We start from the raw sequence: 270,633 nt of genomic DNA, 5'->3' as shown, positions 1-270,633 counted from the left end.
TCTCCCTCCACACACCTGCTTGTTTGTCTCCCTGCCACACACCTGCTTGTTTGTCTCCCTGCACACACCTGCTTGTTTGTCTCCCTCCACACACCTGCTTGTTTGTCTCCCTCCACACACCTGCTTGTTTGTCTCCCTCCACACACCCGTTGTTTGTCTCCCTGCACACACCTGCTTGTTTGTCTCCCTGCACACACCTGCTTGTTTGTCTCCCTCCACACACCTGCTTGTTTGTCTCCCTCCACACACCTGCTTGTTTGTCTCCCTGCACACACCCGTTGTTTGTCTCCCTCCACACACCTGTTTGTTTGTCTGTCTGCACACACCTGCTTGTTTGTCTCCCTCCACACACCTGCTTGTTTGTCTCCCTCCACACACCTGCTTGTTTGTCTCCCTCCACACACCTGCTTGTTTGTCTCCCTCCACACACCTGCTTGTTTGTCTCCCTCCACACACCTGCTTGTTTGTCTCCCTCCACACACCTGCTTGTTTGTCTCCCTCCACACACCTGCTTGTTTGTCTCCCTCCACACACCCGCTTGTTTGTCTGGTAATTAATGTTTCTTCAGCTAAACACTGATGAGATGTTTTATATCGTGTAGGAATCTCTATTCTAAATTTCATTATAAAATTACATTATAAAATGTTACTGGCGTTAATCATTATAAATCATTTGCATTAAACAGCAGAAAAAAGTACATATTTCAGGCATTGTGAATCAAAGTTAAGTGATTTTCCAATCAATCTGTGTGTCTGTGGCAGGGTTGTAAATCCCTGGGCCCGGAGGGTAGCTGCCGTGGGTAGATACCCACGGCAGCTACCCTATAATGAGAGTGCCTCTGGTAGTGGGTAACTGCCATGCTAATGACCCTTAGATGTAACTTCAGACAGCTTCTGAGAGCCACTATCTTTTATTAATCAATACTTTTATTAATGATACAACGCTATCAATATTACGACCATACACGAATCAACGTACAGTCTTACATACGCACATTCGACTTATACACACATATACATACATAAATACATACATAATACAAACATAAATACATACATACATAAATACAAATATTTCCATGCAAGCAAACACAAGAATAATAAAGGAGGGGGGTCCTTAGACATGCCGCCGGCTTCCTGCCCCCGTCCAGACCGTTTGAGACTGTGACACTCAGGTAAATTCAGAATTTACTTGAAACGTAAGAACGTTCAGGTTCTCCTGTATTCCGACTGGTGTTTCCTGACGAGAGAATCTATGGCAGCCCGCACCTCGTAACTTCTCAAGGATATGACATTTGTTATCGATTTTGGGATTCAAATGAACAGGGAGAAGTAAAATATGTCTCTCAGCCAGGGGAGAGCTGAGGAAATCGTGGTCTATCTGTTACCCAACTTGCGTTGTCAACGTGTGTGTGTGTGTGTGTGTGTGTGTGTGTGTGTGTGTGTGTGTGTGTGTGTGTGTGTGTGTGTGTGTGTGTACTCACCTAGTACTCACCTAGTTGTGCTTGCGGGGGTTGAGCCAGTACAACTGTGTGTGTGTGTGTGTGTACTCACCTAGTACTCACCTAGTTGTGCTTGCGGGGGTTGAGCCAGTACAACTGTGTGTGTGTGTGTGTGTGTGTGTGTGTGTGTGTGTGTGTGTGTGTGTGTGTGTGTGTGTGTGTGTGTGTGCATTTGCTTAATCAGGAATTTTACTGACTTACGTTTTTTTTAGTGATTTTTAGAGACGTTCGTGTTACGAAAATTCATCGCACGAAAACCTAGCTGTGCATTACACTAGACAACTAGAGTGATCCCCGGGGTACGAACCCTTGTTCTCTACCCGGCAGCTCTGGGTACCCTTGCTAGTATACACTGTCTGCTCATCTAACCAATTTCATTTAAGAATGGAGACATATTTCAGAACTAACCCAGGAGGAAGTTAACAGGTGGGTGTGACTCCTTGAATTCACAGGCTATTTATTTTCATTCTTACAGAAGCAAGTTGTTTTATTTTATTTTACTTAATTGTATTTATTATACGAGAGCTTGTTATCTAGGGAATTTAGAGGAAAGAATGAAAGGATATTAAGGCTCCCGTAGAATTAATTAGCATAAGCTAATTATCAAAACAAATAATCCAATATCGACCAGACAATGGTTATCTTGAGGTTATCTTGAGGTTATCTTGAGGTTATCTTGAGATGATTTCGGGGCTTTAGTGTCCCCGCGGCCCGGTCCTCGACCAGGCCTCCACCCCCAGGAAGCAGCCCGTGACAGCTGACTAACTCCCAGGTACCTATTTACTGCTAGGTAACAGGGGCATTTAGGGTGAAAGAAACTTTGCCCATTTGTTTCTGCCTCGTGCGGGAATCGAACCCGCGCCACAGAATTACGAGTCCTGCGCGCTATCCACCAGGCTACGAGGCCCCATGGCCTCGGATGGTATGGAATAATTAATAATGACTGGCCCAAAACCTCGTAAAATTTAATGTATTAAGTCAATAAGTTGTTGTACTAAGTAAATATAATTTACTGTATTTAGCAAAATATTTAAAATAAAACTTAAGCAATAAGAATTAATATTATCTATATAAATAAAAATGGAAATGTTCGTTTGTTTAAAATCGCTAATCTCCCAAAGTTCTTCACCGATTGTTCTGAAATTTTCACACAATGTTCCATTCGCATCCGGCCAGGTTTTTATATACATAATACAACCCGTTCTCGCAAATTTAATAAGTCAATATTGACTTATTAGTTGCGTGCATAGGTGACATACTAAACATAATAGTTTCCCTTGAAAAGCTTCATGGAAAACACCGACCTTACCTAACCTACTTAGTATGTTAAAATAAGCATCTTATAGCTTCATAATTACAATTGTTACTTAACCTATTATAGGTATAGGTTAGGTAATAATTGTAATTACGAAGCAATAAGATGCTTATCTTAACATACTAAGTAGGTTAGGTAAGGTCGGTGTTTTCTATGAAGCTTTTCAAGGGAAACTATTATGTTAAGTATGTTACCTATGCACATATTTAATAAGTCAATATTGACTTATTAAATTTGCGAGAACGGGTTGCATAATATATAGATATCACGTCTGTAACGGTAAAAAACATGCTTTTCTGAAAAAGTGTTTTTCATGTGAGGGAAATCTTCGAAACCTCTTTACCGATTGCTTTGAAATTTTGACACAACGTTGCATTCGAATTGGCGCGTCTTTTTATATATCTACTATATACATGTCTCACCTGTGACAGGAAAAAACATGCTTTTTCGAAAAACAGCGCCATCTGTTGAATGTAAGAGCAACACACGCTGTAATCTCCGAAAGTTCTTCACTGATTGCTTTTAAATATTGACACAACGTTGCATTCGAATAAGCGCGTCTTTTTATATACCTACTATAAAGATGCCACCTCTGTGACAGGTAAAAACATGCGTTTTTGAAAAACAGTGCCATCTGTTGCACATAATAGCAACATTCACACTATACTAAATATGTCACGAATTCCATTTCAATGTTTCCGATTGCATTGATAAATTTTATTTTCATAGATTTCGATTTATTAGATTTTTTATTGAATTATTTTGTGTGACATTGTGTTGGAATTGAGCTGTGCTGTTTACCATACCGTTCATTTCATGAGTATAAGTATAGATGCCACAACTGTGACAGGTAAAACTATGCTTTTCTTAACAAACAGCGCCATCTGTTGCATGCAAGAGCAAAACACACGGTACACTAAATATGCTACAATTCCATTTCAAAGTTTCTAATTGCAATGATAAATTGAATTTTCATAGATTTTGATTTATTTTCATTTTGATTTAATTATTTTGTGTGAATTGCATTGGAATTGAGCTGTGTTGTTTACCATATCATTCGTTTTGAGAGTATAGTTTATTTTTTTTATTTTTTCATATTTTCATTTCATTTTTTAAGTTTTTCTTATATTTCAGTGATGGGAACATCAGAACACTTGATGTTCCCAATTTTCCGATGGGAACATTAGACCATTTGGGAAGGCATCGGACGAGGGAGTGGGGAATGGTGGGGATGACGAGGGGACAGGAGAGGGGGGTAATGGTGGGAAGGACGAGGGGACGGGGGAGTTTGGGATAGAGAGGACGAGTGGATGGGGGAATGGAAAATGGTTGGGAGGACAAGGGGACGGGTGAGGAGAGAATGGTTACTTATTATTATTATTAACATCTTTATTGACAAAATTAATTACAATTTTGCCTAATCTGAGGATTTTGATTAGTCTTATTAAAGTGAGGATAATGATAGTATTCACTGTCACGCAGGACAGAGGGTCATACATAAGACAATAGGTCTAAACTGTAGGCTGAAGCACATATGTTGGAGAGGATTGGGGGGGGGGGGCAGGGAAAGTTGCTGTGGCCGGGTACTGCTAGTAATACAAGTACTGTGAATGCATTAATTACCTACTAACAAGTGTTCAGTTACTGTTACAACTGCTCTTTTCATTGATATTATTACTGAAATACTGTTATTACTGCTGCAAACTATTACAATTATTACGGAGCTTACTACTGTTACTATTACGTTTCTGTAATTGATACTATTTCTGTTACTACTACTACTACTACCACAGTGTACGGTAACTGTTGGCATCACTGAGCCTACTACTGCTGACAAAACTACTAAACACTGTCTCACCAATAAATATAACCACTCAAACTGTCAGCTAAATGTTTTTCAATTTACGTCTAAAATGCAAGTTTAATTTACACTTCTCTACACCTGTCCAGGGCAGCGAGAACGATAACGATGTGTGTAAGTGAGAGGGAAAAAAGTCCGTTATTCTCATTCTGAAAACTGTGGATAATGTATTACTCGCTGACATAACTTGTGTATGAAAAATTAATTAAAAAAATATATATAACTTATCTAACCAATCGATTATTGAGAGAAAATGTTAATTACTTACCACACTCTTATCTTGTTAAATATATTGTCAAATAAGAGACCATTAATGGCTCCAGATCATTATATTTACTTAACGAAATGACCTAAATACGGTCTGGTATTTTGAGACAGGATGTACCTGTTAACATTAAATAATGTATGATAATACCTGAATAAATACTTCTTGCAGCCATTAGAATGAACCAACGCACCAAAACATCTCCATTATATTTTGTTGTAGATAAAAAGTCTGGCCAGGCCTATAGACTCAATATTTCTCAAACTGAATAAGATACCAAAAATATTCGTCGAGAAATTTTCCATAAATTTATATTTTCAGCGAGAGACAGAGACAGAGATACAGAGAGACAGTGAGACAGAGAGACAAAGGAGGAGAGAAGAAAGAAAGTATTGGGTCACATTACCATCACACTGTCAATAAATAATATTAAGTATCACATTTCCACAGAGAAGTTTATATCAGGGCCAATAACAGTTCATTTCGACTCCTAACTACTGCATTTTCACTACATTCACCCGAATATAATATCCCTTTAATTCTTACGTTCAACATATATGCTCATTCTTGCCCTCTGAACCTACATAAATCACTGAGATTTCATTCATGTTATTGGAAATAGTTTCAAAATTTGTAATTTATTGCCATATTGTTCATTACATTAAACAAATGTGATCTATTTATTGTATACCTCTTCATATAAGTCACGGCAGTGGAAAGGGGTATTAAGTTATATATATATATATATATATATATATATATATATATATATATATATATATATATATATATATATATATATATATATATATATATATATGAAACCAATCCAGCTAGGATTTGGAATCCCCCAAGGCTGTGACGCGGCTGCCCATGCAGCACGAGCCTACATCACCAACATTTCTGTTGAAAAGGCCCTGCTCAAACTGGACTTCAAGAATGCCTTCAACATGGTCAGAAGAGATGCAGTACTTTGTGCCGTACATCGCCATTTCCGGCCCCTCTACCCGTTCATACTATCGTGCTACAGTGGTGAGTCAAAACTGCTCTTTGGTGAACATGAAATCAGATCATGTGAAGGTGTTCAGCAAGGTGATCCTCTTGCTCCCCTTCTTTTCTGCTTAGTCTTAAAAGAAATCACCGAAAGCGTGTCCAGTGAGTTCAACATCTGATTTTTGGATGATGGCACTATAGCTGGCACCGTAGACCATCTCTTAGCAGATATCAGGAAAATAAGGGAGCAAGAAGTTAGCCTGGGTCTTGTCCTGAACCCTTCCAAGTGTGAAGTAGTCTCTTCCAACCCAGACATCGTAGCTAGAATAAGGTTTGCCTTGCCTGGAGCCCATGTCATTAGGGCCGAGAACAGCACCCTCCTTGGAGCCCCCCCTCGGGTCTAACGCCATTGAGGAGATCCTCGACAAGAAAATCGCAGACCTTAGGAGGATGGAAGACAGAATAGGTGACATCGATGTCCACGATGCTTTTTATCTCCTCACCAAATGTCTATCCCTTCCGAGGCTAACCTACTTTCTGAGGTGCGCCCCATCTTACGACAGCCGAAAGCTTGAAGAGTATGACCTCTTACTAAAGACCATGCTGGAAAAAGTTGTTAACCTCCCCCTCAACGAATGCTAGTGGAAACAAGCCACTCTTCCTGTTAGGCTCAGATCACAAACTCATTGAAGTGCAAACGACCATCAATACTCAGAATAGACCTAAAACGTTGATAAAGCGAGAGGGGCTATTCAGTAAATTCAATTTTAATAATAAAAGGATAGACTGGGAGATAATAAACAGGGAACTTACAAACATTCCATGGGGAACTGTTCTAAATAATACAAGTCCTACAGAAGGAATAGAAAAACTTACTTCAGAAGCGTATCAAGTCTGTCTGAAACATGTTCCTTTGAGGAAAGCCAGAAAGAGATCTAACGTAGAAAGAGAACGCAGACGACACTATAAACGCAGGAAAAAAATAACGGAACTGCTTATGCAGACACGAATTTCCCGTCAAAGAAGGAATAATTTAAATAGGGAGATTGAAGAAATCGAGCGGAAATTGAAACACTCATATGAAACTGAAGAAAGGCAGTTAGAACAGAAAGCAATTCAGGAAATAAAGAAAAATCCAAAATATTTTTTCTCATATGCGAAATCAAAAGCAAAAACCACTGCCAGTATTGGACCTATTCGTACAAGTGAAGGTTCATACACGGAGGATGACAAAGAAATTAGTGAAATCCTTAAAAAGCAGTATGAGGACATGTTTAGCACTGCAATAAACAACATGAAGGTGGAAGATCCAGACAATTTCTTTATGCGGGATATTCAAACCCCGGTAAATATAACTGATATAAACACGAGCGCACTAAATTTTGAAAAAGAAATTGAAAACATGCCCATGCACTCGGCCCCAGGTCCAGACTCATGGAATTCAATATTTATAAAGAAATGCAAAGTGCCGGTAGCACAGGCACTCAGTATAGTGTGGAGGAAGAGCTTGGACACGGGGGAGATACCAGATGGACTTAAAGTAGCAGACATAGCCCCTCTTCACAAGGGAGGGAGCAAAGCATTGGCAAAAAATTATAGACCAGTTGCACTAACATCGCACATCATAAAAGTATTTGAGAGAGTGATTAGGAGTCAGGTCACCAATTTCATGGAGACCAATGACCTTCATAACCCAGGCCAACATGGATTTCGAGCGGGAAGATCGTGCCTCTCACAGCTACTTGAGCACTACGACAAAGTCACTGAGGCATTAGAAGAGAAACAGAATGCTGATGTGATATACACGGACTTCGCAAAGGCCTTCGATAAATGTGACCATGGCGTGACAGCACACAAAATGAAGTCAATGGGAATAACCGGTAAAGTAGGACGCTGGATACTCAGTTTTCTGTCAAACAGGACTCAGCGAGTAACTGTCAACCATATAAAATCTAGTCCAAGTGCAGTGAAAAGCTCTGTACCTCAGGGTACAGTCCTTGCACCACTGCTTTTCCTTATTCTCATATCAGATATAGACAAAAATACAAGTCACAGCTTCGTATCATCCTTTGCAGATGACACAAAAATCAGTATGAAAATTACCTCGGCTGAGGACATTGAAAAACTTCAAGCTGATATTAATAAAGTTTTCGACTGGGCATCAGAAAATAACATGATGTTTAACAGTGATAAATTCCAGGTACTCAGGTACGGTAAAAATGAGGACCTTAAACATAATACAGAGTACAAAACACAATCAAATGTACCCATAGTAGGAAAACAGCATGTAAAGGATTTGGGAATAATAATGTCTGACGACCTAACGTTTAAGGAGCATAACCAAGCAAATATTGCGACAGCCAGAAAAATGATAGGATGGATTACGAGAACTTTCAAATCCAGGGATCCCATCACAATGGTTGTACTCTTCAAGGCACTTGTGTTGTCCCGTCTTGAGTACTGCTCAGTACTCACTTCCCCCTTCAAAGCAGGAGAGATTGCTGAAATAGAGGGAATACAGAGAACATATACGGCACGCATAGACGCAATAAAGCACCTAAATTATTGGGATCGTCTCAAAGCCCTCCAAATGTACTCACTAGAAAGAAGACGAGAGAGATATCAAATAATATACACCTGGAAGATACTGGAGGGCCAAGTACCAAATCTACACAGTAAAATAACAACGTACTGGAGTGAACGACATGGAAGAAAATGTAGAATAGAACCAATGAAGAGCAGAGGTGCCATAGGCACAATCAGAGAACACTGTATAAACATCAGAGGTCCGCGGTTGTTCAACGTCCTCCCAGCAAGCATAAGAAATATTGCCGGAACAACCGTGGACATTTTCAAGAGGAAACTAGATTTATTCCTCCAAGGAGTGCCGGACCAACCGGGCTGTGGTGGGTATGTGGGCCTGCGGGCCGCTCCAAGCAACAGCCTGGTGAACCAAACTCTCACAAGTCGAGCCTGGCCTCGGGCTGGGCTTGGGGAGTAGACGAACTCCCAGAACCCCATCAACCAGGTATCAACCAGGTATCAACCAGGCTCGGTGGCTTGGGTGTCCGCACCGCCACCCAAATTGCTGTCCCAGCCTTCCTGTCTTCCTCCTCAGCATCAGATGACCTGGTTAAGGAAATTCTACCTGACACCCACCTGTAGCGGGGATACAGGACCCCCACTACACGGAATGCGACACGAAATGGGGTGCCATGGCAGACCCAGCACTCAGACCAGCCATGCCGAAAGCCAAGAAACAATCCAGTTGGGACAGTTCCATTGTAGACAAAGAAGCCACAGCTTTGCTGGAAGCAGCAACAACCCCCAGTGATCGTGCACGCCTCACAGCTGTGCAGGCTCCCCATGCAGGGGACTTCCTTTTGGCAGTCCCTATGTCTGCGACAGGCACACGTCTTGATCCGCAGGAGCTCCGTATTGCAGTCGCTCTCCGTCTTGCTGCCCCTATCCACACTGTTCATAGGTGTATTTGCGGCGAGGCAGATGCTGACGAATATGGATTGCATGGCCTGCACTGTGGAAAATCTGGTGGTTGGCACACTAGACACGACGAAGTCAATGACATCATTAAAAGAAGCCTTGCCTCTGCTCAGTGTCCAACGGAGAGAGAGCCCCGCAACCAACTGAACCGTGACTCTGTTAGCTTTGCCGGCCGACCAGACAGAATCACACTGCGACCGTGGAAGGGTGGCAGACAGTTGGCATGGGACTATACTTGTGTATCCACCCTGGCAACCACATACATCAACCTCTCTGCCGGCACAGCAGGAGCCGCGGCGACACGCAGAGAAAGAGACAAGTCAGCCAAGTACAGGCAATTAGATCATCGGTACAACTTCGTTCCAATAGGGTCTGAGACCCTAGGCTCATGGGGAGAGAGTGCAAGAAGGTTTCTTAAGGATCTTGGTTCCAAGCTCATTGACACCACAAGAGACCCTAGAGCAGCAACTTTTCTCTTTCAGCGCCTCAGTGTCGCGATCCAGAGGGGAAATGCTCACTGCATCCTCGGTTCCTGCCCGGCGTCGGAGGAGTTCGAGGAAATCTACAGCCTCTAGGAAGCGAACTTTTTTTTTGTGTCCTCTTAATGTTAATTTTTTGAATAAAATCAGATATGTAACTGTATAACCTTGCATAATAAAGTGTACACCATAAAAAAGGGGGGTGGTAGGAAGTTATCTTGAGATGATTTCGGGGCTTTTTTAGTGTCCCTGCGGCCCGGTCCTCGACCAGGCCTCCACCCCCAGGAAGCAGCCCGTGACAGCTGACTAACACCCAGATACCTATTTTACTGCTAGGTAACAGGGGCATAGGGTGAAAGAAACTCTGCCCATTGTTTCCATTGGTCGATCCCATTGCTGGCGCCCGGGATCGACCCCGGGACCACAGGACCACAAGTCCAGCGTGCTGTCCGCTCGGCCGACCGGCTCCCCCTAGCCGGTCCCTAGGGGTCCCTCCCCCTAGGAGAAGCGAACACTCTTACGTATTCAGAGTTAAATGGCAATTTTTCCCTGAATGCTCTGTGTTCCCTTCTCTGAGGCTGTGGGTCCCTATAATTGCACCAGAGGTGGTACCCCCCTATATATATATATATATATATATATATATATATATATATATATATATATATATATATATATATATATATATATATATATATATATATATGTATATATATATATATATATATATATATATATATATATATATATATATATATATATATATATTAGTATATTTTGGTAGCAGTCTTTCCTGTAGACATATATTAATAAATATGACCGAAAAAGTAAGATTAATAATTCTAACATGAATTTTCTCTATCTTTCTTACGTTTCTTTTCACTGTTGATGGTAATTCAAAGATCAATTCTCCAAAATTCATTTTTATTTCTAGTCTGACGCGACACTTGAGCGCGTTTCGTAACACTTATTACATTTTCAAAGACTTTAGTTTACAAACACATAACTGAAACTGAATAGAGCTTACACATCTTCGAGTTTATATCTACATTTGGGTGAGGTGAAAACAATCTTTCAACAATGAGTATTGAATGGGTATTAAATTCAAACACAAGATAGAACACGAAACAATGGGTATTGAATGGAAGTAATTGTAGAAAGCCTATTGGTCCATATTTCTTGATGCTTCTATATTGGAGCGGAGTCTTGAGGTGGGTAGAATATAGTTGTGCATTAATTGGCTGTTGATTGCTGGTGTTGACTTCTTGATGTGTAGTGCCTCGCAGACGTCAAGCCGCCTGCTATCGCTGTATCTATCGATGATTTCTGTGTTGTTTGCTAACATTTCTCTGGTGATGGTTTGTTTGTGGGAAGAGATTATATGTTCCTTAATGGAGCCCTGTTGCTTATGCATCATTAAACGCCTGGAAAGAGATGTTGTTGTCTTGCCTATATACTGGGTTTTTTGAGGCTTACAGTCCCCAAGAGGGCATTTGAAGGCATAGCCGACGTTGGTCTCTTTTAAAGCGTTCTGCTTTGTGTCTGGAGTTTCTCATGAGTAGGCTGGCCGTTTTTCTGGTTTTATAGTAAATCGTCAGTTGTATCTTCTGATTTTTGTCTGTAGGGATAACGTTTCTACTGACAATATCTTTCAGGACCCTTTCCTCCGTTTTATGGGCTGTGGAAAAGAAGTTCCTGTAAAATAGTCTAATAGGGGGTATAGGTGTTGTGTTAGTTGTCTCTTCAGAGGTTGCATGGCGTTTCACTTTCCTTCTTATGATGTCTTCGACGAAACCATTGTAGAAGCCGTTGTTGACTAGGACCTGCCTTACCCTACAGAGTTCTTCGTCGACTTGCTTCCATTCTGAGCTGTGGCTGAGAGCACGGTCGACATAAGCGTTAACAACACTCCTCTTGTACCTGTCCGGGCAGTCACTGTTGGCATTCAGGCACATTCCTATGTTTGTTTCCTTAGTGTAGACTGCAGTGTGGAAAACTCCGCTCCTTTCCATGACTGTTACATCTAGAAAAGGCAGCTTCCCATCCTTCTCCATCTCGTAAGTGAAACGCAACACAGAATTCTGCTCAAATGCCTCCTTCAGCTCCTGCAGATGTCTGACATCAGGTACCTATGTAAAAATGTCGTCAACATACCTGCAGTATATGGCCGGTTTCAAGTTCATGTCGACTAAGACTTTTTGCTCGATGGTACCCATGTAGAAGTTTGCAAACAGGACACCTAGGGGAGAACCCATGGCGACCCCATCTACTTGCTTATACATGTGTCCATCCGGGCTCAAGAAGGGTGCCTCTTTAGTACAAGCTTGGAGTAGTTTCCTTAGACTGTTTTCGACAGTCCGGCCTGTACTCCTTTTCTGGTATGTAGTGTCCTTCGTTACCCTCTGGAATTTAGTTTGGTCAGAGAGTAAAGTTTGAATTTAAACTTGTGTTTGAATTTAATACCCATTCAATACCCATTGTTGAAAGTTTGTTTTCACCTCATCCACCTCACCCAAATGTAGATATAAACTCGAAGATGTGTAAGCTCTATTCAGTTTCAGTTATGTGTTTGTAAACTAAAGTCTTTGAAAATGTAATAAGTTTTACGAAACGCGCTCAAGTGTCGCGTCAGACTAGAAATAAAAATGAATTTTGGAGAATTGAAATTTGAATTACCATCAACAGTGAAAAGAAACGTAAGAAAGATAGAGAAAATTCGTGTTAGAATTATTAATCTTACTTTTTCGGTCATATTTAATAATATATATATATATATATATATATATATATGTGTGACGATAATCTCCTTCAAGAGATTGAGCCTGCTCTTCCCTCCATAATTACGTCTTCACAATTATATAAAAAGACTATGGAAGAAATGTCCAACAACGACAACAACACCAGCAAGGCTTGCCAGGGTGAGCAGAAACGTATGCAGCCAGCCACCTGTTCGGACCCAAATCACCAAACTACCCGTTGATCGCTACGGCTCCGCTGATTGGTCGCCGGTCTGGCTGCACCTGCCTCGCCCCCCCCAATACTACCTGATGTCTGGGGTCGCCCCAACATCAGTCCTCAGAATGTTCAGTGCTTTCGTGGCCATCACACCTCCCAGCTAGACTCTAGCGTGTACTGAGAGAGGTGGTGGCTTTAAGCCAATATTCCAGCACCTCCCACTTACCTTTGTGTTGCACTTCTTGTTATTTTGCCTTAACGTAACTTTTCATTGTGTCATTTAATTATTCTTATTATTTTGATTCATTGATTTTATTATAAGAATTTGTTTGTGCATTATTTTCATGTTTTGATTTATTTAACGTAATTAAAATTTCATTGTTAAAGTTTACTTGTGTTTTGTGTGTCTTCTCCTTACCTTACCACAGACGAAGTTCCAGTTTTTTCTATTTTTTTTTATAACTATGTGACGAGGCCATACCCCTAGCCTTAAACAGCCGAACACCAACGCGTTACCGTCACAAGTTATATGGGGGCCTGTCCTAGGAGCTTCACTCAGGTACTGGTGCCAAGTGGTAATTTATGGTAAGCGTATTTAACTTTGTTAACGTAGCTTTACTATTTTTCATTCAATTTCATTTTTATAAGGTGCGGTGTATTGTGCATTACGAGAGTAACATTAGTGAAGGTGAGACAACTTTGGATTACGTGGTGACTGTAGGCCGCAGTCATACTCTTAATTGGTCATCTCTCCCTCCTTGTTATTACTCGTGTTTACCATCTATGTCCCTTGAATATTTCTCATTCTGACAGATCATCATATTGGTACCCTGGTACTGTGGTCTGCCCCGGGTCAAGAGTACCCAATCTTCTGCAATCTGACTGTAGGAGGACAAAGAGGGCCATAGTTCCTCTAGCTCGAACTTTAGTTGCTGAATTGGGACCTCAGCAGCAGTTCTCGTCACCAGTTGACACCTCGCACCCCTACACGTCAGTCAGAGATGATGATACATACAACGGTAGGGAATTAGCTTATTTTTTCAGAGCACAAAAGTTCGCTAATTCTGTAAGTATCATATTAAATTCAGTGGGAAAAACTTGCTTTATGTCCTTTAGAGACTTGGCAAGGTATGCCTACATCCTTGGACTACCAATTTTACTTTTGAAGCATTTAACTGTTTCATTTGTTTTCGAAACTTTGTTTCATTTGTTAGTAGGATTTTCTTGCCCTTATTCTCTTACATGAGTACCGGGTACAAGATTTCCTGCGCCCTTGATTTAATTTAATATCTTTCACTTAACGTTAATTGTTAAAGATCACACAGGATAGGTACCAGTTGCCACGTTGTCCTGTTTCTGACATTTCATTATTGAACATTCGTGTACCTTTATTTGCTAATTTCACCATGTTTCGTCTCCAAACTTTCCGTGCAAATCCAGCAGGTGAAATAGGGACTTTAAGTCGTGCCAAGAGGACTGAATTACAAACTCTTGCACATGAGTATCAACTAGAAGTTCCCTACCAAGCCAACAAAAATGACCTACACAACCTGTTGCTGGATTACTATTTAGAGCAAGGTAAGATAGACTCTGACACTCATGAAACTTACTATATTGCAGATAAAACTGATTTGGCAACGCTGAAACTCAAACTAGAGCTGGCCAAGATTGAACGTGAGCAGCAAAGGGAAGCCCTCGAACAACAAGAACGAGCTGCTGCCATACGAAGAGAAGAACAAGAACGCGAAGCTGCTTTGAGGAGGGAAGAACAAGAACGAGAAATCACCCTCAGAGAACGTGAAGCTGCTTTGAGGAGAGAAGAACACGAACGCGAGGTCGCATTACTCCGTGAACGTGAAAGAGTACAGCTTGAAACCAAACAACGCGAGTTGGAAATACAACGCGAACATGACAAGCAACAAGCGACTCTGGCTCTAGAGTGTCGTCAACGCGAAATCTCCTTGGAAACTTCACACTTCACCCAACGCCAGCAAGCTACTGCCAATCTTCCCGTCAGTTTTAATATATCACATGCAAGTAAGTTAATGCCATCCTTTGTAGAAGCAGAAGTTGATGTTTTTTTCACCACCTTTGAAACCCTTGCTAATCAACTCAGTTGGCCTGTCAACCAATGGGCCACACTTCTCAGAGTCCATCTTACAGGTAGAGCTGCAGTCACACTCAGTACTTTGGCGTCTGAGAATGACTACTACACTCTGAAACAAGCAGTGTTAGACGCCTACCTACTTTCCACCGAAAGTTATAGAAGGAAATTCCGTGACCACCTGAAGGCAAGTACCACTACCTTCCTTGAGTTTGCTAACACGAAACGGAGGTATTTCATGAAATGGCTGGAAGCAGCACATGTCTCTACTTTTGCAGAACTCGTCAACCTGATGCTTGTTGAAGAATTCTTGAGACGTGTGCCGCCTCCTGTCCGCCTCTACTTAGCAGATAAAGAAGAAACCGACTACCTGAAGTGTGCTAAGTCGGCTGACACTTACAGCCTCATCCACCGGCTGACACCTGAACCATCCTCCAGTAAGAAGTCGTGGTACAGTTACGAGAAGGTGAGCCCCGATCAAGCTGGTTCACAACTGTACTGCAAATATTGTAGACTCTATGGACATACCATAGACAAGTGTGGTAAGTCTCAATACAAGGGAACCACTGACCAACAACGACCCAAACCAACTCCTCCTAAGTCCGGTAAGCCTGTGATGAATGTTGGTGTTGATGTTAATGATCTTTCTCTTTTCAGTAACCACCTGTATACTGGAACTGTCTCTGCCAACGGTTCAAATCCGGAGGGACGTTTCAAATTGAAGATCTTGAGGGACACAGCGGCTCTACAATCGATCATCTTGAAGTCGGCTGTGCCCAACATAGTCTACACCGGGGAAACAGTCTTCATCACTGACCTCACTGCTACCACTCCATACCCTCTCGCCAGAGTCCACCTGAATTGTCCCTACGTGAACGGGGAAGTCCAAGTCGCCGTCAGGGAAAAGCCTTTTCCCATGCCTGGAGTGCAACTTCTCCTAGGCAACGACTTGGCAGAAGACCTGCAACCGACCAACCTGATCGTCATGGACAAACCCCAGGTGTGTAACTCTGTGCCAATAAATCCTATTCTCGAGTATGTTCCAGCAGAGGTTCAAGAGAGTGATGAAGTTTCTCCTCCGGTTCTCGTGACCACCCGTGCACAAGCCGCACGTCCACAGCCAGCTGACTCTACTGCTACCGCTGTCCCTCAAGACCCTCAGAAACTACCCCCGCATCTGACCAAGTTGGAGTTCCGTAAGTTGCAGAGGGAAGATCTTACTTTAACACCATTGTTTTTCCAGGCTGAGACTCAACCCGACAGTATTCCTGGGTTCTTCCTAGAGAACGACTTGCTCTACCGCAGATATAGACCCAGTAAACTGAAGGAGGAGGACGATTGGGCCAACATCGAACAACTTGTGATTCCCACCAGCCTGCGGCCCACTATTCTACACCTGGCCCACGGAGCATTCTCCCACTACGGCTTCAACAAGACTTACCATGGGATTCGCCAAGACTACTACTGGCCAGGTATGGTAAACAACGTCAAACAGTACGTAAAACAGTGTCATACATGTCAGATGGCAGGCAAACCAAACGTCTCCATTCCCAGAGCACCACTGATTCCCATACAGGTGCCTGCGGAACCTTTCCACAGACTCATAATAGACTGTGTTGGTCCTTTACCTCGGACCAGTTCAGGTAACGCCTACATCCTAACCATCCTGTGTCCTACCACCAGATTTCCCATAGCAGTTCCAGTGAAGAACATCACGGCTGCTACGGTTATCAAACATCTATTGAAGATCTTCACTCAATACGGATTTCCCAGGGAGATTCAAAGTGACTGTGGCACCAACTTCACCAGTGATCTCTTCAAAAGGACACTGGAGGAGTTCAACATCAAACAGGTATTGTCCAGCCCCTATCATCCTGCTTCACAGGGTTCTCTTGAACGTACTCATCAGACCATCAAAGCACTCTTGAAAAAGTTTTGTAGTGAAACCTCAAAGGATTGGGATAAGCAGATTGACCTAATAATGTGTATTTTCAGAAGTCTCCCCAATGAGTCCCTAGGAGTATCTCCTTATGAGATGCTCTACGGCCGTAAGTGCCGTACTCCCCTTAAGGCTTTCAAAGACTCTCTCAGAGATGCCACCTTCAGTGAGCATCAGAATGTGCCCCAGTTTCTTCAAAACCTTCAACACATTCTAGAGAGAGTCCACCGCTTTGCCCATGATAATCTATTGAAAGCCCAGGTGAGAATGAAGACTCATTACGACCAGACCAGCAAAGTAAGAAAATTCAAGCCGGGAGACTTCGTCCTTGCCTATTTCCCTATCCCAGGTTCACCTTTACAAAACAAATTTTCAGGACCCTACTGCGTCAAAGAGTGCAGAAACAACAACGCATACGTCATAGAGACTCCAGATAGGCGGCGGAAGACCCAGCTGTGCCACGTCAACCTCCTGAAGCAATATAATGGTACTCCTCCCACTGTCTTGATTAATTGTTCTACCTTCACAGAACCCTACATCCACAGTGAGACCATCCCGGCTTCTTCTCCCGAAAGCACTGACAAGGAGTCGGCGCTTTCTAATTCCAAAATCCTTAATGATCTTCCCAAATGCTTTCAGGATAATACTCGTGCTCCTATGCCCTCTTCTAATTCCACTCTCACCTCGTCAGATAAGCCCTACATCCTCCATGTCGACGCCAATGGTACCGACGATGGTGGTGTCGTGATGCAGCAACGAGGCGAGAAGAATACACCTGTCAGCGACTACTGCTACAAAGAACGACGGAACAATTGGCAAGGAGCTACTCTTCCTCATCCTGAAGCTTCAGCACTTCACTCCACACCTGAAAAGTGCTCGGTCCACCATCAATACGGACCACACCACCCTACACCTCCTGCAGCACGCCCACTTCTCATCTCAACGTCTTCTACTATGGGCTTGCTAACTGCAGAAATTCAACCTGGAGACACGCTATACCAAGAGTCTGACAACATCTTAGCCCATGATCTCTCCAGAGTTTATGAAGTAGAAGCAACTCCATCCATTACTCCACCACATAACGACGTACTTCTTCCAGAACCGCAGGCTTCGGGGGAGAGTTGTGACGATAATCTCCTTCAAGAGATTGAGCCTGCTCTTCCCTCCATAATTACGTCTTCACAATTATATAAAAAGACTATGGAAGAAATGTCCAACAACGACAACAACACCAGCAAGGCTTGCCAGGGTGAGCAGAAACGTATGCAGCCAGCCACCTGTTCGGACCCAAATCACCAAACTACCCGTTGATCGCTACGGCTCCGCTGATTGGTCGCCGGTCTGGCTGCACCTGCCTCGCCCCCCCCAATACTACCTGATGTCTGGGGTCGCCCCAACATCAGTCCTCAGAATGTTCAGTGCTTTCGTGGCCATCACACCTCCCAGCTAGACTCTAGCGTGTACTGAGAGAGGTGGTGGCTTTAAGCCAATATTCCAGCACCTCCCACTTACCTTTGTGTTGCACTTCTTGTTATTTTGCCTTAACGTAACTTTTCATTGTGTCATTTAATTATTCTTATTATTTTGATTCATTGATTTTATTATAAGAATTTGTTTGTGCATTATTTTCATGTTTTGATTTATTTAACGTAATTAAAATTTCATTGTTAAAGTTTACTTGTGTTTTGTGTGTCTTCTCCTTACCTTACCACAGACGAAGTTCCAGTTTTTTCTATTTTTTTTTATAACTATGTGACGAGGCCATACCCCTAGCCTTAAACAGCCGAACACCAACGCGTTACCGTCACAATATATATATATATATATATATATATATATATATATATGCAGACGCAGTTTAGATCGTAGTAAACTAATACAACTGTATACATATACAGAAGCTTCTGATTTCTGTTTACCCACAATGTACCAAGCGCCGAAAGTCGCCCTACAATTATTTTCACGTTAAGCCCGCTGAAGACCCTCAATGACTCGTATCCGCACCTCCTACTCCGCTCTCCCAAAATGCACAAATCTCTCGCTACACGACTGAACTGACGGGGAGAAATAACTGCTGATATTTCTCAGGAGCGGAAGTAGAGGTCGGGGAAAGGACGGGTCGGGGGGGGAGGGAGGTTGATGTAGGGGTCGGGGGGGGGGGGGGACGTTGGGGGAGAAATAGGGGTCAGGGGAGGTTGGGGTCGGGGGAGAAGGGGTTATTTTTTCGAAGGTGTTAATGACTGCTGATTTATCGAGATAAAACTTTATATATTACTTAGACAATTGACTTTAATGTGTTACCTTACCTGACATACATGAAAAAAATATTCAATAATATGTTATCAGTCAATTTTAGTACATTCTCTGACGTCTGGCTGTATGTATAATTGTTTATACATTTAAGTAACACGCATACATATTACAGCGTCCGGATACACACGTACACGAACAAGTGCTGGCGGCTTGCGCAACCCAGTACACCTTCACTTAAAGAGATAGCATGTTCCAGTCCTCATACACTGCCAGTATACTCAGACATAGGATAAGTTTCTGTATATTTTCTCTGTAATTCCTCTTCGTACATTCCTCCGGCGGGCAAGCAGACATATGTAAACACGCTCATTTAGGCTGGAGATGAGAAAATAAAGGAGAAATTTAAGTTCAGAGGAAATAGTTCTCCTGAAATCTCGCCGGCAATTTCTGACCAAATTTATTACTTTTCCAGGATGAAACAACAGCATTAAGCACTGCTACATAACTACAACTTAACATTTAGTGGACTCTAGGAAGAAAAGTGGAGTGCATGGTTATACAAAACAGTTATCAGGAAATATTAAACTATTCCATATTATAACAAATCATGTTTAATAGCAAAAGATAACATGAGACATACTTAATGCTGTAGGTGTTTGCTCTCTGGACAGTGTTCGTTGTCTTACACCAGCTGAGAGTTGGTGTTTGCTCTCTGGACAGTGTTCGTTGTCTTACACCAGCTGAGAGTTGGTGTTTGCTCTCTGGACAGTGTTCGTTGTCTTACACCAGCTGAGAGTTGGTGTTTGCTCTTTGGACAGTGTTCGTTGTCTTACACCAGCTGAGAGTTGGTGTTTGCTCTCTGGACAGTGTTCGTTGTCTTACACCAGCTGAGAGTTGGTGTTTGCTCCCTGGACAGTGTTCGTTGTCTTACACCAGCTGAGAGTTGGTGTTTGCTCTCTGGACAGTGTTTGTTGTCTTACACCAGCTGAGAGTTGGTGTTTGCTCTCTGGACAGTGTTCGTTGTCTTACACCAGCTGAGAGTTGGTGTTTGCTCTCTGGACAGTGTTCGTTGTCTTACACCAACCAGCAGTCAGTCGAGAGGCGTTTATTTACTCACTATTATTAGTTAGCACTAACCAAATAAACCGAGACTAAACTAATACAAGTTGTCTCACATAGTTACATGTTTATACGCTCCCAGAGCTTAATAGTTCCCTGTTTTCCCGGGATTTCCTCGCACTGGATTCCATAAATAGGAGACTTAAAATATTTTTATATTCTCCCTGATGTTAATTAATGCAAGTCTCTTAACACCAATATGAGATATACTTGGCCAAATGTTCAATATATATACTTTCTATTTCGTTCCCGTTAAATACCACGAAAAACTGTTGTCCATTTAGAGGTTTAATGCAGCTTTAGCATAAGCTTTTGGCATTGTTGTTTGTGGAGTAGTGAGACACTGTGGTGTGGGGAATAACGAGACCACTGTGGTGTGGGGGATAACGAGACCACTGTGGTGTGGGTAATAACGAGACCACTGTGGTGTGGGGAATAACGAGACCACTGTGGTGTGGGGGATAACGAGACCATTGTGGTGTGGGGAATAACGAGACCACTGTGGTGTGGGGAATAACGAGACCACTGTGGTGTGGGTAATAACGAGACCATTGTGGTCTGGGAGTAATGAGACCACTGTGGTGTGGGTAATAACGAGACCACTGAGGTGTGGGGAATAACGAGACCACTGTGGTGTGGGGGATAACGAGACCATTGTGGTCTGGGAGTAACGAGACCACTGTGGTGTGGGGATAACGAGACCACTGTGGTGTGGGGGATAACGAGACCATTGTAGTCTGGGAATAACGAGACAATTGTGGTCTTGGAATAACACGGCCTCTGAGGTCAAATATAATAACAAGAGACTTGTGAGCAGCTGAGAGTCACTATCTCCGTTAATGTGTCAGTGAACACGTCGCTGCGACATCAGATAAAATGATAATTAATCCACTTAAATGGCTGCAGCGTCACTTCTGATTCGTCAACCCCGGGTGCTTCATATTATACTGGAACATGTAAGGACTCGGACTATTCAGCTTGTCTCCAGCTGATTACACCGTTACATTACAATGACAGTTGTCAAAACAGTACCGAATTTAACTACAGAAAAATTATTTGTTTAAAAAATCACGTAAATTAATATTTTTCATGGATACATATTAGTTTCCAACATGCAGGAAACTTATTTTTCAGTAGCAACAATTTTTCGAAAATGTGAAAAATACAACTATTATATACCTCATTCCTATTAAATAATTATCAATGAAAGCTTAGTATTGTAAGAGAAGCTAAACTGTGGTTAAAGCTATTATCCCTCTGTTAACATCCGTAATAGGCAAAGCGAATACAAGCCGCCACATTTGTTTTAATTAATGGAGTTCGTTAGCCAGCCTACAGACCTGGAATCAATAAATACACACAGTTGCAGTAACGATAAGTTGACACACACTGGGTCAACCTGTCATGCCATTCGTGTCATTTACAATAAACCAGTGTAGTGGCAACCATTTAATGCTCACACTCCACGAACCAGAGCAGCGTAAACGATTTTTATGTCATTGTTTTACGTTAAATTAACTTTTTATATGATTGATCGTGTGTAATAAAAATAACATATTATTACACTGGGAAATGTTAAATATAAGTGAACATTCAGGGCGTCGGCCACCATATACACCATACAGGAATACTGTTCCAGGAAGACCACCACACCAGGAGGTCCTCTTTAACGTGCCTTCCCACAGCCCAGCATCATATCACAGTTTCCATTCAAGACTCGAATTTTACTACACAGTTCGTCTCGCCATAAATAGTGAGAAGTTTATGTCAAACTCTCTTTTTTTCAGGGGAATGTTATGCTAGGCTGGTGTCAGGGGAAAGGATCTCCAGTGTAAGAAATTAAGCATTTATTGCTACTATTACTTTTGCGAATAGTTGACTTATTGACCTAATAAATTTGACTTATTATATATAATAATAGCATGACCTATTATAGCGCTCATACTGTGAAACATTAATAGCATAACGGGTTGTAGAGCTCGAAGTGTCAGACAATAACAAATATTTTACATCCAGGGCAAACAATAAAATTTGCATCTGAATTCACTCCCATTTCAATAATATGAGAGGCTCATAATATACACTCAGGGTGTATCCTGCTTCTCTACGTGTGTTATCTTGAGGTTATCTTGAGATGATTTCGGGGCTTTAGTGTCCCCGCGGCCCGGTCCTCGACCAGGCCTCCACCCCCAGGAAGCAGCCCGTGACAGCTGACTAACTCCCAGGTACCTATTTACTGCTAGGTAACAGGGGCATTTAGGGTGAAAGAAACTTTGCCTATTTGTTTCTGCCTCGTGCGGGAATAGAACCCGCGCCACAGAATTACGAGTCCTGCACGCTATCCACCAGGCTACGAGGCCCCTTGTGTATACTGTGTGTATACTGTATACTGGAAGATTATTCTAGTCTTATACTATGTTCAGGGATAAAGTATACTTGATGGTTGTTTAGTAAGCTAGTGTGGTGGTCTTAATATTCCTCACGCGACTGATTGGACCTAAACCTAATACTCAACCAAACCAATAATATACGCAGCCCAAAACATTGTTTCCGTGAAACAACGGAAGTTAAGGGGCCAGATTCTGGAAGCAGTTACGCAAGTACTTACGAACCTGTACATCTTTCCTCAATATTTGACGCCTTTGGTTACATTTATTAAACAGTTTACAAGCTTGAAAAGTTCCCAGCCAACTGTTGTTATTGTTATAAACAGCCTCCTGGTTCTACGGAGCTCATTAACTGTTTAATAATTGTAAACAAAGCCGCCAAAGATTGAGAAAAGATGTGCAGGTTCGTAAGTGCGAGCGTAACTGCTTCGTGAATCTGACCCAAGAGGCGCACCTCTCTCAGCTCTGCATCTTTACCAAGACCGCCATCCTTCACCTTGTTTTTACTGCTTTCAGCATATCTCACGACGCCCAGGTGATTTGTCTCTCAAGGGAAATTTGCAAAACGAGAGCTTTTCACCTCCCTCCATGTTAAAAATCCATGGCACGACTCTAGGTGATGATGGCCCAGGATGGGAGGACAGCAGAGACGTGTGTCGGTGGCCTCACCACACTTGCTCCTGATATTTGGAGAACATTGATTGTCGTGATAACTTATAATCATTATTATTTAACATTTTCCATTACACGACTTAATAATGGACCAGGACGGACCGAAAAGTCGTCAATTTGTATATTTTAGGATGTTTGAGCTGTATAAATTACTGTCTAATTACTGTATAATTTTTCTATATGAAAAATATACTTTCAGTCATATTATTGCAACACAATATGTATATTAATAATAATACAGATAATCATTATTTAAGTATTATTGCTAGTATATGCAGTTTTCGAATGAGGTGATTGTTGGTATCAAAGAACAAAGGAAGGTTGGGAGGGATGTAACACCAGCCTCCTCTGCATAGGCACACTGTAAGGGAATCACATCAGCGGCGACCGCAACATTACCAAACATAAATATGACTATCCAGAACCTGACGAAGGAATCCTTGAGAATAGTTAGCCGGTTAATAGTTTAGGGAGCCGGTCGGACGAGCGGACAGCACGCGGGACTTGTGATCCTGTGGTCCTGGGTTCGATCCCAGGCGCCGGCGAGAAACATTGGGCAGAGTTTCTTTCACCCTATGCCCCTGTTACCTAGCAGTAAATAGGTACCTGGGTGTTAGTCAGCTGTCACGGGCTGCTTCCTGGGGGTGGAGGCCTGGTCGAAGACCGGGCCGCGGGGACACTAAAAGCCCAGAAATCATCTCAAGATAACCTCAAGATAGCACAAAAAATTCAGCTCTAGCGCCTCAGGGTCGAGTTCCAAAGAGTAAATGCCTAATATTTCAAGAAAGATAATCTCAAGAAAGTTAACACTTCGAATGTTAGACCGGCCCCAGTGAATGCCGCTCTGGCAAAGATAATTGATCAATGAAATAAGAAAATAAATAATAATATTTGTGATACAGAAATTTATCTTTGAAGCTAGGATAATTGAACTGAAAGTAAAGATATTAGAAGAGAGAAATATGAAAAGCGACGATTTGACAAAAACGTACAGGAAAAAACAATTTTAAATTATTCAATCTTTTTTTTCCCTGTTGAAAGACATGGAAAAATGCAGAACGAGGATGCAGAGTTAGAAATAAAACCTTTTTATTTTTCCTGTAAAACCAGCGAAAATGTTAGAAAATGCTGGTTTGGAGCGAGTGATAAAGGGACCACCCGCCAAACACACACCGAAACTACGACGTTGGTACAACGTTCGAACAAGTTTTAACACCTAACCAGTTATAACAACCAATACAGCAAGTTGTAACAACGTTCTAATACGTCATAAACACGTTAAGCCAAGATGTAACAACTTTATTAAAAGTTGTAACAAGCGGAAAATAGAGAGAGTTACGGTTTGTGTTTGCAAGGTAGAACCTGTGACAGCAACAACCACTCACAACTACAAGAACAAGCATTACAGTACTGGAAACGTGGGAGGTAGAACTCCACTAGCTGTTATAACTATGAGGCGGGGCTCTGGAGCTGGGTCTCGTACTCCGTATATACGACCGTACACGAAACACGCCAAGCATCACGGGCACAGTCACTGTTGTCACTGTTGGTCACTGGTCACTGTGGTCATTGGTCACTGTTGTCACTGTGGTCACTGGTCACTGTGGTCACTGGTCACTGTCGTCACTGATCAATGTGGTCACCGGTCACTGGTCACTGTGATCACTGTGGTCACTGTGGTTACTGTGGTCACTGATCACTGTGGTCACTGATCACTGTGGTCACTGCCATCACTGGAGTCACTGCCATCACTGGAGTCCCTGCCATCACTGCCATCACTGCCATCACCCTCATCACTAGCGCTCTGATCTTAACCTACATCAAGCTGTTCACTTACATTAATTATATAGATCGCCTCTGATATTTACGTCGGGCGAGTGTGTATAATTAGGTTATATGTACACTAATTACCCCACTGCCCGCCCCTCCTTTGGGAGGCAGCTCTACCCTCACGCCCAGTGAGGGCGTGTCTTTATTACCAAAGCGGCTAATTGGTCCCCGAGTCATTATATAGAGCACTTTAATTAATTGCTTCCTAATTAGTTTGATGCTATTTTCCCTCGCCTGAGGAGACTGACAGGAGAGAAGCGGTGGAAAGGCGTTAATTTCACAAGATAGTGAAGGTATCTTTCCCTTTCTTGTATTCTAAAAAAAACTTTAGATATAATGGTCATCTATTTTCAGAGACAGGAAAATGTTTCTGCATTTTCAAAATGTCATGCTTCTTGATGTCTTGGACCAAGAACGGAACTTCTCCTGTGAGCAACACTGAACGTTCGGACACAAGTTACGTCGTTATCTTGAGGTTATCTTGATATGATTTCGGGGCTTTTTAGTGTCACCCGCGGTCCGGTCCTCGACCAGGCCTCCACCCCCAGGAAGCAGCCCGTGACAGCTGACTAACACTCAAGTACCTATTTTACTGCTAGGTAACAGGGGCATAGGGTGAAAGAAACCCTGCCCATTGTTTCTCGCCGGCGCCTGGGATCGAACCCAGGACCACAGGATCACAAGTCCAGCGTGCTGTTCGCCTGCCGACCGGCTCCCTGTCGTACACAAAACGGTTCTCTAACAGTATGTAAAACATGACCCTAACCCAACCGAGCCTAAATAAAGCCTAACCTAGGCTAATATCTCCTAATCTAAGCCATCGCTTATTCCTCTTCCTCGTCCTCCAGTTCTTCCTCCAGTCACTTCCCCTCCAACACCTCTTCCGTCCCAATTGTCAATTTATTATTAGTGACCAAACCAATTACAATTTTGCCTAATCTGAGGATTTCAATTAAGTCTTATTAAAGTGAGGATAATGGTGGTATTCACCGTCACACAGGACAGAGGGTCATACACAAAACAATAAGTCTAAACTGTAGGCTGAAGCACATATATATCACGGTTACAATCAATGGTTTAATGTATGAATATGTGAAAACAACTTTCTATTGTGCACTGCCACACAAATGCAGGGGTGGGTTCATAAGTGATGCAGCTTAGAAGTAATAAACATAAAAATTGTTCTTCATTCTTTAAAAGACAAGCAAACTTTGAATAAATTGTTAGGATGTCGTCCAGAACACCTGAGACTGTGAAATAGTTACACAGTTGGTGGCACAATAGGCCAGGAGGTCTAAAGTCTTTTACGGTTTCACATTCAACAATATAGTGTTCTACCCTCCTATTTTCCCATCAGTCGATCCCCTCCTCTGCTACTACCTAATTTCCTTTCAACTCCCCAGTCAACATGCACATCCCGGAGGATGAGGGTTGACAATTGATGGTCGGAAGGTGGGAAGAAACGAAGCTAAAACATCAAAGTACTTTGGAAGATCAGCCTGAAGGGGTGGCCCCACAGTCGTGTCTGTAAATCTGTGTAACTGTTGAGGCACAAGACAAAGGGAACTGGTGAGCAGAAGGACCCTTAATATGCCCTCGAAATGTTTTCAAAACTTCTCACGGAAATCATAACTACAATTAGTTCCAGATATAAAGTAATTATACCCAACTTACTGCCAAATCCCTGGGTTGTCCACAAGTTCAAAGATGGAATATCTCGAAGGGTTATTCCATCTTTGGAATATCCATCTTATTTTGTTAGGGGCTGACAGTCGAGTGGATAGCGCTTCGGATTCGTAGTCCTGAGGTTCCGGGTTTGATCCCCGTTGGAGGCGGAAACGAATGGCCAGAGTGTCTTTCACCCTGATGCCCCTGTTACCTAGCAGTAAATAGGTACCTGGGAGTTAGACAGCTTCTACGGGCTGCTTCCTGGAGGAGCTTCTACGGGCTGCTTCCTGGAGGTGTGCAACAAAATGGAGGCCAGGTCGAGGACCGGGCCGCGGGGACGCTAAGCTCCGAAATCATCTCAAGAAAGGGTCGTTATTGTTGAAAAAATAATTTAGTATATATAGCACATAATATAATTTCAGACTAACGTTTTGTATATGTAATTTTTTTGAGTCACGCATGCATAACTGTGCAAAGTGCTAATATGCTAATTTGTATATATACATATGTTTGATGAGCGATGGTTAAAGTCAAAAGAATTACAATTTAATTAATGTTATTGACAAATGATGCTGTGTTGCCAACACTGAAGTAACGGATAACTGCTAAGACTTCGTAATGGCTGCTATTCAGTGGCACAATAATTTTAGATTTAAGTATACAATTATTAATACCATTGTTAATACGGTTATTGGAAGTTGTAATCTTATATGGTGCCCATCCCTCCATACAGACAAGGAGTCACAATAACGTGGCTGAAATATATTGACACACTAGTAAAGCGATGGGACGACGACGTTTCGGTCCGTCCTGGACCATTCTCAAGTCGATTGTGAGAATGGTCCAGGACGGACTGAAACGTCGTCGTCCCTTCACTTTCTAGTGTGTGGTTTGGTTACCCCCCCCCCCCCCCCGTTCCACGTGTATGTGCTCCTTTTTATGATGAAAATATTTATGTGGATCTTTATTTTTGCTGGAACTATCAGACTTGTATACATGAAAATATTAATGAGTTGTAATGAGCAGTTTTAGGACTGGTCTTTCACTTTAAAATTAATATGATAGCCTGATAATCCCTAGTCAGAAATAATAATTCAGAGAGTTTACACATCATGCCTGACGCACAAAGATACTCTTGCACTGAGTTTTTATTAACTTTCTTAATACAAAAGTCTCCAAAATGGGAACATGCTAACTCGTTAGACTTTTCCCAATTTTAATGTTAAATCCCGAAACTGTAGAACTGATCCGGATGTTATACCATCAAAACAAACTTATTATTGTGATAATGTTGCAAAAGATTATTTTTATTTTCACAGGTGGGTATAGGTGTAGACGACGTGTGACTAGTTAGTGAGTCTGCAACCTCCCACAGATCAAGTCAAGCCTCACCCTACTAGCTTTTCCTGGCACGCGTTTACAACCAGGTAAAAAATTACAGCTTTGTAAACAGGGGCAAACAGTTAATGATCAGTGGCCAGTCAACCGTCCCTACCCAGGGGAATAAATCGCTGGTGAGGCGTGGGGGAGCGTGCCACCGCAACGCTACAGGGATATTAGCAGGGTTTCAAGTCACTTTGGACAAGTTTCCTGCCACAGTCTCCGTTCTTGCTTGTAATGATGCATGTTATAGACAGAGAGGACTTGAGCTTGTCCTCTAATAATATTACAGCTGCAGTTAAGCGAGTCGAGTCCCGCTAAAAATGGGAATGAGAAATAGGGACAGAGCATTGTGAATTGACTATGAAGTAGAGTGGACGAAATACGAGATCCGAACAGATCATCAATATATATTTATATACACGGTAAATAAGTAAAATGATTTTAATAATGTCAAAAAAGGTGTTAAAAGTTCGAGGATTGAAAGCTTTGTGGAAAAAAATAATTCTTATGACGTATAGAAAACTTCTAATAACTCTACAGAAAACACGTCTTCGATTCCAGATTTTTAGAAACTCTCAGGATGTCGCTATAGATAATGATACTTCTTAAAGTGTGGCACTGGGGCCGACCTGACTTACCTGTGGCACTTATCCCAATTTTGTCGTCTTGGAAAACTGGATCACCTCAAGCATCTGGCCTCCTACTTTGGACAGACAGACAATCAGAATTTTGTGTTTAGACACAGATACGGGATTCCATATACTCTAAATTTTAACACTAACAAGTGTGCACAACTTGTGGTCCCTGGATGGTAGTCAAGGAAAACCATTTAAATCTAAATTTTGGCAGGATCATTCCAGTTAAATATTGTTCTGAAAAATACTAATTAAATCTAAATTTTGGCAGGATCATTCCAGTTAAATATTGTTCTGAAAAATACTAATTTAGTCTGTAAAAAGTTCAAAACATTATATATATAATGTGAACTCGTACTGAAATCTTTTCACTAACGCAGAAACAGTATAAAAACAAACTTTAGTGGAGGAACGACGACGCAACATTTTTATCGTCTAGGCCAGAGAGAATAATGACACATTGTCCTGGCTCCACCCCACATTGTCCTGACTCCACTCCACATTGTCCTGGCTCCACCCCACATTGTCCTGGCTCCATTCCACATTGTCCTGGCTCCACCCCACATTGTCCTGGCTCCACCCCACATTGTCCTGGCTCCACTCCACATTGTCCTGGCTCCACCCCACATTGTCCTGGCTCCACTCCACATTGTCCTGGCTCCAGCCCACATTGTCCTGGCTCCACTCCACATTGTCCTGGCTCCACTCCACATTGTCCTGGCTCCACCACACATTGTCCTGACTCCACCCCACATTGTCCTGGCTCCACCCCACATTGTCCTGGCTCCACTCCACATTGTCCTGGCTCCACCCCACATTGTCCTGGCTCCACCCCACATTGTCCTGACTCCACCACACACTGTCCTGACTCCACTCCACATTGTCCTGGCTCCACCCCACATTGTCCTGGCCCCACCCCACATTGTCCTGGCTCCACCCCACATTGTCCTGGCTCCACCCCACATTGTCCTGGCTCCACCCCACATTGTCCTGACTCCACCCCACATTGTCCTGACTCCACCACACATTGTCCTGGCTCCACCACACATTGTCCTGACTCCACCACACATTGTCCTGGCTCCACCACACATTGTCCTGGCTCCACCCCACATTGTCCTGACACCACCACACATTGTCCTGACTCCACCACACATTGTCCTGACTCCACTGCACATTGTCCTGACTCCACCCCACATTGTCCTGACTCCACCCCACATTGTCCTGGCTCCACCACACATTGTCCTGACTCCACCACACATTGTCCTGGCTCCACCCCACATTGTCCTGGCTCCACCCCACATTGTCTTGGCTCCACCACACATTGTCCTGGCCCCACCCCACTTTGTCCTGGCTCCACCCCACATTGTCCTGGCCACACCCCACATTGTCCTGGCTCCACCCCACATTGTCCTGACTCCACCACACATTGTCCTGACTCCACTCCACATTGTCCTGACTCCACCCCACATTGTCCTGGCTCCACCACACATTGTCCTGACTCCACCACACATTGTCCTGACTCCACCCCACATTGTCCTGCCTCCACCACACATTGTCCTGTCCCCACCCCACATTGTCCTGGCTCCACCCCACATTGTCCTGGCTCCACCCCACATTGTCCTGGCCCCACCCCACATTGTCCTGGCTCCACCCCACATTGTCCTGGCTCCACCACACATTGTCCTGGCTCCACCCCACATTGTCCTGACTCCACCCCACATTGTCCTGGCTCCACCCCACATTGTCCTGTCTCCACCCCACATTGTCCTGACTCCACCCCACATTGTCCTGACTCCACCCCACATTGTCCTGGCTCCACCACACATTGTCCTGGCTCCACCACACATTGTCCTGGCTCCACCCCACATTGTCCTGACTCCACCCCACATTGTCCTGGCTCCACCACACATTGTCCTGGCTCCACCACACATTGTCCTGGCTCCACCACACATTGTCCTGGCTCCACCACACATTGTCCTGACTCCACCCCCCATTGTCCTGGCTCCACCCCACATTGTCCTGGCTCCACCCCACATTGTCCTGGCTCCACCCCACATTGTCCTGGCTCCACCCCACATTGTCCTGGCCCCACCCCACATTGTCTAGACGTCCAGAACCACAGACAATGTTCGATTAATGTGAGTCCATGGCATGAGTGTCTAACGACAGTTAGTATAGGCGTATCTATGAAAAGAAAGTATTAAAAAAACGTGCACAAAAGATTGAGTACAATCACAAGATTGAGCAGTAAATAGGTACATGGGAGTTAGTCAGCTGTCACGGGCTGCTTCCTGGGGGTGGAGGCCTGGTCGAGGACCGGGCCGCGGGGACACTAAGCCCCGAAATCATCTCAAGATAACTCAAGATAACAATACAAAATATGATTTCAAAACATTTAGACTTCGCGGAATATTTAAAACTAATGAGACTACTCTTGCCAACAGCATTACTGAAATAAATAATATTCCACAAAACTTCCGGATGAAACTAGCAATTAGTGCGTGGACCTGAGCCTTCCAGATATGATAGAAGCGTCAGAATAAGCCACAGGTATGTTCCAGGCGTCAGAGAATCGTTAGAACGAGCCATAGGTAAGTGTGTGTGTGAGAGGCGTCAGAGTGATCGATAGGTAAGTCCCAGGTGTGTGAGAACCGTCAGAGTGAGCCATAGGTAAGTCCCAGGTGTGTGAGAAGCGTCAGAGTGAGCCATAGGTACGTCCCAGGTGTGTGAGAAGCGTCAGAGTGAGCCATAGGTAAGTCCCAGGTGTGTGAGAAGCGTCAGAGTGAGCCATAGGTAAGTCCCAGGTGTGTGAGAAGCGTCAGAGTGAGCCATAAGTATGTCCCAGGTGTGTGAGAACCGTCAGATTGAATCACATGTATGCTCTAGGCAAGTGGGAAACGTCAGAACAACCTAGCTATGATCCAGGTGTGCGAAAAGCGTCCAAACGAGTCAGGTGTGTTCCAGGTGCAGAAGATGAGTCCTGGCAAGTGCCAGCAAGGGACGGCGAGGGATTTTTCCTTGTCTTCTGAATAATGTCCTTGTTTTCTCTCGCTCCTGACGACTGTCAACAGATCAGGTTTGTTTGTCAAGTATTGCGGCGTTCGTCTTTAATGCGAGCGCGCGTGCGCCAGCCTGGCAATGATATAAATCGTTACGAAGAGTCATTCGTTACACCTACGAACAACAACTTAGAATTTTCTTGTTTTTAGAAATGACTAGAAAGAGTTATTAAATACATTATTTAAAAGACCCATAATAAATATTATTAATGTCAATCGTAAGTTATTTTCTCTCCTCGCTGCCAGAGGTTCACTCTCTCCTCGCTGCCAGAAATTCACTTTCTCTTTTCGCTTCCAGAGGTTCACTTTCCTCGCTGCCAGAGGTTCACTTTCCTCGCTGCCAGAGGTTCACTTTCTCTCCTCGCTGCCAGAGGTTCACTTTCTCTCCTCGCTGCCAGAGGTTCACTTTCTCTCCTCGCTGCCAGAGGTTCATTTTCTCTCCTCGCTGCCTGAGGGTCACTTTCCTCGCTGCCAGAGGTTCACTTTCCTCGCTGCCAGAGGTTCACTTTCCTCGCTGCCAGAGGTTCACTTTCCTCGCTGCCAGAGGTTCACTTTCCTCGCTGCCAGAGGTTCACTTTCCTCGCTGCCAGAGGTTAACTTTCCTCGCTGCCAGAGGTTCACTTTCCTCGCTGCCAGAGGTTCACTTTCCTCGCTGCCAGAGGTTCACTTTCCTCGCTGCCAGAGGTTCACTTTCCTCGCTGCCAGAGGTTCACTTTCCTCGCTGCCAGAGGCTCACTTTCCTCGCTGCCAGAGGTTCACTTTCCTCGCTGCCAGAGGTTCACTTTCCTCGCTGCCAGAGGTTCACTTTCCTCGCTGCCAGAGGTTCACTTTCCTCGCTGCCAGAGGTTAACTTTCCTTGCTGCCAGAGGTTCACTGCCTCTGGCAGGGTATACAACGTCAGCAGGAATGAAAATGATTGCTTTGTTGACAGGAACTGTCATTAGCTTTCTGTATGAAATGTTTGTTCCGTTTCCTCGGCGGCTGCAACTCCACCAAGGAATTGAAACCAAGAAAAATATATTACACGCCATTCGTTGTATGTGAATTAAAATTTATATGTAATTACATTATATATATATATATATATATATATATATATATATATATATATATATATATATATGTTGACACCTGTAATTACATTATATATATTATATATATTTAATATAATATATATTTGCATATATTTCATGTCTTCTAATATATCTGGGTTTAAATTTATTTTTAACAAATAAAAGAGTGCGAAGAATATTGATTTAATTTGAAAATAAATTTACTTCCATAACCCCTCCATTATAGGGACATCTATATATATATATATATAACTCCCTTCATTATAGGGACTATAGGGCAATAAGGTCTCCGTTCTTCATGGAATAACTTATGGCTTTAGTTACCAATCTCTGGGTGTAATACAGGGATTAGCTTCACTATTTACGGAAATGTTGTGTGATTATCTTGCAGAACACTGCTTCAGCTCCTGTGTCCCGCCTTCACAACTGTCTATCGTTTAATATAATGACTATAAATTGCCATACTTACTTTTTAAATGTATGTTGACACCTGTTGCACTCACCTTGTGGACTTGCGGGAGTCGAGATCCAGATTTTGAGTTCCTCATTTCAACCCTCAGTTTGGTGCACAAGTTCTCTTACCATCTTCTTGTTTTTTAGCAGAATTTGCTGTTCCTAAACAATTACTGGTATAAAAGCCTTCCTCTATCAAAAATTTACTAATCTATTCCTTTACCAACACCTTTGATAGAATGCATGTAACGGCTAATGTTTATCTCGTAGTTAGTTAAGTTCATTTATTATGCACCCCATACCCATCTTGTGGGCGGTAGTGGAAAGGGTCACAGAGGCACATAATGGGCTCAGGGACTGAACCCCACAATTCATTTAGCTCGTAAAGGGGGAAAAGGGTCACTCGCTGAAGATCTGTATGGCTTCTTCAACAACGACCATCAGATAATGGAAGACTGATTATATTTTATGTGCTTTATTGAGGTGGATGGAGGAATAAGGAGAGATACGGGGAGGATGGTCGAGGGAAAGGAAGAATAAGGGACTGTGGAGATGGATGGAGGTAATGGAAAGGGAGGATGGATGTTGAAGTTAGATTGGCGAGAGCAATGGATGCTCATTAATTTGGGAAGAGGAATAAGGTAGATAAAAAGGGAGATGGATGAGATAATGGGGTAGAACAAATTGGTAGAGGACTAGGATTGAAGAATGAGACAGAGGGATGGGGTGGAAAGTAATAGAGGGATGGATGTAAGAGATATAGAATAAGATGCAAGAGATTATAGAGGCAAGACATCGGAACCATCCTCATCACTACACAACAGAAACGCGAAACAATAAAGGCCTCGCCCTTCCCTCGCCCGTCTCATACATTATTCCTCACATCTAGAGAGTTGCATGAAAATTGCAACAGAACAAGTCAGACCGGGTGAAATATTTAGCTGCAGTAAAACCTGGTGAGGGTGGAGCGTGAGATATGGCTCTTCTCACCCGCTCTCTGGGCACCTCCCTGGTGAGGGCCAGAGCGTGAGATATGGCTCTTCTCACCCGCTCTCTGGGCACTTCCCTGGTGAGGGTGGAGCGTGAGATATGGCTCTTCTCACCCGCTCTCTGGGCACCTCCCTGGTGTGGGCAAGAGCGTGAGATATGGCTCTTCTCACCCGCTCGCTGGGCACTTCCCTGGTGTGGGCCAGAACGTGAGATATGGCTCTTCTCACCCGCTCTCTGGGCACTTCCCTGGTGAGGGCCAGAGCGTGAGATATGGCTCTTCTCACCCGCTCTCTGGGCACTTCCCTGGTGAGGGCCAGAACGTGAGATATGGCTCTTCTCACCCGCTCTCTGGGCACTTCCCTGGTGTGGGCCAGAACGTGAGATATGGCTCTTCTCACCCGCTCTCTGGGCACTTCCCTGGTGTGGGCCAGAGCGTGAGATATGGCTCTTCTCACCCGCTCTCTGGGCACTTCCCTGTGTGGGCCAGAGCGTGAGATATGGCTCGTCACACTCGCTCTATGGGAACCTTCCTGGCGAGGATGGAAGCGTGAGACATAAAACCCGCGTTTACTTAAGTGACGTCTTGCCTGGAGGAAGCGAGCTTAAAAAGTGTTTAGTCTAATTCAGTGAGAAGTTGTTACCAGAGCGAGTAGCTCCTGTGTATTTACTTAGCGGTCTTAAGACTAAGTGGTCTTATAACTAATTATATTATATATCAAAATAGGAAGTGAAAGGAGCCAACGTAAATTTAAAAAGAAAGTTCGTGACTTAGTTCTTAGAGAAAAGAGAAGAAATGCGAAAACTAAAGATTGTAAATTCATTCTTCAAATTATTATTACACGTTTGAAATATTTTATTCTTAAGACAACATATTTTTAAACATCTGAACATCCTGTTACTATATCATGGTGGTACAGGTGCCACCAAGGTCTCAACACTTGCCATCTCTTGCACCTGGAGAGTCGTGTTATATCACCTCACTCTACTGCTACGTTTGAGCCCTATTTTTTATGAAGTCTTACTGAAATATTTATTAAAACAACATAAGGGCGTTATAATGTATTATAAAACACCCGTCCTGCATGTTCTCAGACACTACAGGTCATTAATAAATGTAACGAGTCCTTGTGTGGCAGTGCACAGTAGAAAGTTGTTTTCACATATCTATACATTAAAACATTGATTGTAACCATGATATATATGTGCATCAGCCTACAGTTTAGACCTATTGTCTTATGTATGACCCTCTGTCCTGCGTGACAGTGAATACCAGCATTATCCTCACTTTAATAAGACTATCAAAATCCTCAGATTAGGCAAAATTGTAATTAATTTTCTCAATAAAGATGTTAATAATAATAATAAGTTCTGAGAGTAGAGAGGCAGAGCAGAGAAGATCTAGAAAAATCCAGTGTTGTAACAGAGGCCACTAAATCACTATTAGTTTTATTCCAAAAGTGTGACTAATTTGAGAAACCCCGACTGGGCTCAATGAGCATTCATTTTTAGGGCCAAATCGTGTGTGAGAATTTTGTCACAAGTCATCTGCGTTGTCTCCATGATTAAGAAGCGTTGTGGTAACCATTTGCGAAATTGATCAGCGTAAAGGCTCTTCTGATCTCTCAAAACAACCACATGAGGCACGACTTCATAGCATCATATTTATAGCCCAGCAAGTAACTCAACCTCTCTGAGCTCCTGTCTATACAATTAGGGCAATGCACACATGCCCACACAGACTCACCAAGGGTAATGTGTCCTCACATGGTTGTAAGCACTCTAGCCGAGCCCCGATCGTCCCCCATCGCGCAGAGATCTTCCCCGGAGTATAGGGTGATATGTAATGACGGACGGGGTACAGTGTAGACATTAGTTATATAGGTAAGAAGGTATATTTGTTAGGTTCCAACGGGTTGTCATAGCCAGGGGGTGGTAATGGGGGACGAGCTCCCATGACCTATAAAATGCTCCTATATGGCGTGCGTCTCCAATAGCCTCTGACAACCAAGTCCAACTCCTGGCCTGCACGGGTGGCTTAGTCTTTAAGTCCGGCGGAACTGCTTTTACCGACAGGAGAAGGGGCGAGGGTGTGCCTCTGGCGCCTTAAAACCGCGATAGCCTGGGAAGGCAGCCCATCTAGGGGAAGGAAAACCTTGATTTTAAACCTCCGCTGCCTTGCCGCCATACCCCTTTTTTGGGAAAGGCTTCAGGAGTCAACCTCAAGGAAAAATCCGGAGTTGGAGCCCCTAAGGCTCCACTCCCCTAAGGCCCTAAGTTGTTGACGTCGACCTCGTTCTGGCAGCTCCTGCGACGTTGCTGGAACCATGTGTATTGGCATTTGCCTTTCTATTGGATAATTTCAGCAACGTGGAGAGAGGGGACCTGCTGCATGGGTAACAGCTTCTCCTCCATATCTACCTACCCAGGCTTTGCTCCCTGTCAGGGCGCAACTCCATAGTCTTCCGAGACTGCAGGATGCCTACTACTACTATATTTGTTAGCTAAATTTAGTAGTAATTTCTTTATCTTTATTCAGTGAAGAAAAGGAGACTTTTATTGATTGTCAGAATTTAGAGATACCCATTGTTGATGTGACGACTTATACTGAATTTTGTAACTAGTTCACCAAGATTGTAACTTGCTTAGCTAAATGAATTGTGGGATTCAGTCCCTGAGCCCATTATGTGCCTCTGTAACCCTTTCCACTACCGCCCACAAGATGGGTATGAGGTGCATAATAAATGAACTAAACTAACTAAAAAACTTTCGTAAGTGGTTGGACAAATGATTGAAGAGTCCTGGTCGTGGCTGTTTTTTGTTTAATCATATATATTTATAGTTTCCAAAGTGTAGTAGTATGTAGAATGCCTAAAATATAATTGTTTTGTGTGTTAATTCTGAATTAAATACGCACGATCTCACTAACACATACTCTTAGACGCACGATCTCACTAACACATACTCTTAGACGCACGATCTCACTAACACATACTCTTAGACGCACGATCTCGCTAACACATACTCTTAGACGCATGATCTCACTAACACATACTCTTAGACGCACGATCTCGCTAACACATACTCTTAGACGCACGATCTCACTAACACATACTCTTAGACGCACGATCTCACTAACACATACTCTTAGACGCACGATCTCACTAACACATACTCTTAGACGCCTGAGTTTACATTTGCAACAGTTGGATTTAAACTAATTTTCAGAGTTTACGTTAATCATCCGTGGGATGATTAACGTAAGGAGAGATCTTGTTGAAGGAAACCCATATATATATATGTCAGCTGATGGCTGGGTATAATTATGCTCTTAAGATCTAAGTTTACCGCAGAGCTTGAGTGCGTACAGTGCACGCAACAACAGTGAGTGTTGTAGTATACAGCAACAGAGCGCAAGTGTACGTGTGTCGCTACTAGCAAGAACTGAACTTGAGTGGAAATGTGTCGTTGCACGCAACATTCATAACAAGAATACCTCGTGAGGAAACACAAAATATATATATTCTCAATACCTCAATGAGTCTGGTGTTGACAACGGCTTTCATCGACCGAAACGTTCATCTCCCTTTCCCTTTTCTCTGTGGATTTTTACCCCCCACTTCGGCTGGACGGTAGAGTGGAATGACGGTCTCACTTCATGCAGGTCGGCGTTCAATCCCCGACCGTCCAAGTGGTTGGGCAATATTCCTTCCTCCCGTCCCATCCCAAATCCTTATCTTGACCCCTTCCCAGTGCTATACAGTCGTAATGGCTTCGCGCTTTTTCCCTAATAGCTCGTTCCCTCCCTCTGTGGATTTTCCGCATTCTCAGTACCATGTAGGAAATTTTTGGAAGTATTTGTAAACTTGTGCTTGTTTAAATAAGTGTATATCTTAAAATGCCCACAAGGGCAAAATACAAATATTTGGGCTCAAAACTATTAATTGGATGTTTCAACTAACATATTTGAATGTAAATGTTAATCCACTCCATCAGATCACGTCAGGGATTAGAGAATGATTGAATCAAAATTCATGGCCAAATGAAATTCCAACATTTTAATCTATGAACGGAAAACAAATCATTTTGTATTTATTTATACTCATTGTTAACTATATATATCGACGAGCCGATCCAACAGTTGACCGACACATAATTCAACTGACGTCTGACACATGAATAGACTCAAATAATATTTGTTTTGTACAACAGAAATTTTGCTTTAACAGTAATAATTCTCCTATCTCTCAATTTATTCTTTACCTACTCTTCACAGCAAGTCTTCGTCACCCACATTGAACAATATTCTAAGTCTTCACTACCCCAAAACTTGCCTCGCCACCCAGCTTTTACCTTATCATACATCTTTGCTACCCATCATTTGGTTTGTATTAAACATTCAAGGTTAAATGTTTGCCCTTGATCACCTAGCAGCAATTGAGGATACAGATGTAAGCTGATTGGAGAGTCGCGTTCTGAGTGTAAACTAGTAGAACGTAAGTCAAGAAACTGCAGATGGCCTATTGTTCTGCACGTGGCACTTCCTATTTATATCCACCTACACTCATTCATATACGTCTAACCTAAGCTTCAACCAATCAAAGATTCCTATGCCTATTATGATCCAGTAATATGGATCCAGTGATCCAGTAGTATGATCCACAATCGGTTTGAGAATGGTCCAGGACGGACCGAAACGTCGTTGTCCCTTCACCTTCTAGTGTGTGGTCTGGTCTACATACTTCAGCCACGTTATTGTGACTCGTCGTCTGCACATGATCCAGTAATTTGTTCCACAAATCCACAACCCAGTTACCAAACCAGTATTTACCCAGGTATTTCCTAAATCTGAACTTATCTTCATTTAAAGCCTTATCAATAGCTTCCTTGTTATGCCCATTCATCCACTTATACACTTCAATCATGTCACGTTAAGGTTTTTCCAACATCTCTTCATACGGAAGCTTTCTAATTTGCGGGATTAACTTTGTCATCCTAACTGACGTGTTCTAGTGAATTATGTCCATTCTTTAGTGTGGCGACCGAAACTGAACTGCATAATCTAAATGGGACCTAAAAACAATACGTTAATAAACCCAGCCGACTTATTGCTAACTCTTCTATAAATAAATCTATGGGAAAGAAAAGCTCTCAGCCTGCTAACAAGAGTGTACAAATCCACAAGGGCCGGGACAAGGATTCAAACTTGCATCCGAGAGCATCCCAGACGCTGCCGTAATCGACTGAGCTACGACATGGTCAAAAGGAGTTGAAACCGAAGTTCTACTGAATGTACTGGATCCTGCAGCCTCTCCGAGGCACAAACCAGTGTTAGTGTAACAAGAATGTGAAGTTTTCTACGTCCATCTAGTTCCACCCGCTCCTCCCCAGAACTAGTTGTTAAATAAGCACTTTACCTTGACTCTTCTGATCCAACACTTGTCCACACGTGCCACACTCCTGAAAAAATATTTTTTACATATATTAAGGGCAAGTATAAGTAATTATTAAAATAAGGTACCAAACCGGGAAGGCTATGTAGCACCAGGGTAAGTATAAAGTTTATTTCAAATACAATCGAGTAGGAAAATACAATTATGAATTTCAAGAACACTGGAACCAATCACTGGAAAAGGTGAAATTGCAATGGAGATTAATTACAGATTGTATCAACAATAGCGAGTAGGCAAGACTGATAAGACTGCAATAGCCTAACGGAATACACTTTTTGTCTCTGACTCATGAGGCTATGGTTAAGCATCAATGTTCTTTTAAAGTTACATAGAAACACATTATCTTATTAGGGTCTTCCACTAAAAACAAACCTTTAGCTAACCTTAGATAAACATACTGTGTATTATTAATTTATTTAGCTGTTTATTGGCCTAAATTATATAAATAACATGCTTAAAACCTCTTAAGTACGGTATATGGTCTCTGAGCACCAAACCAACGTTAGAAGCCTAGTGATTACATTGTCAAAAATTACCATTTACAGGTGAAACCATTTCATATCGCAGAGTAAACAAGATGGAAACAATTATCTTCCACATTTATTTGCACAATTGCCATCCTGATATGACCACTCCATCGCCCCAGTCGTTAACACACTAAGTGCAGGCGATGAGTCACAATAACGTGGCTGAAGTAGTTTGACCAGACCACACACTAGCAGGTGAAGGGATGACGACGTTTCGGTCCGTCCTGGACCATTCTCAAGTCGACTTGAGAATGGTCCAGGATCGAAATGTCGTCGTCAACACACTAAACAATCTAGGGTGGCTTGTTGCTAAACATTACAAGTCACCTTTACCTTAGCTACAAGACACGTTGTGCATATTATCAAACTACCTTTAATGTCATAATGCAGCAGTTTGCGCGCTCAAAATACAGATAGACAAACTCCTCAGGAACCGTAGGGGAACCTTTGACAAGCCGCCGGCTTCCTGTTGCCGTAGAGGGCACTGTGTTGGATATTTCCAACACCGAATACAACACTGTTGTATTCTCATTACTTATTACTAACTCTACTAATTATTGTAGTAAGTAAAATTAACAACACGTAGAATTCTCACGTACTAATAATTTCATCTGTGCAGTAGGCTAGAATTCTCACGTCACCCGACGCCAGTATTGCGTCAGATTTCATTACAATAAACACATTATATCCAATGTATCGGAGAATTAAATTCGATTCTCTATCACTAAGGCATTCTGTATGATAATTAATTACAGATGAATTGACCTCCAACTAAAAGCCGAATAGAGCGTTGGAGTCATAGCAATTATCTAGTAATAAAAGTTAACGTCACCAGTGAATGCCATGGGGAGACATTAATTCCTCTCCCTTATATATTTACTATCTCTAAATTGGCAAATAATAATATTTCCCTCTTCTAAATAATAAACCCGTCCAGTCTTCAACATTTCAAGCATAAATGCGAGAAATATTAATGTTCGTGACAATAATTTGTTTAATGAACGCGGGACGCGGCGTGGGGTAGAGGAGGCTTGCCAGTACACGTGGAGAGCAGCTCTGAGGCAGACCTACTCGTACCGTACTCACGAGGAGACGCCATTGCCCAGACATCAGGATAGACGTTATCCATCCTCAGATGAAAGTCGCCACTGTGAGGCGTGAATAACCTTGCAGATAATATCTTCAACTGGTGCTGGTGTCATATAAGGAACCTTTTTAACTTGGTTCTTGACTACACGTGACCGGCCAGTGAAGCGTGCCACCATCCAGGATAGGCTAAGCCAGAGCCTGGGGACGCGAATTTCGGCAATCTTAAAACTTATACAGTGCCCATATTAGCTAAGTATATTCTCTTTATTTGATGCATCTTGTAAAGTGTTTTGTAGTAGCTGGGTGATTGACCGTTACGACGCATGATAACATCAAACAACAGGTTATTAAATTTATCACCTGTAATTCTTAAATTCTTGAATATAGAGATTCAGTAGTTTAATTAGTTGCTACTGTAAATATTTGTCTTACAGCACGTGAGAAGAATTCTCCCTGCCGCCTTCTCCCATGTTAATCCATCCCATTCGTCAGCCAGCCGAGTCCAGGGAATTAGAGGAAGTGTCGTGGCTTACATAAAGGAATCGTCTTTAAGCTAAGATTCTTTGTATTCATTCATGAACTTCTTGAAATTACTTACATGCAGAATTTCTTAGGATTAACATGTGTTTATTGTGACTCCCATTACTATACTTATAATCTATGTTCCCATTCATGGTAATGACATTAGTTTCACTATAATTCATAGGATTAGATTATTATTATTTGGATTAGTGAACGAACCACACTAGTTCCTGGACGTACTTACCTCCAGTAATAACCCCCCAATGTAGGTGTTTGAGGGTTTGGTTCATTTAATTATACAGCCCATTAATTATTTCTATGATCATATTCTCTAGTATTTTATCCATAGTTACTGGTTCATCTAGGAATTATCTAATGATCAGAAATTCTCAGTTTCCCTCTTTACTATAAAAGCGGGTGGTCCTTCGTAATTTAATTTACTACATTAATATTTAAATAATCAGATTCAAGCCCCAAATGTCCCACACTATGGAGAAATGATGGCCCTCTGGTAAATTTAAGTCAATATTACCTAGGAGTTATGATGTACCAGCCATTAAACATCTGGGACTCACAGTTAATATGAAAACAATCCTTAAGAATAGTTAAACGAATCTTTGACTTAAACGAACAACATTGAATATTCAACTGTACGAGTCTCTGTTGTGGTCCCATCTGGCCTACTGTGTCCTAATATGGAAACCTCACTTCAAAAAGATATCAATGATTTTCCGCTTTGGAGAAAGTTCAAGACAGCAACAACAATCATGCCAGAACTTGTTCAACTGTCACTACCACGAATCTTTGAAGGACTAACACTATGTTTAAATTGTTATAGATTTTGATAGATTAGCCTATAAATTTTCCTAGAAATTACCTCCTTAATATTATCTGTTAGATTAAGGCCCTGCCCGAAGCGCTATGCGTACTAGTGGCTTTACAAGAATGTAAACACATCATGCCATGTACTCTCAGAAACCCAATGTAACTTCTTATAGATATATAAATAAATAAATAACAGCTGAGGCCTTTGTAATACTATTTTAATGCATTGCTTTATACTTTGTAAAGTCTTTTAGAGAAGTGCTTTGTATTTATAACCTCCAACTTTGTCAGTATTACAAATTTAAAAAAAAAATTATAATACTGACCAAATTGGAGGCTATTAATACAGACCACTTCTGTAAAATGCCATATTTGACACAGACAGGCTGGACAAAAGCTTCAAGCTCAACAAGCCACAATGTAACACAGAAAATAGATGTGTTGTTCCTCCCATAGGGGGATTAACCCATGAACCCGCTCAACCACTCAAGTCGTAAATGCCGAGTCATTCCTTTTGTTCACAATATACACAAGACAAATCCTCAATAAAATAAGGGGGGGGGGAGTAGGAAGGCTGACCTTTGACAAGGCGCCGCCGTCCTGTCCCCGTCGAGGCCACTGTAGATGGTGGCCCTTAGGTCAATTCATCATACGAGCCCTTTTCCTTCCATCATTCTGAATCATGCTCATCGTACTAACCAGCACCCCCCTAATCCCCCCCCCCACCACCACCACCATCTTCACACAATCTGTGGCCAAAATTTCTCGTTTCATTCAGATTTTCATCAAAATATGTCGAAGATTTCTCTTTAGGTTGTTTTAAGGGGCCTGACAGCCGAGTGGACAGCCCTTCGGATTCGTAATCCTGAGGTTCCGGGTTCGATCCCCGGTGGAGGCTGAAATAAATGGGCACTTTCTTTCACCCTGATGAACCTGTTCACCTATCAGTAAATAAGTACCTGGGAGTTAGACAGCTGCTACGGGCTGCTTCCTGGGGATGTATAACAAAAAGAAGGCCTGGTCGAGGACCGGGCCGCGGGGACGCTAGGCTCCGAAATCATCTCAAGATTGATGGCTAGCTACTGGCATGGCTATTAAGGCCACCACAAGCGCCCTAATGACTTAACTAGCGGGTACACCTATGGCTGCCACCTGACAATCTCCTCTATATTTTGTCTAAATACATAAAATATACAAAATAATAAGGAATAACAACATAAAACATACCCCGAACAATCCTTTCTATATAAAGATATCTGCAACACAAATTTATTTGCACACTGGTAATCAACATGACCCTTGCCAGGCGGTGGCTGGTCGACAACTGAGCCGCACGTTAAGCGGGACTCCCAGACGCGCCACTCACCCTTACTTCACCATAATATCTAAACTGTCAACCTCTAATACAGTTAAGCATCTGACCACCAGAGGCGCTACTGCTCCCCTGTTATTACGCCATCCATATAATGATTGCTCTCATTATTCATTGTTGCAACGTTTCATGCCCGAAACGCTTTGCGTAATAGTGGCTTTAGGCATTGTATGTACTAGCCCTATCTATAAATCCATCACTCTTTGTAAAATCTCTTGTATGTATGTACCTTACCTAAATAAACATTTGATTTGATTTGATTTGAAATGCATTCATGTTCTGTAGTGACAATGTCAGACCTCGAAGGAAGAATTTAAACACCCTTCTGAAGATGTATTATTAAATACGAAAATACTTAAGGAAATTCCTGTTTCAATTCTTCCTTCCTGGTCTGACACTGTCACATTTTTCATCACGTGTTAATTGTCGTGATTTACACGCAGATTTTGTAGTGTATATACGACAACTTCAGGAAAGTAATGAGTAGCGGATTTAGTCTAAACAATAATATATGCGCTTTGTTTTTAGTGCCAAATTATCTGGCAAATATACATTTGGAGATGTAGCCCAATCCTCGCTATCCAACGTGACAGCAGCAAACACTCGCTATCCAACATGCCCCCAGCAAACACTCGCTATCCAACATGCCCCCAGCAAACACTTGCTATCCAACATGCCCCCCAGCAAACACTCGCTATCCAAACATGCCCCCAGCAAACACTCGCTATCCAACATGCCCCCAGCAAACACTCGCTATCCAACATGTCCCCAGCAAACACTCGCTATCCAACATGCCCCCAGCAAACACTCGCTATCCAACATGACCCCAGCAAACACTCGCTATCCAACATGCCCCCAGCAAACACTCGCTATCCAAGGTGACAGCAGCAAACACTTACAATACTATACCAACATCAGCGGACCTTGATATATGCCTAAATGGAAATAAATAATGGGTCATTCCTGAACTCGTTCAAAAAATATGTGCCAAAAAGGAGAAATAAATAAAAAAGGGAACTTGATGGACGAAACATATAGTTTAATGAGCTTTGATAACTAAGCAAACCCTCTGGAGAAGGTATAAATCTATGAACATCATTGATTATGATATATCTTCTTCTTCTTGAGAATAGGTGCAGTTTGCATGAAGGGTTAACCCTCCCGATGACTGCACCAGAAAAGACGTAAGGAGACGCGTTGACGGTTAGGAGGAGAAGACAGTCAAAAGCGGTAGATGTGATGGGCCGTAGAGAGAGGAGAGGCGACGAAAACAGAGGCGGACGTCAGAGGGAGACACCCCGCACCGGGGGGCGGGGCGTCGTGGTCACGGTGGCATCTGACCCACGCACGCCTTAGCAGTGTGCGCAAGACGGGAACTAATACTTCTCCGGAAACTTGTGTATCGGAAAGCGCAAGCAGTACGCTTCCCAAATCACCCGCAGGTCAGCAGGCAGCCGGCCACCAGGCAGCGCCCTCGACTGAGACATCCTATCCGGCACCCTATACACAAACTCCTTCACTCGCGACACCCAGACAGTGGACGAGCACCATGGAATCGGAAGCACCCGGGCATCTCGATAAGGGCCCAACTCCGGACCCTCACAGGGCACGACCCCAGCAGACGGGACTAGGCAACCCCCAGACCGGAGCAAGGAAGGAGGGGATACAGCAGGAGATGCAGGCGCGGCACCGACCCCACCACCGGGCACAGGAGCCGAGGCCCCCCGGCGCACATCTTTCCGCGACATCACGACAAGGTCCCGATCATCAGGGACAACCCCCCACTGTGGAGATCCAACAGCAGGAGACGCAGGAGGAGAGGCACAGGTAGCAACTTCGGAGCCCATCACAGCACCATCATCCTCGGCGGGGGGCGCCAGATCACCATACTCCCCCACCTCCTCCCAAGGTACACCACGAAGGGGAGACACACTCCGAGCTCGCCGCAAACGCTTCGAGACAGGTCGCACCACACCACGCCCACCAGGCCCCGCCGCAGGCACGGCCACCATCTTCACATCCACACAGGCCACACCCGCACCGTCCGAAGAGTCCACAGAGGCCACATCACCCACACTGTCCACATCATCCAGGGAAACAGCCTCAGAACACCGATGCGCGCGCTTCTGCAAAGGGATGGAAAGAGCAGAACTACAGTCACCAACACACACAGGCACGGCAGGCACCTCCCCCTGCCGAAGCACCCCCTCTAAAACAGCAGAACCCGCGTTCCCAGGAGCCGGTATCACATTCACAGGCGGGGGCGGGACATGGACCTCCACCGGGACATCCTGCACTACTCGCAGCTCAGGCGACGGCCCGACACCCACACACACCGGCTCAACAACCCCAGGGGCCACAGCAGTCACCAGACGTGTCGCACAGGCCGTAGAATTCGCCTCAACAGGCGGAGCAGAAGACAGGCAATCAGGCGCCTCAGGCACAGCACCTACTCCGTCCTCAGAACCGCCCGAACGTAACAAGGGCGGGAAATCCTCCGCACGAAAAACATGCACCCGACCAGCTGCTCCCACGTCGCACGCTGCAGCCAGATGACCCTCGTGACCACACCGATAACAGGTGCGCGGTTGACCCCGATACTGGCAGCAGAGCGTGTAACCCAACACGGACATCGACGACGGTACACTACACTTCAGCGACATTGTCAGGGTGTGGGAGCCGTCAAGCATACCAACACAGTGCCCGGCAACGACCTTGTTCCAACTAACACTTAACACTGTCCCAAATCGCTCAAAACAGGAGGTTAAAAAGTCGTCCTGAAATTCGAAGGGGGCACCATGCACCGCCACAGACGTTAAGGTGACACTAAGATTCACCACCTTAACTGAGCCAGCTGAATCAGGGAGTGGGTAAACACGCCCCTCACAACGCTCGAGAAACGCCTGAAAGGCAGCCTAGAGGCGGAACTTGACCACAGCACGGTTGCCCTGAAGCAGCTGGATGCCCACCAGGTCCGACAGCTGCACATGAAGCACGTCCACCAGGGCGACACCAACCAATGGATGGTCCACCGGCACCGTAAACGCTAGACCAGCCGACAATGTCCTCTGCACTGGAGGGCGTGACGACCCCATGGCTAAGGCAAACGTCACCCTGTTAGTGGCAAAACCCTTATGATATATGACTGAAAACTCACACCCCAAACTCACAGTCGTGTATAGTCCTGGGGACCATTCAGGCTTGTTCGCATTATGACATATATATATAAAAGGGCACTAAACTCAGCCACCCAGAAAACCCGAAAATATGCCAATTACTGAAAGCGGCGATGGGTCACATTTTACCCCCCCCCCCTCCAGTTTTCAAAATAACCCAAGCATTCCAAATTCAACGCCTGAGCCACATTTTGGAGCCAAATTCTGGCTCTCTGCACGTACTCGCAGTTTGAAACTACGACTTTTTATACCGAAGTTTAATGTTTAATGAGGTTAATTATATAGTTGATTGAGGTTTGGTAGCATGTTCCTTTTGGTAATCTGGCGCCAATTTGACGTTAGATGAGGAAGGAGGAGCACGAGTGTGTGGTGATAGTTGTCGGAGGGCGGAGTGAGGGAGGGGTTACCAGATACATCTGGTCGCCGTTACAATTTACCCTCAAAATCGTTACTAATGTAGTCATTTCATGATCATTTGAGGGTTTATCTAAATATTTACCACTTGTTTCGATATACTTTAAGCGTGAAAACGCCCAAAATTCTTTTAAGACTTTCTTGCAAAGTGGTAGATGGCAACTTACGTCATCGGCGATTGTCAACTCGAGACCAAGCCTTCCAGCAGTTCATTTAGCTCTTAAAACACCTCGAACATATAATTACGTATATTATTCACGCAGTAGCCACACACTGCAACGAATATTAACGTGAAAACTTCACATACAATGGTATAATGTTGAATAGATTACCTGCATGTACTCAGTCATTTTGAATAATTGTGATTTTGTGCTGTTTAACTTTTCTTGATGAATGAACTTTCGTCAGTCATTTGGAAGAGACTAACATTATATGACGTTAGTTTAGGTAAGGGAAGACTTTCATTGAGTTGACAAGACGAGAGTAGGGAGGAGATTCACAAGCACCCACTGGTCTGAACAAGCATCCACTGGTCTGAACAAACACCAACTGATCTGAACAAGCATCCACTGGTCTAAACAAGCACCCATTTTTCTGTGGCTCTCTTTGCTACCTCATTCAACAGTATTCCCACATGTGAAGGGATCCACATGAATCTTACTTTATACCCAGTTTTTTTCTAATTTATTAACATTCTGTCTATACTCTATCATCACAATATTCTGGTATACTGGGCGTCTGCTATTTAAAGACTCTAATGCTCCTCTGCTGTCAATAAGAAGCAAGCATTTTTACCGCATTTGACTACTTCCTGTAGCCTACTTCCTGCTAATACACCTTGGAGTTCAGCCTGCGTTGAAGAGACATTGTCAGTTAAGCGGCGTCCAATAACAGTATCTACAGTGCCGATGTCAGTGTACTCCCTGATCAAGACTCCACATCCTGCCTTCACATCCCTAGCTACTGACCCATCACAATATACATGTAGAGTGTCTTCTGTAGGCAATTTTCTAATTATACAATCATACGTTGCCCTCAGCTCTCCTATTTCATACATTTTTTCTTTTGCAAGGGAGTAATTACTACATCTACATTACAATCCTCCCATGGTGGTGTGAATTGTCTCTTGGGCACAGCAATACACTCTGTAATAACATCATACTTTATAACATTAGAACATAAGGTATTCATATATACTCTCTTCTTCATCATACACTGTTCACTACTTCTCACCTTTTGAACCGAGAGGATTAATTCATTAGCTCCCTCACCTCTCATTAATCTAATGGCAGAGGTTACATTTATCTCTACAATTCTATCCCCAATACTCTGCAGATTCAACTCCATCCTCATTATCTGAATCATAGCATTTCTTGGGCATCTTAAGAAAATTCTCATGGCTTCATTTTGTACCTTCTCCAACTTGCTCATCCTGCCTTTACCAAAACAAGAAATGACAGGTGCAGCATAATCAATAAGAGATCTTACAGTACTCAAGTATACCATTGGTAGCACAGGGACTCCCACTCCCTTTCCACAGCATGCCAAGGCCTTCAGAGGTTGTAATCTCTTCCGACATTGACTCAACAGTCTGTTCATCTCAGCTTCAAGGGTATATCCAACATATATGTCCTAAATATTTATATATATATTAACTCTCTATATATTTTTACCATTTATTTTCAGTATAGTGGGCCTCCGACTTCTACATTCAAACTTAGTTTTGTCTTCATTAACCACCAGTCCCATATGGTGACACAGGTTTCCGAAATTGTCCAACACTGAACCTTTCAAATATCTTTGCCCTGAAACAAAATATCATCGACATATATGATCCGAGTTACCCCATTTGAGTATCTCTCAGATGCTTAGTACATAAATACATTTAATCGCCAGAATCGCACCAAAATATTGTGAATATTAGGGTTTACCCAAAAAGCTGAATAGAAAACCACGACCTAACCTAACCTTCTTAGTGTATGAGTACAAGCAATTTATTGCTTCTTAAATACAATTAGTACTTAACCAATAGCTATTATGATATTACAGTTTTAGAAAACTAATAAAACAAAACTAAAATCTTTCAATGAATTGTAAAGTAACTCCGGATATTTTCGAATTTTGCATAATATCTATTGTTTAATAAAAGTGAAAAAGAAATTCTTTCTATTTAAAACTTGTGTATATAGAATTAAACATGAAAACTTCATTTTTTAAATTCTGAGTGTCTTAACAAGGAGAAAATATGGTGAGGTAGATGTATAGGCACAATTAAGTGTAATTTTGTACAATTCTTAGTAGTCTGAAAATGTACTTATTACACTTAATATTATAAACGGTACTGTCAATTCGGAGGATGCGTTGCAGTAGTCAAACTCATAGGTGTGTATTATAGAGGAAGTATTGACAGATACTGAATGACAATACTGATACTGATTGACAGATATAAACAGATACAAACATGTTATATCTGTTAAGGTTTCTTGTGTGGACCAGTTAGGGGGTCCAACGTGTGAACGGGTATTGGTCTACGGTATGGACATATTAGGGTGAAGGATGTTAACCTCTATGTACATAGTGGACTGTGATGTTTATCAGTAACCTGGCTTTGTAATCACGGTAAAAATAAACTCATTACCAGTAATTGACTGAAATGGGAAATTAATTCATTATGTAATTGTTCACAGACTATTTATATATGATAAATACTAAGTTTTTGGGCTTCTGTGGTCATTCCTTATACTCAAATGTGTACCAAGAGACGAACAGTATATCTCTAAGAGTCTGGGGCCGGATTCAGGAAGGTACTTACGAAGGTTTTTCCTCTTAGCTAAGAACGTTTTCCCTCTTAACGCCTTCGTGGCGGCTACGTCCGTATTCAACTAGCTACCCTAAGTGGAAAAACCTTCGTAAGTTCATTCCGCGATTTAAGTGTGGTTTCGACCACTCTTAGCTTTACGTAAACTGGATATAAGTCATTTTTTCTCTACTACATAACACTGGGATCGATTTATGATATTGGAACATGACCAAAATATTATAGCTGGTGAATCTAGTGAAGAAGAGTCCTTCGTGTTAGTTATATATGCATTCTCTGCTTGAAACTTGAAGTAAAAATGTGTTTGATGATAATATAATTAGTTTTATAATAGCAACATATTATACCCGTAGTTATTAAGTAAATAAACACTGGTGAACATGAAATATGAGAGGTGATGAGCCCTGCCTGATGGGATCATTTGCTATCACCAAATGCCCCTGTTCACCTAGTAGTAAGGGTGTACCTTAGCTATACATACCCATTTCTAATGTATTTAGTTTGGTTTTATTTTGAAATTAAATCTGGGTGAGACATAAAATAAAAATATGCTGCACAAATGATGTTAGGTAAGGAGAAGGGTAAAAATGTCACAAACTTTATTCATTGAATACTTAAAGCTATAATTATGACTATATAGATTATTAAAAAAGAGAGAGGGAAGTAGAGGTCCAAGACCTCTTCCTGATATACAATTTGGGTGTGGAACAAGTAATTATGAAAAGAAGGCACCATGCCGGGAAGGCTATGTAGCAGTAAGGCAGTGAGGTGAGGCAGCTACTTATTTGAGAAATGCTTATTTTATTTACCTTATAAGCTGAGGCAACTTACTTTATTTGAGGAATACTCAGCTGATTCCTCTACATTTAGCATGGAACAAATTTGTGTCCAAGACCTCTTCCTGTTACTCAATTTGGCTGTGTGTAACCAAACTAGAAGTGCTCTACAAATCAAGGGACCCAGAATGTGGAATGACCTCCCGAATCATGTCAAAGGCTGTACCTCTCTCAACCAGTTTAAGAGTTAAACCAAGTAATGCCTAATTAACTCCATGTAACCTAACTTACCTCTTAAATGTCAACCCATGTCTTGCTATTTTTTAAACAACGCTGTTCACCAACATGTGCAATTGCTGATTTATGCTATGTTAACCCCCCTTTTTGTATTTTTTATTCCTTCTTTCAACACAATTTATACCTAATCCCGATTACTAAGTTTTAGTCTGTGTTTTTTCCCCCACACCTTGTCCGAAATGCTATGAGTATTAGTGGCTTTAGGTATTGTATGTACTAGCTCTGTCTATAAATCCAACATTATGTTTGTAAATCAACTGTATGTACTTTTCCTGAATAAAATGTATTTATTATTTATTTTTTAATCAGTAAGTATTAAAAGAAGGCACCAAGCTGGGAAGGCTATGTAGCACCATTGTGTGTAACAATAAACCAAATTTTTTTTTAACAAATAATGCACCTGTATGGTAAAACAAATCCTGTCAGCTGTAAAAATATTGATGCAGTTATTTAAATGAAAAATATAATGAAAGAAATATTACTGGTTTATTTTTATCCTATCTTTTTGTACTGTACAGTATATCCAAGGAAGTGAAAAATTGAGACATAATGCACAATTTAATGAATGATTAGCATGGATTAGCAGTTCAAAAGAAATATGACTATTACATATCAACATGAGATCTTAATGATCCATGGTCAACATGATTTAATAAGGATAATACAGTACTGAATTTGTAATAATACAAACTATAATTTAAAATCTTTATTACTGATTTTTTTTTTATTAAGAAGATTAGGTATACACAGCAATGTACTACTACCCTATTCTATATGGAATATTACAGTGTAGATAAAAAACTAGCTATAAGTTTATCTAATACTCCCATCTCACAGGATGGTTAGACATACTGTACATGGAATCAATTTAGAAAATACCAGCCTCAATACAAAAAACAAATCAACTCTGACTAAACAACTCTAAGCAATTTTCACAAGAGGTAAGCACTGAATCATGGAAACATTATATTATAATTACTCTTACCAGTTTCTACAAGACTCCTCTCAAACAATGTATTTTTAAACATGTTTAGGTATACACAGCAATGTGCTGCTTATCTATTCTGTATAAAGGACCACACAGTGTAGATCAAAAACCGGCTACAAGCTCATCCAACATCCTCACCTCACAGGATGGCCAGTCATACATGGAATTAGGAAAGAACAAAATACTTAATGCTGATCTATTAGCCTCCACTGGCAAAATCTGGGTGCAGCACAAGAATATCTTCCAATATTCCTGAGTGTATGATGTAATTACAGAGCTCAAAATACCTCATACCATTTGGTATGAAGTCACTGATAACAGGACAATCACAGATATAGTGTTGGAGAGTATGTTCTCTCAAGTAGGACTGAAAACAGATGTTTTTTTCCACCAAGAGGGCTATAAACCCATGGAACCGCCTACCCGCTGAAGCCGTAAATGCCAAATTCCAGCTAAAAAATATCATTAAGACAATTGGCGGTCCTTTAACAAGCCGCCGGCTTTCTGTCCTCTTCGAGGCCACCAGATAGTTAGTGGCCCTTGGGTTCTTAGAATTACGTAGGTAAACTCTTAGAATTACGTAGGTAAACAACAAATGTAACATATTTGTTTACTACAATGTCGGTGCTGGCTGTAGAAGTTGAAAAAACATTGTTTTACTTCGAAATATAAAATTTCTTCCTAAGTGGACCTTATTGAATCGCACCTAAGCATCTTCTTAGGGCGCACTTAGGAACCTTCGTAGCAAACCAACTTACGAAGAAATACACAGAGCTTCCTGAATCGGTTAGGACCCATTTAGATTATGCAGTTCAGTTTTGGTCGCCGTACTATAGAATGGATACAAATTCACTAGAACACGTCCAGCATAGGATGACAAAGTTAGTCCCGCAAATTAGAAACCTCTCATACGAAGAAAGATTGACAAAGCTTAAATTGCATTAGCTGGAAAGGCGAAGAGTTAGGGGTGACATGATAGAGGTGTTTACTGGTTCGGTAACAGGATTGTTGATTTGTGGAACCATTTACCGCGTAAAGTGGAGGTGGGGTCCGTTAATTGTTTAAAGCGTGGGGTGAACAATACGCTATGCGTATTAGTGGCTTTAGGTATTGTATGCACTAGCTCTATAAATCCAACATTATGTTTGTAACACATCATCTATGTATGTACTTTTCCCGAATAAAAATTTGAATTTTGAATTTGACATGTATGTGGGTGGGATATTGCGTGGTTATAAATAGGAGATGCCTCGTATGGGCCAATAGGCTTTCTGCAGTTATCTTTAGTCATATGTTCTTATGTATTAGGTGATAGGAAACGTGCCGAAGCTATACATGCCAAAACTGTTAAATATTAAAATCCAGCTGGAAAAACTCCTCACGGTAAATAGGAACAGCCTCGTATAGGCCAATAGGCCTTCTGCAGTTACCTTAATTCTTATGTTCTTATATAACATAATGATGTTATATAAGAATATAAGGTTCAGGTTCATGATACAGGTTCAGGAGCTTGTACACCAATTGATTGACAGCTGAGGGGCGGGACCAAATATCAAAATCAAAAATCAAAATCAGAATCAAAATGTTTATTCAGGTAAAGTACATACATACAAGGTGAGATACAAACATTGATGGATTTATTGATAGAGCTAGTATATACAAAGCCTAAAGCCACTATTACGCAAAGCGTTTCGGGCAGAAATAGTCGAAGCTCAGCCCCGTAAGCACAACTAGGCGAGTCCATTGGCATGACCATTAGGGTGTGCGCCATCTATATTTTGACAGCAGCACTACACATTAACCCCGCGTTATTCTATATCCAATACATGAGTGTTATGGTCAGTTGCTAGTCTATATATGTTTCTGGACAAAGTAAGTGATGTGAGGCTTGTTGCGGGCCAAGATCCGTAGTAACTGTTTGAATTGTGTTGGAAGAGGATGTGTAGGCCAGTGTGGTAGACTAGCGGGTAAGTAGCGAGTCTTGTAGCTTTTTAAAGCGCGTCTTTGTAATTCATTTGTGCTAATAACCAATTTTAGGCGGCTTAGTTAGGTTTTGTTTGAGATTTATTTAATGGGTATCGCTAGTAATATAAAGGGGGAGAGTGAAATTGTGTAGATAAAAGTAAATTACCTGTGTAAGCTACATACGGTTTGAAGACGCTTAATCTGATTGTTTTGAGCTTTTAAAAAGCATCTTCAGCAGAGGCCGGCCCTTTAATTACGCCTAACGTGCGGCTGGAGTTTTAAAGTGTACTTCTCAGTTAAGGACAAAGACAAAAGGTCGTGTATCGAATAGATTAGGGAAAGTTTGAGGTCTATCTAAAACTGTCAGAAGTGATAACGGAGATAACAACTACGTTTTTATTCTGTATTTACTAAACATTATCAGCCGAACAAGACTTTGGGAGTACAGGTTGGATAATTCAGCAGTTATCCAGGGAGGATGATAGTTTATTTAAACAAATGGTAACTCTAGTCTGATAGTTTTTGCCAGGGTGCTTAATAAAAGGGCAGCTTTGATAGGTTTATCACTTATTAGTTGGGCAGTACTAGACGTGTGAAGGTACTAATGTGGTACCAGTTTCAAAGGAAAACGAAAATTTTGATTTTTTTAAATTCTAAGGTTACCTGGTCAACCAGCCTGTGACTCATACGTCAGGCTGCGAGCAGCCAAGTCGAACAGCCTGGTTGATCAGTCCAGCAACCAGGAGGCCTGGTCGACGACCGGGCCGCGGGGACGCTAAGCCCCGGAAGCACATCAAGGTAAGGTTTAATTTCCTTATCAAATTAACGGCCAATTAGCTTAGTCTATTGTGGGAAGTTGCTTTAATTGTAAAACTACAAATATTTGTATTCCTCTTGGAAAAATCATACATAAATTGCATAGTTCTACTATTAGCTGTTAATGATAACACTTGCATAGTTGATGAAATAGTGATAAGGTATGTGATGTGTACCATGACTTTAGCAAAACTTTTTTTGATAGTGCCAATGGAAAAAAATGATGGGCTCAAAATATTGGGTGGTGTATGAAGTTTAGAGCATTGCTATACCAAAGTGGTTAGTATAAATGGTGTTAAAGGAAATATTGTTGGTGCCTCAAGGCTATTCTGGGACCTCGGTTGAAGATGTTGGAGCAGGAATAATTGCAGAATTGCAAAATAAAAATCGGGAAAGAAATACTTATATCACTTAGAGGATGGTTTTGAAATGGTATAAATGCCAGATGCAGTCTAATGCTGACAAATACAAGGTTTTTAGGCTAGGAAATGATAGTACAGATAAGAGCTAGATGGTGTGGATTACAAGAGGGACCAGAGTTTGATAAAAAATGCATAAATGTTCATAATTGGGGCAAATGGGACAGTGATTTGTCAAAGCACTAGTAATAAAATACCTGGTATTCTCCAGGTATCTTGCTCTTGTTAAGCCCCATTTAGGTGATGCAGTTCTGGTTGGCACGCTATAGAACGGCTATAAAATAATGCATTCAACGTAGGACGAGTTAACCCCACAAATTGGAAAAGTGTTGTATGAAAAGATTGAAAAGGCATAAATGCATGCCTCTAAAATGGCAAAATTAGTGACATGATAGGTGTAAAAGTGGACAAATGGACATAAGGGAATATTAATTAGGTATTAAGAGTATGCACAAGACGACCCCGAAACAAAGGGTACGAATTGGATAGTTTAGCTTTAGGAAAGACCTGGGTAAATACTAGTTCGACAAAAGGGTTTTGGTTGAACAAATTAACGCGTAACAAGTGGGATCCCTAGATAAATCCACAAGGGCCGTGATGAGGCTTGTAACCTGCGTCAAAGAGCATCACTCTGCTTTAAGACTGAGCACATGGTAAAATCTTTTACCATGTCGTAGCTCAATCGATTAAGGCAGCGTCTGGTATGCTCTCGGACGCAAGTTAGAATCCTCGTCACGGCCCTTGTGGATTTGTTCATGTAATGCATCACGTTGATTTGTGATCCCTAGATAGTTTCAAGCGTAGGTAAATTGTTCAGTATAAGTGGGTGGATATAAGTAGCTGCATTGTATGGGCCAACAGCCCTTCTGAAGTTGCCTTCATTCTTATGTTCTAACCTGCTTAGGCCTAGTTTTAATCGGAAGCTAATATGGCTATTAACTAGAAAGTTAATTAAAATATTTCAATAGTGAAAGCCAAAGTTGATAACAATGTATACTGTTGACTGAAGTTAAATAGGTGTTGCATCACCGTACCAAAGCTTTAATCTTGGTAATCTAGTTTACAGCACTCCTTTCTTATAGAACGACGGCTGAAACATCGGGAAGAAACGGAAGAGACCAATATTAACAAGACCTCGTCGTGGATAGTCGTTAAGGACAGGGGTCTTGAAGACCTTGACAAAGCTGCCTACAGACGCCCAAAGGACAGCAAATTCATTTGCCGTGTTCGACGAAGTGTTGTGGTGAGCCTGCAGTTCACTAGAAATCGGCGAGGAGCGGCGAAGCGCAGACCCCTCAGGCTGCTCAGAAAGTTAAGGAGGTACCAACGCGAATTTTGGATGTGGGAGATTCCCAGGTGAGGTATTTACAGAACGTTTTGTGCCAGAGATAGGGGGAACAGATTAAGGGTTTGCAATCCGGGAGCTGGAATTGGTGATTTTGTTGGAAACATGAATGATATTATGACGGGAAATGGGAACAAACCCATTATTTGTATTAGTGCAGGGGGTAATGATGTTGGAAGAGTTAGGAGTGAGGAACTAATAGATTCACAGCCATTGAATTAGTTAGGAGTAAGGGAGAAATCCTGATATGTCCCTTTGTTCAAAGAAAGGGAGTGGGTAATGAATGGATGTTGAGGCCACTTGGTGTCACTTGCTGGCTAGAAAGATATTGCAAATCAAATGAAATGTTTCATGGACAACTGGAAACGCTTCTGTGGAAGAAATGAAAAGTATGCTCGTGATGGGGTGCATCTATCGAGGGCTGGGGTTGTTGCAAACTCGTTGGAACCAGTGGTTAGGTGTTTGTTTGGGTTTAAACTGTTAGTAGTGTTATGGAAATTGATTTGGAGGAAGGAGGTAATAAAAGTATGTTCGTGGGAGAAAACAATTGGCAAAATGATCGGGGAAAGAAAAGGGCCTCGATAACAATTCACTTAGGGTATATTGCACTAACAGTAAGTCTAAGAAATAAAATTAACGCATTAAATGCTCTTGTCTGCACAGAAAAGTTATTGCACATGCCGAAAAATGGATGAATGTAGAAAATAGAAGACTATTAGCTGAACATAAAATAAATGGATTTAAACTATATCAGATATATTAGACGAGGGGGAGTAGCCATGTTTGTTGGACAATTTGAAATGTAGTTTCAGAGGGAATAAAAACTGAGCCACCCGCAAACTATTTGGATAGAATTAAAAGAAAGCAATTATAATAGTAGTTATATATAGGCCACACAATTTAGACAGAATGGAAGCAAAGCATCTATGGGATGAAATATCTAGAGCATCTAGATCTAATAGTATTTGTCATGGGTGACTTTAACTTTAGTGGAATAAATTGGTTGAACAAAACGGAATAGTGAAGCAGAAGATTTTCTAGAATTAATTGAATGTTTTCTTACGCAACACATTAAGGAACCAACGCGGGAAAATATTTTAGATTTAGTGTTAACAGGGAAACTCAAATTAATGGCATCGAAATAGGGAGTGAGCTAGGGAACAGTGATCAGAGAAGTCAGATTTAGCATGGAATGGCATAGACCTGTAGGAGAAAATTCTGTTAAAGTGCCAGATTTTCGAAAAGCTGATTTTAATAGCCTAAGAAATTTTTTGGGTCAAATAGATTGGGAAGTCTTGGGTATGGGGTGTGGGTCGGTCTTGGAGAGACCTGAACCCAGCAATAGGTGACGTAAAAGGGGATTTCGATGTAGATTTAATATATAACTTGTTTAAGAATATTCTAAACAAAGCACAAGAATGTAGTATACCATACAAATTGAATAGATCAAATACTAATGACCCAAAGTGGATAACAAAGAATTTAAAGAACCTTATAGGTAAAGAGAGCTTGGTACAAAAGGATTAAGCATGGGAAGTCGGTTTAGAACAAGAATTCATAAAACTGGTTAGAAATGTTAGAGATTAGGAAAGCAAAAAGAAACTATGAAGTTCGCATAGCAGAGCAAGTAAAGTAAAATCCTAAAGGGTTTTTTCAGTTATATCGAACTAAGACTAGGGAAAGGATAGGTCCATTAAAAACTGACAAGTCAAAGGACAATGACAGATTAGTATTTTTAACAAATATTTTCTATTTACTAAAGATTACTAAATTGCCTTCTGGTGTCCATTTGAAAACTGATCCACTTTGTGTTTAAAGGTTTTGAGTGATTTTCATTTCTTTGGTCCTGCATAAATTTACTCAAAATATTCCTAAAATTTGCAATTTTTGTTTGTCTTTAATTAAATTGCATTTGCAGGTGGTAAATTGTTTCGGCTGCTACAGCTCTCCAGCCCAAGTTGACTGGCTAGTCTTTTACTGCCTCCCAACATGTTAGCGAGGTCCTGAGCTGATGTACCCTATGGCGAAGAGTGAGGCACTAGTTTCCTGAAGTAATGTATAGCATGAGATGGCACCTATTCTAAACGGCAGCCGGCACCAACTCTGGCCGACGTTGGAGCGGACAAGACCCAGATCCTGTGGGGAGGAAAAGTCGACACTAAACAGTAAAAGGTACAGATAATCTGACCCCCCCCCCCCTTTGGCAGTTTCTCGGGTACCCCCGTCTTTTCCATTTCCTTATTTTGTAAAGCTTTATCTTAAACGGCAGCAAAGCTTGGCACTCGTGGCTTTAGTGGGACTGTTCCATTGGATTGTAACTGTGGGTGGGTGGGTGGGTGGGGGGGGGAAAGCATCTCTAGTTTTGTTCTGCATTGTAGTCTCTCTTTAAACCATTTTAATTATTGTTCTTGACAGTTTTGCAAACTTATAGATTTTCAGTGTGAAGAAATTGGTACCATCCTGTCTGACTTGCAATGTACCGTTTTTATTAATAGCAGTTTCATAAAGAATGACTTATTGGCTGGTATTAAATATCATCCAAAGCAGATAAAATCGGTAAAGTGTCCCTGCCTTGGTATGATTAGTTGGGCGAATGAGTGTTGTATAACTGCTTTCTAAAGTGTAAACTTTTATTTTCAGGGTGTTGGTTTTTCTCACTGAAGCTACCACTCGTGCAATTTTGATTGGTGATTGTGACTTAGTCCTCCTCGTGATCTACGGCAAGGTAATATTTTTAGCATTTATATTATGCTGCACATGTTAAGCTTTAGTTTTAAATTAGCTTGTCTTCAAATTACACGTGTTGATGACCATTTTTGTATGGGCTTCATACCCTTCACTTTAACATGAATTAACATCCTCAAGTCAGCCCAAAAAAATAGAATATATGGTTCTGCGACGTTTAGTAATTTGTAAGACCTTTTCACTATTTTTAAACTATTGGTTTTTATCCATTGTAAGTTATTAAATGTGCTTTAACTTACCAGTAGTGTGGTAGGTTTGGAAAGCTTTAAAAAATCCATGTATCCAGAGTTGCTGGAGCTCCTATATTAGGAGCTTAATTTGCAAAGTAAATTTGCATGATAGCCTTGCTTATATAATTTTGGGGGAACCAACACTTTAAATATTTAATGGAAATGGTGACTGAATCCTACTTTAGATACCAAAAAGTAACCAGAGCAAAGTACTTACAAAAGTAGGCAATTGTTCCATTAAATTTAGATAAAATTAATCAGTTTGGTAGTTCCAGGGAGATTTGTGTAGTCAGTCAGTCTTTACTATTGTGAAATGTAGTTTTATTAATTATGCCAATGCTACTTTTTATATTAAGTCTTTACACCTGTTTCCTAAGATTGACAGCATGAGGTGAATCTTCCAGCTTCGGTCTTGGGAAGTTGTAAATAATTAGGTAATATAACTTTTATTTAAAGGAAAATGAAATTAAAGTGTAGCATAGGCTTGTATCTCCATTGGGAGAGTTGTCAAACCCATAGATATTTCCTTGTCAAAATACTTTAAAGGTTACAAGTTGTGCCTATTGTAATTTAGCATTAACGTATTGCCAGTCTTAAAGGGCATGACAACGATTAGGTTTATAGTCTAGTATCTTGGCATAGACAACAAAATTGATTCTTACTAAAATACTAAATTGTATAATTATCAATTAACATTGATGCACAATGAATGTGGTACTGCAGTTTAATAATTATGGTCCACAATTTTGTTAAAAATTTGAGTGAATATTTCCAGAAAGTTGATTGTGGCCATACCCGTTGTAGTAGTAAAGACAAACGTTCAAATTGCTCTTCTTGATGTAACCCCCAAGCTGTAGGCTGCTGTTATTTTAAGAGGTAATCTTATTTTACTTATGGAAAACTGGCCACTGTAATGATTAATCTCTACTCGATATACAGGCTCAATAGTCTCTGTAGTAAATATACTCTATTGTCAATGAAGTACACAAGTCTTAGGTGATCCATTGGCTGAGGAAAATCAAAGTTCACTGAAATTTATTGAGGTAAAATCCAACAAGGGATGAGGTAGCTAAGGCAGTTCATAACTTGTTCTTATTGGTAGTCCAGTAATTTTTTAGCTAGTATGTTGCATAATAAAAATTAAATGGTTGTTAAAATGTTCATTGCACACACCATAATGGCCGTCAGATGTTAAATGTCAGACTAAGGGGTGAGATTAGTGGTAAATGTGACATTGATCAGTGCATTGTTACTAGATTCTTGACCCCCTCCCCGCTCAGCTCGTTGTCGCCGTGTGGGGGCTTCGTGGGCGGCTGCCGGAGTGTGATGCTCCTTCGGACAGTCCTCAGTCCTTTTCTAGCCTTGTGCTCCTGCTGCCGTCCTCTCCAATTCTGCTGGGCACCTTTTCCTTTTCCTTCTGTTTCGTTTTTCTCCCCCCTCTTCTCCTATCTGCTTGCCGTTTCCTGCCGACCTTTTGCTCGTTCTGGTTCTTCCATGGACTTCTTCTATTTTGACGCCCGGGTGCTTGAGGAGGCATACTCATGCACCCGTAGAACTGCAGTACCCGACGTCGAGAGCGAGGGGAACCTTTTATTGTCAATCCCCACTTCGTCACTGAACCCGATCTCGACGGACTGTCGGTTTCTTAAGGTGGCGTTTGTGGGGCGTATACTCACGACGCACCCCTAGGAGGCCCCGACAAGATCGGCGATTGCTTCTTGTTGGGTGTCCTGCCTCTAATTGTGGCTCCATGGTGGGTGTGGGGGCACATTCGTGAGTGAATTTTTCTTTTCGTCACGATGAAAACCCCTGTTTCGGCTGCTTCTGGCTTCCCTTCTCAGGCTCGTGGGGTGGGCGACCAAGCCCCCGAGTCGGTCCGTATTGGAAGACTGGGCTCTGTAGCCTCCGCTGCATTGGGCCCCGTCCTTGCTCCTCCTTTGGCCTCTCTGACTCCTTCCCCTGGCTCCCTTCCCTCCTCTGTGGTTGGGTCGAGCCCCAAGCCCCCAGTGGTGACTACCTCGTCCCCTGGCGTGGCTCCTTCTCTAGTTGTAACTACTGCGCCTTTTAACCCCTCTCTCTGGGGGTTCTCACCGCCGTCTTCGTCACGGCCGCCCTCGCTCGATTCCTTCCAGTTCTGCTACCTATCAAGCCTTGTTTGGTCCCGCTTCGTGGGCCAAATATTTTGATCTCCTCCCTCTTGATTCTGCGCCTCCTGACGATTTCTCCCTCCATCGACATCTCATTGATTCCGTGGATGCCTCCATTACTTTCAACCCCACTCGTCTCGGTACACGTGTCGTTGCTGCTCCTTCTCAGGATGCTGCTTCCCGCTTGGCTGCCTTATCCTGCCTTGGCGAGACCCCCGTTCGGGTCTCGAAGAACGTTCAGTTGAATGCCAGTGTTGGCACTATTTTGCTCCCGCCCCCATGTTGCGACCGGTGTTCGGGACCTACGCGACTGCCACGACGATATTCGACATGTCCTCGCTGCCCAGGGCCATTCTATTCTCCAGGTGGACACGTTTACTCGTCCCCCTCGTGGTAGTCGCCGTCAACCCCTCCGGGTTGTGAAGATTACCTTTGATGGTAGGACCCTTCCACCCTCTGTCATTCTTGCTGGTGCCAGGTGCTCTGTCCAGGAGTACATTCCTTCTCCTCGGCTCTGCAACAAGTGCTGGAGGTTTGGGCATGGTGCCCTCCGCTGCTCCGGGACTGTCTCTCTCTGTCCTTTGTGTGGTGGCGAAGGTCACTCTAAGTCGGAGTGCGCTTCTCCCCAGGCTCGTTGCCTCAACTGCGGTGAGGCCCATCCTACCTTCTCCCGTGCGTGTGTCCATTACAAGCTTGAGGCAGCCGTCCTCAACTTGAAGCACCGGGAGCGTTTATCTTTTCCTGAGGCGAGGCGCCAGGTTCGCCGGCTCCCGCCTTATGCTAATATCTCTTATGCTCGCGTGTTGCGCTCTTCCTCTCCTCGTCCTTCCCGCCTTCCTCAGACTCACAACCGTTTCCAGGCCTTGGACCCTGATGCGCCCACTGCCCCCTCCTCTGTCCCTTTGGGTTCTTTCCCGAAGGATCCTCCTCCTGGTCCTCTGTCTGAGGTTCCCCTTCCTTCTACCCGGTCTGTCGTGTCTTCTGTGTCTTCTTCCTCGTCCCCCTCCGATCCTCCTTCCCATCCTCTTCCTCCATCTATCGGCTCTCCCCGCCGCCTGTCGGTGCGGGCGGATGTCCATCGCTCTCCTAACGGCCGTCGTGTGTGCTCTCGTTCGGCTTCTGTTGAGACACTGGAATCCGTTGCCCGGTACGTAGTTGCTGGGACACCGGTCTCTTTAAGTCAGAAGCGTAAGCCTGGCTCCTCTCCTTCCTCTTCCCCGGCGGGTAAGAAGGCTTCGCTTTCTTCCTCAGCTCCTCCTTCTGGCTCTGTTGCTCCTTCCCCTCCCGTTTCAGTGCTTGCGCCCCCTGTTCCTGCTATGGAGGTTTCTTTGGCCCCTGCTTCCCTTTCGGTTGCTGCTCTTGCTGGGGTGCGCTCCTCTTTCTACTCCCCCTCTTCCTGCTGCTGTCCTTGACTGCTCCTCTCCGTTGTCTCCTCCTCCTCCTCCTCCTTCGGACCCTGCCCGCCCACCTCTGATCTGTTCTCCCGTTTCCTTCCCTCCGTCTTTGCTCAGTTTACCCATGCCCCCTAACCCTGACTTTGCTGACCCTGATCCCGACCCTGATATTCTTTAACGTGCTCTGTTGGTCTTTCGCCTTTGTTTCTTCCTTGTTCTCTGTTTTTGTCCTTTCTCTTCTCGTCGTTGTCCATTCTTCAATGGAACGTTCGAGGTTATTATGCCAATTTCCTCGAACTCCAACTTCTGGTTTCGCGGTTTTCGCCCCTTTGTGTCTGTCTCCAGGAGCCGATGCTTGGTGCTCGTCCTGGTCGTTTTCGTGGCTATTCCTTTCTCCCCCCCCCCCCCCCAGCCATTGCTGGGGCTTCTAATTCTTCTGCTCTCTTGATTCGGGCTGATGTTCCCTTTGTTCCTTTACTTTTTCCTTCGCCTCTCCATTGTTCTGCTGCTCGTATCTTTGTGGGGAAATGGTACACAGTTTGTTCCATTTATCTCCCCCCGAGTGTCCCGCTCTCTCTTCCTGATTTGAAACGCCACCTAGACTCCTTGCCGGAGCCTGTGCTCCTGCTGGGTGACTTCAATTGTCGTCATTCTCTTTGGGGTGACGTTCTGACGAATACCCGGGGTCGCCTCCTTGAGCCGTTTCTCTTCTTCCCTGTCTCTTCTGAATTCTGGTGAGCCCACTCATTTGGACTCTCGAACTCGCACCCTTTCTTGTCTTGATCTTTCTCTCTGCTCTTCTTCTCTTTACTTAGATTTCACATGGCAGGTTCTTGATGACCTCCATGGAAGTGATCATTTCCCCATCCTTGTTTCCTTTTTCTCTTTTCGCCCTTCCCTCTCTTTCCCTAGGTGGCAGTTTGCTAAGGCGGACTGGACCCTATTTTCCCTCAGTGCTACTCTCTCTGACCTCTCCCTTCTGCCCCTCTCTCGCGCTCTCCTCCTTTTTCATGACACTGTCTTCGACGCTGCCCTCCGCTCTATTCCTCGCTCTTCCTCTCGGGGTCCACGGAAGTGCGTTCCCTGGTGGAATGCGGACTGTGCTCGGGCTGTCCGCTGTAAGCGTGCAGCCTGGAAGAAGCACCGCCGTAGGCAGACGCCCGATTCTTTTCTTTTCTTTCGGAAAGCGAGTGCGGTGGCCCGTAGGGCCATCCGTACGGCTAAACGTGAATGTTGGGCATCTTATGTCTCGACAATTACGTCCGAAACCCCTCTGGCCCAGATCTGGAAGCGTATCCGCAAGATAGCGGGTAAGTTCGTTCCCGATGTTTCCCCGGTCCTTCACCTCCATGATACTCTTGTGGCGGACCCGTTGCAGGTCGCTTCCGAACTGGGTTCCCACTTTTCTTCCGTTAGCTCTGGTCTTCATCTTCCCCAATCTTTCCTTCTTCGTAAACCTGTCCTTGAGTCTCGTCCTTTAGATTTCTGCACGCATCTTCAGCTTCCCTATAATGATCCCTTCTCTCTCTGAACTTCGTTCTGCCCTGGCCCTCTGCGGTTCTACGGCGGCGGGCTCCGATGGTATTCATTATGAGATGCTTCGCCATCTCCCTCCGAGCACGTCTCGGTATTTACTGAGTCTGTATAATCGGATCTGGGAGTCGTCGTCAGTCCCTGAGGACTGGCTCGATGCCGTTGTCCTCCCTGTTCGCAAACCGGGGTCTCTGGGTACTTCCCCTAAGGACTTTCGCCCTATTGCTCTCACAAGTTGTGTCTGCAAACTCTTTGAACGTATGGTTAACGTTCGTCTGATGTGGTTCCTGGAACACCATCACCACCTCTCCCCTTCTCAATTTGGTTTCCGCAAGTGCCGCAGCACGACAGATGTCCTGGTGAACTTGGAGGTCTATATTCGTACTGCTTTTGCTGCGAAGACCTCCGTTGTTGCCGTCCTTTTTGACCTAGAAAAGGCTTACGACACCACTTGGCGTTATCATATCCTATCTCAACTTCATTCTTTTGGCCTTCGTGGTCATCTCCCTCTCTTTCTCCGCAGCTTCCTCTCTCGTCGTTCCTTTCGGGTGCGCCTTGGTACCGCTCTCTCTCCCTCTTTTCAGCAATACGAAGGTGTGCCCCAGGGTAGTGTTCTGAGCACTACTCTTTTTCTGGTTGCCCTCAATGGTCTTCTTTCCTCTCTTCCTTCTGGTGTCTTCTCCGCTCTCTATGTCGATGATCTTACCCTTTGTTGTCAGGGTGTTGATTCGCCTCTCCTTCAACGCCGGCTTCAACTTGCGATTGATGCCGTGTCGTCTTGGGCCACAGGTCATGGCTTAAAGTTCTCTACTTCTAAGACTTGTGCCATGACTTTTACGCGGAAACGGGTTGTTCTTCGTCCCTCTTTGTCACTTTATGGTCATCCCCTTGAATACAAAGATTCCGCGAAGCTTTTGGGGTTATTCCTTGACACTCGTTTGTCTTGGTCTCCCCATATCTCTTACCTCCGTGTTGAGTGCTCTAAGTCCCTTACCCTCCTTCGGGTCTTGTCCCATACTTCTTGGGGGGCAGATAGGCGCACTCTCCTTGCTTTACATTCCTCTCTCGTCCTGTCTAAGCTCGATTATGGTTGCCCTGCTTACTCGTCTGCTTCTCCTTCTACTCTTCGCCGTCTTGATGCTTTGCACCATACTGGGTTGCGCCTCAGTTCTGGTGCCTTTCGTTCGACTCCCGTCCTTAGCTTGTATGTTGACACTGGCTTCCTGTCTCTCCAGGACTGCCGTGATCGCTACTGTCTTCGCTATCTTGCGCGGTCCTTGCAACATCCTTCCTCTCGCCTCTGTCGTGCTTTAACTTTTACCCCTCCTGCGGTTCCTGTTCCTCTTCACCACCTCCCTCTTTCTGTCCGGTTATCTCGCCTACAGGATTCTCTTTCCGTTCGTATTTCTGATGTTTCTCCTCGTGTTGTTCCTTCTTTGCCCCCGTGGAGGGTCCCTCTTCCGCGGTTTTGTACATCCTTGACTCGTATCACTAAAGCTTTTACCCCTCCTACAGTTCTAAAACGCCTTTTCCTCGAGCACGTGGCGAGGCCCACCCTACATTCTCTCGCACGTGTATCGACTCAAAGCTTGAAGTAGTCCTTAACTTGAAACACCAGGATCATTTGACTTTTCCCGAGGCAAGACAAGGTTTGCAGTGTCCACCCCTTCACTGGCGTATCTTATGCTCGCACGTTGTTCTACCTCTTGTCCTTCTCACCTTTGTCCCACAACCATTTCTAGGCCTTGGACCCGAACATGACCACCACCTTCCCTGTTCCTTTATGTCCTGGGTCGGAAGGTATCTCTCGTGAATCTCCTTCTGGATTCCCCCCTTTCCTTTTCCTACCCTGTCTGCCAAGTCGGTTTTCCCCTATCCTTCCTGTCCCTCCCCACTACCTCTTGGCCCTCCACGTCGCCTGTCTGTCCAGGCTGATGTCCATCATCCTCCCAGCAATCTTGATGTTGTTCACTCCCTTTCTTCACTTAAGACCCTAGTCAGTCGGCCAGTACGATGTTACTGGAACACCTGTCCGTCAGAAACGTAAGCCTGGCTCCTCTCCATCCTCCTCCCCCTGCGGGTATGAAAAGAGACGGCATTCCTTTCTTCCTCGCCCCCTAACTATTGCTTACTCCCCATTTTATTGGTTGGGGCCCCCCTGTCCCTAATGTGGAAGTTTCTTTTGGCCCCATTCCCTCTTGGTTGCTGACCTAGTTTCTACCCCCTATCCTCCTGGCCTTGACAGCTCCCCCTCCTCCCTGAACCCTGTCAATCTGCCTCTGGTGTCCTGCTCTTTTTTCCCTACATTCTTACTAAGTTAACCCATGGCCCGCTGAACTTTATTCTGATCTTTAGCTTTTTTAATATGCTGTGTTATTTACCTTTGTTTCTTTATTCTGTTGCTGTCCTTTTATTTTTTTGATGTCAATTCTTCAATGTAATATTTATGGGTTTTATGCTAACTCCCATGAACTCCAACTTCTGTTTAGGTTTCACCACTTTGTCTCTGGGAGCATATGCTTGGTGCTCGTCGTGATAACTGTCGTGGTTATTCCTTTCTTCCCCCTTCTCCTCCCTCCCCCCCCCCCTTGATCTTGCTGGGCCCATAACTATATTGGTCTCTTGATTCGTACTGATAATCCCTTTGTCCTACTGTTTCCATGTCCTATCCATTATTTTGCTGGCCATGTTTTTGAGTAAAATGTAGTCTGTTAAATTTTTTCCCCCAAATGTCCCTCTTTCCCTTCCTGATGTCAGGGACCTCCTGGACTCCTTAACAGAGCTGGTGTTCCTGTTGGGTTATTTAAACTGTCGACATACCCTTTGGGGTGATGTTGACACACCCGAGGCGGCCTTCTCGAACCATTCGTTCTCTTCCCTGAATTCTGGTGAGCCCACCCCATGTGGACTGTGACTCTCACTTTCCTGTCTTGATCTTTCTCTGATCGTCTCTGTACTTGGATATCTCGTGGAGGGTTCATAACCTCCACAAGTGACCATTTCACCATCCTTGTTTTCCCTTGTCTTTTCACCCTCCCCTCTCCTTCCCTAGGTGGCAGTTTGCCAAAGCTGATTAGAACCTATTCACCCTCCGTGCTACTATGACCTCCTTACTACCTCTTCCTTGCACCCTCCTCGTTTTCATTAGTCTTCGATGTTACCCTCTATTCCTTGCTCTACCTCCGAGGGCACACGGAAGTGCGTTCCCTGTACTGCGGATTGCTAGGGTTGTCGGCTGTAAATGTGCAGCCTGGAAAAGACTGACGCTGGCAGATGGCTGATTCTTATATTTTGTTTCAGAAAGTGCAGTGGCCTGTTGGACCACCTGGACAGCGAGGCGCGAGAGTTGGAAGTGTTTCCACCATTACGTCAGATACTCCTCTGCTGCAGATTTGGAAGATTTGCAATATTGTGGGTAAGCTCATTCCCTATGACTAGCAGGTTCTTCACCTCTGTGGTACTCTGGTGGTGGAGCCAGTGCAGGTCACAACCGAACTGGGTTCTCACTTGTTAGCGGTGGTTCTAATCTTCAATTTTTCCTTAAACACGTTCTTGAATCTCGTGCCTTAAACTTCCACACTCGGTGGTACTACATAGCCTTCCCGGTTTGGTGGGTTTTATAAATTTTTACTAAATGAGGTTTAAGTACTTTATAAGTGGCAACAAATGGCAAATACATTTAGATCTGTGTACAGTTTGCTTATCTATTTAAAATTAAATCCCATTTGATCCGCAAGCAAGAGTGATTTGGCATGAATCCTGGGCGAGTAACTGTATCATCTGTTTAACGGTGTAAAATTGGTACCTAGTTAAATTTTTAGTGTTCTGGGGTAACATGGAATAAAGTTATTGGCCTAAATGGTACGCATGCTTGTGGCTGTTATTATAGTCCCGTGGGTTGGTTGATGTTGTCGTCGTTGATCCTTCTCTATGGACAACTCGACCCACAACTCGGTAGAGTGCTTATACTAGATCACCCTTGGCGCTTCTGGCTCTTGGAGAGGGGCTCGGCATCACACGTTTAAGGGATGCGGCTCCAACACTTAGCCTCGTTGTCACGTGCACACCCACTCGAGCCGCTGCGACTCCCCACTCTCTCCTTATGAGATATGACCTCCTCAATCCCCTATGACTTACTAGTATTACCTTCTACCCTGTCCACAGCAGTGGTTCTTGGTTCTTTCTCTCTCTCCCCTTGTTTACTACCTCCTGGGAAGCCTCACTAGGACAAGGGCAAACACCAGCAAATTGGGATACATTTACTGGACAAAGCACATACACGATACATACACACATATAATAATAATGAATCCTATACTCTATAATATTACAATCAGGTTGCACTCCAACACCATCAGAACTCTATCATCAGCTTATCAAGTGGTATCCTATCTTCTGATTCACCACCTGATACTATCAACCTCATAAAGTTGATAAAGTCTACATACACTGTTGCACTATCAACAGGAGAAATATATATATCTTTAAATGTGTACAAAGAAAATCGGCATTTGAATGCAATAACATATCAGTATAAATGTTCATTGATCCACAACAATGATCAATCGATCACTATCAGTCCTAGAACACATACATTTGTATGTAATTCATCCTACGACTGTAACTCTAAACTTCAGTATAAAACACTCCTTGACATAAGAATGCAAACAGTCACTCGCCTCTCACTGCGTCTTGCACGCTAATGACAACCAAACACTATCAACTCCCTACAAGTAATCCACCAGAACTTCCCTTCCACCTCTGGAAGGTCACTACCCTGATATCTTCAGGTTCTTCTGGGCTTAACTACCAGGATCCTCTGCAGCTCCTCCAGGCTGCTACCATGAAGTTTTCCTTGAGAAACTATGGTGCTCTACTACTTCTGCTAGGTTCCTCCACAGCTCTCTTGGCTGCTACACCATGAAGTTTCCTCGAGCAACTATGGTGCTTCACCACTTCTACAGAAGCACGTGACACTCCTCTTCACTACTTCTCCTCACAGCTCGAGGTCCTCTGCTCCACTACCTTGGCGTCTCATCAACTACTTCATCTAGGCTGGCTTCGAAGTTCTCAGCAACTTCTTCCCCAAAGACAAACCTGCAACCCATCGACACTGCAATAAAATGTTCCCCTTTAATACATAAAAATAATCACAATATGTTTGCCTCAAACCTCTATCTGTTCTCTACATACAGTGAGAGTGGACTCCCCCGTTTTGGGCGGGTCCATACTCCACCTCGCCCGGCGGCAGTCCTCACTCACTCAGGGAGGGACCTCCGCCGTCGGGAGCTTTCAGTCACCTGCCAGCGCTCAGAGGGGACGGACGTCGCTCCGTGTTCCTCCCTCTCCACTCTCTTATTTCAGGCCTTCTGCTTTATTACAACATGTCTAATTTATCAATAAACATTGCTACTGTCGCTGGGCACACGACCAACTACAAGCAATCGCTATGAACTGGCGTATATCGTGCTTACCACAGACTGCCTGGTCGAGGGCACTCCTCCCTCTGACAAAGCTTGGTCAAGGCACTGCCGCGGCCCACAAAAATGCGTCTGGGCGGTTCAATCAACACTCCTCGTCGCCCACGACTTGAGACCACACGTCCCCAGCTCGATTCCACAGCTGGTACGTCTGCACACTTCTCTTCTCTTAGAGATATATCACTAGGGGTTCCCTTCTGACGCGAGCTCAACGGAGCGCGGTTTTCCCCTGCGATGTCTGGCCTCAAGTGAGGTCAAAGCCCCTCCAGAAGCGAGCCTCACGCCTCCAGCAAAATGTTCACATCTCCTAGCCAGTCATTTATCTGTTTCCTTCTTCACTGCCCATAATCTTAAATTGTTATATATATCCAAGCAACTTTACATATGGGTTATCACCTCAATATTTGCTAGACCTTCTAATCAGGGCAGGCTTGCTAGAATAATTCTCAAAGGGAAGACTCGTTTTTCGGCTACCTGGGATCATAACACTGTACAAGAATGAAAGATCTGTCGTATTTTTTTTTTTTTTTTTTTTGACGTAAATAGCAACAACTCTTAAGTTTGCTTGGCATGTTTCAAATAAATGTTACCAGAGATATATGGGGGAGGGGAATCGTAAACTATAAATTTGAAATACAAATTTTGTAGCATATAAACCTTAAATGTGGACTTCAAAGTGCTTTATCTTCTAATTTATAAATTAGATGTGGGGGGAAGTAGATAATTTGTTAGTGTAACTTTAAAATGCCAAATATTTTAAAGTTAAACAAAATGAAATTGCTATGCAAAACCTTATTAACCATATTTAATGTTCCATTGACAGGTTGTAGAAGGTCCTTCCAACAACTTCAGGAACAGTTGCAGAACAATCGCTGGAAGTTAAATGCTACAGAAAGTAGCATAGTTGTCAGAATTAGAGGGCCAAAGTAAGTTCAGTTTAATAGGTAAAATGTGTTTACATGATTTTTACCTAAATATATCATTAAATTGTGAAGGGGCCTTGAAATTGGGTAAATTGAAACTAGTTTAAGGCCTTGACTAGTGGGTACTATATCCTAAAGTTAATTCTTGCAAGAATTGTGCGTTGAATAGAATAAATGGGACTTTAAATTTGTGCACTAACTGTTAAACGGCATAAATTTCAAGTTTAAAGATTTTATGAAATGTTTTATTTAAATCTTAATTTGTTTGCATGGTTCTTAATTATTTGGCTAGAAGTCATTCATTTATAAATTACACAAATCACAACGTGATATTTCTAATGCACAAGGGCTGTGATGAGGGGGTTCAAACTTATGTCGGAGGATCCCAGATGTGCTTTAAGACTGTGCCACAACATGGTAAAAGAATCCCAACTGGGAGGTCTACTGACATAATGGGTTTAATCAACGTTTGTAGCTTAAAAGGCTATGTTCATAAATTAAAGAATCATTTAATAATGGTATAGTACACAAATTAAATATTGAATGGTAACTGTACTTCAACTTAGTTTATTTATTTGAAGCTTAAATAGATATTGTCTTTCAGAATATTGATGGGAAAGTCTAACTTCAGCCCTGAGTTTGAAGGTGTTAATTGCTTGACATTCTGAATTAGGCGAGTGTGGTAGTGAACATTATAACTTAAACAATCACTCATTATGGCTCAAGATAATCTGAAATGATGCTTACATGTAGATAAAATAAATTGCCGAGATATTAGTGACTTTAATGTACTTATGGTTAGTCAAACTAAGTTTAATGTTTTTGCTTGATTAGCATTAAAGGAGAATTCTAACAATCTTAATTATAAGATTAAAGGAACCTGCATATGTAAAATGTTGTTTAACAAGCTAATTTGGGTAAATGTTTCAGGTGGTATGGAAGATTACAATGTTATCAAAGCATTGACTGGCTTCAGTGTGGTTGTTCTACTCTGCAAATCTACGAAAGTTGGTATGTGGAATTGTGTTTTAGCTATGTCAACTAATTAATTTACTTTTTCATCTAGTCCATTTATAGATGTGTACCAAAGTCCTACTGTTACAACCTGCAGGGATTGATGCAGTTTGTACTGATCCTACCCCATTTCATAGAAGGGGACCAGGCAGTCTTGCAGATTTCCCTGGCTTGGCTTTTTCAGAGCCCTGCTCTACTACCCATCCAATAGATGGACTAGAATTGCATAGGTGTAGGGACCCTTAACAATGTGCAAACATTGTTAATCACTACAGGGCTTGTTCACTGAAAGAGTGGATACATCCAGAGGTTTAGTGCCTGGAACATGATGTACATAGGCTTCACAAAGCTTATTTACATCATGTTGGGCACTAAACCAAAAGATGTGATGCACTCTTTCAGCCAACAAGTCCTGCCTCAAATGGAAGTAAAGGGTAGGCCTTGCTGAGCCTATCTTTAAAGATAGGCAGTTAGGGGTTTTGGTGCTTCTCGATAGGTGTTAGTGTTAATAAAATGAGTGTCCCTGTTTGATATACTTTATTTTTCCTTTACAGGTGGATGTTGTCCTTGGTACTCTGGGGTTTTCCCTGGCCTTTTGATGATCTTTGAGTCTTCAGTGGATTGAATCTAGGAGGAGCAGCTTCCCACAACCTGAAAGACAATAGTCAATATTAATGTTACACTGTAAACTATTAAATAAATATTCCAATGAAACTTTATACTGTACTTTATCCTGAAATTAGCAAAGATTCTATCATGCTGGAAATTACTGATTATTCCTGATGCAAAGAACTTGTGAAATTTATATTTCTAAAGTGAAAAACTAATTGCCATCACTAACTTCAGAGTTCTGCATTTAATATGCCAAACTGGATTAAGCTGATAAATCTAAACTAACATTACTAATTTGCAAAGTATCTTAATTTTACACTTGACTAAAATTAAACTTAAATGTAGTCCATACAATTGTTAAGGCTAAGCAACATCTAAACATTGAAAGATTAGTGGTAGTGTTGTAAAAAAAAATACGTTGACTTAAATGTCAAACTGAAACATCTATACAATATGGTTTTTCAACAATACCTTACTAAATGCCAGACCTGGAACACTGTGGTTCCAGTAATCAGAAGTTAATTATAATGGGCTAGATATTAAAACTTGATAGGAAAGTATGAAACTACCTATTGTCAAAAATAAAATCCAACTCTGAAAGTTCTAGTATAAGAAAAACAATATTAGACATGACCAGTCTGCCTTATTATTTCCTGGACTTTGATATGTCCTACCAAATATTTTGAATGAAAATTTCATTATTCACACCAGACATCCCATAACCACAAATGTTTCAAGCTGATGAATAGAAGTAATTAAGGATAGTAGTGTATTATACACTACCTGTAAAAAGTACCATAAACTGGAAGAGCCTTACAAACTAAAATTTATAATTACCACATGCCTAGAATTTAATCCAAACTTCAATGAACTCTCAGCCAAAATTACTAAAGTTAAAAGATGTTCATAAGTTTATCTAGATTTCAAATGTCACTCAAATCTTCGAAATAACCAAGCACAAAACTGTCAGATTAGTTTCACCTCGCATCTGCGAGGTGACAATCATTCAATGATCTTGTAATAACACATTGGTTTGTTAACAAACCTGGTCACTTTTTTGAGGAAATGGTAACCAGCTATTCAAACAAGACTTCTGGTACACATGTCACTTGCTTGCTAAAGCACCATATGAAAGAATAGGAGGGGAAAAACAGGCACAGAATCAATGGTAGAAACTCAATGGTAACAGTCAAATTAAAGCGTCCTAAACAGAAATGACTGGAAAATTTTGCGAGATTCATACCACAAGGGTCTAAACCTTATAAATCGATGACATCAAACGACAAGATTCATAGAGTAAAAAAAACCCAATGATATCGAGGCCTTACAGAGATCTACATGAACTCTAAAAATGGTTACAAGACTGACAAATTCTTCTTAATATACAAATAACATTGTTCTGGCTCACATGCAAGGTTTTACAATCCATATCACAACTACCACACTAACATTACAACGAAATAGAACGATGAAATAAGGACCGAGTATGAATCCATCATTCACCAAAAGTTGATGCAGTGAAAGGTAAGGTAATTATCAAAAGAAGGCACCAAACCGAGAAGGCTACATAGCACCCTCAAACTGCGAAATAATCAGAGGGCGCTAAATATCACCAAGAATGCCAATACGAGAACAGAACGCATAAGGCGAACGATATCAAAAGTATCCGATTCACCAACAATTCTATCCAGGGACAAGTGACCGCGAGGGGCAGTTGGAAAGCAAGACACACGCACATCCTGGAAGTCTGGACATTCAACAAGGATATGCACAACTGTAAGAGGGACAACGCAATTTGGACAATAAGGAGCAGGGTGGCGCTCCATTAAGTGACCATGAGTTCAGCGAGTATGGCCAATCAGCAACTTGCTAGAGCAGTTTCCCACCGACGGTTACGGTGGCAGGAGGAAGGACACACTACGTTTGAGAGTACGCAACTTGTTACCAACTACAGACGACCAACAACCCTGCCAATAGGAAAGGATGGAGGAATGAATAACAGGATAAAAGTCGGAGTAAGGAATACCTTTATGGGAGATGGGACAAGAACGGATAGCTTCCTTAGAGGCAGCATCCACATGCTCATTTAAAGAAACACCAATATGGCTGGGAACCAAGCAAAACTCTACCGATTTAAATGTACTAGAAATAAGAAACAGCCAATGTTGAATATCCATGACCACCGGATGCACAGGATTAAAGGACCCTACAGCCATGAGAGCACTACGAGAGTCAACTGCAATCACAAAGGAGGATTGACAATGAGAAAGCAAGAGACGGAGAGCATAGAGAACAGCATAAAGTTCTGCTGTGAAGACGCTAGCCTCCGAAAGGAGGCGACACATATAAGTGCGGTCAGGAAAAAAACAGTAGCCCACACCATCCGCAGACTTAGACCCCTCGGTGAAGATGGAAACAGAGTGGGAGTGCGAAGAAAAGTGCTCAAGGAAAAGGCGTTTCAGAACCCTAGGAGGGGTAAAAGCGTTAGTGATGCGGGTCAAGGACGTACAAAACTTTGGAAGGGGTACTCTCCACGGAGGCAAGGAACAATACGAGGAGAAACATTAGAAATACGAACAGAAAGCGAGATAACCGGACAGAAAGAGGGAGGCGATGAAGATGAACAGGAACCACAGGAGTCAATGTTAAAGCACGACAGAGGTGAGAGGAAGGATGTTGTAAGGACCACGCAAGATAGCGAAGATAGTAGCGATCACGGCGGTCCTGGAGAGAGAGAAAGCCAGTGTCAACATACAAACTGAGGGCGGGAGTTGAACGAAAGGCACCAGAGCTGTGTGGGGAAACTCCAGGCAGCTAATTTCTTTATTTAAATTGACTTTAATATGATAAAGTTATGTCTTATTTATTTTTCTAAGTAAGAATTAATTGAGTGGACAGTATATACTTGTAAACTGCCTGAAATTTTCTTACACACTAATGCGAGGGACAATTGGTAGCCTAAACCACTTTGTTATGGCTCCTTCTTAAACTACCAATTGTTTACCTTTTATTATTATAATATACCACATGTTGGGTATAAAAATTCGTAATTTCAAACTGCGAATACGTGCAGAGAGCCAGAATTTGGCTCCAAAATATGGCTCAGGCCTCGATATTGGGATGTTTGGGATATTTTAAAAACTGCAAAGGGGATTGGGACAAATAAGACCAAACGGCGCTTTCAGTACTTGGCATATGTTGGGTATAAAAAAGTCACAATTTCAAACTGCGAATACGTGCAGAGAGCCAGAATTTGGCTCCAAAATTTAGTTCAGGCCTCGAAATTGGGATATTTGGAATATTTTGAAAACTGCAGGGGAGTTTGTGCAAAATGTGACTCACTGCCACTTTCAGGACTTGGCATATGTTGGGTATAAAAAGTCGAAATTTCAAACTGCGAATACGTGCAGAGAGCCAGAATTTGGCTGCAAATTATGGCTCAGGGCTCGAAATTGGGATGTTTGGGATATTTTGAAAATTGCAGGGAGGTTTGGGACAAATGTGACCAAACGGCGCTTTCAGTACTTGGCATATGTTGGGTATGAAAAGTCGAAATTTCAAACTGCGAATACGTGCAGAGAGCCAGAATTTGGCTGCAAATTATGGTTCAGGCTTCGAAATTGGGATTTTTGGGATATTTCGTAAACTGCAGGGGAGTTTGTGCAATATGTGACTCACTGCCGCTTTCAGGACTTGGCATATGTTGGGTATAAAAAGTCGTAATTTCAAACTGCGAATATCTGCAGAGAGCTAGAATTTGGCTCTAAAATACGGCTCTGGCCTCGAAATTGGGAAGTTTGGGATATTTTGAAAACTACAGGGGGGTTTGGGACAAATATTACCAAACGCCGCTTACAGTACTTGGCATATGTTGGGCATAAAAAAGTAGCAATTTCAAACTGCGAATACGTGCAGAGAGCCAGAATTTGGCTCCAAAATATGGCCCAGGCCTCGAAATTGGGGTTTTTGGGATATTTTGAAACCTGCAGGGAGGTTTGGGACAAATGTGACCAAACGCCACTTTCAGTACTTCGCATATTTTGGGTATAAAAAAGTTGTAATTTCAAACTGCGAATACGTGCAGAGAGCCAGAATTTGGCTCCAAAATATGGCTCAGGCCTCGATATTGGGATGTTTGGGATATTTTGAAAACTGCAAAGGGGATTGGGACAAAAGTGACCAAACGCCGCTTTCAGTACCTGGCATATGTTGGGTATAAAAAAGTCACAATTTGAAACTGCGAATACGTGCAGAGAGCCAGAATTTGGCTCCAAAATTTAGTTCAGGCCCCGAAATTGGGATATTTGGAATATTTTGAAAACTGCAGGGGAGTTTGTGCAAAATGTGACTCACTGCCGCTTTCAGGGCTTGGCATATGTTGGGTATAAAAAGTCGAAATTTCAAACTGCGAATACGTGCAGAGAGCCAGAATTTGGCTGCAAATTATGGCTCAGGCTTCGAAATTGGGATTTTTGGGATATTTCGAAAACTGCAGGGGAGTTTGTGCAATATGTGACTCACTGCCGCTTTCAGGACTTGGCATATGTTGGGTATAAAAAGTCGTAATTTCAAACTGCGAATATCTGCAGAGAGCTAGAATTTGGCTCTAAAATACGGCTCTGGCCTCGAAATTGGGAAGTTTGGGATATTTTGAAAACTACAGGGGGGTTTGGGACAAATATTACCAAACGCCGCTTACAGTACTTGGCATATGTTGGGTATAAAAAAGTAGCAATTTCAAACTGCGAATACGTGCAGAGAGCCAGAATTGGGCTCCAAAATATGGCCCAGGCCTCGAAATTGGGGTTTTTGGGATATTTTGAAACCTGCAGGGAGGTTTGGGACAAATGTGACCAAACGCCACTTTCAGTACTTCGCATATTTTGGGTATAAAAAAGTTGTAATTTCAAACTGCGAATACGTGCAGAGAGCCAGAATTTGGCTCCAAAATATGGCTCAGGCCTCGATATTGGGATGTTTGGGATATTTTGAAAACTGCAAAGGGGATTGGGACAAAAGTGACCAAACGCCGCTTTCAGTACTTTTGGCATATGTTGGGTATAAAAAAGTCACAATTTGAAACTGCGAATACGTGCAGAGAGCCAGAATTTGGCTCCAAAATTTAGTTCAGGCCTCGAAATTGGGATATTTGGAATATTTTGAAAACTGCAGGGGAGTTTGTGCAAAATGTGACTCACTGCCGCTTTCAGGGCTTGGCATATGTTGGGTATAAAAAGTCGAAATTTCAAACTGCGAATACGTGCAGAGAGCCAGAATTTGGCTGCAAATTATGGCTCAGGCTTCGAAATTGGGATTTTTCGGATATTTCGAAAACTGCAGGGGAGTTTGTGCAATATGTGACTCACTGCCGCTTTCAGGACTTGGCATATGTTGGGTATAAAAAGTCGTAATTTCAAACTGCGAATATCTGCAGAGAGCTAGAATTTGGCTCTAAAATATGGCTCTGGCCTCGAAATTGGGAAGTTTGGGATATTTTGAAAACTACAGGGGGGTTTGGGACAAATATTACCAAACGCCGCTTTCAGTACTTGGCATATGTTGGGTACAAAAAGTCGTAATTTCAAACTGCGAATACGTGCACAGAGCCAGAATTTGCTCCAAAATATGGCTCAGGGCTCGAAATTGGGATGTTTAGGATATTTTGAAAACTGCGTGGGGGGATTCTGACAAATGTGACCAAACGCCGCTTTCAGTACTTGGCATATGGTGGGTATAAAAAGTCGTAATTTCAAAGTGCGAATACGTACAGAGAGCCAGAATTTGGCTCCAAAATATGGCTCAGGCCTCGAAATTGGGATATTTGAGATTTTTTGAAAACTGCAGGGAGGTTTGGGAAAAACGTGACCAAACGCCGCTTTCAGTACTTGGCATATGTTGGGTATGAAAAGTCATAATTTCAAACTGCGAAAATGTTCAGAGAGAAAGAATTTGGATCCAAAATATGGCTCAGGCATCGAAATTGGGATGTTTTGGATATTTTGAAAACTGCAAGGGAGTTTGTGTAAAATGTGACTTATTGCCGCTTTCAGTACTTGGGAAATGTAGGGTATAATAAGTCGTAATTTCAAACTGCGAATACGTGCAGAGAGCCAGAATTTGGCTCCAAAAGTTAGTTCAGTCCTCGAAACTGGGATATTTGGGATATTTTGAAAACTGCAGGGGATTTTGTGCAAAATGTGACTCACTGCCGCTTTCAGTACTTGGCATATATTGGGTATAAAAAGTCGTAATTTCAAACTGCGAATACGTGCAGAGAGCCAGAATTTGGCTCCAAAATATAGCTCAGGCCTCGAAATTGGGATGTTTGGGATATTTTGAAAAATGCAGGGAGGTTTGGGACAAATGTGACCAAACGCCGCTTTCAGTACTTGGCATATGTTGGGTATAAAAAGTCGTAATTTCAAACTGCGAATACGTGCAGAGAGCCAGAATTTAGCTCCAAAATATGGCTCAGGACTCGAAATTGGTATATTTGGGATATTTCGAAAACTGCAGGAGAGTTTGTGCAAAATGTGACTCACTGCCGCTTTCAGGACATGGCATATGTTGGGTATAAAAAGTCGTAATTTCAAACTGCGAATACGTGCAGAGAGTCAGAATTTGGCTCCAAAATATGGCTCAGGACTCGAAATTGGTATATTTGGGATATTTCGAAAACTGCAGGAGAGTTTGTGCAAAATGTGACTCACTGCCGCTTTCAGTACTTGGCATATATTGGGTATAAAAAGTCGTAATATCAAACTGCGAATACGTGCAGAGAGCCAGAACTTTACTCCAAAATATGGCTCAGGCCTCGAAATTTGGATATTTGGGATATTTTGAAAACTGCAGGGAGGTTTGGGACAAATGTGACCAAACGCCGCTTTCAGTACTTGGCATATGTTGGGTATAAAAAGTCGTAATTTCAAACTGCGAATACGTGCAGAGAGCCAGAATTTGGCTCCAAAATATGGCTCAGGCCTCGAAATTGGGATATTTGGGATATTCTGAAAACTGCAGGGAGGTTTGGGACAAATGTGACTAAACGCCGCTTTCAGTACTTGGCATATGTTGGGTTTAAAAAGTCGTAATTTCAAACTGCGAATACGTGCAGAGAGCCAGAATTTGGCTCCAAAGTTTGGTTCAGACCTCGAAATTGGGATATTTGGTATATTTTGAACACTGCGCGGGAGTTTGTGCAAAATATGACTCACTGCCGCTTTCAGGACTTGGCATATATTGGGTATAAAAAGTCATAATTTTAAACTGTGAATACGTGCAGAGAGCCAGAATTTGGCTCCAAAATAAGGCTCAGGCCTCGATATTGGGATTTTTGGGATATTTTGAAAACTGCAGGGAGGTTTGTTACAAATGTTACCAAACGCCGCTTTCAGTACTTCGCATATTTTGGGTATAAAAAAGTTGCAATTTCAAACTGCGAATACGTGCAAAGAGCCTTAATTTGGCTCCAAAATATGGCTCAGGCCTCGAAATTGGGATGTTTGGGATATTTTGAAAACTGCAGGGGAGTTTGTGCAAAATGTGACTCACTGCTGCTTTCAGGACAAAGCATATGTCGGGTATAAAAAGTCGTAATATCAAACTCCGAATACGTGCAGAGAGCCAGAATTTGGCTCCAAAATATGGCTCAGGCTTCGAAATTGGGATATTTAGGATATTTTGAAAATTGCAGGGAGGTTTGGGACAAATTTGACCAAACGCCGCTTTCAGTACTTGGCATATGTAGGGTATAAAAAGTCGTAATTTCAAACTGCGAATACGTGCAAAGAGTCAGAATTTGGCTCCAAAATATGGCTCAGGCCTCAAAATTGTGATATTTGGGATATTTCGAAAACTGCAGGGGAGTTTGTGCAAAATGTGACTCACTGCCGCTTTCAGTACTTGGCATATGTTGGGTATAAAAAGTCGTAATTTCAAAGGGCGAATACGTGCAGAGAGCCAGAATTTGGCTCCAAAATATGGCTCAGGCCTCGATATTGGGATGTTTGGGATATTTTGAAAACTTCAGGGGGGTTTGGGACAAATATGACCAAATGCCGCTTTCAGTACTTTGCATATGTTCCGTATAAAAAGTCGTAATTTCAAACTGCGAATACGTGCAGAGAGCAAGAATTAGGCTCCAAAATATGGCTCAGGCCTCGATATTGGGATGTTTGGGATATTTTGAAAACTGTAAGGGAGTTTGTGGAAAATGTGACTCACTGCCATTTTCAGTACTTGGCATATGTTGGGTATAAAAAGTCGTAATATCAAACAGCGAATACGTGCACAGAGCCAGAATTTGGATCCAAAATATGGCTCAGGCCTCGAAATTGGGATGTTTGGGATATTTTGAAAACTGCTGGGAGGTTTGGGACAAATATGACCAAATGCCGCTTTCAGTACTTTGCATATGTTCCGTATAAAAAGTCGTAATTTCAAACTGCGAATACGTGCAGAGAGCAAGAATTAGGCTCCAAAATATGGCTCAGGCCTCGATATTGGGATGTTTGGGATATTTTGAAAACTGTAAGGGAGTTTGTGGAAAATGTGACTCACTGCCATTTTCAGTACTTGGCATATGTTGGGTATAAAAAGTCGTAATATCAAACAGCGAATACGTGCACAGAGCCAGAATTTGGATCCAAAATATGGCTCAGGCCTCGAAATTGGGATGTTTAAGATATTTTGAAAACTGCTGGGAGGTTTGGGACAAATGTGACCAAACGCCGCTTTCAGTACTTGGCATATGTTGAGTATAAAAAGTCGTAATTTCAAACAGCGAATACGTGCAAAGGGCCTTAATTTGGCTCCAAAATATGGCTCAGGCCTCGAAATTGGGATGTTTGGGATATTTTGAAAACTGCAGGGGAGTTTGTGCAAAATGTGACTCACTGCTGCTTTCAGGACAAAGCATATGTCGGGTATAAAAACTTGTAATATCAAACTCCGAATACGTGCAGAGAGCCAGAATTTGGCTCCACAATATGGCTCAGGCTTCGAAATTGGGATATTTAGGATATTTTGAAAACTGCAGGGAGGTTTGGGACAAATTTGACCAAACGCCGCTTTCAGTACTTGGCATATGTAGGGTATAAAAAGTCGTAATTTCAAACTGCGAATACGTGCAAAGAGTCAGAATTTGGCTCCAAAATATGGCTCAGGCCTCAAAATTGTGATATTTGGGATATTTCGAAAACTGCAGGGGAGTTTGTGCAAAATGTGACTCACTGCCGCTTTCAGTACTTGGCATATGTTGGGTATAAAAAGTCGTAATTTCAAAGGGCGAATACGTGCAGAGAGCCAGAATTTGGCTCCAAAATATGGCTCAGGCCTCGATATTGGGATGTTTGGGATATTTTGAAAACTTCAGGGGGGTTTGGGACAAATATGACCAAACGCCGCTTTCAGTACTTTGCATATGTTCCGTATAAAAAGTCGTAATTTCAAACTGCGAATACGTGCAGAGAGCAAGAATTAGGGTCCAAAATATGGCTCAGGCCTCGATATTGGGATGTTTGGGATATTTTGAAAACTGTAAGGGAGTTTGTGCAAAATGTGACTCACTGCCATTTTCAGTTCTTGGCATATGTTGGGTATAAAGAGTCGTAATATCAAACTGCGAATACGTACAGAGAGCCAGAATTTTACTCCAAAATATGGCTCAGGCCTCGAAATTTGGATATTTGGGATATTTTGAAAACTGCAGGGAGGTTTGGGACAAATGTGACCAAACGCCGCTTTCAGTACTTGGCATATGTTGGGTATAAAAAGTCGTAATTTCAAACTGCGAATATGTGCAGAGAGCCAGAATTTGGCTCCAAAATATGGCTCAGGCCTCGAAATTGGGATATTTGGGATATTCTGAAAACTGCAGGGAGGTTTGGGACAAATGTGACTAAACGCCGCTTTCAGTACTTGGCATATGTTGGGTATAAAAAGTCGTAATTTCAAACTGCGAATACGTGCAGAGAGCCAGAATTTGGCTCCAAAGTTTGGTTCAGACCTCGAAATTGGGATATTTGGTATATTTTGAACACTGCGCGGGAGTTTGTGCAAAATATGACTCACTGCCGCTTTCAGGACTTGGCATATATTGGGTATAAAAAGTCATAATTTTAAACTGTGAATACGTGCAGAGAGCCAGAATTTGGCTCCAAAATAAGGCTCAGGCCTCGATATTGGGATTTTTGGGATATTTTGAAAACTGCAGGGAGGTTTAGGACAAATGTTACCAAACGCCGCTTTCAGTACTTCGCATATTTTGGGTAAAAAAAAGTTGCAATTTCAAACTGCGAATACGTGCAGAGAGCCTTAATTTGGCTCCAAAATATGGCTCAGGCCTCGAAATTGGGATGTTTGGGATATTTTGAAAACTGCAGGGGAGTTTGTGCAAAATGTGACTCACTGCTGCTTTCAGGACAAAGCATATGTCGGGTATAAAAAGTCGTAATATCAAACTCCGAATACGTGCAGAGAGCCAGAATTTGGCTCCAAAATATGGCTCAGGCTTCGAAATTGGGATATTTAGGATATTTTGAAAATTGCAGGGAGGTTTGGGACAAATTTGACCAAACGCCGCTTTCAGTACTTGGCATATGTAGGGTATAAAAAGTCGTAATTTCAAACTGCGAATACGTGCAAAGAGTCAGAATTTGGCTCCAAAATATGGCTCAGGCCTCAAAATTGTGATATTTGGGATATTTCGAAAACTGCAGGGGAGTTTGTGCAAAATGTGACTCACTGCCGCTTTCAGTACTTGGCATATGTTGGGTATAAAAAGTCGTAATTTCAAAGGGCGAATACGTGCAGAGAGCCAGAATTTGGCTCCAAAATATGGCTCAGGCCTCGATATTGGGATGTTTGGGATATTTTGAAAACTTCAGGGGGGTTTGGGACAAATATGACCAAATGCCGCTTTCAGTACTTTGCATATGTTCCGTATAAAAAGTCGTAATTTCAAACTGCGAATACGTGCAGAGAGCAAGAATTAGGCTCCAAAATATGGCTCAGGCCTCGATATTGGGATGTTTGGGATATTTTGAAAACTGTAAGGGAGTTTGTGGAAAATGTGACTCACTGCCATTTTCAGTACTTGGCATATGTTGGGTATAAAAAGTCGTAATATCAAACTGCGAATACGTGCAGAGAGCCAGAATTTTACTCCAAAATATGGCTCAGGGCTCGAAATTGGGATATTTGGGATATTTTGAAAACTGCTGGGAGGTTAGGGACAAATGTGACCAAACGCCGCATTCAGTACTTGGCATATGTTGGGTATAAAAAGTCGTAATTTCAAACAGCGAATACGTGCACAGAGCCAGAATTTGGATCCAAAATATGGCTCAGGCCTCGAAATTGGGATGTTTGGGATATTTTGAAAACTGCTGGGAGGTTTGGGACAAATGTGACCAAACGCCGCTTTCAGTACTTGGCATATGTTGAGTATAAAAAGTCGTAATTTCAAACAGCTAATACGTGCAAAGGGCCTTAATTTGGCTCCAAAATATGGCTCAGGCCTCGAAATTGGGATGTTTGGGATATTTTGAAAACTGCAGGGGAGTTTGTGCAAAATGTGACTCACTGCTGCTTTCAGGACAAAGCATATGTCGGGTATAAAAACTTGTAATATCAAACTCCGAATACGTGCAGAGAGCCAGAATTTGGCTCCACAATATGGCTCAGGCTTCGAAATTGGGATATTTAGGATATTTTGAAAACTGCAGGGAGGTTTGGGACAAATTTGACCAAACGCCGCTTTCAGTACTTGGCATATGTAGGGTATAAAAAGTCGTAATTTCAAACTGCGAATACGTGCAAAGAGTCAGAATTTGGCTCCAAAATATGGCTCAGGCCTCAAAATTGTGATATTTGGGATATTTCGAAAACTGCAGGGGAGTTTGTGCAAAATGTGACTCACAGCCGCTTTCAGTACTTGGCATATGTTGGGTATAAAAAGTCATAATTTCAAAGGGCGAATACGTGCAGAGAACCAGAATTTGGCTCCAAAATATGGCTCAGGCCTCGATATTGGGATGTTTGGGATATTTTGAAAACTTCAGGGGGGTTTGGGACAAATATGACCAAACGCCGCTTTCAGTACTTTGCATATGTTCCGTATAAAAAGTCGTAATTTCAAACTGCGAATACGTGCAGAGAGCAAGAATTAGGCTCCAAAATATGGCTCAGGCCTCGATATTGGGATGCTTGGGATATTTTGAAAACTGTAAGGGAGTTTGTGCAAAATGTGACTCACTGCCATTTTCAGTACTTGGCATATGTTGGGTATAAAAAGTCGTAATATCAAACTGCGAATACGTACAGAGAGCCAGAATTTTACTCCAAAATATGGCTCAGGCCTCGAAATTTGGATATTTGGGATATTTTGAAAACTGCAGGGAGGTTTGGGACAAATGTGACCAAACGCCGCTTTCAGTACTTGGCATATGTTGGGTATAAAAAGTCGTAATTTCAAACTGCGAATACGTGCAGAGAGCCAGAATTTGGCTCCAAAATATGGCTCAGGCCTCGAAATTGGGATATTTGGGATATTCTGAAAACTGCAGGGAGGTTTGGGACAAATGTGACTAAACGCCGCTGTCAGTACTTGGCATATGTTGGGTATAAAAAGTCGTAATTTCAAACTGCGAATACGTGCAGAGAGCCAGAATTTGGCTCCAAAGTTTGGTTCAGACCTCGAAATTGGGATATTTGGTATATTTTGAACACTGCGCGGGAGTTTGTGCAAAATATGACTCACTGCCGCTTTCAGGACTTGGCATATATTGGGTATAAAAAGTCATAATTTTAAACTGTGAATACGTGCAGAGAGCCAGAATTTGGCTCCAAAATAAGGCTCAGGCCTCGATATTGGGATTTTTGGGATATTTTGAAAACTGCAGGGAGGTTTAGGACAAATGTTACCAAACGCCGCTTTCAGTACTTCGCATATTTTGGGTATAAAAAAGTTGCAATTTCAAACTGCGAATACGTGCAGAGAGCCTTAATTTGGCTCCAAAATATGGCTCAGGCCTCGAAATTGGGATGTTTGGGATATTTTGAAAACTGCAGGGGAGTTTGTGCAAAATGTGACTCACTGCTGCTTTCAGGACAAAGCATATGTCGGGTATAAAAAGTCGTAATATCAAACTCCGAATACGTGCAGAGAGCCAGAATTTGGCTCCACAATATGGCTCAGGCTTCGAAATTGGGATATTTAGGATATTTTGAAAATTGCAGGGAGGTTTGGGACAAATTTGACCAAACGCCGCTTTCAGTACTTGGCATATGTAGGGTATAAAAAGTCGTAATTTCAAACTGCGAATACGTGCAAAGAGTCAGAATTTGGCTCCAAAATATGGCTCAGGCCTCAAAATTGTGATATTTGGGATATTTCGAAAACTGCAGGGGAGTTTGTGCAAAATGTGACTCACTGCCGCTTTCAGTATACTTGGCATATGTTGGGTATAAAAAGTCGTAATTTCAAAGGGCGAATACGTGCAGAGAGCCAGAATTTGGCTCCAAAATATGGCTCAGGCCTCGATATTGGGATGTTTGGGATATTTTGAAAACTTCAGGGGGGTTTGGGACAAATATGACCAAATGCCGCTTTCAGTACTTTGCATATGTTCCGTATAAAAAGTCGTAATTTCAAACTGCGAATACGTGCAGAGAGCAAGAATTAGGCTCCAAAATATGGCTCAGGCCTCGATATTGGGATGTTTGGGATATTTTGAAAACTGTAAGGGAGTTTGTGGAAAATGTGACTCACTGCCATTTTCAGTACTTGGCATATGTTGGGTATAAAAAGTCGTAATATCAAACTGCGAATACGTGCAGAGAGCCAGAATTTTACTCCAAAATATGGCTCAGGGCTCGAAATTGGGATATTTGGGATATTTTGAAAACTGCTGGGAGGTTAGGGACAAATGTGACGAAACGCCGCGTTCAGTACTTGGCATATGTTGGGTATAAAAAGTCGTAATTTCAAACAGCGAATACGTGCACAGAGCCAGAATTTGGATCCAAAATATGGCTCAGGCCTCGAAATTGGGATGTTTGGGATATTTTGAAAACTGCTGGGAGGTTTGGGACAAATGTGACCAAACGCCGCTTTCAGTACTTGGCATATGTTGAGTATAAAAAGTCGTAATTTCAAACAGCGAATACGTGCAAAGGGCCTTAATTTGGCTCCAAAATATGGCTCAGGCCTCGAAATTGGGATGTTTGGGATATTTTGAAAACTGCAGGGGAGTTTGTGCAAAATGTGACTCACTGCTGCTTTCAGGACAAAGCATATGTCGGGTATAAAAACTTGTAATATCAAGCTCCGAATACGTGCAGAGAGCCAGAATTTGGCTCCACAATATGGCTCAGGCTTCGAAATTGGGATATTTAGGATATTTTGAAAATTGCAGGGAGGTTTGGGACAAATTTGACCAAACGCCGCTTTCAGTACTTGGCATATGTAGGGTATAAAAAGTCGTAATTTCAAACTGCGAATACGTGCAAAGAGTCGGAATTTGGCTCCAAAATATGGCTCAGGCCTCAAAATTGTGATATTTGGGATATTTCGAAAACTGCAGGGGAGTTTGTGCAAAATGTGACTCACTGCCGCTTTCAGTACTTGGCATATGTTGGGTATAAAAAGTCGTAATTTCAAAGGGCGAATACGTGCAGAGAGCCAGAATTTGGCTCCAAAATATGGCTCAGGCCTCGATATTGGGATGTTTGGGATATTTTGAAAACTTCAGGGGGGTTTGGGACAAATATGACCAAACGCCGCTTTCAGTACTTTGCATATGTTCCGTATAAAAAGTCGTAATTTCAAACTGCGAATACGTGCAGAGTGCCAGAATTTGGATCCAAAATATGGCTCAGGCCTCGAAATTAAGATATTTGTGATATTTTGAAAACTGCAGGGGAGTTTGTGCAAAATATGACTCACTGCCGCTTTCAGTACTTGGCATATGTTGGAAATTTCCAACACTGAATACAACACTGTTGTATTCTCATTATTACTAATTCTACTAATCATTGTAGTAAGTAAAATTAACACAACGTAGAATTCACATGTACTAATAATTACATCTGTACAATAGGCTAGAATTCTTACGTCACACGTCGCCAGTATTGCGTCAGATTTCATTGTAATAAACACATTTATATCCAATGTGCCTGAGAATTGAATTCGATTCTCTATAACAAACGGTGTTCTGTGTGATAATTAATTACAGATAAACTGACCTCCAACTAAAGCCAAACAGAGTTTTTAGTTGTAGCAGATATCTAGTAATAAAAATTAACGTCACGCGTGAATGCCATGGAGAGACATTAATTCTTCTCCATTATACGTTTACTATCATAGCACTGGCAAATGATAATATTTAACTCTTCCAAATAATAAACCCGTCCTAACCCGAGCATTTCAAGCACAACCGCGAGAAATGATGATATCCATAATAATAATTTGGTTAATAAACGCGGGACGCGGGGCGGTGCGGGAGAAGACGCCAGTGCACGTGCTGAATCGCTCCCGAGCGGACCTGTTCACGTGTTGCTCTCGAGGAGACGCCATTATCCAGTCATCAGGGTAAACGATATCCATTCTCCAGAAAAAGTCGCCACTGTGAGGCGTGAAGAGCCTTGCAGACAATACCTTCACCTGGTGTCAGTGTCATTCACGGAATCTGTTAAATTTTGGTTCTTTGTGACTCCACGTGACCGACCAGTGAAGCGCGTCATTATCCAGAATAGGCTAAGCCAGAGCCTGGGACGCGAATTTCGGCAAGCCTAAACTTACACAGTGCCCATATTAGCTAAGTATCTTATCCTTATTTGATGCATCTGATAGGGTGTAGAGTTATAGCTGGGTAGCTTGTCGTGACGACGTATAACAACAATAAATCACAGGTCATTATCCTTCATTTACCTTTAATATTAGTTTATTGAGCATAGAAACCCAGTAGTTTAATTTGTTGCTACTGTAAACATTTATTTTGCAGCGTGTGAGAAGAATTCTCCGAGCTGTCCTTTCCCATGTTAATCAACTCCTAGCGTTCCATGTCGAGTCCAGGAGAATCAGAGGAAGCGTCGTGACTAACTTCTAAGGAATCGTCATTAAGCTAAGATTCCTTTGTATTCCTCTCATTTATTATCTGTACTCTTTTACATGCAGAACTCTGTTTATTGGATTAACATGTGTTTATTATGATTATTATTATTATGTTCATAATCTATGTTCCCATTAATGATAATGATAATGATTTCAGAAGTATTCATAGGATTAGATTATTATACATTGGATTAGTGAACGAACCACACTAGTTCCTGGACGTACTGAGTTCCAGTAATAACCCCCCAATGTAGGTGTTTGAAGTTTGATTCATTTAATTATACAGCCCATTAATTATTTCTATGATCATATTCTCTAGTATTTTATCCATAGTTACTGGTTCATCTAGGAATTATCTAATGATCATAATTTCTCAGTTTCCCTCTTTACTTTAAAAGCGGGTGGTCCTTCGTAATTTAATTTACTATATTAATATTTAAATAATTAGATTCAAGCCCCAAATGTCCCACATTATGGTCCTTCGAACCAGATAGGCATTAAATTTATAATTACAAATATTAATCATTAATAACTAATCCTTGTGTGATATAAGCTAGACTAACTATTTAATTGTGTCAACTAACAGTGTAACACATCAGTTAGTCTAAGTCACACCAACATATTGCTACTTTCACCTCATGTATAAGGTAGCTTTAGTGGGTCACAACCAATTACCCACAACACTTAGACCTACACTTCATACTGAAGTATGAATCTTTAGGTCACCAGGAGCATCAGCTCATAACCTTTATATGTTTTCACCTGTGTGTACAAGTGCACTCTTATAAAAACAAAAAACCCAAAAATACAGCACAATTATATTCACCTTACTGCACCACAATAATCTTTACCAATATTATTAGGTAGAATTTAGGCTGAGATTGTGCTGAATTTGGTACAAGCCCAGACTAAATAAATTTATAGTTCTTAGTTAGGAATTATCATGACTAGACCTAAGCTAGTCAGTAGTGTATGTATTATACTATTTGTGCTGACCCTATACAGGGTGGGATTAAATTTTGAGATAACTCTGATTGGAGTGTCTCCATAATATTTCTCTTGTATTCATTATTTTGTGTATTGCTGGATAATCCCCATTAACTCTGATGGTGATATAGATGAGCTAACCGGACGAGAACTAATGGTGAAGTTCAGACAGTGCACAAAATATCTAGCTATTTCGTGTTAGGTAGGAAAACCATAGTCTATTCAAGTATATTAGGCTATTCTCATTGATATTGAACTCCACTGAATGAGTCAATATCCCAGTTATCTCAGTAATAAATATTTACTGACCAATCAGCCTTTACCCAACAAGATGGACACGGCTACCAAAATGAAAAGGACCCTTATCGGTCTGAAAGGTCATTTGACCCGACCGATTAATAAATGCCAAAATCTGTCACAACAGTCAACTGTTGATTACTTTGAATTAGAAGATTTATTACAAGTTGCTGACAGTAAATTTGCTCATATTAAGCAACACATGAATTTGTATTTGACAGAACTTCACTCAACTTCTGTAGAAAGTAGTGAACTTGAGGAGGTTATAGATGAGTTAGCTCAGTATGAAGAAGATATCCGAGTTAAGCTTCTACCCTTTAAGAAGCAAATTGCTAAAAACAAGCTGACAGTAGCTTCTGCTGTACGTACAGATCCTGAGGTTAAATTACCTCAAATCAATATACCCACATTCTCTGGTGATGAGAATGAAAGTTGGGATGATTTTTGGAGTAAGTTCGTAGATGCAGTAGACTCTAAAGCTAACATTCCTCAAACCACCAAATTCACTTATTTACAAGGCTTGTTAAGAAATGAAGCCTTGAAAGTAAGCTCTAATATAACACTGACCAGTGATGGTTACACATTGGCTATTCAATTGCTCAAAACCAACTACGATAACACGGAAAGAACTGTTACTGTCTTAGTTCAAAAATTGCTAGATTTACCTTCTGCCAATAATTCCACAGATTCTCTCCAAACTTTCAGACTAGAGTTAGAGTCTTTACTCAAGGCCTTAAGCCTCAAAGTCCAAGTTCAGTCAGCTGAATGGATGACCAAAGTAGTTGTTAAGCGAAAATTGCCAAGAGAAACTTTAAATAAGTTGTGTACTATGTACAATAAGACCTTTTTGACTTTGAAAGAAATCACAGAAGGTCTACATACCTTAGTCGAAAGACAAAGAGCCAATCAAGACGGGGAGAAAGTTTCAAACTCCTCTACCAACTCTCATCGTAACTCAACTCAAGTTGACACTTCAGTCAAACCAAAAATGACTTTAAATAAGTCTAGAAAATTTACATCTAGAACTACTCCATCCACTGGGAAAAGAAGTGGAAATGTAGGTACTTATTCGGTGTCTCCTTCTGAGATAACCAATGACTTGTCTACTAAAGAGAACAAGTCAAACAAAGAGAGAAGGTGTCTGCTCTGCAATCAAGGACATACCGCCTACCAATGCTCTGTTTATCCTACTTATAATGCTAGGATTAAAAGGTTACAAGAAATACGCAAGTGCACCAGGTGCATGGGCTCTCATGATCCCAAAAAATGTGTAGTGCAGCTACGTCCCTGCAACAGATGCAACCAAGGTGTACATCACTACGCCTTATGTAGAAAATCTTCTACACCAACCATGACCACTGGGGAGAATTCCACGAATTCTACCGCAGTGCAATATTGCAAAGTGCATCAAGAAGTAAATGTACTTGCTACTGAGTCAGGCAATAATACCACTCTGCCTACAGCTCAACTTAGACTAATAAACCGAAGATCTAGAATTAACACTAGAGGTCTTTTTGACCAAGGTTCACAGAAAACCTTCATTACACAACAATTGGTAGATGAGTTAAATTTAAAACCTGCCAAAAGTGTGAGGTTAAATATTTCTGGTTTCTTGTCGAATAGTGGACCTCGTGACTACCAAGTAGTTAAGGTATTAGTGAGACTCGGATCTTCCACTAGTCCAATACAAGCAGTAGTAGTAGATAAACTTCCTACAGACCTGCAGGTCACAGGGTTAGCTCGCACTGCGAGACATCTTAGACGAAACCGCATGAGGCTAGCAGATTATAAAATAAATTCTGACTGCCTCACAGATGTTGGAATACTTATAGGCGCGGATCATTATTACAAGTTTATAACTGGATGCACTAGACAACACGGAATGAATTTGTTGTCGTCCGCAGGAGGCAAATTGCTTACAGGACCGGTGCTTTTCAGACAAGGTCCAGCGTCCACAAACCAACAATCTAATAATATAATAGTGGCGTGACTAGGCTTGGAACAGTCACCCCTACGTTTCAGGGAAATATCTGAGGATATTGAGTCTGACCCACCAATACATCGTTTGTGGGATTTAGACACTTTAGGCATTATCCCTGAACAACCAAGTCCTGATGATACGTGGACTTACCAGCAATATCTGGATACAGTTGTCTATGCAAATAAACAATACTGGGTAAGACTCCCATGGAAGTTGGATCATCCACAACTTCCAGTTAATTATTTTATGGCAGCCTCACAATTGCAGTCTCAATTAACACGACTACAGAAGCAGCTGGACAAACTGAACATGTATCATCAACTTATCCAACAACAACTTAACAGTAAATTTATTGAAGTTGTTGAACACGATGACCGAAAAACAGGTCATTATTTACCTCATCACGCTGTGGTGAAAGACTCATTGACAACACCTATTCGTATTGTCTTTAACTGTAGTACTAAAGTAAAGCCAAGCAGTGTGTCTTTAAATGAATGTCTTCAAACGGGACCTAGCCTAACACAAAGGCTACATGATGTGCTGTTACGATTTCGCACAGGCATTTTTGCCTATACTGCTGATATTAGCAAAGCTTTCCTCCGAGTAGGTTTGCAGGAGGAAGATCGTAACTACACAAAATTCCTCTGGATTAAGGATCCACTGGATCCTAACAGTGAAGTAATCACCTATCGTTTTGCCTCGGTATTATTTGGAGCTACGTCCTCACCGTTTCTTTTGCAAGCAACATTAGACACACATTTGAGGAAATCAAACAGCCCTATAAGGCAGACATTAGCGACAACTTGTATGTCGACAATTTCCAGGGGACAACTAATGATCAAGCTGATTTGGTAGAAATCTACCATGAGGCTAACCGTGAACTATTAGGAGCCAATATGCCACTACAGTCATGGGCCTCAAATAACAAACTGCTCAACCAGGTAATCGAGAAAGAATTTCCAGATTATCAGGTACCCAGTCAAAGGTTCTAGGCGTGGAATGGAACACCAGAACTGACGAGATGAATGTCAAGTCAGTACAAACTGATAATTCAACCCTTACCATGAGAACACTGCTCTCGTTTGTCATGACTCACTGCCAGTCGGCTACAAGCTCTTCATACGCTTACAGCAGTATGATGTCCTAATAAAATAACCACCCATCCTCATCCTTCACCCCATCCTCATCCTTCACCCCACACCCCCACACCCCAATCCCCCACCCCCTCCTCTCCCTGCCTGTAACACAACACACCACACACACGCTCACACAATACACAATACATAACCTACTAATCATTAAGGTGTGAATAAGGCTGTCTTTCTAAACTGTTTCTACCTCTTGTATTTCGCCATTCCAAACGATCATTCCCGAGCAGTAGCCAAAATCGGGTTCTTGAAATTCTCGCGGAGGTTTGATCGGGCAACTACCAGCCTTGTAGCGGGCTTAGGCTATCGATAGGTTCAATTACCACCTTGTCTAGTAGCTCTAGTTGCCTTGCAACTAGAAGTTAGAGGCCTCGGCCTAACTAACATCCACCATCCACTTAGTCTACCTGGACACTTCACAACCACCCACCATAGTATAGATTAGACTAGGCCCACCAAGCTATGGCGACCAAAGTCAGATTCACAGACGAAACTGGCCGGGGTCGTACTCCAGCCCAACTACTTGAGGTGGTTCATGAGATCACCCAGATTACCTACAAAAATGTGTACAAAATAACGAATGGAGCCATCTTGTTGGTACCCAATGCAAACCTTCCAGACCTCCTTTCGTCTAACACCATGAACAAACTAAGGGAGAAGAATATCACTGTCTACCCTCCTGCCGAATTCCAAGCCCAACGCACCATCTTTGTACATAGGATCCATGACATCATCATGGATCACTCAGTTGATGAAATAATTGTAGAAATAGAGAGAAAAAACAGGGATGTTAAAATACTTCAAGCCCACAGATTCACAACCCAACGCAACAACCAAGTACTGAAACTTACTCTGGCTTCACCGGAGCAAGCAACGCAAGTCTGCACACAAGGCCTTTCTGCATTTGGCATCATGGCTGAACCTGACAAAATCAACCTACAGAGGTTTTACAAGCTCAAGCAATGCTTCAAATGCTTTCAGTATGACCACTATTCCAATGCAAGCAACAATGGAACCCCCAAGTGCAGCAGGTGCACAGGGGAACACAGCTACAGGGAATGCACAAGCCCAACACCCAAATGTGCTCTATGCAGTGGTGCACACATTGCAATCTCGCATCTATGTCCTCGTAGGCAAGAGGCAATCAAGCAATTGCAAGAAACGGAGACAGCAGCCCGTCAACAAGCAACTATTACCATCCCTGCCCCTCCTCCACCAGTAAATGCCTGGGGCATCCCTAACCAACAACAGGCCCAGTCTGTGGCCCAAGGGGGACACCAAAGCACCCAACATTCCCATAACCCCACGGTTGTACCAGAGCAAACCCAGGATCATACACAACAGGTCCCAACACCTAACTCTCTTGCACCAAACCCCGATCCTAAGCCCAGCTTAGGGGCCGAACTCCTAACATTTGCACAAATCCAATTTCCAGACAACCCAGTGAAGCTCCTAGGTTTCTGGAACTCACTTAGGAAAGACAATGGCCTACCCCCTGTCCATATGTCCGAGGACTCGCTTGCCTACTTGACTCCTAACATCACAACAACCGCCGGCCAGGCCCAAGCGCAACCCAACAACCCCAACCCTAGTACTCCTCGCCCCCAGGCCTCAACCAACGCCCAGGAGACTCCAAACTCCCTGAACAACCCCGGCCCCTCCACCCCGTCAATCTGGCAAACACCTATGCCCACCCTTCCTGAAACAATCACACAAGGGATTTTCCTCAAAGCTCTCACAAACTCCCTTGCCATAAGGAACCCCATCCGGGACCCTAGGAAATTTCACTTCAAAAACCGCAGCCCCGCAACAATAAATTCCACACAACGCTGTGCCAAGAGGCCTAGGACCAACACCCACAGCCGAAGCCCATCCCCTGAGGACAGAGCAAGGACAAGCAGCCCCCCTAACTCTCCACCAGAGAGCGACTCTAGCACCACGGATGTGGACATCATGAGCAGCAGTGACACCGAAGACCCCTCAATGGCACAGCAACGTATGGGAAACCCCAACCAATCCCCGGCCGGAACCGGGAACAAGATACCTGGCCCAACAGCTTTACCCCCCACCTCCACAAACAGAAGCGGCCAAACTGAATGTAATAACACTGGCACTAGAGCCAAACAAACACTTCCGTCTCATAGTCAATAATGGGGATCACAATCCTTCAGGTGAACATCAGACATTACTTCAACAACAGATACCTACTCACTCTGGAGGTAGCCAGACTTAACCCAGATGTTGTCTTACTCAATGAAACAGCGGCCAGACAGGACCAGCACATCTCCATTTGGGGATATTCCACCAGGGAAGTCAACAGGGGGGTGTACAGGGTGTACAAGTACAGTGGGGTGGCAATACTAATAAGAAGAGGGCTCTCCTACCGCCCCATCCTCATAGAAGACGACAACTTTCTTGCAATAGAACTCACCACTTCACACGGCCCCCTCATTGTCTGCACCGCATATCTACCACCTAGACTGGCCTACCTCCCCTCCATCCCTCTGAACAAGCTGCTCGACAGGAACCTCCCCACTATCATCGCAGGAGACCTGAATGCCCACCATCAGGCCTTATTCAACGCTCCTGACAGGCCAGACCTCAAGGGCAGGCAGCTCTTCAATCTAATGCAAAACCGGGACCTCTCCTTCCAAGGCCCCCACTTTAAGACGTTCTTTGCGGGCAACCAGAGGGGCACCCCTGACATAGTGCTGACCAACAGAGATTGTGACCTGTTCCACTGCAGAGTAACCCCAGGCAAGAACGTGGGGTCGGATCACATCCCTGTGGTCACATCCCTCCAAGCAACCCTCTTCAGGTATGTGGCACCACCCAGGCCCAGACTGGGAACCATACATGCCCGTGACTATGACACCTTCCTTGCTGACGACCCCATCTTTGAGTTCGACAACCTCCCAACCCAAACAATCGACCAAGCAGTAAATACCATCCACAACCGGATCCAGCTTGCAACCGAGGCCACTTGTGAAATATCCACCACAAGGACTTACCACCAATATAAGCCGACCCGAGAAATCAGAGGCAAAATGAATGAGTACCAGCGAGCCTGCCAAAGCCACTACCAAACAGGCCAGCCACCAGCGTTGACCCTACAAACACTCAGAAGGGAAACCATAGACCTTACGCTGACCCACAAGAGCCACATTTGGGGAACCCTAGTGAGACAGGCCAACCAGTACAAAAGGGAGCCGGGAACTTTCTGGCTCAAGATCAGACAGCTCCTGGGATCGGTTAACCCCAGCCTCACCCACCTTGTACACACATTCCTTGACGAAGATGAAGAGGAGCAACAAGAAAAAATAGAAGACCCGCAGGATCAGGCTGACCTCATGGGCGCAGTTTGGAAAAAGACACTCACAGCTTCAAACAGCAGAGCCTTCAACAACACTCACTTTGAACGTGTCAACCAATGGACAACAGAAAATGCCGCCTCCCTTAACAGCACCCCTCTGATTGACCTGACAACCCTAGAAGACGACCACCCTTTAACAAGACCCATAACTATGCTAGAGATGAGAGGAGTCATCAAAAGCACCAGAGATAAGGCCCCAGGACCATCAGGGATCAAAGCGCTGCAGATCAAACTTCTACCAGGCAATCTTCTGCAATCCATACTCAACCTATTCAACGCTATGCTGGCATCGGGTCACATTCCCGTAGCATTCAAGTCAGCCAAGATGATATTCATTCCCAAACCCAAGAAAGACCCCCACCAACCTGGCAACTACCGACCAATCTCCCTCTTAGACACAATAGGCAAGTGCTTTGAAAAAATCATGTCAAACCGTCTTAACTACTACATGGAGTACAACAACCTCTTCACAGAAAAGCAGTTTGGCTTTCGAGCACATAGATCAACCCAGCACGCAATTAACATCATCTACGACGCCTTAAGCTCAATTCGCAAGCAAAAACAGGTAGCTTTGATTGCGACGAGGAACGTACACAAGGCCTTCGACAGCCTGTGGCACGATGGTCTGGTGTACAAATTAGCAGACTTACCAGCGCAAAACTGGACCCTCCTCAGGCTGATCAATAATTTCCTTAAGAATAGGCAAGTTACCCCCAGCTTCAAGGCAAAAGAGGCCGCAGCCTTCACCCCAACAGCTGGAGTCCCCCAAGGATCATGCTTGAGCCCGGTTCTCTTCAACATCTTTGTAAACGACCTGCCCAAACCAGAGTATAGGGACACCATTATCGTGCAATTTGCGGACGACGTAACACACGTAATAACATCTAACCCTAGCAGCCAAGCGGCCAAGCATGCAACTGCAACCCGTAAGGCAAACGTAGAACTAGCAAGGACTGCTAACTGGGAAAGGAAATGGAGGATCACCACTAACCCAGAAAAGATTCAATTAAGCACTGTCGGCTGTATGGCCTTCTCAATTGAAAATGAGGGGGGAATAAGAATCAGGGGTGAACCCATAGCCATCTCAAACTCCAACACAGTGCTCGGTTACAACTTCAACAGGCTACTCAACTCCTCCCAGTACGTATCCCAGAAGACAGGGATGGCCCGGGGCTCACTGGCGAGGCTCTTCCGTTTCAAGCAAGCCCCATCCCACATCAAGCTCCACCTGTACAGAATGATCATAAGGCCTAGCCTGGAATACCCTTACGTTCCTCTGAACCTCACCAACAAATCCAACATGCTGAAGATCCAACGAGTACAAAACAAAGCACTTCGCTTTGCAGAGGGCCTGACTCTGAGGGACAGGGTAAGAACTGACCAAATCCATGAGACGCTCAACATGAAGCCAATGAACATTAGGCTCAGCTACCTGGCCAGAAGACAGCTGTACCGTATGAAGAACATGTATGTCCCAGACCCCGAAGATCCCTTCATAGCAGAAAACACCACCAGCGACTACGAGATCCACGAACCACCACACAGAACCAGAAGAATCACTCTCCAACAAAAAGTGATCAGACACATCCATGATGAGGCCTTCCCAAGCCCTCAAATACTAAGCGGCCTGCCAGACGACCCAGATGAGTGGCCCATCCCGGACCCGATCTACACCAAATGAAGAAAAAAAAAAAAAATAAAAAAAAAATAAATAAATAAATAAAACACCTACAAAAAATATAAAACCAAAAAACCATTTGTCGTGGCATCAGAAGTGTAACTACCCTGATGTTTCTAAGATTAGCCTCCTTCAGCCAACTCCATCGGCTCTAGTGCTTTAGGACACCAACAAGGTCACAAACACTAGCCCCCCAGCCAATGTACTGACACCCCAACATAACACATACGCAAACAAACAACACATACAAAAATGTCAACCCATGGTGGACAGGCCACCGAACTTTCAAACCTCCTCTCTCTCTACACCCGCATCCTCTTCCAGAATTTCTTCTCCCCATCCCTCTACCTCCCCCATCCTTTCCATTCCCTATGGACATCAAAGCAAAGCAAAGTCAACCATTTGACCCTTTAGGCCTACTTAGTCCTATATTAATAAGGGGCAAACTCCTAATGCAGGAGTGCTGGCAGAAACATATGGGATGGGATGACCCGTTACCAAGTGAGTTACAAGCTAAATGGCAGATACTCTCAACGGATTTTAATCAGTTAGGCGTTTTGAAATTTCCTCGTAATGCTTCAGGACCAAACTTACCAACCAATTTGCACGTTCTTTGGGATGCCTCTGGCAAAGCATATGGCGCAGCAGCCTATTTAGTTAATAGTGTACAATCAATTTTACTCACATCTAAAGCAAGAGTTGCTCCCATTAAGAAGAGATCTTTACCTCAAATGGAGTTGACTGCATTGCTGGTGGGAGTAAGATTGGCTCATTGCCTGACAAAGACACTCAATAATATCCACTTTGGTGAGATCGTAGTGTGGTCAGACAACGAGGCAGTCTTACAATGGGTAAGAAACAACAACAACAAAACTCCCTACGTCAGTAATCGTGTCAGGGAGATTCATGAGTTATCTGCTGGATATAAATTCAGACATGTTCCTACTAAGGACAATCCTGCAGACTATTTATCTCGAGGGTTAACACTAAAACAACTTATCAAGTCTTCGCTGTGGTTCAATGGACCTTCATGGCTTGTTGGTGGTCAGTGGCCCAAACAAAAGCCACAAGTCATAGTGACCAATATCACCACTCCCATGAAAGAACCAGAACCTCAACGAATCTTAGCCATTGATCCTCACCATTATTCTAACTTAAACAAGTTGTTAAGAGTAACTGCACATGTGTTTGATTTTCTTGCTAAGATAGGAATTCGACATAAGTTTCCCAATCCTATCCTCTACTGGATCAAACGTGCACAACAAGAGACATATGGAAGCGAATATGAAAATCTTCCAGATAAATTAACTAAGTCTCTAGGTATCTGATATGATGCCAACACTCATAATATACTAAGATGTGGAGGACGTTTGCTTCATGCAAAAATTGACTTAGACACAAAGAATCCAATTCTTCTACCACGTCACCACATCATCACTGAACTTCTTGTTTTACATCACCATCAATATGGTACCTTACATGGTGGAGTGTTAGATACTCTCACCGACCTTAGACAATAGTACTGACTTCCTCAAGGTCGTCAGACAGTTAAGTCAATTATTAAATCTTGTGTAATCTGTAAGAGATACGACGCTAGAGTATGTCCTTACCCAGGACCTCCACCACTCCCAGAAGAGAGAGTGGTTCATCTTCGTCCTTTCGAAACCACTGGTGTTGATTACACAGGAGCCTTACTTCTCACTGGTAACCCAGATAATATACCAGTGAAAGCGTACATTTGTCTCTTTACGTGTGCTACAACCAGAGGCGTACATTTAGAAGTCACTTCAGACATGAGGGCTGAAGCCTTCATCCAGGCTTTCCGCAGATTTGCTGCCCGCCGATCTTGTCCCAAATTAATGATATCGGACAATGGTTCCAATTTTGTGGCAGGAGAAACTTGTTTGCGAGAAGTCTGGAACCACCCAAAAGTACAGTCGGTCCTACAGAGACGACAATGTCACTGGAAATTCATAGCACCGAGAGCCCCTTGGCAAGGTGGGTTCTATGAGCGAATGGTAGGCACAGTCAAGAAGTGTCTAAGGAAAACTCTACACAGACAAAGGGTCAGTTACTCCGAACTCCAAACTATTGTTGTGGAAATCGAGGCGTGAGTCAATAACCGCCCAATAACCTACCTGTCTGATGATTTCACCCAGAGAGAACCTCTGAGTCCCTCACACTTGATCCATGGAGGTCTACTGAGCCCTCTCATCCCTTTAGCCGAAGAGGACCCTGTAGACCCGTCACATGTGACCAGAGGAGACATGGTGGAAAGCTACCAGCATCTCTCCAGAGTTATTAACAGGTGGAATGAGGTGTGGACTCGAGAGTACCTCACAGCTCTGCGAGAGTACCACTACGGAGCTTCGAGTCCTTACAATAAAGTGCAATTAAAACCAGGGGACCTAGTACTAGTCGACAGTGATGGACCAAGGTCAGAGTGGCCTATAGGCAAAATTGTTGCCATTCATCCCGATCATCAAGGTGTCCTGAGAGTAGTTAAAGTTTTATGCCGAGGCAACACTACTCTAAAAACTTTAGAGAAGCTGGTTCCCCTTGAACTGACTGAGCGAGAATATCAGCCAGACCCAGTTTCCCCAGTAATTTCCGAGGACAATAATTCTGATCCTCCAAGCAACCGCCCTACTAGAGCTGCTGCTCAACAATGTAGGCGGAATCTGCAAGCCTATTACAACTCTGAACACGAGTAATTCCTTTCACATCCCATTTAAATAACTATGATGATACTGCGGTGTGATATCACGTAACAAACCATTACAAGTCACTATGACCCAGGATATTCACATCACAGTAGATTCTGTTGTTTAAATTGTGTGATTTAAAATCTTTAATTATTGTGTAGGCTATAAATAACATGTTTCATTTGACATGTAATTAGCAAGACTTAAGTTTCTTGTATGTCCTTGACAAATACGGGACATTCGTTATGTGTGTACTAACATACTAACATATTAACATACTAATATTAATACCAACTTCGGGATAGGTCAGTACTCCACAGTACACTACGACCCTAGAATCCTCCCCCCCGGAGTTATGTTGGAAATTTCCAACACTGAATACAACACTGTTGTATTCTCATTAATTATTACTAATTCTACTAATCATTGTAGTAAGTAAAATTAACACAACGTAGAATTCACATGTACTAATAATTACATCTGTACAATAGGATAGAATTCTTACGTCACACGACGCCAGTATTGCGTCAGATTTCATTGTAATAAACACATTTATATCCAATGTGCCTGAGAATTGAATTCGATTCTCTATAACAAACCGTGTTCTGTGTGATAATTAATTACAGATAAACTGACCTCCAACTAAAGCCAAACAGAGTTTTTAGTTGTAGCAGATATCTAGTAATAAAAATTAACGTCACGCGTGAATGCCATGGAGAGACATTAATTCTTCTCCATTATACGTTTACTATCATAGCACTGGCAAATGATAATATTTAACTCTTCCAAATAATAAACCCGTCCTAACCCGAGCATTTCAAGCACAACCGCGAGAAATGATGATATCCATAATAATAATTTGGTTAATAAACGCGGGACGCGGGGCGGTGCGGGAGAAGACGCCAGTGCACGTGCTGAATCGCTCCCGAGCGGACCTGTTCACGTGTTGCTCTCGAGGAGACGCCATTACCCAGTCATCAGGGTAAACGATATCCCTTCTCCAGAAGAAAGTCGCCACTGTGAGGCGTGAAGAGCCTTGCAGACAATACCTTCACCTGGTGTCAGTGTCATTCACGGAACCTGTTAAATTTTGGTTCTTTGTGACTCCACGTGACCGACCAGTGAAGCGCGTCATTAACCAGAATAGGCTAAGCCAGAGCCTGGGACGCGAATTTCGGCAAGCCTAAACTTACACAGTGCCCATATTAGCTAAGTATCTTATCCTTATTTGATGCATCTGATAGGGTGTAGACTTATAGCTGGGTAGCTTGTCGTGACGACGTATAACAACAATAAATCACAGGTCATTATCCTTCATTTACCATTAATATTAATTTATTGAGCATAGAAACCCAGTAGTTTAATTTGTTGCTACTGTAAACATTTATTTTGCAGCGTGTGAGAAGAATTCTCCGAGCTGTCCTTTCCCATGTTAATCAACTCCTAGCGTTCCATGCCGAGTCCAGGAGAATCAGAGGAAGCGTCGTGACTAACTTCTAAGGAATCGTCATTAAGCTAAGATTCCTTTGTATTCCTCTCATTTATTATCTGTACTCTTTTACATGCAGAACTCTGTTTATTGGATTAACATGTGTTTATTATGATTATTATTATTATGTTCATAATCTATGTTCCCATTAATGACAACGATAATGATTTCAGAAGTATTCATAGGATTAGATTATTATACATTGGATTAGTGAACGAACCACACTAGTTCCTGGACGTACTGAGTTCCAGTAATAACCCCCCAATGTAGGTGTTTGAGGTTTGATTCATTTAATTATACAGCCCATTAATTATTTCCATGATCATATTCTCTAGTATTTTATCCATAGTTACTGGTTCATCTAGGAATTATCTAATGATCATAATTTCTCAGTTTCCCTCTTTACTTTAAAAGCGGGTGGTCGTTCGTAATTTAATTTACTATATTAATATTTAAATAATTAAATTCAAGCCCCAAATGTCCCACAGCATATGTTGCATATAAAATGTCCTAATTTCAAACTGCGAATACGTGCATAGAGCCAGAATTTGGCTCCAAAATATGGCTCAGGGCTCGAAATTGGGATGTTTGGGATATTTTGAAAACTGCACGGAGGTTTGGGACAAATGTGACCAAACGCCGCTTTCAGTACTTGGCATATGTTGGGTATAAAAAGTCGTAATTTGAAACTGCGAATACGTGCAGAGAGCCTGAATTTGGCTCCAAAATATGGCTCAGGCCTCGAAATTGGGATGTTTTGGATATTTTGAAAACTGCAGGGGAGGTTGTGTAAAATGTGACTTATTGCCGCTTTCAGTACTTGGCAAATGTTGGGTATAATAAGTCGTAATTTCAAACTGCGAATACGTGCAGAGAGCCAGAATTTGGCTCCAAAATATGGCTCAGGCCTCGATATTGGGATGTTTGGGATATTTTGAAAACTGCAAAAGGGATTGGGACAAATGTGACCAAACGCCGCTTTCAGTACTTGGCATATGTTGGGTATAAAAAAGTCATAATTTCAAACTCCGAATACGTGCAGAGAGCCAGAATTTGGCTCCAAAATTTGGTTCAGGCCTCGAAATTGGGATATTTGGAATATTTTGAAAACTACAGGGGGGTTTGGGACAAATATTACCATACGCCGCTTACAGTACTTGGCATATGTTGGGTATAAAAAAAGTCGCAATTTCAAACTGCGAATACGTGCAGAGAGCCAGAATTTGGCTCCAAAATATGGCTCTGGCCTCGAAATTGGGAAGTTTGGGATATTTTGAAAACTACAGGGGGGTTTGGGACAAATATTACCATACGGCGCTTACAGTACTTGGCATATGTTGGGTATAAAAAAGTCGCAATTTCAAACTGCGAATACGTGCAGAGAGCCAGAATTTAGCTCCAAAATATGGCCCAGGCCTCGAAATTAGGATGTTTGGGATATTTTGAAAACTGCAGGGAGGTTTGGGACAAATGTGACCAAATGCCGATTTCAGTACTTCACATATGTTGGGTATAAAAAGTCGTAATTTCAAACTGCGAATACGTGCAGAGAGCCTGAATTTGGCTCCAAAATATGGCTCAGGCCTCGAAATTGGGATGTTTTGGATATTTTGAAAACTGCAGGGGAGTTTGTGCAAAATGTGACTCACTGCCGCTTTCAGGACATGGCATATGTTGGGTACAAAAATTCGTAATATCAAACTGCGAATACGTCCAGAAAGCCAGAATATGGCTCCAAAATATGGCTCAGGCTTCGAAATTGGGATATTTAGGATATTTTGAAAATTGCAGGGAGGTTTGCTACAAATTTGACCAAACGCCGCTTTCAGTACTTGGCATATGTTGGGTACAAAAAGTCGTAATTTCAAACTGCGAATACGTGCATAGAGCCAGAATTTGCTCAAAATATGGATCTGGGCTCGAAATTGGGATGTTTAGGATATTTTGAAAACTGCAGGGAGGTTTGGGACATATGTGACCAAACGCCGCTTTCAGTACTTGGCATATGTTGGGTATAAAAAAGTCGCAATTTCAAACTGTGAATACGTGCAAGGAGTCAGAATTTGGCTCCAAAATATGGCTCATGCCTCGAAATTGGGATATTTTTGATATTTCGAAAACTGCAGGGGAGTTTGTGCAAAATGTGACTCACTGCCGCTTTCAGGATATGGCATATGTTGGGTATAAAAAGTCGTAATATCAAATTGCGAATACGTGCAGAGAGCCAGAATTTGGCTCCAAAATATGGTTCAGGCTTCGAAATTTGGATATTTAGGATATTTTGAAAATTGCAGGGGAGTTTATGCAAAATGTGACTCACTGCCTCTTTCAGTACTTGGCATATGTTCCGTGTAAAAAGTCGTAATATAAAATTGCGAATACGTACATAGAGCCAAAATCTGGCTCCAAAATATGGCTCAGGCTTCGAAATTGGGATATTTGGGATATTTCGAAAACTGCAGGGGAGTTTGTTCAAAATGTGACAATCTGCCGCTTTCAGTACTTGGCATATGTTGGGTATAAAAAGTCGTAATTTCAAAGGGCGAATACGTGCAGAGAGCCTAAATTTGGCTCCAAAATATGGCTCAGGCCTCGAAATTGGGATGTTTGGGATATTTTGAAAACTGCGAGGGGGGATTGGGACAAATGTGACCAAACGCCGCTTTCAGTACTTGGCATATGTTGGGTATAAAAAGTCGTAATTTCAAACTGCGAATACATGCAGAGAGCCAGAATTTGGCTGCAAATTATGGCTCAGGCCTCGAAATTGGGATTTTTGGGATATTTCGAAAACTGCAGGGGAGTTTGTGCAAATTGTGACTCACTGCCGCTTTCAGGACTTGACATATGTTGGGTATAAAAAGTCGTAATTTCAAACTGCGAATACGTGCAGAGAGCCTGAATTTGGCTCTAAAATATGGCTCTGGCCTCGAAATTGGGAAGTTTGGGATATTTTGAAAACTACAGGGGGGGTTTGGGACAAATATTACCATACGCCGCTTACAGTACTTGGCGTATGTTGGGTATAAAAAAGTCGCAATTTCAAACTGCGAATACGTGCAGAGAGCTGGAATTTGGCTCTAAAATATGGCTCTGGCCTCGAAATTGGGAAGTTTGGGATATTTTGAAAACTACAGGGGGGTTTGGGACAAATATTACCATACGGCGCTTACAGTACTTGGCATATGTTGGGTATAAAAAAGTCGCAATTTCAAACTGCGAATACGTGCAGAGAGCCAGAATTTAGCTCCAAAATATGGCCCAGGCCTCGAAATTAGGATGTTTGGGATATTTTGAAAACTGCAGGGAGGTTTGGGACAAATGTGACCAAATGCCGGTTTCAGTACTTCACATATGTTGGGTATAAAAAGTCGTAATTTCAAACTGCGAATACGTGCAGAGAGCCTGAATTTGGCTCCAAAATATGGCTCAGGCCTCGAAATTGGGATGTTTTGGATATTCTGAAAACTGCAGGGGAGTTTGTGCAAAATGTGACTCACTGCCGCTTTCAGGACATGGCATATGTTGGGTACAAAAATTCGTAATATCAAACTGCGAATACGTCCAGAAAGCCAGAATATGGCTCCAAAATATGGCTCAGGCTTCGAAATTGGGATATTTAGGATATTTTGAAAATTGCAGGGAGGTTTGCTACAAATTTGACCAAACGCCGCTTTCAGTACTTGGCATATGTTGGGTACAAAAAGTCGTAATTTCAAACTGCGAATACGTGCATAGAGCCAGAATTTGCTCAAAATATGGATCTGGGCTCGAAATTGGGATGTTTAGGATATTTTGAAAACTGCAGGGAGGTTTGGGACATATGTGACCAAACGCCGCTTTCAGTACTTGGCATATGTTGGGTATAAAAAAGTCGCAATTTCAAACTGTGAATACGTGCAAGGAGTCAGAATTTGGCTCCAAAATATGGCTCATGCCTCGAAATTGGGATATTTACGTTATTTTGAAAACTGGAGGGGAGTTTGGGCAAAATGTGACAATCTGCCGCTTTCAGTACTTGGCATATGTTGGGTATAAAAAGTCGTAATTTCAAAGGGCGAATACGTGCAGAGAGCCTAAATTTGGCTCCAAAATATGGCTCAGGCCTCGAAATTGGGATATTTACGTTATTTTGAAAACTGGAGGGGAGTTTGGGCAAAATGTGACTCACTGCCGCTTTCAGTACTTGGCATATGTTGGGTATAAAAAGTCGTAATTTCAAACTGCGAATACATGCAGAGAGCCAGAATTTGGCTGCAAATTATGGCTCAGGCCTCGAAATTGGGATTTTTGGGATATTTCGAAAACTGCAGGGGAGTTTGTGCAAATTGTGACTCACTGCCGCTTTCAGGACTTGACATATGTTGGGTATAAAAAGTCGTAATTTCAAACTGCGAATACGTGCAGAGAGCCTGAATTTGGCTATAAAATATGGCTCTGGACTCGAAATTTGGAAGTTTGGGATATTTTGAAAACTACAGGGGGGTCTGGGACAAATATTACCATACGCCGCTTACAGTACTTGGCATATGTTGGGTATAAAAAAGTTGCAATTTCAAACTGCGAATACGTGCAGAGCGCCAGTATTTGGCTCCAAAATATGGCTCAGGCCTCGATATTGGGATGTTTGGGATATTTTGAAAACTGCAGGGGGGATTGGGACAAATTTGAAAAACGCCGCTTTCAGTACTTGGCATATGTTGGGTATAAAAATTCGCAATTTCAAACTGCGAATACGTGCAGAGAGCCAGAATTTGGCTCCAAAATTTGGTTCAGACCTAGAAATTGGGATATTTGGGATATTTTGAAAACTGCAGGGGAGTTTGTGCAAAATATGACTCACTGCCGCTTTATGGACTTGGCATATGTTTGGTATAAAAAGTCGTAATTTCCAACTGCGAATACGTGCAGAGAGCCAGAATTTGGCTGCAAAATATGGCTCAGGCCTCGAAATTGGGAAGTTTGGGATATTTTGAAAATTGCAAAGGAGTTTGTGCAAAATGTGACTCACTGTCGCTTTCAGGACTTGGCATATATTGGGTATAAAAAGTCGTAATATCAAACTGTGAATACGTGCAGAGAGCCAGAATTTGGCTCCAAAATATGGCTCAGGCCTCGATATTGGGGTTTTTGGGATATTTTGAAAACTGCAGGGAGGTTTGGGACAAATGTGACCAAACGCCGCTTACAGTACTTTGCATATTTTGGGTATAAAAAAATTGTAATTTCAAACTGCGAATACGTGCAGAGAGCCTGAATTTGGCTCCAAAATATGGCTCTGGCCACGAAATTGGGATGTTTGGAATATTTTGAAAACTGCAGGGGAGTTTGGGACAAATATGACCAAACGCCGCTTTCAGTACTTTGCATATGTTCCGTATAAAAAGTCGTAATTTCAAACTGCGAATACGTGCAGAGAGCCAGAATTTGGCTCAAAAATATGGCTAAGGCCTCTAAATTGGGATGTTTGGGATATTTTAAAAACTACAGGGGAGTTTGTGCAAAATGTGACTCACTGCCGTTTTCAGTACTTGGCATATGTTGGGTATAAAAAGTCGTAATATCAAACTGCGAATACGTGCAGAGAGCCAGAATTTTACTCCAAAATATGGCTCAGGCCTCGAAATTGGGATGTTTGGGATATTTTGAAAACTGCAGGGGAGTTTGTGCAAAATGTGACTCACTGTCGTTTTCAGTACTTGGCATATGTTCCGTATAAAAAGTCGTAATATCAAATTGCGAATACGTACAGAGAGCCAAAATCTGGCTCCAAAATATGGCTCAGGCTTCGAAATTGGGATATTTGGGATATTTCGAAAACTGCAGGGGAGGTTGTGCGAAATGTGACAATCTGCAGCTTTCAGTATTTGGCATATGTTGGGTATAAAAAGTCATAATTTCAAAGTGCGAATATGCGCAGAGAGCCTGAATTTGGCTCCAGAATATGGCTCAGGCCTCGAAATTGGGATGTTTGGGATTTTTTGAAAATTGCGAGGGGGGATTGGGACAAATGTGACCAAACGCCGCTTTCAGTACTTGGCATATGTTGGGTATAAAAAGTCGTAATTTCAAACTGCGAATACGTGCAGAGAGCCTGAATTTGGCTCCAAAATTTGGCTCAGGCCTCGAAATTGAGATGTTTTGGATATTTCGAAAACTGCAGGGGAGTTTGTTCAAAGTGTGACTTACTGGCGCTTTCACGACGTGGCATATGTTGGGAATAAAAAGTCGTAATTTCAATCTGCGAATACGTGCATAGAGCCAGAATTTGGCTCCAAATTCTGGCTCAGGTCTCGAAATTGGAATGTTTGGGATATTTTGAAAACTGCAGGGAATTTTGGGACAAATGTGACCAAACGCCGCTTTTACTATATGGCATATGTTGGGTATAAAAAAGTCACAATTTCAAACTGCGAATACGTGCAGAGAGCCAAAATTTTGCTCCAAAATATGGCTCAGGGCTCGAAATTGGGATGTTTGGGATATTTTGAAAACTGCAGGGAGGTTTGGGACAAATGTGACCAAATGCCGCTTTCAGTACTTGGCATATGTTAGGCATAAAAAAGTTGTAATTTCAAAATGCGAATACGTGCAGAGAGCCTGAATTTGGCTCCAAAATATGGCTCAGGCCTCGAAATTGGCATATTTGGGATATTTTGAAAATTGCAGGGAGGTTTGGGACAAATTTGACCAAACGCTGCTTTCAGTACTTGGCATATGTTGGGTATAAAAAGTCGTAATTTCAAACTGCGAATACGTGCAAAGAGCCAGAATTTGACTCCAAAATATGGCTCAGGCCTCGAAATTGGAATATTTGGGATATTTCGAAAACTGCAGGGGAGTTTGTGCAAAATGTGACTCACTGCCGCTTTCAGTACTTGGCATAAGTTGAATATAAAAAGTCGTAATTTCAAACTGCGAATACGTGCAGAGAGCCTGAATTTGGCTCTAAAATATGGCTCAGCTCGAAATTGGGATATTTGGGATATTTCGAAAACTGCAGGGGAGTTTGTTCAAAGTGTGACTCACTGCCGCTTTCAGGACTTATCATATGTTGGGAATAAAAAGTCGTAATTTCAATCTGCGAATACGTGCATAGAGCTAGAATTTGGCTCCAAAATATGGCTCAGACCTCGAAATTGGGATGTTTGGGATATTTTGAAAACTGGAGGGGGGTTTGGGGCAAATATGACCAAACGCCGCTTTCAGTACTTTGCATATGTTCCGTAAAAAAAGTCGTAATTTCAAACTGCGAATACGTGCAAAGAGCCAGAATTTGGCTCCAAAATATGGCTCAGGCCCCGATATTGGGATGTTTGGGATATTTTGAAAACTGCAGGGAGGTTTGGGACAAATGTGGCCAAACGCCTCTTTCAGTACTTTGCATATGTTCCGTAAAAAAAGTCGTAATTTCAAACTGTGAATACGTGCTGAGAGCCAGAATTTGGCTCCAAAATATGACTCAGGTCTTGAAATTGGGATATTTGGGATATTTTGAAAACTGCAGGGAGGTTGGGACAAATGTGACCAAACGCCGCTTTCTGCACTTGGCATATGTTCCGTATAAAAAGTCGTAATTTCAAACTACGAATACATGCAGAGAGCCTGAATTTGGCTCCAAAATATGGCTCAGGCCTCGAAATTGGGATATTTGGGATATTTTGAAAACTGCAGGGGAGTTTGTGCAAAATGTGACACACTGCCGCTTTCAGGACTTGCCATATGTTGGGTATAAAAAGTCGTAATATTTAAACAGCGAATACGTGCAGAGAGCCAGTATTTGGCTCCAAAATATGGCTCAGGCCTCGAAATTGGAATGTTTGGGATATTTTGAAAACTGCAGGGGAGTTTGGGACAAATATCAACGCTTTGCGTAATAGTGGCTTTAGGCATTGTATGTACTAGCTCTATCTATAAAGCCAACAAACTTTGTAAAATCTCTTTATGTATGTACCTTTACCTAAATAAAAATTATTATTATTATTATTATTATTATTATATGACCAAACGCCGCTTTCAGTACTTGGCATATGTTGGGTATAAAAAAGTCGCAATTTCAAACTGCGAATACGTGCAGAGAGCCAGAATTTGGCTCCAAAATATGGCTCAGGCCTCGAAATTGGGATCTTCGGGAAATTTTGAAAATTGCAGCGGGGATTGGGACAAACGTGACCAAACGCCGCTTTCAGTACTTGGCATATGTTGGGTATAAAAAAGTCGTAATTTCAAACTGCGAATACGTGCAAAGAGCCAGAATTTGGCTCCAAAATATGGCTCAGGCCTCGAAATTAGAATATTTCGAAAACTGCAGGGGAGTTTGTGCAAAATGTGACTCATTGCCGCTTTCAGTACTTGGCATATGTTGGGTATAATAAGTCGTAATTTCAAACTGCGAAATACGTGCAGAGAGCCAGAATTTGGCTCCAAAATATGGCTCAGGCCTCGAAATTGGGATATTTCGAAAACTGCAGGGGAGTTTGTGCAAAATGTGACTCACTGCCGCTTTCAGGCCTTGGCATTTGTTGGGTATAGAAAGTCGTAATATCAAACTGCGAATACGTGCATAGAGCCAGAATTTGGCTCCAAAATATGCTCAGGCCTCGAAATTGGGATGTTTGGGATATATTGAAAACTGGAGAGAGGTTTGGGACAAATGTGACCAAACGCCGCTTTCAGTACTTGGCATATGTTGGGTATAAAAAGTCGCAATTTCAAACTGCGAATACGTGCATAGAGCCAGAATTTGGTTCAGGCCTCGAAATTAGGATGTTTGGGATATTTTGAAAACTGCAGGGGGGTTTGGGACATACATGACCAAACGCTGCTTTCAGTACTTGGCATATGTTCCGTATAAAAAGTCGTAATTTCAGACTGCGAATACGTGCAGAGAGCCCGAATTTGGTTCCAAAATATGGCTCAGGCCTCGAAATTGGGATGTTTGGGATATTTTGAAAACTGCAGGGGGGTTTGGGACAAATGTGACCAAACGCCGCTTTCAGTACTTGGCATATGTTGGGTATAAAAAAGTAGCAATTTCAAACTGCGAATACGTGCATAGAGCCAGAATTTGGCTCCAAAATATGGCTCAGGCCTCGAAATTGGGATATTTGGGATATTTTGAAAACTGCAGGGGAGTTTGTGCAAAATGTGACACACTGCCGCTTTCAGGACTTGCCATATGTTGGGTATAAAAAGTCGTAATATTTAAACAGCGAATACGTGCAGAGAGCCAGTATTTGGCTCCAAAATATGGCTCAGGCCTCGAAATTGGAATGTTTGGGATATTTTGAAAACTGCAGGGGAGTTTGGGACAAATATCAACGCTTTGCGTAATAGTGGCTTTAGGCATTGTATGTACTAGCTCTATCTATAAAGCCAACAAACTTTGTAAAATATCTTTATGTATGTACCTTTACCTAAATAAAAATTATTATTATTATTATTATTATTATTATATGACCAAACGCCGCTTTCAGTACTTGGCATATGTTGGGTATAAAAAAGTCGCAATTTCAAACTGCGAATACGTGCAGAGAGCCAGAATTTGGCTCCAAAATATGGCTCAGGCCTCGAAATTGGGATCTTCGGGAAATTTTGAAAATTGCAGCGGGGATTGGGACAAACGTGACCAAACGCCGCTTTCAGTACTTGGCATATGTTGGGTATAAAAAAGTCGTAATTTCAAACTGCGAATACGTGCAAAGAGCCAGAATTTGGCTCCAAAATATGGCTCAGGCCTCGAAATTAGAATATTTCGAAAACTGCAGGGGAGTTTGTGCAAAATGTGACTCATTGCCGCTTTCAGTACTTGGCATATGTTGGGTATAATAAGTCGTAATTTCAAACTGCGAAATACGTGCAGAGAGCCAGAATTTGGCTCCAAAATATGGCTCAGGCCTCGAAATTGGGATATTTCGAAAACTGCAGGGGAGTTTGTGCAAAATGTGACTCACTGCCGCTTTCAGGCCTTGGCATTTGTTGGGTATAGAAAGTCGTAATATCAAACTGCGAATACGTGCATAGAGCCAGAATTTGGCTCCAAAATATGCTCAGGCCTCGAAATTGGGATGTTTGGGATATTTTGAAAACTGGAGAGAGGTTTGGGACAAATGTGACCAAACGCCGCTTTCAGTACTTGGCATATGTTGGGTATAAAAAGTCGCAATTTCAAACTGCGAATACGTGCATAGAGCCAGAATTTGGTTCAGGCCTCGAAATTAGGATGTTTGGGATATTTTGAAAACTGCAGGGGGGTTTGGGACATACATGACCAAACGCTGCTTTCAGTACTTGGCATATGTTCCGTATAAAAAGTCGTAATTTCAGACTGCGAATACGTGCAGAGAGCCCGAATTTGGTTCCAAAATATGGCTCAGGCCTCGAAATTGGGATGTTTGGGATATTTTGAAAACTGCAGGGGGGTTTGGGACAAATGTGACCAAACGCCGCTTTCAGTACTTGGCATATGTTGGGTATAAAAAAGTAGCAATTTCAAACTGCGAATACGTGCATAGAGCCAGAATTTGGCTCCAAAATATGGCTCAGGCCTCGAAATTGGGATATTTGGGATATTTCGGAAACTGCAGGGGAGTTTGAGCAAAATGTGACTCACTGCCGCTTTCAGGATATGGCATATGTTGGGTATAAAAAGTCGTAATATCAAATTGCGAATACGTGCAGAGAGCCAGAATTTGGCTCCAAAATATGGCTCAGGCTTCGAAATTTGGATATTTAGGATATTTTGAAAATTGCAGGGGAGTTTATGCAAAATGTGACTCACTGCCTCTTTCAGTACTTGGCATATGTTCCGTGTAAAAAGTCGTAATATAAAATTGCGAATACGTACATAGAGCCAAAATCTGGCTCCAAAATATGGCTCAGGCTTCGAAATTGGGATATTTGGGATATTTCGAAAACTGCAGGGGAGTTTGTTCAAAATGTGACAATCTGCCGCTTTCAGTACTTGGCATATGTTGGGTATAAAAAGTCGTAATTTCAAAGGGCGAATACGTGCAGAGAGCCTAAATTTGGCTCCAAAACATGGCTCAGGCCTCGAAATTGGGATGTTTGGGATATTTTGAAAACTGCGAGGGGGGATTGGGACAAATGTGACCAAACGCCGCTTTCAGTACTTGGCATATGTTGGGTATAAAAAGTCGTAATTTCAAACTGCGAATACATGCAGAGAGCCAGAATTTGGCTGCAAATTATGGCTCAGGCCTCGAAATTGGGATTTTTGGGATATTTCGAAAACTGCAGGGGAGTTTGTGCAAATTGTGACTCACTGCCGCTTTCAGGACTTGACATATGTTGGGTATAAAAGTCGTAATTTCAAACTGCGAATACGTGCAGAGAGCCTGAATTTGGCTCTAAAATATGGCTCTGGACTCGAAATTTGGAAGTTTGGGATATTTTGAAAACTACAGGGGGGTTTGGGACAAATATTACCATACGCCGCTTACAGTACTTGGCATATGTTGGGTATAAAAAAGTTGCAATTTCAAACTGCGAATACGTGCAGAGCGCCAGTATTTGGCTCCAAAATATGGCTCAGGCCTCGATATTGGGATGTTTGGGATATTTTGAAAACTGCAGGGGGGATTGGGACAAATTTGAAAAACGCCGCTTTCAGTACTTGGCATATGTTGGGTATAAAAATTCGCAATTTCAAACTGCGAATACGTGCAGAGAGCCAGAATTTGGCTCCAAAATTTGGTTCAGACCTAGAAATTGGGATATTTGGGATATTTTGAAAACTGCAGGGGAGTTTGTGCAAAATATGACTCACTGCCGCTTTATGGACTTGGCATATGTTTGGTATAAAAAGTCGTAATTTCCAACTGCGAATACGTGCAGAGAGCCAGAATTTGGCTGCAAAATATGGCTCAGGCCTCGAAATTGGGAAGTTTGGGATATTTTGAAAATTGCAAAGGAGTTTGTGCAAAATGTGACTCACTGTCGCTTTCAGGACTTGGCATATATTTCTGTATAAAGAGTCGTAATATCAAACTGCGAATACGTGCAGAGAGCCAGAATTTGGCTCCAAAATATGGCTCAGGCCTCGATATTGGGGTTTTGGGGATATTTTGAAAACTGCAGGGAGGTTTGGGACAAATGTGACCAAACGCCGCTTACAGTACTTTGCATATTTTGGGTATAAAAAAGTTGTAATTTCAAACTGCGAATACGTGCAGAGAGCCTGAATTTGGCTCCAAAATATGGCTCTGGCCACGAAATTGGGGTGTTTGGAATATTTTGAAAACTGCAGGGGAGTTTGGGACAAATATGACCAAACGCCGCTTTCAGTACTTTGCATATGTTCCGTATAAAAAGTCGTAATTTCAAACTGCGAATACGTGCAGAGAGCCAGAATTTTACTCCAAAATATGGCTCAGGCCTCGAAATTGGGATGTTTGGGATATTTTGAAAACTGCAGGGGAGTTTGTGCAAAATGTGACTCACTGCCGTTTTCAGTACTTGGCATATGTTCCGTATAAAAAGTCGTAATATCAAATTGCGAATACGTACAGAGAGCCAAAATCTGGCTCCAAAATATGGCTCAGGCTTCGAAATTGGGATATTTGGGATATTTCGAAAACTGCAGGGGAGGTTGTGCGAAATGTGACAATCTGCAGCTTTCAGCATTTGGCATATGTTGGGTATAAAAAGTCATAATTTCAAAGTGCGAATATGCGCAGAGAGCCTGAATTTGGCTCCAAAATATGGCTCAGGCCTCGAAATTGGGATGTTTGGGATATTTTGAAAATTGCGAGGGGGGATTGGGACAAATGTGACCAAACGCCGCTTTCAGTGCTTGGCATATGTTGGGTATAAAAAGTCGTAATTTCAAACTGCGAATACGTGCAGAGAGCCTGAATTTGGCTCCAAAATTTGGCTCAGGCCTCGAAATTGAGATGTTTTGGATATTTCGAAAACTGCAGGGGAGTTTGTTCAAAGTGTGACTTACTGGCGCTTTCACGACGTGGCATATGTTGGGAATAAAAAGTCGTAATTTCAATCTGCGAATACGTGCATAGAGCCAGAATTTGGCTCCAAATTATGGCTCAGGTCTCGAAATTGGAATGTTTGGGATATTTTGAAAACTGCAGGGAATTTTGGGACAAATGTGACCAAACGCCGCTTTTACTATATGGCATATGTTGGGTATAAAAAAGTCACAATTTCAAACTGCGAATACGTGCAGAGAGCCAGAATTTGGCTCCAAAATATGGCTCAGGCCTCGAAATTGGCATATTTGGGATATTTTGAAAATTGCAGGGAGGTTTGGGACAAATTTGACCAAACGCTGCTTTCAGTACTTGGCATATGTTGGGTATAAAAAGTCGTAATTTCAAACTGCGAATACGTGCAAAGAGCCAGAATTTGACTCCAAAATATGGCTCAGGCCTCGAAATTGGAATATTTGGGATATTTCGAAAACTGCAGGGGAGTTTGTGCAAAATGTGACTCACTGCCGCTTTCAGTACTTGGCATAAGTTGAATATAAAAAGTCGTAATTTCAAACTGCGAATACGTGCAGAGAGCCTGAATTTGGCTCTAAAATATGGCTCTGGCCGCGAAATTGGGATATTTGGGATATTTCGAAAACTGCAGGGGAGTTTGTTCAAAGTGTGACTCACTGCCGCTTTCAGGACTTATCATATGTTGGGAATAAAAAGTCGTAATTTCAATCTGCGAATACGTGCATAGAGCTAGAATTTGGCTCCAAAATATGGCTCAGACCTCGAAATTGGGATGTTTGGGATATTTTGAAAACTGGAGGGGGGTTTGGGACAAATATGACCAAACGCCGCTTTCAGTACTTTGCATATGTTCCGTAAAAAAAGTCGTAATTTCAAACTGCGAATACGTGCAAAGAGCCAGAATTTGGCTCCAAAATATGGCTCAGGCCCCGATATTGGGATGTTTGGGATATTTTGAAAACTGCAGGGAGGTTTGGGACAAATGTGGCCAAACGCCTCTTTCAGTACTTCGCATATATTGGGTATAAAAAGTAGTAATATCAAACTGTGAATACGTGCTGAGAGTCAGAATTTGGCTCCAAAATATGACTCAGGTCTTGAAATTGGGATATTTGGGATATTTTGAAAACTGCAGGGAGGTTGGGACAAATGTGACCAAACGCCGCTTTCTGCACTTGGCATATGTTCCGTATAAAAAGTCGTAATTTCAAACTACGAATACATGCAGAGAGCCTGAATTTGGCTCCAAAATATGGCTCAGGCCTCGAAATTGGGATATTTGGGATATTTTGAAAACTGCAGGGGAGTTTGTGCAAAATGTGACACACTGCCGCTTTCAGGACTTGCCATATGTTGGGTATAAAAAGTCGTAATATTTAAACAGCGAATACGTGCAGAGAGCCAGTATTTGGCTCCAAAATATGGCTCAGGCCTCGAAATTGGAATGTTTGGGATATTTTGAAAACTGCAGGGGAGTTTGGGACAAATATCAACGCTTTGCGTAATAGTGGCTTTAGGCATTGTATGTACTAGCTCTATCTATAAAGCCAACAAACTTTGTAAAATCTCTTTATGTATGTACCTTTACCTAAATAAAAATTATTATTATTATTATTATTATTATATGACCAAACGCCGCTTTCAGTACTTGGCATATGTTGGGTATAAAAAAGTCGCAATTTCAAACTGCGAATACGTGCAGAGAGCCAGAATTTGGCTCCAAAATATGGCTCAGGCCTCGAAATTGGGATCTTCGGGAAATTTTGAAAATTGCAGCGGGGATTGGGACAAACGTGACCAAACGCCGCTTTCAGTACTTGGCATATGTTGGGTATAAAAAAGTCGTAATTTCAAACTGCGAATACGTGCAAAGAGCCAGAATTTGGCTCCAAAATATGGCTCAGGCCTCGAAATTAGAATATTTCGAAAACTGCAGGGGAGTTTGTGCAAAATGTGACTCATTGCCGCTTTCAGTACTTGGCATATGTTGGGTATAATAAGTCGTAATTTCAAACTGCGAAATACGTGCATAGAGCCAGAATTTGGCTCCAAAATATGCTCAGGCCTCGAAATTGGGATGTTTGGGATATTTTGAAAACTGGAGAGAGGTTTGGGACAAATGTGACCAAACGCCGCTTTCAGTACTTGGCATATGTTGGGTATAAAAAGTCGCAATTTCAAACTGCGAATACGTGCATAGAGCCAGAATTTGGTTCAGGCCTCGAAATTAGGATGTTTGGGATATTTTGAAAACTGCAGTGGGGTTTGGGACATACATGACCAAACGCTGCTTTCAGTACTTGGCATATGTTCCGTATAAAAAGTCGTAATTTCAAACTGCGAATACGTGCAGAGAGCCCGAATTTGGTTCCAAAATATGGCTCAGGCCTCGAAATTGGGATGTTTGGGATATTTTGAAAACTGCAGGGGGGTTTGGGACAAATGTGACCAAACGCCGCTTTCAGTACTTGGCATATGTTGGGTGTAAAAAAGTAGCAATTTCAAACTGCGAATACGTGCATAGAGCCAGAATTTGGCTCCAAAATATGGCTCAGGCCTCGAAATTGGGATATTTGGGATATTTCGGAAACTGCAGGGGAGTTTGTGCAAAATGTGACTCACTGCCACTTTCAGGACTTAGCATATGTTGGGTATAAAAAGTCGTAATTTCAAACTGCGATGACGTGCAGAGAGCCAGAATTTGGCTCCAAAATATGACTCAGGCCTTGAAATTGGGATATTTGGGATATTTTGAAAACTGCAGGGGAGTTTGTACAAAATGCGACTCACTGCCACTTTCAGGACTTGGCATATGTTGGGTATAAAAAGTCGTAATTTCAAACTGCGAATACGTGCAGAGAGCCTGAATTTGGCTCCAAAATATGGCTCAGGCCTCGATATTGGGATGTTTGGGATATTTTGAAAACTGCAGGGGTGATTGGGATAAATGTGTCCAAATGCCGCTTTCAGGACTTGGCATATGTTGGGTATAAAAAGTCGTAATATCAAACTGCGAATACGTGCATAGAGCCAGAATTTGGCTCCAAAATATGGCGTCCATTAGCGAGGCTCCGGCCTCCCCCGATGCTGTGAGCCCCTGGGTAGCTGCAGTGAGCACACACTGGCCCAAAAAAGCCAGCTGAATTCAAAGATGAGCTCCAGGCGAGGTGTGGAAAGAAAGTCCAGCTAGGAGCGTTCAATCTGCGCGCCAAGATGGCCGACGTTTCGGGCGGGAATCTCTTCCACAACGAAATCTTTTATTGTAGAGCTGTTGACAACATACTTTTATCTCAACTTAAGTTTTCGCCACGCATAATTTTTTCTCATTTGGAAAATACATTATCATCTTCACTATAAATGACTACTATAGCGTGTCATTTCTGCTCACACTCATCTCTAAATAAAATGATTACAAATATTTCCCAAGACATAAACTGCCTCATCCAGCCCGCCTCTTCCCTCATTCCAAATCCACAAACCCACCAACAATCCTCCAACTTCATGGGAAGGTCAAGCTTCCCATGACCTTGGAGTCATTGGTTATGGGTTTGTGGATGACCTGACCTAGCAGTTTATGCCTTTGGGGAGATCTCCCCCCCCCCCTGGCATATGCATTAATGATATATAATGCATATGCCAGCCAGTCCAAGTCTAATCTTAAGGTTATTCTCCTATCTCTCAATTTATTCTTTACCTACTCTTCACAGTAAGTCTTTGTCACCCACATTGAACAATATTCTAAGTCTTCACTACCCCAAAACTTGCCTCGCCACCCAGCTTTTACCTTATCATACATCTTTGCTACCCATCATTTGGTTTGTATTAAACACTCAAGGTTAAATGTTCGCCCTTGATCACCTAGCAGCAATTGAGGATACAGATGTAAGCTGATTGAAGAGTCGCGTTCTGAGTGTAAACTAGTAGAACGTAAGTCAAGAAACTGCAGATGGCCTATTGTTCTGCACGTGGCACCTCCTATTTATATCCACCCACACTCATTCATATACGTCTAACCTAAGCTTCAACCAATCAAAGATTCCTATGCCTATTATGATCCAGTAATATGGATCCAGTGATCCAGTAGTATGATCCACAATCGATTTGAGAATGGTCCAGGATGGACCGAAACGTCGTTGTCCCTTCACCTTCTAGTGTGTGGTCTGGTCAACATACTTCAGCCACATTATTGTGACTCGTCATCTGCACATGATCCAATTTGTTCCACAAATCCACAACCTAGTTACCAAACCAGTATTTACCCAGGTATTTCCTAAGTCTGAACTTATCTTCATTTAAAGCCTTATCGATAGCTTCCTTGTTATGCCCATTCATCCACTTGTACACTTCAATCATGTCACGTTAAGGTTTTTCCAACATCTCTTCATACGGAAGCTTTCTAATTTGCGGGATTAACTTTGTCATCCTAACTGACGTGTTCTAGTGAATTATGTCCATTCTTTAGCATGGCGATCAAAACTGAACTGCATAATCTAAATGGGACCTAAAAACAATACGTTAATAAACCCAGCCGACTTATTGCTAACTCTTCTATAAATAAATCTATGGGGAAGAAAAGCTCTCAGCCTGCTAACAAGAGTGTACAAATCCACAAGGGCCGGGACAAGGATTCAAACCTGCATCCGAGAGCATCCCAGCCGCTGCCGTAATCGACTGAGCTACGACATGGTCAAAAGGAGTTGAAACCGAAGTTCTACTGAACTTACTGGATCCTGCAGCCTCTCCGAGGCACAAACCAGTGTAAGTGTAACAAGAATGTGAAGTTGACTACGTCCATCTAGTTCCACCCGCTCCTCCCCAGAACTAGTTGGTAAATAAGCACTTTACCTTGACTCCTCTGATCCAACACTTGTCCACACGTGCCACACTCCTGAAAAAATATTTTTTACATATATTAAGGGCAAGTATAAGTAATTATTAAAATAAGGTACCAAACCGGGAAGACTATGTAGCACCAGGGTAAGTATAAAGTTTATTTCAAATACAATCGAGTAGGAAAATACAATTATGAATTTCAAGAACACTGGAACCAATCACTGGAAAAGGTGTAATTTCAATGGAGATTAATTACAGATTGTATCAACAATAGCGAGTAGGCAAGACTGATAAGACTGCAATAGCCTAACGGAGTACATTTTTGTCTTGGACTCATGAGGCTATGGTTAAGCATCAATGTTCTTTTAAAGTTACATAGAAACACATTACCTTATTACGGTCTTCCACTAAAACAAACCTTTAGCTAACCTTAGATAAACGTACTGTGTATTATTAATTTATTTAGCTGTCTATTGGCCTAAATTATATAAATAACATGTTTAAAACCTCTCAAGTACAGTATATGGTCTCTGAGCACTAAACCAACGTTAGAAGCCTAGTGATTACATTGTCAAAAATGACCATTTACAGGTGAAACCATTTTATATCGCAGAGTAAACAAGATGCAAACATTTAACATCTTCCATCTATTAGATAAACAATTATCTAGTCGTCCCTTCACTTTCTAGTGTGTGGTTTGGTCAACATATTTCAGCCCCCGTTATTGTGACTCCTCGTCTGCAATTATCTTCCCCATTTATCTGCACAATTGCTATCCTGATATGACCACTCCATCGCCCTAGTCGTTAACACTAAACAATCTAGGCCGACTTGTTGCTAAACATTATATGCCACCTTTAGCTTAGCTACAAGACACGTTGTACATATTATCAAACTACCTTTAATGTCATAATGCAACAGTTTGCGCGCTCAAAATACAGATAGACAAACTCCTCAGGAACCGTAGGGGAACCTTTGACAAGCCGCCGGCTTCCTGTTGCCGTAGAGAGCACTATGGAGAAATGGTGGCCCTCTGGTAAATTGAAGTCAATATTACCTAGGAGTTATGATGTACCAGCCATTGAACATCTGGGACTCACAGTTAATATGAAAACAATCCTTAAGAATAGTTAAACGAATCTTTGACTTAAACGAACAACATTGAATATTCAACTGTACGAGTCTCTGTTGTGGTCCCATCTGGCCTACTGTGTCCTAATATGGAAACTTCACTTCAAAAACACATCAATGATTTTCCGCTTTGGAGAAAGTTCAAGACAGCAACAACAATCATGCCAGAACTTGATCAACTGTCACTACCACGAATCAATGAAGGATTAACACTATAAATGTTTAAATTGTTGTAGATTTTGATAGATTAGCCTATAAATTTTCCTAGAAATTACCTACTTAATATTATCTGTTAGATTAAGGACCTGCCCGAAGTGCTATGCGTACTAGTGGCTTTACAAGAATGTAAACACACAGTGCTATGTACTCCTTGTCACCTGTCCTCTTAAAAATAGCGTCGCTTTTGGCCGTTTACCCGTATGGCCGAATATGGACGTAATTTGAAAATGAAAAAAATGAAAATAAATTTGGGATTTCTTTTTCAACAATAATAACTTAAGGATCCTCTGATAGGTTAGGTGGGCAGGAAATTATCATAAAGTTTCAAAACGTTATGAAAAATGTTAATGGAAAGAATCCTCTTCTAAGCTGGCCGAGTAAGCCGGACGACTCAAACAGAAAACGGAACAGTGCGTCACTTTTGTGAGTCGATTTCATTTCAAATTACGTCCAAATTTGGCCATAGTGCCGCGCATACCAGCCAAAAGTGACGTTAGTTTTAAGAGGACGGGTTGATCAGAAACCCAATATAACTTGTAGTTATATAAATAAATAAATAACAGCCGAGGCCTTTGTAATACTGACCAAGTTGGAGGTCATTAATACAGACCACTTCTCTAAAATGTCATATTTGACACAGACAGGCTGGACAACAGCTTCAAGCTCAACAAGCCACAATGTAACACAGAAAATAGAGGTGTTGTTTCCCCATAGGATTATTAACCCATGAACCCGCTTAACCACTCAAGTCGTAAATGCCGAGTCATTCCTCTTGTTCACAATATACACAAGACAAATCCTCAATAAAATAAGGGTGGAGGGAGTAGGAAGGCTGACCTTTGACAAGGTGCCGCTGTCCTGTCCCCGTCGAGGCCACTGTAGATGGTGGCCCTTAGGTCAATTCATCATAGGAGCCCTTCTCCTTCCATCATTCTGAATCATGCTCATCGTACTAACCTGCACCCCCTCAATTCCCCCCCCCCCCACCATCTTCACACAATCTGTGGCCAAAATTTCTCGTTTCATTCAGATTTTCATGAAAATATGTCGAAGATTTCTCTTTGGGTTGTTTTAAGGGGCCTGACAGCCGAGTGGACAGCGCTTCGGATTCGTAATCCTGAGGTTCCGGGTTCGATCCCCGGTGGAGGCTGAAACAAATGGGCACTTTCTTTCACCCTGATGACCCTGTTTACCTATCAGTAAATAAGTACCTGGGAGTTAGACAGCTGCTATGGGCTGCTTCCTGGGGATGTGTAAGAAAAAGAAGGCCTGGTCGAGGACCGGGCCGCGGGGACGCTAAGCCCCGAAATCATCTCAAGATAACCTTAAGATTGCTGGCTAACTACTGGCATGGCTATTAAGGCCACCAAAAGCGCCCTAATGACTTAACTAGCGGGTACACCTATGGCTGCCACCTGACAATCTCCTCTATATTTTGTCTAAATACATAAAATATACAAAATAATAACGAATAACAACATGAAGTACACACCCCGAACAATTCTTTCTATATTATGATTGAGTAATGATATCTGTAACACATTTATTTTTTTTCACTGGTAATCAACATGACCCTTGCCTGGCGGCGGCTGGTCGACAAATGAGCCACACGTTAAGAAGCGGGACTCCCAGACGCGCCACTCACCCTTACTTCACCATAATATCTAAACTGTCAACCTCTAATACAGTTAAGCATCTGACCACCAGAGGCGCTAATGTTTCCCTGTTATTACGCCATCCATATAATGATTGCTCTCATTATTCATTGTTGCAACGTTTAAATACATTCAACACACTGTAGTGACAGTGTCAGATGCAGGCGATGAGTCACGATAACGTGGCTGAAGTATGTTGACCAGACCACACACTAGAAGTTGAAGGGACGACGACGTTTCGGTCCGTCCTGGACCATTCTCAAGTCCATTGTGAAGAGGAGGTAGAGACAGGCAATAAATAGGCAAGAAAGAGCTGAGGAGGAAAGTAAGGTGTAGGGGATAGTAGTAATAATGAGAACTGCAGAAGGCCTATTGGCCCATACGAGGCAGCTCCTATTATAACCACCGAAAGAGAAGGAGATAGTAAGAATAAGAAGAGGATAGCAAAGGAGCGTAGGAGAAGACAATGAACAGAAAAAGGTGAGAAGAGAGAAAGAAAAGGAAAGAGAAAGAAAGATAAATGGAAGGGGTAAGCTTATGTTAAGTCACGTTTGTTAGAAAGTTTAGAGCATTTGAGTATATACTGTGAAAGGGAAGAGTCCACAGCAACAAAGCCAGGACACAAGTTCATGTTGGGTACATTGTGTATCAGAGCCAATTCTACAAGACAGCGTCTGTGTAGAGGCAGGAAAGATTATTTTGTAGGAAGACCAATCAATGGGATGATTAGAATCCCTCACATGACAGAAGAGAGCATTGTTAGTGTCTGCAGACTTAACGCTTCTCTTGTGTTATTTAAGTCTGTCATTCAGTGTGCGGCCAGTTTGCGTAAATGAATTTTTTTTGACCATCATTGTTTGCCGTGATCGCCAACATGGTATTTAGAAAAAGTTGATCTGCTGCTGACCTCTTGCTAAATCTCTCCACTAAGTGACATTAGACGCTGGATGAATCATAGATCAGCAGTGTTGTTGATCTAAATATAGCAGGTGCATTTGAGTGGGCTGGATTAGTAGGAAAGCATCACGCACTAGCCCCTATCAGTCACCATTCTGCAATATAATCAAAAATCCCCCATGCTTTCCACATCACTTGTAATACAGGAAATATGGAGTGGATTAACAGGAATGAGAGAGGACCAAGTCAGAGAGAGAGAGCTGAGGGTCAAGGAAGTCTATGTTCCCTCTCTATTACAGGCCAAAACAAAAATTCATACCTTGGATTAATTTCCAACTGTGGCTGCAAAAGTGAGTATCTGGTCTCTTCGGGTACTGTGTAAATTGAGTGTGTACGAAGTGTCTTGCTGCACCCATCTCTTCCACAGTGATGACACATGGATGCGACTCCAGACGAGAAGTAGTCTTCACTCCCCAACATCGTCCAGCCAACACAGTTTTTAGACAGTCCATCAATTCAGTTGCTTGGGAACGACGAAGACTACTCTCAGCTGACACTGTAAAAAAAATGGACACAATTTATATGTTATATGCAATAAAAACCCAGAGTTGAATGTAATGAAACGCCATTTTCTGGGTGAGACCTGGAGGCTCCCCGGAGCTTACTAGGCTGATATGCTAATGTCAGCCTTTGGCATCAGTCATGTGTATGGAGTTCTGTGGGCCTACCGGGGATCACGAGGCAGAACCTGGCCCCCTCAGAGAGGGGGCCAGGCATGGGGAGCAATGGCCTATAGAAACCCTCGTGTGGTTGGAAGCATTCTATGTCTGCCATCGACCAGGTCAGGCACCCAGAAAGGTAAGCATGCCAAAACAAACCCCTATTCTGATGAAATTATTGATACCACAGGCCGAACAAGTGGATAGAACTCCCCCTAAAAGAAACGAGCATGACGTCACACGTCGCCGTGCCGCTTTCTGCACAGCTGGTGAGAGCCTCAGACTCCCTACGCCGGCTATCCACCCTTCAGTTCTGAGGCTGGATGTCAAAACATGCAAAAAACTGCCGACCAGAGGGAGGGAGGGAGGGAGGGATGCCGGGGAGCCTCCGGGTCTCGCCCAGAAAATGGCATTTCATTACATTCAACACTGGTTTTCTGGGGGGAGCCCCTCCGGCTCCCCAAAGCTCCTCAGAGCTACTTACCAAACGACAAAAACATGAGGGACTTACCCCAGAGGCAGTTGGCACTCACCCCTCAAAGCAAAGTCGAGACAACTGGCTGCAACCATCGACCAAAAGCAACACAGGCCTCGGATCATTGACCAAGTAGCGCGCTGCCAGGACCCTGTCCGACCGCCAAAAACTCCGCACCCGAATCTCGGCCCAAGACATGTTATCGAAGACGGCAGCAATGAGCAGCAAACTTACGAATGACGTGGCCACGGGGATAGATCGTAGGCTGGCTAGACCGAATAACCCTACAGACGACCTGGGAGACCCGAACCCTGGAAAAGGGAAGGAGGGAGACCGGATCAACCCAAAGCGAGTAACCCGACACAGAAGCCGTGGCGCGCAAATGACGGTGGAGAGCCGCAACCAGACAACACATGATGCACCCACAGCCTGACCAACCAAGCATCAACAACCCAAGGCCCCTCCGGAAAGCAGCCATCTCATTCTTTGCCAGAAAAGAAGTGGGACAAACTGCAAAAGTGCCGGTGCAAATCCTGATGCATTACGAGCAGAGCAAGTACGGCGTCGACCCATTGCAGATGAGGCCACCCCAGGTGGCACATGCAACCCGGCCTCAGACTCCACCTATGGCCTACCTCGACCAACTCATGTGCATAGCTCTCTTCCTGGCCAGAGCAGAGCACCCGGACATTCTCTGAGAGCCAATCAGGAAGGAGCTCAAGGAGGCTCAGCAAGCCTACGACAGAACCCAAGTGCCGACAGGCCCGAAGGTAATCCACCACAAACAATGCCAACAGCGAGGGAAATAACATGAAGCTGCAGCTCACTAACTTTTGTGAGAAAGGGCGGAGCCAAAGATAGGCATCAAGGGGCTCAAAGTCGAGACCCTTTAAAACCTAGAACACTTTCCCAATTCCACGCCACTCAAGCATGCAGGGATCGGCAAAGCCGCGCCAAGAAAAGTGAGAAAAACAATGGGGTGTCAGCTAGCCAGAACGACCGAAAAACCTTGGACTGTACCAAATAGGATAAGAAGGACCTGAACTCAAAACAGGCCAGGGCCAAAGCCAAGGAAAAAACTGGGCCACACAACAGAAGCTCATGCTCCTCCAAAGGGGAAGACATGAGGACAGAAACCTCCAGAAAGATGCCTACCCCCAGGGAAACCCAAAGGAACCCCGAAAGCAAAATTGAGAGGGAGTCGAACCCAAGTCCCAAGTGAAAAATTAATTGACATCACAAACTTCAGAGTTTTCTGCATGTAATATGCCAAACTGGATTAAGCTGATAAATCTAAACTAACATTACTAATTTGCAAAGTATCTTAATTTTACACTTGACTAAAATTAAACTTAGCAATTGTATGGACTACATTTAAGGCTAAGCAACATCTAAACATTGAAAGATTAGTGGAAGTGTTGTAAAAAACCCTGAGCACATGCAGTTCCAGTACACTAAACTCCTGGCTCACGCACACATCCCTATAGGAACACACCGCCTCAAAAGCAAAAACACCAAAGAAAACGGGATACCAGAGCCAGAGCAAAGTGACTACCAGGCCCGGACATCAGTATAGAACTAGACTCTGCACGACCTGGTTGACCCAGGCAGGTGGGGGGGGGGGGCAGACTAGTGATGGGGGGGGGGCAGACTATTGATGGGGGAGGGGGGGCAGACTAGTGATGGGGGAGGGGGGGCAGACTAGTGATGGGGGAGGGGGGGCAGGCTAGTGATGGGGGAGGGGGGGGGCGCTAGTTTCACAAAATTTTGTTTTCATTGTGGGGGAGTTCGTTTGGGAAATTTTAGGCTACGGTTTCGTTTTAACCATGCGGTAGTCTGTTTTGATTTGCTTATCTTGCTAGGAGCCTTCCCTTGGATGGTGGAAAAGGTGATAAACTTTACATTTATTTAAAGTGTTCACAGGCCATTGCTCCCTGCTCCTCTCTGAGGGGAAGGGGCAGGATCTGGCTCATAGTGGTTTTGTTGTATAAGATTCGCTCCTTGGAACAAAAAGTTACAAGTAGCACGGGCTATGGTGAGCCCGTAGTGGACTTTTTTCTCATAGTCCACAGAAGGCCAACAGAACTCTGCAACTGATGACACCTAGTAGTATGGCACTTATTCAGTGTGATAGCTCCAGAGAGCTGACAATTTTCCTCACAGAAAATACAATAACAAAAGCAGTATTAAAAATCAAATTAATGATTTGAATGCACTTGTGTGCAAAGATTCAATGGGCATTATGGAATTTTAATTAATCCAGATTGTAGATGAATGTAGACAATTGGAAACTTACGAGAACAGAAAATTATGGGACACCAGTTATTTCACATTAATATACAAATTAAAAGAGGAAGGGAACTAGCAGTAATATCAGAATTTTTTTTAAATTTTCACCAAAGAATGAATAAAAACTCATGAACATAATGTTTTTCTGTCTTCTTAGCAGCCAGTTAGAAAAGTTATACAAAAGTTGTTAAGTTTCTTACTTCCTTCGTAATCAACTGCTTCTTTATCCTGACGCTTTTCTTTCTCTACAGAAACAATTTTCCTGTTAGTGAATTCCCGTAGCTGCATGAGAACTACTACATCATAGGCCTCGTAGCAGAATAACACTTCCACATTGCGTTCCTGCACAGGAGAAAAAAGAAACACATTAACTGTTATATCCTCAGTATCATAATTCTAAGAACTGTCCAGCATTGCAAACATCACTAAATTATTGTATTGAGTGGAACACCTTAAACCTAAATGGTTCAGAGATTAAGGTGTGGATGAACAAGTAAGTCTGTTTTAGACCTGGAACAGTTCCACACCGGCTAGTCTTAGATGATATAACTACTATTTGAGTCTTATTATTTCTACTACCTATTTTTTCAGGGGAAAGCCCCTAGTGGCTCCCTGAAGCTACTATACTGATATAGTGCCAAACTACAAGGTGCCATCAGTTGTGGAGTTTGTATTGACAGAACCTGACCCACCTCACAGGTGCAGGGAGCAAAGGCAGTTATGAAAAAAATTTGTCAACTTATTTCTGTTTGCCACCACCAAAGCAAGGCACCCAGAAAGTCAATGCAACAAAATAGACCACAGCCTCAAAACCACCAAATGAACAACAATGTAAACAAACAATTGAAAATTCATGAAACTTGAGCTAGCTCATTTGCCTCCACCTCCCTCAACATTTAGGGGAAGGAGGGAGGCAGTCAGGTGTCAGCCAACTGCTCCACCCTCAGTTCTAATGCTGATATGTATGTGCCTAGTTCCTCTCTCATTGTTCTGACTCTGGTCTTGGTTTCAGCTAAGTGGTATTTTGCCCTCGAGGCTTTTTCTGTGTATGGTTGTGCAACGTGAGCCAGGAGTTTAGTGTTCTTGGGGCTGCATGTGCCCAGGGCTACCTTCCATGTGCGCTCATTAAGTGCTGTCCTTGCGTTGTCAGGGTTCACTCCCTAAAGGGGTCTCCATGCTTGTGGTGGCTCTCGCCCTGAAGGTAAGCTTATTGTCTTGGATTGTCAGTCTCTCCTTGGGTCGAGTGTGTTTATATGCTGGTGGGGCTCACTGAGGTAGGCCTTCCAGATTACCATACCTGGTTTGGTCTGCTATTCTTCTGTGTTCCACGGTCGGGTATCTTGAGAGTTAGTGGTACTTAATTGGCAATTCGGTCCTTTTATGGCCTTTATTTTTCATTGTGCCCTCATTCCTCTAAGGGGGGTTTATTTGTGCCATTCCTGACTTATTAGGTTTACCTAGTGTCTAGGCATGGATGTTCCCCTTTTTGGTTTCTCTCTTGCTCTTTCTGGTGGTATTGGGTGTTAATAGGGGAAACCTATACAATTATATAGGAGTTACCACCATGGCGATAACAGTGCCTGGGCATACCTGCAGGGAACATTCACCCTGCAAGCCCTGGAAAACCCCTATGGGTTTGGTGGTCCTTGTGATCCACCCACCATCCCTGCTCTCACTTCGAGCAAATTTCTGGGTTGCACACCATCCATGCTTTGTGGCAATGTTCAGTTTGTCTGCCTCCACTGCTACCTGTTGGGTCTGTGACACCTTTGGCCCTGAGTCATGAAGGGGATGCTCCCTTCAAGTTGCTCTACTCTGCCAATTTTGGAGGGGCTTCTGGCAGCAACTGCTGGTGTCTTTAGTTCCTGGATTGCAGCAGTCAAGGTTGTGTCCCCGGTTTGAGGTCCGGGGCTAGCAAATGATGCTTGTCTCATGGAATAGGCGGTGATTTTGTCCATACCTCCTTTCTCCTTTGGGCAGGGGGTTTGCCCTTCTTTTCCCCTGCCCCTGGCCCAGTAGCAGGTTTAGGGTTGGGGTTTTTCTTTGGGATATCCCTTCGGCAGCTACGAGGGTTGTCCCTTTCAATTCGAGTGTAGATACAGTTGAGCCTTCTCATCTTGCCAAGGTTTCTGGGAACTCCTTTTTTGTTCCATCACACAAAACAATAAAAAAACAGCTTTGAATGTAATGAAACGTCATTTTCTAGGTGAGAGCCCGGAAGCTCCCCAGAGCTATCCAGGCAGATATGTATACAGTATTATTACACTTTGGCATCAGTGTGAATGAAGTTTTAGGCCTACCAGGGACCACGAGCCAGAACCTGGCCCCCTCAATGAGGCACGAGGAGCAATGAATTATAGAACTGCACATGTGATTTGGAGCATTCTATGTCTGCCATTGACCAGGCCAGGCACCCAGAAAGGCAAGCGCCTCAAAACAAGCCCCTCTTCTGGTTAAAACCACTACTGAAACTAATGAGTGGACTCAACTCCCCAAATGAAAACGAGCATGATGTCACATGTGCCGTGTCACTTGTCTGTGCAGCACCCCCCCCCCACCCCCGGGAGGGGGAAGGGGGAGCCCCAGACCCCTCATGCCAGCGATCCACACCCCAGTTCTCGGCTGATGTGATAAGGCTCAGTCGTGTGGCTCCAGCTCCAGATTCTCTCTGTTGTGCTATGCCTTGTGTTCAGTACTGCTCTTACAGTGGCGTGTGAGCTGGGAGTAATAATCTAATATTCACAGGTACTCGGGCTGCATGTGCTTAGGGTTCCCTTCCCCGAGTGCCCAGTACTGAGTGCTGAGTGCCCTGTACTGAGTGCTGAGTGCCCCAGCCCTTGGGGACTGCGGTTGTCTTCCACAAGGCACCTTGGGAACTACCTCTGTTGGTCTTTTGCTGCTCGGTAATTGACCGCCCTGGGAGTGTTGGGGGGTTTCCTCCTCGCTTTTTTCCTTGGGGTAACTGGTAGTTTTTGCACTGGTAGGAGCACAGGGTACTGCGCAGCTAGTTTTCACATATTACAGTGGCCGGCTCTGTTCCTTCTGGGTACCGTTGTCCTCTTGCAGGGTTTTTCTTTTCATTTTTTTGTGCATAGTGGGAGGGGGGCCTGCTTTTGTACCTAGTGGGGGGTCTGCTTTTGCACCTAGTGGGGGGGGTCTGCTTTTGTACCTAGTGGGGGGGGGGCCTGCTTTTGTACCTAGTGGGGGGGCCCTGCTCTTGTACCTAGTGGGGGGCGGCCTGCTTTTGTACCTAGTGGGGGGGGGGCCCGCTTTTGTACCTAGTGGGGGGGGGGCCTGCTTTTGTACCTAGTGGGGGGTTCCTGCTTTTGTAACTAGTGCGGGGGGGGGCCTGCTTTTGTTCCCCTGCCCCCTGTTATATTAGGACCCTGACCTCCTGGGCTCGGTGGTTCCCCCTGCTTGGCCCCCGTGAGTGGACACGTCCCGGGGGTTCAGTTTTAGAAATTTGTTTGGTAGACTTGGGTGCCAGTTAGCAGTACCCTGGCTGGGCTTACCCTTAACAAAACCTGTCTTAGGGCCCTGGGAAGCCCTGTAGGGGTGAAAGGGGTCCAATGGATGCGACCCCAGGGTCCCCACTCACTTTTTGAGAGTTTGAAGGTTGCTCTGTCCCCTTGTCTCAGGGCAACGCTCAATGTTTTTGCCTCCGTTATGCTGCCTGTCGAGTAAGTGACACCTTCGACCCCGAGTCCTGCTGTTACGAATCTTACTAGGATTCTAACATTACTCTTGATGCTTATATTACTATTGTCTTGTTCTATAATTATTATAGTATCCAGTTGGATGATATTAGATTCTTGTATGTTATATATTGTAGCATGCTGTTGTGTGCCTGAGTTGCATTATATTGTATGAGGCTTTTGCAAGTATTTTCATGTTGGTTTCTCCGTGTGGGGGGTTGACCATATTTGGATGTGGCCAGTGTGGGAACTTGATGTCAAGCGAGTGAGTATTGTTCAACCTTGACTAATTCTTATTATTGTTTGCCAGTAAATTATATTGAGTAATGTAACATTATTATATACTCTTATGATTAATAATGATTTGAATATTAGTACTACATTTTATTAGTAGAATTTCTACAATAGTTTATGTGGATATTTAGTTGATATTGTGGTAGACGCCTGCCCTGGGATCCGACGCTTGGGCAGAGGCTGGCAGCTTTGGTCGAGAGGAGACATGTTTTAAGTTAACTCCTTGGTAATGGTTATTTTAGCTAATACTCGGTTAATTCTCTGGTTAGATGATTGTGTATTTTCCCAAATTAGAATTCATGTGCTGGTGTGATTGCTCATTGCTCAATAAGGATTTTATTTATATTATTGCATGCTAAAGAATATTTCTGACTATTATCTGTATTATTTAATTGTTATGTTGTCAACCTTAGCGTAGATACATTGTTTCCCCAAGTTATGCAGTGTTTTATTCCCTTTTCCAGTAGACACCTGTTGGCAAGGGGTATGCCAATTACTGAAAGCGGCGGTGGGTCACATTTTGCCCAAACCCCCCTGCAGTTTTCAAAATATCCCAAACATCCCAAATTCGATACCTGAGCCATATTTTGGACCCAAATTCTGGCTCTCTGCACCTATTCGCATTTTGAAATTCCGAATTTTTATACAAAAAATCTGCCAATTACTGAGAGCGGCGGTGGGTCACATTTTGCCCAAACCCTCCTGCAGTTTACAAAATATCCCAAACATCCCAAATTCGATATACCAAATATATATACTTTTTATATATATATATATACTTTTTATACCAAATATATACTTTTTATACCAAAAATATGCCAATTACTGAAAGCAGCGGTGGGTCACATTTTGCCCAAACCCCCCTGCAGTTTTCAAAATATCCCAAACATCCCAAATCCACGAGCCATATTTTGGTGCCCAATTCTGGCTCTCTAACGTATTCGCTGTTTGAAATTCCGACTTTTTATACCGAAAATATGCCAATTACTGAAAGCGGCGGTGGGTCACATTTTGCCCAAACCCCCCTGCAGTTTTCAAAATATCCCTAATATCCCAAATTCTATACCTGAGCCATATTTTGTACCCAAATTCTGGATCTCTTCACTTATTCGCAGTTTGAAATTCCGACTTTTTATACAAAAAATCTGTCAATTACTGCAAGCGGCGGTGGGTCACATTTTGCCCAAACCCCCCCTGCAGGTTTCAAAATATCCCAAACATCTCAAATTCGATACCTGAGCCATATTTTGGACACAAATTTTGGCTCTCTGCACCTACTCGCAGTATGAAATTCCGATTTTTTATACCAAAAATATGCCATTTACTGAAAGCGGCGGTGGGTCACATTTTGCCCAAACCCCCCTGCAGTTTTCAAAATATCCCAAACATCTCAAATTCGATACCTGAGCCATATTTTGGACCCAAATTCTGGCTCTCTGCACCTATTCGCAGTTTGAAATTCCGACTTTTTATACCAAAAATATGCCAATTACTGAGAGCTGGGGTGGGTCACATTTTGCCCAAAACCCCCTGCAGTTTTTAAAATACCCCAAACATCCCAAATTCGATACCTGAGCCATATTTTGGACCAAAATTCTGACTCTCTGTACCTATTCGCAGTAAGAAATTCCGACTTTTTGTAGCAAATATATGCCAATTACTGAAAGCGGCAGTGGGTCACATTTTGCCCAAAACCCCCTGCAGTTTTCAAAATGTCTGAAATGTCGGAAATTTGACTCCTGAGCGTGATTTTTGAGCCAAATTCTGACTCTCTGCACCTATTTTTAGTTTCAAAATACGACGTTTCATACCGAAAATATGCCAATTACTGTAAACGGCGATGGGTCATATTTTGCCCAAACCCCCCTGCAGTTTTTAAAATGTCTGAAATGTCGGAAATATGACTCCTGAGCGTGATTTTTGAGCCGAATTCCGACTCTCTGCACCTATTTTCAGTTTCAAATTACGACTTTTTGTACCGAAAATATGCCAATTACTGAAAAGGCGATGGGTCATATTTTGCCCAAACCCCCCTGCAGTTTTCAAAATGTCTGAAATGTCGGAAATTTGACTCCGGAGCGTGATTTTTTATCCGAATTCTGACTCTCTGCACCTATTTTCAGTTTCAAATTACGACTTTTTATACCGAAAATATGCCAATTGCTGAAAACGGCGATGGGTCATATTTTGCCCAAACCCCCCTGCAGTTTTCAAAATGTCGGAAATGTCGGAAATTTGACTCCTGAGCGTGATTTTTGAGCCGAATTCTGAATCTCTACACCTATTTTCAGTTTCAAATTACGACGTTTCATACCGAAAATATGCCAATTACTGTAAACGGCGATGGGTCATGTTTTGCCTAAACCCCCCCTGCAGTTTTCAAAATGTCTGAAATGTCGAAAATTTGATTCCTGAGCGTGATTTTGTATCCGAATTCTGACTCTCTGCACCTATTTTCAGTTTCAAATTACGACTTTTTATACCAAAAATATGCCAATTACTGAAAACGGCGATGGGACATATTTTGCCCAACCCCCCCTGCAGTTTTCAAAATGTCAGAAATTTCGGAAATTTGACTCCTGAGCGTGATTTTTGAGCCGAATTCTGACTCTCTGCACCTATTTTCAGTTACAAATTACGACGTTTCATACCGAAAATATGCCAATTACTGAAAACGGCTTTGGGTCATATTTTGCCCAAACCCCCCTGCAGCTTTCAAAATGTCTGAAATGTCGGAAATTTGACTCGTGAGCGTGATTTTTTATCCGAATTCTGACTCTGCACCTATTTTCAGTTTCAAATTACGACTTTTTATACTGAAAATATGCCAATTACTGAAAACGGCGATGGGACATATTTTGCCCAAACCCCCCTGCAGTTTTCAAAATGTCTGAAATGTCGGAAATTTGACTCCTGAACGTGATTTTTAGCCGAATTCTGAATCTCTGCACCTATTTTCAGTTTCAAATTACGACGTTTCATACCGAAAATATGCCAATTACTGTAAACGGCGATGGGTCATGTTTTGCCCAAACCCCCCTGCAGTTTTCAAAATGTCTGAAATGTCGAAAATTTGATTCCTGAGCGTGATTTTGTATCCGAATTCTGACTCTCTGCACCTATTTTCAGTTTCAAATTACGACTTTTTATACCAAAAATATGCCAATTACTGAAAACGGCGATGGGACATATTTTGCCCAACCCCCCCTGCAGTTTTCAAAATGTCAGAAATTTCGGAAATTTGACTCCTGAGCGTGATTTTTGAGCCGAATTCTGACTCTCTGCACCTATTTTCAGTTACAAATTACGACGTTTCATACCGAAAATATGCCAATTACTGAAAACGGCTTTGGGTCATATTTTGCCCAAACCCCCCTGCAGCTTTCAAAATGTCTGAAATGTCGGAAATTTGACTCGTGAGCGTGATTTTTTATCCGAATTCTGACTCTGCACCTATTTTCAGTTTCAAATTACGACTTTTTATACTGAAAATATGCCAATTACTGAAAACGGCGATGGGACATATTTTGCCCAAACCCCCCTGCAGTTTTCAAAATGTCTGAAATGTCGGAAATTTGACTCCTGAACGTGATTTTTAGCCGAATTCTGAATCTCTGCACCTATTTTCAGTTTCAAATTACGACGTTTCATACCGAAAATATGCCAATTACTGTAAACGGCGATGGGTCATGTTTTGCCCAAACCCCCCTGCAGTTTTCAAAATGTCTGAAATGTCGAAAATTTGATTCCTGAGCGTGATTTTGTATCCGAATTCTGACTCTCTGAACCTATTTTCAGTTTCAAATTACGACTTTTTATACCGAAAATATGCCAATTACTGAAAACGGCGATGGGTCATATTTTGCCCAACCCCCCTGCAGTTTTCAAAATGTCTGAAATGTAGGAAATTTGACTCCTGAGCGTGATTTTTGAGCCGAATTCTGACTCTCTGCACCTATTTTCAGTTTCAAATTACGACGTTTCATACCGAAAATATGCCAATTACTGAAAACGGTTATGGGTCATATTTTGCACAAACCCCCCTGCAGTTTTTAAAATGTCTGAAATGTCGGAAATTTGACTCCTGAGCGTGATTTTTGAGCCGAATTCTGACTCTCTGCACCTATTTTCAGTTTCAAATTACGACGTTTCATACCGAAAATATGCCAATTACTTTAAACGGCGATGGGTCATATTTTGCACAAACCTCCCTGCAGTTTCCAAAATGTCTGAAATGTCGGAAATTTGACTCCTGAGGGTGATTTTTGAGCCGAATTCTGACTCTCGGGTACAGGCCCAGAAATGGCCCGGGTGCAGGCCAAGAAATGGCCCGGGTACAGGCCCAGAAATGGCCCGGGTACAGGCCCAGAAATGGCCCGGGTACAGGCCCAGAAATGGCCCGGGTACAGGCCCAGAAATGGCCCGGGTACAGGCCCAGAAATGGCCCGGGTACAGGCCCAGAAATGGCCCGGGTACAGGCCCAGAAATGGCCCGGGTACAGGCCCAGAAATGGCCCGGGTACAGGCCCAGAAATGGCCCGGGTACAGGCCCAGAAATGGCCCGGGTCCAGGCCCAGAAATGGCCCGTGTACAGGCCCAGAAATGGCCCGGGTACAGGCCCAGAAATGGCCCAAGTACAGGCTCAGAAATGGCCCGGGTACAGGCCCAGAAATGGCCCGGGTACAGGCCCAGAAATGGCCCGGGTACAGGCCCAGAAATGGCCCGGGTACAGGCATAGAAATGGCCCGGGTACAGACCCAGAAATGGTCCGGGTACAGGCCCAGAAATGGCCCGGGTACAGACCAAGAAATGGCCTGGGTACAGGCCCAGAAATGGCCCGGTTACAGGCCCAGAAATGGCCCGGTTACAGGCCCAGATATGGCCCGGTTACAGGCCCAGAAATGGCCCGGGTACAGGCCCAGAAATGGCCCGGGTACAGGCCCAGAAATGGCCCTGGTATAGGCCCAGAAATGGCCCGGGAACAGGCCCAGAAATGGCCCGGGTACAGGCCCAGAAATGGCCCGGGGTACAGGCCCAGAAATGGCCCGGGTACAGGCCCAGAAATGGCCCGGGTACAGGCCCAGAAATGGCCCGGGTACAGGCCCAGAAATGGCCCGGGGTACAGGCCCAGAAATGGCCCGGGTACAGGCCCAGAAATGGCCCGGGTACAGGCCCAGAAATGGCCCGGGTCCAGGCCCAGGAATGGCCCGGGTACAGGCCCAGGAATGGCCCGGGTACAGGCCCAGAAATGGCCCGGGTACAGGCCCAGAAATGGCCCGGGTACAGGCCCAGAAATGGCCCGGGTACAGGCCCAGAAATGGCCCGGGTACAGGCCCAGAAATGGCCCGGGTACAGGCCCAGAAATGGCCCGGGTACAGGCCCAGAAATGGCCCGGGTACAGGCCCAGAAATGGCCCGGGTACAGGCCCAGAAATGGCCCGGGTACAGGCCCAGAAATGGCCAGCATTTGGCTCCAAAATATTGCTCAGGCCTCGAAAATGGGATGTTTGGGATATTTTGAAAACTGCAGGGAAGTTTGTGCAAAATGTGTCTCACTGCCGCTTTCAGTACTTGGCATATGTTGGGTATAAAAAGTCGTAATATCAAACAGCGAATACATGCAGAGAGCCAGAAATTGGCTCCAAAATATGGCTCAGGCCTCGAAATTGGGATATTTGTGATATTTTGAAAACTGCGGGGAGGTTTGGGACAAATGTGACCAAACGCCGCTTTCAGTACTTGGCATATGTTAGGTATAAAAAGACGTAATTTCGAACTGCGAATACGTGCAAAGAGCCAGAATTTGGCTTCAAAATATGGCTCAGGCCTCGAAATTGGGATATTTGGGATATTTTGAAAACTGCAGGGATGTTTGGGACAAATGTGACCAAACGCCGCTTTCAGTACTTGGCATATGTTGGGTATAAAAAGATGTAATTTCAAAATGCGAATATGTGCAGAGAGCCAGAATTTGGCTCCAAAATATGGCTCAGGCCTCGAAATTGGGATATTTGGGATATTTTGAAAACTGGAGGGGAGTTTGTGCAAAATGTGACTCACTGCCACTTTGAGCACTTGGCTGAATATTGGGTATAAAAAATTTGCAATATCAAACTGCGAATACGTGCATAGAGCCAGAATTTGGCTCCAAAATATGGCGAAGGCCTCGAAATTGGGATGTTTGGGATATTTTATAAACTGCAGGGAGGTTTGGGACAAATGTGATCAAATGTCGCTTTCAGCACTTGGCATATATTGGGTATAAAAAATTCGCAATTTCAAACTGCGAATACGTGCAGAGAGCCAGAATTTGGCTCCAAAATATGGCTCAGGCCTCGTAATTGGGATATTTGGGATATTTTGAAAACTGCAGGGAGGTTTGGGACAAATGTGATCAAATGTCGCTTTCAGTACTTGGCATATGTAGGGTATAAAAAGACGTATTTCGAACAGCGAATACGTGCAGAGAGCCAGAATTTGGCTCCAAAATATGGTTCAGGCCTCGAAATTGAGGTATTTGGGATATTTTGAAAACTGCAGGGGAGTTTGTGCAAAATGTGACTCACTGCCGCTTTCAGTACTTGGCATATGTTGGGTATAAAAAGTCGTAATATCAAACTGCGAATACGTGCATAGAGCCAGAATTTGGCTCCAAAATATGGCTCAGGCCTCGAAATTGGGATGTTTGGGATATTTTGAAAACTGCAGGGGAGTTTGTTTAAAATGTGACTCACTGCCACTTTCAGTACTTGGCATATGTTGGGAATAAAAAGTCGTAATATCGAACTGCGAATACATGCAGTGAGCCAGAAATTGGCTCCAAAATATGGCTCAGGCCTCGAAATTGGGATATTTGGGAAATTTTGAAAACTACGGGGAGCTTTGGGACAAATTTGACCAAACGCCGCTTTCAGTACTTGGCATATGTTGGGTATAAAAAGACGTATTTCGAACAGCGAATACGTGCAGAGAGCCAGAATTTGGCTCCAAAATATGGTTCAGGCCTCGAAATTGGGATATTTGGGATATTTTGAAAACTGCAGGGATGTTTGGGACAAATGTGACCAAACGCCCCTTTCAGTACTTGGCATATGTTTGGTATAAAAAGATTTAATTTCAAACTGCGAATACGTGCAGAGAGCCAGAATTTGGCTCCAAAATATGGCTCAGGCCTCGAAATTGGGATATTTACGTTATTTTGAAAACTGGAGGGGAGTTTGGGCAAAATGTGACTCACTGCCGCTTTCAGTACTTGGCATATGTTGGGTATAAAAAAGTCACAATTTCAAACTGCGAATACGTGCAGAGATCCAGAATTAGGCTCAAAAATATGGCTCAGGCCTCGAAATTTGGATATTTGGGATATTTTGAAAACTGCAGTGAGGTTTGGGACAAATGTGACCAAACGCCGCTTTCAGTACTTCGCATATGGTGGGTATAAACAAGTCGCAATTTCAAACTGCGAATACGTGCAGAGAGCCAGAATTTGGCTCCAAAATATGGCTCAGGCATCGAAATTGGGATGTTTGGGATATTTTGAAAACTGCAGGGGAGTTTGTGCAAAATGTGACTCACTGCTGCGTCCAGTACTTGGCATATGTTGGGTATAAAAAGTCGTAATATCAAACTGCAAATACGTGCAGAGAGCCAGAATTTGGCTCCAAAATATGACTCAGGCCTTGTAATTGGGATATTTGGGATATTTTGAAAACTGCAGAGAGGTTTGGGACAAATGTGACCAAACGTCGCTTTCAGTACTTGGCATATGTTGGGTATAAAAAGTCGTAATATCAAACTGCGAATACGTGCAGAGAGCCAGAATTTGGCTCCAAAATATGACTCAGGCCTCGAAATTGGGATATTTGGGATATTTTGAAAACTGCAGGGATGTTTGGGACAAATGTGTCCAAACGCCGCTTTCAGTACTTGGAATATGTTGGGTATAAAAAAATGTAATTTCAAACTGCGAATACGTGCAGAGAGCCAGATTTTGGCTCCAAAATATGGATCAGGCCTCGAAATTGTGATATTTGCGTTATTTTGAAAACTGGAGGGGAGTTTGGGCAAAATGTGACTCACTGCCGCTTTCAGGACTTTGCATATGTTGGGTATAAAACGTGGTAATTTCAAACTGCGAAGACGTGCAGAGAGCCAGAATTTGGCTCCAAAATATGGCTCAGGCCTCGAAATTGGGACGTTTGGGATATTTTGAAAACTGCAGGGGAGTTTGTGCAAAATGTGACTCACTGCCGCTCTCAGTACTTAGCATATGTTGGGTATAAAAAGTCGTAATATCAAACTGCGAATACGAGCAAAGAGCCAGAATTTGGCTCCAAAAAATGGCTCAGGCATCGAAATGGGGATATTTGGCATATTTTGAAAACTGCGGGGAGGTTTGGGACAAATGTGACCAAACGCCGCTTTCAGTACTTGGCATTTGTTGGGTATAAAAAGACGTAATTTCGAACTGCGAATACGTGCAGAGCCAGAATTTGGCTCCAAAATATGGCTCAGGCCTCGATATTGGGATGTTTGGGATATTTTGAAAACTGCAGGAAGGTTTGGGACAAATGTGACCAAACGCCGATTTCAGTACTTCGTATATGTTGGGTATAAAAAAGTCGTTATTTCAAACTGCGAATACGTGCAGAGAGCCTGAATTTGGCTCCAAAATATGGCTCAGGCCTCGAAATTGGGATATTTGGGATATTTAAAAAACTGCAGGGGAATTTGTGCAAAATGTGACTCACTGCCGCTTTCAGGACTTGGCATATGTTGGGTATAAAAATTCTTAATATCAAACTGCGAATACGTGCATAGAGCCAGAATTTGGCTAAAAATTATGGCTCAGGCCTCGAAATTGGGATGTTTGGGATATTTTCAAAACTGCAGGGGAGTTTGTGCAAAATGTGACTCACTGCCGCTTTCAGGACTTGGCATATGTTGGGTATAAAAAGTGGTAATTTCAAACTGCGAATACGTGCAGAGAGCCAGAATTTGGCTCCAAAATATGACTCAGGCCTCGAAATTGGGAAGTTTGGGATATTTTGAAAACTGCAGTGATTTTTGGGACAAATATGGCCAAACGCCGCTTTCAGTACTTGACATATGTTGGGTATAAAAAAGTCGCAATTTCAAACTGCGAATACGTGCAGAGAGCCAGAATTTGGCTCCAAAATATGGCTCAGGCCTCGAAATTGGGACGTTTGGGATATTTTGAAAACTGCAGGGGAGTTTGTGCAAAATATGACTCACTGCCGCTTTCAGAACTTGGCATATGTTGGGTATAAAAATTCGTAATATCAAACTGCGAATACGTTCAGAGAGCCAGAATTTGGCTCCAAATTATGGTTCAGGCCTCGAAATTGGGATGTTTGGGATACTTTGAAAACTGCAGGGAGGTTTGGGACAAATGTGACCAAACGCCGCTTTCAGTACTTGGCATATGTTGGTATAAAAAAGTCACAATTTCAAAATGCGAATACGTCCAGAGAGTCAGAATTTGGCTCCATAATATGGCTCAGGCCTCGAAATTGGAATACTTGGGATATTTTGAAAACTGCAGGGGAGTTTGTGCAAAATGTGACTCACTGCCGCTTTCAGGACTTGGCATATGTTGGGTATAAAAAGTCGTAATTTCAAACTGCGAATACGTGCAGAGAGCCAGAATTTGGTTCCAAAATATGACTCAGGCCTCGAAATTGGGAAGTTTGGGATATTTTGAAAACTGCAGGGGATTTTGGGACAAATATGACCAAACGCCGCTTTCACTACTTGGCATATGTTGGTTATAAAAAGTCATAATTTCAAACTGCGAATACGTGCAGAGAGCCAGAATTTGGCTCGAAAATATGACTCAGGCCTCGAAATTGGAATACTTGGGATATTTTGAAAACTGCAGGGGAGTTTGTGCAAAATGTGACTCACTGCCGCTTTCAGGACTTGGCATATGTTGGGTATAAAAAGTCGTAATATCAAACTGCGAATACGTGCTGAGAGCAAGAATTTGGCTCCAAAATATGGCTCAGGTCTCGAAGTTGGAATATTTGGGATATTTTGAAAACTGCAGGGAGGTTTGGGACAAATGTGACCGAACGCCGCTTTCAGTACTTGGCATATGTTGTGTATAAAAAAGTCGCAATTTCAAACTGCGAATACGTGCAGAGAGCCAGAATTTGACTCCAAAATATGGCTCAGGCCTCGAAATTGGGATATTTGGGATATTTCGAAAACTGCAGGGGAGTTTGTGCAAAATGTGGCTCACTGCCGCCTTCAGGACTTAGCATATGTTGGGTATAAAAATTCGTAATATCAAACTGCGAATACGTACATAGAGCAAGAATTTGGCTCCAAAATATGACTCAGGCCTCGAAATTGGGATATATGGGATATTTTGAAAACTGGAGGGGAGTCTGTGCAAAATGTGACTTACTGCCGCTTTCAGTACTTGGCATATGTTGGGTATAAAATTCGTAATATCAATTTGCGAATACGTGCAGAGAGCCAGAATTTGGCTCCAAAATAAGGCTCAGGCCTCGATATTGGGATGTTTGGGATATTTTGAAAACTGCAGGAAGGTTTGGGACAAATGTGACCAAACGCCGCTTTCAGTACTTGACATATGTTGGGTATAAAAAAGTCACAATTTCAAACTGTGAATACGTGCAGAGAGCCAGAATTTGGCTCCAAAATATGGATCAGGCATCGAAATTGTGATATTTGCGTTATTTTGAAAACTGGAGGGGAGTTTGGGGAAAATGTGACTCACTGCCGCTTTCAGGACTTTGCATATGTTGGGTATAAAACGTGGTAATTTCAAACTGCGAAGACGTGCAGAGAGGCAGAATTTGGCTCCAAAATATGGCTCAGGCCTTGAAATTGGGACGTTTGGGATATTTTGAAAACTGCAGGGGAGTTTGTGCAAAATGTGACTCACTGCTGCTCTCAGTACTTAGCATATGTTGGGTATAAAAAGTCGTAATATCAAACTGCGAATACGTGCAAAGAGCCAGAATTTGGCTCCAAAAAATGGCTCAGGCCTCGAAATGGGGATATTTGGCATATTTTGAAAACTGCGGGGAGGTTTGGGACAAATGTGACCAAACGCCGCTTTCAGTACTTGGCATATGTTGGGTATAAAAAGACGTAATTTCGAACTGCGAATACGTTCAGAGAGCCAGAATTTGGCTCCAAAATATGGCTCAGGCCTCGAAATTGGGATGTTTTGAAAACTGCAGGGATGTTTGGGACAAATGTGACTCACTGCCGCTTTCATTACTTGGCATATGTTGGGTATAAAAAAGTCGCAATTTCAAACTGCGAATACGTGCAGAGATCCAGAATTTGGCTCCAAAATATGGCTCAGGTCTCGAAATTGGGATATTTTGGATATTTCAAAAACTGGAGGGGAGTTTGTGCAAAATGTGACTCAATGCCGCTTTCAGGACTTGGCATTTGTTGGGTATAAAATTCGTAATATCAAACTGCGAATACGTGCAGAGAGCCAGAATTTGGCTCCAAAATATGGCTCAGGCCTCGATATTGGGATGTTTGGGATATTTTGAAAACTACAGGAAGGTTTGGGACAAATGTGACCAAACGCCGATTTCAGTTCTTCGTATATGTTGGGTATAAAAAAGTCGTAATTTCAAACTGTGAATATGTGCAGAGAGCCTGAATTTTGCTCCAAAATATGACTTAGGCCTCGAAATTGGGATATTTGGGATATTTAAAAAACTGCAGGGGAATTTGTGCAAAATGTGACTCACTGCCGCTTTCAGGACTTGGCAAATGATGGGTATAAAAATTCTTAATATCAAACTGCGAATACGTGCATAGAGCCAGAATTTGGCTCAAAATTATGGCTCAGGCCTCGAAATTGGGATGTTTGGGATATTTTGAAAACTGCAGGGGAGTTTGTGCAAAATGTGACTCACTGCCGCTTTCAGGACTTGGCATATGTTGGGTATAAAAAGTGGTAATTTCAAACTGCGAATACGTGCAGAGAGCCAGAATTTGGCTCCAAAATATGGCTCAGGCCTCGATATTGGGATGTTTGGGATATTTTGAAAACTGCAGTGATTTTTGGGAGAAATATGACCAACCGCCGCTCTCAGTACTTGACATATGTTGGGTATAAAAAAGTCGCAATTTCAAACTGCGAATACGTGCAGAGAGCCAGAATTTGGCTCCAAAATATGGCTCAGGCCTCGATATTGGGATGTTTGGGATATTTTGAAAACTGCAGGAAGGTTTGGGACAAATGTGACCAAACGACAATTTCAGTACTTCGTATATGTTGGGTATAAAAAAGTCGCAATTTCAAACTCCGAATACGTGCAGAGAGCCAGAATTTGGCTCCAAAATATGGCTCAGGCCTCGAAATTGGGACGTTTGGGATATTTTGAAAACTGCAGGGGAGTTTGTGCAAAATATGACTCACTGCCGCTTTCAGAACTTGGCATATGTTGGGTATAAAAATTCGTAATATCAAACTGCGAATACGTTCAGAGAGCCAGAATTTGGCTCCAAATTATGGTTCAGGCCCCGAAATAGGGATGTCTGGGATACTTTGAAAACAGCAGGGAGGTTTGGGACAAATGTGACCAAACGCCGATTTCAGTACATGGCATGTGTTGGTATAAAAAAGTCGCAATTTCAAAATGCGAATACGTCCAGAGAGTCAGAATTTGGCTCCATAATATGGCTCAGGCCTCGAAATTGAAATACTTGGGATATTTTGAAAATTGCAGGGGAGTTTGTGCAAAATGTGACTCACTGCCGCTTTCAGGACTTGGCATATGTTGGGTATAAAAAAGTCGTAATTTCAAACGGCTAATACGTGCAGAGAGTCAGAATTTGGCTCTGAAATATGACTCAGGCCTCGAAATTGGGAAGTTTGGGATATTTTGAAAACTGCAGGGGAGTTTGGGACAAATATGACCAAACGCCGCTTTCACTACTTGGCATATGTTAGGTATAAAAAGTCGTAATTTCAAACTGCGAATACGTGCAGAGAGCCAGAATTTGGCTCGAAAATATGACTCAGGCCTCGAAATTGTGATATTTGGGATATTTCAAAAACTGCTGGGGAGTTTGTGCAAAATGTGACTCACTGCCGCTTTCAGGACTTGGCATATGTTGGGTATAAAAAGTCGTAATATCAAACTGCGAATACGTGCTGAGAGCAAGAATTTGGCTCCAAAATATGGCTCAGGCCTCGAAATTGAGATATTTGGGATATTTTGAAAACTGCAGGGAGGTTTGGGACAAATGTGACCGAACGCCGCTTTCAGTACTTGGCATATAAACTATATAATAATGTCATAATATATGACTTGGTAATATATAAACTATATAATAATAGTCATTATATATGACTTGGTGTATAAAAAAGTCGCAATTTCAAACTGCGAATACGTGCAGAGAGCCAGAATTTGACTCCAAAATATGGTTCAGGCCTCGAAATTGAGATATTTCGGATATTTTGAAAACTGCAGGGAGGTTTGGGACAAATGTGATCAAATGTCGCTTTCAGTACTTGGCATATGTTGGGTATAAAAAGACGTATTTCGAACAGCGAATACGTGCAGAGAGCCAGAATTTGGCTCCAAAATATGGTTCAGGCCTCGAAATTGAGATATTTGGGATATTTTGAAAACTGCAGGGGAGTTTGTGCAAAATGTGACTCACTGCCGCTTTCAGTACTTGGCATATGTTGGGTATAAAAAGTCGTAATATCAAACTGCGAATACGTGCATAGAGCCAGAATTTGGCTCCAAAATATGGCTATGGCCTCGAAATGGGGATGTTTGGGATATTTTGAAAACTGCAGGGGAGTTTGTTTAAAATGTGACTCACTGCCACTTTCAGTACTTGGCATATGTTGGGAATAAAAAGTCGTAATATCGAACTGCGAATACATGCAGAGAGCCAGAAATTGGCTCCAAAATATGGCTCAGGCCTCGAAATTGGGATATTTGGGAAATTTTGAAAACTACGGGGAGGTTTGGGACAAATTTGACCAAACGCCGCTTTCAGTACTTGGCATATGTTGGGTATAAAAAGACGTATTTCGAACAGCGAATACGTGCAGAGAGCCAGAATTTGGCTCCAAAATATGGTTCAGGCCTCGAAATTGGGATATTTGGGATATTTTGAAAACTGCAGGGATGTTTGGGACAAATGTGACCAAACGCCCCTTTCAGTACTTGGCATATGTTGGGTATAAAAAGATTTAATTTCAAACTGCGAATACTTGCAGAGAGCCAGAATTTGGCTCCAAAATATGGCTCAGGCCTCGAAATTGGGATATTTACGTTATTTTGAAAACTGGAGGGGAGTTTGGGCAAAATGTGACTCACTGCCGCTTTCAGTACTTGGCATATGTTGGGTATAAAAAAGTCGCAATTTCAAACTGCGAATACGTGCAGAGATCCAGAATTTGGCTCAAAAATATGGCTCAGGCCTCGAAATTGGGATATTTGGGATATTTTGAAAACTGCAGGGAGGTTTGGGACAAATGTGACCAAACGCCGCTTTCAGTACTTCGCATATGGTGGGTATAAACAAGTCGCAATTTCAAACTGCGAATACGTGCAGGGAGCCAGAATTTGGCTCCAAAATATGGCTCAGGCATCGAAATTGGGATGTTTGGGATATTTTGAAAACTGCAGGGGAGTTTGTGCAAAATGTGACTCACTGCTGCGTCCAGTACTTGGCATATGTTGGGTATAAAAAGTCGTAATATCAAACTGCAAATACGTGCAGAGAGCCAGAATTTGGCTCCAAAATATGACTCAGACCTTGTAATTGGGATATTTGGGATATTTTGAAAACTGCAGGGAGGTTTGGGACAAATGTGACCAAACGACGCTCTCAGTACTTGGCATATGTTGGGTATAAAAAGTCGTAATATCAAACTGCGAATACGTGCAGAGAGCCAGAATTTGGCTCCAAAATATGACTCAGGCCTCGAAATTGGGATATTTGGGATATTTTGAAAACTGCAGGGGAGTTTGTGCAAAATGTGACTCACTGCCGCTTTCAGTACTTGGCATATGTTGGGTATAAAAAGTCGTAATATCAAACAGCGAATACATGCAGAGAGCCAGAAATTGGCTCCAAAATATGGCTCAGGCCTTGAAATTGGGATATTTGGGATATTTTGAAAACTGCAGGGGAGTTTGTGCAAAATGTGACTCACTGCCGCTTTCATTACTTGGCATATGTTGGGTATAAAAAGATGTAATTTCGAACTGCGAATACGTGCAAAGAGCCAGAATTTGGCTTCAAAATATGGCTCAGGCCTCGAAATTGGGATATTTTGAAAACTGCAGGGATGTTTGGGACAAATGTGACCAAACGGCGCTTTCAGTACTTGGCATATGTTGGGTATAAAAAGATGTAATTTCAAAATGCGAATATGTGCAGAGAGCCAGAATTTGGCTCCAAAATATGGCTCAGGCCTCGAAATTGGGATATTTGGGATATTTTGAAAACTGGAGGGGAGTTTGTGCAAAATGTGACTCACTGCCACTTTGAGCACTTGGCTGAATATTGGGTATATTTTATATTGGGTATAAAAAATTTGCAATATCAAACTGCGAATACGTGCAGAAAGCCAGAATTTGGCTCCAAAATATGGCTCAGGCCTAAATATTGGGATGTTTGGGATATTTCGAAAACTGCAGGGGAGTTTGTGCAAAATGTGACTCACTGCCGCTTTCAGGACTTGGCATATGTTGGGTATAAAAAGTCATAATATTAAACTGCGAATACGTGCATAGAGCCAGAATTTGGCTCCAAAATATGGCGAAGGCCTCGAAATTGGGATGTTTGGGATATTTTATAAACTGCAGGGAGGTTTGGGACAAATGTGATCAAATGTCGCTTTCAGCACTTGGCATATATTGGGTATAAAAAATTCGCAATTTCAAACTGCGAATACGTGCAGAGAGCCAGAATTTGGCTCCAAAATATGGCTCAGGCCTCGTAATTGGGATATTTGGGATATTTTGAAAACTGCAGGGAGGTTTGGGACAAATGTGATCAAATGTCGCTTTCAGTACTTGGCATATGTAGGGTATAAAAAGACGTATTTCGAACAGCGAATACGTGCAGAGAGCCAGAATTTGGCTCCAAAATATGGTTCAGGCCTCGAAATTGAGATATTTGGGATATTTTGAAAACTGCGGGGGAGTTTGTGCAAAATGTGACTCACTGCCGCTTTCAGTACTTGGCATATGTTGGGTATAAAAAGTCGTAATATCAAACTGCGAATACGTGCATAGAGCCAGAATTTGGCTCCAAAATATGGCTCAGGCCTCGAAATTGGAATGTTTGGGATATTTTGAAAACTGCAGGGGAGTTTGTTTAAAATGTGACTCACTGCCACTTTCAGTACTTGGCATATGTTGGGAATAAAAAGTCGTAATATCGAACTGCGAATACATGCAGAGAGCCAGAAATTGGCTCCAAAATATGGCTCAGGCCTCGAAATTGGGATATTTGGGAAATTTTGAAAACTACGGGGAGGTTTGGGACAAATTTGACCAAACGCCGCTTTCAGTACTTGGCATATGTTGGGTATAAAAAGACGTATTTCGAACAGCGAATACGTGCAGAGAGCCAGAATTTGGCTCCAAAATATGGTTCAGGCCCCGAAATTGGGATATTTGGGATATTTTGAAAACTGCAGGGATGTTTGGGACAAATGTGACCAAACGCCCCTTTCAGTACTTGGCATATGTTGGGTATAAAAAGATTTAATTTCAAACTGCGAATACTTGCAGAGAGCCAGAATTTGGCTCCAAAATATGGCTCAGGCCTCGAAATTGGGATATTTACGTTATTTTGAAAACTGGAGGGGAGTTTGGGCAAAATGTGACTCACTGCCGCTTTCAGTACTTGGCATATGTTGGGTATAAAAAAGTCGCAATTTCAAACTGCGAATACGTGCAGAGATCCAGAATTTGGCTCAAAAATATGGCTCAGGCCTCGAAATTGGGATATTTTAAAAACTGCAGGGAGGTTTGGGACAAATGTGACCAAACGCCGCTTTCAGTACTTCGCATATGGTGGGTATAAACAAGTCGCAATTTCAAACTGCGAATACGTGCAGGGAGCCAGAATTTGGCTCCAAAATATGGCTCAGGCATCGAAATTGGGATGTTTGGGATATTTTGAAAACTGCAGGGGAGTTTGTGCAAAATGTGACTCACTGCTGCGTCCAGTACTTGGCATATGTTGGGTATAAAAAGTCGTAATATCAAACTGCAAATACGTGCAGAGAGCCAGAATTTGGCTCCAAAATATGACTCAGACCTTGTAATTGGGATATTTGGGATATTTTGAAAACTGCAGGGAGGTTTGGGACAAATGTGACCAAACGACGCTCTCAGTACTTGGCATATGTTGGGTATAAAAAGTCGTAATATCAAACTGCGAATACGTGCAGAGAGCCAGAATTTGGCTCCAAAATATGACTCAGGCCTCGAAATTGGGATATTTGGGATATTTTGAAAACTGCAGGGGAGTTTGTGCAAAATGTGACTCACTGCCGCTTTCAGTACTTGGCATATGTTGGGTATAAAAAGTCGTAATATCAAACAGCGAATACATGCAGAGAGCCAGAAATTGGCTCCAAAATATGGCTCAGGCCTTGAAATTGGGATATTTGGGATATTTTGAAAACTGCAGGGGAGTTTGTGCAAAATGTGACTCACTGCCGCTTTCATTACTTGGCATATGTTGGGTATAAAAAGATGTAATTTCGAACTGCGAATACGTGCAAAGAGCCAGAATTTGGCTTCAAAATATGGCTCAGGCCTCGAAATTGGGATATTTTGAAAACTGCAGGGATGTTTGGGACAAATGTGACCAAACGGCGCTTTCAGTACTTGGCATATGTTGGGTATAAAAAGATGTAATTTCAAAATGCGAATATGTGCAGAGAGCCAGAATTTGGCTCCAAAATATGGCTCAGGCCTCGAAATTGGGATATTTGGGATATTTTGAAAACTGGAGGGGAGTTTGTGCAAAATGTGACTCACTGCCACTTTGAGCACTTGGCTGAATATTGGGTATATTTTATATTGGGTATAAAAAATTTGCAATATCAAACTGCGAATACGTGCAGAAAGCCAGAATTTGGCTCCAAAATATGGCTCAGGCCTAAATATTGGGATGTTTGGGATATTTCGAAAACTGCAGGGGAGTTTGTGCAAAATGTGACTCACTGCCGCTTTCAGGACTTGGCATATGTTGGGTATAAAAAGTCATAATATTAAACTGCGAATACGTGCATAGAGCCAGAATTTGGCTCCAAAATATGGCGAAGGCCTCGAAATTGGGATGTTTGGGATATTTTATAAACTGCAGGGAGGTTTGGGACAAATGTGATCAAATGTCGCTTTCAGCACTTGGCATATATTGGGTATAAAAAATTCGCAATTTCAAACTGCGAATACGTGCAGAGAGCCAGAATTTGGCTCCAAAATATGGCTCAGGCCTCGAAATTGGGATATTTGGGATATTTTGAAAACTGGAGGGGAGTTTGTGCAAAATGTGACTCACTGCCACTTTGAGCACTTGGCTGAATATTGGGTATATTTTATATTGGGTATAAAAAATTTGCAATATCAAACTGCGAATACGTGCAGAAAGCCAGAATTTGGCTCCAAAATATGGCTCAGGCCTAAATATTGGGATGTTTGGGATATTTCGAAAACTGCACGGGAGTTTGTGCAAAATGTGACTCACTGCCACTTTCAGTACTTGGCATATGTTGGGTATAAAAAGACGTATTTCGAACAGCGAATACGTGCAGAGAGCCAGAATTTGGCTCCAAAATATGGTTCAGGCCCCGAAATTGGGATATTTGGGATATTTTGAAAACTGCAGGGATGTTTGGGACAAATGTGACCAAACGCCCCTTTCAGTACTTGGCATATGTTGGGTATAAAAAGATTTAATTTCAAACTGCGAATACTTGCAGAGAGCCAGAATTTGGCTCCAAAATATGGCTCAGGCCTCGAAATTGGGATATTTACGTTATTTTGAAAACTGGAGGGGAGTTTGGGCAAAATGTGACTCACTGCCGCTTTCAGTACTTGGCATATGTTGGGTATAAAAAAGTCGCAATTTCAAACTGCGAATACGTGCAGAGATCCAGAATTTGGCTCAAAAATATGGCTCAGGCCTCGAAATTGGAATATTTGGGATATTTTGAAAACTGCAGGGAGGTTTGGGACAAATGTGACCAAACGCCGCTTTCAGTACTTCGCATATGGTGGGTATAAACAAGTCGCAATTTCAAACTGCGAATACGTGCAGGGAGCCAGAATTTGGCTCCAAAATATGGCTCAGGCATCGAAATTGGGATGTTTGGGATATTTTGAAAACTGCAGGGGAGTTTGTGCAAAATGTGACTCACTGCTGCGTCCAGTACTTGGCATATGTTGGGTATAAAAAGTCGTAATATCAAACTGCAAATACGTGCAGAGAGCCAGAATTTGGCTCCAAAATATGACTCAGACCTTGTAATTGGGATATTTGGGATATTTTGAAAACTGCAGGGAGGTTTGGGACAAATGTGACCAAACGACGCTCTCAGTACTTGGCATATGTTGGGTATAAAAAGTCGTAATATCAAACTGCGAATACGTGCAGAGAGCCAGAATTTGGCTCCAAAATATGACTCAGGCCTCGAAATTGGGATATTTGGGATATTTTGAAAACTGCAGGGGAGTTTGTGCAAAATGTGACTCACTGCCGCTTTCAGTACTTGGCATATGTTGGGTATAAAAAGTCGTAATATCAAACAGCGAATACATGCAGAGAGCCAGAAATTGGCTCCAAAATATGGCTCAGGCCTTGAAATTGGGATATTTGGGATATTTTGAAAACTGCAGGGGAGTTTGTGCAAAATGTGACTCACTGCCGCTTTCATTACTTGGCATATGTTGGGTATAAAAAGATGTAATTTCGAACTGCGAATACGTGCAAAGAGCCAGAATTTGGCTTCAAAATATGGCTCAGGCCTCGAAATTGGGATATTTGGGATATTTTGAAAACTGCAGGGATGTTTGGGACAAATGTGACCAAACGCTGCTTTCAGTACTTGGCATATGTTGGGTATAAAAAGATGTAATTTCAAAATGCGAATATGTGCAGAGAGCCAGAATTTGGCTCCAAAATATGGCTCAGGCCTCGAAATTGGGATATTTGGGATATTTTGAAAACTGGAGGGGAGTTTGTGCAAAATGTGACTCACTGCCACTTTGAGCACTTGGCTGAATATTGGGTATATTTTATATTGGGTATAAAAAATTTGCAATATCAAACTGCGAATACGTGCAGAAAGCCAGAATTTGGCTTCAAAATATGGCTCAGGCCTCGAAATTGGGATATTTGGGATATTTTGAAAACTGCAGGGATGTTTGGGACAAATGTGACCAAACGCCGCTTTCAGTACTTGGCATATGTTGGGTATAAAAAGATGTAATTTCAAAATGCGAATATGTGCAGAGAGCCAGAATTTGGCTCCAAAATATGGCTCAGGCCTCGAAATTGGGATATTTGGGATATTTTGAAAACTGGAGGGGAGTTTGTGCAAAATGTGACTCACTGCCACTTTGAGCACTTGGCTGAATATTGGGTATATTTTATATTGGGTATAAAAAATTTGCAATATCAAACTGCGAATACGTGCAGAAAGCCAGAATTTGGCTCCAAAATATGGCTCAGGCCTAAATATTGGGATGTTTGGGATATTTCGAAAACTGCACGGGAGTTTGTGCAAAATGTGACTCACTGCCGCTTTCAGGACTTGGCATATGTTGGGTATAAAAAGTCATAATATTAAACTGCGAATACGTGCATAGAGCCAGAATTTGGCTCCAAAATATGGCGAAGGCCTCGAAATTGGGATGTTTGGGATATTTTATAAACTGCAGGGAGGTTTGGGACAAATGTGATCAAATGTCGCTTTCAGCACTTGGCATATATTGGGTATAAAAAATTCGCAATTTCAAACTGCGAATACGTGCAGAGAGCCAGAATTTGGCTCCAAAATATGGCTCAGGCCTCGAAATTGGGATATTTGGGATATTTTGAAAACTGGAGGGGAGTTTGTGCAAAATGTGACTCACTGCCACTTTGAGCACTTGGCTGAATATTGGGTATATTTTATATTGGGTATAAAAAATTTGCAATATCAAACTGCGAATACGTGCAGAAAGCCAGAATTTGGCTCCAAAATATGGCTCAGGCCTAAATATTGGGATGTTTGGGATATTTCGAAAACTGCACGGGAGTTTGTGCAAAATGTGACTCACTGCCACTTTCAGTACTTGGCATATGTTGGGTATAAAAAGACGTATTTCGAACAGCGAATACGTGCAGAGAGCCAGAATTTGGCTCCAAAATATGGTTCAGGCCCCGAAATTGGGATATTTGGGATATTTTGAAAACTGCAGGGATGTTTGGGACAAATGTGACCAAACGCCCCTTTCAGTACTTGGCATATGTTGGGTATAAAAAGATTTAATTTCAAACTGCGAATACTTGCAGAGAGCCAGAATTTGGCTCCAAAATATGGCTCAGGCCTCGAAATTGGGATATTTACGTTATTTTGAAAACTGGAGGGGAGTTTGGGCAAAATGTGACTCACTGCCGCTTTCAGTACTTGGCATATGTTGGGTATAAAAAAGTCGCAATTTCAAACTGCGAATACGTGCAGAGATCCAGAATTTGGCTCAAAAATATGGCTCAGGCCTCGAAATTGGAATATTTGGGATATTTTGAAAACTGCAGGGAGGTTTGGGACAAATGTGACCAAACGCCGCTTTCAGTACTTCGCATATGGTGGGTATAAACAAGTCGCAATTTCAAACTGCGAATACGTGCAGGGAGCCAGAATTTGGCTCCAAAATATGGCTCAGGCATCGAAATTGGGATGTTTGGGATATTTTGAAAACTGCAGGGGAGTTTGTGCAAAATGTGACTCACTGCTGCGTCCAGTACTTGGCATATGTTGGGTATAAAAAGTCGTAATATCAAACTGCAAATACGTGCAGAGAGCCAGAATTTGGCTCCAAAATATGACTCAGACCTTGTAATTGGGATATTTGGGATATTTTGAAAACTGCAGGGAGGTTTGGGACAAATGTGACCAAACGACGCTCTCAGTACTTGGCATATGTTGGGTATAAAAAGTCGTAATATCAAACTGCGAATACGTGCAGAGAGCCAGAATTTGGCTCCAAAATATGACTCAGGCCTCGAAATTGGGATATTTGGGATATTTTGAAAACTGCAGGGGAGTTTGTGCAAAATGTGACTCACTGCCGCTTTCAGTACTTGGCATATGTTGGGTATAAAAAGTCGTAATATCAAACAGCGAATACATGCAGAGAGCCAGAAATTGGCTCCAAAATATGGCTCAGGCCTTGAAATTGGGATATTTGGGATATTTTGAAAACTGCAGGGGAGTTTGTGCAAAATGTGACTCACTGCCGCTTTCATTACTTGGCATATGTTGGGTATAAAAAGATGTAATTTCGAACTGCGAATACGTGCAAAGAGCCAGAATTTGGCTTCAAAATATGGCTCAGGCCTCGAAATTGGGATATTTGGGATATTTTGAAAACTGCAGGGATGTTTGGGACAAATGTGACCAAACGCTGCTTTCAGTACTTGGCATATGTTGGGTATAAAAAGATGTAATTTCAAAATGCGAATATGTGCAGAGAGCCAGAATTTGGCTCCAAAATATGGCTCAGGCCTCGAAATTGGGATATTTGGGATATTTTGAAAACTGGAGGGGAGTTTGTGCAAAATGTGACTCACTGCCACTTTGAGCACTTGGCTGAATATTGGGTATATTTTATATTGGGTATAAAAAATTTGCAATATCAAACTGCGAATACGTGCAGAAAGCCAGAATTTGGCTCCAAAATATGGCTCAGGCCTAAATATTGGGATGTTTGGGATATTTCGAAAACTGCACGGGAGTTTGTGCAAAATGTGACTCACTGCCGCTTTCAGGACTTGGCATATGTTGGGTATAAAAAGTCATAATATTAAACTGCGAATACATGCATAGAGCCAGAATTTGGGTCCAAAATATGGCGAAGGCCTCGAAATTGGGATGTTTGGGATATTTTATAAACTGCAGGGAGGTTTGGGACAAATGTGATCAAATGTCGCTTTCAGCACTTGGCATATATTGGGTATAAAAAATTCGCAATTTCAAACTGCGAATACGTGCAGAGAGCCAGAATTTGGCTCCAAAATATGGCTCAGGCCTCGTAATTGGGATATTTGGGATATTTTGAAAACTGCAGGGAGGTTTGGGACAAATGTGATCAAATGTCGCTTTCAGTACTTGGCATATGTAGGGTATAAAAAGACGTATTTCGAACAGCGAATACGTGCAGAGAGCCAGAATTTGGCTCCAAAATATGGTTCAGGCCTCGAAATTGAGATATTTGGGATATTTTGAAAACTGCAGGGGAGTTTGTGCAAAATGTGACTCACTGCCGCTTTCAGTACTTGGCATATGTTGGGTATAAAAAGTCGTAATATCAAACTGCGAATACGTGCATAGAGCCAGAATTTGGCTCCAAAATATGGCTCAGGCCTCGAAATTGGAATGTTTGGGATATTTTGAAAACTGCAGGGGAGTTTGTTTAAAATGTGACTCACTGCCACTTTCAGTACTTGGCATATGTTGGGAATAAAAAGTCGTAATATCGAACTGCGAATACATGCAGAGAGCCAGAAATTGGCTCCAAAATATGGCTCAGGCCTCGAAATTGGGATATTTGGGAAATTTTGAAAACTACGGGGAGGTTTGGGACAAATTTGACCAAACGCCGCTTTCAGTACTTGGCATATGTTGGGTATAAAAAGACGTATTTCGAACAGCGAATACGTGCAGAGAGCCAGAATTTGGCTCCAAAATATGGTTCAGGCCCCGAAATTGGGATATTTGGGATGTTTTGAAAACTGCAGGGATGTTTGGGACAAATGTGACCAAACGCCCCTTTCAGTACTTGGCATATGTTGGGTATAAAAAGATTTAATTTCAAACTGCGAATACGTGCAGAGAGCCAGAATTTGGCTCCAAAATATGGCTCAGGCCTCGAAATTGGGATATTTACGTTATTTTGAAAACTGGAGGGGAGTTTGGGCAAAATGTGACTCACTGCCGCTTTCAGTACTTGGCATATGTTGGGTATAAAAAAGTCGCAATTTCAAACTGCGAATACGTGCAGAGATCCAGAATTTGGCTCAAAAATATGGCTCAGGCCTCGAAATTGGGATATTTGGGATATTTTGAAAACTGCAGGGAGGTTTGGGACAAATGTGACCAAACGCCGCTTTCAGTACTTCGCATATGGTGGGTATAAACAAGTCGCAATTTCAAATTGCGAATACGTGCAGGGAGCCAGAATTTGGCTCCAAAATATGGCTCAGGCCTCGAAATTGGGATGTTTGGGATATTTTGAAAACTGCAGGGGAGTTTGTGCAAAATGTGACTCACTGCTGCGTCCAGTACTTGGCATATGTTGGGTATAAAAAGTCGTAATATCAAACTGCAAATACGTGCAGAGAGCCAGAATTTGGCTCCAAAATATGACTCAGGCCTTGTAATTGGGATATTTGGGCTATTTTGAAAACTGCAGGGATGTTTGGGACAAATGTGTCCAAACGCCGCTTTCAGTACTTGGAATATGTTGGGTATAAAAAGATGTAATTTCAAACTGCGAATACGTGCAGAGAGCCAGAATTTGGCTCCAAAATATGGATCAGGCCTCGAAATTGTGATATTTGCGTTATTTTGAAAACTGGAGGGGAGTTTGGGCAAAATGTGACTCACTGCCGCTTTCAGGACTTTGCATATGTTGGGTATAAAACGTGGTAATTTCAAACTGCGAAGACGTGCAGAGAGCCAGAATTTGGCTCCAAAATATGGCTCAGGCCTCGAAATTGGGACGTTTGGGATATTTTGAAAACTGCAGGGGAGTTTGTGCAAAATGTGACTCACTGCCGCTCTCAGTACTTAGCATATGTTGGGTATAAAAAGTCGTAATATCAAACTGCGAATACGTGCAAAGAGCCAGAATTTGGCTCCAAAAAATGGCTCAGGCCTCGAAATGGGGATATTTGGCATATTTTGAAAACTGCGGGGAGGTTTGGGACAAATGTGACCAAACGCCGCTTTCAGTACTTGGCATATGTTGGGTATAAAAAGACGTAATTTCGAACTGCGAATACGTGCAGAGAGCCAGAATTTGGCTCCAAAATATGGCTCAGGCCTCGATATTGGGATGTTTGGGATATTTTGAAAACTGCAGGAAGGTTTGGGACAAATGTGACCAAACGCCGATTTCAGTACTTCGTATATGTTGGGTATAAAAAAGTCGTAATTTCAAACTGCGAATACGTGCAGAGAGCCTGAATTTGGCTCCAAAATATGGCTCAGGCCTCGAAATTGGGATATTTGGGATATTTAAAAAACTGCAGGGGAATTTGTGCAAAATGTGACTCACTGCCGCTTTCAGGACTTGGCATATGTTGGGTATAAAAATTCTTAATATCAAACTGCGAATACGTGCATAGAGCCAGAATTTGGCTAAAAATTATGGCTCAGGCCTCGAAATTGGGATGTTTGGGATATTTTCAAAACTGCAGGGGAGTTTGTGCAAAATGTGACTCACTGCCGCTTTCAGTACTTGGCATATGTTGGGTATAAAAAAGTCGCAATTTCAAACTGCGAATTCGTGCAGAGATCCAGAATTTGGCTAAAAAATATGGCTCAGGCCTCGAAATTGGGATATTTTGAAAACTGCAGGGAGGTTTGGGACAAATGTGACCAAACGCCGCTTTCAGTACTTCGCATATGGTGGGTATAAACAAGTCGCAATTTCAAACTGCGAATACGTGCAGGGAGCCAGAATTTGGCTCCAAAATATGGCTCAGGCATCGAAATTGGGATGTTTGGGATATTTTGAAAACTGCAGGGGAGTTTGTGCAAAATGTGACTCACTGCTGCGTCCAGTACTTGGCATATGTTGGGTATAAAAAGTCGTAATATCAAACTGCAAATACGTGCAGAGAGCCAGAATTTGGCTCCAAAATATGACTCAGACCTTGTAATTGGGATATTTGGGATATTTTGAAAACTGCAGGGAGGTTTGGGACAAATGTGACCAAACGACGCTCTCAGTACTTGGCATATGTTGGGTATAAAAAGTCGTAATATCAAACTGCGAATACGTGCAGAGAGCCAGAATTTGGCTCCAAAATATGACTCAGGCCTCGAAATTGGGATATTTGGGATATTTTGAAAACTGCAGGGGAGTTTGTGCAAAATGTGACTCACTGCCGCTTTCAGTACTTGGCATATGTTGGGTATAAAAAGTCGTAATATCAAACAGCGAATACATGCAGAGAGCCAGAAATTGGCTCCAAAATATGGCTCAGGCCTTGAAATTGGGATATTTGGGATATTTTGAAAACTGCAGGGGAGTTTGTGCAAAATGTGACTCACTGCCGCTTTCATTACTTGGCATATGTTGGGTATAAAAAGATGTAATTTCGAACTGCGAATACGTGCAAAGAGCCAGAATTTGGCTTCAAAATATGGCTCAGGCCTCGAAATTGGGATATTTGGGATATTTTGAAAACTGCAGGGATGTTTGGGACAAATGTGACCAAACGCCGCTTTCAGTACTTGGCATATGTTGGGTATAAAAAGATGTAATTTCAAAATGCGAATATGTGCAGAGAGCCAGAATTTGGCTCCAAAATATGGCTCAGGCCTCGAAATTGGGATATTTGGGATATTTTGAAAACTGGAGGGGAGTTTGTGCAAAATGTGACTCACTGCCACTTTGAGCACTTGGCTGAATATTGGGTATATTTTATATTGGGTATAAAAAATTTGCAATATCAAACTGCGAATACGTGCAGAAAGCCAGAATTTGGCTCCAAAATATGGCTCAGGCCTAAATATTGGGATGTTTGGGATATTTCGAAAACTGCACGGGAGTTTGTGCAAAATGTGACTCACTGCCGCTTTCAGGACTTGGCATATGTTGGGTATAAAAAGTCATAATATTAAACTGCGAATACGTGCATAGAGCCAGAATTTGGCTCCAAAATATGGCGAAGGCCTCGAAATTGGGATGTTTGGGATATTTTATAAACTGCAGGGAGGTTTGGGACAAATGTGATCAAATGTCGCTTTCAGCACTTGGCATATATTGGGTATAAAAAATTCGCAATTTCAAACTGCGAATACGTGCAGAGAGCCAGAATTTGGCTCCAAAATATGGCTCAGGCCTCGTAATTGGGATATTTGGGATATTTTGAAAACTGCAGGGAGGTTTGGGACAAATGTGATCAAATGTCGCTTTCAGTACTTGGCATATGTAGGGTATAAAAAGACGTATTTCGAACAGCGAATACGTGCAGAGAGCCAGAATTTGGCTCCAAAATATGGTTCAGGCCTCGAAATTGAGATATTTGGGATATTTTGAAAACTGCAGGGGAGTTTGTGCAAAATGTGACTCACTGCCGCTTTCAGTACTTGGCATATGTTGGGTATAAAAAGTCGTAATATCAAACTGCGAATACGTGCATAGAGCCAGAATTTGGCTCCAAAATATGGCTCAGGCCTCGAAATTGGAATGTTTGGGATATTTTGAAAACTGCAGGGGAGTTTGTTTAAAATGTGACTCACTGCCACTTTCAGTACTTGGCATATGTTGGGAATAAAAAGTCGTAATATCGAACTGCGAATACATGCAGAGAGCCAGAAATTGGCTCCAAAATATGGCTCAGGCCTCGAAATTGGGATATTTGGGAAATTTTGAAAACTACGGGGAGGTTTGGGACAAATTTGACCAAACGCCGCTTTCAGTACTTGGCATATGTTGGGTATAAAAAGACGTATTTCGAACAGCGAATACGTGCAGAGAGCCAGAATTTGGCTCCAAAATATGGTTCAGGCCCCGAAATTGGGATATTTGGGATATTTTGAAAACTGCAGGGATGTTTGGGACAAATGTGACCAAACGCCCCTTTCAGTACTTGGCATATGTTGGGTATAAAAAGATTTAATTTCAAACTGCGAATACGTGCAGAGAGCCAGAATTTGGCTCCAAAATATGGCTCAGGCCTCGAAATTGGGATATTTACGTTATTTTGAAAACTGGAGGGGAGTTTGGGCAAAATGTGACTCACTGCCGCTTTCAGTACTTGGCATATGTTGGGTATAAAAAAGTCGCAATTTCAAACTGCGAATACGTGCAGAGATCCAGAATTTGGCTCAAAAATATGGCTCAGGCCTCGAAATTGGGATATTTGGGATATTTTGAAAACTGCAGGGAGGTTTGGGACAAATGTGACCAAACGCCGCTTTCAGTACTTCGCATATGGTGGGTATAAACAAGTCGCAATTTCAAATTGCGAATACGTGCAGGGAGCCAGAATTTGGCTCCAAAATATGGCTCAGGCCTCGAAATTGGGATGTTTGGGATATTTTGAAAACTGCAGGGGAGTTTGTGCAAAATGTGACTCACTGCTGCGTCCAGTACTTGGCATATGTTGGGTATAAAAAGTCGTAATATCAAACTGCAAATACGTGCAGAGAGCCAGAATTTGGCTCCAAAATATGACTCAGGCCTTGTAATTGGGATATTTGGGCTATTTTGAAAACTGCAGGGATGTTTGGGACAAATGTGTCCAAACGCCGCTTTCAGTACTTGGAATATGTTGGGTATAAAAAGATGTAATTTCAAACTGCGAATACGTGCAGAGAGCCAGAATTTGGCTCCAAAATATGGATCAGGCCTCGAAATTGTGATATTTGCGTTATTTTGAAAACTGGAGGGGAGTTTGGGCAAAATGTGACTCACTGCCGCTTTCAGGACTTTGCATATGTTGGGTATAAAACGTGGTAATTTCAAACTGCGAAGACGTGCAGAGAGCCAGAATTTGGCTCCAAAATATGGCTCAGGCCTCGAAATTGGGACGTTTGGGATATTTTGAAAACTGCAGGGGAGTTTGTGCAAAATGTGACTCACTGCCGCTCTCAGTACTTAGCATATGTTGGGTATAAAAAGTCGTAATATCAAACTGCGAATACGTGCAAAGAGCCAGAATTTGGCTCCAAAAAATGGCTCAGGCCTCGAAATGGGGATATTTGGCATATTTTGAAAACTGCGGGGAGGTTTGGGACAAATGTGACCAAACGCCGCTTTCAGTACTTGGCATATGTTGGGTATAAAAAGACGTAATTTCGAACTGCGAATACGTGCAGAGAGCCAGAATTTGGCTCCAAAATATGGCTCAGGCCTCGATATTGGGATGTTTGGGATATTTTGAAAACTGCAGGAAGGTTTGGGACAAATGTGACCAAACGCCGATTTCAGTACTTCGTATATGTTGGGTATAAAAAAGTCGTAATTTCAAACTGCGAATACGTGCAGAGAGCCTGAATTTGGCTCCAAAATATGGCTCAGGCCTCGAAATTGGGATATTTGGGATATTTAAAAAACTGCAGGGGAATTTGTGCAAAATGTGACTCACTGCCGCTTTCAGGACTTGGCATATGTTGGGTATAAAAATTCTTAATATCAAACTGCGAATACGTGCATAGAGCCAGAATTTGGCTAAAAATTATGGCTCAGGCCTCGAAATTGGGATGTTTGGGATATTTTCAAAACTGCAGGGGAGTTTGTGCAAAATGTGACTCACTGCCGCTTTCAGGACTTGGCATATGTTGGGTATAAAAAGTGGTAATTTCAAACTGCGAATACGTGCAGAGAGCCAGAATTTGGCTCCAAAATATGACTCAGGCCTCGAAATTGGGAAGTTTGGGATATTTTGAAAACTGCAGTGATTTTTGGGACAAATATGACCAAACGCCGCTTTCAGTACTTGACATATGTTGGGTATAAAAAAGTCGCAATTTCAAACTGCGAATACGTGCAGAGAGCCAGAATTTGGCTCCAAAATATGGCTCAGGCCTCGAAATTGGGACGTTTGGGATATTTTGAAAACTGCAGGGGAGTTTGTGCAAAATATGACTCACTGCCGCTTTCAGAACTTGGCATATGTTGGGTATAAAAATTCGTAATATCAAACTGCGAATACGTTCAGAGAGCCAGAATTTGGCTCCAAATTATGGTTCAGGCCTCGAAATTGGGATGTTTGGGATACTTTGAAAACTGCAGGGAGGTTTGGGACAAATGTGACCAAACGCCGCTTTCAGTACATGGCATATGTTGGTATAAAAAAGTCGCAATTTCAAAATGCGAATACGTGCAGAGAGCCAGAATTTGACTCCAAAATATGGCTCAGGCCTCGAAATTGGGATATTTGGGATATTTCGAAAACTGCAGGGGAGTTTGTGCAAAATGTGGCTCACTGCCGCCTTCAGGACTTAGCATATGTTGGGTATAAAAATTCGTAATATCAAACTGCGAATACGTACATAGAGCAAGAATTTGGCTCCAAAATATGACTCAGGCCTCGAAATTGGGATATATGGGATATTTTGAAAACTGGAGGGGAGCTGTGCAAAATGTGACTTACTGCCGCTTTCAGTACTTGGCATATGTTGAGTATAAAATTCGTAATATCAATTTGCGAATACGTGCAGAGAGCCAGAATTTGGCTCCAAAATAAGGCTCAGGCCTCGATATTGGGATGTTTGGGATATTTTGAAAACTGCAGGAAGGTTTGGGACATATGTGACCAAACGCCGCTTTCAGTACTTTGCATATGTTGGGTATAAAAAAGTCGTATTTTCAAACTGCGAATACGTGCAGAGAGTCAGAATTTGGCTCCAAAATATGGCTCATGCCTCGATATTGGGATATTTCGAAAACTGCAGGGGAGTTTGTGCCAAATGTGACTCACTGCCGCTTTCAGAACTTGGCATATGTTGGGTATAAAAATTATTAATATCAAACTGCGAATACGTGCATAGAGCCAGAATTTGGCTCCAAATTATGGCTCAGGCCTCGAAATTGGGATGTTTGGGATATTTTGAAAACTGCAGGGAGGTTTGGGACAAATGTGACCAAACGCCACTTTTAGTACTTGGCATACTTTGGTATAAAAAAGTCGCCATTTCAAACTGCGAATACGTGCAGAGAGTCAGAATTTGGCTCCATAATATGGATCAGCCTCGAAATTGGGATATTTGGGATATTTTGAAAACTACAGGGGAGTTTGTGCAAAATGTGACTCACTGCCGCTTTCAGGACTTGGCATATGTTGGGTATAAAAAGTGGTAATTTCAAACTGCGAATACGTGCAGAGAGCCAGAATTTGGCTCCAAAATATGACTCAGGCCTCGAAATTGGGACGTTTGGGATATTTTGAAAACTGCAGGGGAGTTTGTGCAGAATGTGACTCACTGCCGCTTTCAGGACTTGGCATATGTTGGGTATAAAAATTCGTAATATCAAACTACGAATACGTTCAGAGAGCCAGAATTTGGCTCCAAATTATGGTTCAGGCATCGAAATTGGGATGTTTGGGATACTTTGAAAACTGCAGGGAGGTTTGGGACAATTGTGACCAAACGCCGCTTTCAGTACTTGACATATGTTGGGTATAAAAAAGTCACAATTTCAAACTGCGAATACGTGCAGAGAGCCAGAATTTCACTCCAAAATATAGCTCAGGCCTCGAAATTGGGACGTTTGGGATATTTTGAAAACTGCAGGGGAGTTTGTGCAAAATGTGACTCACTGCCGCTATCAGGAATTGGCAGATGTTGGGTATAAAAAGTCGTATTATCAAACTGCGAATACGTGCAGAGAGCCAGAATTTGGCTCCAAAATATGACTCAGGTCTCGAAATTGGGAAGTTTGGGATATTTTGAAAACTGCAGGGGAGTTTGGGACAAATGTGACCAAACGCCGCTTTTACTACTTGGCATATGTTGGGTATAAAAAAGTCACAATTTCAAACTGCGAATACGTGCATAGAGCCAGAATCTGGATCCAAAATATGGATCAGGCCTCGAAATTAGGATATTTGGGATATTTTGAAAACTGCAGGGGAGTTTGTGCAAAATGGGACTACCTGCCGCTTTCAGTACTTGGCATATGTTGGGTATAAAAAGTCCTAATTTCAAACTGCGAATACGTGCATAGAGCCAGAATTTGGCTCCAGAATATGGCTCAGGGCTCGAAATTGGGATGTTTGGAATATTTTGAAAACTGCAGGGAGGTTTGGGACAAATGTGACCAAATGCCGCTTTCAGTACTTGGCATATGTTAGGTATAAAAAAGTTGTAATTTCAAACTGCGAATACGTGCAGAGAGCCTGAATTTGGCTCCAAAGTATGGCTCAGGCCTCGAAATTGGGATATTTGGGATATTTTGAAAATTGCAGGGAGGTTTGGGACAAATTTGACCAAACGCCGCTTTCAGTACTTGGCATATGTTGGGTATAAAAAGTCGTAATTTCAAACGGCGAATACGTGCATAGAGCCAGAATTTGGCTCCAAAATATGGCTCAGGCCACGAAATTGGGATGTTTTGGATATTTTGAAAACTGCAGGGGAGTTTGTGCAAAATGTGACTCACTGCCGCTTTCAGGACATGGCATATGTTGGGTATAAAAAGTCGTAATATCAAACTGCGAATACGTGCAGAGAGCCACAATATGGCTCCAAAATATGGCTCAGGCTTCGAAATTGGGATATTTAGGATATTTTGAAAATTGCAGGGAGGTTTGCTACAAATTTGACCAAACGCCGCTTTCAGTACTTGGCATATGTTGGGTACAAAAAGTCGTAATTTCAAACTGCGAGTACGTGCATGGAGCCAGAATTTGCTCCAAAATATGGCTCAGGGCTCGAAATTGGGATGTTTAGGATATTTTGAAAACTGCAGGGAGGTTTGGGACATATGTGACCAAACGCCGCTTTCAGCATATGTTGGGTATAAAAAAGTCGCAATTTCAAACTGTGAATACGTGCAAGGAGTCAGAATTTGGCTCCATAATATGGGTCAGGCCTCGAAATTTGGATGTTTGGGATACTTTGAAAACTGCAGGGAGGTTTGGGACAAATGTGACTGCACGCCGCTTTCAGTACTTGGCATATGTTGTGTATAAAAAAGTCGCAATTTCAAACTGCGAATACGTGCAGAGAGCCAGAATTTGACTCAAAAATATGGCTCAGGCCTCGAAATTGGGATATTTCGAAAACTGCAGGGGAGTTTGTGCAAAATGTGACTCACTGCCGCTTTCAGGACTTGGCCTATGTTGGGTATAAAAAGTCGTAATATCAAACTGCGAATACGTACATAGAGCAAGAATTTGGCTCCAAAAAATGGCTCAGGCCTCGAAATTGGGATATATGGGATATTTTGAAAACTGGAGGGGAGTCTGTGCAAAATGTGACTTACTGCCGCTTTCAGTACTTGGCATTAGTTAGGTATAAAATTCGTAATATCAATTTGCGAATACGTGCAGAGAGCCAGAATTTGGCTACAAAATAAGGCTCAGGCCTCGATATTGGGATGTTTGGGATATTTTGAAAACTGCAGGAAGGTTTGGGACAAATGTGACCAAACGCCGCTTTCAGTACTTCGCGTATGTTGGGTATAAAAAAGTCGTAATTTCAAACTGCAAATACGTGCAGAGAGCCAGAATTTGGGTCCTAAATATGGCTCAGGCCTCGATATTGGGATATTTCGAAAACTGCAGAGGAGTTTGTTCAAAATGTGACTCACTGCCGCTTTCAGGACTTAGCATATGTTGGGTATAAAAAGTCGTAATTTCAAACTGCGAATACGTGCAGAGAGCCAGAATTTGGCTCCAAAATATGACTCAGGCCTCGAAATTGTGAAGTTTGGGATATTTTGAAAACTGCAGGGGAGTTTGGGACAAATATGACCAAACGCCGCTCTCAGTACTTGGAATATGTTGGGTATAAAAAGTCGTAATTTTAAACTGCGAATACGTGCAGAGAGCCAGAATTTGGCTCCAAAATATGGCTCAGGGCTCGAAATTGGGATGTTTGGGATATTTTGAAAACTGCAGGGAGGTTTGGGACAAATGTGACCAAACGCCGCTTTCAGTACTTGGCATATGTTGGGTATAAAAAAGTCACAATTTCAAACTGCGAATACGTGCAGAGAGCCAGAATTTGGCTCCAAAATATGGCTCAGGCCACGATATTGGGATGTTTGGGATATTTTGAAAGCTGCAGGGGGGATTGGGACAAATTTGAAAAACGCCGCTTTCAGTACTTGGCATATGTTGGGTATAAAAATTCGCAATTTCAAACTGCGAATACGTGAAGAGAACCAGAATTTGGCTCCAAAATTTGGTTCAGACCTAGAAATTGGGATATTTGGGATATTTTGAAAACTGCAGGGGAGTTTATGCAAAATATGACTCACTGCCGCTTTCAGGACTTGGCATATGTTGGGTATAAAAAGTCGTAATTTCCAACTGCGAATACGTGCAGAGAGCCAGAATTTGGCTGCAAAATATGGCTCAGTCTTCGAAATTGGGAAGTTTGGGATATTTTGAAAATTGCAAGGGAGTTTGTGCAAAATGTGACTCACTGTCGCTTTCAGTACTTGGCATATATTGGGTATAAAAAGTCGTAATATCAAACTGCGAATACGTGCAGAGAGCCAGAATTTAACTCCAAAATATGGCTCAGGCCTCGATATTGGGGTTTTTGGGATATTTTGAAAACTGCAGGGAGGTTTGGGACAAATGTGACCAAACGCCGCTTTCAGTACTTCGCATATTTTGGGTATAAAAAAGTTGTAATTTCAAACTGCGAATACGTGCAGAGAGCCTGAATTTGGCTCCAAAATATGGCTCTGGCCTCGAAATTGGGATGTTTGGAATATTTTGAAAACTGCAGGGGAGTTTGTGCAAAATGTGACTCACAGCCGCTTTCAGGACATGGCATATGTTGGGTATAAAAAGTCGTAATATCAAATTACGAATACGTGCAGAGAGCCAGAATTTGGCTCCAAAATATGGCTCAGGCTTCGAAATTGGGATATTTAGGATATTTTGAAAATTGCAAAGAGGTTTGGGACAAATTTGACCAAACGCCGCTTTCAGTACTTGGCATATGTTGGGTATAAAAAGTCGTAATTTCAAACGGCGAATACGTGCATAGAGCCAGAATTTGGCTCAAAAATATGGCTAAGGCCTCGAAATTGGGATGTTTGTGATATTTTGAAAACTACAGGGGAGTTTGTGCAAAATGTGACTCACTGCCGTTTTCAGTACTTGGCATATGTTGGGTATAAAAAGTCGTAATATCAAACTGCGAATACGTGCAGAGAGCCAGAATTTTACTCCAAAATATGGCTCAGGCCTCCAAATTGGGATGTTTGGGATATTTTGAAAACTGCAGGGGAGTTTGTGCAAAATGTGACTCACTGCCGTTTTCAGTTCTTGGCATATGTTCCGTATAAAAAGTCGGAATATCAATTTGCGAATACGTACAGAGAGCCAAAATCTGGCTCCAAAATATGGCTCAGGCTTCGAAATTGGGATATTTGGGATATTTCGAAAACTGCAGGGGAGGTTGTGCGAAATGTGACAATCTACCGCTTTCAGTATTTGGCATATGTTGGGTATAAAAAGTCATAATTTTAAAGTGCGAATATGCGCAGAGAGCCTGAATTTGGCTCCAAAATATTGCTCAGGCCTCGAAATTGGGATGTTTGGGATATTTTGAAAATTGTGAGGGGGGATTGGGACAAATGTGACCAAAGGCCGCTTTCAGTACTTGGCATATGTTGGGTATAAAAAGTCGTAATTTCAAACTGCGAATACGTGCAGAGAGCCTGAATTTGGCTCTAAAATATGGCTCAGGCTTCGAAATTGGGATGTTTTGGATATTTCGAAAACTGCAGGGGAGTTTGTTTAAAGTGTGACTCACTGCCGCTTTCAGGACTTGGCATATGTTGGGTATAAAAAGTCGTAATTTCAAACTGCGAATACGTGCAAAGAGCCAGAATTTGGCTGCAAAATATGGCTCAGGCCTCGAAATTAGGATATTTGGGATATTTTGAAAACTGCAGGGGAGTTTGTGCAAAATGGCACTACCTGCCGCTTTCAGTACTTGGCATATGTTAGGTATAAAAAAGTTGTAATTTCAAACTGCGAATACGTGCAGAGAGCCTGAATTTGGCTCCAAAGTATGGCTCAGGCCTCGAAATTGGGATATTTGGGATATTTTGAAAATTGCAGGGAGGTTTGGGACAAATTTGACCAAACGCCGCTTTCAGTACTTGGCATATGTTGGGTATTAAAAGTCGTAATTTCAAACGGCGAATACATGCATAGAGCCAGAATTTGGCCCCAAAATATGGCTCAGGCCACGAAATTGGGATGTTTTGGATATTTTGAAAACTGCAGGGGAGTTTGTGCAAAATGTGACTCACTGCCGCTTTCAGGACATGGCATATGTTAGGTATAAAAAAGTTGTAATTTCAAACTGCGAATACGTGCAGAGAGCCACAATATGGCTCCAAAATATGGCTCAGGCTTCGAAATTGGGATATTTAGGATATTTTGAAAATTGCAGGGAGGTTTGCTACAAATTTGACCACACGCCGCTTTCAGTACTTGGCATATGTTGGGTATAAAAAGTCGTAATTTCAAACTGCGAATACGTGCATGGAGCCAGAATTTGCTCCAAAATATGGCTCAGGTATCGAAATTGGGATGTTTAGGATATTTTGAAAACTGCAGGGGGGTTTGGGACAAATGTGACCAAATGCCGCTTTCAGTACTTTGCATATGTTAGGTATAAAAAATTTGTAATTTTAAACTGCGAATACGTGCAGAGAGCCTGAATTTGGCTCCAAAATATGGCTCGGGGCTCGAAATTGGGATATTTGGGATATTTTGAAAATTGCAGGGAGGTTTGGGACAAATTTCACCAAACGCTGCTTTCAGTACTTGGCATATGTTGGGTATAAAAAGTCGTAATTTCAAACTGCGAATACGTGCAAAGAGCCAGAATTTGACTCCAAAATATGGCTCAGGCCTCGAAATTGGGATATTTGGGATATTTCGAAAACTGTAGGGAAGTTTGTGCAAAATGTGACTCACTGCCGCTTTCAGTACTTGGCATATGTTGGGTATAAAAAGACGTAATTTCAAACTGCGAATACGTGCAGAGAGCCTGAATTTGGCTCCAAAATATGGTTCAGGCCTCGAAATTGGGATGTTTGGGATATTTTGAAAACTGCGTGGGGGGATTGGGACAAATGTGACCAAACGCCGCTTTCAGTACATGGCATATGGTGGGTATAAAAAATCGCAATTTCAAACTGCGAATACGTGCAGAGAGCCAGAATTTGGCTCTAAAATATGGCTCAGGCCTCGAAATTGGGATATTTGGGATATTTCGAAAACTGCAGGGGAGTTTGTTCAAAGTGTGACTCACTGCTGCTTTTAGGACTTATCATATGTTGGGAATAAAAAGTCGTAATTTCAATCTGCGAATACGTGCATAGAGCGAGAATTTGGCTCCAAAATATGGCTCAGACCTCGAAATTGGGATGTTTGGGATATTTTGAAAACTGCAGGGGGGTTTGGGACAAATATGACCAAACGCTGCTTTCAGTACTTTGCATATTATCCGTAAAAAAAGACGTAATTTCAAACTGCGAATACGTGCAGAGAGCCAGAATTTGGCTCCAAAATATGGCTCAGGCCCCGATATTGGGATGTTTGGGATATTTTGAAAACTGCAGGGAGGTTTTGGACAAATGTAGCCAAACGCCTCTTTCAGTACTTCGCATATATTGGGTATAAAAAATAGTAATATCAAACTGTGAATACATGCAGAGAGCCAGAATTTGGCTCCAAAATATGACTCACGCCTTGAAATTGGGATATTTGGGATATTTTGAAAACTGCAGGGAGGTTTGGGACAAATGTGACCAAACGCCGCTTTCTGTACTTGGCATATGTTCCGTATAAAAAGTCGTAATTTCAAACTACGAATACATGCAGAGCCTGAATTTGGCTCCAAAATATGGCTCAGGCCTTGAAATTGGGATGTTTGGGATATTTTGAAAACTACAGGGGAGTTTGTGCAAAATGTGACTCACTGCCGCTTTCAGTACTTGGCATATGTTGGGTATAAAAAGTCGTAATTTCAAACTGCGAATACGTGCAGAGAGCCTGAATTTGGCTCCAAAATATGGCTCAGGCCTCGAAATTGGGATGTTTGATATATTTTGAAAACTGCAGGGGGGATTTTAACAAATGTGTCCAAACGCCTCTTTCAGTTCTTGGCATATGTTGGGTATAAAAACCGCAATTTCAAACTGTGAATTCGTGCAGTGAGCCAGAATTGGGCTGCAAAATATGGCTCAGGCCTCGAAATTGGGATATTTGGGATATTTTGAAAACTGCAGGGGAGTTTGTGCAAAATGTGACACACTGCCGCTTTCAGGACTTGCCATATGTTGGGTATAAAAAGTCGTAATTTTTAAACAGCGAATACGTGCAGAGAGCCAGTATTTGGCTCCAAAATATGGCTCAGGCCTCGAAATTGGAATGTTTGGGATATTTTGAAAACTGCAGGGGAGTTTGGGACAAATATGACCAAACGCCGCTTTCAGTACTTGGCATATGTTGGGTATAAAAAAGTCGCAATTTCAAACTGCGAATACGTGCAGAGCCAGAATTTGGCTCCAAAATATGGCTCAGGCCTCGAAATTGGGATCTTCGGAAAATTTTGAAAATTGCAGCGGGGATTGGGACAAACGTGACCAAACTCCGCTTTCAGTACTTGGCATATGTTGGGTATAAAAAAGTCGTAATTTCAAACGGCGAATACGTGCAAAAGAGCCAAAATTTGGCTCCAAAATATGGCTCAGGCCTCGAAATTGGAATATTTTGAAAACTGCAGGGGAGTTTGTGCAAAATGTGACTCATTGCCGCTTTCAGTACTTGGCATATGTTGGGTATAATAAATCGTAATTTCAAACTGCGAATACGTGCAGAGAGCCAGAATTTGGCTCCAAAATATGGCTCAGGCCTCGAAATTGGGATATTTCGAAAACTGCAGGGGAGTTTGTGCAAAATGTGACTCACTGCTGCTTTCAGGACTTGGCATTTGTTGGGTATAAAAATTCGTAATATCAAACTGCAAATACGTGCATAGAGCCAGAATTTGGCTCCAAAATATGCTCAGGCCTCGAAATTGGGATGTTTGGGATATTTTGAAAACTGAAGGGAGGTTTGGGACAAATGTGACCAAACGGCGCTTTCAGTACTTGGCATATGTTGGGTATAAAAAGTTGTAATTTCAAACAGCGAATACGTGCATAGAGCCAGAATTTGGTTCAGGCCACGAAATTAGGATGTTTGGGATATTTTGAAAACTGCAGGGGGGTTTGGGACAAATGTGACCAAATGCCGCTTTCAGTACTTTGCATATGTTAGGTATAAAAAAGTTGTAATTTTAAACTGCGAATACGTGCAGAGAGGCTGAATTTGGCTCCAAAATATGGCTCAGGCCTCGAAATTGGGATATTTGGGATATTTTAAAAATTGCAGGGAGGTTTGGGACAAATTTGACCAAACGCCGCTTTCAGTACTTGGCATATGTTGGGTATAAAAAGTCGTAATTTCACACTGAAAATACGTGCAGAGAGCCAAAATTTCGCTCCAAAATATGGCTCAGGCTTCGAAATTTGGATATTTGGGATTTTTTAAAAATTGCACGGAGGGCTAGGTCAAATTTGACCAAACGCTGCTTTCAGTACTTGGCATATGTTGGGTATAAAAAGTCGTAATTTCAAACTGCGAATACGTGCTGAGAGCAAGAATTTGGCTCCAAAATATGGTTCAGGCCTCGAAATTGGGATGTTTGGGATATTTTGAAAACTGCGTGCGGGGATTGGGATAAATGTGACTAAACGCCGCTTTCAGTACTTGGCATATGGTGGGTATAAAAAATCGCAATTTCAAACTGCGAATACATGCAGAGAGCCAGAATTTGGCTCTAAATTATGGCTCAGGCCTCGAAATTGGGATATTTGGGATATTTCGAAAACTGCAGGGGAGTTTGTTCAGAGTGTGACTCACTGCCGCTTTCAGGACTTATCATATGTTGGGAATAAAAAGTCGTAATTTCAATCTGCGAATACATGCATAGAGCGAGAATTTGGCTCCAAAATATGGCTCAGACCTCGAAATTGGGATGTTTGGGATATTTTGAAAACTGCAGGGGGGTTTGGGACAAATATGACCAAACGCCGCTTTCAGTACTTGGCATATGTTGGGTATAAAAAGTCGTAATTTCAAACTGCGAATACGTGCATAGAGCCAGAATTTGGTTCAGGCCTCGAAATTAGGATGTTTGGGATATTTTGAAAACTGAAGGGGGTTTGGGACATATATGACCAAACGCTGCTTTCAATACTTGGCATATGTTCCGTATAAAAAGTCGTAATTTCAAACTGCGAATACGTGCAGAGAGCCCAAATTTGGTTCCAAAATATGGCTCAGGCCTCGAAATTGGGATGTTTGGGATATTTTGAAAACTGCAGGGGAGTTTGTGCAAAATGTGACTCACTGCCACTTTCAGGACTTGGCATATGAAGGGTATAAAAAGTCGTAATTTCAAACTGCGAATACGTGCAGAGAGCCTGAATTTGGCTTCAAAATATGGCTCAGGCCTCGATATTGAGATGTTTGGGATATTTTGAAAACTGCAGGGGTGATTGGGATAAATGTGTCCAAAAGCCGCTTTCAGGACTTGGCATATGTTGGGTATAAAAAGTCGTAATATCAAACTGCGAATACGTGCATAGAGCCAGAATTTGGCTCCAAAATATGGCGTCCATTAGGGAGGCTCCGGCCTCCCCCGATGCTGTGAGCCCCTGGGTAGCTGCAGTGAGCACACACTGGCCCAAAAAAGCCAGCTGAATTCAAAGATGAGCTCCAGGCGAGGTGTAGAAAGAAAGTCCAGCTAGGAGCGTTCAATCTGCGCGCCAAGATGGCCGACGTTTCGGGCGGGAATCTCTTCCACAACGAAATCTTTTATTGTAGAGCTGTTGACAACATACTTTTATCTCAACTTAAGTTTTCGCCACGCATAATTTTTTCTCATTTGGAAAATACATTATCATCTTCACTATAAATGACTACTATAGCGTGTCATTTCTGCTCACACTCATCTCTAAATAAAATGATTACAAATATTTCCCAAGACAAACTGCCTCATCCAGCCCGCCTCTTCCCTCATTCCAAATCCACAAACCCACCAACAATCCTCCAACTTCATGGGAAGGTCAAGCTTCCCATGACCTTGGAGTCATTGGATATGGGTTTGTGGATGACCTGACCTAGCAGTTTATGCCTTTGGGGAGATCTCCCCCCCCCCTGGCATATGCATTAATGATATATAATGCATATGCCAGCCAGTCCAAGTCTAATCTTAAGATTATTCTCCTATCTCTCAATTTATTCTTTACCTACTCTTCACAGCAAGTCTTTGTCACCCACATTGAACAATATTCTAAGTCTTCACTACCCCAAAACTTGCCTCGCCACCCAGCTTTTACCTTACCATACATCTTTACTACCCATCATTTGGTTTGTATTAAACATTCAAGGTTAAATGTTCGCCCTTGATCACCTAGCAGCAATTGAGGATACAGATGTAAGCTGATTGGAGAGTCGCGTTCTGAGTGTAAACTAGTAGAACGTAAGTCAAGAAACTGCAGATGGCCTATTGTTCTGCACGTGGCACCTCCTATTTATATCCACCCACACTCATTCATATACGTCTAACCTAAGCTTCAACTAATCAAAGATTCCTATGCCTATTATGATCCAGTAATATGGATCCAGTGATCCAGTAGTATGATCCACAATCGATTTGAGAATGGTCCAGGATGGACCGAAACGTCGTTGTCCCTTCACCTTCCAGTGTGTGGTCTGGTCAACATACTTCAGCCACATTATTGTGACTTCTCGTCTGCACATGATCCAATTTGTTCCACAAATCCACAACCCAGTTACCAAACCAGTATTTACCCAGGTATTTCCTAAGTCTGAACTTATCTTCATTTAAAGCCTTATCGATAGCTTCCTTGTTATGCCCATTCATCCACTTGTACACTTCAATCATGTCACGTTAAGGTTTTTCCAACATCTCTTCATACGGAAGCTTTCTAATTTGCGGGATTAACTTTGTCATCCTAACTGACGTGTTCTAGTGAATTATGTCCATTCTTTAGCATGGCGATCAAAACTGAACTGCATAATCTAAATGGGACCTAAAAACAATACGTTAATAAACCCAGCCGACTTATTGCTAACTCTTCTTTTAATAAATCTATGGGGAAGAAAAGCTCTCAGCCTGCTAACAAGAGTGTACAAATCCACAAGGGCCGGGACAAGGATTCAAACCTGCATCCGAGAGCATCCCAGCCGCTGCCGTATTCGACTGAGCTACGACATGGTCAAAAGGAGTTGAAACCGAAGTTCTACTGAACTTACTGGATCCTGCAGCCTCTCCGAGGCACAAACCAGTGTAAGTGTAACAAGAATGTGAAGTTGACTACGTCCATCTAGTTCCACCCGCTCCTCCCCAGAACTAGTTGGTAAATAAGCACTTTACCTTGACTCCTCTGATCCAACACTTGTCCACACGTGCCACACTCCTGAAAAAATATTTTTTACATATATTAAGGACAAGTATAAGTAATTATTAAAATAAGGTACCAAACCGGGAAGGCTATGTAGCACCAAGGTAAGTATAAAGTTTATTTCAAATACAATCGAGTAGGAAAATACAATTATGAATTTCAAGAACACTGGAACCAATCACTGGAAAAGGTGTAATTTCAATATAGATTAATTACAGATTGTATCAACAATAGCGAGTAGGCAAGACTGATAAGACTGCAATAGCCTAACGGAGTACATTTTTGTCTTGGACTCATGAGGCTATGGTTAAGCATCAATGTTCTTTTAAAGTTACATAGAAACACATTACCTTATTACGGTCTTCCACTAAAACAAACCTTTAGCTAACCTTAGATAAACGTACTGTGTATTATTAATTTATTTAGCTGTCTATTGGCCTAAATTATATAAATAACATGTTTAAAACCTCTCAAGTACAGTATATGGTCTCTGAGCACTAAACCAACGTTAGAAGCCTAGTGATTTCATTGTCAAAAATGACCATTTACAGGTGAAACCATTTTATATCGCAGAGTAAACAAGATGCAAACAATTAACATCTTCCATCTATTAGATAAACAATTATCTAGTCGTCCCTTCACTTTCTAGTGTGTGGTTTGGTCAACATATTTCAGCCCCCGTTATTGTGACTCCTCGTCTGCAATTATCTTCCCCATTTATCTGCACAATTGCTATCCTGATATGACCACTCCATCGCCCTAGTCGTTAACACTAAACAATTTAGGGCGACTTGTTGCTAAACATTATATGCCACCTTTAGCTTAGCTACAAGACACGTTGAACATATTATCAAACTACCTTTAATGTCATAATGCAACAGTTTGCGCGCTCAAAATACAGATAGACAAACTCCTCAGGAACCGTAGGGGAACCTTTGACAAGCCTCTGGCTTCCTGTTGCCGTAGAGGGCACTATGGAGAAATGGTGGCCCTCTGGTAAATTTAAGTCAATATTACCTAGGAGTTATGATGTACCAGCCATTGAACATCTGGGACTCACAGTTAATATGAAAACAATCCTTAAGAATAGTTAAACGAATCTTTGACTTAAACGAACAACATTGAATATTCAACTGTACGAGTCTCTGTTGTGGTCCCATCTGGCCTACTGTGTCCTAATATGGAAACTTCACTTCAAAAACACATCAATGATTTTCCGCTTTGGAGAAAGTTCAAGACAGCAACAACAATCATGCCAGAACTTGTTCAACATTCACTACCACGAATCAATGAAGGATTAACACTATAAATGTTTAAATTGTTGTAGATTTTGATAGATTAGCCTATAAATTTTCCTAGAAATTACCTACTTAATATTATCTGTTAGATTAAGGACCTGCCCGAAGTGCTATGCGTACTAGTGGCTTTACAAGAATGTAAACACACAGTGCTATGTACTCCTTGTCACCTGTCCTCTTAAAAATAGCGTCGCTTTTGGCCGTTTACCCGTATGGCAGAATATGGAAGTAATTTGAAAATGAAAAAAATGAAAATAAATTTGGGATTTCTTTTTCAACAATAATAACTTAAGGATCCTCTGATAGGTTAGGTGGGCAGGAAATTCTCATAAAGTTTCAAAACGTTATGAAAAATGTTAATGGAAAGAATCCTCTTCTAAGCTGGCCGAGTAAGCCGGACGACTCAAACAGAAAACGGAACAGTGCGTCACTTTTGTGAGTCGATTTCATTTCAAATTACGTCCAAATTTGGCCATAGTGCTGCGCATACCAGCCAAAAGTGACGTTAGTTTTAAGAGGACGGGTTGATCAGAAACCCAATATAACTTGTAGTTATATAAATAAATAAATAACAGCCGAGGCCTTTGTAATACTGACCAAGTAAGTAAGTAATTATCAAAAGAAGGCACCAAACCGGGAAGGCTATGAAGCACCATCAAATATGCAAAATAATCAGAGGGCGCTAAATATCACCAAGGATGCCAATACGAGAACAAAAACGCATAAGGCGAACGATATCAAAAGTATCCAAGTCACCAAGAATTCTATCGAGGGACAGGTGACCGCGAGGGGCGGTCGGAAAGCAAGACACACGCTCGTCCTGGAAGTCAGGACATTCAAGAAGGACATGCACGACCGTAAGAGGGACAATGCAACTAGGACAATAAGGAGCAGGGCGGTGCTCCATCAAGTGACCATGGGTTAAGCGAGTATTTCCAATACGCAACCTCGCCAGAGCTGTTTCCCACCGCCGGTTACGGTGGAAGGAGGACTGCCACGAGGAAACACAACATTTAAGAGTACGTAGCTTGTTACCAGTAACAGACAACCAAGAAGCCTGCCAACGGGTAAGGACTGAGGAATGGATAACCGGATAAAAGTCGGAATACGGAATGCCCTTACGAGAGATGGGACAAGAGCGGACAGCTTCCTTGGCGGCAGCATCCGCACGCTCATTTAAAGACACACCAATATGGCTGGGAACCCAACAAAACTCAACCGACTTAAATTTACTGTGAACGAGAAACAGCCAATGCTGGATCTCGACAACCACTGGATGAACCGGATTAAAGGACCCGAGAGCCATGAGGGCACTACGAGAGTCAACAACAACTACAAAGGAAGACTGACAACGAGAAAGCAGGAGACGAAGAGCATAGAGAATAGCATAATGTTCCGCTGTAAAGATGCTAGTCTCCGGAGGCAAGCGACACATATAAGTGCGATCAGGAAAAACAACAGAGTAGCCAACACCGCCCGCTGACTTAGACCCATCGGTGAAGACAGAAACGGAGCGGGAGAGAGAAGAAAAGTGCTCGAGGAAAAGGCGTTGTAGAACCGTAGGAGGGGTAAAAGCTTTAGTGATACAGGTCAAGGATGTACAAAACCGCGGAAGAGGGACCCTCCACAGGGGCAAAGAAGGAACAACACGAGGAGAAACATCAGAAATACGAACGGAAAGAGAATCCTGCAGGCGAGATAACCGGACAGAAAGAGGGAGGTGGTGAAGAGGAACAGGAACTGCAGGAGGGGTAAAAGTTAAAGCACGACAGAGGCGAGAGGAAGGATGTTGCAAGGACCGCGCAAGATAGCGAAGACAGTAGCGATCACGGCGGTCCTGGAGAGACAGGAAGCCAGTGTCAACATACAAGCTAAGGACGGGAGTCGAACGAAAGGTACCAGAACTGAGGCGCAACCCAGTATGGTGCAAAGCATCAAGACGGCGAAGAGTAGAAGGAGAAGCAGACGAGTAAGCAGGGCAACCATAATCGAGCTTAGACAGGACGAGAGAGGAATGTAAAAGCAAGGAGAGTGCGCCTATCTGCCCCCCAAGAAGTATGGGACAAGACCCGAAGGAGGGTAAGGGCCTTAGAGCACTCAACACGGAGGTAAGAGATATGGGGAGACCAAGACAAACGAGTGTCAAGGAATAACCCCAAAAGCTTCGCGGAATCTTTGTATTCAAGGGGATGACCATAAAGTGACAAAGAGGGACGAAGAACAACCCGTTTCCGCGTAAAAGTCATGGCACAAGTCTTAGAAGTAGAGAACTTGAAGCCATGATCAGTGGCCCAAGACGACACGGCATCAATGGCAAGTTGAAGCCGGCGTTGAAGGAGAGGCGAAACATCACCCTGACAACAAAGGGTAAGATCATCGACATAGAGAGCGGAGAAGACACCAGAAGGAAGAGAGGAAAGAAGACCATTGAGGGCAACAAGAAAAAGAGTAGTGCTCAGAACACTACCCTGGGGCACACCTTCGTATTGCTGAAAAGAGGGAGAGAGAGCGGTACCAAGGCGCACCCGAAAGGAACGACGAGAGAGGAAGCCGCAGAGAAAGAGAGGGAGATGACCACGAAGGCCAAAAGAATGAAGTTGAGATAGGATATGATAACGCCAAGTGGTGTCGTAAGCCTTTTCCAGGTCAAAAAGGACGGCAACAACGGAGGTCTTCGCAGCAAAAGCAGTACGAATATAGACTCCAAGTTCACCAGGACATCTGTCGTGCTGCGGCACTTGCGGAAACCAAATTGAGAAGGGTAGAGGAGATGGTGTTCCAGGAACCACATCAGACGAACGTTAACCATACGTTCAAAGAGTTTGCAGACACAACTTGTGAGAGCAATAGGGCGAAAGTCCTTAGGGGAAGTACCCAGAGACCCCGGTTTGCGAACAGGGAGGACAACGGCATTGAGCCAGTCCTCAGGGACTGACGACGACTCCCAGATCCGATTATACAGACTCAGTAAATACTGAGACGTGCTCGGAGGGAGATGGCGAAGCATCTCATAATGAATACCATCGGAGCCCGCCGCCGTAGAACCGCAGAGGGCCAGGGCAGAACGAAGTTCAGAGAGAGAGAAGGGATCATTATAGGGAAGCTGAAGATGAGTGCAGAAATCTAAAGGACGAGACTCAAGGACAGGTTTACGAAGAAGGAAAGATTGGGGATGATGAAGACCAGAGCTAACAGAAGAAAAGTGGGAACCCAGTTCGGAAGCGACCTGCAACGGGTCCGCCACAAGAGTATCATGGAGGTGAAGGACCGGTGAAACATCGGGAACGAACTTACCCGCTATCTTGCGGATACGCTTCCAGATCTGGGCCAGAGGGGTTTCGGACGTAATTGTTGAGACATAAGATGCCCAACATTCACGTTTAGCCGTACGGATGGCCCTACGGGCCACCGCACTCGCTTTCCGAAAGAAAAGAAAAGAATCGGTCGTCTGCCTACGGCGGTGCCTCTTCCAGGCTGCACGCTTACAGCGGACAGCCCGAGCACAGTCCGCATTCCACCAGGGAACGCACTTCCGTGGACCCCGAGAGGAAGAGCGAGGAATAGAGCGGAGGGCAGCGTTGAAGACAGTGTCATGAAAAAGGAGGAGAGCGCGAGAGAGAGGCATAAGGGAGAGGTCAGAGAGAGCAGCACTGAGGGTAAATAGGGTCCAGTCTGCCTTAGCAAACTGCCACCTAGGGAAAGAGAGGGAAGGGCGAAAAGAGAAAAAGGAAACAAGGATGGGGAAATGATCACTTCCATGGAGGTCATCAAGAACCTGCCACGTGAAATCTAAGTAAAGAGAAGAAGAGCAGAGAGAAAGATCAAGAGAAGAAAGGGTGCGAGTCCGAGAGTCCAAATGAGTGGGCTCACCAGAATTCAGAAGAGACAGGGAAGAAGAGAGGAGAAACGGCTCAAGGAGGCGACCCCGGGTATTCGTCAGAACGTCACCCCAAAGAGAATGACGACAATTAAAGTCACCCAGCAGGAGCACAGGCTCCGGCAAGGAGTCCAGGAGGTGTTTCAAATCAGGAAGAGAGAGCGGGACACTCGGGGGGAGAGAAATGGAACAAACTGTGTACCATTTCCCCACAAAGATACGAGCAGCAGAACAATGGAGAGGCGAAGGAAAAAGTAAAGGAACAAAGGGAACATCAGCCCGAATCAAAAGAGCAGAAGAATTAGAAGCCCCAGCAATGGCTGGGGGGGGGGGGGAGAGAAAGGAATAGCCACGAAAACGACCAGGACGAGCACCAAGCATGGGCTCCTGGAGACAGACACAAAGGGGCGAAAACCGCGAAATCAGAAGTTGGAGTTCGAGGAAATTGGCGTAATAACCTCGAACGTTCCATTGAAGAATGGACAACGACGAGAAGAGAAAGGACAAAAACAGAGAACAAGGAAGAAACAAAGGCGAAAGACCAACAGAGCACGTTAAAGAATATCAGGGTCGGGATCAGGGTCAGCAAAGTCAGGGTTAGGGGGCATGGGTAAACTGAGCAAAGACGGAGGGAAGGAAACGGGAGAACAGAGCAGAGGTGGGCGGGCAGGGTCTGGAGGAGGAGGAGGAAGAGGAGGAGGCAACGGAGAGGAGCCGTCAAGGACAGCAGCAGGAGGAGGGGGAGTAGAAAGAGGGAAGTGCACCTCAGCAAGAGCAGCAACCGAAAGGGAAGCAGGGGCCAACGAAACCTCCATAGCAGGAACAGGGGGCGCAAGCACTGAAACGGGAGGGGAAGGAAAAAGAGCCAGAAGGAGGAGCTGAGGAAGAAAGCGAAGCCTTCTTACCCGCCGGGGAAGAGGAAGGAGAGGAGCCAGGCTTACGCTTCTGACTTAAAGAGACCGGTGTCCCAGCAACTACGTACCGGGCAACGGATTCCAGTGTCTCAACAGGAGAAGCCGAACGAGAGCACACACGACGGCCGTTAGGAGAGCGATGGACATCCGCCCGCACCGACAGGCGGTGGGGAGAGCCAATAGATGGAGGAAGAGGATGGGAAGGAGGATCGGAGGGGGACGAGGAAGAAGACACAGAAGACACGACAGACCGGGTAGAAGGAAGGGGAACCCCAGACAGAGGGCCAGGAGGAGGATTCTTCGGGAGAGAACCCAAAGGAACAGAGGAGGGGGCAGTGGGCGCATCAGGGTCCAAGGCCCGGAAACGGTTGTGAGTCTGAGGAAGGCGGGAAGGACGAGGAGAGGAAGAGCGCAACATGCGAGCATAAGAGAAATTAGCATAAGGCGGGAGCCGGAGAACCTGGCGCCTCGCCTCAGGAAAAGATAAACGCTCCCGGTGCTTCAGGTTGAGGACGGCTGCCTCAAGCTTGTAATGGACACACGCACGGGAGAAGGTAGGATGGGCCTCACCGCAGTTGAGGCAACGAGCCTGGGGAGAAGTGCACTCCGACTTAGAGTGACCTTCGCCACCACACAAAGGACAGAGAGAGACAGTCCCGGAGCAGCGGAGGGCACCATGCCCAAACCTCCAGCACTTGTTGCAGAGCCGAGGAGAAGGAATGTACTCCTGGACAGAGCACCTAGCACCAGCAAGAATGACAGAGGGTGGAAGGGTCCTACCATCAAAGGTAATCTTCACAACCCGGAGGGGTTGACGGCGACTACCACGAGGGGGACGAGTAAACGTGTCCACCTGGAGAATAGAATGGCCCTGGGCAGCGAGGATATGGCGAATATCGTCGTGGCAGTCGCGCAGGTCCCGAACACCGGTTGCAACATGGGGCGGGAGCAAAATAGTGCCAACACTGGCATTCAATTGAGCGTTCTTCGAGACCCGAACGGGGGTCTCGCCAAGGCAGGATAAGGCAGCCAAGCGGGAAGCAGCATCCTGAGAAGGAGCAGCAACGACACGTGTACCGAGACGAGTGGGGTTGAAAGTAATGGAGGCATCCACGGAATCAATGAGATGTCGATGAAGGGAGAAATCGTCAGGAGGCGCAGAATCAAGAGGGAGGAGATCAAAATATTTGGCCCACGAAGCGGGACCAAACAAGGCTTGATAGGTAGCAGAACTGGAAGGAATCGAGCGAGGGCGGCCGTGACGAGAACGGCGGTGAGAACCCCCAGAGAGAGAGGGGTTAAAAGGCGCAGTAGTTACAACTAGAGAAGGAGCCGCGCCAGGGGACGAGGTAGTCACCACTGGGGGCTTGGGGCTCGACCCAACCACAGAGGAGGGAGGGGAGCCAGGGGAAGGAGTCAGAGAGGCCAAAGGAGGAGCAAGGTCGGGGCCCAATGCAGCGGAGGCTACAGAGCCCGGTCTTCCAATACGGACCGACTCGGGGGCTTGGTCGCCCACCCCACGAGCCTGAAAAGGTAAGCCAGAAGCAGCCGAAACAGGGGTTATCATCTTGACGAAATTAAGAATTCACTCACGAATGAGCCCCCACACCCACCATGGAGCCACAATTAGAGGCAGGACACCCAACAAGAAGCTATCGCCGATCTTGTCGGGGCCTCCTAGGGGTGCGTCGTGAGTATACGCCCCACAAACGCCACCTTAAGAAACCGACAGTCCGTCGAGATCGGGTTCAGTGACGAAGTGGGGATTGACAATAAAAGGGTCCCCTCGCTCTCGACGTCGGGTACTGCAGTTCTACGGGTGCATGAGTATGCCTCCTCAAGCACCCGGGCGTCAAAATAGAAGAAGTCCATGGAAGAACCAGAACGAGCAAAAGGTCGGCAGGAAACGGCAAGCAGATAGGAGAAGAGGGGGGAGAAAAACGAAACAGAAGGAAAAGGAAAAGGTGCCCAGCAGAATTGGAGAGGACGGCAGCAGGAGCACAAGGCTAGAAAAGGACAGAGGACTGTCCTAAGGAGCATCACACTCCAGCAGCCGCCCACGAAGCCCCCACACGGCGACAACGAGCTGAGCGGGGAGGGGGGAATGACGACAATTGAAGTCACCCAGCAGGAGCACAGGCTCCGGCAAGGAGTCTAGGAGGTGTTTCAAATCAGGAAGAGAGAGCGGGACACTCGGGGGGAGATAAATGGAACAAAGTGTGTACCATTTCCCCACAAAGATACGAGCAGCAGAACAATGGAGAGGCGAAGGAAAAAGCAAAGGAACAAAGGGAACATCGGCACGAATCAAGAGAGCAGAAGAATTAGAAGCCCCAGCAATGGCTGGGGGGGGGGAGAGAAAGGAATAGCCACAAAAACGACCAGGACGAGCACCAAGCATTGGCTCCTGGAGACAGACACAAAGGGGCGAAAACCGCGAAATCAGAAGTTGGAGTTCGAGGAAATTGGCGTAATAACCTCGAACGTTCCATTGAAGAATGGACAACGACGAGAAGAGAAAGGACAAAAACAGAGAACAAGGAAGAAACAAAGGCGAAAGAGCAACAGAGCACGTTAAAGAATATCAGGGTCGGGATCAGGGTCAGCAAAGTCAGGGTTAGGGGGCATGGGTAAACTGAGCAAAGACGGAGGGAAGGAAACGGGAGAACAGATAAGAGGTGGGCGGGCGGGGTCCGGAGGAGGAGGAGGAGGAGGAGGAGGAGGAGAAGGAAGAGGAGGAGACAACGGAGAGGAGCAGTCAAGGACAGCAGCAGGAAGAGGGGGAGTAGAAAGAGGGGAGCGCACCTCAGCAAGAGCAGCAACCGAAAGGGAAGCAGGGGCCAAAGAAACCCCCAAAGCAGGAACAGGGGGCGCAATCACTGAAACGGGAGGGGAAGGAGCAACAGAGCCAGAAGTAGGAGCTGAGGAAGAAAGCGAAGCCTTCTTACCCGCCGGGGAAGAGGAAGGAGAGGAGCCAGGCTTTCGCTTCTGACTTAAAGAGACCGGTGTCCCAGCAACTACGTACCGGGCAACGGATTCCAGTGTCTCAACAGGAGAAGCCGAACGAGAGCACACACGACGGCCGTTAGGAGAGCGATGGACATCCGCCCGCACCGACAGGCGGTGGGGAGAGCCGATAGATGGAGGAAGAGGATGGGAAGGAGGATCGGAGGGGGACGAGGAAGAAGACACAGGAGACACGACAGACCGGGTAGAAGGAAGGGGAACCCCAGACAGAGGACCAGGAGGAGGATCCTTCGGGAGAGAACCCAAAGGAACAAAGGAGGGGGCAGTGGGCGCATCAGGGTCCAAGGCCCGGAAACGGTTGTGAGTCTGAGGAAGGCGAGAAGGACGAGGAGAGGAAGAGCGCAACATGCGAGCATAAGAGATATTAGCAAAAGGCGGGAGCCGGCGAACCTGGCGCCTCGCCTCAGGAAAAGATAAACGCTCCCGGTGCTTCAAGTCGAGGACGGCTGCCTCAAGCTTGTAATGGACACACGCACGGGAGAAGGTAGGATGGGCCTCACCGCAGTTGAGGCAACGAGCCTGGGGAGAAGTGCACTCCGACTTAGAGTGACCTTCACTCCCACACAAAGGACAGAGAGAGACAGTCCCAGAGCAGCGGAGGGCACCATGCCCAAACCTCCAGCACTTGTTACAAAGTCGAGGAGAAGGAATATACTCCTGGACAGAGCACCTAGCACCAGCAAGAATGACAGAGGATGGAAGGGTCCTACCATCAAAGGTGATCTTCACAACGCGAAGGGGTTGACGGCGACGACCACGAGGGGAACGAGTAAACGAGTCAACCTGGAGGACAGAATGGCCTTGGGCATCAAGGATATGCCGAATATCATCGTGGCAATCCTGCAGATTCCGAACACCGGTTGCAACATGGGGTGGGAGGAGAATAGTGCCAACACTGGCATTCATCTGAACGTTCTTGGAGACCCGAACAGGGGTCTCGCCAAGGCAAGATAAGGCAGCCAAGCGGGAAGCCGCATCCTGAGAAGGTGCAGCAACGACACGTGTACCGAGACGAGTGGGGTTGAAAGTAACAGACGCATCCACGGAATCTACAAGATGCCGATGGAGGGAGAAATCGTCAGGAGGCGCAGAATCAAGAGGGAGGAGATCAAAGTATTTGGCCCATGAAGCAGGACCAAACAAGGCCTGATACGCATCGGCACGAGAAGGAATCGAGCGAGTGCGGTTGGGGCGCGAACGGCGTTGAGAACCCCTAGAGAGAGAGGGGTCAAAAGGTGCAGTAGTCACAACGAAAGACTTAGCCACACCAGGGGACGAAGTGGTCACCACCGGGGGCTGGAGGCTCGACCCAACCACAGAGGAGGGAGGGGAGCTGGGGGAAGAAGTCAGGACGGTCAAAGGAGGAGCAAGGTCGGGGCCCAACGCAGCGGGAGCTACAGAGCCTGGTCTTCCAATACAGGCCGACTCGGGGGCTTGGTCGCCCACCCCACGAGCCTGAGAGGGTACAACGGAAACATTCAACGACATAGAGACGAAAAATGACAAATTCATCCACGAATGTGCCCCCATACCCACCATGGAGCCACAATTAGAGGCAGGACACCCAACAGGAAGCTATCGCCGATCATGCCGGGGCCCCCTAGGGGTGCGTCGTGAGTATACGCCCCACAAACGCCACCTTAAGAACCGTCAGTCCGTCGAGATCGGGTTCAGCGACGAAAGGGGGATTGACAATAAAAGGTTCCCCTCGCTCGAGACGTTGGGTACTACAGTTCTACAGGTGAAAGAGTATGCCTCCTCAAGCACCCGGGCGTCAAAATAAAAGAAGTCCAAAGAAAGAATCCAAAACAAGCAAAAGGTCGGCAGGAAACGACAAGCAGATAGGAGAAGAGGGGGGAGAAAAACGAAACAGAAGGAAAAGGAAAAGCGATCCGGCACAATTGGAGAAGACAGCAGCAGGAGTGCAAGGCCAGAAAAGGACAGAGGACTGCCCAACGGAGCATCCCACTCCGGCAGCCGTCCACCAAGCCCCCTCACGACGCCAACGGGCCGGATGGGGAGGGGGTAATACTGACCAAGTTGGAGGTCATTAATACAGACCACTTCTCTAAAATGTCATATTTGACACAGACAGGCTGGACAACAGCTTCAAGCTCAACAAGCCACAATGTAACACAGAAAATAGATGTGTTGTTTCCCCATAGGATTATTAACCCATGAACCCGCTTAACCACTCAAGTCGTAAATGCCGAGTCATTCCTCTTGTTCACAATATACACAAGACAAATCCTCAATAAAATAAGGGTGGAGGGAGTAGGAAGGCTGACCTTTGACAAGGTGCCGCTGTCCTGTCCCCGTCGAGGCCACTGTAGATGGTGGCCCTTAGGTCAATTCATCATAGGAACCCTTCTCCTTCCATCATTCTGAATCATGCTCATCGTACTAACCTGCACCCCCTCAATTCCCCCCCACCCCCACCATCTTCACACAATCTGTGGCCAAAATTTCTCGTTTCATTCAGATTTTCATGAAAATATGTCGAAGATTTCTCTTTGGGTTGTTTTAAGGGGCCTGACAGCCGAGTGGACAGCGCTTCGGATTCGTAATCCTGAGGTTCCGGGTTCGATCCCCGGTGGAGGCTGAAACAAATGGGCACTTTCTTTCACCCTGATGACCCTGTTTACCTATCAGTAAATAAGTACCTGGGAGTTAGACAGCTGCTATGGGCTGCTTCCTGGGGATGTGTAAGAAAAAGAAGGCCTGGTCGAGGACCGGGCCGCGGGGACGCTAAGCCCCGAAATCATCTCAAGATAACCTTAAGATTGCTGGCTAACTACTGGCATGGCTATTAAGGCCACCACAAGCGCCCCTAATGACTTAACTAGCGGGTACACCTATGGCTGCCACCTGACAATCACCTCTATATTTTGTCTAAATACATAAAATATACAAAATAATAACGAATAACAACATGAAGTACACACCCCGAACAATTCTTTCTATATTATGATTGAGTAATGATATCTGTAACACATTTATTTTTTTTCACTGGTAATCAACATGACCCTTGCCTGGCGGCGGCTGGTCGACAAATGAGCCACACGTTAAGAAGCGGGACTCCCAGACGCGCCACTCACCCTTACTTCACCATAATATCTAAACTGTCAACCTCTAATACAGTTAAGCATCTGACCACCAGAGGCGCTAATGCTTCCCTGTTATTACGCCATCCATATAATGATTGCTCTCATTATTCATTGTTGCAACGTTTAAATACATTCAACACACTGTAGTGACAGTGTCAGATGCAGGCGATGAGTCACAATAAAGGTGGCTGAAGTATGTTGACCAGACCACACACTAGAAGTTGAAGGGATGACGACGTTTCGGTCCGTCCTGGACCATTCTCAAGTCGATTGTGAAGAGGAGGTAGAGACAGGCAATAAATAGGCAAGAGAGAGCTGAGGAGGAAAGTAAGGTGTAGGGGATAGTAGTAATAATGAGAACTGCAGAAGGCCTATTGGCCCATACGAGGCAGCTCCTATTATAACCACCGAAAGAGAAGGAGATAGTAAGAATAAGAAGAGGATAGCAAAGGAGCGTAGGAGAAGACAATGAACAGAAAAAGGTGAGAAGAGAGAAAGAAAAGGAAAGAGAAAGAAAGATAAATGGAAGGGGTAAGCTTATGTTAAGTCACGTTTGTTAGAAAGTTTAGAGCATTTGAGTATATACTGTGAAAGGGAAGAGTCCACAGCAACAAAGCCAGGACTCAAGTTCATGTTGGGTACATTGTGTATCAGAGCCAATTCTACAAGACAGCGTCTGTGTAGAGGCAGGAAAGATTATTTTGTAGGAAGACCAATCAATGGGATGATTAGAATCCCTCACATGGCAGAAGAGAGCATTGTTAGTGTCTGCAGACTTAACGCTTCTCTTGTGTTATTTAAGTCTGTCATTCAGTGTGCGGCCAGTTTGCGTAAATTAATTTTTTTTGACCATCATTGTTTGCCGTGATCGCCAACATGGTATTTAGAAAAAGTTGATCTGCTGCTGACCTCTTGCTAAATCTCTCCACTAAGTGACATTAGACGCTGGATGAATCATAGATCAGCAGTGTTGTTGATCTAAATAAAGCAGGTGCATTTGAGTGGGTCTGGATTAGTAGGAAAGCATCACGCACTAGCCCCTATCAGTCACCAATCTGCAATATAATAAAAAATCCCCCATGCTTTCCACATCACTTGTAATACAGGAAATATGGAGTGGATTAACAGGAATGAGAGAGAACCAAGTCAGAGAGAGAGAGCTGAGGGTCAAGGAAGTCTATGTTCCCTCTCTATTACAGGCCAAAACAAAAATTCATACCTTGGATTAATTTCCAACTGAGGCTGCAAAAGTGAGTATCTGGTCTCTTCGGGTACTGTGTAAATTGAGTGTGTACGAAGTGTCTTGCTGCACCCATCTCTTCCACAGTGATGACACATGGATGCGACTCCAGACGAGAAGTAGTCTTCACTCCCCAACATCGTCCAGCCAACACAGTTTTTAGCCAGTCCATCAATTCAGTTGCTTGGGAACGACGAAGACTACTCTCAGCTGACACTGTAAAAAAAATGGACACAATTTATATGTTATATGCAATAAAAACCCAGAGTTGAATGTAATGAAACGCCATTTTCTGGGTGAGACCTGGAGGCTCCCCGGAGCTTACTAGGCTGATATGCTAATGTCAGCCTTTGGCATCAGTCATGTGTATGGAGTTCTGTGGGCCTACCGGGGATCACGAGGCAGAACCTGGCCCCCTCAGAGAGGGGGCCAGGCATGGGGAGCAATGGCCTATAGAAACCCTCGTGTGGTTGGAAGCATTCTATGTCTGCCATCGACCAGGTCAGGCACCCAGAAAGGTAAGCATGCCAAAACAAACCCCTATTCTGGTGAAATTATTGATACCACAGGCCGAACAAGTGGATAGAACTCCCCATAAAAGAAACGAGCATGACGTCACACGTCGCCGTGCCGCTTTCTGCACAGCTGGTGAGAGCCTCAGACTCCCTACGCCGGCTATCCACCCTTCAGTTCTGAGGCTGGATGTCAAAACATGCAAAAAACTGCCGACCAGAGGGAGGGAGGGAGGGATGCCGGGGAGCCTCTGGGTCTCGCCCAGAAAATGGCATTGCATTACATTCAACACTGGTTTTCTGGGGGGAGCCCCTCCGGCTCCCCAAAGCTCCTCAGAGCTACTTACCAAACGACAAAAACATGAGGGACTTACCCCAGAGGCAGTTGGCACTCACCCCTCAAAGCAAAGTCGAGACAACTGGCTGCAACCATCGACCCAAAGCAACACAGGCCTCGGATCATTGACCAAGTAGCGCGCTGCCAGGACCCTGTCCGACCGCCAAAAACTCCGCACCCGAATCTCGGCCCAAGACATGTTATCGAAGACGGCAGCAATAAGCAGCAAACTTACGAATGACGTGGCCACGGGGATAGATCGTAGGCTGGCTAGACCGAATAACCCTACAGACGACCTGGGAGACCCGAACCCTGGAAAAGGGAAGGAGGGAGACCGGATCAACCCAAAGCGAGTAACCCGACACAGAAGCCGTGGCGCGCAAATGACGGTGGAGAGCCGCAACCAGACAACACATGATGCACCCACAGCCTGACCAACCAAGCATCAACAACCCAAGGCCCCTCCGGAAAGCAGCCATCTCATTCTTTGCCAGAAAAGAAGTGGGACAAACTGCAAAAGTGCCGGTGCAAATCCTGAGGCATTACGAGCAGAGCAAGTACGACGTCGACCCATTGCAGATGAGGTCACCCCAGGTGGCACATGCAACCCGGCCTCAGACTCCACCTATGGCCTACCTCGACCAACTCATGTGCATAGCTCTCTTCCTGGCCAGAACAGAGCACCCGGACATTCTCTGAGAGCCAATCTGGAAGGAGCTCAAGGAGGCTCAGCAAGCCTACGACAGAACCCAAGTGCCGACAGGCCCGAAGGTAATCCATCACAAACAATGCCAACAGCGAGGGAAATAACATGAAGCTGCAGCTCACTAACTTTTGTGAGAAAGGGCGGAGCCAAAGATAGGCATCAAGGGGCTCAAAGTCGAGACCCTTTAAAACCTAGAACACTTTCCCAATTCCACGCCACTCCAGCATGCAGGGATCGGCAAAGCCGCGCCAAGAAAAGTGAGAAAAACAATGGGGTGTCAGCTAGCCAGAACGACCGAAAAACCTTGGACTGTACCAAATAGGATAAGAAGGACCTGAACTCAAAACAGGCCAGGGCCAAAGCCAAGGAAAAAACTGGGCCACACAACAGAAGCTCATGCTCCTCCAAAGGGGAAGACATGAGGACAGAAACCTCCAGAAAGAAGCCTACCCCCAGGCAAACCCAAAGGAACCCCGAAAGCAAAATTGAGAGGGAGTCGAACCCAAGTCTAAAAATGTACTGGTATGAAATATCCCACTCCTGCATAAAAAATACCATGCATGAGTATGAAAATACCCCCCCCCCCCCAGCCGGAGTATGAGTAGCCTGGGAGAAGCTTCGGCACAGCTTGTTTTAACAAAATAACTGGTCACACAGACCACAATGCACCCCACCAACCATAACTGGTCACACAGACCACAATGCATCCCACCAACCATAACTGGTCACACAGACCACAATGCTCCCCACCAACCAAAACACTCCCAAACCAAGGAAAAACAAAGACACAGATTTACTTATTAAAGGTTTTAATATATTTAATTTATTTAATAACACAGATTAAAGGTTTACCTTAAGGGCGAGGACCACCACAAGTGAGGAAGCCCCCCTGAAAGGAGTGTTGACTGAATGCCCCCAGGGAAAGATAACCTTCACCATGCAAGGCTAGTACTTACAGAGCGCACAGGGAAGGAAACCCTGAGCACATGCAGTTCCAGTACACTAAACTCCTGGCTCACGCACACATCCCTATAGGAACACACCGCCTCAAAAGCAAAAACACCAAAGAAAACGGGATACCAGAGCCAGAGCAAAGTGACTACCAGGCCCGGACATCAGTATAGAACTAGACTCTGCACGACCTGGCTGACCCAGGCAGGTAGGGGGGGGGCAGACTAGTGATGGGGGAGAGGGAAGTTCCAAGTAGCACGGGCTATGGTGAGCCCGTAGTGGACTTTTTTCTCATAGTCCACAGAAGGCCAACAGAACTCTGCAACTGATGACACCTAGTAGTATGGCACTTATTCAGTGTGATAGCTCCAGGGAGCTGACAATTTTCCTCACAGAAAATACAATAACAAAAGCAGTATTAAAAATCAAATTAATGATTTGAATGCACTTGTGTGCAAAGATTCAATGGGCATTATGGAATTTTAATTAATCCAGATTGTAGATGAATGTAGACAATTGGAAACTTACGAGAACAGAAAATTATTGGACACCAGTTATTTCACATTAATATACAAATTAAAAGAGGAAGGGAACTAGCAGTAATATCAGAATTTTTTTTAAATTTTCACCAAAGAATGAATAAAAACTCATGAACATAATGTTTTTCTGTCTTCTTAGCAGCCAGTTAGAAAAGTTATACAAAAGTTGTTAAGTTTCTTACTTCCTTCGTAATCAACTGCTTCTTTATCCTGACGCTTTTCTTTCAATTCGATTCGATTCTTTTCGATTCAATCATTAGAGAATGATTGAATCAAAATTCATGGCCAAATGAAATTCCTACATTTTAATCTATGAACGGAAAACAAATCATTTTGTATATATTTATACTCATTGTTAACTATATATATCGACGAGCCGATCCAACAGTTGACCGACACATAATTCAACTGACGTCTGACACATGAATAGACCCAAATAATATTTGTTTTGCACAACAGAAATTTTGCTTTAACAGTAACAGAAGCCTGATAAATGCAGTCTGACGACAGCAGCCTTTGGACAACAGTACCCACTTGTCACGCATAATATGGACTTATGAGTAGTCTTTTCTAAAATAAGTCTGGTCCAATAGCAGTTACCTTCAGCAACAGCGTCTTTCAATACTTAATTTTGCATGGAACTCTTTGGTCCAATTGAAAGTCATTCCGGTAGCAGTTTATTCATAAACTTTGGAGGAAAAAATGTATAGTTTAACTTTTATTCAGCAAGATTACACATCGGGCAAACTTGTTGGGCATGTTGTCGCCTTGAACACCTCAATATTGCTCTCGGTATTACTGGACAACAGCTTCAGTTTGCTCGAACTTGTGTCTGTTTGATTAGATCTTGCATTAATTTAGCTCAAACTTGTCTCAACAATTATTGCAAAATTTCCCGTCTTGCACTGAAGGCTCAGGCGGATCTAAACTGTTATGAAGGTGAGATGGAGCTCCAAAGCTTCTTGTTTAGATGGGTTTTAATATTTTGTGATGTGTTCTACACAGAAAAGTTTACTTACCAATAGTTATGTTTACCTTCCTGACGCGAACCGTCTTGAAACTTGAGTTCGAAGTCACGCAAACAGTTCTTGGAGATCTAATTGTCAAAGGAAAGTTAGGAATGGTTTCTTTGTGAAGTAATTAGCAGCACAGTGATCACTTACCCGTATATGCGTGCATTTGCATTTGTGTGTGTGTGGTGTGTGTGTGTGTGTGTGTGTGTGTGTTTACTAGTTGTGTTTTTACGGGGGTTGAGCTTTGCTCTTTCGGCCCGCCTCTCAACTGTCAATCAACTGTTTACTAACTACTTTTTTTTTTTTTTTTCCACACCACACACACACACACCAGGAAGCAGCCAGTGACAGCTGACTAACTCCCAGGTACCTATTTACTGCTAGGTAACAGGGGCATTAAGGGTGAAAGAAACTTTACCCATTTGTTTCTGCCTCGTGCGGGAATCGAACCCGCGCCGCAGAATTACGACTCCTGCGCGCTATCCACCAGGCTACGAGGCCCCCTCCACCAGGCTACGAGGCCCCCTGTGTGTGTGTGTGTGTGTATATGTGTGTGTGTGTGTGTGTACTCACCTATTTGTACTCACCTATTTGTGCTGCAGGATCGAGCATTGACTCTTGGATCCCGCCTTTCCAGCTATCGGTTGTTTACAGCAATGACTCCTGTCCCATTTCCCTATCATACCTAGTTTTAAAAGTATGAATAGTATTTGCTTCCACAACCTGTTCCCCAAGTGCATTCCATTTTTCCACTACTCTCACGCTAAAAGAAAACTTCCTAACATCTCTGTGACTCATCTGAGTTTCCAGTTTCCACCCATGTCCCCTCGTTCTGTTATTATTACGTGTGAACATTTCATCTATTTCCACTTTGTCAATTCCCCTGAGTATTTTATATGTCCCTATCATATCTCCTCTCTCCCTTCTTTTCTCCAGTGTCGTAAGGTTCAGTTCCTTCAGCCGCTCTTCATATCCCATCCCTCGTAACTCTGGGACAAGCCTCGTCGCAAACCTCTGAACCTTCTCCAGTTTCTTTATGTGTTTCTTCAGGTGGGGGCTCCATGATGGCGCGGCATACTCTAAGACGGGTCTCACGTAGGCAGTGTAAAGCGCCCTAAAAGCCTCCTCATTTAGGTTTCTGAATGAAGTTCTAATTTTCGCCAGTGTAGAGTACGCTGCTGTCGTTATCCTATTTATATGCGCCTCAGGAGTTAGATTAGGTGTCACATCCACTCCCAGGTCTCTTTCTCGAATCGTTACAGGTAGGCTGTTCCCCTTCATTGTGTACTGTCCCTTTGGTCTCCTGTCACCTGATCCCATTTCCATAACTTTACATTTACTGGTGTTAAACTCCAGTAGCCATTTCCCTGACGATCTCTGCAGCCTGTTTAAGTCCTCTTGGAGGATCCTACAATCCTCGTCTGTCACAACTCTTCTCATTAATTTTGCGTCATCCGCAAACATTGACATGTATGATTCCACTCCTGTAAACATGTCATTTACGTAAATTAGAAAGAGGATTGGTCCCAGCACCGATCCTTGAGGTACTCCACTTGTTACTGTTCGCCAGTCCGACTTCTCGCCCCTTACCATTACCCTCTGGCTTCTTCCTGTTAGGTAGTTCTTCACCCATACTAGGGCCTTTCCGCTTACTCCTGCCTGCCTCTCAAGTTTGTATAGCAGTCTCATGTGCGGTACTGTATCAAAGGCCTTTTGGCAGTCAAGAAATATGCAGTCTGCCCAGCCTTCTCTGTCCTGCCTTATCCTTGTTACTTTATCATAGAATTCTAAAAGGTTTGTTAGGCATAATTTCCCTGTCCAGAACCCATGTTGGTGCTTGTTTACAAACCCAATGCTCTCCAGGTGCTCAACAAGTCTTAGCCTAATTATTCTTTCAAGTATTTTGCAGGGGATGCTTGTCAGTGATACGGGTCTGTAGTTAAGTGCCTCCTCCCTATCACCTTTTTTGAAAATCGGTACGACATTTGCCTCCTTCCAGCAACTGGGCAATTCTCCCGACATAAGTGGCTCATTAAAGATCATTGCCAGAGGCACGCTGAGAGCCTGCGCTGCCTCTTTAAGTATCCACTGTGATACTTTGTCTGGTCCAACAGCTTTATTTGCATCCAGTGTTGTCAACTGTTTCATTACATCCTCTGCTGTCACCTCTATATCTGATAGTCTTTCATCTTGGGCAATCTCTTCTAACAATGGGAGCTGCTCAGGCTCGGTTGTGAACACTCCATGGAATTTTGCATTCAGTACCTCGCAGATTTCCTTGTCGCTTTCTGTATATGCCCCTTCTGTTTTCCTCAGTCTTGTCACTTGGTCATTTACCGACATCTTCCTTCTTATATGGCTATGTAGTAATTTAGGTTGCTTTTTCGCTTTGACTGCAATATCATTCTCATAATTTCTTTCCGACACTCGTCTTATGTTAATGTAATCATTCCTAGCTCTGTTACATCTAATCCTGTTGTCCTCTGTCCTTTGTCTTCTGTACTTCCTCCACTCCCTCCTGCTTCTCGCCTTTGCTTCCTGACACTGTCTATTAAACCATGGGTTATTATATTCCCTCCTGCTTTTTTCCTTTATTGTTGGAATAAATCTCTCTTCAGCCTCCTTGCATTTCAATATGACTTGGTTCATCATACCTTGCACTGTTTTTCCTCTAAGTTCTTCCTCCCACTGCACTTCTCCCAGGTAGTCCCTTATCCTTCTGTAGTCCCCTTTTCTGTAATCAAGTCTCCTTTCCCGGACCTCTTGTCCTTTGGTCACAATTTTAAGCTCCATCATGTAGTCAAAGACTAGGACACAATGGTCACTAGCTCCTAGTGGTATTTCATGTTCCAACTGCTCGATGTCTTCTACATTCTGGGTGAAAATGAGATCTAATAGGCTGGGCGTATCCCCTCCTCTTTCCCTAGTATCTTCTTTCACATGCTGTGTTAGGAAATTCCTGTCAATAACGTCTACCAGCTTCGCTCCCCAGGTCTCCTCCCCGCCATGGGGATTCCTCGTTTCCCAATCTATCTCTCCGTGATTTAGGTCCCCCATGACCAGCAGCTTCGCTCTCATTCCATGCGCTAAAGTTGCTGCCCTCTGCAGTTCATCTATACATGTCTTGTTGCTGTCCTCGTACTCCTGCCTGGGCCTTCTACTGTTTGGTGGTGGATTGTAGAGTATCAAGATTACAATCTTCTTCCCATCCACTGTCAGAGTTCCATGTATGAAGCTCGTGCTTTCATTGGTACCCGGATTTTCCAGCTCTTCAAACTTCCATTTCCGCTTTATTAGTAGTGCCACTCCTCCTCCCTGTCTCTGTGTCCTTTCTTTTCTTATCACCTGGTACCCCTCTGGAAAGATTGCATCCGAGATCATGCCATTTATTTTAGTTTCCACTATTGCCACTATGTCTGGGTCTGCCTCACTAACTCTTTCTTTTATCTCTTCTGCTTTATTGGCTACCCCATCAGGATTGGTGTACCAAACCTTGAGACTCTTCTTGGAAACTCGGGTGTCAGAGTTCCCCCTTTCACCAGGGGTCTGGGGGGAACTGGTGGGTGTCTGGGGGGCAAGTGGGGGTGAGTGGAGGGGTGCTAGGGGGGTGCCTGGGAGTGCCTGGTAGGCGAATGGGGTCTGGGCATCTAGGGGGGTAGGAAGGGCATAATGGGTCTGAAAGTTAGGGGTCTGAATAGCATAGGGGGGTTGAGAAATAGAGTGAGACTGAGAGTCAGATAGAGGTTGAGAGGTTGGGGGGAGAGGGATACCGAGGGCAGAGGGCTGAGATGAGAATGGAGCATGGGTGCTGGGAGTGGAAGAGAGGGTGTATTAGTTAGGGGGAAATCGGGGGTAGGTGGGGGTTTTGGGGTAGAAGAGGGGAAGAGGGAGATGGGGGAAGGTGTTAGGGGGTCACAAGGTGAGGGGGTTAAATGTGGGCTGGAGGTGTGTGTGTGTGTGTGTGTGTGTGTGTGTGTGTGTGTGTGTGTGTGTGTGTGTGTGTGTGTGTGTGTGTGTGTGTGTCGATGGTTCATAGAGAAATCACAATATCGGGCCAATCGTAAAATCCTGGTTTCGCACCAAACTTTATTCATAAAATTGTAATAAGTACTTTATGAATAAAGTATAATGAAGTTTGTGCCCATCCAATTCGGGTAAACTTATTAATAAAATTTAAGTATAATGACCAAATTAAATTAAAAACAAAACTAAAAATGTTCAACCATCGGACAGCTAATTATCGAACTTGGGGTGCTAAAGACCAGCCTATTTTTACTCCCATCAGTATTCATTAGAACTGGCTCCTACTCACGTAAATTAAATTACCTTAATAACTCAAACGATGTCTTCACTTAAGTTAGATTATCCCAAAGATTTTGTTCTAAATAACATTACATTAGTGATTGATGAGGGTTTATGTAATTGTGGTAGTGTGTGTGGCCTTAGTTACTACTACGGGCTCACCATAGCCCGTGCTACTTGGAACTTTGTTCCAGGTAGCGAATCTTTAACAACAAACAAATTAGTTACTAGTACTCACCTAATTGTGCTTGCGGGGGTTGAGCTTTGGCTCTTTGGTCCCGCCTCTCAACTGTCAATCAACTGGTGTACAGATTCCTGAGCCTACTGGGCTCTATCATATCTACATTTGAAACTGTGTATGAAGTCAGCCTCCACCACATCACTTCCTAGTGCATTCCATTTATTAACTACTCTGACACTGAAAAAATTCTTTCTTACGTCTTTGTGGCTCATCTGGGTACTAAGTTTCCACCTGTGTCCCCTTGTTCGTGTCCCACCCGTGCTGAAGAGTTTGTCTTTGTCCACCTTGTCAATACCCCTGAGAATTTTGTAGGTGGTTATCATGTCTCCGCTTACTCTTCTGTTTTCCAGGGATGTGAGGTTCAGCTCCTTTAGCCTTTCCTCGTAGTTCATTCCTCTGTGATGGTGGTAGAGTGTGTGGCCTTAGTTACTAGTGTGATGGTGGTAGTGTGTGTGGCATTAGTGTGATGGTGGTAGTGTGTGTGGCATTAGTGTGATGGTGGTAGTGTGTGTGGCATTAGTGTGATGGTGGTAGTGTGTGTGGCATTAGTGTGATGGTGGTAGTGTGTGTGGCATTAGTGTGATGGTGGTAGTGTGTGTGGCATTAGTGTGATGGTGGTAGTGTGTGTGGCATTAGTTACTAGTGTGATGGTGGTAGTGTGTGTGGCCTTAGTTACTAGTGTGATGGTGGTAGTGTGTGGCCTTAGTTACTAGTGTGATGGTGGTAGTGTGTGTGGCCTTAGTTACTAGTGTGATGGTGGTAGTGTGTGTGGCCTTAGTTACTAGTGTGATGGTGGTAGTGTGTGTGGCATTAGTTACTAGTGTGATGGTGGTAGAGTGTGTGGCCTTAGTTACTAGTGTGATGGTGGTAGAGTGTGTGGCCTTAGTTACTAGTGTGATGGTGGTAGTGTGTGTGGCCTTAGTTACTAGTGTGATGGTGGTAGAGTGTGGCAATAGTTACTAGTGAGATGGTGGTAGTGTGTGTGGCATTAGTTACTTGTGTGATGGTGGTAGTGTGTGTGGCAATAGTTACTAGTGTGATGGTGGTAGTGTGTGTGGCATTAGTTACTAGTGTGATGGTGGTAGTGTGTGTGGCCTTAGTTACTAGTGTGATGGTGGTAGTGTGTGTGGCAATAGTTACTAGTGAGATGGTGGTAGTGTGTGTGGCAATAGTTACTAGTGTGATGGTGGTAGTGTGTGTGGCATTAGTTACTAGTGTGATGGTGGTAGTGTGTGTGGCAATAGTTACTAGTACTCACCTAGTTGTGCTTGTGGGGGTTGAGCTCTGGCTCTTTGGTCCTGCCTCTCAACCATCAATCAACATGTTGTTGTTAAAGATTCGCTACTTGGAACAAAAAGTTCCAAGTAACACGGGCTATGGTGAGCCCGTAGATAGTTATTAATTCAATCAACAGGTGTACAGGTTCCTGAGCCTATTGGGCTCTATCATATCTACACTTGAAACTGAGTATGGAGTCAGCCTCCACCACATCACTTCCTAATGCATTCTATTTGTCAACCACTCTGACACTAAAAAAGTTCTTTCTAATATCTCTGTGGCTCATTTGGGCACTCAGTTTCCACCTGTGTCCCCTAGTGCGTGTGCCCCTTATGTTAAATAGCCTGTCTTTATCAACCCTGTCGATTCCCTTGAGAATCTTGAATGTGGTGATCATGTCCCCCCTAACTCTTCTGTCTTCCAACGAAGTGAGGTTTAATTCCTGTAGTCTCTCCTCGTACCTCATACCTCTCAGCTCGGGTACTAGTCTGGTGGCAAACCTTTGAACCTTTTCCAGTTTAGTCTTATGCTTGACTAGATGTGGACTCCATGCTGGAGCCGCATACTCCAGGATTGGTCTGACATATGTGGTATATAATGTTCTGAAAGATTCCTTACACAAGTTTCTAAAGGCCGTTCTTATGTTAGCCAACCTGGCATATACTGCTGATGTTATCCTCTTGATATGAGCTTCAGGGGACAGGTCTGGCGTGATATCAACCCCCCAGGTCTTTCTCTCTGACTCTTGAAGTATTTCATCACCCAAATGATACCTTATATCTGGTCTCCTGCTTCCTACCCCTATCTGCATTACTGTTACGACCCTGGGTTCTTCAGTGGAAACCAGAGATCAAAATTTAACTAAATAAGCTATGTTAGAGTAGGAAATCGCAACTCGATGCGTCTTTGTTTGTATCTTCCCTGCCAGACGTAAGACTATTCTTGTTTCTCAAAGAGCATTTAAAGATTGAGCTGGGGGTTGATTATTAAATAATAACTTAGGCACCAACTATGCTTACTAATACTTTCTAATCATTGGTAAAGTAAACCTGAGTAAACTTGGTATAGGGCTGCGGTACGATTAGTTGAGCAGTCTGCCGGCAGCAGCCAGCTGGGGGGATGAAGGAGAGAGATTCCATCTTTTTCTGAGCTGGCGTGGTGTGGACAGGAACCTCCTACCCTTCCTCTTCGTTTCCTTATTTCTGTGTCTTGTTCAAGATAAGCATATTGAGCACATTATTATGCATGTCTGGCATACTCATGTTTTATGTGCAGAATAGTATATTTTGTGTGTAGTAGGTGTGTTTAGAGTTTATAGTACTAGTTATTCTAAAGGGGGTCCCATTGGAACCACATGGTCCCCTACCCTAAGCTGACTCTAACTTCAAGTTATTCAATAGTAGAGCTTTACCCTAGCTTGTGTTCAGTGTAAAACCTTGTATCCTGCTTATGTGGACCAAGGCTTTTAACGTAAGGTAGTGTGGTAAAGTTATTATTATTATTGTTATTGGTGTGAATGTATATGGGGGGCTGTTAAGTGGTTAATAAATAAGTACCTTAGAACTTATCCCTTCTTCCAGTGTGGGAGTGTATTGATCAACCCTTAGACTGACTTGGTCTAGTAGCAAGTATTATTACTGTGGATAGTTTATTTTGGGGGCCGGGCCTTTTAGCTCTCCCATATTTGATAACTCTGTCTTCTAACTACCCTTACCCCTTAATAGTACCAATTCCCCATAGCAAGCCCACCATTTATTTTATAACAATTACATTACATTTGCTTGGGTTAAACTCTTAACAGCCATTTGTTCAACCATTCCTGCAGCTTGTCCAGGTCTTCTTGAAGCCTCAAGCTGTCCTCCTCTGACTTAATTCTTTTCATAATTTTGGCGTCGTCAGCAAACATTGAGAGGAATGAGTCTATACCCTCTGGGAGATCATTTACGTATAACAGAAACAGGATAGGTCCAAGTACAGAGCCTTGTGGGACTCCACTGGTGACTTCACGCCTTTCTGAGGTCTCACCCCTCACTGTAACTCTCTGCTTCCTATTGCTTAGGTACTCCCTTATCCACTGGAGCGCCCTACCAGTTACTCCTGCCTGTTTCTCCAGCTTATGCAGCAACCTTTTATGGGGTACTGTGTCAAAGGCTTTCCGACAGTCCAAAAAAATGCAGTCCGCCCATCCTTCTCTTTCTTGCTTAATCTTTGTCACCTGATCGTAGAATTCTATCAAGCCTGTAAGGCAAGATTTACCCTCCCTGAACCCATGTTGATGGGTTGTCACGAAGTCTCTTCTCTCAAGATGTGTTACTAAGTTTTTTCTCACAGTCTTCTCCATCACCTTGCATGGTATACAAGTTATGGACACTGGCCTGTAGTTCAGTGCCTCTTGTCTGTCATCCATTTTGTATATTGGTACTACATTAGCAGTCTTCCATGTATTTGGTAGGTCTCCCGTTTCCAGTGACCTACTATGCACTATGGAGAGTGGCAAGCAAAGTTCACCTGCACACTCTTTTAATACCCATGGTGAGATTCCGTCCGGCCCAACAGCTTTTCTCACATCCAGCTCCAATAGGTGCTTCTTGACTTCATCTCTTGTAATTTCGAACCTATCCAAGGTCACCTGGTTTGCTGCCACCTCTCCTAGCGCCGTGACTTCTCCCTGTTCTATTGTAATGACCTCCTGGAACCTTTTGTTCAGTTCTTCACACACCTCTTTGTCATTCTCTGTGTACCTGTCCTCGCCCACCCAAGTTTCATTACCTGTTCCTTCACTGTTGTCTTCCTCGTGACGTGACTGTGTAGTAGCTTTGTTTCGGTCTTGGCTTTATTAGCTATATCATTTTCATACCTTTTCTCAGCTGCTCTTCTCACACTAACATACTCGTTCCTGGTTCTCTGGTATCTCTCTCTACTTTCTGGTGTTCTGTTATTACGGAAGTTCCTCCATGCCCTTTTGTTCAGCTCCTTCGCTTTCATACATTCCCTATTAAACCACGGATTCTTCCTTTGCTTCTCTGTTTTTTCCTGTCGGGCTGAGACAAACCTGCTTACAGCCTCCTGATATTTTTGGGTGACATAGTCCATCATGTCTTGTACGGACTTGGTTCCGAGTTCTGTGTCCCAATGTATATCCCATAGGAATTTATTCATCTCCTCATAGTTTCCCTTTCGGTACGCCAGCCCTTTGTTTCCCAGCTCTTTTTTGGGGGTGATAATTCCTAGCTCAACCAGGTACTCAAAGCTCAATACACTATGATCACTCATTCCCAAGGGGGCTTCCTTAACTTAACTTGATTGGGAGAACAGAGACTCCATGCGGAGAGAGGATAGATTGGGAGACTCTGTTCTCCCAATCTATCTTTCCATGGTTGAAGTCTCCCCATGATTAGTAGCCTGGATCTATTCCTGCTAGCCATAGAAGCTGCTCTCTCTATTATATTGATGGTGGCCAAGTTGTTTCTATCATATTCCTGTCTGGGTCTTCTGTCATTCGGTGGGGGGTTATATATGACTACTACTATAATTTTCTGTCCTCCAGTTGCTATGGTGCCTGATATGTAGTCACTGAAACCTTCGCAGTTCTGAATTACCATCTCTTCGAAACTCCAACCTTCTCTTAGTAGCAAAGCTACACCACCTCCTCCTCTCCCTTCTCTCTCTTTCCTCACTACATAGTAGCCCTGTGGAAACACTGCGTTTTTTATGATTTTCGTTAGCTTTGTTTCTGTGAATGCTATTATGTCTGGGTTTTCTTCTAGTGCCCATTCTCCGAGTTCACTTGTTTTATTTACTTTACTAGTATGATGGTGGTAGTGTGTGTAGCCTTAGTTACTAGTGTGATGGTGGTAGTGTGCGTGGCCTTGATTACTAGTGTGATGGTGGTAGTGTGTGGCAATAGTTACTAGTTTGATGGTGGTAGTGTGTGTGACCGTAGTTTTCTAGTGTGATGGTGGTAGTGTGTGGCAATAGTTACTAGTTTGATGGTGGTAGTGTGTGTGACCGTAGTTTTCTAGTGTGATGGTGGTAGTGTGTGGCATTAGTTACTAGTGTGATGGTGGCGAGAAATGTATTGAGCTCGTGTCTCCTTCACTCGTTGTACCACAGCTTCACCACAATGTGAACGTTTTCAAGCTTTGGAGTGAAGAGAGTAAAAGTTACATCAGTTCCATGACCCAAGTGCTTGATGAAAAGAGACATAAAGTATCGATTGAAAGCATGAGACAGCATTCCATGCCTTCGTAGCAGCGGTTATCCATATTCCGATTATTAAAAAGAAATTGGGAAAGAAGACGAATTATGAAACAAATAGGAAGACCAGGAGTTTAAGCGCAGCATTACACCTTCTGGTGGCTGATTCACTCACCTCTCTCTCTTATGTATAATAAACTTCATTAAAAAGCGAACACGCATTTTTCCAAATCTCGTGCGAGCATAAACTCTTGAAGCGCAAAGTCATTTTTCTTTCAGCCTGCAAACTCAATTTACCTCCCGGAGAAACTCTCTGCATGTGTCGAACAGAATATCTTTCTGTTCTGTTTCCACTCTCCGTTCTTGCCCCGCCTCGCCTCCTCTTAGTCCACAGTAACATTCTACGCAAAGAAAACCTTCCTACAACAGTGTCTTCCCGTGTCTTCTATTGTCCGGCGACACAGGAGGGAGCGCCCTGGGAGCGGTGCTGCAGCTTCCGCTGTTGAAAAGAATGCCAAAGCATTCTACTGCATCAGATCATAAACTTCCACTTAATTAATATATCATCACCACCATCATCGTCTCTTCTACTTCATCGTCATTCTGGACGCATGAACCACCATCACAAACATCGTCACTACTCTCAGTCCCTCTACTATCAGAAACAACCAGTGCCACCACCACCACCAACAACAACTAGTCCCACCACCACCACCAACAACAACCAGTCCCACCACCACCACCAACAACAACCAGTGCCACCACCACCACCACCAACAACCAGTCCCACCACCACCAACAACACCACCACCACAGTGTTCACCGTCAATATTGCCACCTCATCTGCCACCTACACGTCCATTCCATGTATCCTTAAGGCCACACTTTGCAATCATTCCTTCCCATCAATCCCCTTCCCTTCCCATTCATCCCCTCACCTATATATCCCCATTAATTGCCCCTCCCGTAATAATCCCCCAACCCCATCAATTCAACTCAGTTTCCCTTTTTCCTCCACTATTAATCCCTCTTGCAAATGATTATAAATAAATCCTACGATCTTCCACGTTAATCCTCCCTGCCTCCGGCAGTCTTCCGGTGCCACACAATCCGGTTCTTTTGCTTGCGTCATTTATTTCCCCGTTCTTCCTTCTGATGCCTCTTACCTTACCCTAATATCCGCTCTAACCTGTCCTCGTCAATCCCAACTATTTTCCTCCACCAGTGAAACCCAAGACCATCTTCTTTCCTCCCTCATTTTCCCATCACACCCTATCAACTTCCCCTACTCTATTGTCTCCATCAACTCACTCACCCCTCCATACTCTATTCAGCAACCCCCCACCATCCCTTTCCATCAATTTCCCAAACTTTTCCTCTATTAATTCCCCCCCCCCCCCCCATCCCAGAATTTATGTCCATCCCCTTCTAAACCCTCTCCATCAATCTCCCATTCCAGCACCAACAGGAAATACTCGCCTATAATATGAACGAGGAATGCGAATGGTTTATCCTGGCCTCAGCTATATAGGATGGGCATATATAGTACAGGGTATATGCAAATACTGGTGTCCCTGCCTCTAGCTTGTGGCATCATGGATTCTACCAAGCTTGGAGTCTGCCATGTTATTGGTTCCACCTCTGCCATTCTGAGAAGAAATACCAAGTCATACGTGATATATCTGAGCTTTAGGGCTCATATCCATGAACTAATACTCATTTTTTGGTTCCTTGGCGCCTGGGCCCTAACTTTTTAACCGTGAGTCAATGGTTCTACATCTTTTTGATTCTTATTATACATTTTTTTTAAACTGTAAATGGATTTTGCCTTAACTACCTTCACTTCTAGCTCATTCGCTTCCTCACTATTCCATCACTAGAAACGTGTGTGTATAAAGCGACATTGAATATCATTCGGAGAATGAAAGGCATTTCATGCAAGCTGTCTCTTAATAGTTAATTCGTTAAGCAGGAGATCATCTGTATGTATATATGTATGCATGCTTTGCAAGTCCAGGTTTATGCAATAATGTACAAGAAATCTTGCAGACACGTGAAATCTACGACCAAACTCACAACAACAAACTCACGCATATCCTCAATTCAAAAGACATGGTGACAAATTCTTATTTTATAAATGTTTAAAACATTCTCTCCTGCAGTAAAAAAAATCGAAGTCTGTATTCAGCGAAATGTTGGTATAATCTGAGAATTACAAGCAGAGTTGGAGGCGCGCCAGGGTCCACACACTCTGGACCTGTGGGAGGCTGGGGTGGGGGTGTGGGTGAGGGAGCGGGCTCCTATTGACTCTACCTTCATTGCCCTGCCTTTTCCTAGGGGTTGAGTAGGGGTGAGGCACTCTTCCTGACACGTCAGGAAAGGGTTCTGGGAAGGATGCCCTCTTGACACCGCCTCAACACTAACATTACAGATGAACAAACACAAATGTTCAAACATTTAATTATATTGATAAACGTAGACAACGTTTTATGTGCGAATCTGTATATACCTCCTATTCACTAGAAAAAACTGCATGATAAAACACTTTAATTCCATATTTTTCTGGCTCTACCATAATGGACGTCAAAACAATTAGCGTCCGTAGTGCTTCAGCAATCAACAGATCTATTATACCGCCAGCTCCAGCTGACTGAACCAGAAATGCTGTACAAAAAATGTTTTGCAGAGTACGGAATTCTCTCATATTGAACAGTTTTTATGTCTCTGTCAACGCCATTTTGGCCTTCGAGAGTGGTCACGATGTACAGTTATATTTAAGAGACAGCAGGTATAGGATTACGTACAGCAGTATATGTAAAACATGTTACATATTGGTCAGACATCAACCTTCTTATGTGTTAGACACTGCCCTTCAACGGTACTAGGCAGTGCTGGGGCCTCGTAGCCTGGTGGATAGCGTGCAGGACTCGTAATTCTGTGGCGCGGGTTCGATTCCCGCACGAGGCAGAAACAAATGGGCAAAGTTTCTTTCACCCTAAATGCCCCTGTTACCTAACAGTAAATAGGTACCTGGGAGTTAGTCAGCTGTCACGGGCTGCTTCCTGGGGGTGGAGGCCTGGTCGAGGACCGGGCCGTGGGGACACTAGAAAAAGCCCCGAAATCATCTCAAGATAACCTCAAGATAACGAGGCAGCAATCCTTTTCATTAATGACGGCCTTACACCAATCCATAGTTAAAACAGTTCATCATTCCATGCTTACTTGTATTTCATCTCCTTATACAGTATAATATTTTGAGATGCAATATCCTTTATTTAGACACAAATAGCATTAAATTTAGATTCATAAAGAAATGAATAAATACTGTTTTTAAAATAGTAATGTTTCATAAATCAAGAAACTAGGTAATATAATAAATGTGAGAATACTAGAATGTTTCAAGCGAAGTTCAAACATATGGATAGCTTTGCCTGCGTATAAATAGGAGTTGCTTCCAATAGCCAACTGGTCTTCTACAATTTCCTATCCTTTTATGTTACTCGTATAAGAATATGATGATTCTTGGGGTATCGGATGGTCGAAATATCTTGGCAATGGTCTATACGAAATAAGCTTATTCCTGTTTTTCTCTTGCTGTCACACACCTGTGTTTGTTAATGGTGTTCATAATCTTATCAGAGGACATTACTAAACACCGGTGGTCACACTGAAAATTTTAAACCCTTCGGTTCTCGCATCATAATAACCGAGATTACCTTTACCCTCAAGGACCTCGTTTTATTACCTTAGTATTTTATTAAAAGTTTTGAACTCGTATTTGATATTAACACATCAATATCTCTTCTCTTACTCTGTTTCTTTCCGTTCTCCGATCACATACATTTCCCGTATTTAACAACCAAACAGCCTTTTTCACTTTGTTCCCGAGGTGGATGTCACATATACAGCGAGTTACCGGCCAATGCGAACGGCTGCCAGCAAATACCTTGCCATTCAGCCTCGTCCCTTAAAGTGCACTTACCCATTATTACTTTAAATATTCTACGCTCGCCGGTGTTGTAACTCGAGGTTGTAATTTCCTTGATGCCGCTTTCCTGTTAGATGAGAAGGTTTGGTTTCGTACATGAGCCTAAATTAGATGTTGTTGTTTTAGATTTAGCTACTCAGAACGAGGTGTCCATGTAGCACGGGCTATAGTGAGCCCGTAAGGACGTAAATAAGATTAGGTAGTTTGGTTATGTGTACTTACACACAGGTACGAGCAAGACATTCTTAATATGTACATAACTGTACTTCAATACTCACTATGAAGGGCTGTATTAAGAAACAATATTAGACAGGAGTGCAAACACAGTCATAATCATATATACTTCTTGTGTTTAGGAACAATGTGGCGAATTTACTTTCACAATTTGTGTAACTAGGTATATATCGTATAGGAAAATGTATTCTTTCCTTATATCTTAGTTTTTCTGGGCGATCTGGCTTACTGGACGTGTGTTCCTCGTTATTCCTCTCTCTCTCTCTTTCTCTCTCTCTCTATCTCTCTCTCTCTCTCTCTCTTTCTTTCTCTCTGTATCACTCTCCTGACATTCCTCTTTCACTGTTGTCGTGCATCCTTCCCTCAATTCAAAGCTCTCTTCTATTTCTCTTAGTATCCCTATTCTGCCATCCATTCTCCTATTCTCATCCGTCCTCCTCCTCCTCGTATCCACCCGTCCTCCTACTTACTGACCTAACAAATTCACAAGATCCTGAAATCTGTTTTATTTACATTTGGAACTAACAGCAAGAACTCAGCAATGTGATGTAATAGTGGTCAGAATACACTTGGGATATAGAAGTACCTGGCAGTTTTCTCAAAACTCAAATGTCGTATACACCATGTGTAAACTTTGTGAAAGTGTCGAATACACCATGTGTAAATCTTGTGAAAGTGTCGAATACACCATGTGTAAACTTTGTGAAAGTGTCGAATACACCATGTGTCAACTTTGTAAAAGTGTCGAATACACCATGTGTCAATTTTGTAAAAGTGTCGAATACACCATGTGTCAACTTTGTTAAAGATAAAACATGCATTCCTTTAAACATTATATTATAGAATGTCCCATATTGACTGACTTTCGCTCCCCTGGGTTGAGATATGATGAGCTCTGTAAATACTTCCCGAATACTGGAACACTTGATATATTGTACTTGTACCCAAGATTGACTATGTAATGCATCAGTCATACAATGTGGGTTATGTAACTATAACTTGAGCGTGTAAAAGCATCATAATCACCTTTCATTGCCAAGTGCTTAATAACACACTAATTTCTATAGCAGCTATCTTATCCAGTCAAAACTGGAGAGACATGTATATGTATGTATGTATATATTTACAGAGTATATATAAAATAGAGATTTATTATCTGATATATATTATATAATATGTGCATGTGTAAACTGGTCAGAATTACATTTCATCTTTGTAAAACTGACATTAATCATATGTGTGTAAAAGAACATACCTCGATCACTGTCTTATGCAGGACAGACGTAAATGTATGTATTTATGCATGTTGATTAGCATTTTAAAAGCACTACAACCATCTTCTGTGGTTGAGGGTTCAATAAATCATTGAAGAGATCTCTAACCCCGTCCTTGAAGGACTGAAGAAAATGCATATATTTTGGTTAGCATTGTAAATGTATGGCCACGTCTGTGGAAGAAAAATAATAAAAGCAAAATTTACAAAAGTCCTCCTCCTGCCATCCACCCGTCCTCCTGCCATCCACCCGTCCTCCTCCTGCCAACCACCCCGTTCTCCTGCCATCCACCCCGTCCTCCTGCCATCCACCCGTCCTCCTGCCATCCACCCGTCCTCCTGCCATCCACCCGTCCTCCTGCCATCCACCCGTCCTCCTGCCATCCACCCGTCCTCCTCCTGCCATCCTCCCGTCCTCCTGCCATCCACCCGTCCTTCTGCCATTCACCCGCCCTCCTGCCATCCACCCGTCCTCCTCCTGCCATCCACCCGTCCTCCTCCTGCCATCCACCCGTCCTCCTGCCATCCACCCGTCCTTCTGCCATTCACCCGCCCTCCTGCCATCCTCCCGTCCTCCTGCCATCCACCCGTCCTCCTCCTGCCATCCACCCGTCCCCCTCCTGCCATCCACCCGTCCTCCTCCTGCCATCCACCCGTCCTCCTCCTGCCATCCACCCGTCCTCCTCCTGCCATCCACCCGTCCTCCTCCTGCCATCCACCCGTCCTCCTCCTGCCATCCACCCGTCCTCCTCCTGCCATCCACCCGTCCTCCTCCTGCCATCCACCCGTCCTCCTGCCATCCACCCGTCCTCCTGCCATCCACCCCGTCCTCCTGCCATCCACCCCGTCCTCCTGCCATCCACCCGTCCTCCTGCCATCCTCCCGTCCTCCTGCCATCCACCCGTCCTCCTGCCATCCACCCGTCCTCCTGCCATCCACCCATCCTCCTGCCATCCACCCGTCCTCCTGCCATCCACCCGTCCTCCTGCCATCCACCCGTCCTCCTGCCATCCACCCGTCCTCTTGCCATCCACCCGTCCTCCTGCCATCCACCCGTCCTTCTGCCATTCACCCGCCCTCCTGCCATCCTCCCGTCCTCCTCCTGCCATCCACCCGTCCTCCTCCTGCCATCCACCCGTCCTCCTGCCATCCACCCGTCCTTCTGCCATTCACCCGCCCTCCTGCCATCCTCCCGTCCTCCTGCCATCCACCCGCCCTCCTGCCATCCACCCGTCCTCCTGCTATCCTCCCCGTCCTCCTGCCATCCACCCGTCCTCCTCCTGCCATCCACCCGTCCTCCTCCTGCCATCCACCCGTCCTCCTCCTGCCATCCACCCGTCCTCCTCCTGCCATCCACCCGTCCTCCTCCTGCCATCCACCCGTCCTCCTCCTGCCATCCACCCGTCCTCCTCCTGCCATCCACCCGTCCTCCTCCTGCCATCCACCCGTCCTCCTCCTGCCATCCACCCGTCCTCCTGCCATCCACCCCGTCCTCCTGCCATCCACCCCGTCCTCCTGCCATCCACCCCGTCCTCCTGCCATCCACCCCGTCCTCCTGCCATCCACCCGTCCTCCTCCTGCCATCCACCCGTCCTCCTGCCATCCACCCGTCCTCCTGCCATCCACCCGTCCTCCTGCCATCCACCCGTCCTCCTGCCATCCACCCGTCCTCCTCCTGCCATCCACCCGTCCTCCTCCTGCCATCCACCCCGTCCTCCTGCCATCCACCCCGTCCTCCTGCCATCCACCCCGTCCTCCTGCCATCCACCCGTCCTCCTGCCATCCACCCGTCCTCCTGCCATCCACCAGTCCTCCTCCTGCCATCCACCCGCCCTCCTGCCATCCACCCGTCCTCCTGCCATCCTCCCGTCCTCCTGCCATCCACCCGTCCTCCTCCTGCCATCCACCCGTCCTCCTGCCATCCACCCCGTCCTCCTGCCATCCACCCCGTCCTCCTGCCATCCACCCGTCCTCCTGCCATCCACCCGTCATCCTGCCATCCACCCCGTCCTCCTGCCATCCACCCGCCCTCCTGCCATCCACCCATCCTCCTCCTGCCATCCACCCGTCCTCCTGCCATCCACCCGTCCTCCTGCCATCCACCCGTCCTCCTGCCATCCACCCGCCCTCCTGCCATCCACCCGTCCTCCTGCCATCCACCCGTCCTCCTCCTGCCATCCACCCGTCCTCCTCCTGCCATCCACCCCGTCCTCCTGCCATCCACCCGCCCTCCTGCCATCCACCCGTCCTCCTGCCATCCACCCGTCCTCCTCCTGCCATCCACCCGTCCTCCTCCTGCCATCCACCCGTCCTCCTCCTGCCATCCACCCGTCCTCCTCCTGCCATCCACCCGTCCTCCTGCCATCCACCCGTCCTCCTGCCATCCACCCGTCCTCCTCCTGCCATCCACCCGTCCTCCTCCTGCCATCCACCCGTCCTCCTCCTGCCATCCACCCGTCCTCCTGCCATCCACCCGTCCTCCTCCTGCCATCCACCCGTCCTCCTGCCATCCACCAGTCCTCCTGCCATCCACCCGTCCTCCTGCCATCCACCCGTCCTCCTCCTGCCATCCACCCGTCCTCCTGCCATCCACGGTGGGCAGCACGGCAGCAGGAGGACCAGGGATGTGAATAATGGCCGTATTTACCATTGTGTTGTCGGTCTGGGAATATAAAGCTCACAATTACCTTTTCTTATTCCTATTATGTTTCTGCCTGCGACATGAATAATATTTACTACACACTTGTCTCGAGAAGAAAAAAAAAGAAGACATCCTTTGGAAGCTGTTGTCGCATATATATTTTTAAATGGGTTTTAGAAAATATACAGTTAAGCAAATGTAAATGTAGCCGGGAAGGGGGTGTGGGGGTTGGGGAGGGTGGGGAGGACGACGCTGGCCGAGATAGAAGAGGTCTAGTGATGGACGCTGTTGGGTAATGGGCGTTGTTTTGTTATTGATGCTGAAGGCCCTCAACACTCCTACCTCCTCCTTCCCCTCCCCTTCTATCTCCTGTCAGCTGCTAATGTAATTTTTTCTTCTTTCATGTTGGTGTCGCTCTTCCTTCCTTGCTGCTAATGTCCTCGCCCCTCTCATCTGCTTGTGTTTGTCCCTCCTCCCTTCTCCCATGTCCTAGTGTCCCTCACACTCGGTGTCCCTCGCCCCTCCATATCCCAAGTCCCTGTGGGACTGAGAGCGGGTGTCGTAACCATAGCATCAATACACCACCTACCCTTCTCCCCCCTTATCGTGATCGGGGAAATGGGGTCCTGACAGCGAACCTAGAATTGGAATTTTCTTATTTATGGGCCAGTATGGAGGAGCGCCACAAAGGTCACCTCGGGTCACAGTTGGAGAGGAGTTAACCCGTTCTTGATCACGCCGCTCCGGGGAGACATAATGCTTCGGTATTGTATTATTTACAGAGTTAGCAGTAGCTTCCTATTCCATTTATGCTTCCCGTTCCGTCTCCTATCCATATTTTGCCTCACCTCGTCGTCCATCTCATCCTCTGTTTCGTTCCACTTCACCTTTATCCCTGCAACTCTCTCTATTACGTTGTCTTCTTAATCTCTCTTTGCCAGTACTCTCTTCTGTACTGCCTGATCTACTTTGATGTCTCTATTTTCTCCACCCCAGCTCCACCCCTGTAGTTTCCCCTTCCATTTCAATTATCCATTTATTTTCCATTCATTTGGGCTATAGGAGACTCGAACCGTGGACCCTAAGCGTGTGAGGCTGAATAATAGAATGTTTATTTCCCCGGACATGTGGATGACAATTTACCCATTTCACTCTTTCTTCACCCATTTTACGCTTTTACCAGTATATCTGCGAGCTGGCAATTGAATGACAACCTCATTTAGTAAATGTTTTCCTATTAACTTTAATCCAAAATATTATTTTTTGGGTAGGGGAGGCAACTTCGTTCATCCCAAGTTCTCGCATTTGCAATTGTGTCAAAGTTACGGGAACTTTTAAAGTCTCTATAATAAATTAAAATAGAAAACCAAAAACAATTTAAGCACAAGGCATTGACAAACTTACTAAAACTTCACAAAAGCAGGAGAAGGCGGGGTTGTTGTTGTTGTTGTTAAAGATTCGCTACCTGGAACAAAGTTCCAAGTAGCACGGGCTATGGTGAGCCCGTAGAGTGAAGGCGGGGGCCAAGAGCTTCACCATCAGCGGTGGATTAAAGTCTGCCAAAAATGCCTTTCAAAGCAGAGCACGAGAACTTGTTGGATAATAAATTTATATCATTTCATCACAAATGATTCATTATGGCAGAGACTAACACGTCTTTCCCAATGTTGATGACACATTTTAGATACCGCACCAATGCTGTCAGATAGCGAGTTAAATTAGCTTTTAATTGACGGCAGAAGAGCAATCTGCATGTAAATGTGTGCAGAGGGTTTTCAATGAGGTTCACAAAGAGTGAGGGCCGAAGGGGCAGGGAGAGAGTGAGGGGATAGAGGAATTGATGGAGAAAATTCGTGAGTGAGAGGTAGTAGGAGGTCAGAACTCACGTGCCATGAGAGACATACTGGACGCTCTGGACAAAGAGCGATGTCTCTCTCAAATTATGTACACTAGTGGCACCTTGCACCAGTCCTATGGTGCAGGTGGAAGTGCAGTTGTTGGGAGAGCCGGATATAAAAAATGGGTTCGACAGTAGGCACCGAAATTGGCACCAGTGATAATGACAGACATGGGTTTAGAGGGACAAAAGTCATCCATAACAAGCCTGATTGATATTACAAGACTAACAAATCACGAAATGAAAAAGAACGCTTGTAAAAGATTGCTAAAAGGCATTTGATGGATATGGCCCAGACTCCTGAGAGTTGTTGTTGGTGTTTTAGATTTAGCTACTCAACGAAATGTCCATGTAGCAGGGGCTATAGTCAGCCCGTAACGACGGCCACCGACTCTTCCGATTGACTGATTGATAAAGATTAAGCCACTCAAGAGGTGGCACGGGCATGAATAGCCCGTAAGGACTCCTGCGAGTGTGTGGCTCGTATGTTTACCTGGTGCGTGGGATTCCCGGATTTAGCACGTTCGCACGCACTCACCTACGCTCCCTTATGAGAGCTAAGTCAAATAGACATTACTGTTAGAACAAGCTGTAATCATTATTACTATTTTTGTTTTATAAGATTCATGAAAAATGTTTATCTGAAGCAATTAAAGTACAATAAATTGAAGAGAAAGATTTTAAAATAGGACCCAGTAATTGACGCCCCAATGATGCAGAGGTGAAAAGAGAAGGGAAACTATTAGGAGAAAGCATCAAACCATTACAACTATATAGCACTTTGGAGGGACCAGAATAAGTAATTTATTTATTAAATTTTGTAATTTACGGGCTCACCATAGCCCGTGCTACATGGACACTTCGTCCTGAGTAGCTAAATCTTAAACAACAACAACCAAAATAAGGATTTATGGGACGGGTGGAAGGAACGGTAGCCAGCCACTTGGACGATTGGAGATTGAACGCCGACCTGCATGAAGCGAGACCGTCGCTCTACCGTCAAGTAGAGAGAGAGAGAATGAGAGTATAGATCCTTGGACAAATAATTATAAGTGGAAGAAGAAGAACGAATCAACAAATCGGAAAAATCAGAGGGCAGCAAAAGTGTGAGAAAGTGCCAAGATGACCGAGGACATGTGAGCGAGATCGCTCGATAGTATAAATGATACGTCTTAACCAGCTTCAAAACACACTTATTACGCAGCTTTAGCATACGTGATACATTGCAAACGCACACGTTAATTAAGGCCAGATTAAACGCAAACATTTTTAGACGTCAATTTGCATGCATGAAGAGGTACAGGTAAGCATAATTATGCGTAGACATGCAAAGGCAGGTGTAGTGACGCTGGAGAGGCTAAACAAGCGTGAGACCACGAATGCTGTTATAGGAACCTACTGGTACGCTTATAAGGCGATGCTTACACGTGATTGGTGGAAACAGAGTGGATATGTGTAGACAGGTGTGCGTCCAAGGGAACGGAAGTGTGCTATACAGGTGTGGGAAGGTGTGGGTGAATGTGAGAAGCTGTAAGCAAGCGTGGGGACAAGCGTGGGCAGGCGGGGATATTGTGGACAATAAAAATTGTGAAATGTCAAGGTTTATTGTGAGTGCAAACGAGGCAAGAGAGAGCAAGCAAAGGATAAAGAGAGGCGTGGGAAGGGGGGGGGAGAAGAGAGAGAGAGAGAGAGAGAGAGAGAGAGAGAGAGAGAGAGAGAGAGAGAGAGAGAGAGAGAGAGAGAGAGAGAGAGAGAGAGAGAGAGAGAGAGAGAGAGAGAGAGAGAGAGAGAGAGAGAGAGAGAGAGAGAGAGAGAGAGAGAGAGAGAGAGAGAGAGAGAGAGAGAGCAAACCAGTATGTAAGCGAGGAAAGTTTCCAAGAGAGACAGCCAGCGCAGCTGGTGTCGAGGTGAGGTAAGGTGGCCAAGAGACACGACCAATGACAGTGCGGCGAAAGACAAAAAGATTGTGTCAGCTCTCCTCAGGGATAGGAAAGAACAGAGGGAGACAGAGACAGGGATAAACAGAAACAGAATAAGTAAGAGCGGTGTATCTTAAAATGAGAATAGTAGAGGAGCAATAACAACTATGTAATTTTACTCTCCCTCTTTCCTGCAACGTTAATGCAGCTATATGTGTTTTAACATGTATGACACATGTTTTGAAAGTGAATTAAAACTTCTAGAAAAGTGCTAAAGAGGATTTTTGTCACTTTGAAGTTATATGGTTGCATAACTGATCTATACCCTTTAAACCCATTTACAATCGGATGCAAGCGAATAATTAAATATTTCCATTCAATCGATCGGCCATAAAAAAATTCAAAAGTTCATAGAACATATTTTTTATAGATCCTTGAGCACATGAAGAGCGCTCAGAATTTATATTATTGGATGCATGATTAACACTAGTGGAGATCAGCTAATTACTAGCTTAAGGCAGTGCAGGTATATCCCAGAAAAAAATTCATTACACTTGCATATTGACAGCTAAATTAGACAGAGAGAGAGACAGAGAGAGAGAGACAGAGAGAGAGAGACAGAGAGAGAGAGACAGAGAGAGAGAGACAGAGAGAGAGACAGAGAGAGAGACAGAGAGAGAGAGACAGAGAGAGAGAGACAGAGAGAGAGAGACAGAGAGAGAGACAGAGAGAGAGACAGAGAGAGAGACAGAGAGAGAGACAGAGAGAGAGACAGAGAGAGAGACAGAGAGAGAGACAGAGAGACAGAGAGACAGAGAGAGAGAGAGAGAGAGAGAGAGAGAGAGACAGAGAGAGAGAGAGAGAGAGAGAGAGAGAGAGAGAGAGAGAGAGAGAGAGAGAGAGAGAGAGAGAGAGAGAGAGAGAGAGAGAGAGAGAGACAGAGAGAGAGACAGAGAGACAGAGAGAGAGACAGAGAGACAGAGAGAGAGACAGAGAGAGAGACAGAGACAGAGACAGAGAGAGAGAGAGAGAGAGAGACAGAGAGAGAGACAGAGAGAGAGACAGAGAGAGAGACAGAGAGAGAGAGACAGAGAGAGAGACAGAGAGAGAGAGACAGAGAGAGAGACAGAGAGAGAGAGACAGAGAGAGAGAGAGAGAGAGAGAGAGAGAGAGAGAGAGAGAGAGAGAGAGAGAGAGAGAGAGAGAGAGAGAGAGAGAGAGAGAGAGAGAGAGAGACAGAGAGAGAGACAGAGAGAGAGACAGAGAGAGACAGAGAGAGAGACAGAGAGAGAGACAGAGAGAGAGACAGAGAGAGAGACAGAGAGAGAGACAGAGAGAGAGACAGAGAGAGAGACAGAGAGAGAGACAGAGAGAGAGACAGAGAGACAGAGAGAGAGAGAGCTATAAATGCGCTAATTATAAACAATCCTCCTTTGCTTTTGCATTCCACATTAGATTTCCGTCATTTGCAAACATTGACATATACGAGCTTAGATGTACGTACTATAAACAAGATAGTAGCTAGACCTAACTATACACAAAATTATAGGTTTATGTTAATTTAACAAATTAATTTTAATTTATATTCCGGAAGATGTCATTTTTGGTTTCACAGAAAGTAAAAAGTTAATAAATGCGTCTCTGTGGTCGGCCTCAGCTTGGACGAGCACAGCCCGAGAACTGGTTGATCGTTTGTGCCAAGTGCTTTTCCTTCGTAAACATGAACATGGATCTTTTCTTCAACACATATTCTGTAAATACAAAAATAAATCTTACCCTACTTTTCTGCCTTTAATTTTGTCAGTTTTCTCCTGTTTATGGGGACGCACCGGACAATTGTTACTCCGCGGAACGTCCACCAGCTCACTACGCACCGAGTTTAAGGTACTTGGCCTTATTGTTTTCGAATTATTATATATTGAGAGACTGCAGCCCGTCCTCCAAGCAAAGCCGCAAATGTGATTCCATGCACCCGCCAAACCCCCTGTTTATGAATGAAAAACGGTTTACACACGACTCACAACTGATGACGTCCGAACACTTCCGGAACAAGTACTTTGCTCACGGCTTCTGTTCGAACAACAATTCTGTAAATGCTTCACCCACGTACTTCAAATACAAATAATCGCCAACAGAACCTAAACACCTAACCTACGCCTAACTATACATTGAATTTTTATGTATAATAATATAATAATAATAATTTATATATGAAAACAAACCAATTTTAAATACACAGTATGTTAAAAATTGATGAATGCGTCTGGGGAGGACGGCCGCTGCTTTAACCAGCCTAGTGTGAGGACGGGCTGTACCACAAATACAAATAATCTCCAACAGAACCTAAACACCTAACCTAACCTAACCTATGCCTATATATGCCCAATATGCTAATATATTATACTATTAATTTATATTTGAGAAAATTCTCGTTTTGGATGAACAGCGTGTAAAAATTTATGAATGCGTCTGTGGGGTTGACCGCTGGATGAAATGGACTTGAGTCCAGGACGGGTTGCGTAAATCATAAGGTCCGTGATTGACTAATACTTAGTGGTTCAAACGACCCTTCGCTGTGATGAGAGGCTGCGTATGTAGTTACTCAAAATCCCCCTTTCCTACGAAACCTGTGCATCTTTCAACAATTAATGGCAGATTTGTGTACATTTATTAAACAATTTACGAATCTTCGCAGTTTATCAAATCTTCGCTATCAAAAGTTATTATTATTAAGAATAACCTCGTAGTGTTTCGGAGCTCGTAAACTGTTAAATAAATGTAAACAAACCCACCGTGATTGAGGACAAATGAACAGGTTTCGTAATAGACCCATAGTCTACCTGTCTACCATGGTCATGGGTCTACCTGAAACCAGGTTCAGGTAGACGTCGTGTTCCTGTTTCTGTTCATATTAAGATTCCCAAGATAACACAACATTTGTCGTTCTGCTTCATCCTATCGTTCTGCGTCATCCTGTCGCCCTGCGTCATCCTGTCGCCCTGCGTCATCCTGTCGTCCTGCGTCATCCTGTCGTTCTGCGTCATCCTGTCGCCCTGCGTCATCCTGTCGCCCTGCGTCATCCTGTCGCCCTGCGTCATCCTGTCGCCCTGCGTCATCCTGTCGTCCTGCGTCATCCTGTCGTCATGCGTCATCCTGTCGCCCGGCGTCATCCTGTCGCCCTGCGTCATCCTGTTGCCCTGCGTCATCCTGTCGCGCTGCGTCATCCTGTCGTTCTGCGTCATCCTGTCGCCCTGCGTCATCCTGTCGCCCTGCGTCATCCTGTCGTCGTTCATCATCCTGCCGTCCTACATTATTCTGTCGTCCTGAGTCTTGCTGTCATGCATCATCCTGTCATACTTAATCTTCCTAATTTTATTTCTTAGTTTAATACAAAATTTCAGCACAAATTATTTATATTATTGTTATTAATTAGATTTTTGTATTATTATATTAAACACTAATTTGTATCAGTCATTATACACTCTGCATATTTACCACGTGATACGAATTCATCCATTTTTTCAGTCGTGTGTTTAACATACACAAATGTGCAGGTAACGGGGGTCGCTTTACCTTTGTACCTTTGTAAATACGACTTTGTGCTCGTGGTAACGAGAACACCTCTTATTCTTCCTCTCTGCTTCCTCTTCCATTTGTACCCTTATTCTCTGGTTCATTCCCCCTCTTCATTATCTCCTGTCTACTCCCAAGTCTCTTCCTTCCTGCTTACTCTTTACTTCCCCTGCTTCTTCACTTCTTCCTAGCCAGTCCTGCCTTCCTCGCTCCGTCCCTTGCCTATCTCCGTCTCTCCACGCCCTTTCCCTTCCATCCTCTCTCCTCACCTCCCCTCAAAAGGGTTCCATTTGACGTCAGACTGAAACAGTATTGAACTGTGAAGCTTCAACCCAAGTTCTGATTACAGCATGATGCTGTATGCTGCCAGTATGTTGCTGTATGCTGCCAGCATGTTGCTGTATGCTGCCAGCATGTTGCTGTATGCTGCCAGTATGTTGCTGTATGCTGCCAGCATGTTGCTGTATGCTGCTAGTATGTTGCTGTATGCTGCCAGCATGTTGCTGTATACTGCCAGCATGTTGTTGTATGCTGAGAGCATGTTGCTGTATACTGCCAGCATGTTGTTGTATGCTGAGAGCATGTTGCTGTATACTGCCAGCATGTTGTTGTATGCTGCCAGCATGTTGCTGTATGCTGCCAGCATGTTGCTGTATGCTGTTTGGTGTTGTTGTGCATCCCGGACAGTAATAAATACGATGTACTGAGTAGCTAGATCACTTGGCAGCTCTGATATACAAGCGACTCCCTCGGTAACTCTGATTGACAGCCGACTCCCTCGGTAGCTCTGATTGACAGGTGACTCCCTCGGTAGCTCTGATTGACAGCCGACTCCCTCGGTAGCTCTGATTGACAGGTGACTCCCTCGGTAGCTCTGATTGACAGGTGACTCCCTCGGTAGCTCTGATTGACAGGTGACTCCCTCGGTAGCTCTGATTGACAGCCGACTCCCTCGGTAGCTCTGATTGACAGGTGACTCCCTCGGTAGTTCTGATTGACAGCCGACTCCCTCGGTAGCTCTGATTGACAGGTGACTCCCTCGGTAGTTCTGATTGACAGACGACTCCCTCGGTAGCTCTGATTGACAGGTGACTCCCTCGGTAGTTCTGATTGACAGCCGACTCCCTCGGTAGCTCTGATTGACAGGTGACTCCCTCGGTAGTTCTGATTGACAGACGACTCCCTTGGATTTGCGTGTTGAATTTATAGTTCATGTTGGATAAATTTGTCTCCTTCATTTTGCAATCATTGTTTCAGAGAGCTGATTATATCGCTATCAACCCGTGATTGGTTATGATCCTGAAGTGGAAACTGGGACAGGTTGGTCACACTACAGCACTCGGGTCCGGCCATGCACGTCCTCTGCCCCCTAAAAAAGGGCTGTAAAAAATCATGTTGTTATTGGAGGCTTCTGGTTGGCACATATTTTCAATTAGTTTACTGCACCAGAATCGTATTGTCACTGACCATTTACGTCGACAGTAACTTTAGTCTGATGCTTTAACCCGGTTTGTTCCAGCCAATCACACTCTGGGATTAGTTTGTTTCATCGATTATCCTGGTTGGCTAACTTGTCCGGTAGTTTGTGTCAGTATAACACAGAGCGTTGGGAGTGGCGGCCTGCATCCACGGCAAGGGTTGGCCAGACTCTATGTTCGTGACGCTAATAATTAATAACTGGTATGTGAGTAATTATCAGAAGACATCTAGACCAGAAGATATATATATATATATATATATATATATATATATATATATATATATATATATATATATATATATATATATATATATATATATATATGTTTGTTTCCTAAAAGTTGTACATTTGTTCGACGTCCTCCGACGCTGGGCAGGAACAAAAGATTCAGTGGGCATTTCCCTTCTGCATCGCCACAATAGCCGAGGATCTGGAAAGAAATCTGGCTGCCAGCAACCCAGATCCTTGAGAAACCTCGTTCTCTCTCCCCATGGATCAAGGGTTCTCGGATCCAATAGGAGCAAAGTTGCACCGGTGGTCTGTTATATATATATATATATATATATATATATATATATATATATATATATATATATATATATATATATATATATATATATATATATATATATATATATATATATATATATATATAACTGAAAACTCACACCACAGAAGTGACTCGAACCCATACTGCCAGGAGCACACTGATGGCGTACAGGATCCCTTAACCGCTCGACCAACACGACCGGACAAAAGAGGATGGTAGCCAAGGCTATTTCCATCCCCCGCCGGCACTCGGTTGGTAATCTTGGGCATGGTATTTTATCAAATCACCTCATTCTTTGGGGCACACGTGAGGAACACAAATTTGTGTTCAATAAAAAACACAAAGATACAAAGCCAGTGTTCTCAATGCTTATATTCGTCGAGCGCTTACCCACTGCTCTGAATGGAACCACGTGAGTAGAGAGTTTGAAAGAGTAACTCAGGTATTGGTGAACAACGGATAAAGCAACGCGGAAATAAACGACACTTGGACCGTTGGTATAATTCAGAACCTAGAACAGAAACCACAAAACCTCCAATAAAATTATATTACAAATCAGCCATGCACAGTGAACATATAAAAGAGGAAAGAATAATGAAAGAAATAATCCGTAAAGGAGTAAAAAGCATTACTTCTAACCAAAACATAGACCTGATCATATTCTACAAAACCAAGAAGACTTCCGAACTCCTTATCAAAAACAGCCCGAAGCCGACAGAGAACCCTCTACAGCAGTCAAGCGTTGTATACATGTACACTTGCCCCCACGAAGGATGTAACCTTCAATCTAAGTACATAGGTATGACGTCGGCCAAGCTGACGAGGCGTTTGACATGCCATCTTCAATCCGGTGCCCCCAGGAATCCCATGAGACAAGCCCATGACATCACCCTAACAAGAGAAATGTTGAACAAAAATACCTGTATAATAGATAAAACCCAAGATGCAAGAAGATTACAAATTCTTGAAGCAATTCACATAAGAATAGAACAACCTACCATGAACACCCAAATCACGGAACTATTTACTCTACCCACCATGAGAGTAAGGACAAGACCAGAAAATAACGATGCCAACACAGAAGACACTGTTCAACATAACAGGCCAATTACACTGGATTAATCTTTGTATGTAGATAGCAACTGCCTCGTATGGGCCAATAGGCCTTCCGCAGTTACCTCCATTCTTATGTTCTTATGTTTCACCCCCCATTTATCCCTTATGTATCCCCCCATGTTATCACCTTTATTGTCTTATCACCTGACCCACTGCGGGTATAAAATCAACCAATCCTGAAAATTCTTTTCACTTGAGAATGAACCATGGAGGTTCGAAACGTTGTGCAAATTGTATAAATAAGTGTAATACGTTCTATAGTAATTCACTTCTTTTCTTCACCTTGAAATTACGAAAATGAGTTTTGGAGAACTCATATTTTAGCTAAGCCCTGATGCTAAGAAAATAGTTAGAGGGATAGAAGCCCTAAATCAGAAGATAGTAAATACAGAATATGCGGTCATATTCAATGAAACATGTTTGAAAGAAAACCTGCTGCCAGTATACACCAATATATATATATATATATATATATATATATATATATATATATATATATATATATATATATATATATATACATGACCAAATCTCATGAGGTAGTGCTTGTTTATTGCAATGGTTTTTCTCGTGTTTTCTAATCTTAAATGTGTGAATTTGTGAGCTTTTAAAGTATCTTTAGGCAAATAGTAATGAAAGCTATTTTTCTTCATTTGTGTCCGTATGCCTTTGCACCGAGAAAGGCATAATCTGTCTCTTTCATCACTGCCCAACAGCTTTTTCTTGAATTGTTTTTCTCTCTTTGTCGTCTTGCCTGACTTTCCAGAAGGAATCAGCCAGTACCACAACAAAAGTTACCTCATCCCAAGGTAAAATTTTACCGTTCTCCCAGCAAATTTCAGAGCTGCTAACTTTTCGCAAACGCCAAGTCTCATCCATCGCCAACTCTAACTTTTGTTTAGACTCTCTCTCCTGTAAATGAGCAATTTTGAAACGTATTTTTGAGCTCTCGCAATTTGCTTCCTATTCTTGTTTTCTGTCCGCTGCATCCTCGTGAACAGTATTGACAAATGTGATCATACAATGCACAGTAAATATTATTGGCGACTGTATATTTACATGAAGTAGCTATTTGCGTGTGTTGTTGTGATTGAATGACAAAAATTATATGGAGGAATGACACTTTATAATAGTCTGAGCTATACTAATTGTCGCTTAAAGAAGGCTCCTTACTGCATACTCCAAGCTCGGCCTGTGAACGGCGCAGCATCAGCACTTGAGGAATATCAGCCTCGCAACGTGACTATCTACAGGCTTAGATAACAATCAAATCCTCTGTTGTTTCCGAAATTGAATCATGGAATAAGGTTACCCTCAATTTAACATATAGACCATTAATGATAAGTCTGAGGATCGCAGTTATTTGATTATCAGGGATCTTTGGCAGTCCCTACTCTGCGGTGCGCGCACACGCACGCACGCACGCACGCACGCTCACACACACACACACACACACACACACACACACACACACACACACACACACACACACACACACACACACACACACACACACACACACACACTTATTAGAAAGAACTTTTTCAGTGTCAGAGTAGTTAGTAAATGGAATGCGCTAGGAAGTGATGTGGTGGAAGATGACTCCATACAGTTTCAAATGTAGATATGATAGAGCTAGAGAAGCTAAAGAATATGTACTCCAGTAGATTGACGGTTGAGAGGCGGGACCAAATAGCCGAAGCTGAACTCCCGCAAGCACATCTAGGTGAGAACTCTGTCTCTTACTCACTTACTCAGGGAAACGGGTGAATGACAAACACAAGTGTTGTGCAGCTGCAGGTTCCAGGGGCGGCCAACACAAATTTGTCTTGGTGGTGCACCGGATCGTCTCGGAAAGCTGTTGTCAGCTGTCTGGTATTGGATAAGTCCGTCTGGTTATGAATTGCTTTATGTAAGAAGTGCTGATTGGGCGAAAAACTTCGGTTCCTATTGGCTCGCCAAATTTTCTTTTGTAGCATCTTTAATTTTATCTTTTACAATGCAACATCTATATGAGACGAAACCTGAGAGTTTACGGCATCAAACCTAATACTTTAGAAGCTGACAAATTAGCAAACTAGACTAAAAATTACCCCCTGGCCCGTCCCCACCACACGGCTCCTTCCTCCTATAGTGCGGTTATTGGAAATCTTGTCACCAGGATTGAAATTGAAATAAGTTTATTGAGGTAAAATACACACAAAGGGATAAGGTAGCTCAAGCTATTCTCACCCCATTCAGTACATCGTGTTCATATATACATAGACACACATCACAAATAAACATATTACCAAACATTCTGAGAGGTAAACATATACATTTCCTCCTTCACAAGTAGTATGGTATCAGACGTACACACAAATACTTTTATGACCTAAGATAAGCCAGCGGATTGTTCGATGTTATGCTGCGGTCAGGCAAAGAGTGACCCCGGCCTGAGAATGTAAATTGTGGTAGAGGGCTATGAGTGCTCTCTCTCTCACAAGCTCTCACAAGCTCAAACTCTCACAAGTCGAGCCTGGCCTCGGGCCGGGCTTGGGGAGTAGAAGAACTCCCAGAACCCCATCAACCAGGTATCAACCAGGGCGACACAATGCTTCACAAGGTTTATCGTGGCAACAAAGCTTGAGTGATTCACATACAAATGAAGAAAGTTTTGGTGATGGAACTATTTGTTTTTACTGTGAAATTATCCAGTATGAAGAATCTGAAAGATGGTTGTTTAGAAACTTTCAGAGGGAATTATTTTACATTAAATGGATGCTCGAGGTTTTATTACCAAAGTTTTGACAATAGTAAAAAACATTTTGTGGGGCGAATGAAATAATGTTATTGATTAGAACATTAACAAAACAATACATTTGTGCCTAATTATTCACGGAGAATTAATGTGGCATTTGTTTGATTTAGTAATGGCTGACATTGGCAGTTACGTGGATTGATCGGCTATGAATGCCGGCTTGTATCCATAAAACCTGACGTTCATCCAGAAATATTTGACCCCTACGAATGTTCCGTTGTTTGGGCTGTCAATGACCCTGTTGTTCGGCACTCGTTCAAAGTTGATTTCGATATTTTGGATATTGGGTGTAAAAATATATATGTTTTTTGTTAAATGATTATCATATCTTTTATATTCATTATCTATCTCTCTCTCTCTCTCTCTCTCTCTCTCTCTCTCTCTCTCTCTCTCTCTCTCTCTCTCTCTCTCTCTCTATATATATATATATATATATATGAATGAAAACTCACACCCCAGAAGTGACTCGAACCCATACTCCCAGGAGCAACGCAACTGGTAACTACAGGATGCCTTTAATCCGCTTGACCATCACGACCGGACATAAGGAAGTGATAGCCGAAGCTATTTGAACCACTTCCCCGCCGGCACTCGGATGGTAATCTTGGGCATAGCATTTTATCAAACCACCCCATTCTTTGGGGCACACGTGAGGAACACAAATGTGAACAAGCCTGAATGGTCCCCAGGACTATATGCGACTGAAAACTCACACCCCAGAAGTGACTCGAACCCATACTCCCAGGAGCATCGCAACTGGTATCTACAGGACGCCTTAATCCGCTTGATATATATATATATATATATATATATATATATATATATATATATATATATATATATATATATATATATATATATATATATTTATATATATATAGTTGCATTTGAGTTTTCAGTTGCATATTGTCCTGGGGACCATTCAGGCTTGTTCGCATATATATATATATATATATATATATATATATATATATATATATATATATATATATATATATATATATATATATATATATATATATATAATATTTGGGGCAGTATGGGGCAAGATGTATTCACCTAGTTGTGCTTGGGGGGGTTGAGCTCTGGCTCTTTCGGCCCGCCTCTCAACTGTCAATCTATCAACGGATTCTCCGCCCCCACTCCAAACACACAGGAAGTAGCCTGTAGCAACTGTCTAACTTCCAGGTACCTGTTTACTACTAGGTGAATAGGGGCATCAGTGTGAAAGAAACTCTGCCCATTTGTTTCCGACATCGCCGGGGATCGATCCCCGGTCCCTAGGATTACGAGCCCCGAGCGCAGTCCACTCAGCCGTCAGTCCCCCTGCAGTGGCAGGATATGGGGTAGGCTGGGGCCTCATGTATGTCAGGCTAGGACAGAATGTGGACTCATGGAGGCACATATGGATGAGCGGTCAGACAAAAAACAAATTGAGGGGCATTGTCCAGCAAATGCTCCACCGCTCAAGTCCAGGCTGAGTCCCCCCCAACCCCCTTCCCACACACACACACACAATCAGTAGTTAAAAAATATAAGAAATTGTATGAAACGCACTCATAGCCCACTCTGCTCTCTCTCTCTCTCTCTCTGGCAAGCTACACAGGAAGCGCCAGCGGCGCAGCTTAGTCGAGGAAGCCTGTCTGGGACGAGAAATTTATAGTTTCCAATTACTGGTGAGACTTTTATTTTTTGTCTTAGAGAAGGGAAAAGGGGGGAGAGGCGAGGAGAAAAATATTACACAACAGTGGTAAGAATCAAAGGAAGAAGCGGCCAGCTACGAGTAAAAGGCTAGACAGGTGGAAGCCGGTATTATTCCCAGGCTGGAAAGTAGTTTCCCTTTCTTTTCCATTGTCGGGAACATGTAGCGTGTTTGTCAGTCTTATAGAGGCAACCCTCGGACAACTACTGACCTTCCTAAGAAAGCACTTAATTGTCTGGCTTCCAAGTACCTATTTGCTGCTAAGTGAACAGAGGTATCAGGTGGAAGAAAAATTGCACAAGGTTCTCGGCCCTGATGCGAGAATCAAACCCGGGACCTTTATGATGTGAATCGACTGCACTCCGGAAGGGATGGACAATGGCCGCCGGTATTGATGCAGGTAGTAATGTACACTGGTATTAATGAACGCTGGAAGTAATGGATAATGACAGTAAAAGACGTAAGTAGTAATAGACGCTGGGAGTAATGAACATCACAAGAGATAGCACAATATCTGGGCCATGTCCCAAATACGTCCTGGGGCCAGATTCACGAAAGTACTTACACAAGCACTTACGAACCTGTACATTTTTTCTCAATCTTTGGCGGCTTTGTTTACAATTATTAAACAAGTAATGAGCTCCGAAGCACCAAGAGGCTGTTTATAACAATAACAACAGTTGATTGGGAAGTTTTCATGATTGTAAACTGTTTAATAAATGTAACCAAAGCCGTCAAAGATTGAGGAAAGATGTACACGTTCGTAAGTATTTGCGTAAGTGCTTTCGTGAATCTGGCCCCTGGAATGTAGCAGATGTTACGAGAAACGACGTACTCACCGCACAGACAGCCTCACACGCCCAGGAGGTTGGGGGTAAAAGGTGCCACAGTTACCGTCAATGTTTAACCACTCCAGGTGACGCGGTAGACACCACCGGGGACTTGAAGGCCGACCCTGCCAAGGTAGAGGCTGGGAGTGGGAGAGTATCCGAAGGGGTAACCAAAGACTGGTGGGCCCTGGTCTGGGCCCACCAGAGCCGGAGCTATGGAGCCCAAGCTTCTAATACAGCCCGAACGGGGACCTAGTCGCCCATCCCACGAGTCTAAGAATGTGAAATACGGTCAGTTTCAAACATATAAAAAGCCGATTAAGACTTTGCTGTCCTGCACAACACCCACCCACTGCGGAACTCAGCATGGAGAGGCAAACGTACATGAGCAAGCAACCTCAGGAGTAACCAGAACAGTATAAGCGAGTCATCATTGAGGGGCCTAATGGTATCCAGGAACCGATAGGGATACCAACCCCACAATGCCCACTCGATCCGATGTCTAATCAGGCAGGGTAACCTGACGAGCCAATTGGTTCAAGTGGGCCGCACTGAACCTCCCATTTTGACAACCCCCCTGCTAAAGAAGTGTGTTGCCCCCCAGGGTCTGTAACTGGTGAGTAGGCTCAACGCTGAAATAAAGGAACATACGGGAATGCAGAGGTTTCCATGAACGGCTAACGCATGGCAGGGGCTCATGGGCACTTCCCCCTTACCACGTCAAGGCACCACACACTGGAGGAGAAGGAGCTTAACTTTCAAGTAATTATTTACTGCCAAGTGAAAAAAACTATTAGGTAAAATGAAATGTGCCTAACCGTTTCTGTCCTATCCGGGTCCCTCGGTTGTAAACCAAGAACATAAGTCACCATGTTATAGTAATTTTATAACAGGTTTCAATTAGTTTCTTAAACTTTCGATAGAATATTAAACAAATCTTTACTCCTTAAGGCCCTGCTTCCTTTGGTTTTGCACCTCCCTCTCAGTTTGGTGAGAGTTGTTTCGGTTTTTGCACCTCTCACCTCAGACATGGGCACCTCATGCCCATGTCACCTCTTTGGTGGCTTAATCTTCATCAATCGATAAAGGTGCAGAAGCTAACCCTAATCGGGTTAGCTTCTGCACCATTATCATGTGGTGTTTCACAAAGTAGTGCTGGATGTAGATGTTACAGTATATGAAATAATTAAATAATTTTTAGTTAAAAATAAGAACATAAATCATATATTTTAAATTGAAGCAATCTTGACCTTTATGGCTTTAGCGAGTAAATGGCTCCACAAAAAAGTATCTCCTACTACAATATCTACTTTGAATTGAGGCTTGGCAAAATGTTCACTCTTCATGATGGACATCTTGCAATACCCTTGAAAGTATCAAGAAAATCAGTTATATCTGTCACTCGCAGCCTTTCCTGGTGCGAGTTGACCTTTCCATAGGGTGCTTTTTTGTAATGTGTTTTGATCTTTCTCAAATGCCTGCAATTATTTCTCTGTAGGAGAGCTCTTTCATGCACATAGTGGATCAGATGGAATAAATACCTATTTCTGGGCCTGAATTTTCACTTTTAAGTTGATGTCAAGGTAAGGTAATTATCAAAAGAAGGCACCAAACCGGGAAGGTTATGTAGCACCATCAAAGTGCGAAATAATCAGAGGGCGCTAAATATCACCAAGAATGCCAGTACGAGAACAGAAACGCATAAGGCGAACGATATCAAAAGTATCCGATTCACCTAGAATTCTATCGAGGGACAAATGACCGCGAGGGACGGTCGGAAAGCAGGACACACGCTCGTCCTGGAAGTCAGGACATTCAACAAGGATATGCACAACTGTAAGAGGGACAACGCAATTTGGACAATAAGGAGCAGGGCGGCGCTCCATTAAGTGACCGTGGGTTAAGCGAGTATGGCCAACCTGCAGCCTTGCCAAAGCAGTTTCCCACCGCCGATTACGGTGGTAGCAGGAAGGCCACGGGGACACACTACGTTTGAGAGTACGCAGCTTGTTACTAACTACAGAGGACCAACAACCCTGCCAACGGGCAAGGACGGAGGAATGAATAACAGGATAAAAGTCGGAATAAGGAATACCTTTACGGGAGATGGGACAAGAACGGATAGCTTCCTTAGCGGCAGCATCCGCACGCTCATTGAAAGAAACACCAATATGGCTGGGACCCCAGCAAAACTCTACTGATTTAAATTTACTAGAAATAAGAAACAGCCAATGTTGAATCTGGATGACCACCGGATGGACAGGATTAAAGGACCCTAGAGCCATGAGGGCACTACGAGAGTCAACTACAATCACAAAGGAGGATTGACAATGAGAAAGCAAGAGACGGAGAGCATAGAGAATACCATAAAGTTCTGCTGTAAAGACGCTAGCCTCCGAAGGGAGGCGACACATATAAGTGCTATCAGGAAAAACAACAGAGTAGCCCACACCGTCCGCAGACTTAGACCCATCGGTGAAGACAGAAATAGAGTGGGAGTGCGAAGAAAAGTGCTCAAAGAAGAGGCGTTTCAGAATTGTAGGAGGGGTAAAGGCTTTAGTAATACAAGTCAAGGACGTACGAAACTTGGGAAGGGGGGACTCTCCACAGAGGCAAGGAAGGAACAATATGAGGAGAAACATTAGAAATATGAACAGAAAGAGAATCCTGTAAGCGAGTTAACCGGACAGAAAGAGGGAGACGATGAAGAGGAACAGGAGCGACAGGAGGAGTAAAAAGTTAAAGCACGACAGAGGCGAGAGGAAGGATGTTGTAAGGACCGCGCAAGATAGCGAAGACAGTAGCGATCACGGCGGTCCCGAAGAGAGAGAAAGCCAGTGTCAACATACAAACTGAGGGCAGGAGTCGAACGAAAGGCACCAGAGCTGAGACGCAACTCAGTATGGTGCAAAGCATCAAGACGGCGAAGAGTAGAAGGAGAAGCAGAAGAGTATGCAGGGCAACCATAATCGAGTTTAGACAGGACGAGAGAGGAGTGCAAATAGAGGAGCATGCGCCTATCCGCTCCCCAAGAAGTATGGGACAAAACCTTAAGGATGTTAAGGGCCTTAGAGCATTCAACTCGGAGGTAAGAGATATGGGCTGACCAAGACAAACGAGTATCAAAGACTAACCCCAAAAGCTTAGCGGAATCCCTGTACACAAGGGGATGACCATAAAGCGACAAAGGGGGACGAAGAACTACAAGCTTCCGAGTAAAAGTCATAGCACAAGTCTTAGACGCAGAGAACTTGAAGCCATGATCGGTGGCCCAAGACGACACGGCATCAATCGCAAGTTGAAGCCGCCGTTGAAGGAGAGGCGAATCATCACCCGACAGCAACGGGTAAGATCATCAACATAGAGAGCGGAGAAGACGCTAGAAGCAAGAGAGGAAATAAGACCGTTGAGGGCAACTAGAAAAAAAAAAGAGTAGTGCTCAGAACACTACCCTGGGGTACACCCTCATACAGCCGAAAAGGGGCAGAGAGAGCAGTACCAAACCGCACACGAAAGGAACGACGAGAGAGGAAGCTCTGAAGGAAGAGAGGGAGATTCCCACGAAGGCGAAAAGAATGAAGTTGAGACAGAATATGATACCGCCAGGTAGTGTCGTAAGCCTTTTCCAGGTCAAATAGGACGGCAACAACAGAGGTCTTCGCAGCAAAAACAGTACGAATATAGACCTCCAAGTTCACCAGGACATCTGTTGTGCTGCGGCACTTGCGAAAACCAAATTGAGAAGGGGAGAGGTGGTGATAGTGTTCTAAGAACCACATCAAACGAACGTTAACCAAACGTTCAAAGGGCTTGCAGACACAACTCGTGAGGGCAATAGGGCGGAAGTCCTTGGGGGATGACCCGAGAGACCCTGGTTTCCAAACAGGGAGGACAACAGCATCGAGCCAGTCTTCAGGGACTAACGACGACTCCCAGACCCGACTGTACAGACTCGGTAAATACTGAGACGTGCACGGAGGGAGATGGTGAAGCATTTCATAATGAATGCAATCGAAGCCCGCTGTCGTAGAACCGCAAAGGGCCAGGGCAGACTGAAGCTCAGAGGGAGAGAAGGGATCATTATAGGGAAGGCGAAGATAAGTACAGAAATTTAAAGGACGAGATTCAAGAATTGGCTTACGAAGAAGGAAGAATTGGGGAAGATGAGAACCAGAACTAACAGATGAAAAATGGGAACCCAGTTCGGTCGCGACCTGCAACGGGTCCGCCACAAGAGCACCATGGAGGTGAAGAACCGGTGAGACATCGGGAACGAACTTACCCACAATCTTGCGGATACGCTTCCAGACCAGTGGAAGAGGAGTTTCGGACGTAACGGTAGAGACATAAGACTTCCAGCAAGCACGTTTAGCTGCACGGATGGTCGTACGGGCCACCGCACTCGCCTTCCGAAACAAAAGAAAAGACTCAACCGTCTGCCGGCAGCGATCTCTCTTCCAGACTGCACGCTTACAGCGGACAGCCCGAGCACAGTCCACATTCCACCAGGGAACGCACTTCCGCGTTCCCCAAGAGGAAGAGCGGGGAATAGAGTGGAGGGCAGCGTCAAAGACAGTGTCATGAAAAAGAAGGAGGGCGCGAGGGAGAGGAAGAATGGAGAGGTCAGAAATAGTAGCACGGAGAGTAAAGAGGCGCCAGTCAGCCTCGGCAAGCCACCACCTAGAGAAGGAGACAGGAGGGTGAAAAGATAAAAAAAGTAACAAGGATAGGAAAATGATCACTGCCATGGAGGTCATCAAGGACCCGCCCCCCAAAATCTAAGAAAAGGGATGATGAGCACAGAGAAAGATCGAAACAAGAAAGAGAGCGAGTCCAAGAGTTCAAATGAATGGGCTTGCCAGAATTAAGAAGGGACAGGGAAGAAGAGAGGATGAAAGGCTCAAGGAGGCGACCCCGGGTGTTTGTCAGCACATCACCCCAAAAGGCATGACGACAATTGAAATCACCCAGCAGGAGCACAGGCTCCGGCAAGGAGTTTAGGTGGTGTTTAAGATCGGGAAGAGAAAGTGGGACAGTGGGGGGGGGGGGGATAAATGGAACAAACCGTGTACCATCTACGCACAAAGACACGGGCAGCAGAACAATGGAGAGGCGAGGAAAAAAGTAAGGGGACAAAGGGAACATCGGAGCGAATCAAGAGAACAGAAGAATTATGTACCCCAGCTGTTGCTTAGGGGGAGAGAGGAAAGAATAGCCACGGAAGCGACCACGACGAGCACCAAGCATCGGCTCCTGGAGACAGACACAAAGGGGCGAAAACTGTGAAATGAGAAGTTGGAGGTCAAGGAAATTGGCGTAATATCCACGGATGTTCCATTGAAGAATAGACATCGGCAAAGAGAGAGAGGAGAGCAACAGAGAGCAAAGAAGAAACAAAGGTGAAGAAACACAGCACGTTAAAAAAGCACAGGGTCAGGATTAGGGTCAGCGAAGTCAGGGTTAGGGGGCATGGGTAAACTGAGTAAAGGAGGGAAAGAAGCAGGAGGACAGACCAGAGGTGGACGAGCAGGGTCTGGAGGAGGAGAAGGAAGGGGAGGAGGGGGCAGAAAAAAGGGAGCGCACCTCAGCAAGAGCAGTAACCGAGATGGAACCGGGGGCTCAAGAAACCCCCCCACAGTAGGAACAAGGGGCTCCACCACCGAAGCGGGAGGGAAAGGAACGATAGAATCAGAGATAGGGGGTGAAGAAGGAAGCGAAGCCTTCTTACCGACCGGGAAGGAGAGGAGCCAGGTTTCCACTTCTGACTCAAAGAGACAGGCGTCCCAGCAGCAATGTACTGGGCAACAGACTCCAGCGTCTCGATAGGAGAAGAGCGAGAGCGAACAACACAACCACCAGGAGAGCGATGGACGTCAGCCCGCACAGTCAAGCGGCGTGGAGAGCCAAGAGACGGAGAAGGACGGGAAGGAGGACCAGAGGGAAAAGAGAAAGAAGACACAGGAGACGTGACAGACTGGGTAGAAAGAAGGGGAGCCCTAAACAGAGAACCAGGAGGGGGACCCTCTGGGACAGAATGGAGGGGAAACAGAGGAGGTGGTGGTGGGCGTGTCTGGGTCTAAGGCTTGGAAACGGTTGCGAGACTGAGGAAGGTGGGAAGGACGAGCGCACCACGCGAGCATATGAGACGCCAGCAAAAGAGGGGAGACGATGAACCTGGTGCCGAACCTCAGGAAAAGACAAACGGTCCCGGTGTTTCAAGTTGAGGACAGCCGCCTCAAGTTTGTAACGAATACACGTACAGGAGAAGGGAGGGTGGGCCTCACTGCAACTGAGGCAACGGGCCTGGGGAGAAGTGCACTCCAACTTAAGAGTGACCCTCGCCTCCGCACAAGGGACAGAGAGAGAGAGGACTAGAGTATTTGAGGGCACCATGCCCAAACCTCCAGCACTTACTGCAGAGCCGAGGAGATGGAATATACTCCTGAGCGAAGCATCTGGCACCAGCAAGAATGACAGAGGGTGGAAGGGTCCTACCATCAAAGGTAACCTTTACAACCTGAAGGGGCAGACGGTGATGACCACGAGGGGGACGAGTAAACGTATCCACCGTATGACCAAAGAGCCAAAGCTCAACCCCCACAAGCACAATTAGGCGAGTACCTGGAGGATAGAATGACCCTGGGCCTCGAGGATATCAAGCTATCCTCGATATCCTCGTGGCAGTCTTTGAGATTCCGAACACCGGTTGCAACATGGTGCGGGAGGAGAACAGTACCAACACTGGCATTCAACAGAGCGTTCTTCGAGACCCGAACAGGGGTCTCGCCAAGGCAGGATAAGGCGGCCAAGCAGGTGGCCGCATCCTGAGGAGCAGCAACGACACGGGTACCAAGACGGGTGGGGTTGAAGGTGACAGAGGCATCTACGGAATCGACAAGATGCCTATGAAAGGAAAAATCGTCAGGAGTTGAATCCAAAGGAAGGAGGTCAAAGTACTTATCCCACGTAGCAGGACCAAACAAATCATGGAACGAATTAGTATGGGAAAGGAGCATACGAGAGCGGCCGTGGTGGGGACGGCGACGAGAACCTTTAGAGAGAGACGGGTCAAAAGGTGCAGTAGTCACAAGAAGAGATGGAGCCGTGCAAGGGGATGAGACGGTCACCACAGCAGGCTTGGGGCTCGACCCAACCACAGAGGAGGGAGGGGAGCAGGGAGGAAGAGTCCGGTCTGGGCCTAAACCGGATCCTGTAGTGGGGGCTACAGATCCCGGTCTTCCAGGACGGTCCGACTCAGGGGCCTAGTCGCCCATCCCATGAGCCTGGGTAAGAGAAGTCAAGTCATCATCCACACAGCAAACCAATATCTAAAGAATGGGACCTGGAACCAAGGGATACCACCTACCAGGGCAGCCAGGGAGGCCGAGCGCGAGCCAGTGCAGGAAGATTGCGTCGTCCCCCGCGGTTCTCCCCCTTTTCAACAGGGGAGTCCTACTACTTCGTTCATTCTCCCACACTGGTGCTAAGACCCCAGACCCCCTATCGCCCCAGCCTGGACACCCAACCATCCACTCAGGGCGGCCTCTCACAGGCGACCCCTCCAGCGGGTGGTCCGATGGCTCACAAGGCCCCTAGATGGTACCCTTCAGCATGTAGACTATCCAAAGAGGGGGCAGGAGAGGGGGCACAGGCAACCCACACCCGTCACAAAGAGGTGTACGTGAGCCCCTCATCACGTCAAGGAGGCACCACGGAGGGGAAGTTGATGTCAAATGCTCGTTTGATTATTCCTCGAGTTTAGTCGTTTTTTTCTAAATGGCATCTACTAAATGCTGGACAGTTTTTAATGTATTTTGGACTATAATCAAAAATAGGAATGCAGAACAGTAAAATAATGATGTACACCATTTATTTATCATATATATTGCACTAAACAAAATCACAGAGAAACAGCACAATCATACTCTAATTCATTAAACTGCTTCAGAGATGTGTGAAATGCTCCATATTACCCATCACATAAAAACTAAGAGCTACCACCTTTCCACTTCTTGTTAACATGAAGTATCTGCTTCAACACATGCCATAGCTGCCAATCATCTTCGTAGCCTTCTAATCTTTAAAATTCACTTTAATACACTTTCATTACTATCATTCATTCAACATTTCTTCTCTATTAACTCTGATTTTATGTGCTCTTGCCTCCTTAGTCTCAAAGCAGTAAATAATGATAGATCTGGTATTACAACTCCTCCATCCAGTCCTGTAGCAGCATGTCTTCTTACCATGCTTTGTAACTTGAGCTTTCATTGCAAAAGCCACTCTACTACGCCAATTCTTCCAATAATTTGTTAGCAGAAATTTAGTTTTTTAGTCACACAATCTAGGTACAGTATTTAAATTGACCATCCACTTGTAGCACATGACATTACTTTTGTTTATATGCCTTTTTAACAGTCATCAGTAACATTTTTATTATTTTATAATAATAATAATATTTGTTTAGGGTGACAGACTGTGTATATATACATGTTAGGCTTATATTGAGGTCCACCCAAAAATCATACTACTGACCCTCTAACAATATGCAACCTAACAACAAGTTGACTAACTCCTGGGTACATATTTACTACTAGGTGAACAGGAACATTATATGATAGGAAATACACCCAACCATTTGTATTCTGCCCAGAATTCAAACCTGGTACTGTATTCATGATTGTGAGTCAAGAACGAATCCGACTGTACTACCGGATTAAAGGGAAAAGAGGGAAGGACGCTGAAAGTAAATATGGAAAGAAACGGTAAGAGCCTATGTTGATGAGAGGAATGCCAGAAAAGTGGTGCAGTTATACAAGAATACAAATGCTTGAAGAAAGCTCTTCAATAAACTTTTCTGTCTATTAAGAAATGATGAACACATTTTACTCTATTACACAACACTATTTTCATTCTATATAGAGTACTGCTTATACTCTGTTTTCCTAAAAAATAATCTGTAAACTATAAAAAATAAACACAGTAAAAAACAGAGCAATGCATCAACATACATTGAAATTGGTCCTAAGATCTGGAATAAACAAGTTGAATCAGAAAAGGACTGCAACTACCATGCTCAAACTGAGCTGTACTGTGTATTATAACAATAATAATAATAATAATAATAATAATAATAATAATAATAATAATAATAATAATAATAATGATGATAATGATCACAGACACAGAGTAATCACACTAATGTGATGTGTCAATGAGAAAATCCATAGGAGCTGTGATGAGGGGTTCGAACCTTAGTGGTGGATGTTCCCACGCACACGCCCTAGTCAACTAGGCCATGACATGGTAAAAGTATTGCAACCTGGAGTTCTACTGAGCTCACAAGGGTTTCCTGAAGCTACCATTGAAGCCAGATGAGGATTTTCACACTTCCCCCACATGCACTCTGGCTCTGTCATCCAGGAATATTCTAGCTCTAACGCTCCTCTTTCAATATACAGAGTAATCACACTAACGTGAGGTGTCAATGAGCAAATAATTTCTCATGATATAAACAGCAATCATCTTCATTTTCAGCAGTCTACTTCACCTTCTTGTGTAGTTCTACCCCTGGAAAAAATTTATTAATTAAGAGTTGGGTCTTCTTGAGCCATACACTGTTAGAAAACAATTAAATATTAAAGCATGTCAGTACATGAAATTACAGTACACAATGTATCAAATTATTTTTGCTATTTCATAGTTCCAGTTTGTTTAATTCATAAGCTGCATAAGGTGAAATCTCTTACATGGTCTGTATAAATTGCATGGTGAAATTAACTTGAGTAACAGTACAGTAGAGTTCTGTAACTGAATTCTACAACAATGACAATTTCATCTGTGGTTATTCTGGCTGTAAAATTAAAACAAAATGACTGGCAAGTTAGTGCAATCGTGCAATGCAGCTCGTCTTAAATCTTTGAATGGTAAAACCATGGATATTTAATAACGGGTATTCAAGTTACATTATAACACCTGGGAAAAAAAAAAAAAATAGAGGAACTCGGGTTCTAACGGCTAACCTCAACATAGTGCTTAAGATCCGAAAAATTACTCTTGGATATGTCCTCCGATTAGGGGTGTCGAGAGTACAGAGGGGCACGGAAGGCGATGGTTACAGTACAGAGGCTTGAACTTGTTCTTTTTTAAATCCAAGTTAATCCAATCTTAACACAAATAGAAACACCCATCCTAACTTCCTCCTCATTACATTCATTACGGATATACCACTTTGCTTTTCCTGTTTGCTCATCTGTGATAGTACTAGCAACTGACAAGTACCTGGGCTAAAGGTGGCTAGCATGATATAAGTTTAAGCATGATATAAACATGCACAATTGTACAGAACAAATGGGCGCCACTTGGTGTACGTTGACATCAATAAATAATCTTTACACCTTCAGCATTGTTCTTTTGGGCTTGGCAATTGCTTAGTCAGAGACATGGGACAGTTACTGTCCCTAGGTGGCCACTGTTAGAATGAAAAGCAAAATTGCAATACAAGTCATGATCCTTTTCAAATTTTTACCAGAAAGCGGTGTTGCATGTTGAGTTTTTTCTCCCTCAACATTTGGTCACAGCCCCTACACTCACTGTTACTTCCCACATCCTACCTTTGTCTGCCAGTACTGTACACCCACTGGACACATCCCACACCAGCTAGATATAGAGGATCATTGAGGCAGTGTTGACTATAGCAATCTGGGGGCAACATTGTAGTTCTCCCAGCTTGCTCACCTACTGGCATGCTACATACCCACTTGGTACTGTCCAACACTGTGATTCCTACTTATTATTTGTATGGTGTAACTAGATGCACCTACTAAGAGAATGTTGAGCACCTACTGAGTTAGCACCCTCTTACCTGGAATGCATTCCCTTGTACTCACCTAGTTGCATTTGCAGGGCATGAGCTCTAATGGAAGAGATGCATAATAGTTATCAAAATCGATAAGAAGCAATCAATGCATAATAAAATAAACAAGGGAATCTACTACAAAATACTTACCCCAAATATTTTTGTTTAGAACTTCACCCAAAATGTAGAATAGGCTGATCATTACAGACATAAGTGATATGAAGATACCACGCCCAATTACCGGCAAATCAGCCAAGATAGGATATACCCAATGTTGTGTTTGATAGGCAATTACACATACCCTGAAAAATATTTAAAATCACTATGGAACTTGTATTATAATCACAACTAAACATGGATTTAATTATAGCCAATGAAGGGACATATCCCTGATCCCTATGTTGGGCATATCTTACAAATGTTATTTGTAATGTTATTTGTTACAAAACAAATAACATTAGGAATATACTTACAAAAGTAGCTCTTTTGTTTCAATTTATTAAATCATATACAACAAACAAGTAAAGAAAAATACTACTATTAGGTTACACTATTCAGTAATGAAAGGAACCTTAATTTTATGATCATATATATATACAGTGGTACCATCATTTTTCAAATTAATCCTTTCCAGAGACAGTTCAAAAACCGAAAATTCAAAAACCGAAACAATTTTCCCATAAGAAATACATAATTTAAATTGAATTCATCCGTTCCACACCCCCAAAAATATTAGCTTAAAAACATATTTTATACATACTACAATACTACTTATATTTTGTACTACAGTATGTACAAGTGTATCTTATCTTCATTGAGGACTCTTGTTTGTGTATGGAAGATGGTGAGGACAGGGGGAAGGAGGAGAGGTGTTAGTGTTGTTATATTAGCAGTGAAGATAGTTCTGCGGTACTCTCTCTTATGTTTTGCAGACATACCACTAGAACCTGGTTGTGGCTCACTGCTTGCTTCTCTTACTAAGGATCTGTCTATAGACACTATTTCCCTATGTTGTATCTTGAGGTTATCTTGAGATGATTTCGGGGCTTTTTAGTGTCCCCGCGGCCCGGTCCTCGACCAGGCCTCCACCCCCAGGAAGCAGCCCGTGACAGCTGACTAACACCCAGGTACCTATTTTACTGCTAGGTAACAGGGGCGTCAGGGTGAAAGAAACTATGCCCATTGTTTCTCACCGGCGCCTGGGATCGAACCCAGGACCACAGGATCACAAGTCCAGCGTGCTGTCCGCTCGGCCGACCGGCTCCAACTTATCTGCAGTGAGATATCACATTGTCTCACTATGAATGATCTCTTGTTTTTCCTCTATTGTCATCCTCACAACAATTTTTTTAGGTTGAACTTTACCATTGATGTTCTTGGAACCCATGGTGTGATATATAATAAGAACTTGTATGTTCATAAACCAAAAATAGCACAAAACAATGAAACTATTCACAAAGAATTCAAGCTCGGTCATCAGTAGGTGGGAGAGACTGGTAAACTGAAGCACACCACGTGCTCAGTTGGCCTATATGTGTATCTACAAACTCGAGCACCGAGGCAAACCTCGAATACCACGTCAAATTTTTAGAAGAAATTGAGCTCGAGAATCAAAAAATTTGAAAAGAGAGGCATTTGAAAATCAAGGTTCCACTGTATGTGCTTTTAGTTTCAAGTCAATACAATGAGGCTTTTTCAAGGTTTCACACAAAAATAAACAAAATAAAATTGCTGTCAAATTACTAGACTGTCAACAGACAGTGAAGCCAAAATTCTTGAAGTTAAGTCACATTTTTAACCATCCCTTTAAGATCGTAGCAAAAAGCCACTCGATGACTAACAGGGGCCCAAAAAGATCAACAAAGAACCTGCCATAAACTACTCATTTACCTGCTTGGCTATCCCTATTACCAACCACTAGGTGGTAAGATCATGAATAACCTTAGGTTCCATGACTTAACTCTTCCTAAATAATGGCTTAAGAAAACTACAGCAGACCACAGAGGAACAAAACTGGGACAGATTTTGAATCCCTCCCTAACTGAATTCGCTAACGTAGGTGAATCCCTGACTTAGGACTGCTTGGAATGGGGCTTTTCATGATTGCTCTAGCTTGATTTTTGAGCTTCCACCATTTATTTACTCTTAAGGTAAGAATGTTACAAAAGAATATGAATGCAAAAAGGTTTAACATATGCCCGAGCCCAATTAATAACATGCAGAATGCAAATGAAGAATACCATGTATAAAATATGAACATTACAACCATTCACTGGAGATTGAGCATGATCACTGACCAAATGCCACACAATAGCATTGCTCAGTGAACACCAGAATTCCAGTACTCTGATTTCAAAGGATGACTTTGGCCAAGATGAACACTGGGTGTGTAGCAAATTTCCTTACAAAAAGAACAGCAAAGAGAAGCTACAGGACAGTGGAAGTGATGCACTTCAGAATATAGAAACCAAGCCTGAATGACATTGAGTCCAAGCTGAAATTAACTGTGTTGCTTTTAGTGAGATTGAGATGTATAAAGTTATCATCCTAACAAACAATGAACCTCAAACATGAATCAATGAAAGTTCTCTAACCCAATGATAGGAACAAGAAGTACAAGTCTCATAGATGTGAGTTAGAAAAATAACGAAGAAATGGAAAACCTTACCAAAGACAGAAAATATAAAACCCTCTCTCAACCAGGCAGGCTCAGGATTTGTGTGAAACGGCATAGATGGTAACTGGCCTTCTTGAGTTGCAGGAAAATAGAAAAAGAAAAGTGAAAACAGAAAACCAAATGATGAGATGAAATGCAAGCTTAAACAAACAGATCACATTGGGCATCAATGCCTGTTCTTCTAAAACAGCTATACCATGAAGGAAATTAGAACAGAGACAATAAGAGGAGACCTGATGTGAGAACCTAAAAAAACTGAATAAGAACATCCAGTACCTACTCCCCATCCATGTCTTGGTAGATCTGGCCTAATAAAATCTAGAGCCAAGGGTAGATTCTCTGAGAAGTGATGAGCAGGAAATGAAACTAGGATGAGACATCTGGCAAAGCGTAAATAGAACAATGAGGGGGACCAGAGCTCTCTACTTCCCTAAAACTAGTAGAAGCCCCTTAATTAGAAGAAATAAATGATCTCCAAATGTTTCAAATGACACAGGAAACAACACAAGAGCAATGTGATCATGAAGTGAAACAACAGATGGGCAGATAGTGGTTTCATTGAGAGAGAGCTGCCTGGGGAAAGCAGAATTTGTCACATCCACCACAGGAAGGAAGCTTTATTCAGCTTCCATATTATCCAAATTGGAAGAAATATGGAGAGATTTCTGCCAACATATCTGACAACCCCAGAATGTGACCCACAGAGGATTAAATCCTGAATAGCCCGACAGAGGCTATGGCAAGCAACAAATGAATATGAACATAAGAACGAAGGTAGCTACAGAAGACCTATTGGCCCATACGAGGCAGCTCCTATTTATAACCACTCAATCAAAGGCAAAGACCTGTAAATTATCCATCTTGAGGCAGTGCACTACCAATACAATATCAGTGAAGATGAAGCACAAATCATTTGGAGACTGGGGTGCTCCCGTCAAGCTCCGTCCCGAAGCAAAGTACTGCATAGATTCACCAGGTTTAGCACATCGATAAAGGCATGAAATGGTTGGGCTCATTTAATTTCACCTGATGCCTCTGTTCATCTAGCAATAAAATAGATACCTGGGAGTAAGGCAACTGTTGTGGGTTGCATCTAGGTAAGGTCAGTAGTAGCCTAGGGGGGATGTCAATAAGGCTAAGTACAGTGGCACCTCGACATACGATTGCCCCTACTTACGATAATTTCGAGTTACGATGTAAATTTCATCGAAAAATGCGACTCGACATCCGATGGTGTCGTTGACTTCCGATATTTGTTGGTACACGTTCGAGTCGACCGAGCGCGTGGTTCCCGGTCACGCGGCCGACCTGCCTCAGTTTACTACAGCTGCCCGCTTAGTGACGATCGCGCCTATAAGAAATTCCGCTTTTGTGGTGAATTTTTGCATTTTGAACATTAAAGTATTTATTATATATCACGCCATGAGTCCCAGGAAAGTCAGTGGTAAGGCTCAACATATGAAAACCCATGTAAGGATGACCATAGAGCAGAAACAACAGTACAGAATGTCTCTTCCTCAAAAATTAAGAAAATGTGTGCAGCATGGGAAGAATTGCAAACCTTTGCTGAAACGACTCGCACTAAATCAAGCTGCAGTAGGTCGTAACCTTAACCTATTCAATGACACTGTGATGCATCATTACAGACAAATGTTAAAATGAAGGGAAGAACAAATGTCTCTTGACAAATTTGTAGTGAGACAAACAAGCACTGAACCACAACCAGGTCCTAGTGGTATTCAGGCAAAACGTAGGAGAGAGAGTACCCTAGAGAAAACATCACTGCCGGATGTGATAATGGAAAGGGATTCCCCTTCCAAACAGTAACAACTCTCCTCCTCCTCCCCTCACCACCATCTTCCATACGCCATCAAGAGCCCTCCATAAAGGTAAGAGAAACTTTGGTACTGTATTGTAGTTAGAAAAAAACATTGTATTCAGTATAAAATGTATGTTAATATTTTGGAGGGTGGGGAACGGATTAATTCAATTCTCTTTATTTCTTATGGGAAAAATCGCTTCGACTTACGATCCGTCTCTGGGAACGGATTAGCATCGTAAGTCGAGGCCCCATTGTACAAGGTTTCTGTCCCCAATAATGAGTTATTGGAATTATTTTTAAATTATATATATATTGAAAATGTGATTACTGTATTTTAAAATTATATTAGTATTAATTTATGTAAAGCTATAGAGAAATTGCCCAAAATTATAATTACAAATTTATTAAATTATATTTTTTGCAGCATTAACAATAACAAACACAAAAATACACACACACAAACACATGAACATGCCAAAGTCAGTAGACTGAAGAAAAATAGGCAACAGGATTATCAGTTCCAAAATTGACAGGAATCGATAAAGTTGGTAAGAAGGGATTTTTTAAACCTGCAACTTCAAGAACAAGAGACCATAAATTCAAGTAAAGAAAACAATACTGTAACTCCAAAAAATGTTTATAAAGACACTTTTATGAATTGAGTAGAAGATGAATTCAAAATCACGACAGAACATTATATGGAACACACAGCACCATGAGCATAGCTCTCATACTGTAACTACACTTAGGTAGTTTACTTGACAGCCACCAACTCAACTGGCTTCGACAGAGACTGGAAGCGTCAGCTTGCCAAAGGTCACGCCGTTATTCCTGATAATTTCTTGCATCTGAGTTTTGAACCGTACATGGCACTTGTAGCTTCAATGGGTAGTTGATTTCATGGGTTTATTACCCTATGGGATACCTTGAGGTTACCTTGAGGTGCTTCCGGGGCTTAGCGTCCCCGCGGCCCGGTCGTCGACCAGGCCTCCTGGTTGCCGGACTGATCAACCAGGCTGTTGGACGCGGCTGCTCGCAGCCTGACGCAGGGATGAAAAGCATCACCAGTTATTTGTTCTACATTGTAGCCTGTTAAGCTTGGTGTTTGTTTTCCCTCGTGAGAGTTTCAGTGGAACTTATAAAAGAAGTACTGTAGTCTGAATTAATATTTTTCAATTTGTTTAGTACTGTACTGAATTTTAACTGTCTCAATGACAAGCCCTGTCATGTTTGGTTTGTAGTGTTGTCAGTCCTGAGGCACTCAGGACACAAATACACTCAAAGGATTGAAAACAATAATGTCTTAATATCCTGTTATAATCAAAATGAATCATGTATTCAAAGATAAGAAATTATACACTGAGTGATTTTGTGATTACATGAAGACCCACTTATATGGTGCAGTTAACTGATAGGTAAACAGTGACATCAGGTTTAAAGAAACACACTCAGTCATTCAACAATGTTAAGGCCAGCGATGGGTGGGTGACTGTGCTGACACCTGCATCCTTAATTAAGGGGACCTCCATATGACTAAAATGATTCACGTCCCTAACACCAGCATACATTGTCTACTCAACTAATAACATAAGAATATTTGTATGTGCTAATCTCATTAAAAAAAAAGAACTTGCTACCTTAAATGCAACACAATACTTAATTTCCCACAAAACACTCACCATGTTAGATACATTAAGCTGAAAAACGCCACAACTCCTAATCCTGCTCTCCGTTTAGGAAAAATGTGGGGAACAAAGTATAACTCAAGGAGGACACCCACTAATGGTGTAGTGTGTACATTGTGGTTCAGCCAGCACGGAAACCAAGAGTCGAACACTGGAGGGAAGATTAGGTTTCGGTCGATGTTGTATAAACCCCAAAATGAGATGGAAACAAACTGAAAAATATAATCAAATATGAGAGAAAGTACAAACTACAGTAATTTGACTTAATTAGCTTACACATGCCCTTGTTAATGAAATTTAAACATGCAACAAAATTAATCTTAGAATTAAAGTGATTAGCATGAACAAAGACTAAAGGAATAAGCACTGGTACAACTAAAAGCTAAAGGAGAGAGTTAACAATTACTGTACTCATAAGATTATAAAGGGGTACAAGTAAAAAGGGGTGCAAGGACTTTTTTAAATATATTAGTATTTGGAACATTTGGTATGAATTTAAAACTACAACACTTGACTTAAAAAAAATGTGAAGAAGAGATATGAAGAATTTTTTTGCTAGTAATGGTAGATTGAAATGGGCACCAAGAGGAAGCAGGACATAAAATATATCCTCTTTCATCAAAAAAAAATAAATAAATAAAAAGGAATCAAGATTGTGAAAGAAGTTATTGAATATTTAAAAAATATTACCGAGTGAAGGTAGACAATACTTTGATACTGTACATGCCATTCAGCTTTATGGCTTGCATCACATGCTTGCCACACTTGTGACTTGTTATGGCTCACCTCGTCGAGTCTGTGCTTGCTACTTGTGGTTTGAACATTTTCTATCACTTTTGCAATAAAAAACAATGGTCAATTTTTCTGTTTCCCTTTGTTGCCTTTTGGGTGGGTGCAGCTGTGCCCTGCAGCCTGTGACATTTGGGTTCACTGGTCAACTAGTTTTGTTTTTCTTTTTTTAGTGACAAGGCTGCATAGCTGGCCACCACATCAGGTTTGTCAGCCAATTTTGTGAGCAGCTTGGCACTCATACAGAATGTAAAAAACAAAAAGGGCCAGAGTTGGCCCTCTTTGTTTTTTACATTCTGGGATTGGAGTGGCTGGTGTTTTTGATGGTGTGCATTTCACTGCGGCTCCTTCCATTATCTTATTTGTGCAAACCTTTTGTAGCCCCCTCACTTGCTACGAATTTCAAGGTGTCTGCAGGTCTCGGAACCCGACTTGTGTTTCGTTGTAGGTGTAGCTTGCCCTTCTTCGGGGGATGACAAATCCATTTCAATGCAGGAGACGGTTGAGCCATTGCTTCCCACTGGGGATCCAGGCAACCGAGAAGTTTCTTGGTGCTCCTTTGTCTTCTCTCTCTCTCTTTACGTTGTTTTATTATATTTAACACTTGTTTTTTACAGGAAGCCCCTTGTGACTCCCTGAAGATAACTACCCATGGAGAAGGAAGAAATGAACATGTACCAGGGAGGGAGCACAGCAGATATCATAGCGAAGACGAGACCATTGGCCTAGAGAGCCGACCCAAGGCCACACAAGCTGAGGCCTGGGAACACTAACCGAGTACTGGGCCACTAACACCCTATTTGACCTCCAGAACCCCCATGCCCGAATATCAGCACAAGAATATATGTCACAGAGGTAGCGACAGAGAGCCACCCCTAGACTCAAAACATGATGCACCCTTAGCCAAACCAACGAGCATCAATAACCAAAGGACCCATTCAGAAACTGACTCATTCTTCGGCAGAAAAGAAGGAGCTGGCTGGAGAAGAACAAACTGACCATCAGGACCAGAGGAGCAAAAACCCCAATGCCGAAGTGGAGCATAAAGCTCATCATCACAGCAAATGGAAACCAGAGATCTAGAGAAAAACAAAGAGACCTGATAAAGCATTTCCAGACAGAAGGGGACAGAGTAAACCGAGCAGAAGACAGAACATGGAGCACCTGGTCTAGAGACAAAACTGGCTGTGGCAGTGCATTTGCAGATCAGAGGTAAAACATATGGGACAGCTTGTGAAACAGAGCTGAGGAAGTATTGACCTCGAACGCAAGCTGAAGCGGCTCCCCCAGTGCCATACTGTATGAGATGACAATATTTGGCATGAAATGCCAATCAAGAAACAGCAGAGAGAGAAAAAGAAGAACCACCTGCTCGAAAACAGACGAACAATGTCTAGGCGAGATGAAGTGATGGAATGATTGCCACGAAACTTCATACAGCTGCTTCGAGGAAACCCACAGGTGGGACACCAACTCTGCCATCTGAATGCCATAAATATGGCTATACACCTGTGTACAATATTGCAGACACAAAGAGCCAAGAAGTTCAAACAAACCCAAGTACATCGCCGGACCGACCCTCTGGAAGAGGCAGAGCCACGGAAAAATGCCCAGGTTTCGACACCGAGCAAGCAACTCTGGGAAAACAAGGCTTGGCTGGCCACCAAGGAGCCAGAAGGATCATGTTCCCCTCATAGGACACCAACTGCAACAGGACTCGAGGCAGCAGCTAGACCAGGAAAAAAGAGGTACAGTATAGAAATCCCCACCTTGACCAGTCCAGATGAAAGGCATTCACCATGAGGGACCTGCAGTCGGGGATCAGTGTCACGTAGAGTGGAAGAAGCCGGGATCAAGCTGGTGCAAAGAGGTCCATATCCGGATGCCCGAACATCTTACAGAGACAGAGGAAGGAGGAGGTGTTGATGGTCCACTCCATGGAGACAGAAGAGAACCAAGACAGACCATCGGCAAAGATGTTGGACACTCCTAGGACATGAACAGCATGGAGAGCCAAACCTTGAGAATCCAGAAGAGCTACACTCAGCGTCCAGCTACAAAGAGGTAGGGACCGAAGTGAACCCTTTCCCTGGTTGAGACAACAAACCATGGTAAAACAGCCTGAAAGGAGTCGACCAACAGAGCCTGGAGGAGTCCGCATCCTCCGCAATGTATGCCACACAGCCACAAACTCCTGCAGTGATGTACACCTGGCAAAGAAGGGGAAAACAATGCCCCTAGCTAGCCTGATGATCGATGGTAACAAAGTCCCAGCTGAGAGCCGAGGCACCTCTAAAGATGTCGAGTGCCGGTGGAGGTACGTTGCAGGGAACCGAACTCCAAAAAGCCTGAAGAGGAAGACAGCGATGCAGTAGCTGACACAGGGACCATCGAAGCCCTCACCCAGTGGTCGCAGCAGCTGCGAAAGGGAGTGCCCTGGACGAATCAATACAACCACTGAAGCCAAGGATGGCAAAGTTGAGGATCCTGAACAGCTGCTCGAGCAGCCCCAGAGTTACCCGAAGCTGACTCGAACACAGAGGCCAGAGCGACTGTGGCAGACCAGGCACACAGCAGAGAACTGATGGTACAGAGGCCTGTGAGCTGTGGCCTTCCACCTTCTTACCCCCCAAGCAAGAAAGAGGGTAGGGTAAACAAGCAGGTGCTAGTTTGTAACATTAGTTATCATTTATTTACATATTTTGGAGAGTTTTATAGTTGTTTTCGAGCCTGCAGGTCTCGGAGGCCACCAGCTGTGGTTTGTTTTGATTCAGTGACTTTAAGAGTGCCTTCCTTGGTAATAGCCTAAATGAATAACTTAATATATAAATGTCACAGCACCAGTCGCCTCTGAGGAAACCAGGTTCTAGCGCTGGGTTCATGGTAGGCCAGAGAACTCCGTGATTGGTGGCATCTACATCGGAAATGGTAGCATCAGGGAGCCACAAAGGACTCCCACCTAGAAAAATATTGAGAAAATAGCCGACAACTGTTTACAATGAAGAGTTGATCCACATATTTCCTACACGCTAAAAATACCGAACATAAAATCTGCAAAGTTATTTATAAATTATATTTTTTCCAATAGGAAAGTGTTTCTTGTTTATGAGAATTCTGTTATAATTTATAGATTAGTTTAGGGCATAACATACATGATAACCTCAAATTCATAAAATAAACTTATAACAGCTAAACAAAAATTACAGTACAGTAAATTACCATAAAAATTTGCAAGTTTGAATTAAAATACAGATATAATTATAAATGTAATTAAACAATATTTTACTTACTGTAAAAAATAGTATACTTACTGAACCAACTGAAAATACAACAGTCGAAAAGAGAAAGTCACGGACTTTCTGCAGAGTTACCCGATTCTTGGCCGATGTGGTGTTGGATCCCACAATATCATTTAAAAATGCTATCGTAAAATACGTGAACTGCAGCAGCTGTAACAAAAGAAACCATGAGCATCTTTAGAACATTAAAATATATACACTATACTATATGTACATATATTATACATATTTTATTCAAACTAGTACCTAAACAATTTATTTACATACACAAAAAGGTTCACACTTTTTTTTTAATTTACACAAAATACATTACATTTTATTAGCTGGATATCAGTACAGCAGTTTATTAAGACTAATCCTGATTTAGTTTTCTATATCCAATAAACACTTTCCTCCATATTCAGGTAAAGTATTTCCTAGTTTTATTTATAAATCATTCCTTGTGTACTTGAGTTGCGGACTGCTTGCTAGCAAGGGTTGTTTTGAAGCTCAATTTGATTTACCTATAGTTTTTGACAGTTTTATTATATTTCTAATACAAAAAATAGCAGAACTTTCCATGTTCTGTACCATATAGGCCTACCATTCAAAATACGTATTTATTTCCATAGCAGAAAAGCGCTTGAGTATTTTCCAACAGAAAAATTAGTATCAAATGTATTGAAATGACCTTTTCTAGTCGGCCCAAAAATTGCTCCCCAAATCTTTAGTGGTGGTGTAGCCAAACCTAAAGACTTACAGCAGGCCATTAAGAAAAGCACCGAATCACCTTCTGTGGTTGATTGTTCAATAAACCCTTGAACTATATGTTTAACACATCTCTAACCCTGTCCATGGAGGACAGAAGAAAATGTATATATGCTGGTTAGCATTGTAAATGTGTGGCCACGTCTGTGGTAGGAAAAAAAAAACTGGTCTACAAAGAGTCAGGACAAGAACTTGACTGAGGTAAGGGAGCTGGAAATTTGTATGCACCCAAAAATAAGAAAAACCAATGAGAAAAATTTGGTGAAACAAACAAGACACTACTTGAAAGAAGAAAGAAGAGAGAAATCCTGAGGCAAACAGATCAAATAATTGTTGCCATGAGCAACCAACCTCAATCTTAATGCTCCTGACTTCCACTAGTTATGTAGGCCTAAGGACCTGGTACTGTGTTTAAAATTATTTCCTAGATTCCTGCAGAAAAGTAGAATTATCACAGCAAACTGAATTTTATTTATTAAACATAAATAAAATACTGCAATAAAGGGGTGAAGAAAAGTTTTATACATAATTGCCTATCCATTGGATCTTCTGCACAAGCTACATGACAATTATGTGATAAATAACATGAAAAATATGTGCATTACTGCACAGTAATGTCACTACAATGAAACACAGTCAACCTAGTTTGGTTGCAACAGAAAATAATTTAAGAGTATCAATGGAGAGAGTCCATGTATCTGCTGGATGTGTAAGCAGTGTTAAACAAATTAATATAATATTTTTTATAATAATTTTTCTTTTTAAAATCAGTTTAGTATTAAAATATGCACTGATGCTCATTCTATAATTTGGAGGAATAAAAATCAACTAATAATTTTAGAACAAAATAGTGAATAATAAATTTTGGTTATAATAGAGGCTCCTTTGCAGCCAAAATGGTCCATAACAAACAATTCATTCATCAAGACTATTCTACCATATATAGAACATATGAAGTAAATTTAAATAAATAATTAAAAAAAATAGATTAAAGTCATTCTTTTAATCCAACTTACCATATCCCAAAATGTAAGGTATTTAAATGGTCCTCCACCAATTTTCCTTAATTTGATAAAATCTTGCGGTGGGTTTAGGCCATACAAATATACATGCATGCCATATCCATAGTGAATGGACAGAAGCAGGTGAAACAACGATCGAACCATAAACATCGTGAGGAAATCCCTGGCCTTGTTCGTCAAAACCTGAAAAGTTGAATGTATTATAAGAAAAAATACAGTATAGAAAATGCAAAAATTTAATAAATCAAGCATTGAATGTAATGAAAAGCCCTTCTCTGGGAGGGCTCAGTAGTACCCTTGTACAGTATGTTTACAGTCTCCGTGGTGTAGTGGTAAGACACTCGCCTGGCGTTCCGCGAGCGCTATGTCATGGGTTCGTATCCTGGCCGGGGAGGATTTACTGGGCGCAATTCCTTAACTGTAGCCTCTGTTTAACGCAACAGTAAAATGTGTACTTGGATGAAAAAACGATTCTTCGCGGCAGGGGATCGTATTCCAGGGACCATAGGATTAAGGACTTGCCCGAAACGCTACGCGTACTAGTGGCTGTACAAGAATGTAACAACTCTTGTATATATCTCAAAAAAAAAAAAAAAAAAAAAAAAAAAAACTGTTGGTACCACAGGAACACCCACAATGATGCAGCACCTGTAGACTTCCCCAAACGTACCAAACACCAGCTGCAGAATCTGGTGGGGTGGAAGCCAGATAGTGGCATTCAGCTGTAGGTGGAATGTCGGGGACTGGTCAAATCGTCTATAACCATTTCGGATACCGTCGGTTCAGTACACAAAAAAAAACAGTTCGTTCACAAACAAGTTTGTATACACAAACCCTTTCGTATACAGTATACATATACGCTGGCTTGTGTTCGCTGCTGTTTTCGTCTTCCAAGGCACTTCCAAGACACCAAAACAAGACAATAGAAGTTGATAAGTTAAGAAGATGGATATATACATGGCACTTGATCATATAATTATCGCTTCCATTAAGTGCTTAGCACACTGTTTGTACTACTGTGTTTATTAACAGAGGCACTCTTATCAGAGAAGGGAACTATCAGGAGAACGTGCCAAGCCATGACAACTATATAGCATCGCACTTGGAAGGGGTCAGAATAAGAATTTGGAATGGCACGAAGGGGAGGGAAGGAATGGTGCCCAACCACTTTAACAGTCGGGGATTGAACAGTTACCTGCATAAAGCGAGCCCGTCACTCTACCCAAGCCAAAGTGGTTGAAATGACAACCATAGCATTTTTTCTTGTGATTGTGTTTTTTTTTTTTTTTTGAGATATATACAAGAGTTGTTACATTCTTGTACAGCCACTAGTACGCGTAGCGTTTCGGGCAAGTCCTTAATCCTATGGTCCCTGGAATACGATCCCCTGCCGCGAAGAATCGTTTTTTCATCCAAGTACACATTTTACTGTTGTGTTAAACAGAGGCTACAGTTAAGGAATTGCGCCCAGTAAATCCTCCCCGGCCAGGATACGAACCCATAACATAGCGCTCGCGGAACGCCAGGCGAGTGTCTTACCACTACACCACGGAGACTGCTTATGTTTATTAATTGCTGTGCATTTTTGTAAACCATGGGTTGTCAAGTCTTTTAACAGTAATTTTTAAATTAAGTTAGTGTGTGACTGTTTTAAAGCACAGTGTGCACAGCTACACTAATGATTTAAGCTGAGAGGAACCCGAACCTCACCAGTGTCAAGTTTACTCGAGACCATGTACAGGCTAAGCCACTACCGAGGAAGGTCACAATTTAAACCCAAATAATGACAATTAATTAAGAGATTCCATTATGCATTGTTTATAGGAAGCAACAATCAGATCCATATTAAAATGCACATCAACTTAAGTAATTATCGAAAGCAGATGCTAAGCCCAGAATATTTTTAGCACACACAAGTAATACACATTTGTAAATAATATTTACAAGTTGGTTTAAAATTCAATACACAGTAGGAATAATGTATGCAGAGCAGATATAAGCCTAACGTGTGTATAAAACTGGCTGCCTGTCCCCCAACACAATGATTTTATTTATTTTATAAACGTGAAAGCTTCGTATACAAGAGAGTATCTAACCAAGGCATTTTCTATTAAGTTATAAATAACCAGTTAACATAAGGACTCTAAAATGTATATTTACTAAATGTAATACTGCGCAGGGTGCAATATTTGGTGACCAATTTATGCCCGAAACGCTTTGCGTAATAGTGGCTTTAGGCATTGTATGTACTAGCTCTACCTATAAGTCAACCAATCTTTGTAAAAATTTATTGTATGTATGTACCTTACCTAAATAAAATATTATTATTATTATTATCAATTGTCCGGAGCGACGCCTCCACTTCCCACAACAGACGCCAGCTGACTGCCAGCTGATAACACATTCATATTTGCCAGAATTTACCTGAGTGGGCCACTAATACTATTGACCTATAATATAAAGTAGATCCACAGCTTCCTTTACATTAACTTCATCACCTACATATTATTCATGAAAATTACATATAAATATGGTCCTGTGATGCAGTAATTTATCTAGATCTGTCAAATAATGCAATTCAGGATGACATATACAATATTTATATATAGTATACATATCAGGTTAATCAGGTATACATATACATATAATATATGTTTTATATATGACCAAGTATTGATATATAACCAAGTAATCAACCGTCCTATGGAGAAAATCAATCATCACTTGAAATGGTGATATAGGAGGGTGAACCCTAGCTAGTTTACGTATACTGCACAATCCTTCATATAGACTAGGGCCTCACAAGGCCGTACTACCCTAATCTACTGTAATCTTCTCTAATTATAATAAAATTACAGGTACTCGGGGTAAAATTTTCAAGTCTGAACGCGTCTCCGGGTTCAGTCTCGAACGAAAAACTGAAGCATCATCATTTCAAGAACCTTACTCTTGAGAGATTATCACATGCCCTGAGCGAAGGTCGTATTTGGGAAGATAAGGACCACGTTGGGTACCTTTGATGAATCAAGAGTAATGGGGTCAATATACAGAGTATACTCTCGCCTGTTGCATAAACATCCTGTGGTTGTTCAGTCTCTACAAACCGGTATGTGAACCTTCATGCACAGTGTGTTTAACATCAGTTAACAGTGTTAAATGTAAAACATTTTAGAATATATTGAGTGAATTACAATGATAACCTTCTTAACTACAGCTGGGATTAAAGTCAACTCACCCCACTGTAGCACATTTTGCTTCTCGACTCATAATCGGGAATGCCGGGTTCGAATCCCAGGCGGGACAGAAATGGTTGGGCACGTTTCCTATCATCTAATGATTTTGTTAACCTAGCAGTAAACTTGTATCCCCCAGGAGTTAATTAGCTTGTTGTGGGGGTTGTATCCTTTGAAGGATCAGTAGTTCCACCTTGTGGGGGGTCTGCGATATAAGCTTAAAACATGTGTATAGAAACTGGCTTGACACAATGAATTCTTTAATTATTATGAATTATTTTATCTGATCCTTACATAATGTAACATATTATATAACACTTAGTCTTGCATAACACATCCAGAAAGTGCTATACAAAAATTCTGGTTAACAATCTGTAGTATTGAGCTGTAAAAGCCTAGTGATTTGTCCATATACCCCAAGAAGCATTTTATTCCTACCTATTTATAATTGTATTTCATTGTAACATGTTAATTTTAAGTTAGGTACATGGTTTAATTTTAAGTTTAGGTGAATGATTTAGCATATTTTTTGGATATCGGGTCATTTAATTCAATCCCCATGGCGAAGTGCTAAGACACTCGCCTGGAGTTTCGCTAGTGCTTTTCCCTGGGTTCGTATCCTGGCTGCGGAGGATTTACTGGATGCCACTCCTAAACTGTAGCCTCTGTTTACCCAACAGTAAAACGTTACCTGGATGTTAAACGATTTGGCGGGTTGTGTTTCGGGGGACATTAGGATTAAGGACTTGCCCAAAATGCTATGCATGCTAGTGGCTGTACAAGAATGTAAGAACTCTTGTATAAATAAATAAATAAAGTAAATAAATAAAATTTCAGAGTGCAGTACAGTACTTTCATTGTGCTTTTGTCGGGTGCTGTTCCTACATGTGCATGAAAATTGAACCCTTTTCGAGAAAAAGCATAGTTTTTTATCATTTGTTTCAAGCTGAATTTTGGTGGTATTATCCTATATATATTTTTCCTAATAACACAGAACCCAATGGGCTTGTGGCCAATTTATCCAATCATCATTATTCAGGCATTACTCCAATTACTCATTAAAAAAGCGATGTGCTTTCTCTGACGAGGTCCAATTTTCACGTGAGTATAAACAGCACCACTTGTATGTAGGTATGTATGTATGTATGTATGTATGTACTGTACTGTACTTAGTTACCATATATTTTAGTGGAAATTTCACAGGGGCAGTCATATATTCTAGTGTCATTTTGGGGGCTTGATTAATACAAATTTATCTAGGATTATAGTATTTATTAGAGACAATGTATCTTTAAATTAATGAAAAGATGGTAGTGTACTAGAAATAAGGCATATGTCACCCCCCCTTGCAGCTAGTCACACTTTTCTGGAATTTCTGGATAAATTAGGTTATGTTAGGTAAAGGTTTGGGGTCGGATAGGTTAGTATGGTTAATTTCAGTTAGGAGTGAACTACGTAGAAAAAAAGGTTACTTAACCTCTCTTGAAACATTGGCCTAAGGTCAGCAAGGTTCTTGTGCTGAGAATGCCACTCATCATTACATTCATGATACTGTACCACTAATGAAGGGAGTAGTCACTACCAGGCAGATGTGTTTTGCCTGTTGATAATATCCCTCCATTCATGTTCATCAAGATTGTTATCTTTATTAACAATTAAAAAAGCGATGCAGTGATCTGTTATCTGCTGTATGATCTGATCTGTTAAAAAAATGATCTGTTATAATTTTATTAATTCCACTAGAATTTACCTACTTAAAATTATCTGTTAGATTAAGGACCTGGCCGAAACGCTGCGCATACTAGTGGCTTTACAAGATCGTAAATACCATGTTATGTATTCTCACAAACCCAATGTATCTTCTTGTATATAAATAAATAAATAAATAAATAAATAAAAACAATAGAGTAGGTACTGTATATCTCAATATTTTTGGGATTGCCATTTAAGAAGAATGTGTTATGTTAAACAATGGGCCAATTTATTCATCCTCAAAGGGTCTAGAATATTATTGTTAGAATATGTTTATGATTTCCAGAAGATACTGTAGTTTAATAAAGTTGAATATGTACAGTATTCAACAAATTTGATTTTATTTTGTTTTTTTTAGGTACATTGACAGGAGCTGGGGATCTCTTGTCTCAATTTTTTGTAGAAAAGAAGCCTGCAACTCAATATGAATGGCAGCGTACTGCTCGCTTTTTTGCAATTGGTACATTTTTCATAGTAAGTAAAACTTCAGCCTTAATTTTACAGTATCAATAATTGAAATATACCATATATCAACAGACTTGTTGCATGCTTCAGATTTTGAGTATTTTTATGCAAAACATTTGCGCTAAACAATATCAGAGTTTATTCTTGTTTAAGATATTTGTACCACTGTTTTAAAATGTATGAATGATATGTGGTGTTATATAAAAATTATAAATAGTTATACACTATTTTTTCTAAAAAATTTGTAATAATTAAGTAATACTAATAACTACAGTATTATAGATTCTTATGTGATGTACTGTACTGCCAGTACAGTATACTGTTCAATACTGTATCTGTAAAATGTTCATGATACCAACCCTGATACTAATCGTACAGTCTTTGCATTATTGTTACTTCTATAATATTTTTATGAATTATGTTTAATGTATAAAATATATCATTGCAGGTCATTTATAAAACACTTCATATTTTCAGGGCCCCTCCATAACAAAATGGTATAGAGTGTTAGACGTCAAATTTGGATCTGGCAAAGGAATACGAGCTTTGAAAAAAGTTGCGGTAGATCAATTGGTGTTTGCACCTGTGTTTTTGGGAGTCTTCTTGGGTGTGTTGGGGGTCATGCAGGGACATAGACCACAGCGTATCCAGAACGACATCAAGAAGAACTATAAAGACATTATACTGACCTGTTGGAGTGTAAGACAATTTATATTTTCTAACAAGTAGTTGCTTATAAGTACTGGTATAGTAGCCTGTTGTGTATAGTCTATAATAATTTTGTAGTGTGCAAAAAATATATGCTCTTCTTTCGGGAAGGAAGGTTTAAAACTTACTTTCAAGTTCATTTTACAGTTTTATAAGCCTGAATCTTAAATGGTGCATTTTGTTAAAGCTTTTCGCATCTTCATAGGTGGAGGGGAAGTGGATGCAAATTAGCTGTAGCTACAGTATATATCACTGTGTATGATGAGGTGAAGTGAGATGTTGCCCAGTCATTGCTTTCTGAGGCAGTTGGTGAGGTATGAACTGAATGCTCTGTCTTGGTTTTGAGGATGGTAGAATGTACCTAAGTGTAATCTGGGTGTTGAGATGTAGCTAGAAGAGTGTTTGATTTGCAGTATTTCACCAAGGTATAATCTTCTATTGTTGTATCTCCCGATTATTTTGATACTGTTGATCATAATACAGTATATCTGATGATGGTCTGGTTGTGTGTAGGAATTAAGTGTTCTTTCAAAGAACACCAGTGTGTTGTATAGTTCATGCTGGCGGTGACCATCTCTCCAGTGTGTTGTATAGTTCATGCTGGCAGTATTTGCATTTCTGTCTTTGCTAGTTGTTAAATTATCTGTTAATCAGGAATTATTTCTTTGGATACTGCTTCATTTTTTAGTAGAAAAGATCTCTGCCAGCAAAATGTAATCATGCATGAAAAGGTATATAGTTGAAGTAAGAGATATAGCATATTAACATGGAAAGAAATTATAAATTGACAGGAAATTTATTGTGGTTTGAGAGTGAAAAAGCTGTCTGAGACATTTGGGAGTAGCACTAACACTTTTTAAAAAGTAAAAAGTTTAAAAAATCTTTTTTTTTTAGTTCACTCCCTGCCAGGAGGTATATGGGTCGAACATCATCACTTTGCTCATCATTACTTTTGCTCTTTTATTTTTCATCCAGGTCACTTTCTCTATTACACTGAAATTTGGCTATAGCTGACATTATAGGTTTTCTGTTTTTATCTTACAAGCAGCTCACAATCTGGGGTGTAAATGAGGGTTGACTGAAACAGGTTGTATATAATACTGTGTGTGTGTGTATTATATATATATATATATATATATATATATATATATATATATATATATATATATATATATATATATATATATATATATATATATATATATATAATATATATATATATAATATATATATATATAATATATATATATACATACATACATACATACATACATACATACATACATACATACATACATACATACATACATACATACATACATACATGCAATAAATATATTCTCTCCAGTTCATTTGTCATTAGCAGTGTTATAAATGCAGGACTTATATGTGGACTGCTCCTTCCTTCTGGCTCCACTTTGATCATCCCAGCCATGGTTCCTGTTTAGCTAAGGTTTTACCCGTGATCTTCCATGGGAGGGAGGTAATTGGTTGTGGGAGAGAGGTTGTAATAGGGAATAAGGTGTGGAAGAGAGAAGGTTGGAATGAATGTGCATAAATGTTTATTGATCAGACTTTTTTCTTAATGCAGAAAAGATTTATGGTAATAAATATAGATATGTTAGACAGAACATTACCTCATTTTAATTACTCATGCTTATTTTTCCTACATACACCATTGGTCACCAAATGTCCATTGTTTATATTGCAGGTATGGCCAGCTGTTCAAATCTGCAACTTCTCCTTTGTTCCTTTAAACTATCAGGTGCTTGTGGCTCAAACATTTGCATTAGTTTGGAATACATACTTAGCCTGGAAGACTAACAAAGACACTGTTGTTCCTGAACCTCAAGAAAAGCTAACAATTAACAAATAGATCAGAATTTAAAATTGAAATAAGTAAAATGTTAGCAAAAACGACACTTTTCTGTATATAAAACAAACCATGCAGATAAAATACTATTTATAAATGTTCATATTTAATCACTGTATGTACATTTTATAAATACTGTTGTCAAGAATGAGTTGGATGACAATGCTGTTCAATTTGTTTCATAACGTGTACTTTTAATGAACTGAAAACTACTATGTATAAATGAGTTTAAGACTTTGGCAAGCAATATGACTCAAGAAGTGCTATTGTAATCTTGTAAATAAGTTTTCAATTAAATAACCAAATTAAATTCGGTGGTCTTTTGCTGGTGAAATCCCTGTACTATACTGTTATGTGTTTGTATATGTAAAGTGTAAGTGAATAATTTGCCAATAATTCAGGTCCATATGAAGTCAACATTGCTAGTTGCAGTAACTAATAGTTGCCAGAATGTGCACAGTAGTCCTGTAGTTTCTCTATTCTCATGTTCATATGTTAGGTTTAATGGACAGAATGTAGAGAAATATCAAAGATGAGAGGAAATTATATTTTTGATAATGTGTCACTAGTAAATGGGCTTTATAAGTCACATCTTAGAATTTGATACAACCCTCATAGGCAAAGGTTAACTCCATTTAATGTTTACTTTAGTGTTGTCTCTTCTTTTCATTGTTGTCAGCACTTTGTTCTTTTTTCAACCAAATGGACAAAAGATGAATCTCAAAATCAAAGAATGTTTAAGTTATCTATATATGAAAATCATTTTGAGGCAATGGAGTAACTTGAACCTATGTTCTGGTGATTTAAAGACACCTGCCTTAACAGATGGTACAAAAGTGACATCGTGACAGCACCTGCTGTCACGATGGTACAAAAGTCGACTAATCTGGAACTCTATTGAATTCACTAGGAGGGTCTGGTGGCCCTCAAACTGGAGCCTAAGTAGGGTTTTATAGTCAACCCGACCACACTGGCCTACGGTAATGGCGTTCACACTCTTACGTCCCACATCAGATCGCAATAAAATCACAATGGCATTATATACAGTATCAATAAAATTGATATATAATGCCAATGTTATCTATACACAACATATATAATGTTATCAATATAGAGACAAAATAGTTGAGATTAATAGTCACAGGGATATTGATATAGAGACAAAATAGCTATGGTTGAGCTTTGGCTCTTTGATCTCGCCTCTCAACTGTCAATCAACTGGTGTACAGACTCTGGAGCCTATACAAATAAAGTTATTTTCAAACTGTTTATATGCTGTGTATTACTATATTTACAAATGAAACCTTTATACTATACTGTATAAGTATTTGTAATATCTAGAAAATAGTTTTACCTTACTGAAATACTAGTTATTATTTTTAGTAAAAGTAACTTCCCTTAGTACAGACAAATTTAATAGTGAAATACAATTGGGAAAATAGCATAGTTTAATTGATGCAAGTTAGAACACCATTTAATAAGTAAAAAAAAATTATGTATACAATGCATCGAGAAGTTGATGAGTTGACCTAAAATTGGACTTTTGTGCATGCACGTGTGTGTGTGTGTGTGTGTGTAATTACCACTTAGGTAATTATACACACATCACACACAAAAAAGTCAAGTTTTCGGTCAACCCATCAACTTCCCGATACATCATATACATAATGTTTTTACTTAGAACACCATTTGCTAATACGGTATGTGTAATTACCTAAGTGTAGTTACAGGATGAGAACTATTCTTGTGGTGCTTTGTCTTCTCAATACTCTTTGTCATATGACGCTTTGAGACTCAACTGTCAATCAACTGGTGTACAGATTCTGAAGCCTATTGGGCTCTATCAAATCTACATTTGAAACTGTGTATGGAGTCTGCCTCCACCACTGTCACTGCCTAATGCATTCTATTTGTTAACTTCTCTGACACTGACAAAATTCTTTCTAATGTCTCTGTGGCTCGTTTGGGTACTAAGTTTCAAACTGTGTTCTCTTGTTCATGTTCCACCCACTTCAATAGGGTGGAACATGTTAAATAGTTTGTCTTTGTCCAGCCTGTCAATTAACCAATTGTGTGTACTCATCTAGTACTCACCTAGTTGTGTTTGCAGGGGTTGAGCTATGGCTCTTTGATCTTGCCTCTCAACTGTCAATCAACTGGTGTACAGACTCTGGAGCCTATTGGGCTCTTTCATATCTACATTTGAAACTGTATATGGAGTCAGCCTACACCACATAACTGCCTAATGCATACCATCTGTAAACTACTCTAACACTGAAAAAGTTCTTTCTAACATCCCTGTGGCTCATTTGGGTACTCAGTTAACATCTGTGTCCACCTGTTTGCATACCCCCTGTGTTAAACAGTTTATCTTTATCTACCTTGTCTGTTCCTCTGAGAATTTCGTAGGTAGTGATCATGTCTTCCCTACTCTTCTGTCTTCCAGTGTCGTGAGGTGCATTTTTCGCAGCCTTTCCTCGTAACTCCTGCCTCTTAGCTCTGGGACTAGCCTAGCAGTATACCTCTACCTGGGTGTGTGTGTGTTTATGTGTTGTGCATGAAATGGTGTGATAGACTGGAGAGGGTAAAAATGCATGAAGCAGCTGCATATGCGGGATAAAACAAACTCTGGAATAAAAGATAATACAAGAGTGTACAAGATATATATAAATAAGAAGGCTATTAATAATACTAGTCCTATCATAAGCATTACTGTTGCTCTCACAATGTATACAACTACAATCACTAACATTACTCCAAAAATCATTTACTAAAAATAATGCATATATAAGACTACATAAATTACTGCTCTTAAGAGCACTCATACTACTACTAGGAGTACTGCTGCTGCTACTTATACATATTAAGTACACCAAAAGAGGTCCTGCTGTTCACAATAGTGTCCGGTGAGCACCGTGCTACTAATTATGAATGACTGGACGTCCCAAAACTGTGTTTGCTTTACCAACACAAAGACATCATTACCATAATGTTCATCTAAAATACAATTTTTCCGACAAGTTTTTCATCAGTGTAGTGCTTTAGCTGTGAAAAACTTTTAAGTTCATTTAAGAAGGTGTGTCATTTGCATAATTTACAATATTCTTAATTTATAGAGAAAACTTTGGCCTTAAACATAGAAACTCGACCGTGATCAGAAGCAGACTGAAGGAGTGAAGGAGGGTGTGTTGTACATAGAGGGAAGGGAGAGAGGGGGTGTACAGTGTTTAGAAGGGAGGGAGAGAGGGGGTGTACACTGTTTAGAGTGAAAGGGAGGGGGTGTACGGTGTTTAGAAGGAAGGGAGAGAAGGGGTGTACAATGTTTAGAGGGGGAGGGAGAGAGAGGTGTATTGTGTTTAAAGGGGAGGGGGGAAGTGCATTCTGAAGGAGTGACAAATTCGTTCATCAGAAAATATAAAAAAGACTTGGGGGTAAACATAACCCCAAATCTAAAGCCAGGTGAAACATGCCTGCACAAATTAACAAATGTGTAATGCCTGCACAAGTTATGATGGAATATATGAAATATTATTGTTTAGAAACCGAGGGTAGATTCATTCCAGTATTAAGGTTTATAATGGCCTTTACGACTATATAGCACTTGGAAGGGATCAGGATAAGGATTTGGGACGGGACGGGAGAAAAGGAATGGTGCCCAACCACTTGGACGGTCGGGGATTGAACGCCGACCGTGAGCCTCTTCCAAGAGGATTTTGGAAGACGTATGGGAAGAGGTGGACAAAGGAAAATTGAAACAATTGCAACAGCGAAAAGAATGAATTTTGAGTATCAGAATATACAACGAGAAACTACGTGAATAATATAATCCAGGGCTACATAACAATCGAAATTGTTACACAGCAGCCCAGGAAGAATATAATGGATATGTGAAGATTATGTAATAAGACTAAATCGGAGAAGAAGGGACCAAATAAAAAATTACTCAAATATGTGTGAGGAACTAAACAAAATCTTTCAGAAATTGTTCAAATTAGAGCCTAAGCACCTCCCAAAGGTAGAGTAATTATACTTTCGAGTGAGAGACTATGAAGAGGAGAAAGTTGCTTGAGATACTTGATATGTCAAAAGTCGTAGAACCAAGCCAAGTCTTTCCATGGGTGTTAAGGAATGAAGCTGAAGCTCTGAGCTTCATTCAGGAGGGGGAAGAGCTGCCAAACATCAGGAAGATCTTTACAGACATACCTATATAAGCCGGATTAGGCACTAAATTACGGGTCTGAATAATTTACAGTTTTCTGTAAGGTCCTAGATAACGTTAAGCAGGAGTCGAGTGGAATATCTAGAATGGACAAATCAGGGTGTAGACATGCTGACAATACTTAGCCGAGGAGGGTAGCATCAGCGGAGTATACAAAACTGCTGAACATTCATGTAGCCTACAGAGACTGACACTACCTTTCTTAGACCAATGCTAGAATATGTAGCCACAGCGTGAAATCCCCACACAAAAAAAATCAAAACTACAGAAAATCCAATGGTTTACTCCCAAATAGAGAACTGAGCTTCACAAAAAGGCAGATAGAACTAGATCTTACCAAGCTGAAACAGAAAAGGGAAATAGATGACATGATTACATCATATAAGATTCTTAGAGTGGTGGGTGGACAGAAGCGAAAAGCTTAAATTAATGCGAACAAGAGCTGAAACTAAAAAAACTCACCTGGTTATCTATAGATGAGAAATGGAGAAAGTGTAACACCAGGCAACAAAAATAATTCAGAGATAAGTCTAGAGATAATTCATTAAATAAAGTACTCGCTAATCACAAATGATGATGTTCGAACATTTCTCGAACAGTGCTTCGATGACGTTCTCTGTTCGAATCACATCTCTGATAGGTGCTTCACATTCATGCAACAAATACAAATATTTGCCAACAGAACCTAAACATCCAACCTATCCTAATTTAAGCACTGTTTATGATTGAAAATGGTTTATACCAGTCAACCCGTCCTCGACTCAAGTCCATTACATCCAGCGGTCAACCCCACAGACGCATTCATAAATTTTAACATGCTGTTCATTCAAAATAGGAATTTTCTCAAATATAAATTAATATTGTTATATTTTAGCAAAATTTGCATATTTAGGCATTGGGTAGGTTAGGTTAGGTGTTTAGGTTCTGTTGGCGATTATTTGTATTTGTAGTACGTGGGTGAAGCATTTATAGCGTTGTGGTTCGAACAAAATTCGTCAGTGAAGCACTTGTTCCGGAAGTGTTCAAACGAAATCAGCTGTGAGTCGTGTGTAAACCGTTTTTCATTCATGAACAGGGGGTTTGACGGGTGCATGGAATCACTTTTCGGTCTTTGTTTGGAGGCAGCCCGTCCTCCAAACAAAGATCCAAAAGTGATTCCATCCACCCGCCAAACCCCCTGTTTATGAATGAAAAGCGGTTTACACACGACTCACAACTGCTGACGTTCGAACACTTCCGGAACAAGTGCTTCACTGACGAGTTTTGTTCGAATCACAACGCTATAAATGCTTCACCCACGTACTACAAATACAAATAATCGCCAACAGAACCTAAACACCTAACCTAACCTATCCTATGCCTATACATACACAATATGCTAATATATTATAATATTAATTTATACTTGAGAAAATTTCCGTTTTGAATGAACAGTATGTTAAAATTTATGAATGCGTCTGTGGGGTTGACCGCTGGGTGTAATGGACTTGAGTCGAGGACGGGTTGTTGGAGGACGGGCTGCACAACTGATGAAGTTCGAACACTTCTCGAACAAGTGCGTCGCTGAACGACTTTTGTTCGAAACCACAACGCTGTCAATACTTCACCCAAATATTACAAATAAAAATAATCACCAATAGAGCCTAAACAACTAACCTAACTAACCCAATACCTAAATATGCACATTATTCTAATATATAACAATATTAATTTATATGAGAAAATTCCTATTTTGAATGAACAGAATGTTAAAATTTATGAATGCCTCTATGGGGTCGACCGCTGGATGGAATGGACTTGGTCTGAGGACGGGTTGAAAATTTGCCAACCTAACCTAACCTAACCTAACCTAACCTAGAACTTTAATGCATAATAATATTAATTTATATATACCAAATATATTTATAATTTTCAATAAGTTAAAACTGATGAATCCGTCTTGTGGGGAAGGCCACAGCTTTAACGAGCCTGGCCAGAAGACACGTTGATTGTCTTACAGGCTGTAGCTGGTGTTTGATTGGCTAGTCGGTGAACCGCTTGCGTTCCTCGCTCACACGAGGAAGTGCAATTTAGTGGTGTTCAATTTAGTGTAGTGCGATTTAATGGTGTGTGATTTAGTGTAGTGCAATTTAATGGTGTGTGATTTAGTGTAGTGTGATTTAGTGTAGTGCAATTTAGTGTAGTGTGATATAGTGTAGTGCAATTTAGTGTAGTGCAATTTAGTGTAGTGTGATTTAGTGTAGTGTGATTTAGTGTAGTGCAATTTAGTGTAGTGCAATTTAGTGTAGTGTGATTTAGTGTAGTGCAATTTAGTGTAGTGCAATTTAGTGTAGTGCAATTTAGTGTAGTGCAATTTAGTGTAGTGCAATTTAGTGTAGTGCAATTTAGTGTAGTGCAATTTAGTGTAGTACAATTTAGTGTAGTGTGATTTAGTGTAGTGCAATTTAGTGTAGTGCAATTTAGTGTAGTGCAATTTAGTGTAGTGCAATTTAGTGTAGTGTGATTTAGTGTAGTGCAATTTAGTGTAGTGCGATTTAGTGGTGTGTGATTTAGTGGTGTGTGATTTAGTGGTGTGTGATTTAGTGTAGTGTGATTTAGTGTAGTGCAATTTAGTGTAGTGCAATTTAGTGTAGTGCAATTTAGTGGTGTGTGATTTAGTGATGTACGATTTGGTGGTGTAGTGTGTTTCTCCTTTATGGCTTAGTGAGGGCGACCTGACATAGTACCTAACCTAACCTAACCTAACCTAACCTAACCTAACCTAACCTGACATAGTATCCCTTACTTTATAACCTTCCTTTCTTATAAATAGATGAAATTCGCTCTCTGCAAAAGTTATTGCATTACACTCTGGCTAATGTACAACTTTCGTTCTGCTTTGATTTGTCAGTAAAATGTATAAAATTCTAACTAACGGAACATTATTTTATTTACCAGAAAAAAATCATGTGATAACGCAGGTTCGACATAAGTTAATTAATTAGACTGTGTGGATTTGTTATAAAATATTAGCAGATTAAAGATTAAATTAACTTTACTGAGAGTCACCACGATTTGTTTTTTGAGTTGGGTAAAACTTAGTTATTTCATACTCTCACCCCCGTTCCTGCTCTTGTGTGTGTGTGTGTGTGTGTGTGTGTGTGTGTGTGTGTGTGTGTGTGTGTGTGTTTACTAGTTGTGTTTTTGCGGGGGTTGAGCTTTGCTCTTTCGGCCCGCCTCTCAACTGTCAATCAACTGTTTACTAACTACTTTTTTTTTTTTTTTTTTTTCTCCACACCACACACACACACACACCCCAGGAAGCAGCCCGTGACAGCTGACTAACTCCCAGGTACCTATTTACTGCTAGATAACAGGGGCACTTAGGGTGGAAGAAACTTTGCCCATTTGTTTCTGCCTCGTGCGGGAATCGAACCCGCGCCACAGAATTACGAGTCCTGCGCGCTATCCACCAGGCTACGAGGCCCCTAGCCTCGTGTGTGTGTGTGTGTGTGTGTGTGTGTGTGTGTGTGTGTATGAGAGACGCAGTGAGAGAGAAAGAGTTAGAGTGAGATAGAAATTGAGTGAGCGAGGTGAGCGAAAGTAAAAAATGTGTGTGAGAGAAGGGAGAGTTAGCGAGTGAGAAAGACAGTGAGCGAGAAGGAAGTGAGGGGTGGGGGGGAAGTGTGTGAGGGAGAGTGTGCAAGAGGGGGAGGGAGAGAGAGAGAAGAGGGAGTTAACGAATTCAAATTCAAATTCAAATTCAAAATTCAAATTGAAATGTTTATTCAGGAAAAGTACATACATAAAAGGTGTGATACAAATATTGATGAGTTTATAGCTAGAGCTAGTACATACAATGCCTAAAGCCACTATTACGCAAAGCGTTTCGGGCAGGAAAAACACTAAAGACTAAAACTTTAGTCTTAATCGAGAGACACAGTAAACGAGAAAGTTTACGAGAAAAAGAGTTATTCAGAACTCCTGTGATAATCAAATAGAATCTAAGCCTGTAAAGTGTAAACCAGTTAGAGAGAGAGAGAGAGAGAGAGAGAGAGAGAGAGAGAGAGAGAGAGAGAGAGAGAGAGAGAGAGAGAGAGAGAGAGATAGAGAGATAGAGAGATAGACAGGGAGAGAGAGAGAGAGAGAGAGAGAGAGAGAGAGAGAGAGAGAGAGAGAGAGAGAGAGAGAGAGAGAGAGAGAGAGAGAGAGAGAACGTGGGTCGCGAAAAGAGCACATCAGTGCTGGACTCCACTGTTCACCGTCCCTAGCCACTCCCTTTTACCCAACCAAGGATATTTCTCCTCACCGACATTCACGGTTAAAATTTTTCGATAACCTGGAAATTTTGTTTGGTCTGTCGAGTAATGTGCCGGTGGAGGAGGGGGGAGGGGAATTGTGGGGGTGGGGGGGGGCCCCAGAGGTAGTGGGAGATGAGATTCTTTGATGTTCGGAATGATGTTGAAGGTTGGTGGTGAGAGAGAGAGAGAGAGAGAGAGAGAGAGAGAGAGAGAGAGAGAGAGAGAGAGAGAGAGAGAGAGAGAGAGAGAGAGAGATAGACAGAGAGAGAGAGAGATAGAGAGATAGACAGAGAGAGAGGGAGAGAGAGAGAGAGAGATAGAGAGAGAGATAGAGAGATAGACAGAGAGATAGACAGAGAGAGAGAGAGAGAGAGAGAGAGAGAGAGAGAGAGAGAGAGAGAGAGAGAGAGAGAGAGAGAGAGAGAGAGAGAGAGAGAGAGAGAGATAGACAGAGAGAGAGAGAGACCGTACACAGTTGGTCACTGGATTGCAGTGAAAATCTAAAGAATAACTGGGAAACCGGAAAGAGGAATTTCCATAAATATGCATTCGTTTTATTTGTTAATTTTTCCCAATAAAAGACTTGATGGGTTTTACAAATTATTAGCCATTCGGCGCTTGCAATTTTATGTGGAAAACATCGCGTGATAGAGAGTCGGGAGGGCGTTTATGTCTTTCTTATATACGTTCTCTCTCTTTATCTCACTCTTTCCAAATAACAAATTTTCAATAAAACAATGACAATAGCAACAGAAATAATAATTATAATGATACTTCTACTGCTACCACCTCTAATATTATTATTACTATCACTAATATTATTACTGCTAATACTACCATTACTACTACTACTACTACTACTACTACTACTACTACTACTACTACTACTACTACTACTACTAGTAGTAGTACTATGCAGGCGATGAGTCACAATAACGTGGCTGAAGTATGTTGACCAGACCACACACTAGAAGGTGAAGGGACGACGACGTTTCGGTCCGTCCTGGACCATTCTCAAGTCGATTGTGTAGTACTACAAGGTCGTTGTAGTAGTACTACAACGACCATTAATACAAGTACCACCATCTCCAACATATTACTAGTCCTAATCAATATTGTATGACAACAACATTAATATATACAAATGATTGTAACGTGCAGGTGTGAATCAGTGTTTGTATTGTGTGTATACTTTCTATTTGTATATAGTATTCGTTCCTGCAGAATTGAGTAGTTAGCTCTTGGACCCCGCCTGTCTAACCTCCTGTTGTCTAATGTACTGACTCCCGACCGACTTTCCTCTATCATATATACTACATATTTATCTCTAATCAGTCCTTGTTTCGTGTATGTGTGTGAATCTACGTTTGTATCGTGTGTGAGGCGTCAGTTCACAGCCATACACTGACAAAATGGTATTTTGCTTCGTGTAGCCATACGTACGTGTCTATGCACCTAGTATCTATGCATACTATGCACCAAGTATCCTATACATCTAGTTAATTGCAACTTTGTTGTGCCTCGAGCGATAATCTCTGCTCCTTATCGAGATTGAGAAAGCCAAGAAGAAAACATTTAGCTGCCCAAACATTATGAATACGTTATCTAGTAGTACTGAAATAGTTTTACAAGTCTGAGATCTTAAACTTTTTTCTTGGGGGATGAAGTAGGAGACGAAGTTGTGGACCAATGGGGGAGAAAAGAGTTGGAAGGGTGGAGTGGAGGGGTGGCCGGTGGTGGTGTGGGCGGTGATGGGGGTTGAGAGAGGTGGAGAGAGGTTGAGAAAGGGGCAGTGAAGGGTTGAAAGAGTTCAGAGTGGTGGGGGTTAGAGGGGGTGGTGAAAGGGGGGTGTAAACAAGCACTTGAAAGAGTGGGAATGGGAAAGATTTCAAAGGAGTATAAATAGAAGTGAGGGAGGAAAGGGGGATGAAAAGAGAGAGAAAGAAAAGAGATAGAAAGAAAAGAGAGAGATGAGAGCTAAGATGAAAAACGTTGGGAGAAATAAAGCTAGTGAGTGGAGTAAGGAAAAATGAGAAAGAGATATGTGGAGAGTCACGATTGAGGAAATAAACGTGAAGAATAACATAAATGAAAGAAGAGAAAAGAGATATTAACCTGAGTGAACGTGTGCTTCCGTTATTAATTTGCCAAGCTGACTTTACAATCTAGTGAACGAGTCTAATCAGAGCGGCTAGTCATTGCCGCTAGTCTGGGCAGCAAATCAGGTCGTCTAATTAGAGAGGCTAGTCTGGGTAGTTAGTCAAGATGGTTAGGCCAAATAAATAATAGTTTCAAAGTAGTTCAAACCAGACTGAACTTAGTGCAGACGAATGGCTCTATACAGTAAACCAATTTTGTTTCTAAGACATCCCAGTTCAACGTTACAGAACAGGACAAGATACAGGACCCAGCACCACAGCAAGATACAAAACCTACTGAATTATCTATGTTAATTTGATCAGACTGAGAGAACAACATTCTGGAAGTATCTTTCACTGAGGAAACAACATATTTTATACTGGCAGAATCGAGCCAGTTTTTTTTTTTTTTTTTTTTTTTTTTTTTTTTTTTTTTTTGAGATATATACAAGAGTTGTTACATTCTTGTACAGCCACTAGTACGCGTAGCGTTTCGGGCAAGTCCTTAATCCTATGGTCCCTGGAATACGATCCCCTGCCGCGAAGAATCGTTTTTTCATCCAAGTACACATTTTACTGTTGCGTTAAACAGAGGCTACAGTTAAGGAATTACGCCCAGTAAATCCTCCCCGGCCAGGATACGAACCCATGACATAGCGCTCGCGGAACGCCAGGCGACTGTCTTACCACTACACCACGGAGACTGTTAAATGGATACAATGGATATTTTGATGAATACAATCGCGACACCTCAGACCCTGAACAATCATTGGAATCATCATAAGGAAAAATAATAGAGAAGCGACACTGATGAATCTAAAAGGAATCATGTGTATGTGAAATGAAATCTTGCAAATGGAAATGGAGAGAGGAATTTATGAGGCTGTCGCGAACGGTTATACTGGAGATCCAAATCAAAACACGTTTTCCTCTTTCATGAATATTGGAGAAGAGAAAATGGTGATGTCAAGAGCATCCTCGGTGAGCAACAGCTGTGGACTACATGCACGACACCTGTTGACATGTTCGACACCTGTGGACTATATGTACGACACATTTGGACTACATGTACGTCACCTGTTGACTACATGTACGTCACCTGTGGACTACATGTACGACACCGGTTGACATGTACGACTCCTGTCAACTACATGTACGTCACTTGTTGTATGAGGTGATCTCACACACCTCATACTTGGCTTCTCATCACACCCATAATTCTAAGCTTCAGTTTGATAACATTATCGTATGCAGACGATGAGTCACAACAATATGGCTGAAGATATGATATGCAAACTAAGAAGATGAAGAAACGACAACGTTTGGGCCCATCCTGGACCACTATCAAGTCGTGTAATGACTTGATAATGGTCCAGGACGGACCCAAACGCTGTCATTTCTTCATTTTCTGATGTGTGGTTTTGCGTATCATATTATCGTAAAGACCTAACTGCATCGGCTGAGTAAGAGTGGAGTTGTAAGGGCCACTATGAGAGATGAATATGAGACAGGCCCGAGAGAGACGGAAGGTTCATAGTGTTGGAAGAACTGTTTATACAGTCTCCGTGGTGTAGTGGTAAGACACTCGCCTGGCGTTCCGCGAGCGCTATGTCATGGGTTCGTATCCTGGCCGGGGAGGATTTACTGGGCGCAATTCCTTAACTGTAGCCTCTGTTTAACGCAACAGTAAAATGTGTACTTGGATGAAAAAACGATTCTTCGCGGCAGGGGATCGTATTCCAGGGACCATAGGATTAAGGACTTGCCCGAAACGCTACGCGTACTAGTGGCTGTACAAGAATGTAACAACTCTTGTATATATCTCCGATCTCCGAAGTAGAGGGATAGATAAACGAAGGCTACACAAACCCAAACGGCTAATGTTAGCCTAAAACACATACATTAATTTATTACTAAATGCAGCATATACCTAATGTCAGAGAGTAGAACAGAGACCACATCTCGACATACAATCGTTATCTTGCAATACCTACACTACAGTGGCTGTCTCTTTTGGTTCGTTGTTGGTGGTTGAAGCCTATCAACCTCTGGAGGGTTATTAAGGCCACACAAGTGCTCAGCAAGCATACTATTGTACTGGATATAACCCAAAACGAAAGCAAACTTTCAGGGTAAATATACATACACCATGAGCTGGGGAAGACCTCTCAGAGTGTGTATATCAGAGCTGGCGGGGTTCCCATCAGAACTCGTGAACTTGGAAGTCTGTTATCTGTTTGAAAACAGTAGATGGTGACTGTGTTATGTATGACTATTACAAAACTTAAGACCGAAGATACCATTTTGAAATTAAAAAACATAGATAGAGGATGAACCCAGGTACTGAAACCCTATTTGGTAAAACTTTGTCTATTAGTTTAATTTACAGGCCAGGAATTGTTTGGTTGAATTCAACCAAGCAATTCAAATTATGTCCAAATGAATTCAACTATGCCAAAGCATTGCTGGACAAAATAAAATTAATTTACATAGATTTACAAGAAGAAGAAGACGTAAAAGGAAACGCATAGCTAAACAATAATTATGCAAG

The 270,633-nt window shown here is 42.9% G+C and overlaps 8 protein-coding genes across 13 annotated transcripts in view; 4 read left to right on the top strand and 4 right to left on the bottom strand.

The window, feature by feature from the left end:
* The window catches only part of LOC138358399 (SUMO-interacting motif-containing protein 1-like), a 7,883-nt gene extending 2,669 nt beyond the window's left edge, over positions 1–5,214 (top strand). The window contains exon 3 of the mRNA XM_069316240.1: positions 5,114–5,214. Coding sequence (XP_069172341.1) covers positions 5,114–5,214 — 101 coding nt within the window. The remainder of the gene's footprint in view (positions 1–5,113) is intronic.
* A 23,184-nt stretch (positions 5,215–28,398) lies between these two features.
* On the bottom strand, positions 28,399–191,726 carry LOC138358398 (uncharacterized). Its single transcript, XM_069316239.1, has 9 exons — positions 191,664–191,726; positions 188,416–188,652; positions 174,946–174,988; positions 128,486–128,627; positions 125,122–125,358; positions 120,913–120,955; positions 39,856–39,892; positions 37,368–37,649; positions 28,399–28,539 (listed from the first exon to the last, which is right to left on the bottom strand). The coding sequence occupies exons 2-9, from the start codon at positions 188,574–188,576 to the stop codon at positions 28,399–28,401; spliced, it is 1,086 nt and encodes a 361-aa protein (XP_069172340.1). The 5' UTR covers positions 188,577–188,652; positions 191,664–191,726.
* LOC138358457 (uncharacterized) lies at positions 54,612–73,414 on the top strand. Of its 5 annotated transcripts, none has more exons than XM_069316437.1 (9): positions 54,616–54,656; positions 55,313–55,452; positions 56,972–57,209; positions 59,153–59,406; positions 59,875–59,959; positions 68,584–68,698; positions 71,587–71,689; positions 72,617–72,697; positions 73,255–73,414. In XM_069316437.1, exons 4-9 carry the CDS (start codon positions 59,303–59,305, stop codon positions 73,307–73,309), a joined length of 543 nt encoding a protein of 180 aa, XP_069172538.1. In that variant the 5' UTR covers positions 54,616–54,656; positions 55,313–55,452; positions 56,972–57,209; positions 59,153–59,302; the 3' UTR covers positions 73,310–73,414. The 5 variants fall into 5 exon arrangements, with proteins under 5 accessions (XP_069172539.1, XP_069172538.1, XP_069172535.1 ...); XM_069316434.1 differs by having other exon boundaries at positions 56,972–57,245; XM_069316439.1 differs by lacking the exons at positions 72,617–72,697; positions 73,255–73,414 and adding an exon at positions 72,291–72,604 and having other exon boundaries at positions 56,972–57,245.
* A 16,441-nt stretch (positions 191,727–208,167) lies between the features above and the next one.
* Positions 208,168–210,681, top strand: LOC138358397 (uncharacterized). The gene has a single exon (XM_069316238.1). The coding sequence runs from the start codon at positions 208,168–208,170 to the stop codon at positions 210,679–210,681; it is 2,514 nt and encodes an 837-aa protein (XP_069172339.1).
* Positions 210,682–217,370: 6,689 nt separating this feature from the next.
* Positions 217,371–217,760, bottom strand: LOC138358396 (U1 small nuclear ribonucleoprotein 70 kDa-like). Its single transcript, XM_069316237.1, has one exon. The coding sequence runs from the start codon at positions 217,758–217,760 to the stop codon at positions 217,371–217,373; it is 390 nt and encodes a 129-aa protein (XP_069172338.1).
* Positions 217,761–218,380: 620 nt separating this feature from the next.
* On the bottom strand, positions 218,381–218,683 carry LOC138358395 (uncharacterized). The gene has a single exon (XM_069316236.1). The coding sequence runs from the start codon at positions 218,681–218,683 to the stop codon at positions 218,381–218,383; it is 303 nt and encodes a 100-aa protein (XP_069172337.1).
* Positions 218,684–234,368: 15,685 nt separating this feature from the next.
* On the bottom strand, positions 234,369–251,846 carry LOC123768773 (androgen-induced gene 1 protein). The gene is made up of 6 exons (XM_045759558.2): positions 251,724–251,846; positions 249,409–249,597; positions 247,658–247,795; positions 243,552–243,769; positions 237,524–237,675; positions 234,369–236,085 (listed from the first exon to the last, which is right to left on the bottom strand). The coding sequence occupies exons 2-6, from the start codon at positions 249,562–249,564 to the stop codon at positions 236,057–236,059; spliced, it is 693 nt and encodes a 230-aa protein (XP_045615514.1). The 5' UTR covers positions 249,565–249,597; positions 251,724–251,846; the 3' UTR covers positions 234,369–236,056.
* Positions 251,847–252,308: 462 nt separating this feature from the next.
* On the top strand, positions 252,309–258,716 carry Mpv17 (Mitochondrial inner membrane protein MPV17). Of its 2 annotated transcripts, none has more exons than XM_045759556.2 (4): positions 252,309–252,520; positions 254,758–254,873; positions 255,342–255,563; positions 257,284–258,716. In XM_045759556.2, the coding sequence occupies exons 1-4, from the start codon at positions 252,448–252,450 to the stop codon at positions 257,446–257,448; spliced, it is 576 nt and encodes a 191-aa protein (XP_045615512.1). In that variant the 5' UTR covers positions 252,309–252,447; the 3' UTR covers positions 257,449–258,716. The 2 variants fall into 2 exon arrangements, with proteins under 2 accessions (XP_045615512.1, XP_045615513.1); XM_045759557.2 differs by lacking the exon at positions 252,309–252,520 and adding an exon at positions 252,846–252,876 and having other exon boundaries at positions 257,284–257,583.
* The last annotated feature ends 11,917 nt before the right edge of the window (positions 258,717–270,633 follow it).

This window comes from Procambarus clarkii, chromosome 83 (genome assembly GCF_040958095.1).
Source record: "Procambarus clarkii isolate CNS0578487 chromosome 83, FALCON_Pclarkii_2.0, whole genome shotgun sequence".
Lineage (NCBI taxonomy): Eukaryota > Metazoa > Arthropoda > Malacostraca > Decapoda > Cambaridae > Procambarus > Procambarus clarkii.
Note: the sequence above shows the minus strand (reverse complement) of the source record. Positions and strands in the feature narration are given on the sequence as shown.

Coding starts and splice junctions, on each gene's coding strand:
- LOC138358457 (XM_069316438.1), top strand. CDS start 59,303: ATGGCACCTATTCTAAACGGCAGCCGGCACCAACTCTGGCCGACGTTG. Junction 68,699..71,586: donor GAAGATTTGCAATATTGTGG/GTAAGCTCATTC, acceptor TTCCATTGACAG/GTTGTAGAAGGTCCTTCCAA. Junction 71,690..72,616: donor GTCAGAATTAGAGGGCCAAA/GTAAGTTCAGTT, acceptor TAAATGTTTCAG/GTGGTATGGAAGATTACAAT.
- LOC138358396 (XM_069316237.1), bottom strand. CDS start 217,760: ATGATGAACGACGACAGGATGACGCAGGGCGACAGGATGACGCAGGGC.
- LOC138358395 (XM_069316236.1), bottom strand. CDS start 218,683: ATGCTGGCAGCATACAGCAACATGCTGGCAGCATACAACAACATGCTG.
- LOC123768773 (XM_045759558.2), bottom strand. CDS start 249,564: ATGTTTATGGTTCGATCGTTGTTTCACCTGCTTCTGTCCATTCACTAT. Junction 243,770..247,657: donor TTGTATTTTCAGTTGGTTCA/GTAAGTATACTA, acceptor TATATTTTTCAG/TTTGTTTCCATCTCATTTTG. Junction 237,676..243,551: donor AGCTTAATGTATCTAACATG/GTGAGTGTTTTG, acceptor AATATTTTTCAG/GGTATGTGTAATTGCCTATC.
- LOC138358397 (XM_069316238.1), top strand. CDS start 208,168: ATGTATGGCCACGTCTGTGGAAGAAAAATAATAAAAGCAAAATTTACA.
- Mpv17 (XM_045759556.2), top strand. CDS start 252,448: ATGGGGTCAATATACAGAGTATACTCTCGCCTGTTGCATAAACATCCT. Junction 252,521..254,757: donor TGTTCAGTCTCTACAAACCG/GTATGTGAACCT, acceptor TGTTTTTTTTAG/GTACATTGACAGGAGCTGGG. Junction 255,564..257,283: donor TTATACTGACCTGTTGGAGT/GTAAGACAATTT, acceptor TTTATATTGCAG/GTATGGCCAGCTGTTCAAAT.
- LOC138358398 (XM_069316239.1), bottom strand. CDS start 188,576: ATGTTGGGGAGTGAAGACTACTTCTCGTCTGGAGTCGCATCCATGTGT. Junction 125,359..128,485: donor AGCAGTTGATTACGAAGGAA/GTAAGAAACTTA, acceptor TTTTTTTTACAG/TGTCAGCTGAGAGTAGTCTT. Junction 120,956..125,121: donor CAGTTGGAAATTAATCCAAG/GTATGAATTTTT, acceptor ATATTTTTTCAG/GAGTGTGGCACGTGTGGACA.